General features: G+C 51.6%; 2 protein-coding genes across 2 annotated transcripts; both read left to right on the plus strand.

Moving 5' to 3' along the window:
• Positions 1–35,387: 35,387 nt before the first annotated feature.
• On the plus strand, positions 35,388–189,670 carry PLXNA2 (plexin A2). Its single transcript, XM_075722534.1, has 31 exons — positions 35,388–36,575; positions 38,211–38,393; positions 86,888–87,022; positions 120,085–120,185; positions 125,589–125,712; positions 126,733–126,886; positions 128,099–128,195; positions 131,670–131,784; positions 141,935–142,135; positions 143,989–144,085; positions 144,446–144,639; positions 150,757–150,908; positions 154,144–154,261; positions 157,839–157,975; positions 161,135–161,302; positions 162,600–162,693; positions 165,076–165,315; positions 165,673–165,816; positions 166,988–167,222; positions 168,666–168,808; positions 170,472–170,740; positions 175,371–175,437; positions 176,102–176,248; positions 176,710–176,869; positions 177,444–177,547; positions 182,789–182,888; positions 185,106–185,296; positions 185,899–186,068; positions 187,928–188,140; positions 188,471–188,621; positions 189,575–189,670. Exons 1-31 carry the CDS (start codon positions 35,388–35,390, stop codon positions 189,668–189,670), a joined length of 5,688 nt encoding a protein of 1,895 aa, XP_075578649.1.
• Positions 189,671–222,684: 33,014 nt separating this feature from the next.
• CD34 (CD34 molecule) lies at positions 222,685–235,101 on the plus strand. The gene is made up of 8 exons (XM_075722533.1): positions 222,685–222,763; positions 227,908–228,048; positions 228,782–229,068; positions 229,178–229,255; positions 231,704–231,851; positions 232,172–232,212; positions 232,962–233,126; positions 234,910–235,101. The coding sequence occupies exons 1-8, from the start codon at positions 222,685–222,687 to the stop codon at positions 235,099–235,101; spliced, it is 1,131 nt and encodes a 376-aa protein (XP_075578648.1).
• Positions 235,102–273,498: the final 38,397 nt, after the last annotated feature.

Genomic DNA, 273,498 nt, shown 5'->3' on the forward strand with positions numbered 1-273,498 from the left:
ATATAACTGGAGAAACTTCAGTAATGTAAAGCTGCTGTGGCATGCAGGGAGATTTGCTTATACGCCCAGACTACTCTTGGAGATGATTGATCGTGTTTAAGTATTGGCATCCAGCTAACCTTCCTGCCTGCTGTCGAAAGCGTACGTTTTCTAGGCTGCTTTCCATTTTCCATATTAGCATACAGAAGGAGAGAGATCATGCTTAAACGAGTTTGTTTAGCTTTTAGTAACATTTTTGAATGTCTCTCAAAATCACACCACCATGATTGGCTCAGCAATGTGTTTCAGGCTTCGATTTAAATGTCTCTCCATATTTGGGGTCAGATTAGGGTAGATTTAGATTAGATATAAGGAAGAAATTCTTCACGAGGAGGGTGGTGAGGCACTGGACCAGCTTGCCCAGAGGAGTTGTGGATGCCCCAGCCCTGGAAGTGTTCAAGGCCAGGTTGGACGGGGCTTTGAGCAACCTGGAGCAGTGGAAGCTGTCCCTGCCCATGGCAGGGGGATTGGAACCAGAGGATCTTTAAGGTCCCTTCCAACCCAACCCATTCTATGATTCTATGATTAGATCACTAGTAGTGTGTGCACATAGCTTACCATTTCCATCTGTGGGAAGATACACAGACACCAAGAACCATGTCAGCCAGGAACGCTAACAGAAATGAGCTTTGCAGCGTTCCGGTCCTGTGCATGGTGATTCGGTTGCTAAAACACACCTTCAGTTCTGTGCTTTGCCCCATTTGGGGACGGTTTTACATGATCTGAGATCCCTGATGAGATTCAGGCGTCTTGCTGGTGGGAAAATGCAGTGTTCTCCTCTGCTAACTCGGAGTCAAGGCTGCAGAGACACTCCAGTAATTTCAGCCTTCCATTTGTCACAAATTTAAAGGGTAAAAGGTGGAAGCTGACAAACATCAGAAGTTTGTTGTGTGTGTGTTACTGATATGATGATTGAGCCCATGTAACCCCGTACGATGCTGTTACCCCATCCCTGCGTGGCCCTGACGACTTCTCATCCAGTTTGTTCCTTCTCCAGCTCAGCATTTCTCACTGCGCAGTCCTGCTGCAGACGTTCGTAGCTAAGAAATGTAATCAATTACTTGATTTCAATGCTATAGGCATTCCCTATAGAAATCCCCTGCTCAGTCAATTAGTAGGACCGAATTTCATATTACTTAACATCTATACTCCTAGAAGGCAGGAGATTCCAGCATCTCCATCTATATTTGCTGGGATTATTGCTTAAAGGTGGCTTAGCTCCTAAGCCACTGCTGCAAAAGCTCCATTAATTTCTTTACTTGTTGTACATGTGAGCTGGAAGGATTTCAGTACCGCAGGTCGAATAAAGAAACCTGACACCCGATCTTCAAGCAATTAAACTTTGTAAAGTAAACTATGTGTATTTCATTAAGGAAATGGATCCATCAGCACTGGGAATACCATTTATGAATATTTCCTTGTAATGGAAAAGTGAGCATGTTGACAGGATGAATTATTAGACATATTTACAAACAGCTGTTAAAAAGCCTATGTGTATGTCCCAGCTGTATTTTTTCCCTTCTTATGCAGGGTTTATAGCAGTTATACTTTGAAAAGCCAGCTTGATTGGCTTTCTTGCAAAGAGAGGTAAGCTTGATTAATTTATTCATACTCCACCAGGCTGCAGTCACAACTGGGGGAGCAGTCTGTCTGTCTGCAGTTTATTCATGGAATAAACCCAAGGGCAGACAAGCAGCGCACAGCCTGCATGGTGTTTAATTACTGCTATTGCGTACATCTGATACTGGAATCAATAGCTTTGAGTCTTCCCCAATCATGCTGATTTCTCATGGAATTCTTCTCCTTCACTGCCGACTATATGAGAAGAGAACCAAGGTCGTTGGTGGGAGTTTGGCCGCACGCAGACCAGGGGAGAGCGTTTGGATCTCGCTGACACTGTAAAAGATCTGGCACGGTTCACTGGCTGATACTCCAGGTTTGCAGGGACAGATAGGAAAGAAGGATTAAGACCAAGATATTGTCACTTGAGGTATTGTGAATGCTACTTCTAAATATGTCAGCTTGAAAGTTATAGGAAATATGAATCCCATGGCATTAGACAGATTACAAGTACAGAATACGCAATGAGATTATTGCCAAGACGTTCAGATTTTTTCTGCTGTCTGCATCCCCTCCTGCTGTCACTTCCCCGCCTCAATCTTACGCTTCTCTGTCAACAAAATAGATACAACAGCTCTCGGCTGGAGAGGTACGGCCAGGACCTCATACTGCACCCAAAGCGCTTTGGGACCGTGGCGTGCATGGCAGTGCAGCAGGGAAAGCTTGACCTGAAAATAGCTGCGTCTGCTTCCCGCAGTGAGATTCCCTTGTATCCCCAGCCAGCCCCTAGCAGATCCTCTTTTTTCTCTTTGACTAGACGCCATGTGGAAAGTTCCTTGTGTTGTTTCCATCTGACTACAGCAGCATCTGCTGCTGCTGATAAAGCTGCTAGAAGGATTGGGAAAGGATCGGCCTCAGCCTGTGCAATGCCCCCTCGATGGTGTCGGCCGTCCAGTGGGTCCCGGTTGGTGGCAATGCTCTGGAGCAGTCGTCACCCACCTCGGTGTGCCTCGGCCACTCCGTTTCGACCCTACTTGCAATGCACTCGGGCATGTGCTCAGGTCCATCTCTATCTACCAAGGCGATGCAGCATCTGCCAGAGGTAACAGAATGCCTGTGCTTAAACATAGGCTCGTGCTCTAGCGTGTTTTCTCTTTGGGGATCCACTGCCGCGTCGGGGCTCCCCTGCCATCCATTTAAACCTCTCCTAGGAATTTTCATCTTCTGTGCTCCAGAGCCAGTTTCTCCAAGGAAGGGACTGTGGAGCTGGAAGCTGGTGGAGGCAAGGACGTGGACCTGTTGGAGCGAGTCCAGAGGAGGGCCACCAAGATGATCAGAGGGCTGGAGCACCTCTCCTGTGAAGGCAGGGGTTGGAGCTGTTCAGCCTGGAGGCAAGAAGGCTCCGGGGAGACCTTACAGCAGCCTTCCAGTACCTGAAGGGGCCTGCAAGAAAGCTGGAGAGGGGCTTTTTACAGGGGCATGTAGTGATAGGACAAGGGGTAATGGCTTTAAAGAGGGTAGATTTAGGTTAGGTACAAGGAAGAAATTCTCCACGAGGAGGGTGGTGAGGCACTGGACCAGGTTGCCCAGAGAAGTTGTGGATGCCCCAGCCCTGGAAGGGTTCAAGGCCAGGTTGGACGGGGCTTTGAGCAACCTGGAGCAGTGGAAGCTGTCCCTGCCCATGGCAGGGATCTTTAAGGATCTTTAAGGTCCCTTCCACTCCAACCCATTCTATGATTCTTTGACAAATGGAGCACTTGGGGCTTTACAGCTTCAGAGAACCGCTTGGAACAAGCTCGATGTGTTAATGGTGTGTTTGCTGAGGTCAGTTTTCATATTGTCTGAATCTGGGTCTCCGATTTCCTTCCCCTGGCTCCAGCAGTTATTTGTTTGCCATATAGGATTGCAGGAAGAATATTGTTCCTGTAGCACCAGAGATGATAATGTAATACAAGCTGTGCAAACTCTCTGTATTTTTAACCATAGGTTTTACAAATTTATTTAAACAAATAGGCCTAGTCTGAAGCCAGCTCTGTTTTCGTGCGTCGTGATTCCCTCTGAGTATTTTGGGTCTCTTTAAGCTAAATCCATGAAATGAATACAGTATTTTTTAAAGAAGATTTTAAAGTTAATTAAAGAAATGGAAGTATATACTTACAAAGAAGTTAGATTTGGCATAGCATCCATATGTAATACCCTTAGTTTCAAAGGAGGTCTAGTGGAAGGACACATTCTCTCTCTAGGGTGCTTAGGTTGATGAGGAACCTATTTGTAAGGAAAATTGACTTTGGAAATGGTTGAGAGCAAGCTGCTGCTTTTTTATAAGTTTCTGCCAAGTGATTGATTTGGTCCACAGGTTCATCAGATCATTGCTTCCAATAATATAATTTTGCTTATTTATTTTATACATGATCAATATGATAAATATTACAGAAACATGGAAGTGCCAACTAGATTATTTCTGGCTGTAGCAGAGTGGTGAGGGGGCATGCTCCAGCTTACACTGTGTGCCTTGTGAAGCAGAAAAGCAATTCAGTCAGACTAAAGGCTACAGATGAGGCTGTATGTTCTCTGCAATAAATGCAAATGATTTGAATTCTTTTCACTGGTAAGAGGAGAAGAGAAAAAAATTAAAGCTAAAGATGTTGCAGATCAAGGAATTCAACTTTAAACATATGCAAAATTAACATAAAAGAAAACATGGCAATAAAGAGAGGGGAAACATAGATTTCACTAAAATAGTCTGTTTTAATGAATAGACCATGATCTATTTCTGAAGTACCTCTCTGTAGTAGTGTTTTTTCCTTTTTTTTTTTTTTTTTTTAGAGCATGTACAATAGCATTATGGCCTAGCTGCAATCAGTCTGCTGCGAACAGCTTGTATATATTTGGATGTTCACTGGCCCATGAGAGCAAATCGTCCTCCCTCACCGTCAAAGACTTTCTTTTCCAGTTCCTTTATTAGGTAACAAATGGTTCCTGTTTCTTTTGTTCTTCAGTGTTAAGCACATTCAGTTTTTCTGGCTCTGTTTTATTATTTTTGTTTAGACCTGTTAATGACTGATGTTTCTTTATTGTTTGCAAAGGATGGTGGTTTAGTCTCTTCTGCTTTTTACTAAGAAATACCATGTAATGAAATACAGCCCAGAGCTTATCGATGCAGAATATAGACCCAGCTGGGATTCTTCATGAAACGTTCACTGCAGCATGTTGGGGTAATCCTTCTAAAGCCTCTTTAACAGAAAGTAAATTCTTACTTGTTCATGGCAAGTGCCATAACTGCTACATGGGTACCCAGTACCTCTCACACTTGGTGTCCAACGCCACAGAAGAAACAAATGATAAAATAATCTTTAAAAAACATATTCAGATGTATGGATAGTCTGTTTAAGTCTCTTCTTATTTAAATTTAGTTGGAATTACTTCTAGGCTAAGGAGTTCTGTTCCTCCGTGCATCCTGAGAGGCGAGAGGGAGGGGTCGTACCCTCAGGGGAAACCTGCTGGTGCCACTGCGAGGGGTGCGAGGGCTCCCGGACCAGCGCCGGGGTGGCCAAACACAAGGTGAGGGCTCTGCTCGCGTGGGAATTGCCCCATCCCACAGAGAAATGGGCTCTAAGGCTTGGCTTTGGAGTCACCGTGAATAATTTGAAATGATTCAAGCCCTGAAAATGCCAAGGGAGGTGGAGCCTGAGGATGCTGCGGCGCCAGCGGTGCTGAGGAATTCAGAGATGTCGATCAGATATTGGCAAATCTGCGTATTTGGTTTCCCCTTGCCTCTTCCCTCCTCTCCCCGAGTTAAACCGCTGGCCCAGGCAACATCAGAAATCGTGGAATAGAAAAATATGAGCATTTGTAATTAGAAACAGTCTTTTCCTTTTGTCTGGGCCGGGTATATTTAACTGGTCCCATTCCACTGCCAATACGTATTTGCCAAGGAAAACTTTCTCATTTAAACCTTCCACTTATCCAAATAAAGAGAGAGAGGCTGGAAGTAGGTCTTGGCACAGCCATGGAAGGATTTGAGTTGGGAAAAATAATACACTTCATCTTTTTTCTATCTAGTCCATTCCTGTCATTTTGAAATCATGAGTTGCTTTTAAATAGATGACCAGCAGGAGCACAGCTTGCAAACCACATGGTATTGCTTCTGGTGTCAGTCATGGAGTAAGAGTAACACAGGGGCTTGGACAGGCGTTTTATTCTTTTTTATTCCCAGTACTTCATCACAGATCCCACTCAGCAAGGGTACGCGGCCCACCAGGCTGGCGCCAGGGAGGTGCCATTGCCACCACCTTGAGTGGCCTTTTGGGAGAAAAAAAACGGTGCTTTTGGTCCTTCTCTAGTGAGGAGGAAACTGCTTAAAACCAGAGCAGCTTGCTAAGACACCACCAGCCCAGCAGAGACTGCCTGGGAGAGCTCTCGGGGCTCTCACTGGAGGACACCTGATGTTTTCTCCTGGTCTTGGTGTAAGCTGAAGTGGAATTCCTTGGTTTGTGGTCGTAGGTTTGATCCCAGCATGGGCTAGGGCTGTCCACGCTGGAGTGGAGCGTGGTTTCATCCACTTCTCCCAGACCTGAGCGCTCGGGCTTGGCATCTGAACCGCTTCACCCAGACCCCAGCGAGGGCAGTAGGCGGCCGTCTGCAGAGCTGCCAGCGCTGCCAGCAACCTTTAATTAAGGCAATGCAAATGGGCTGCGAGGGAGAAGGTGCCAGTGAAAGTAATAGCAGCTCATGAAAGGGAGCACAGACAAGGAAAGGAGAAATTATTCACATAGCCCTAAAGTTTACTTCTAAGAAGTCTTTTTTTTATCAATTTCATATATTTTCCTTGATCATTTGAGAGAAAAGATCCGTCCATAGACAGATCTCCAAAGAGATTATTATTTTTTTCAGCATTGCTATTGCTTTAATCCGTGGTCTCTTCAGACAGGCAATGTTTAATTGGTGCACCGGTGAAATAAAATGTTTAAATAGATTGAATGGCAGACTTTTTCCCTCTGTTGTGACATTAATCCCCCAATATTCCTGGGCCCCTTGCTGGGTATTGAGGCAAAGAAAGGAACCAGAGGAGGTCCCTCTCTATACATCTGCCTGTGATGTGAAAACTCCCTGGATACACTTATCATACATGATCCAACACATCAATTAAGCCGAAGACCTTTCTGCAATAATCACTTACATGAAATAAATCACTCCGTGTGACACATCTTTTCTGACTCAGGGCAGACTTCTCTGCAGAGGAGATGCGATGGGGGAAGGCAGGAGAGGGGAGCCCCGGCTGACGCTCGGCGCCTGGGCAGCCCGGTCTCCAGCAGGACATCTCCCTGGAGGCACGGAGCGGGTTTGCCTCGCACGGCCCTGCCCGGTCACTGCACACGGGCACCCAGAGAGCTGGAGGAGATTCTGGAGAAGCGGATTAGATGAAAAGGTGTCCTGCTACATTAAGAGGTAAATTAAAAGGTTGGCGCTCTTGAAGTATTCTTTTTTGGTTGTTTTTCCCTTTGGCAGTCTGTAGTCTTCGTGATTGTATCGAGATTGATAACAAGAATGTTTAAAATGAACCTGTACCTGTTCTTCCTTCCTCTGACTTCGGCTGAACTCCCTGAAGAGAAAGGAGTTGCTATAAACTTCTGAGGTTGCATTTGACTACAAACATCTCCCTCCCTTCCCTTTCCTGAAAAAGATCCTAAGAAATACTGAAAAGAGACTGAAATGATAAGCAGACTTCAGGCTCCGCATTCCTCTGTCACTTACAAACTGGTTTGCAGAAGTCACAGCAGCAGATTAACAGTCACAGACCCACAAATCAAAGGATTTCCAGCTCCACCCCTGTCCTACCCATTTTGCAAGGAAAAAATCTCAATCTCCTCAGACAAGAGGGGAAAAAGAGATGAAATTAAGGTTTAAAATAATTTCGGTTTGCATTTAATTTAGTTTTGCATTGTCAGTAATACACGCTGCCTACAAAAAAATGAAAAAGATTATTGTCAAATAAAAGGCAGAGCCAAAGCGTGTCTGACAATATGCTCCGTATTTTATGTTCATTAGGACAGGGAGCCTGAAATACTCATTTCTTTATGATGAAGGAACTAAAGATTTCCAATGAACGTGCTGCAATGAGCGTGCTGGGGAGACTTATTGCTAAAACAGCTTGTTAATCACAGCGACCACCTTTCAGGCTTCACAACGCGAGTAACTGAGCTGTGGAGATGCTTCTCCCTCAAGACACGCCTTCGGTGTACTGGGGAAATGGGAACCTGGCAAACAAACTTCAGCAAGTCCTGAGGAAACTCAGATGCAGGTATTTAGAGCAGAGATTTTGGAAAACCGCAGTTACAGCTTGCTGTTAAAAGCCCCCCTCCTTGGATACCCATCTCTTAAACACTGGGTGTTTGTGTCGCAATGGGCCCTGCTGCAATTGTTGAGGATTTGTGCAGCTCTTCTCCTAGCTGTGGGTGCTAGGAACGTTGAAAGCTGCCCAGAGAGCTCACCAACAACTGCCTGGGATGGAGGTGGTGGGAAACGGGACCATGTTGGTCACCAGCATCTTGGAATAACGGTGGATAATGCGCCTTGGCCTGGGAGTGTCAGAGTTCAGAGCAATGAAGACTTTTTCCCCTGTTACTAGAATGAACACAGACTGGATATCTTTGGAGGCCACCTCAGGCACAGTGGGCTTGTTTGTAACTGCATTATTAGTAAATAATTAATAACGTAGACAAACCAAAGACAGGAAAACCCACGGTCTCTCTCGCATCTGCTTCAGCCGACGAAGACGACCAGGCGCGGTTGGCGCGGCTGGCGCGGCTGCACAGCTCAGAAGTAACCCCACGAGCAGGGAACCGTCCCTTCCTCGCTGGAGAGCGTGCCTCTGATCGATGGTGGAGCAGGCGCGCTCGTGTCAGAACAGGATTTGGCCCTTAGGAAATCATTAAGCTGTAAATTCTCGACGTGACAGGCCGGAGTAGCGCTGGTCTTCTGTTTCATGTCAAAGGCTGCGTGGAGACTCCTTTGTTAGAGATCGATAATTGGCTCGGTGGGCTGTAATCGCTCAGCCCGCGCAGTCACGGTCTGGGGGTGGAGGTGCAGCCCAGCCCCGCGCAGCCCCACGAGGCGCCAGCAAAGCCGCTCCCGGCCCCCAGCGTCGCGCCGGCAGCTGCAGGGGCTGCTCTGGGCGCCGAGGCAGCACAGCTGGATCGTGGGTCAGCAGCTGGGACGGGCAGCAGTTCCACAAGCGATGCATGGGTGCCCAGCCCCACGGCCCATCTCCAGGGAAGGACCCTGTTCCTGGGCACCCACCGGTCCCGGCGTCTGTCCTGACGCCTCTGTCCAGCTCTGCGTGATGGCGATGGGCTCGCGAATCACTTTGACGATGCTTTTGAAAACAGTTCTTTCGGAGTCAGACCAGGGTGCCACAAAGAGCTGACAGCCTCTTCGGGTGACCTTTTTTTGGACTGTTTTGCTTAGCATATGACTGAGATTGGAAACCGCTCCCTGCTCCTGGTGGTGCGTTTGAAGGGAGATGCGCAGCCCCAGGAGCGTGCGACACGAGGCTGCGGCAGAACATTTATTTAAAACAAGAGATGGGAGCTGCGCGGTGGGCAGACCCTGAGTGGTCACGCTGCGGAGCCAAAGGAGGAGGCAGGCAAAGGCGATCCAGTTACCTTCTGCGCATGGGCCAATACGACCAATGTTTTCGTGTTGTGTTTTTCTTTAAATCGCTAAATATGACTGGTATCTTTGCAGGGTTACTTTGGTGCTCTTCCCTGTATGATCCCCCTTTTTTCAGCTGAGGCAATTCTTAGCTGTGGGAAGGAGATTAAAAATGGCATCTTGTCTGCACCTTGAATTTCTGACACAACCTCAGCACAGACGTTGTTGGCAATTGTGGTTTTGACAGTAACAAGACACTCTGTAACTCAGGATTTGGAGACTTTCTGTTCTCCTGCCCTTGCACTTAATGAAAACAAAAAAATGTTTTAGAAAGAAAAAAAAACTTTCTGAGTTAATTTCAGCTCGGTTCAAACCAGAGGATACAGAGGCAGGAACCGAAGCTCACATTTATGAGAAAATCTGAGGGGGGGAAAGGATAAGGTGCATTAGGAAAAGAAAAATCCTTTCCATTTTCCAAGAAGGTATTATGAACAGTAGAACGAAAAAAAAAAATTACTTGACAAGGTTCTTCTAAAGAGGAAGAATAGCGTAAAGTGCTGGTTAAATTCCCATTGATCTCTCATTCAGCTTCCCATATACATGTGGGTTTGACTATTTGATATTTCCTTTCACTGTCACAGGTAATAACTGAGTGGAAACAATCATTTCTAAATAACTGCCTGTGGTTCTTCTATTGTAGTGATTAGTGCTGAATAATTATTAGCTCTGCTGAATATTGCATGGGTAGATATGATGCGAGTAAGTAGAAGCTGTCAGCCGCTGGCATCTGTGCTATCGACTGATGCTCCGCCGGCGAGCAGCCGGGCGTCCCGTGCCTATAGCTGGTGCCTATAGCTGGTGCCTATAGATGGTGCTCTTCCCCTCGCACAGCTTCAGCTGCTGCTCCAAGGCAGCCCTGGCTGGGGCTCGGAGGCCTGGCCTGTGCTTTCCTGAGCTCGGCGGCTTGTCCTAAGTGGACACGGGGAGGGGGGGGGGGGGGAAAGGGCTATTTTCCTGCTTTAGAAATCAGGGAAGAGCAGAAAGTGTTTTATTATCCTGGGAATGGCAAATGCAGAGCAAATACTGACGTTGGGCCCTGCCGCACCTGCGGGCACCAAGAGAAGTGCCAGAGGCGACGTATAAAGCCACGTTATCCAGGACTTCTAGCGAATATGAAGAGGCGGGTGCTGGGAGGATTGAGAGGCTCGTCGCTTCGCACGGCTCTGACAGATTCATGACCCCTGCGCTCTGAAGCAAGGGAGTTTATCAAAGATGAGGACAGAGAGAGATTGTGAGTACACAGGCTAGAAACAGAGACCGATCTTTCACTGATGCCTTGCTTCACCAGCTGCTTCAAGACTGCTTTGTCATCCGTGGCCCGGATCCTGCCCCGCAGAAAAGGAGCGCTCGGCGTAGCTCCCCATGTCAAGGAACGGGGGATGAGAAGTTGCATGCCCAGAGTTTAAAGATGGCTTTATAGCCGCCCTTTCCAGCCTGGCCAGCGGTTGTTGAGCTCCTGGTTTGCTTCATCTCACCGCGCAGAGCGCTCCGGGAGACGGGCTGAGGGGCTCTGCGCCCACACCGGCGCTGCCCACGCCGTCTTCGGCAAAGCCGCGGGTCCGCGTGTTGGCGACCCGGCTGCCGAGGACGCAGCCGCTGGCACGCCGGGGGATCCCACGCTGCTGTCTCCCAGCGTGGTCCGGGGGCCCTTTCTGTCCCCCAGCGTCAGGTGCTCGGACACATGCGGCGATGGGGAGTGTCAGGCGTGGCCTAACGTTTGCGCCGCCGGCTGTTCCGTTTGTGTCTCTGCGGTGATACTGCGTGCGTGCGTAAATATGCACGTGCGCGGAGGTTGCGTGGGGTTTTTTGGACATAGGACTGCACGCTCGCGTGTATGCGCATCTCTGTACATTTGCCACCATATGTATTTGATTGAACTTGAGGCAGGTTCTTTTTTCTGTCACGGCTCCAGACTTTGGTTCCAAGACTTATGCCTCCCACCCTTTTCAGGAAAAGGTGAATGCAAATATCCACAGAAGGATTTCTCCAGCAGTTGTTCCAGCAAAGAGCTTGCTAATATTTAAAGCACACGAGGAGCTCGTTAGGCCAGCAGCACATCCATCACCTGAGCAAACCCAGGTGAATCTCCACCTTTTTTGTTTCACTCCCCGCATGCTGGAACAGCCCTTTGCCCACATGCCCTGTGCATGAGCTGCTCCGCAAGTCTCGGGGTGGCTCCCCAGCCAAGCAATCCTGTAATTAGCTCGAGACAGACTCTCCATACAGGAACATAATTGACCATCAATAAATAATAAACAGAAGACAGGTTGCAGACAGTCCTGCAAAGAGGAGAGAAATGGTTGTTGAGACACTCTGACCTGCCATGTACGGCTTTCTGCAAAGGGAGAAATTGCATTAGTGGGATGCGCGTTTAACCAAGGATGGTATTTGTAATAGGATTTAGTACCATTCGCTGTGAATGCATGACACAGTAAGTGTGTTAGGGACAGAACAGCGAAAGAGAAAAGCCTGCTAAGGAACCAATGCTGCCATCCACTGAGTGTCTTCTGTTTCCTCTCCTGAGCTGAACAGCTGCAACCTACGTATCTTTCCAGGATGTCAAAATCCCCTGCTCTAGAGCTCCCAGTGAAGTCGAGGGGACCCTGCCTATGGGAGCGGGGCTGGGCGCTTGGCTGCGATGTGTAGGGGTAAGCCCGTGCTCCACTGACCACGAGACAGGCAGTGGCAGAAAGGAAATCCTTCTCCGAAGGATGGCAAACGTGATGAGGATGGGGAGAAACCCAGGCGAGCTAACCTGTCATTTTCTCCCTGGAGAGGGGGCAGTGCGGCTCTGCTTTACAGCCCTCCCCGGATCAGGGGAGGATCAGGAGCTGCACAGCGGGATGGAAAGGCATTCCCTGGTGGACCCCTGTGCAAGAGGCTCCTGAACCCTGGACACGGGGCAAACAGCAAAACTAACGGCGATTGGGTCTTTTCCCCTCAAACTGCTCTTGCAGGGTGCAGCTAACATGCACCGAGTGCTGCGTCAGGCGCGTCCCTCCACGAGATGAACGGGGGGAGACGCAGCGAGGCCACTTCTGCAGCCGTGCCGACAGTGAGTGAGAGGGGAGGGGAACTGCCCTGTGTGCTGCTTTCCGAAGTAGGTTGGGTTGGTGTCGTTGCTTAGGTTTACTGGGGAAGAGGCCCAGGACAATGGCTATAATTTTCTCTCATAAATATTCCAATGTGTGATAAATAAATTGGTAAAAAATTCTTGATGACAAGAAATGGGAAACAGCAATCCATCATGTTATTGGTTCCCTCCACCAGTTGCACTCCTCAAAATTGCTCCCGTGCCGCCTTGCCGGGGCAGGCTTAGCCGGACCATGGCGCGTCCGGGTTTTTGGAGCAGCGTGGCTGCGCCGTCCTGCCGCAGCGCCGGGGCCGGCTCTGCCTCCCTGTTGGCAGGCGCTCCCAAGCCCTTGCAGGCCGATGCAGATGAGCAGCGTGGCTCGGGGGCGGCTGAAGGTGCTCCTCACTTTGGGTACCCTACAGCTTCCAGGTCTTCTCCAAACACTTGTGCCAGGCCAGCAGGAGAGGCCAGGTGGTGGCTCCGTGCGGAGCCACTCGCTCCCAAGGGGGGATCCCCCGGTTCCCAGCAGCGGGTGGGCGCAGGGCTCCCTGTCCCAGCTGGCCGCGGCCCCTGTGCTTTTGGCAGGCCGGGAGGCGCGAAGGTCGGGGGCTTCGGGGGCTCTGCAGCGCGCGTACAGCTTTTGACGTGGCTTGGACAGAAACCCGAGTTGTCCGCTCCATTTCATGGGTGGGGAAACTGAGGCACGGAGAGCTCCGGTGTCACTCCCCCACCAGAACGGTGTGCGGGGGGGGGTCGGGGCTGGGGACAGAAGGCGGCAGCCTCCCTTTCCCTTCCCGTCCCCCCGGCGCTGGTGGGAGGCGGGGGGGCGCCGGGGGCCGCGCCCCTTTGCAGGCGAGGCGGCCCCCGCTGCTCCCCGTGCCGTTTTTCGGGCTTTGTTGCAGCGCCCTGCGCCCTCCCCCAGCAGCCGGCTCGGCTCGGCGGGGGCCGGGGGCGGCTCCGGCGGAGGCGGGGAGGGGAGGAGACGGGGGAGGGGGGGGGGACCCGGGGCCGCTTTCCCCCGCGCCGCTGCTTCTGCGCCGCGGCTGCGGAAGGGTTAAGCGCGGGCAGCGGGGGCGGCGCGGGGGCGGGGAGCCGGGGCCGGCGGCCGCGGTGCTCGGGCAGCGGCTGCGGAGGATGAGCGGGCGGCGGGGCTGAGCCCAGCGGCGCCGGGGGGCTGAGGCGGGCGCCCGGCCCTGCATCTCCATGGTGTGGGGGGCCCCGTGGATCGCCCCGCCGTGAGCCGGGCGGCAGCGGAGCTGCGAGGGCTGGTGAGTGGCCGGGGCTGGCGAGGGGCTCCCGCCCCCCGGGGCTGGGGGTCCCCCGGGGCTGGGGGTCCCCGGGCATCCCCGCTGCCGCGGTCCTGCGGGGAAGGCGCGGGGAGGCGCGTTGGGCTTGGGGGGGGGGGGGGCTGCGTGCGTGTCCCCGCTCCGTGCCGACCGCGGCCCCGTTCCCCGTGGGGACCTCGGTGGCACCGAGGGCTGCAGCCCCCGGGGCGGTGCTCGGCGGCCCTGGCCCCGCCGCCGTGCCCGGGGAGGCTGCGCCGCGGGCCCCGGCACCCAGGGGTGCTGCCCCGGGGGTGCTGCCCCGGGGGGCGTGCAGAGGGGCATCGAGAAACCCCTCCGGCCCCCCTGCTGCCGGTCACCTGCCTGCCCCTCCTGCCTGCCCGTGCCGCGTCCCGTGCGTACATGCGTTATACATGTATGTATTTTCTGGTCGATTCCGTTGTTGCTTGTTACCGCTCAGTCACGTCTGGAGCGGCCGATGCACCAGAATGAACTCATTTCCATAAAAAGTTACTGCTGGCGAGGAGGGGCTTCTCTGAAAACACCCTTGAATCTTGGCAAAAAAAAAAAAAAAAAAAAAATCCCCACTGAAACTTCCCTAAATCCTCGCAAGACCCTTTTTGAAAGGCAGCGAGGGGAGGGAAGGCAAAAGGCACTTGTGCTCCCTTCAGGGAAATCCGAACTCCTGCGTGATGGCCCGAGCCTTCTCCAAGCCCGCGGCTGCTGGGATGGTGCGTGCTGGTCGCGGCGAGGCCGCTGCGTGCGGGCGCTCGATGCCACGCTGTCCTCTCGCCGTGACCCGCGTTTAACCTGGCACGGTCAGGCATTATGGGCTTTGTCTCCATTCAAGCTGTGGCCAATACTCTCATGTTCCTGGAGGTGAAGTGAGTGATGTTCAATTAATCTGTGTTCTAAGGGGTATCAGAAAGTCAATAGGTTAATATTAAGTGAGGTGAATAGTAAGTGGTAGAGGGGAAAAGCCTGTGCATCTGTGACCTACAGTTCAGGGTACTGGCTTGGAGGTGAGAGAATGTGGAGTTAGCGGAGTACCATGATGCGAAAACCTACGGCTGACAGGGTTTCCCTGTTATTTGCTGAGCACTTGACGCTTCACTGGTGTCTTGAATGTGTTTAATGGATCTCAGCTGACTTGGGGAGATGGTCTTGTCTCTCCTTCTCTGGATGGCTTCATTGATACGGTGTCTAAAAGTTAAATCGAATGACCTGCTTTACAGCTGAAAGACAGATGCCTCGGAAGAAATCTGTGCCATCTTCACAGCAGATGTTTAGCTTTTTTCCTTTAACACAGAGATGTTAGATCCTTTAAAATGCAGTAGTTTTTGGTCTTTATTGCTGTCCTTTTGCCATTTGTTGTCGCTTTGAGGACCCTCAGAGCTTAAATGTGATGTTTGGGGGTGGTGCAGGGAGCCAGCTAAAATAGCTTTGATTTAAGAAACTTGGTGCAAGCAATGAGTAACGTGAATGTACAACTGCTGCTGTGAAATGGCTTATCTAGCAAACCAGTCATCTTTCTCAACTCTTCTAACCATCTCCGTAGCGCTTGTTGCAAGAAGATAAAGTAACCCAATTTACTCTTCATTGTCTCTGTAGTGTTGTTTGATGTAATTAATCGTGGAGTTTCCCCCCGGCTTGTAACAAGTTTGCGCGGTGGAAACAGGTAACAGATGCTGCGTAAGATCTGCACACAATCCACCAATATGATAGAAACCGCTTTTCCCGGTGCTCTTACCACGCTCGGTCTCGCTCTCCGTGTTAACCCTGAGCTTCCCTTGCCCCTCCGCAGAAGGGAACTTTGGCTGGATGGGAAAGAGAAAATGCAGATCTGGGCTGGCGGTGGGTGCCTGGAGAAGAGGTGACTGCTGCTGCCCTGCGCTCTTTAACTCTCTTCAGCAAATTGCATTAGTATGTGACAAATTGGCTTGCAAAGCAGCTAAATGGAAATGACATTTGGAGCAGTTTGCTGTGCAGGCCCTGTGGTGTCTCGGGGAAGGAAACGTGATTTGCAGCATCTTCCCGAGCTCTCCAATTTAACTACCGCTACAAGGCTTTCCAGAACTTACTTCGGGAACTCCCGTTGCAGCTGAATGTGGGAGTCTGGAGCATGTCTTAGAATAATTGCCCAAACGCTAGGGCAGGTGTAGGTGCAGGCTGTCTCGTGCCGTAGGCAGCTTGATCGGAAGGATTGAGCTAGGAAAGCAAGCACAAGCTAATACCGAGAAATTGCATGGGGCATGTGGCAAGAAGCCTTAAGGTGGCAAGCTGCGCTTGCCGTTGGGTGCCAACATGATGTTTTCCCGCGGGAGCTGGGCTGCGTCTCCCAAGCACCTTTGTTCAGCTGGGGTTGTTTCGGTGACTCTCAGCGGAGCAGGCTGCACTGTATTGCAACAGGAAAACGCACACCTGCTTCTCTCATCCCGCTTCTCTGAGCATATTCATGTCTGTGTGAACGTGGCAGTGATCAAGCTGTTTTAATTGGCCCCTCTGCAGTTTGAACAATAAATATGTAATGGGGGGGGTGCCCCCCTCTTCCGCATGGCGTGGAGGCTGTCATTTTTGACGGGGCAGCGTGTGCTCTCTGCTCGCCTTGTCCCTGCACGCTCGGGCGCTGCGCTCGCTCCCGCTCCAGCCCGTCTCTTACAGCGTGTGAAAATTGCACTCCCCCATCTGCGTTTGGCATCCTTAAAAAGGAAAAAAAAAAAAAAAAAAAAAGATGAACCTGAGCATGCAGTGCTCCTGAGACAGGCCCCTTCACATTTCTAAACACTCTTGATTATTCAGCTAATCTTTATTTCATGGGCCTGTTACAAGAAACACAAACGGGGGAGAAAGTAGAAGGCGGTGACACATTTAAAATACACAAGAAAAGTGCTGGCAGGAATATAATCGTTCTTATTCCAGCAATATGAAATATTTATGGGCCTAAGTTGTGGCAAGATTCTCTGCTTCCTCCCCAACTCTTTCTGAAATGTTTTCCCCAGTAAAATAGTACCTGGGGGGTGCTGGCTGTGCTGCCAGCGGAGCCCCGTCCCCCCCAGTGTCTGCACACACGGCCGGGCACAGCGTCCGTCTGTCCGTCCCCATGGAAGGGACGGGAGGAGCGCAGCGTGCTGGCCAAGCTGCCCAGCCCGTGCAGGGAGCGGAGCATTGTGTTACAGTCTGTTAACTCGAAATAATTCAGAAGCGTCCCCTTGGTGAGCCTGTGAAAAGCCCCCTTTGAGGTGCCCGTGTTTTGTAGGAGCCCACTGCTCCCCCGGGGCATTCTGCTATTAATTCATTAGATCTGAGGGTTTTTTCTCTCTTCCCCCCTCTTTTCTTCCCCCCCCACCCCTCTCCCTGGCAATTCAAACAGTGATGAATGGACAAAAATCCCTCAAGGGAAACATTTTTTCACTTAGTTACAAAGATTTCATGGCTAATTAGAGTAAATGTGGTTTTTAGAGTGTTAATCTCTTAACCAGCTTGGCTAGGAGGCCACCGCCACAACAGCAAAGGGGAGGGCAAGGGGGGACCAAGGGGGAAAAGGTGCTACCAAGCTCTTCCTGGGGCTGAGCCGCAAATGCCGCTGCCTGGATCCCGTGCGTCTTTATCACCGAGAGCATCGTGTGCGCGACCTCCTTGGCTCTGCTAATCGGGTGCCCACCTTCCCTGCCCGGGCAGGGCCAGGGCACGGCTGCGCTGCGCGAGCCTTGAAGGCGTTTTGGTCTGCGGAGGCCACAAGCTCTTTGTCTGCAGAAGTGGCGCAGAGGGAGCCTCGGGGATGAAAAGCAAAGCAGGAACAAAAGCAGAATTGAGGGCAGACGTGCTGTCCTTGGGCGGCAGAGGCGGCCGCCCGGGGCTTGCGTTCAGATTCTTTCTCTGCAGTTAAAATATATGTGGTTAAAATACCGTGCGGCGTAGCGCCGGCGAGGGAAGCGGGCTGCGAGCGCGCCCAGCAAGCAGGGTGCCTCGGGCTGGCCCCCCATGTGCCTCGCACCAACCTGGCTGCGGCTGCGATGCCTCCAGCCCGCTTTCTGCAGCGAGCGCCCAGGCTCGCTGGCGAAGCGTCAGTCCGGGTGGCCCGTTGCTGTCAAAGGTAGATGTTTTGCTGATGGAAGTCATCCCCGCTTTGCTGCCCTGAAGGGAGTTCATCCTTGATGTCTGCTGTCGTCTTTTTCCCTCCTGTCTTTCCCGTCTGTGCCGCCTCCCTGGCATCTGCCTTCCCAGCCTGGTTTTGACTTTGCCCCAAATGGGCTCTGGCAAAGCAGGGTGAGTAATTCGTGAGCCGGCTCCCCGCTGCAGCCCACCGCCCACCCTGGGCAGCGGCGCCGGCCGGCGGCTGGTGCAGAGAGCGCTGGGGAGGAGATGGGAGTGGGATGTGGGCTTGAAATTCCTCCTGATCCCACTAGAGGGGATCCTCCGGATCAGGCTGGCGGAGCCCAACTGAAAAATGAACATAAACCCAGCGACGGGCGATGCTGCGCTGAGACGCAGCCGGTGCTGGAGCCCCGGTCCCTCGGAGCGGGGGCGCGGGTTACAGGGGCTGCGAGCCTGAGCCGGCGCTTTGCTGAACACAGCACTTGGGGGGGAGGAGGATTTTGGTGCTTTTCAGACGTTCCCAGCCGAGGCAGGCTGGCTGTGGCTGCCTCTCCCTGCTCCTTGTCCAGGAAAGCGTGGCTCCTCAGCGTGGCTTGTGGCTCCTCTGCCCGCCGTGGTCCGAGCCCAAGCGCTGGGAGCTGCTCAGGTGGGGGTGAGTCTGCTCTGTGGGACTTTCCCAAAAAAGCACAACTTTACCAAACAGACGAGTGCAACATATGTCAGTCATGTACCTAATTTGCTGCGTGTTCTCTGCTGGGTTTTGAGTCTGAATTATGACCCATCTGTGCATTCAGAGGGCCCGAGCAGCGCTGTCAGGCTGGCGCTGGCTACAGGGATGCGGGGGGCTGCCAGGGACAGGGTGCTGGGGGAGAGGTGCCCTCCCCTCGGTTATCGGACAGAGCCCGTCTCGTGTCTGTCACCGTAATCGCTGCTTCTGTTTGGGTGAAGTCAAACTGGGAGGTGGTGACGGCGGGGAGGGATGAAAAGCGAGATAAATGTATCGTATTATGAAAATTTAATCCTGCTTTGCCTGGGCTAAAATTACATTCGGAGCAGGAGATAAAAGGCATCAGAGTTGCGTTACAAAAAAGGTCCAGATCATCCCAAAAGGCAGAGCGATAGCGAGCCTGGGAGAGCCCTGGCAGCCCCGGCCATTCCCGCTGTGCAGCGGGTGGCAGGACGGTGGGGACAGCCCGGAGCCCATCCCGAGCCGAGTGCGGTTTCGGCGGGGGTCCGAGGGTCCCGTGGGGGGCTCCCGCGGGGGTCCGAGGGTCCCGTGGAGGGCTCCCGCCTCAGCCAGGCCGGGGCTCTCTGGAGCCGGCTGCGTGTTGTGCTTGGTGTGACAGCGGCTTCCCAGGCGGGACCGTCCCTCATCCCTCGCAGCCCTTTTCCTGCTCCGGCACCACTTCCCCGCTTCATAAAAGTGAAAGGTGATGTCTGAGTAAATATTACACTGACCTCTCACCTCGCCTCCTCCCGCCGCCACGGCTCCTTTCTCAGGGCTCATTAACGGAGCCGCCAGCTGACCCGGGGCTGTGCCGCCGAGGAGGGGGCTCGGCGTCGCGCTCGGAGCGCGGCAGGGGCTCGGCGCTGGAGCACGATCCCGGCGCCTCGCGGCTGGGAGCTGGACGGGAAGGGCAGTCTCCTTCCTGGCCGCCGCCGAGGCTGAGCCTCCTCCCCAGCGCAGTAAGTGGACGTTCGCTCGGCCTTTGCTCGGGCTCGGTGGGGAGCGGCGCGGGCTCTCCCGGTGGGTGCCGGAGCCACGTAACGCTGTAGCCGCGCTCGCGGCCCAGCCGCGGCCGCTGATGCTGGTGGGAGCGAGGGGAGGTGCTGGCTTAGGGTGTTGCTGCTCCAGCAGAAGCCTCTGTGGGAGCAGCTACACCGGCAAAAAGCCGTGCGAGCAGGAGGCCGTTCAGAGGAGTGGGCGCAGGCGGGAGGAGCGGAGCACGGACCCGGCCTCTGCCTCTCCGCGGGAGAGGGACGGGAGGGCTCCGCGCGGGCTGGACCAGCGGCTCCCACCTGCCGTGGCCTCGAGTCGGGCATGGGGCTTGGCAACGGGAGTGCCGGGATTGGCAATGGGAGTGCCGGGATGTGCGGGGGAAGCCCTTGGGACGCACAGGCAACTCCTACTCCATTTTCCCGGTGAAGGGATGGTTGGATGGGGGAGTGGTAGTCCTTGGAGAGGCCATTCCTGCCGATATCAGGGAAGGTTGAAGGAAGCGGGTTATTTTGCTTTCAGCTCCTGGCTGGCTCTTAACTGCGTTTGAGAAACAGCGGTTTTAATTCCCACAGCAGCTCGGTGTCAGGCTCCAGAGCCCCGTTTCCCTGTACCGTGTCTCGGGAAGCCGCCCGGCACTGGGGAAAACAGGAAACCTCTGGGGCAGAGCTGGGCTGCTGCTCGCTCGCTCTGCCGCCGTGACGCGCGCGGGGAAGGAAGCGGATCCACCGCGGCTTGTCCAGGAGCCGCCGTCAGGCCCTGACTCAGCGTGGAACAAGTTCCTCGTGTTATTTCCAGGCTCAATGAGCCTGGGAACAAATACCTCCCGGAGAGATTTATGTGTAGTTTTTCTTCCGTAGCGGTTTCATGTCATCGGTAGGAGAGAGCTTGGAGCAATCCCTTGTGTGCGGCATGGTGCGCTGGAGGTGCTGGAGGAAACTGGGCAGCCAGCGAGAGAAGGGCGGAAATCTGGAGGTGTGCAGGGCTTTTCCTCGGTGTTCATGCTTAACATCGCTTTAGTTTGTTAACCTGGGAACAAGCTCTCAAAAAGTGAGTTTGAGCTCCAAGGTTTTGAGATTAATTATAATACTTAAAGCAGTGGCTTTGAATTCTTTTTATTTGCTTTCTGATTGCTGGGTTTTCAGCGTTTGCCTTGTCGAGACTTTCTTTGTAGCCCAAAGTGGCCGTTTTTCTTGCCAGGAGCGGAAAGCTGAGGTTTTGGGAATTGGCTGTTGGAAAAGCAGGGGCTGTAATGAACATGAGTGCATCGGTAGCTGGATTCAAACCTCCCAAGTCGTGTTACCGAAACGGGTGATTTCCCACTTCTTGAGAATATTACGAAAGCAGCAGCAAGTGCCGCAGACCACAGCAGGCTGGTTGCTTGCCCAGGTAGCCAAATACGAGGGATTCACGTGTAGCCCGTTCATGTGAAGAGCTTTGTTCCCCATGGCTGGGTAGATTTATGGATGTCAGAGCAGAGAAATGGTAAGTTGGCTGCTTAACAGGGATGTTACAGTTCAACTCCATAAAACACGCAGGCTGTCTCCTTTACTCATTCATTTGCCAAGTCCCCAAAAAGTCACAGTGACAGGAGCAGAGGATGGAGCACTGCCCTCATGATCATATTTCCTGCCTTTGCTGGTTTATGTCACAGCCTGTAATGTTATTTAAACAACAAAAAAAAGCCTGTGAATTTCCTTTTTGTTTTTAATGGAAGTGCGAAGAGGTGGGGTGGGGAGGGAAAGGGAGCATGGCTGTAGGTTTCTGAACTGGCTAAATTATTCTTATGCTGAAAATTTGCCATAGAATCATAGAATCGTTTAGGTTGGAAAAGCCCTTTAAGATCATCCAGTCCAACCATTAACCTACACTACCAAGTCTACTCTAAACCAATCAAGGGCAGACCAGACTAAACCATGTCCCCAAGTGCCACCTCTGCCCGTTTTTTGAACACTTCCAGGGCTGGGGACTCCACCACCTCTCTGGGCAGCCTGTTCCAATGCTTGACCACCCTTTCCGTGAAGGAATTTTTCCTAATTTCCAACCTAAACCTCCCCTGGCGCAGCTTGAGCCCATTTCCTCTCACATCTCACAGGTTTTAAATCTGTGCTGAAGCTAAAATATGGGAGGTTCTGTCCTCCTGGGTGTAGAGAGGGCCCGAGCGTGGTTGGGGTGTTGCAGCTCTGACCGCGCGGTGTAGGAGCACAGGGAGGTCCCAGCCCCAAACCCCAACGGGGAGTTTCGCTGTTGCTGGTTATTCTCTGCGATTCGGGGCCAGCTGGGTGTGACTGTGCGTGCTCTGAGCACCTCGGTTATCCTGGGTTTTGATGAGAAGTGATTTTGTGGATGTAGTAGGGACCTGCTTTATCAAAACTTGCACGGGCACAGGAGAGCGCTGGTTTGTCAGCGTACATGGATGCAGACTTTACCTGCGCTACTGCAGGCTCCCAAGCATTGCTTCTGCTGTTTTCATTTTATTAAGTGTTGATGCTGAGGGTAGGGCACAAGAACGAAGATGCCTAAATCCATTCCTTGGTTCAGCCGTTGACTCTGGGAGATGCCGGGCAGTTGGAAAGGCAAGATTGCTTGCTGGGGCCAGACTGCGATGTGAGAGCTGTTTTCCTTTGTTATTTTTCTGAGCCGGGTTGATGTATATTGAGTGCTTTCCAAAGATGCTGCTTGTGTACTTATATGGGGGATAAGCTCTTCACAAAATCTGGAGTAAGCAAATTGGGAGTAAGAGCTTCTCAAAGTCCACGCTGGAATGAGAAGCGCTTCCGTGTTTGCCCGAAACCTTTGAAAAATTCTGACCTTTGTCTGCCCTTCTCCAAATCAATTTAACATTATGGAGGCATCATCCGTTGTGTTATAGAAGCTGGAAGGGCCAGATGAAAAACATCCACAGTAAGTAATGTATTTGGCTGAGATACGATGCAGCAGCAAAAGGTTCACTGCAGGCTATTTCTCTCCTAATTGTTATAAAGTTTTCTCCGCAGTTCGCAAGGAGTTAATTGCAGCTGCAGTGATGAGCCCTTCTCTGATCACTGGACTGTGGTGTGTCTGGCTCGAGTGGCAGATGAGGAGCCTTATGGAGCAGGAATTGTGTTAAAGGCCCATTTGGTGGTCACAGGTTTAGACTGTATTTAAAATCTCATAGCAACCAGGAAGCATGGGCAAGCGCTCCGGAGTTCACTGGAAGAAAGAGGCAGGAGCCCGTTTGCTTGTCCACTGGGATATAATAAGGTGCCGGTACAAGTGCTTGCGTAACTTGGCTTTTCAAGGCGTAAATTGTGTGACGGGGGCAAATCTGTTCCATCGGTTCCACCAAATAAATTTTCTGACTTGAAGGTGGCCACAACTTCTCTTGGGCTGAGCTGAGAAGTGTTAGAACAAATTCTCAGATAGAAACAAAAGCAGAGGCGCTTTTAAGGACTTCCAAGGATGTTGTATAACTTGTTTAAAAAAAAATAAGCCCTGCCCAGGGTACTGGGTCACTGTGAGGCTTAACCTTAGGAGTGACAAGTTGGGTGGGATTGAAATGACTTTGCAGATGGAGTTTTTCATTTCTGAGTGTGAATTCAGCAATATGGGTTTTTTTTAACCATTCAGTTCCTTGTAGACTTGTATGAAATGAGCTCTGTGTCATTCCTATTCTTGATATCAGGTCTAATTTTCTTTTAAGTAAAGGTACGGTCTCCCTGGGTGTGAGTCCTGCCAGCACAGGGCTTTGGGCAGCTCTTCTTCCCTGCCAGTGCCTGCTCTCACGCCGTCCTTTACATGAGCTGCAAAGTCCTATTGAAAACCAAACAATTTTGGCTTGAATTCCTTCTCCTCCCAAGATTTAAAAGAGTGTTTTTCCTACAAACAGTGCAAATTTTAACTTGAGAAAAAGCAAAATATTGACTCATTTGTTCATTCCTGACAATTCCTGTTACATTCTCTGCAAGTTTCCATTCTAAACATGACACTTTGCCAGATTATCTGCTTTAGCCATCTTGTTACTGAAGAGGATATAATATTAATTTCCGTGTCATTTATTTTTTCTGATGTATGTGGGATCATTTGGTTAACAGTGTTACGAATCTTAATGTAAAACAGTTGGGCTTTGTCTTTTTAGAGGCCCAAAGCAATGGAAGCAGCACTGATGTGATCCTGGAAAATGCACCAATTTCCCTCAGAGCTGCATGGAAACTCAGATTTGGGTGTGGAGAGTTTCTTTTTGACCAAGCATCTCAACCCTGTTGTTTCAGTGGAAGTTCTACAGCTTTCACGCTGTGTATAGTTCAGGTCATTGAATTTTGCCTTGGTTTTGTCCCCAGCAATCCTGATGAATTTGATATAAATGTATTGTGGATCTGGAAAACCAATTTGTGGTTGTAAAGGTGATACTTATAAAATTGAACACCTGAAAGTGCTTCCACAGCCCGTGCTGCTTCTCACGTGTTGCTTTGTTCCGCTGTATCCTATAGCGCAAACTCATTTACCACTGCAGCCCTCCTTTGGTCTGCCAAAGTATTGGTGAAGTCCTGCAACAAATCCAGCTGTAGCTTCTAGATCCTCCGTATGTTTTATGGAATCAAGGAAACATCATTATCAGATCTTAATCCATCGGCCCCTTGGTGATGCACCTGGTCGCGGCGGTGAGGCGGTGTCGCTCCATGTGGACCATGGGTGCTGGTCCACGCTTGGGCATCTGCAGTGCCGCAGTGCTGCCCCGGGAGGTGGGAGCAGTGGGGACGGGGCCCGCTGCTGTGCTCGGATGGGACCAGGGCGAGACGGCTTCCACAGAGGCGTGTTGAATTAAAGGGTGTGCGAGGAGCTCTCCAAGCAGGCAGGCTTGCTGCATTCCTGTGAAATATGGCCTTACAAGTCCTTGAAGGATTTATTGTTTTCCGGGCACTGCTGGATCCAGTCCGATAGGCTGGATATAGGAAGGAAATGACTCAGTTGCTCTACAGACAAGTGCAGCTTTGAAATTCAAAGAGGCAGGAGACAGCTGAGAGGCTCCAACTCATTCCCATCGGGAGTCGGGTCCTTGTCTGTCTGTTATTCTTTGTGCACAGCACTTGGGGGTTGCAGCTGGGACGGGGCAGCGGGCAGGGAGGGAGGAGGCTCCGCTGGGCAGCGGTCACGCTGGGAACCAGCCGATGCCTCGACGCCCCTCCGGCGGGAGGACACCACGAGAGAGCAGGTGACGGCAGGCTAAGCCGGGGGCCGGCGGAGGGGAGAGGGCCGCGGCGCTGCTGCGAGGCCAGGCTGCAGTGGTGGGAGCAGCTGCCGGGCTCCGCGCCTGCCTGACCATCGCCAATCGATTGCTGTGCCGGGGGCACAGCGTGGGGCAGAGCTTGCAGCAGCGTAATGGCTTCCAGGTTTTCCAAGGCGTGTTTCCCACCCACAGCAGGGTGGAGAAGCGCGGTGACCCTCCCTGCAGATGAGCTGCTGAGGAGTTTGGGTGCTCTGGCTCCCGTATCTCCTTTCCTCTTGCCCATGTTGTCTGGAGCTGGCCCCATGGTCCCTGGTGTTTGCACTCTGGTCTGAGCTATACAGGGATTTGCCACGGCAAGTGGAGAGATGTTAATGATTTTGCAAGGCAAGCTCAGGATATTAGGACCTTTTACCCATCAAAGTGTCCAGTCCCTCTCTGGCCTCATGCTGTAACTTCTGGCTGATGTCAGATGCGGACGTAAGCAGATGCTTTCTCCATCCTATGATCAGCTTGGTTGGAGAGAGAGAAGTTTTTAAATGACAGAAAGATCCTTAGCAACGAAACAAGAGTTAGTGTTAAAAATAAAGAAAACAAGACAGCTTGTTTCATCTAAACAGAAGGGTTATTAAACAGGCTTGAATTAATCAGTGATCTGCCAGAGCTTTGAAATTGAAAAGCAGGGCAGAGGAGCATGGAGCAGATGAGTGGAAGAAGCCACTTTCTTGGGTAGACATTGATGTCCAAACGCTGTAGGGGAGGAGATGATTTTCAGTTGATGGTGGGATGGAGCTGAGATGGCTCCAGGCTTTGGGGTCCTTGGCTGGAGCTCAGAGCAAGGCTGGGGGCCCCTGGGGCACTGATGCACGAGACCCGCTGGGATCCTGCCAGCAACCAGCCGCTGTCCCCGTGGCTGCCAGTTCATGGAATCATGGAATGCCTTGGGTTGGAAGGGACCTTTAGAGCTCACCCAGCCCAACCCCTGCAGCGAGCAGGAACAGCTTTAACCAGAGCAGGGTGCTCAGAGCCCCGTCCAACCTGGCCTGGGATGTTTGTAGGGACGGGGCCTCCACTGCTTCTCTGGGCAACCTGTGCCAGTGCCTCACCACCCTCAGTGTAAAAAATTTCTTCCTAAATTTCTAGCCTAAATCTATTCCTCTTTAGTTTAAAACCATTACTCCTTGAGTTCTGCGATGGTCGCTGCTTGTCATGCTCGGTGAAGCAGACTGGGCAGGGAATGAAGATGCTTTTACGTCTCCCAGGATTCAGGCACCTCGAAACATTTTCAAAAACTGCATCGAGCACCCCAGTGTTGTGCTTAAAAGGGCAGGCAAGCCTGTGTAAAGAGGCTTCGAGAGGTAAAGGCACTTCCTTCGTGTCGTTGATAAAGCTGGTGTTGATTGCAGTTCATAGCACATGCTTCCACTAAGACAGGGCTGACGAGGGCTGGTTAATGGTCCCTGAAGGGTTCTTCAGTGCTGTGTGGCTCTCTCCTGCATCAACCTGTCTGCTTCACTTTTGCTGTTAATTTAAGGGCTTTTGCAGTTGTGTTCTGCCTTTCCAAATCCTTGTGATCCCACAGTGGTACCTGGATGATAATTTCTTCCACTTCTGCAGTGGGGATGCCAGCATTGTGACTGGCAGCTGAAATCTGTAGCAAAGCAGCGAGCCGACAGTGCCGGTCACGCAGCCGGGATGAACCTCTCCCTCTGCGTGCTTCTCCACTTCTCGTCCCGACAGCTCCTGCCCCGGTTTGGTGCCGTACCACCCTGCCCTCCTGGTGCGATGGGGGAAGGCGCAGTCATGGACGGCACGACGTAGGTTTGACCTGGTGGTTATTGCTCATAATCTGAAGAGATAATCCTGTTCTGGAGCGGCATGGAGCTTCATAGCCAGTAGACACCTCTCGAATGGGGAAACGTGCCTGAACGTGCACGCAGGCAGTGGCATGGTCTTAATAATTTCAGTGTTGCTGGCTGAGTGAAATCTATAGCTGTGCAGTTGGGGATTCAGCATCTCGGAACCTAATTTTAACAAATGTACAATTTCCTGGTTTACTTAGGTAACAGCACTGTGGCTACTGTGTAAATACATCTGGCTGCTGTAGGGAGTGTTGGGGATAACGAACACCACTCGCTGTACAGGGCTGGCACAGCCAAAGGATTTCTGTTTCAGCATTTCTGTTTAATGGAGTGGCTGGGGACCCATTTAATTTGAAGCTGGGGTTCTTCACTTGCCTGTGGTGCACTTGGAGTGAGGCCAGGAGAAGCTGCTGCTTATTTTTCTCCTCCAGTTCGGTGGCCGCTCTGTGATCTTCCCTCATGCTGCACTGTAATATTCTCTTGTAATAAACTGCAGCTGGATGTCACCTGGGGAGAGTGTGCTGGGCTGAGGCTCAGGAGATAAAACTCCTGGCTTTGCCACTGGGACCTTTTGACTAGCCTTGGGCAAATCATTTAATCGTTTAATCTGCTTGCCCCTAAGGTCACCATCCATTAAGTTCTGTTTTGTTGAGAATAAAGTCCATGAATAATCAAACGATGTTCAGGTGCACCAGTGAAGAGGGGTGGATAAACCTCAGTCCAGCAGGACTCGGGTAAGAAACTAGAAAAAGCCCCTTCTAAGGGCCATACTGACCTCGATTGCCTGGAGGCGTTGTGGACTCTGTTTCTGGAGGTCCTTAAGGATGGTTGAGAGGGGCATCTCTCAAATTATGATTATAGCTGGTCTTTGCAGCAGGAGACTGGATTAGAGAATCACAACTTTCTGGCCACAGATTTGTATGATTTAGTGTTATCCAAAGCCAGTGACCTGTTTACACAGGTTTGGATGAAACTGAGACTTCCCAAAACTTGAATAAACCAGCTACGAAACCCAAGAAGTGTTAAATTTTCCCTTTGTGTCATAATTCAAGGCAACCAGGAAAATAAGGGTCTGTTCTGCTCAGTGCTCCAGTGCATGGTGTTGTCGCCAGCCTTGGGTCTGTCCTCGGGGACCGCGTGGTGAATAAAGTCCTCTTTTCCCAGCACCTCTCTTGATGCAAGGTAATTTATAAGCTATTTCACAGCAGTGTACTTGAAGATCAATAGCTGCCAGCTGGGGTTTCTCAGAGAGCAGGTGTCAAGTATCAGCACAGGGAAAGAAAAAGGTGTCTAATTTCTGCCACCTAGGTGTCCTAGGTTGATTAGGAATTTTTCTGGATGTCTTTTTGGGGTTGGTGGGTTAAATGTCTCCAGCTGCAATGCACAGCTGGGTGTAAGCCATGCCAGAGCCACAGCTGTGGTCCTGCTTTAGATTTGCCAGAGGAGCCAGCGCTCCCTTGGAGATGGAGATGATTTTGTCATTGTTAAAGAAATGCCTCCTTGCTGTGTCACAGGGATGTTTTGGCATCCTTGGGGGGTCAGAGGTAGCTCTGCCCATGTTTGCTTCTCACTGCTGTCAGGGGAGAGTAGCCCTGCTCTGCTGAACAATCTCTGCTCAAAGAGTTTATGAACAGAGGCACACCAAGAAGCGCTAAACCAGTCTCTTACACGTACTTTAGTACAGCAGTTTATGCCTTGTAACTCCCTTTTGAGTCTGCCATCGGTTGAATGTCCGAGTGCCTCATGTATGAGAGCACTGTCCCCATTTCACAGGTGGAACAACTGAGGCAAAGAGTAACAGGACTTGTCCAGGTCCATCCAGCAAGTCTGGGACAAAACCAGGAGTAACGTCAGCCCACTGGTCAGGGTGCTGCGCCGTGCTCTCCCAAATGCAGCTGCAAAGACGAGGCTTACAGCGTGTCTCTCCCTGGGATTTTCTGTTTCTCTTTACCCCGGGCCTGTTGGGATGTGTGTGCTCAAGAGGGAGATGGCGGGGAGAGGTGGCTTATCCGGTATGCATTGTATAAACAATATCTGAAGTCTGGACAATATGAACAAATTTTGTGCATAATTCATGCAATCGTGTTTGTTATCAGGGAAATGCCTTTTCATGGCTGGCTTTCGTTCTTCCCCTCCTCTTCCTTGTCCCAGGGCTGGAGGAAGCAATAATCACAATACTGTATTTTGCCCTCTTAACTCTTTCTCAGAAAGCTGACGAGCCTGTCAAATGCCATCCCCGTGAATAAGCAGCTCCGGGGAAGCGGGGACGCAGCTCCCGGTGCGGTTCCTGCCTGCGGCTGCCAGCACAGCCCTGCGGAGCTGGGGACGGGCGCTGCCGCGGGACAGCGAGGCATAAAGGTGGTGTGCAGCCTGATGCCCAAAGGGTTCGGTGTTTCGGGGTATGCTTCAGGAAGGGCTCGGTGCCTCTTGTCCCTGTGCTTCAGTACCCTTTGCAAAAACCTCGGACCTGCTGCCAGGCACCTGGCTGGTGATTTACAAATGGCTCTTATTAGAATCATAGAATAGAATCATAAAATCATTTAGGCTGGAAAGGACCTTTAAGATCATCCAGTCCAACCATTAACCTACACTACCAAGTCTACTCTAAACCAATCAAGGGTAGACTAGACTAAACCATGTCCCCAAGTGCCACCTCTGCCCGTTTTTTGAACACTTCCAGGGCTGGGGACTCCACCACCTCTCTGGGCAGCCTGTTCCAATGCTTGACCACCCTTTCCGTGAAGAAATTTTTTTGCTAATATCCAACCTAAACTTCCCTGGTGCAGCTTGAGCCCATTTCCTCTTGTCCTATCGCTAACTACTTGGGAGAAATTGTTATTGTTGTTGGAGTCAAAATATTCTTAAAAAAAAAAAAGCGCTAGGAGCCCTCCTCATTGCTTTGTATTATAAAGCTGTAATTACTTTACATCAAGGCGCTGGTAACTTCAGTTGGTGTCAAACTCTGAAGCCAGTGACTGAGCTGGCTGTTTCGCACTACCTGGGTTTAAAACGCCCCGTTGCTGCACCTTGGGCTTCCTCGGCGCCGCCGCTGCGGTGTGCGATGGGCGCTGAGGCTCCCGGCAGCCCTGCTCCGGGATGGCTGGGAAAATCCTCTGCTCGGGGCTCGAACGTGCAAGGCTTCTCTTGCTGGAGAGAGAGGCGAAGACACTGAGAGCAGGGAAGGGGCTTGGGCGAGCGGGTGTGCGGGTTTCTGCTGGGCAAGGCGGGGATTCGGCAGCGTGGGGCTCATCTGGCTGCTGCGGCGTGGCCGAGGGGGCAGGACTGAGACCCAGACCTCCGATCCGGGCTGGAGAGGTCCCAGAGCTCAGAGATGCTTAGATCGGGCAGTTTGGCTCAGAGCTTTTGTCTAATTAAAACAAAACAAAACCCTATTAATTATTGTAAGGTCTTCCTCTGGAACTGACAAATGTGTCCTGAATATCACTTCTTCAAAGGGAATAAATCACTGTGGCAGCTTTAATGCTTGGAAACGTTTCATAGAAAAATTCCCGATGGGCTCCAGGAGGGATGCAGACCCGGCATGTGTGTTCTCGCTTGTTCCAAAGAAATGGCCAAGCTCTGGGCTCTTGTCCCCCGTTCCAGTTGGCAGATACGGTACGGAGGCAGTGCAAAGGGAAGGGGTCAGGCTGGTGCAAGGGTGAGGTGGTTCCAAATGGTTTGTTCTTGTATTTTAGTTTATATAGTGTAGCCTGCCCTTGCGGCGACCCTTTCGATAATTCTGGGGGATTTGTGACAGCCCGGTGACCTGCAGGGGAGGTCGGTGGTGCGAGCCAGCCGGTCTCCCTGCTCCCGGCCTCGCAGCAATGAATCTTATTTGACTATAGAAAGGGAAAAGGCCAGAGTCCGCCCCCAGCTTAGGACGCAATCACGGGCACGCTGTCCCCCTCCCCGCAAGCTCAGTCGTTTCTCCGGAGGCTTCGTTCTGCGAGGCAACTCTCCAAATGCACGTGGCTTTAGGAAGAAAAACCCGTAGTGGGTTTTATCGCCTGCTCTGCTCCCGTTTTGTGGGGTGCTTGGGGACCGCAGTGGCCTCCAGGCTGGGAGCGATGCAGGGACAGCCTGGGAAAAGCCTGTGGGGCGCGGGGGCCGGGAGGGCGCGGGCGAGGGCGCCGGGGTCGGCGCAGCTGCGTTTGCCGCGTCTCGGAGGTGCGGGGGCTGTGGGAGCCGCCGCCTCCGGAGGGGATGGAGCGTCCCAGGCGTGCAACCCGACGGAGCAGGGGCGATGGGTGAGGGCTTGGCGGTGCTGGCGCGGGGCCGCGTATAAATGTAGAAATCGCTGCTCACGAGGCCAACCCTACCCCAAAAGAAAAGATACCGGCACCACGAAGCAAACGCAGCTGCCGCGCTGGTGACATCAAAATTGGTCCTTTGATCCGTCATTTTCCACAGGAGAGTCTCTTTTTGTTTTTGCTTTAATTTTCCTTTTTTGCTGCTCTTTTTTTTTTTTTTTTTTTTAATGTGCATAAAATATCACTAATGACAAACTGTGGTGCCTGTGAGTGAGTGACAGCTGAAATAAGAGAAATGACTAATCGGGCCTCCTGAAGCCCCATCGCGTGGAGATTAAATGAGCCCTTTTTTCTTCCCCCCATCAATGAGAATCATGGGCATTTGAATAATAATATTATAGTCTCCATTAGGATGACAGTGGGGGAAAAAATCGGCTCAGACCTATGATTATTCCTTCAATCTAATAATTATTTAAATACCAGATAACTCCTTTCAGCCTAATTGAGGCCTTTCAGCTGCTTGGGTTTACACTGCATCCCTGAATTTACTCTCTCTTTCACCTTGCGTTACTAATAGCTTCAGATTGCTTTTTAAGGCCGTATTTTAAACTCGCGTACAAAAAAAGAGGAGAAATTACTGGTCAAATGGTATTAAGAATCGGAGTTAAAATTGCCCACTCTGTTTCCCTGGTGCTCAACTCCCCAGCTGCGCTCGGCCATCCCCAGGCTCCTCCGCGGGGCATGCCGGGGGTTTCTGTTGGTGTTTGACATCTCTGTCGCCGAACAGCGCTTAATCCGTGTCCCGCACCCAGGCGTTGCGGGCAGCCGGCAGGAGCTGCTCCCGCGGGGCTGACACAGAGCCGGGGATGGATCATCCTCCTCGTCCGGGTAGGATGTCAGTTCCCGGCCATGCGATGTCATCTTCAAATAATGTTTGAAAGCACAGATTCTTCTTCCTGGCTGATCTCTCTTGCCTTTGGCAGTGACTGTTCACAAACACTCTGCAAAACCTTCACTGTAAGGTGCTGCAGAGAAGTTAGGCTTCAGCTGACAGCTCTCCTGCACAACAGCCCCAGACTGGCTCTGGCTTTTGTACTCTCTGTGAATGAAAATGGTGCTGCAAAAGATGTAAAACTGCTGTGGTCCAAGTGAAGAGCTTCTGTTGTCCCATACATATAGATGTGTATAATAAATTTAAATAATGAAATTTTAATTTCTAGCTTGCACTGTTCCTTTCTCACTTCGCAATGGAACAACTTTTTAAAAAATTGGAAAGCTGCCCAGCAGGAAAGCTGTTGTGCGCTGAGATTTACAGCGGAGCCTCCCCATTCTCTGCAGAATCTCTTTCGCTTTCTGGGCTTCTCTGGAACCAGATCCCTCTGCTCCAGAAGCATCTTTTCTTGTCAGGAATGAGAAGCTGGGGTAGGCTTTAGTTTTGGACTCCTGTGAGCGAGGGATGCTTTGGCCTTGGAGGAAAGCCCGTTTGTGCTGCCCAGGGCAGAGCCTGCGTTCCCTGTGCCCTGCGGTGCCGCAGCCGCCGCCTCTGTGCCCTCCCCACGGCCGGGGCAGTTTGGTGCCGTGTCCGAGCACTTGCTTGGGGCACTGCGGTGCTTGAGGCTTCTCCTGTGTCGATCTGGAGGTGCTTTGCCGCTGCCTCAGCCGCTCCACGGGGCTCCCGTATCTGTAGCGCTCATGCCGGCTTTCCTGGGCTGCACTTGAGCTCTTCCATGGCACGGAGCTCCCTGTGTGTTTACAAGAAGGCACCGCGCTGCTGGCTGGCATCTTCCTGCCAGTGACACACGTGGGCTTTGCGGTGTCTCGGGCTGCACTGCGCGTTATCCGAGAGCAAAGCTGCTCCGAGATCCTGGTGCCCGTGACCAGGTCGATGGTGCCCACCACAGGTCACCAGCAGCCCATGGGTGGGCGGGCAGCATCCCTCTGAGCACATCCTCGGTTTGATTTGTGCCCTTTTGAAGGATTCTCGATTCAGATAACAATTTTGGGATGTTCACTCAGAGATTTAATGAGAAGAGCTGGGGAGGTCACCCTGGTGCTGGTGTGGCACGTTCAGGTCTGCAGCGCGGGCGGCTGCTTTCTGCCACAATCATCCAAACAATAATAAGAATGCAGCAGCATCTGCGTCGTAGCTGGGAGAGAGAAACTGCTTCAGCCAAAGGTGGAAATTAAGAGACTGGAAATAAGAAGCAAGCAGCCAGGGAAATGTATCCCTGAGCAGAATGAGAAACCCATTACCGCTCTCTTTCTCCTGTCTTGTCAGTGACACCGAGACGTGCAGCCCAGGGACAGAAGCACCCGTCTCCGGCTCCTGGCGTTAACAAGCCTAAAGAGCGGCCATTCGGTGACACTTGCTTATGAGCTCAGTGTAGGTTTTCAGCAGTGTGAATTATTTTAAATACCAGAACGGAGATCAGCATCAATCAAATCGGTGGCTGCCCACAGGTGAGGATGGCTGAGTGTGGGCTGCGCTAGGAAACAGTCGCCAGCATTTGCACGCAGGGCAGGGGAGAAGACTCAAATTTGCAAAAAATGCAAATTTCTCCCTGGTGCGGGTGCTTGGGGCTTGCACAGCGTGATGGGCGGTGACGGAACCTTGGTGCAGGGAAGGCAGGCAGCTCGTCCTCAGCCTCTTACCAGAGCTGATGTGACCCTGTGGTGCTGTGAGGGGGTCGAGAACATCTCTCCCCAAGGCAGGCTGAAATGGTTCCTTTGATCGTCCAGCCTGGAGTGCGTAAGGAATGCATAATTTGGGATAAAGGAGAACTTTGTGGTGGTTTTTTGAGTCTAGGTGGTCAGACACTTCCGTGGTGATGAGCAAGGCTGAGGTCAAGCCAGGAGCACAAGTCATGGTCAGGTCTGGAGATAACAAGGATGAGACACAATCCGGTGACCTCCAGGCATGTCTGTGGTGACAAGGGAGGTACAGAGCACCAGTGTGGGGATGCTCTCAGGGCCCTTACATGGTACCCGTCTCGGAGTGTTCTGCTGGCCCCACAGCTCCGCTGAGCTGGGTCCTTGCTGCCTTGCAGGGTGCTCGGCTGGCATCACTTCCAGCTGCTTTGTGGGAGCCTGAGGTGGTGCTGGAAGCCTGGGGCTGAGCTGGGAACTGAGCTGATACCTCCTGCGTGGGATGGTCCAAGCTGGACCCCCACTTAGATGAGACAGACATGGAAATACATGGATTTGGATTGTCTTTAATGTTCATATTTTTGCTAGGGGAGTCTGCCGTCTCAGCAGAGGTGCTAGGTGATGAGGTGGAGCAGGCAGAGGGCTACAAGGGTCCTCTTCAACACCTACTGTGTCTGCATGCGTGTGCGCGCTGTCCGGAAGGGCGGATGGAAAGCTCTGATGTAAACATGCCTCTCACAGCTGGAGCCTCTCGGAGGCGAGCACCCATTTCCTAAGGAAATTCCAGCCTGGTGATTCCTAATTCAGCATGACAGCCGCAAGTGGGGAGGATGGGGCTGGCGATCAGCGGGGCTCCAGCCATCTCTCAGGCCTGAATGAGGTCTAGGTGCTTTGGGAGCACCCACAAAAATAAAACAAACAACAAACCAACCTGTCTGTCTTCCACTCCTCATTCCCACATAGATTTTGGCCAGAGGTCTCCAGCTCAAGTCTTATCTCGCATTGTCCGGATGGGTGAAAACGTAGTGGAAGGAGACTCTACTTCTGACTGTTATCCGGAGAGCTATCGGGAAGGGTGTATGGGCAATTTGGTTGGCATCAGGTCTTCTGGACCCAGCGTCCAAAGCTGTTGCTTTGTGTAGGTTTTAATCACCACCTGGAAGTTTTGTTAGAGCAGGAGATTTGTCCAAGGCTCCCAGATTGGTAGTCTCTGCCCTGCACGTGGTGCTGCTGGCAGTGTTGGGTTGCTGATCTGACCATGTGCCCCCACCCAGGTGGCAGCTGCTTTTCAGCAGTAAAGTACCTTGTGAAGGCTGTGAGAAGCTTCTGCCTGAAAAGCACCCGCAGAGGTACTTCTGGCTCTGGGAAGGGGTGGAGGGGAGATGCTGGCAGCTTTGGTGTGCGTATGCTCAATGAACTTGCCTGCATGAGACTTCTTCCTCAGGTTTCAAATTAAATCATAGAGGATTTGAAGGAAGAAAACACCTCGTTTCCTCTGTTGCTTCCAACAACATACCCTGCAGGAGGCGTCCTTTTAGCCAAGACTGCAGATTGATGGTTGGGTGTGTGAGCTGCGGGCTTTGTCTTGGGCTGAAGCTGATTATCCCATGGCTGAGCATTATAAACATTATAAACATTATAAACATTATAAACAGCTAAACCACATAACAAATTAACACGCAGAGGCTGAACCAAGTGGCAAAACATCAAGCCTGAACTGTTTACCAATAAGTTAGGAGACCTGCTTAATTCTTGTTGGGCTTAGAGACATCCTCACTTTATCTCAAGGACTGTGTAATTAGAAAGCCTCCTTTGAATTTTATCTGCAGGGCACACTGGATCTAATTCTTTGCTCTGCGTGTTTCTTTTCTTTCCCCAGAACCATGTGAGGGACGCTGCTGGAGCACAGGACACACGCGGGGGACGCAAAGTTTGCCTTTCCCAGGATGGATCAGAGGAAGAACTGGCCTCGGGTACCAGACTCCGATGGCTGGTCGGTGGCTTTGCTCTGTCTCTTCCTGGCATTGCTCTCCCGAAATGTGTCCAGCAATGCCTTGTTCAGCACTTTCCACTCTGAGAACCGGGACTGGACGTTCAACCACCTGACTGTCCACCAAGGCACTGGGGCAGTCTATGTTGGAGCTATCAACAGGGTTTATAAGCTTTCGGGTAACTTGACCATTTTGGTGGCTCATAAAACTGGTCCTGAGGAGGACAACAAATCCTGCTACCCACCCCTCATCGTGCAGCCATGCAGCGAGATCCTCACCCTCACCAACAATGTCAACAAGCTGCTGATCATTGACTACTCTGAGAACCGGCTGCTGGCTTGTGGCAGCCTCTACCAGGGGGTCTGCAAGCTGCTGCGCCTGGATGACCTCTTCATCTTGGTAGAGCCCTCGCACAAAAAGGAGCACTACCTCTCCAGCGTCAACAAGACGGGCACAATGTATGGTGTGATCGTGCGCTCGGAAGGTGAAGATGGGAAGCTCTTCATTGGCACAGCGGTGGATGGGAAGCAGGATTATTTCCCCACCCTCTCCAGCCGCAAACTTCCTCGGGACCCAGAGTCATCAGCAATGTTGGATTATGAGCTCCACAGTGACTTTGTCTCATCCCTCATCAAAATCCCCTCAGATACCTTGGCCCTCGTTTCGCACTTTGACATCTTCTACATCTATGGTTTTGCCAGTGGCAACTTTGTCTATTTTTTGACTGTCCAGCCAGAGACCCCAGAGGGTGTCTCCATCAACTCTGCCAGCGATCTCTTTTACACGTCTCGCATCGTCCGTCTCTGCAAAGATGACCCCAAATTCCACTCCTATGTCTCTCTGCCCTTTGGCTGCGTCAAGGGGGACACGGAGTACCGCCTCCTGCAAGCAGCGTACCTCTCCAAGCCAGGAGAGGTGCTGGCCAAGTCCCTCAATATCACGGCCCAGGAGGATGTCCTCTTTGCCATTTTCTCCAAGGGACAGAAGCAGTACCATCAGCCACCCGATGACTCTGCACTCTGTGTCTTCCCCATTCGCACCATCAACGCTCAGATCAAGGACCGCCTGCAGTCCTGCTACCAGGGGGAAGGCAACCTGGAGCTCAACTGGCTGCTGGGGAAGGATGTCCAGTGCACTAAAGCGGTGAGGATGATCCAGCTGTTGGCCGTGGTAGCTCTTGAGAACCGGTATCGATGCCTGGCCCTATGGCACACGGGCTTGCAGAATAGGAATTGATTTTTCTGTGCCTCAGTTTCCTTGAACACGGGGCAGACACAGTAGTCCTTTTTCTCTTTAATCCCTGTTGTTATCAGACAGTGATGACAACGAAGGGAAGGGGTAGCATTAAAGCAGATGAATAAAGGTGTGCAACTTGCTGGAAGTGTTTGCTGTTCCCAACCTCGGGCTCTGGAAGCTGGAGGAAGGCTCTCGCCCTTCCCTGAGCAGGAGGGTGGTATCAACAAACTAACAAGATAAATACAAATGACAGGTGTGTCTTTTGTATTTTTATTCAGCTGATTTCTTTAATCTTGATGCACATGTACATTTTTCCTGGGCTGACTTGGGAATCCCTGGGGCCTTCTTTTGCCAAGCATATTGAGTTTGGCTACTGGAAAAGGAGAAATGTGAGTTAAATGAAAAGAAAGAAGGAAGGTGAAGAGAAGGTTGAGCACTGGCTTGCATGGGGGAGAGTCATCCCATCACAGCTGCAGCTAGATGTGCCTGAGCATTTGGTAGTTAATGTCCCTTGTGGAAAATAAATGGATTGCAGTCAGTGTGATGGCGAGTGGCCACCCATGTCACCTATGCCACATAGGAATTCACATGAGCAATCTCAGCTGATACGGCTTAATAATACTTAGCTGTTGACAGAATGATTTTCCTTTACCTGTGGCAAGCGATGTTGCAGGGAGAAGCCAGCATCCATATTCCCTGTGTTGTAGAAAGGAAACTGAGGCACAGAGAGGTGGTTTGTAGGAGAGTGCACATCTGGGCAGTGGAACGAGCAAGAGTGCGTCTTCTCACTTAGCACTCGGGTGGTTTATGTTGCCGGAGGCTGTTCCCTGTGTGATCATCCACCTTTCCAGGACAGCCAGGCTGGTGCTTTCTACCAGCCCCGTGTTCACGCGGGGAAGGTTTAACTCTGCCCTGGAGCTGGGCTGGTTGTGCCAGACGGATGTGGCCGCTCCCGACAGGAGCGAACAGCAGCACCCTCTCCTCTCACGGCGTGGGATCCGCCGTGTCCGGCTGTCCTCTGGCTGCTGACTGACCCGAGCCCGTCCCACCCCATGCGCGGCAGTGCCAGCACCGCTGTGAACTGTCAGCAGCAGGGCTTGCGTGGGCTTCAGGGGGAACCCTTGCTGATGTGGGGATGCTGAGCACCTTGCTGCGTATACTACTTGGCACCTCTGGAAATCAGGCTGAGAAGAGGTGAAATGAGTGGAGGAGGGTGTTTCTGCATAGCCATGCAGCAGGGATAAACCCATGAGAAACCTTATGGATTTAAAAATTGAGTGAAAGTGTCTTTTGGACTTAAGGTTCCTCCTCAGCCCTGTCCAGACACATTCTGGAGCAGCTGCAGAGTGTCTTGGCCTCGGGCAGTCAAGGGAACAAGCCATTGCAGGGGGTGGCTGAAGCTGGCAGGGTCCCTGGGTGGGGGGGTTGCGTGGTGGTGGCTCCCAGCCTGCTGTCAGCTCCCCTCTGCCTGAGCCCGGGTGCGTGGGGCTGCCGTGTGCTTTGCGTTTCACTCACAGCTGCCCAAACCCCTCGTCTTTCCAGCCAGTCCCCATTGATGACAATTTCTGCGGCCTCGACATCAACCAGCCCCTGGGAGGCTTGACGCCGGTGGATGGGGTGACGCTCTTCACCTCGAGCCGGGACCGGATGACTTCTGTTGCTTCCTACGTCTACAACAGCTACAGCGTGGTGTTCGTGGGGACTAAGACTGGCAAGCTGAAGAAGGTAAGCTTATTTCTGTGGCTTCGGAGAGCCAGGATCCATTTCTCATCTCTCTTGGGAGTCTCTGATGTGCGTAGCTGCTGCTGTGTCTCGCAGATATTTCCCAGCGTGAAACTGGGAGCCAGTCAGGAGCAAAAATCGCAGGGTTTGGGTCACAGAGAGCCTTGCATTGGTGAGGCAAAGTTCATCCATCAGCACTGTTAGCACAGAGTGGTGTTGTGGTTTCTTTTGAAGCAGAGAAGCGCCAAAGCCTTGGGAAAGGTGCAGCGGAAACTGCTGCAGCCTGGTCCAGGAAAACGGACCACACGAGGCCACGCAGTTCCCGTTGCTCTGCCGCGTTATGGCTCCAGCGCATCCCTTTGCACGGGCTGGGGGCACCTTCCTGTGCTTCCAGCCAGCGACTTCCTTCAGCAGCAGGGTAACGCAGGTCTCAGCGCCGTGCCAGCTCTTGCGTGCACCGCCTGCCTGTATATTTTACAGCGTTACCCTGTTGTTAGTCTGGGGTTTTTTGCATTTTGTCATTCAGTAAACTATGGTGTGTGCGCGTTTTGTGGTGCTGATGCAGAAATTATCAGGGCAATAATGGGTCAGCCTGATTAGAGACAAGTGAGGAGCTTGGCTTGCAATCTCTGAGCTCGAGTGAACCTCAGCAAGGTCTCAGATCTTTCCTTCTTTTTGACATGCTGATAGAAATTTTGCAATAGTTTTGAGTTGTTTCCCAGCAGTCTTTCTCCAACTTGTGTAGAAGACCATGAGTTAGAAAGCTTTCGGTCATGGCAAAATTGCTGATGGTGGCAGGACAGTTGGTCATGGAGAGGTAGGAATGGGTTAACTTGGCTGCTTTTGGAAACCAAGCCTCAGGGCAGAGTCCTCCTGCTTCTCTCTGCCTCTTACCTGCTGCTCTTCCCTCTGACAGTTGGATGATTGATCAGCCCTGGGAGATAACATTCCTCGACCTCTGCATCACAAACGCTGGGGCTAGTTGCCCAGGGCAAAGAGATGCTCCCGCTGGCTTCCTCCCCCAGCACAGGGGTGGGGGGGCTCTGGTGGGTTTTGGGATTTTGAAGTCGAACTGGGATTTTCCTTTCTCTATCTTCTGAACCGCTCTTCAGTAAGTAGTGTGCAAGGGCTGGTCAGGCCCAGTCGTACATTTGAGCGTGGTCCTCACTAGTCTTCTCTCAGGAGTTGCGTATTTGAAATGAGTGTGGAAATGGCCTTGGGGTGTGTAAGCGGAGGGGAACACCCTCTCACCCTGCCACACCTCCCGCTGGTCTTCAGAGGTGGAGATGCAACTGGAAGGCAGCTCATCAGTGTCTGCAGAAGCCAGATCCAGCTGCAGAAAAACCAGCCTTAGAGGTGCTGCTCTGGAAAGCTGAGAATCCTTCAAATTAACCTAAGGTAGAAATGATAGCATTCGGTGAACCCCCTAAATGCAGATGCTGCTTCTTTGTACCAGGGAAAGAGTTAACAAATGTAATCAACAGCAGGCTGTTAATTTTTTGTGTCCTTAAGCAGCAGGGAATTTCTTCATCATCTACCCAGGAAGATACAAGGACAGGCAGATACTACACTTGAATGTCTGCATCATTTTAATTACATCAGTTCATTAATATTCATTCAGCACTTTACAAGTGCTGAGCACTAGTAAATTAGGTGCCTCCCTGGTGCCTCTCGAGTGTCAGAGGGGCAATTTTGAACATGGGGGAGAGTGGGCTTGTAAAGCAGAGCCCCTCTCCTCCCTGCCCGCCCCACCCGCCACGGCACATGGGAGCGCTGGGATTTTTCTGGCTAAACGGCTGGGAGAGGTGTCCTCAGCATGTTGCAAGTGCATACGCTATCAAGCTTCAAGCCAGCCATGCAGCCCGGTGCTTGCTGTTCGCAGTGTTTTGGGGGGACAGGGGCAGTGCCTCATTTAGAGGCAGTTAAAGCAAACAGCTTGTGCCTGCGCGCTAGGTATTTACTGCCGCATCCCATTAATTACGTAGGATTACAGAAGAAGCAGTCTTTCTAGCATGGGTTAATTCCTTGTGCTGTTCTACACTGAACACCTACCTTTGTGGTGCGAGGTTGATCTGTTCATGCTCATTCACTCCAGAAGTCAGGCGGCCGGGCAGGGCTGGGGGAGATGAGGAAGGAGGGCTGGGGGAATCCTTCACGTTTTACCTGTGTTTGAGCCAGTGGTAACTAGGCGCTGAGAAAATTCGTTTATCTCTTGAGCAAATTCATTCCAGGCATTCACTACAGTCAGCCTTTCAGGGCATCTGCCAAGCGCCCCGATTTAGCATGTATCGGAGTTGTCTGCAGCTGAGGAGACCTATGCCTCCTCTTAGCATCAGCTGGAGTGGTCGCTGTCCCGTCCTCTGCTGCGCGGGGCTGGGAACGGTGGTGTTCTCTATCTTGCGGTCCCATCCACAACTTTAGTAAATCTTTTCTCATTTGACATGTGGGATTATCTTTTACATGGCCTAAGAGAGGTCACACGAAGCGTAGGAAGCAGCTTTGCATTGAACTGTGGGGCTCTTGGGAGACTCGCTGCAGAGCAGGCGTTGCAGACCCGGTGGGAAGTTAACAGGCTGTCTCCAGTTTTTGTGCGTGTTCCAAGACCAGACGTGTCTTGAAGTCAATGAGTGCTCAGGACTGTTTCCATATCTCTTCTTCCCCATATGTGAAATGAGGATGGCAAAAATGTACGCATCTCTGTAAGTGCCAGAGATTTACAGATAGACGCCTTTTCTCCTCCAGCTCGCCACTTTGCATATCTACTTAATTAATGTCTGAAAGCTACGTCACACCTATTCCCTCTCCCACAGCTGTTGATTTACTTTGGAAACAAGCTGGTGGCTCAGTCTGGGGTTTCAAAGAAGACACTTTTGTGTAGCTAGAGGAAAGAAGTCAGGGAGCCAGCTCTGAAATCTTTCAAATTTGTCTGTGCTTCCCCAGTGAGAATTCATTACTGAAAATGCTGCGTTATCTCACTGATGTCCTTCTTCCCATTAGCTGTTCACCTAGCTGCCTCGTGCGGCGTTCCCTGGGAGAGCGGCGGCTGCTGCTCCTCCAAAGGAGCTGGGTGCTGAAGGTCCCCGTGCCCCTGCCTGCACTTTTCTGCTACAGCCCCGTCTTTGCTAGCTCTAACCCCTTCTCTGTTTCCTGGGCGCATCTGAAGTCCCTCTTTGCTCCTTTCAGCAGCCAGCACTGGCTGATGTGTAAAGGAAGGAGAGAAGCTTTCTGCCCGCTTGGGAGCGGTGCGGAGCCCCGTGGCGAGGCTGGCAGCTTTCCCAGGCTGAGCTTTGCAGGTTTGGGAGCCCCGCGGGGTCTGGCCGGTGCGGGCAGCCTGGGCAGGTCACCTGCGGAGTCGGCACAGCCCGGCTGTGAGTATGGCACAGCCATGCTGCGCCGGAGGGGTGTTGGTGCCGGAGCTGCTGACAAATAAGTCAATAATATCAGATATGTCAGTTGGCAATGAACTTGGCATCTTTCCTGCAGGGAACCAGAGCTTTTGCTGGGGCCAGGGTTTGAGTTTGGGGTTGAGGGTGTGCTTGTACCTGCTGTGACTGCCCTGGACTGGCCAGCTGCTCCTCGCACAGCTGGTGACACGCTGAGTGCATCGTCTGTCCCCCGTTACTATTGAAGGGGGAGAAGGATGAATCGATGGATCTATTCTCCACCAAAACTCGGTGCTGGAGGAGGAATTTTCTCACATAGCGCTGTCTCGGCCAGCCCGCTGCCTCTCGTTGCAATCTGCCTGTACGTGGGGCATGCCTCGGGCAGGGCACTCGTGCGCTCGGTGCATGTACCGTACGAAACGGCTGCGCCCCGCGACGCCCCCCGCCTGCTCCCCGGCAGCCCGTTCCTTTGCAGAACTACTGCTCCTCAGCAGTTTTATCTAAGTGGGTGAAAGGCAAATGTGCTGATGATGCCGTGACCTTTCGGATAAAGCACAGGTACGTGGGATGCAGTTCTCCCCGCAGCTTGGTAGTCTGGCTCTCCTTCCAAAGCGTCTCGGCTTCGTGGCTGGGGGAGCGAGGGGGAAGGGGATCATGTTAGAGACTTAATCGTTCAGAATGGTGGATTCCTGTAATAAAACAATTTTCATCGAGCAAAATTAGAAGAGACATTAATACAATGGTTAATAGCAACTAACTGCTGGGGGGAGATGTGTCGGCTTGCTTGTTCTGTTTATGGGCTTCATACAATTCCATCAATATTGATGTGTGATGCCTTTGATTTTGACACTAATCATTGCTATGAATTAAATTTGCAGCCATATAATTAGGACTGCTATTAATAGGGCCTCAAGCTAAGCACTGCTGTGCTAGTTGTCTTTTTCCTGATGGAAAACGGCATCCACGGAACTCAGCTAATGTGGTTTGCCTGTTAGATGCTGAGACTGATGTGAAAATTATACTTGCTATATTTAGAGGGGCTCCTCTGAAAGGCAGATGCATGGGAAGGGTCTGACTTGGAGGTTTCCCAAGAACTGCACTGGAGTTGCCCTTAAACTTCCTAGTAGTTTGCAGCTCTTCTCAAGATACATAGACTTAGTGGGAGAGAAGGACTGCAGGAAGAAGAGAGTAACCCTCAGTTTGAAGGGCTGCTCTTGCAAGCCTTGTTTCCATTTCAGGTCCCCTTCCTTGTGCAAATCTTTCCATTTATTTCTCCGACCCAATGCTGTTTCAACTCTCTCTGTCCCTGTGTGTGCCCGGTTTCATCTCATCAGGCTGAGCGCAGCGGCTGGGATAGCAGCATGGCTCACCACTAAAAATCAATCTTGTATTTCATCCCAAGAGGCGTGTTTCTTATTAGATCTAATAAATCAGTGAAGTGCCCTTCATTCAGCTTGTCAATGGAGGACATTGTTTGTGATCAAGAATAAATAAATGTCTCTTCTATGTCTGACAGCGTGCTGTCTATGTATTATTTTACCATCACGCTGTTTATGCTTGCTGTAGGAAAAATGCAGTTCCTGCAGTGGGAGCCTGCAGCCTGGCCATCCCTCACCCATGTTCACATGAGCTGGGTACGCTCCTGCATGGCACGTGCGATGGCTCCCGGGGAAATGCAGCAACGATGACGTTGTACCTGGTTTTCACCCAGCACTGAGTTGCTTGGGTGGCGATAAGGCTTTGATCTGTGTGCTTGAAGATGCTCGGAGGTGTGGGGCATGCTTCTCGGTGCAGGTGTATTAGAGCTGCCCAGGCTAGGTCTGACAGCTGGGCTCTGCGTCCAGGGGTTGCTTCTACAAAGGAAGCTCTGCATTGTCTGTCTTCAGTGTAAACTTTGGTGCTACAGGCAAGAACCCAAGTTTGGTTATTTCAGATGCCCTGAGGTGAAGGATAGCGTGTGCATCTCAATTCACACCCCATCCTCCTGGATAAATGGGTGTCAGGCATTGTTCTGAATTCCTGTAACACGCTGTCCCAACGGTGGCTGTGCTGTACATGGCTTGAATCAATTCTGGCATGCAAGGTCACCCGTGAAGAGCTGCTTGGGATCTGTCTAGAGAAGTGCTGCAGAAAATTACATAGTGCTGTAACTAGTTTTCGTGATTGGGAATGCATTCCTGTTTACCTGTTGAATGCCTGAACGCATGGTGCGTAATGTCTGTCCTTGCTTTCAGCGATGGCGAGCCTCTGCTTTTGCAAGGGACAGCGATAACGGATTGGATTACGCAGTCAGGGGAAAGGCGAACTTTAAGTGTGTTGTTACGTCTTGGTATGTGATAGTTTTATTCAGCTTGGCTGATTTAATTTGTTCTATTAGTGGGAATAAAATGGGTCTTTCACAATGAAATATACGTCCGAACCTGTCCTTATCTGACTTCATTCTGTGGATGGTTATCTCATCCTTTTAATTTATCCTTAATTATCGCCCCCGCACGCATTCCGTAGCACTTCAGGAAAAAGTCAGTTGCATCAGTGTGTAGAGGAGCCAAGAGGACATCAGGCTGTTATTGAACAGATGAAAATCATCCGTTTGCAGACGCCTTCCAAAGGAGGTGCCTGGTTTTAGCTAAGGGTTGTGAGGTCGGGTGCTTTGCTGACTCAGCGATCAATCCATCACCCTCGGAGTGCGGACCTCTGTGTCCCAGCAGAGGTGTAAGATGGCAGATGACTCTTGCTTGACTGAAGATGATGTTTAATTGAAAGGTCTGAGAAACAAGTCTCTGTTTCTTGCCCTAGGATGTGAAATAAGGGGGTATTTATTTGGTACTGTATTGCTGGTGATTTCCTCTGGTACGGTCAGAGAAGCTGGGATTCTTTTTCTCCCTAAACAAGGATTTTTCCAGCCTCTGACAGTAATTCCCTTTTGGTTCCTTCCATCTGTGTAAAAAGGGTGCTGTCAAACTGTGACCCCAGAAATGTGTTCCCAAAATGCCCGATGGTCCCTTACATTTATTGTTAGTAGGCAGAAGTTGGAGTCTTACTTATTAATTGGAATTTGTGCAAGGGAATAGGAAAAGTGATCGAAGCCGAAGGAGAGCGCTAACGTGCGTGTTTCAGGGTTGGAGAAGGGGCAGAGCTGCCAAGTCCCTCTAGACTCTGGTTTTGAGCAGTTCAGGAATGTCCCTACCCCCTCTTAAAGGCACAAAATTGGCCTCCTTTTCTCCTAACATTACTTCTCTAGTTCTGTTATCTGTTGCCTGGCAAAGCAAGTAAAATAAGAAAAAAAGAGAAATTGGGATGTATTTTTATAGCTGCTGGAGAGCTAAGGGGCAGGTGTTTAGGAAATGCTATGTGACATGGAGCCAGGTGGGCTCAGACTCTGCTTTAATCTGGTTTTTGGCTCATGAGATGGCGATGACTCTGGTTCTTACTCAGGTTTGGGCACCTTGAAAAATCAGCTTGAAATTTTTGAGTGCAACAATTACATTTTATTTGCTTCCAAACGAAGTGGAGCTAGTAAAGACTGCAAGTGGCTGGACAGCCTTCTGCATGACAAGCAGCCTGCCTCAGATCTCACCAGCTCCACCGGCAGCAACCAGCGCCCCGAAGGCAAGGGGCTCCTCGTGCTGAACGGGGTTTCTCTTGACGAGCTCTTTGTGTAGATTCACCTCTGGGATCTGGTCCTGGCACTCCCTGTCCAACGCTCTTATTGATTGTCTCAAACATCAGGAGTGCAGGGCAAATTCTGCTGGCGATGCCCACGGGACGTTTCCTGCTCCTTTCCCAGGAGCAGGAGGACTCGGTGGCTCCAGGTGCTGCTGGGCTTTCCCTGCCTCCTGCTCCTGCGCTGCCCTCGGCACGGGCAGCGTCCTCGGAGGTCTGACACGAAGTCTCTCTTGGTGCCTTCCTTAGGTGCACAGAGTCTTAAACCAGAAAAATGTCTCATGTCTTGCCTTTCCTAGTGCTCTTGGGTTTTTATGCAGGGAGGAATAAAGCTCAGAGAGGCACACGTGAGGGTAAAGGGAATTTTGAGCTGCATCAGCCCTTTGGGACTAGTTACCAAAGTAACTATTGGGAAATAGAATCATAGAATGCTTTGGGTTGGAAGGGACCTTGAGAGATCATCGAGCCCAACCCCCCTTCCCCCTTGTGTGCGTATGGTTTTTTTTTCTTTAACATATTTAGAAGATAATTAATCCCCACACCTTTTATAAGAAGAGGTATTATCTCCTTTATGAGCATGAAGTGAGGCAGAAGTTATTCCTCCTCCGTTTCATGCTAGAAGCAGAGCTACATTTTCATCTAGTTCAGTAATGCATTTCTTCTCGAAGTAATCTTGGTGGACAAATATCAGGAAATACCAAACTATTTTGTGAATTCATGTTAGTTTTTCAGACTGTCCCCTGCTTTCTTCTGAGTGTAAATCTGAAGAAGTTGCTGCGTTCTGGATGATGTTGTTTTTTTGGGGGGGTAGGGCGGTGTTAGACTCCTGCCTTTCTATTTATGAGTCAAGAAGTTCATGCTTTCTTTACTATATATATATTTATCTGCAGGCTTTTAAAATCCTCAGAGGTCAAAATAACATGAGTTTTGGTCCATTTGTAAGATCTTAAATCCCTGGGTGGCAAGAAATACTGTGAGAAGACCATGCTATGTTGCTTCTCTAAATGCCTCCTTGAGGCAAAAAAAGAAATGTGGAAAACGCAAATGTGCTGGGAGGGATGGGGGAATCTGCAGGAAGAATCCCGCGTGCTGGCATGGCCCCTGTGCTGCTGCTGCTGCAAATAGGTTGGGATTTGGGGAAAATCGGGGAGCGAAATGCCCTGCAAAAGCAGTGCTGCCGTGGCTTGTGATGGGACTTGCTGTTAGGCTTTCCCTTGTGCATCTGACTGATGCTGCCTTTAATATTTCCTCAATCCCACAATCAAGTTTACTACCCATTGTTGTTACGGTTGCTATTTGCTGCCGGCCAGGGCAACGACAGCGTTAGCGGGGCTGTAAAATACTGCATGGTTTGGGAAGGCAAATCCATCACTTGAACGTCTGCCTGATATTTATGAATGTGCCAGGCAGGCGTGGATTGGATGCGGCCAGTCTCTATATTAGCATGAGTCCATTACGCCTGTTATGATGCATAGTCTCCCCACCTCCCCCTGCCTTTTATTACCCTCTTCTCATTTCTGCCGAGATGCATGGACAGGCAGATGCCTACATTGCTCAGGCCTTCAGGGAGCTCTTTGCGGGCAGCCCAGCCTGAGCAATAAAGGAGGGAGATAAACCCCTGCGCACGGCAGGGAGCTCCCGGGGGCTGGGGAGTGCAGAGCCCAGCGGAATTTTGCACCGGAGGAGCTCCCCAGGGTGGGTGGTGAGGCTATAGGCTTTCCTGGCTGTGACTTGGACAAAAAGAGCAGCAAAATACTGAGTCTAAATGTGACTGCTGCTTATTACCAGCAATGGTAGCAACTCCTGGCTCCTCTCCCAGCCACCCCCGCTGCATGCACGCTGTCCGAGGGTCTGACGCGTTCAGTTTTTCCATGCGCTTAGGTTTCGGTGGTGGTTTTTTTTTTCCCTGCTGTCACCTTAACTGTAGGCTGGAAGATGATGGTCATTCATCAGGTGTGCCTCAAAAAAAAAAAATCTCAGATGATGCTAATCAGGCAGGGAGGGAGCTGTATCTAGTGGCTGGGGGAGAGAAATGGGCTGGTACTGTGAGGGTAAGGATGCTTGCGTTGTTGTTCTCATGTTAACCACTGGTTTTATTGAGCTGACATTGAATACGTTACTCAAGCTTGCAATTTTCTGCTCTATAACTTGAATTTGCACATTGTGATTTACACCCCTGTGCGTGGCCATATCCCACCTGGGGCTCAGTGAGCCGTGAGGACGCTGAGAGGGATCTGCAGTCTGGTCACAGAAAGGTCTGGCCGGCGACCAAGGCGACGTGGCGGTGAGTCCCATCCGTCAGACAGCTCTCCTTTATGGATAGGTTTCCCTGTGCATCCGTCCCTTGTCTATAAATTACAAGCCTTTTCCCAGTCCTGTGCCCCAGGGCCTGCTGCCAGCCTTGAGGTGCTGCCGCACCGCAAACGCCGTGCGACCCCGCCGAAAGAGGGGCCGATGCTCGGCAGGGCCGCAGCTGCCCGCTGCGTCACCAGAAGCTGTCGGTCCCGTGGGGTTTGCACAGGGCTTTGCGCTCCCGGTCAGCGCTGAGCTGAGGGCAGCTGCCGCCAGCCACTGCTGGTCCCTACCGGGCAGCCTGCGGGGACCACGGGAGGACGGTGGAGGAGTAATTGGCTGAGCGAGGGTGTAAGGTGCCTCCGACACACGCATGCAAACAGGAGAGTGCAGGCAGCAGCACGGGCAGGCCTGCAATAATTAGTAAGTGGCTTCGGCAGCATTTGTCCCATCGTCCCCTGCCTGCACCTCAGCCGGGGACCCTGTCACCTTTCCCAGTTGTTCCTTCTGGCTCGGTTACATGTCTTTGCATCAGATAGATACATGCAGATGAAAGTGATGTGCATTTAAAATGAATGTACACATCATACAGCCTAGCTATTATACAGTGCGGGATTTTTTTTTTTTTTTTGTGGTAAGCTGCTAAATTATTTATTGTGTGCCTGGCTTTAATCTCATAAACCTGCCTGCAGGCCTTAGGCAAACCAGCCTGAGCATCCCGTAAAGCGTGCAAGTCAGGCAGCACAAAGCGCTGCCACGACTGTAGGTGGTAATTGTTCGCCTTGCCTCTTCCTCCCCCTCATCAGCTCATTAAAAGCAGTGGGGCCTGTTAAGTTGGTCATTGCCACTAACTTGGAGAGCGATTTGCATTTGCTGCTTGGAGAGGATGCCAATCCTGAGATCCCTGTTAGTTGGAAAGAACAAGAGTCGGTCCCTTGAGCTGCTCAAACTAAAGAAAAAAGGGTGAGGAGGAGACACTGGGGTAAGACAAGGTCTTTCAAATAAACATTGCTGTGCCTCCAGCTGGGAGCACTTACCTTCCCGAGCGGCTGGGAGTGTTCGCAGCCTGCAACCTCGCAGCTCTGAGTTAACATTTGGCTGACTAATGCGATGTTTGCTTTTGCTAGTCATCCTGCAGCCAGTGGCTTATTAGTGGAAAAACAGCATCCTTTTGCCTGCTTTCAGTTCTGAGTTTCTTTGATGCTTTTTGCCTGATGCTCTTAAAGCTTCCCACTCTGAGAGACTTGGTTCCACAAATGCAAGTGAGCACGCAGAATTGAAGGGGCTATTCTGGTCTTATATGCTTAAATTAGTAAATGGCAGAGTTGGAATAAACCCAGAGTCCCCTCCTCCCACCTTCTCCTTTCTTCTGACTCAGACCAATTGCACCTCTTGAGTGTATTTGGGCTAAATCATTCTGCAGAGCTTTGAAGCCAAAGGACAGCAGGCTGACCCTCTGTTTTTCTTTTCATGCTTTTTTGTGCAGGGCCTTTCACATTGGGAACTTGGTCTTGTTATTGAGAAATAAATAATTGGAATAATCTGGAAGGTACAGGTTGAAGTGTGCTGCATCAAGACTGGGATGGTTAAGACACCTGTGATCAGAGGCACCGGGCAGCCCGGGTTCAGCAGGATCAATGTGTTATTCCTTGAGGAGCATTAAAGAACAGCCAATGCCTTCTGGAAAATGTTGATAAAGCTCTCTTTTTAGAATCATTTCTGCTTCTCTAGCACAAATGTACTATTTCTTGTTTGTATGTGTTGCTTGCTTCATTCACTCTTTCATTATTAGGGACATTTACATGAAAACAGGATTTTTTTGCTCTCGCAGCATATTCCCCAATTGCAGCTGTGCTTCCTCAGCCAGAGATCTCTACCTTCCCTTGAAATAGGGCTGCCCTCTCTCCTGGGCATGATTGGATCCACACTGGCTCAGGGACATGTGTACAGCAATGGATCATCTCCCAGGGAGGCAGCCGCTGCATTCCCCGTGCTCCAGAGAGGGATGTTACAGCTCTGTGTTCATCCCTTGCTCTCCGCTCTCTTTAAGCCATCTCGTAAGCCGGTTGGGATGCTCGGTGCCTTCGTTTCCTCCTGTGCGTAGCTGTCGGCAGTACCTTTTCAGCAGAAAGGGGCCGGTGTAAGATCCCCAAGCAGGGAGGAATCTTCCCAGGGTTTCCCAAAGTGACTGGCTCTGGCTGTAGAGTTTAGGGAGCAGGAGAAGCAGTTTTGAAAATGAGAGCTAATGGAGATGCCTGCCAGATAGTGAGGATGTGCGATAATGTAGGTTAAAGGGGAAAAAAAAAAAAAACCCAAACGCAAAAGCTAGTGTTTAGGGCATAAGTGATGACCTAAGCAACGTGGGCTGATGTATTTATTCACTCCAGACCCTGCTTGCAAAGAGGCAGCGTGAGCCAAACTCCCTCCACTACTGGAGAAAGTGAAGGGATGGTTACAACGACTTGGGAAGGCTGCCTTAAAGCCATTTCAGAAAGTTGACATCTTGAAAGGATATACTATTCCGTGACTGATCTACTTGGCAGGCCAAGCCGACGTGAAAGCAACGTACCTAAAAACCGTTGACTTGGCAATTTGAGCGGCTGTCAAGGAATGGCTGCATCTTCTGGCAAGTACTTGTGGTGCCATCCTGTATTCCAGCACCTGGGATGGAGGTTTAGGTATTACCAGGCTCTCGGGTTTGATTGCCAATGTACAGGCTCGAAGACCACACAGAATTGCGCAGTCTTTGGGCGAGACAATAAAAGCGGTCGTTCGGCAGGAAGGCATTGAGAAGGAATTTGAAAGATTGTGGATTGCAGCAGCAGGAGATAAGGATAAAATTCCATATATTTGGGACCTGAGAGTGGTTATGGTGGTATCAGGGGAATTAGGGGGTGAGGAACCAGCCTTGGAATGGGAGATGCCTGCTCCAAAAGTCATCTTTGCAAGCCCCTGTAACTGGTGAAAACAGGGATTTGTGAACTGGACTAAGCTGGTATCCCAGGGCTGTGGAATTTCCAACTATGAGAAGGATAAAATCAGTAACAACTGGCTTGGATGCTATAGAGGCATTCCCCACGGAGAGCTCATCAAGGCGTTACAGCCGAGAGCTAATGTCTAACCCCACAAGAGAATTTTTAGCAAGGGGCAGGCAAGAGACTTAAATCTCGTTGATGTTGTCAGGCAGAGAGTGAGACCTGTTCGCATATTATCGGATACTGGCCCAGTGGTACAGGATGCTAGGATTAAGAGACGTAACCAACTACGTGAATTATTGGCGGAGGTGGCCAAAAAGAAGGAATGGGTAGTATTCCAGGAGCTGCTGCTGAAAGATGAACAAAATGAGCTATATAAGCCCGACCTGGTATTCGCTAAAGGAGATCAGGCACTAGCAGTAGACATCGCAGCTGGGTCTGAGAGTAAACCAACATCTTTGGTGGATGCAGCAGCAGAGGAAGTTAAGAAATATCAGCATCTAAAAGATCAAATTCAGGAACTGATGAATCTGGCATCTTGATAAGCTTGGGCTAACCCCCCAGAAAAAGGAGAGAAGCCCGCGGGAGAGCAGGGGCTGCTGTGCCGCTCTGTCCAGGGCTGCGGGAGGGGAGCGCCGTCCTCTGCCCCGCGAGCCCCCGCCGCACTGCCCGGGTCGAGCCAGCACCCCGCGCCTGGCAGGAGCTCTGCGGCTGCTGATTCATGGAAGCAAATGATCGGAGAGGTGAAATTCCTCCCCTCTCTGCTTCTCTCACCCCTGACCCCGCTACATTTCTTCCTCCTGACCCCTGAATTTCAAAACTGACCTTTTGTATCATGGGGGAGGGAGGGCAGGCAGAAGGGCAGGCAAAGGGCAAGATGTGTTTGGCTGTATTTGGGAGGTGGGGGAGGTAAATCTGAAAGCCGAGTGATGGCTGGAGGCGTGAGGATGCTGTGGGGTGCTGGGTGCGAGCACAGGGCTGCAGGGATGGGAGCGGGTGCTGCTGCTCCATCACACAGCATCCGTCTTGACTACTTGCCGGTGCATATAGTTTCCCGAAATGTAAAATGCAAGCGAACGGCTGAGCTCTTGCATTTCATCACCACCACCCTGCACTTACTCTTAGCACCCTGCCAAGCAGTTCTGCTCTGCAGGGAAGTGGTAAAATCATCAGGGGTTGCTGTTGGCGTGGGGCGATAGCTCTGATAGCACAAGGCAGGGGGAACTGTGTGTGATGCTCACGGTGTTCGGTGTTTAATGTGCAGTTTGGTGGCAGCTCCTGCTCTGTGTCTTCTCAGGCAGGAAGTGCTGGGGACGCGGGGTACATCTCAGCCTTGACGGGCTATGGCATTTCTGCGTCCGAACCCAGACAAATGCGCTGTGCCGGGCACGGCCATCCCGCCTGAGCTTGCTTCTGCACAGCCTTGCGCCGCTCCTTCCCCGCTCTGCCGCAGCAGCGGGTTGTTCTCACCCCTGTAGAGCAACAACAGCCAAATGCGCTTTTTCACCTGCAGTAAAATGGCAGAGGACCCAGGCTGTGCCCTGGCTGAAGGAAGCGCATTTCCAGGCCCGAAGGCACGAGTAGGACTTGATCGTCCTCCTGGGACCTTCACCCACGCCCTTCGGTCTGGGTGTCCTGGTTTCGGCTGGGACAGAGTTAATTTTCTTCCTAGTAGCAGGCATAGTGCTGTGGTTTGGATTTAGTAGGAGAAGAATGTTGATAACACGCTGATGTTTTTAGTTGTTGCTGAGTCCTGCTTATGCCAGTCAAGGACTTTTCAGCTTCCCAGGCTCTGCCAGGGGCACAAGGAGCTGGGAGGGGGCACAGCCAGGACAGTTGATCCCAACTGCCCCAAGGGCCATTCCATACCATACGGCGTCATGGGCAGTATGGAAACTGGGGGGGTTGGCCGGGGAGCAGCGATCGCTGCTGGGAACTGGCTGGGCATCGGTCGGCGGGTGGTGAGCAATTGCATTGGGCATCACTTGCTTTGTGTATTGTTATTATTATTTTATTGTTACTATTATCATTACCATTTTACTTTATTTCCATTATTAAACTGTTCTTATCTCAGCCCAGGAGTGTTTCTCACTCTCACTCCTCCGATTCTCTCCCCCATCCCACGGGGCAGGGGCGGTGAGCGGCTGCGTGGTGCTGAGCTGGGGCTGGGGCTGAACCCCGACACTGGGCTCCAGCGCAGCCCTTGGCCTTCAGCCCTGCCGTGCTATGGGATGAGCCGCCAGTTCATGACTTCTACCCTCTGACATATTGGCCGGGGGGGATAAAAAGAAAAAGCCCTGATGTCTTGTGCAGAGGCAAACTGGTGCTGTAAAGTGGCCCAATCTGTCTCTGTCCCCCCCCCAGCACGTTGTTTGCTCTCCGAGACCCCTGGGAAGGCCCTTGTCGATAAGGTGCTGCATCTTGTCGTGGCAGAGACGAGTCCTCCAGAATGGATGTGGAGGCTGGGAGCGCTCGATATCCTCCCTGACAGGTAGAGTCTCATTTAATAGGATCCTGCCATATTCATTACCCTGGCAAAGCGGCTGTCGGCCGGGAGCGCAGGTGCAGTGCGCAGCCCCGCTGCCCCCCCGCTGCCCCCGCCTGCACAAAGGCTCTGTGTGAATAAGTATGCAGTAAATGTCTCCCTCTCGCAGATTTATTCCTTCATTAGGTATTTAAATACATTCTGCTGTATAGGATGCTTCTGTGAGGCTGCTGCCTTTTCTCTCTGTGGAATAAATGTGGCGGCTGCGAACCGGCTCTCCCTGGCCGCCCTCCCCAGCACCGAGCAGAGCCGCGGCGTTTTTGGCGGGGAGCGGAGGAGTGCGATGGGAGAGGCGCCGGTGGGCTGCGGGAGCGGCGCTCGGGCTCTGGGGAGGGTGCGGGGGCTTTGTGCGGAGGCGGCGCAGGAGAGGGGCGAGCAGGAGGCCCGCGTGCGGGCGGCCGCACGCCCCGGTGCGTGCTGGAAGGGGCTGCGGCTTCGTGCGCGGCCGCGGCGGCACGGGCCCGCCGTCGCTGCGCTCTGCGGACGTGTTCACCTGTGCAGGCGGTGGCAAGGCCAGCAACCAGCCCTCCGGCCGCCGCACGCTGGCTCGGGGCCCCAGACCCCTTGGCTGCGTCGTGGCGGTGGCGGGACGGCGGGGACGGGTCCCCGTCTTTCCCTTTTCGCGCTGGTGCCCAGGTTGGACCATCGCAGTGTGCAACGTTTTAGGCAGTTGCGGTAAAGTAAATGCTCCAAAACTGTACAGTCATCGGACCAAACAGCTCAGGGAAGAACGGAGAAGCTAAAATTAGCAGAAGTGCCCCAGGCAGAGGGCCACCTGGGGCTTTGTTTAGTTTCACCCTTACCTTTCATCTCTTTTATTTATAATTTGTGGATGTTGTTTTTTTTAATTTCTTCCCTCCTCTGAAAATGAGGAGCTTTGCTGATTTGTGGCACGGCCGAGTCTAACCCCCGCAGACCCCAGGGCGGCGTTGCCTCCCCTCTGCCTTCCCTGCCCCGATTCTGCCCGGTTCCTCCCCCTCGGCAGCGATGTCTCCTGCCACCGAGAAGGAGACGCGGTGGGCCAGCCTTGGGTCCGTCCCCGGGCCACGTGCCCGAGGAGACGCACCACGTCCCCTGCTCTCAGTCCTGCCTTAGCTGCCTTTTGGTGCCAAGTGCTGCTCCCTCTGGATCTGTAACGGGTCCAAGCCCCGCTGGAGGACCCTCCTGTGGTGATTTAAGACGCTGTCACCCAGTTGTCTGCTTTGCTTCAAACCTCCACCAGTGATTTAAATTGATGTAACAGGCTTTGTCCTGGGCTGCTGAAACAGATATATATCCCTTCTGCTAATGCCTCTGGGCTCGGAGCCGGGGATTGTAACTTCTTGAAGCACGTCAGCAGAATTTGCTCGTTTGTTAAAGTCCTGATCCACAGACCCACTGGGCTTGTGAGGTCCAACAGCTAATTCAGTTCCAGGATATCGTAATTGGGCCTGCGTTTCCAAAGCTGCCTTTCGTTTGGGGTGCTGAAACAGTCAGCTAGCCAGCAGATGTTGGGCAACCAGAAGGAATGTGATGTTTTTGAAGAGCTGAACACCTGAAATTTAAGGGAAGCTGTAGGCACTGACAAACTTGGTGCTGAAGCTCTGAAGTGTGAAAGGCTTCAAATACAAATGCACCTACTTATCTGTGTCCAGATAACATGGTCAACAGATATGTGCTGATGGAGGGACGTGATGCCCTATACAGCTGCTTTCTTTAGAGGCGATCTCTCCTGCCATGAGTTGCCTGTGACGCCTGTGTCCTCCCTGTCCTTTCTGGGCTGGGTTTGGGTTTGCACAGCCTTTCTACCCAGGCATATGTGCTGTACCCTTGTCCTGGAGGTGGCTCGGTTGTGGGGCAGCAGAAGACTTGAGTCTCTGGCTTGTTTTGTTCCTGGCTTTGCTCACATCCCTGATCTGTGCCAGCTCTGCTGCTGATGGAAGCAATGTGCCCACAGTTGTCTAGAAAATAAACAAAATCTCATTCAGCACTGGTCAGCAAGGCGATTTTTTTTTTTTTTTCTGGGTGAATTCCAGTGGAGTGGAAGCTGAAAAGGATTTGAGTCAATGGTATAAGGTCTAACAGTGCCTCACTAGACCCAAGCAAAGCACCCTCCCCCCCTTCATTATATAGTTTATTCTTCTAATGAGTGTTACTTCCACCTAACTGACCCACCCTGATTTTCTTTGGTGTAAGGCGGCCTGACCTCTGTCGCACTGAATCACTGTTATTGCTTTGCTGCCTTCCCCAGAGCTTTCTCCCAGCCCCGGCTTTCAATGCCTTTGGCTGGGGATAAATTCACAAACAGGAGCTGGATAAAGCCCGTCCCTGAGCTTGTCTCGGCTGCTGCACCGAGCAGGACGGTGCGAGGCTCAGCCTAAACCACGCTGGAAGGCGCATTGCAGAGCGCGGAGCGGTGGGTGGGTGGCAGCCAGGCTCCGAGGCGCCGCGTCCACCCTGGCATCGAGCAGTGGAAGACGTGCCGCGGTTTGTTCATCGCTAAAGCTTTCCACAGCGTGCCTTGAAATTGGAAACTGGGGTGAGAGGAGGAGTGAGAAGCAGAAGCCCCAGGCGCTGCTGAGGAAGCAATCGGTGCTGGAGTTGGACGGGGGGACAGTGTCAGTGTAAGTCAGTCTCATCCACGAGTCTCATTGTAACGCAGATTTCAGTCCCTGTCTTTGGTCACTGTGGGTCAGGATTTTCTTTTTCCCTTGGGAATAGTTCAGTAAATGAAATATTCATCTTAAACAAGGGTGTATTTTAAAAGCCCGGAAAATCCAGTACCTTGCCCTGAACCATTGTTCTTCCCTGCTGTGTCTCTGGCTAAATTAAGACTTTCTTAGAAATGCACAGGTTAAAAGTTTAAAAGCTTAAGGTTTCATTCATAATTCACGTATCAATGAGGCTTTGATTCCTCCAGAGGAAAAAGCCGCCTCTATCTCCAGCGCATGTTGATAGGGTTACCCTGCGCCAGAGCTGAGGACCTCTTTGGCTTTCCTTTCTAAGCTCCTTTTTTCAGAGGCAGCACAGTGGAGGATGGCTCCCAGGGGCTGCTGATGGGGAAAGCAAAACCTCTCCCTTTTGGGTCATTGGTTTGAATCTGACCCAGGTCAGTAGTTGCCAAAAGTCGTTAACGTCTAATGGCTGCTCAGTGCCCTGTGAAAAATGAGTCACTGGGTCCTGGTCCCGTTCCCAACATGGGCAGGCATCCATATCCCAAAAACCTGCTGTCACCACTATCTCTGATAGCCTTGAGTAGGTGAGTGAAAGACCAGCTGGACGCTGTCTTCAAACAATACCTGTTGACCATACTCCAGGCTTGTGCAGCTTTTTCTATCAGCACTTCCCGAATTGTTTCAGAAGAGGTGAAGCCTTGCTGTCCCCCTATGAGGGACGAGGAGGCTGAGCTTGCAGGAGGCGAGGCGAATTGCTGGAGGTCACGGTGTATCAGCGCAGAATGGATGCTCTCTGTACCGTGCTTACGCTTCTAGGATGAAAGAGTAAGGGAAGAATAGAACTGTATTAGAATAATGCCACTTTTCTCATGTTACCCTCCTTTAATAGTGGCTACATCCTGAAAGGCGCCTTTACAGCAAGCTGGAGGGCAGAGCAGGCGGCAGTTGTAGGGACTGCCCCAAGGAGCCCCGCTCTCATCTCTCAAGCATCACACCCAGCCCTGATCCCAGCGCTGGCTTGGCGGGCAGAGCAAAGAGTGAGGTGCATGGCTGCTCACAAGCCGTGTTGGCCACCGGGTGGGACTTTGCCCCTCTGTGGCTGCTGGCGTGGTGCTCTGCACCCGCACGCGGGGAACGCTGTGCTTTAACCGGCCCCAGATCTTCCGGGGTCCACAAAAACGTGTCAGGTGGGAGCAAACCTGCACTTCCCATCAGAGACCTCTCGTGGATGGAGGAATGGCTGTGCAACCAGCTGGGTCCTCCATACCAAACCAATGCTCGTCTGTCTGTCTCTGAGCTCCAACCTGTTGCTTCGCTTTCTTTAGCAGAGGAAGAGGAAGGTGGGAGCAGGTCCCGCACATGCAGCTGGGAAGACCTGCCTTCCCCTGGCTGGGCTGATCCTCCCCATGGCTCTCCTTGGCACCCTGCCCTTCCTCCCCTACCCAGATGGTCCCTGCGTCTCCTTGTCAGGCATCCAAAATACTTCCCATGTGCTCTTCCCCATCCTTTCCAGCAGACCCCTTGCCTGGCTCAGCACTGGAGCCTTTCAGCCTTAATCTCCTCTTTGTGCCTCCGCGACACCTCTGCAGCGCTTGGCTGGGGTACGGCGTTTCAGCGGCTTCTGCTCTTTTGCCTTTTGGGTGAAGATCCCCCCCATCCTCCTGCCCCCATATAATACCAACAGTTTTGAGAGGGATTAAGAGAGAAGTGGAGAAGCCTAGCAATTTGGCTTGAAACTCGTCCCTTTTGAGAATCTTTTTTGCCTTTATTATCCAGCAGATAAATCTGCTTTCAGCTGCCGTTCTGTGCTGGGAACAGGAAGGGCGTGCAGCAGCCCGCTGCGTTAATCCCCCCCCAGGTGTGGTGCCTCTTCTGCGCCGTCCGGCGCTGCCGCGACCGTGCTGCTCGGGGGTGCGGAGGCGAGCTGGGCGCTGGTGCTCTCTGCCTTTAGCTCCCCAGTTGTTATTCTTCATAGTAAAATTAATTTGAGCTATTAATCCAAGGAAGGAGAGGGGTGGGGTTTTTTTTTCTTTTTTTCCTCCCCCTTCCCAAACTTTACCTAAGTATCTGTTGGCAGCAGCTGCTCTGCAGCAGCAGGGCCAGGAGGGCGCTTGGCAGGCAGTTCAGCGGAGGGGATCGGGAGCAGAAATCCCTCCACATTGTGCGGTTAGTTTTATTCTGCCATGTGGCATCTGGCCTCGGAGTGCTGCCTGTTCCCTGCCCCGACCAGAGACGATGCCCGTCGGTGCCTGTGGCCTCCTCTGCTCCGCGCTCTTCTCTCGGTGCAAGAAAGCCCCGACGATCCTGTGCGTGCGTGCTGTGGCTGTTCAGGTTTCTTCGGGGTGTTTTTGGGTTTATGGGGCTTTTTTAAACCTCTTGGGACCTTTATTAAAAATCTGTTGAAGGGTGAACTAAGGCAGCTGCTTTTAGTACTGAGCCATCTTCAGCTTAGAAGAGCACCGCGATGGGGCAGGCAGAGCTGTGCATCAGACCGAAGACGCGGCAGGTTTGGGGTGAAGGCTTGGGTGGGTTCAGAGCGTGGGCGCAGGTCGGATCCTCCCCGGCCTGGGTCTGCAGTGCTGGGGCTGTCAGCATTTGGGGGTGTTTGCAGAGCTGTCTGTGGAGTCAGCCACGAAGACAGCAACAAGCGTGGCTGTAAGACTAGAGATAGGATAATGCAATTTTGGGTTTCCACTGGGGTTATGTTTGACGGCTGATCTTTCCTCCCTGAAATCCCCACGTGGCTCATCCTCGCCTCCTTTCCCCTTCCCGATGGGCCACAGCTGCCTCCCGTCTCTGCTTATCCAAAGCTCACCTAATACTTAAATCTGTACACAGGCTTACGGCATTAACTTACTTAGTGGTATACCATAACGCATTGATATATGCCAACCCAGTTCTTTGTTAATAATGCAGGTACCGGGGCAGCAGAAGAAAAACCACCGCGTTTCCTCCTAAAGGGGTGGGAAATGGGCAAGTAAAAGCTACCCCAGGACACGTATATGTCTTTATGAAAGGCACGTGTCCTGCAGCGTGCCCTGCTGCTGGAGGGCTTTGGGCTGTTTGTACCTAGGAGGTAACAACAGTAATTTCCAAAGTCTTTCTGTAGAAAACGCTGCTGCAGGGCTGCCTTGCTAGCTCTGCCTTTCTGTGTGCTTTTCCCCTGCAGCCCTGTCCTCCTCTGGGTCACCACTCCGAGCGGCTGCCGGGGTGGCCATGGCACGGGCTCTTGCTGGTGGCATCGCCTGGCTCCCGGCAGCCTCGAGCGACCGCGGTCCCAGCTGGAGCGGTGGAGATTAGAGCAGAGCCCGTCTGGGCTGGCAGATGCTGTGTTAGTTGATCTTCTGGCTTTAGTGCTCCGCTGTGAACCTTCACAGCCATTCCTTCAGATTTTTCCAGGGGTCAGGTTGATAATGAAGGGATTAATTTAATTCCCCTCGCCTTCACCCCAAGCTTCTCGTGCAGCTGGTGTTATGCGTGTTCATCTGTTAGTGTTTTTATTGGCATAATTCAGTCTCTGACTGGTGTTGGAGCTCGTGAAATCATTGGGTTGCAGTTCTCCCGGCGGACCGGCTGCCGTGGGGTGCGGCCACGCTGGGGTCCCCCAGCACCTCCTGCTGCTGCTGCCCATCCCTGGCAGCTGGGGCGGGAAGGAAAAGAGAGATTTGCAAGTCCTAATAAGAGCTGAAAACACGCTGACTTTGATGGAAGGCACCAGTTCAAAAGTTGTCCTCCTCCCCGCCGCACTGCCTGGCAGGATGTATTTTTATTTTTGTTTTTCCAGCAGCGTGGACTTTATGTAAAGCTGGTCACCTCCGGTATCGCTGCAGTGCCATTCAGAGGGACTTGCTGGCATGCGATAGAGCTGCCGACGTGCGATGCAGCCCCCCGGCGCGGGGTGACACAACCCCTTTGAGAACGGCCCTGCAGAGCTGCTGGGCTGTAATCCCTGTCACCACTGGCATTGGCCGGGGCCTTGCTGAGTGCATCTAAAAATAGGGAAGCCTGAATGTGAAACCAGGGCTGGGCGGCCGGGTCGGAGCAGCAGGTGGGCTGGAGCGGGGAGGGAGCCCGGGCTGGGTCACGGCTTCCTCCTGGCTGGCGTCTGCGTGCGGAAGGGGCCAGTCTGTCCACGGTCCCCAGCTTGGGTGGCGAGTGCGAGGTGCAGCGCACAGCCTCGGCACAGGGTTGGTTTGGTTGCTTCTGTGCTTAGTGCCGAGGGTAGGCACGGCACCCCGTGGCTCGGCAGTGGATTTTGGACAGAATTGCTGCTGTTTGGGCTCCCGGACCCTGCATCCCTTCCCCTCGGTGCTCCCAGCCACCCCTGGCAGGAGGGCACTGAGCGGCCAGGTCTCGCTGCAAGACTCGAGCACAAGCCTGTGACCTTGGACTTGATGATCTTAAAGGTCTTTTCCAACCCAAACGATTCCGTGACGCGGAGGTGCCCACGGCCGATGCCCCGCGAGTGGCTCTGCTGCAGCATGGCTGCTCCTGGGGGTGTGCGTGGGTCTGTCCCCCTGCCCCGCGGCGGGAGGGCGCATCCCCGCGCCGGTGCTGGAACGGGCAACGTTCGGCTCCTCTGAAGGAGCGGGTGGCTGGTAACCGAGAAACGCGTTAGTATTGCTGGCTGCAGCTTTCCTGCCTCCGAGGAGCTCTTGCTGGTGGGTGGCTGCGGGTTTTTTGGTGTGGTTTTTTTTTGTTTTGCTTTTGATTTTAAATTCTATCCCAAACCTGTTTCGGATTAAAAACAAGCGCTGTTGCATATCAGTTTGTCAGTCACTCTAGACCTAATCTCTAAAAATAATCTCTTGCCAACCCTCCCTCTCCCCCTAGATGGGCAATAATTGTTTCAAGACATGTCAGCCTTTGTTTAAAGTTAGTTTTGTGTTTTCTTGCGGCTCATGTAGAAAGGAAAGCCTGTGTTTTGTTCCTTTAAGGGAAAGAAAAGAGGTACTGAAAAAGTATGCGCTGCAGGGAGCTGTGGGTAGGGAGAGGAGATAAGGGGATGCCTTTGCTGTTAAGGAGATGGTTTGACTCGGCCCCTGGCAGTCCCCAGCGGGGCTCAGGCGCGCAGCCAAACTGCGCGCCGTGCCTTGGGGAGAGGAGAGGGACCTGCTTACCGTTACTCTGTTATAAGCAGCAAGGTCTGGTTCCCATCAGTCCTGGAAAATAAGCCCTTCCACTGACTTTGATGTATTTTGATTAAATATTAGTCTAGCCCTTGGCTCCCTTCACTTTATTTCCTACAGGTAGATCTGCATGGCGTTGCCTGGAAGGCTCCTCGTGTGCCGTTTGCATGTCACTGCCAGCGTACTCTTCCAGCTGTGTTTTTCACGTGTGCCTGTGTACGTGGTGCGTGATGTGTCCGAGCCCAGAGCAACATCACATTTGTGCTGCTCGGTTCCCCTCTGCCGTGGCCGGCAGCGGCGCGGGGTCAAGGCTGGGGGTCTGTGCTCGCGGGAACTGCCCCGCGCTGCTCCGGTCTGAGGTCTGGGAGCAGATGGAAATGCCTCTGGGGTAGCTGTTTTCAAAAAGATGGGGGCTTTTTGTCTGAGTGCTGCTATGGTGGAGGAGGAGCTTAAATGAGATTAAATGCATGCACTTTAAAGGAAGTTTTCTAAATATAAGTAACAGCTCTTAGGAAAGAAGAGCTTGCCAGTTTAATTAGGAGAAATAGCCCAGATTTGCAGCTTCTGCGCTTGTTTGAGGGTCACGCTCTCAAATCAGCCTTCTCCCCATCACCTCCACCTGCATGCAGGGATGTGTGCGCTCACGGCTGTGCAGGCGCGCGTGTTTCCCATGTGCCCAGGCAGATAAATATTGCATACTTGCTCCAGTACATGACAGTTACCCCAGGGCTGTTATGTTCTTACCTGGCTATGCCATTTCTGCTGGTTTTGTCCATGAAAGGGAGATTGACAGTGCTGGGAATTGGCCACCAGTCCCAGGAGGAACAGGTTTGTAGGTTCTTCTGGCAGGCCGAGCATCTGGGACGCATCAATTCACAAATGTGGTAACAGCTTATGAGGGAATTGTGGTTTGGATTACAGCAAAATCCCAGAATGAGCAAATCTCTGTTTAATCTGGAGTGCTCTGTCAGCCTGAGTGTGGTTTCTAAAAGGAAAAATGATTTTGCAGAAGTTCTGCGTGCCCTCTGGGAACTTTCTCCCAATTCAGGTCCCATTTGTAATAATAAAGTAAAATATATCGGTGGTTGCTCCCTCATTTTTTTTGCCTCCCTGCATTTGCCTTTTCCATTCCTTGCTTTTCCCAGCAGCGTCGCTCGGTGCTAGAGACTTAGTGCTGCTTGTTAGAGACAAGGTTTGAAAGGAGAAGTTCAGTGGTCGGTTCAGCTCCACGTCCCGCCTGGCAGGTTCGAGGGTCTGGGGTGAGGACCAGGGTGATGGGAGCGTTTGGGTGCATCTGCGATAGCTGTGAATTTCAACTCCACCTTAAATCAAGGGCTGAGGAGCGTTTGAGCTATAATGCTCTTGTGAAATTGCCAACTGGACTGTTAAATAGCTGCGGTTTGTGTTACGAGGAGGAGGTTTTTAATGCATGGACTTGCTGTGCTGAATTCTAGCTGGTGTTTGGTAGCGCCAGGAGAAAAGCAGCACGTGTTTTACCTTTCTACACCTGCACCCCCAAGAACCGTACGTTAAGCTGCGGGCTCCGGCATATGCAGATAAATGGGATGTGGACGAGGCAAGCTGGCCTGATGTGCGCTGGGCTGATGCTGGGGGGAGCAGGGGGACACCCTCCGGGCGAGATGCAGCCCGGGGAGCCCTTCCTCCGTATTGCCACCCTTAGTGCGTCTCCCCCTGCGCCTCGGTGGCCAGCCCTGCCGGGGACAGACCCCGGACCCGGCTTGCTGAGTGTTGTTTTCCTGTGCTGGCGCAGAGAGTACAAGGAGCCGTCATCCATAGCGCCGGTGAGACCATTTGAATACGAAACCCCGCAGGGCACCTTTTGACAGGTCCCCAGCAGCTTTAAATATGGGACCTGCAGGAAGCTGGCAGTTTGGATGGTCTAAACAAATTATTTCCCTTGCCCAGCCGCTGCTGAAGTTCTTTGTGCATCTCTAATCTAACGCAGAGCCAGAGTAACCACAAACATGAGCTAACAAGCAGCGAGCAGACACCCCACCTTCCTGGATTTTGCTGGCTGCTCTCGCCTGCATTATTCAAAACCATCGGGGGATGTGATTTGCATTCTTTATGGCCAAGTGAAGGCACCATGGGATCTCTGATCCCCTTTGAGGGGAGATTACGTGAGATTGCAGAGAGACTGGCAGGGAAATTGCTCAAAATTGCACCTATCATACCAAGTACGCGTGTATGTGCACGTATATAGGCGCGCGTGGTTCCCTGTGCTCCTCACTGGCGGGCAGGGGAGATGGCTCGGAGCAGGCGAGCGTGCGAGGGAGAGACATGGGGGTGGGCTTCTGCAGAAAAGATGCGCCCAAGAGAAGGGCGTGTGTGATACGGGGACGTTAGCAAAGATAGTGCTCCATCAAAGAGGAGTTAATTTGAGCAGGAGGTGGTGAAATGAAATGCCAGGCAGCATCTTTTTTTGGGAAAAGGAATTGGAGAGGAAGGTGGAGCATGGACAGATGGGATTTGACTGTCTAAATCTTTAAGGAAAATAAGTCTGGAAGCACGTAGGATTCTGCTGTGAGACGCTTTACCTCACATCCCAATTAACACAAGCAAATACAGAAACTCTGCTGAGCACAGGATACATGTGTTGATATTTAATTATATACCAAAACCCAGGTCTGTTAGAGCCGCTCCCGGCAGTAGGAGCACAGGCGATACAAAGTGTGCCGGAGTTAATTTAAAAATACTTTGATGAATTTATTAAAGAGGTGTTGGATCCTCTCTGAGACAGCAGGTGGGTCCCGGTCCCTGCGCCCCTGGGGAGCCCGTGCCACCACCTTCGGGCAGCAGCGTCCTGGCCAGCCCCCTGCCCGTCCCCGTGGCCCTGCCCAGAGCTCGCCGGGGGCTGTCCCGGCCACCCCCCAGGCTCAGCGATCTTTGCTGGGAGCTCTGCCATCAGCGCTGACACCCGAGCAGCTCCGTTTGAGACTTGGCGGTGTGGTTCCCGGCCCCGAGCGCGGCGTGGGCTCGCAGCAGAGGTGGGTGCCGTGTTCTGGCTCGCTGCGGGGACAGGCAGCAGCTGGGAAACGGGCTGGAGCGAAACGCGGGAGCTGAGCCCTGAGGAATTGCTCTGTGCTGCGGGGACCGCTCAGCGTCCCTCCGTGGTGGCCCCCCACGGCTGGGACGGGACGGGATTTGGCTACGAGTGCCCTGGCCCCGGCTCTGCTGCCTCCACATGTGCCTGACTCGTGTGGCTCTGCTTCCAGCCCGGCCTATCCTGAGCCCCCTAAATGGTTTCCCAGCAGCATCAACAACAGGATAGGGAGACGGTAACAGTGCAACTACCGAGGCTGGGAAAAGCAGGCGGAGCGCAGGTGACCCGCTGAAACAGCATCTGGGTAATAATTTGGGAGCTGCACTGCTCTCGTGCTCCTTTATGTTTCCTGTTCAGTTTGCTTTTATTGGCCTTCCCGGCTTTAAAGCTGCAGGTTTCTCCCTGCATCTCCCAACTGCTCTACAACTTCTTGGAAGAAAGATCAGGGCCTGACAGTGCTACTTTGGTTTTAAAATGCGTTCAGTACAAGGAACTGCAGTTTTACTAGAGCATAAAGAGCACCTGTGCAAGCTCCTCTTTCACGCCTCCTTTTGCCTTCTGCTCCAGCTTTTTGCTCAGATACCAGCAGGGACCTGTGCATTATTTATTTATACTGCAGTAATACACAGCAAATCCCTCCACCACTACTGTGCTGGCTGTTCCCTGTACGCAGCCCCAGAGAGCATGGACTAGGATGGAAATGAGGATAAACTTTATGTCCATTTTACAACTGGAAAAGGAGGACACAGTGACGTGCCCAAAGGCATGCAAAGAAGATTGGAGCTGGGTTAGAAGGTCGTAGCCCCCAACTTCTCTGCTGTTGCAGGGGGAAGGCTGTGGTGGCCCAGAGGTCCCCTTCCCATCCCTGGCAAGATCTACCTCTGTCCTTGACCCGTGGCTGAAACATCAGGAAGGCCTTAAATGTGAACCCGTCCCAAAATCGCACAGACTGCCAAACCACTGTCGGAGCAGCAGCATCTTCCAGTCTGGACTGGACTGGAGCCAGCGGCTTCATGGGCAAAGGCTTTGTATCGCAATCCACCGCGCTGCGCAACCCCCCGCGTTCCTCTGGCACCGGCGGCCGCTGCTGCAGGGACATCTCTGCAGATTCCCACAGAACGGTGCCTTCTCCAGAAACGTTCCTGGCTGTCCTCGCTGCAGGAATCCAGATGGCTGTTTTTCATTTTTCACGCAATCTGGTCACGCTAGGCTCAGCTAGAGGTGAGCGCACCTCTGCGTGGAAGGGCTGGAAACCTCTGCTCGCATCACGCAGGACCGAGGAACTTTGGGGGATCTGGATGCCTTATGGATGCTGCAGAGAGCTTTACCCTAAAGCGCAGGCCAAGCCGCGAGTTAGGGTTAATGTCAGATAACGGCAGCAAGTCGTTTCAGGCCAGTTTTTGGTGTTCAAGTGATATAAACCCAGTGCAGTTGTTTTACCTGGAAGCAATGTGGGCATCTGGGGCAAAGACAGCTGAAATGCTCGACTGAAAATGGTTGGAGCCGCTGGCTGGGTGCACGCGAAGCTGGACCGAGGTAGACGGGGTGTCCGGGGAAGCTGCTTCTGACTTGCTCCCCGTGCCTTCGCCCTGCTTGCAGGCAGGGAGATGTTTCCCTGCAAGGGACGTGTAAGGTGGGTGCCGGCCACGGCTGCCCTCCTGCTCTGGGTCCTGATGCTGCCCGGGGGGAGCAGTGCAACACATGGGAGAAGGCAGAGTCTGCCCTTCCAAACCACCAAAGCGCTTTTATTTCTCCATTAAAGGAGTGCCCTGTGCTTTGGGCTAACGGCACCGTTCACCTCCCCCTTGTCCCTGCTTCTCCCCCACGTAATCAATGTCCCTCTGCAGAACAGGGTGCATTGCCTCCCTGCTGAAGAAATAATTGAGAAAAGTTGCAGAAACATAAATAATTAAGGCTTGTTGCGGTGTACGGTGAGCATCCTCCCAAGTGTCTTGCTGGAGTCGGTTAGTGGCAGCTGATTGATAAGCAGTTGTCTTGATCGATGTCCCTAACTCAGGGACGCTCACGTTGAAGTGACGAAGCTGCTGTCAGCGGGTCAGGACAAGTCCGTAGACAAAGGCTGCATGTTGTTGTCTACAACGAGACTGTGGAGCTGGAGATAGTCCTGTGTAGGCATTAAAGATTTCGGGTGCTTGCTGTGGAAGAAGGAGGTGGTCTGGCTGCTCTGCTCCTCTCCTCTTCCCACCCAGCGGTGGGATGTCGTCTGTCTCAGCTGGCTGGTTTTCACTGTTGCTGCGTAGCTCAAACACTCAGGATGCACTTAAAGATTTTTGAGGATGGCAGTGTTTTGGATAGTGAAAGCAAGATGGAGGCTGTATTATCTGCTTTGCTTTTAAGCAGGCAGTGGGAGCGAAGGAGCCGTTTCCTGGATGAACGCTGCCAAGCCTGCACTGGATCAGGGCTGTCAGCAGGTCCTGCTCCACCGACCCCGGTGCTGCTGCCTCGGCGTTGCCTCCCATATCGCTCCTCTAAGGCGGGCACGCAGATCACGAGCCCCCGAGCAAGAGACGGAGCCGAAACCCCACGATAAACAAAGCATCTGCCTTCCGTGCCACGTGCGGAAGACAGAGCCTGTGGATGCAGCCTGGATCAGTTGTGAAGGCTTTTCCCCTTCCATGTGTAAAACATCCAGAGCAAATGTAGAGTGACAGGGAAGGGGTCACTGGTCTGGGTCACCACTGAGGTGGTGGAGGAGATAATCAGACCCTTTGCCTTCCAGTTCAGTGGCTGCCAAAAACACTGGAGCGCCTTACAAAAGCGCGGAGCCTAGCGAAGCAGAAGCACTCAGCCGGCCATCGTTATCGAAGGCCGGCGATGACAGGGATGGAGGAGCCCAACTTCCACATCCCGGAGTGCCGCTGTGGAGCTCAGCCCTCGCTCGCTCTGCTCGGCGCCGCAGAGCGATGAGGATTGGGATTTGCAAGTCGGAGCGCGTAACGTGCGCGTTGCCCCGTATCGCCTGAGAGGTGGCAAAGTTTTCCTCGTTGGATGCTTTTGTAAAGTGTTTTGCAGTCCCTCGGGGACTTAGGGGCATGTTGAAGCACAGCAGCCAGCTTGTATTAGTATTGCTGTTAACAAAACTAAATAGTATATATGCTCCATATGGGCCTGAGCAAAACCAGAAGACGGAGTTATTTAAGAAAGAGCTGCATTAAATTAGACGCCGCTAACACTGCTGTAAGGCTTTTTCTATGTAGCAGTCTCACAAGGAACATATTGATAGTTTGCTGCTGTTTAGTTCAAATCTTCCTCCCCAAATAAGGCTTTGCTTGTGATAGCATCGTCAAAAAGGCTCCCTGCAGGGGATATTTTGACAGAAAGTGTGATAAAATATAATACAGTAGATATCGTCCCATTTGCGATTTATGAGGAATTTTGTAACCTGGGGGATTAATTCTATATCATGTTACGGCACATAGTATAGATTCTCTCCTCTTGCTGTTTCTTTGCATACATAATGAGCAAACCTTATGAATTGGCTTGTATCTGAAAAATTTCGTGCCTGGGTTTGCGCTAATCAGGTTCCCGTCTCCAGTATCTTTTCCTCGCTTTGTCCCCAGATGATCTCAGGGGCCCACAGTTACCCCAACTTTCTCAAAACCGCAAAACAAACCGCTTTCTATGAAAGCTGCAGTTGCTTTTGACAGCTCAATGGGTCTTTGCAATTGGGAAACCACAAAAACCCCTCCTCGTCTGTCTCCCCAGTTCAGCACCAGATCTCTGCTGCTTTGTGTCTTCCGTTGTCATTTACAGCCCTGCAAAGTGGATGTGAATGGTGTGAGTGAATGCAAGGTGCTGATTCAGGAGCGTTGAGAAATGTGGGTTTTAGAGGCACCTAGACAATGTAGCAGTGAAAATCAATGGGACTTGCATGGTTTTGGAAATCTATCTTTGCTCCCTGAGCACACGTGCAAATGATCAACAACTTGAAATGGGAGATTTGTTCCTTGCTACCTCTTTCTGTCAGCTTTTATTTGCCGTCTGTTGCCCTTGTGCACAATCTATAAGCCCTCCTCTTTTGCATGATTGTCTCAATTTGCATTTCCAGCAGATCCACTGACATTTGGCTGGACTCTGGGTGAAACACTCCTTGAAATTAGCCTGCATGTTGAGTTTGTTCTGGGAAGATAAGAAGGAAAGTGGCAGGGGGGCCTGGGGGGAATTATGCATGTGAAACTGCACTGTGAAATTAGCACCAACAGTCAGACTCTAGGCCAGCAATATTTCTCTGGGATTTGTTTTGGAAGCAGAATTTTTTACCATGGGCAATAGACTCATCTCCCTCACCCCACTGGCTTTCAATCCCAGCACAAGCCCGTCTGAGGAAGCCAAAGGATAAATTGTCTGCTAGCTTACTCTAAAGTTGCTCTGTAGTGCTGGCAGTATGATACTGAAGAGGAATTTTAATTTCATGCTGTGTAAGAAGAGTGCATGCAACAGTAGCAGCCGTATGGATTTTCATATGAATAGACGTACAGTATTCATAACAGGGTAGCAGTGTTGTCCCGCAGGTTTTCATTCTTCTTGTTTCTTTGCTGTTTTCACATTTCCCTTTGCTGTCCACCCATTCTCGCACTTGCTGAAATGGAAAGTATGTCCTTGCCAGATGGATGTACAAAGTGACGAGCCTGTTTCTCACTTATATTGCAATTGGCTTCAGAGACCTTTTGTTGCTTTAATTTCTGTGCAATCCAAGTGCAAGTCTGTTTTGCTTGAGAGGGAACATTTTTTAGCCTTGTGCCTCTCTTGCTCAGCTTTGCGGGTATCTAAGCAAGAGCAGTTTTCAGACAGTAGAGCCCATTAATGCTGCTCTGTCTCAAGGACACTCTAAAATAATGCGACTTAAATGGCTTGCTTGGTGGGAGAAGGCAGGTCGTGTGAATGGCCAATTTGCCGGCAGAGGATCCGCACGGACGGGGCGTGTGGGGCTGGACTGGGTACAGCTGATGCATTTCAGCCCTTTCTGCTTCCAACTGCTGGTGATGGCTTTAGTTTTCACCCAAGAGATGCAGTCACCTCGGCAGTAAAGAATTTGGTTTGTAAAATTACCTGCGTTGCACTTTTTATGGGGGGCGTTTTGGTTTATTTCATTTCACAATTTTTTTTACTTATTTGTTAGGGAAGGAGCCTGAAGTGATTTTTCTTGAGGTTGCTGATCTAATACGTTCTCCACAGCCATAAAATTTACTTTAAATAAACTTCTAGTAACATCTGTGAGGTGCATTGCTTTGCCGGTTTCCATGCTAAACTGGTCATTAATGCATCTGCACATCCCTGCACGTCCGTCAAACCCAATCAGTTTTGCCAGTTAGGACAGGTGAATAAGTCTGCCTGCCTGCAGACGCTGCTCTCTCTGATATCCCTACGTGGTAGGAAAAGGCATGACTTGGGGAAATCCTTTTCCCGGCTGCTGAAGAGGTGTGTACGTGCAACAGGAGACGAGCGGAGAAATACAAGGGACTCGTCAGTGCTCTCAGCCCCGACACTGAGGTTAGCAAATGAGGCTGGAGGAAGAGTTTGCAGCAATGCAAATGGTTCTCGCTTCCATCCTCATCTTCTCTCTTTGACAGCTGCTGGCAGCGTGCTAAGCTGAAGCCCAGCAGTGCCGGAGCTGGCTCCTTGCATTTTCTTGCCAGCTGGTGTGAAAGATGGAGAAACCCGGCAGCGTCACCAGATGGACTTTGCTTTGCAATCATTTACAATCCTGATGGGTTTGTCAGGGCACGTCCTCCGCTCCAGTCCCACAATGTCCCTTGCTTTGCTCCCGCTGGGTGCAATGGGAGATGTTCCCGCAGGTGAGGGGAGACAGCAGCTCTGGCTGGGGCCTCGCACCTCTGGGCTAACCCCGGTGACGGATGCGTCCCAGCAGAAATGCTACACGCTCTCGGCATTTAGATTTAATGGCTTCCTTCATGGCTGTAGATTGATACAGCTGGGAAACACATTAAGGAGTTCAGCAGCAAAGCAGACGCATAATTAATAAAATACAGATTTTCATTTGAAATCGTTGCCCGAAATAGCTCACTGATGGAGGGAGGGCTATCTGCTGAGTTAAAGTGCTGAGTCCGCCCCTCTCGCTGGCACGCTTGGTGCAGGCGTCCCTTCAGAGGAGGGTCCGCGGGCTGAGCTCCGCCGCCGCCCCCAGCACCCGCCGGGCACCCAGCGCGGGGGGAGCAGCCCAGCAGAGCCGCGGCGGAGCGGGGGGCACCACCGAGTCTGAGCTCTGAAGAGCAAGTGCCTACCCACTGCCGGAGCCTGGCTAAGCCTGGCAAAATCCAACCAGCCTGTGAGACCAGACATTTCTCACCAAAATAAGTTAAAAGCAGTTTGAAGACGGTGAATTGACAGTCAGGTTAAATTCAAGAACCCCATGAGCTGCTACGCTTCCTCTGTCGACCGTGGTGAGCTCCGTGGAGGGCTGGGGGTTTCTTCTCCAGGGTGTTCTGAGAGACCTTCTCATGGCCTGAGAAGGGAGAGGCTTGCTGCCTGTGCAGCCCTGGCAGGAGCTGGCACTGCTTCTCCAGCAGCCTGGCTTAGAGAGGCTATGAAGAAGCTGTTTCAAGTGCAGGTTAAGAGGGAGGCTAAAGTGACCAAGAAAATACTGCTTTAGCACTTGTAGAGGCTTTGGGATCCTCTTGTGACCAAAGCAGGCAGGTAGCCTCCAGGTGTGGGAGTGCAGAACCGCGAAACAGCGTTAATGAGTCCGCAGAGCATCCCTCCTGGCTCGTCCGTGGTGGCAAAAGCAAAGGCGAGTGTGTTTTATTTCGCAGAGCCTGCGACTCTAATGACGGTGCAAGTTCTTCAGAAGGAAAAAAAGGGACAGTCTGGGGAAAAGGGCCTTCTGGGCTGGCTCGTTCCCAAAGATACAGGAGCGTATGAAGCTGCTCATGTTGCTTGCCTGCTAATTGGAGTTGGCTGTAGCTGATTTAGAAAGTGATGGCCTTAGGGAGTTGAGATTGTTGTTTGTGTTTGTCTGGGATTAAATACAGATGGAATTAAAAGGAAAAATCTTGATTCAAGAAGGAAGCTTTGATGGAAATAAATTCATGCTGGTAAGGAGAGAGTGGGTAGATGCTGCGGTCGCCTGGTCTGGGTTTCGGTAGCATTCCCATAGAAGCGCTCGGGGGAAACAATAAAAGGATAGAGACAGAAATAGAAAGCAAAAAGATAAGTGGACTCTGATGAAAGAAGTCATATTAATAATGAAAACTGGAGTTTTTGAAGCTGCTTTAGAATAAATTTTCAAGGCATAAAACCTCTCAGGAGCAGACTCTTTGGAAGTTGGCTCAGCCATTTGGTTAAGTCACAAATCGCAGGACTCCAGGCGCTGGGAACAGGACCCGGCTCCCAGCCAGGCTTCCCGCTCTGCTCCCGCAGAAACACAAACTGCAGGAACAGGCAGTGAAATACCCGGTGTGTTGAAACTGCCAGGCCATAGGACTCCAACACCAGCAAAATTCGAGTGTCATGGTTTTAGGTCACTGAAAGATGTCTTTGTGGCTGATTGCAAACCATCACATAACTAATAAATCATGACACTGACAAAATATGAGGCCTGAAATCATTAGCAGATTACATTATGCAGATGTATGGATGTGGAGGGGGGAGTGTGTTAATTCTGGTGCAACAGGAAGAGAAAGGCACGAGATAGCTCAGCTCCTCTGATAATAAGCAGTGGCATCGTGCTGAAGTCGCCAAGAGGCTGCTGCCGTTACCTGCACTCGGTCACTGGGAAAGTCTGTCCTGGAAGGTAGCTTTCCATATCAGTTCTGTCTCTTGGGTTTTTTGGCTCAGTTTATAGCTCTTACTCTTAAAGCTTCAAAAGCGTTTGATGCCTGGTCTGGTTTTTAGTGAGAACAATTCAAATAACTTCCCTTGTTAGAACTTCAGCTTCTGGGGGTAGGAGGGTGGAAGCTGGTAGCCTCATGACTCAATATTGTCCTTCAGGTCACTCAAAAGCTGGCTATGGGTGAAGTTGCGCAGCTCCCTTTCCTTCTAACACCTCTTTCAGCCCCCTTCACCACCCCCTGACACTGCTTACCACCTAGCTGCAAGTCTCCTGCCAGTGCTCATTAACATGAATGCGAAGACTCCCGAGAGTTCTGGGTCTGTCTGGAGACACTTCCACTAGCCTCTGGCGAAACGGTGGCTGCGCAAATGGCCAGCTTGCTGGGATGTAGCTTTGGTGTAGCTTTGTCGCCTGTGAGCCGGTAGCAGAAGGTGCTGGGGTGGCTGTTGCATATACCCAGTTGGTATCGCAGTCCCAGCTTCCTGCCAGGCCGACCTGGGGCTGCGTTCCCAGTTGTACACTGCTGGATGTGCAATGGGGAAGGTGAGCAAAGAAAGGCAGCCAGCCCCCAACGAGCTGCATACAGCTCTTCTCATCAGCTAGCAGCTCTCCACAGACCTTTAAGATGTATTGCTTTGGGAAGGCACGGGCGATGGGGAGAAGAATTTGTGCTGGATCTAAGGCAAAGAGACCACAGACCAGTCAACACGCAGACTCATGTGTCGCTGGCATTTGATACTGGGGGTTTTGGCAGGAAGAATTTCCCCAAAGCCGACTAAAAACTGGAGTAATTACTATGAGACAGAAAAATGAATACACCCAGATTGCTGTGACCACTGACAACCGCAGTGTGCAAACGTGCTATGCCATCTGGAATGCGTTAGCAAAAGCGTCCCCATCCGTGTGTTTGACGTGGTGCGGAAAGCGTGGTCGGAAAGGGAAGGGGTGAGGACATTGCCAGTTTGGGTGGTTGCAAACACGACTTGGGACATGCCTGCAGGTTCCCACCTCCTGAGCCACAGCGAAGAGGAGGGAGATGTGGAATTTCTATCATTGCCTTTTGAAGCATGGTCACCAGGCGCCTGCGAGCCAGTGGCTTGCTGACTGGAGGTCCTCTGGGAGGCATTTAAGCAGAAGGTCATTCGCTTGGCTTGAAGTGCCATTCCCATGTAAAGCACCAAACTGTGCCTTATCATCGCTGCTCACTTAAATCCATGTTGATGCATTGCCATCCAACCAGGAGGCTCTGTTTGCAGTCAATAGTTCATCTACAGTGCCTTCCATGGAAAATAATGTGTGTTTGAAGGGAGGGAGAAAGAGGAGTTGGCTTACCAAGGCAATGCAAGCAAGCATCTGGGCTTGCTCTCCTTAGGGGCTTCTCTTTAAAAGGAGCTTTGAGTTGATAAATTTTCGTTCATTTTTGTATAAAGAAATCTTCCTGGCTTTGATACAAAGGACCAGCTTGCTCTGCTCGCTGCTGGTTTGTTTACAGACCATCCGTGTGATGAGGAGGGGAGAGGGGAGCGGTGCTGGGGAGAGCAGAGCCTGGAGCCCAAACATGGGCAAAGCCAGGCACAACCCCCTGCCTTTCATCAGCCTGTGGCCTCTGTCAGAATTAAGAGTTATAGCTGCAAAAACATACATGGTTGGCTCTCGCCTGACACAGCATATAAACAAGCATTCTGTAAGGATTCAGTCTGCAAAGCTGAAGCTGTGAAATGGTTTTCAGCTTTCTCCTTATAGGAAGCAGGCTGGTTGATTTGCAATCTCCCAGGCACAGAAATTTGGCCTCTACAGCAACGTTAACCAAAACTAGGAAAACAGGCTAACGCCTTTTTTCTAAAAATGGCCAACCAAACCCACAAAACCTTTGTAACATAGCATAGGATGAGGATTAAAACCCTCCTCAAAGACCCCAGCAAATACTTCCTAGAACAATATTGCTTTCAAAAGTTGTATTTCAGGAGACTGTCTGACATTAAGTCTGAAGAAGAAAGATATAACTAGTTGAGAACTGGAGTAGTCTGTCATTTCTATCACAGGCAGCTTTTAAAAAGACAACAGAAATATTTCACAGTGGTGTAAGCAGTTCAGATCCTTTCCTTTTTCTGCAGGATGGATTAAATGGTTAAACGAAGGTATCTTCTAGTCATGCTTTCTTGGTTTCCCTGCCTCCCTGTCGGCATGTACATCCACATTCTCTATTCCTCTCCCATCTGCTTCCACTTCCCAAATTTCTAACATTTTACCCTTAACATTTTGTCTTCATGTGTGTGAATGGAAAAGAAAAATACCACTGTAGGCCATAAAGGCTCAGTGACCGGGATGAATTTTGACCTACACCGTAAAACTCCTTGTAAGCGTTGCTATTGCCTCCAGCTCCGGCAGGTTGTGGTGGTGGTGCTGAGCATCACTCACAAGGAGACTGTTTCTCCATCAGGGTCTTAATTGTGACTGTCAGATCCCGAGTTTAGGCACTTAAGGGGTGGTATAGTTTTAATAACTTGGTGGCAATCACTTCAGGATGCAGATGGGGTGGGAGGACCACTCCAAAATGAGCAGCTAGCGTGGCTCTCGGGGAACTGGTTGGCTTGTTTCATGGCTAGCCCTTCAGGGACGCAACTGGAGCTTGGTGGAACAGCAGTTTCAGGGATATCGGGTCTACTGCAGTCATGAAACCACTTAGTGCTGTTTAGAAAAGCAAGCCTGTAAGGACAGCAGAGGGGGAGTTGTTTCAGTGTTAAATTACTGAACCACACACACAGTATTTGCCTAACCAGCTAGACCTGAATTGCTGTTCAAACAGTGCTTTTCTGCCTGACGTTGGCAATCAGGGAGCTAATTACACTGGATTAGGGTTTTTCTCTTAATTACATGAAAAATTTAGCGCGGCTGATGTTCATGAGGCTGCAGGGGATTAAGGCGGAAGCCATGTGTTTATCTACAGGTCAATTATGGAAGCAAAAGCAGTAATGTGGTGTAGCTTTGTCTCTCCCATCCGTGGACCCCAGCCTGAACCTATCTCATGATGTTGATTTTGGGCCATGGACACGATAAGGGATTAGCTGTGCTGGCTGGTGTGCGAACAAAAGCAGGGGCCTGGGGGAAGAGCTGCCTTGGGTCCTTCTAGTCTGGTGTTTCACAGCTCTAGGGCAGATCTGCTCCACCTCATCTTGCAGAGGAAACTACAAGCCAAACCTTCCAGCATGAAGCCAGGCGCAGGCTGGTTGGGTCCTGCTGAGGTGCTCAGAGTCGCTCTGCGGAGCGATGTGCCGCTCCTCAGTTCCAGCCCTTTAGCTGCGGACCCTCTTTCCCCCCATCCTCCCAGTCTGGAGGCGTCTGATGTTGCTGTTGTGCTTTGGCTGGGTCGCTCCGTGTCGTTACCATGGCTGCTCTCGTGTTCACGTGCCAGTGGCATCCGTGACCTCCAGAGGAATAGCTGTGGTGTCAGCCTAAATGACCCCGCGGTATGCCACCGAGGAGGCTGTGTGCAGCAAGCAGCATGGCCTCGGGCACCTCCACTTGCCTCTTTCGTGATGTTTTTCACCGTGAACGAGGGGAAGAGGGAGGCCCAGAGCTCCTTGCCCGCCTGTCCCTGGGGTGAGGCTTTGCTCCGGGGGCTGCAGCTCACTGCTGCTCTGCAGGGTTGAGCGCGGTTGGAGCTGCAAAGTGCTTCAAGTGTTGGGCACAATCCCCGAGTACCGATTGCAGCGCCATCCTGACTGCTTCAGAGATTACAGGCAGACCACCGAGCTCCTTCAGTTTTCCCCTCCTTCCTCAGCTGAATTTGAACTTAAACTCTGAATTTAGACATTTGAGGACCAGAGAGTTGATCCATCCATCAGCCCCTCCCTTTCCTTCCTCTCTAGCCTGATGCACAGCAGGGTGTTTCACACTGTCGCAGGTCTGCGATGTGTGCCCGATAGCTGCCCTGACTCTCCCCAGACGGGGACAGACGTGTGTGTTGAGCCCAGCCATCTCTCTGCTGTGTTCAGGGCGCTGTTCAGCAGTGTTACATGTGTTGCATATACAGATTATTCAGAGCCAGTTCATCTGCTTATGTGCTGATTAATTCTGGGATGCTGGAAAGGGCATATGCTGAAGGCTTAGTGAGTTACAGTGCAGAGATGGAAAAGAGATTTTTTTTTTTTTTTTTTTTTTTTTTTAAATCCTTAATCTGCCCCAGAATAGCATTTGGGAAGCAGCTCACAGGGGCAAAGCAGCCTTTCTTGGCGTGTGCCACACTTGCTGGGAATGAGCTACCTCAAGCCTCTGTCTGCTGGAGGCCGGGAGATCTGAGCGTGAATGAGCAGATAGGAGAGATTCAGCTCCCGTGGATTTACACTTGTCTGAATCCTATCAGGAGGCTTTAATGCTTCCAATACAGGGCCCTGAATAAGCAAACGTCCTTGAGCAGCGCGCCAGCACAGCGGTTCGTTGTGTGTCTTGGTTCTGCGTCTTGCCTTGCCTGATGAAACCACACTTGGTCCAGCTCCCGTACGCCCGGTGACGAGCAGGACCCAAACGCAGAGCGTGTGTCCCCTGGTAGGTAGTTGAACACCAATGAGCCAAGCTGCTGCGGTGCATGGGGTAGGGGAGAGAGCTGGGAGCTCGTCGGCGCAGCCGCCCGCGGCGCCAGCGCGGAGCTGCCCTCCAGGAGCCGTGGGGCAGCGCCAGTTTGGCTGTGGCTCTGCACGTCCTTAAGCGACCTCGCTTGCAAGGCTGTTGCTTTAGTAAAATTCAGCCTGTATACAAACAGCATGGTCAGCCACCAGCTGGCGAGAGCTTTTGACGACTCCGTCTTCAGGCCCATTTCTTAACTAGAAAATACCCATTTGCTGTCTGCACCTCTATCTGCCCGCTGGGCATCTGCAGCGGTTGTAACCCAGGGGTGTGGGATGTTCCCCGCAGCTGGCCAGTGCCTGGGACGGAGCAGCAGGCGATGTGGGAGAGCCTCATTTCCTGGGATTTAAGCTAAGCTGCGTGCTCTGTAATTTCCTCACATCCTCTGCCCGAGCAAGGTTAGATCTGATCAGTAACGCGTGACTGGTTCTGCGTGCACAAGTGAAACCAAAAGTATGCATGGCCTCCTCGTTCACCTGATCACTCCTGTCCGACCTAAAGCACTGCAAAACTCCAGGCAGGATTTCCCCATAAGTTTGCAAAACCAAAAGATAACATAATTTTGATTCTTTTATTTCCTTCTGGGTTTTGGCCTTTAGTGGCTCATGGTTTGGCTTGTGTTGCAGCGTTCCCAGGAGGTGTTGAGCAGGAAGTCTAAGTCATTTGAAACATATTACTTACATGATGTTTTTGAAAAGGAAAGGGAATAATATTTCCTGAGGAACTTTTCGGTTCCCACCTGATCAGCTGGAAGCACTGACTTGGGAGAAGCAGTGTTTTCATGTGACAGTTTTTGACAGTCGTTTAGTTTTTTCCTCCTTGGGGAGAATCACATCTTGCTGCCGCTCGTTTAGAGCAAACTCCACATTAGACAATCTTGTCTAAGTGGCTTTTTATTCCATTTTACATGGCCACTCAAGGTCAACAAGCCAAACCAAGCAAGACCAATCCCTTCAGCTGTGAAATGTCCTGCTGTAGGAGGATGGTGGTAGGGAGAGAGCTCGACACTGAGCTGTGGAGGATTATTCAGCTGGAAGGGCACAGGTGAGGTGTGGGTAGATAACACAGATATGGTGCTATTTTGGGGACTTTGGTGAGGAGCTGCAAATGGTGTGCGACAAGCAATTCTGAGCCGATACCCAGTACCTCTGTCGCCCTAAATAATACCACCTCTGTGTTCCCTCTTGTGTTTTCTGTCAGTCACAGAAGACTTAGGCTTAGCACCCTGTCCCATTTTCCTTCACTATGGCTATTGCTCACTCCCCAAAATGCTGCTGGCCACTCCCTCCATCACTGTGTCCCGCAGGCAGCAAACGAGGAGGTGTGCCTCTCCTCTGTCCTCGCTCACGAGTCCCTTCGGACGCCTGCCAACGCTCAGCCCAGCTACGGGCTCAGGGCAAGGAGGAGAGAAAGCCGGGGCATGACCCAGGCATTGGTAATCCCCCGAGGGCTGAAGGGCAGAGTGGGATCAGGCTGTCCTCTGCCCAGCCAGGGCTCCTGTTGCACCCCGCTAACCCGGCCGTGCACCCCTGCTGCAGACTGCTAGCGCCGTGCAGGAGAGGATGCTTTAGGAAGCAAAATCTCTGTCTGTTCCTGGAGCTGTCCTCCTCTTTGCTTGCCTGTGCTTTCATTTACTTCCCAGCTATAAGGAGCGGGATTAAAGCCGCACAAAGCGGGAGAAGCAGGGGAAGCCAAGGAAAGAATGGCAGAGGCTGAAGGAGCACGTTGCAGAAAGGTTTGCGTGCAGTGCCTTGTGGTACAGCAACACCTACCTCGTTCCTTTCTCTTGGAGGCCAGCACTTCGTCTCTTTGATGATCCTCGCTCAGTGCCTAAATGTAAAGCCTGCAAGCAGCAAAGTGCTGCTAACTTAATGATTCCCATTTCCCAGAGAAGCACTGAGCCATCTCTTTAAAAATAATACAGGAATGTAAAGGGAGAAGGGTGCTTACTGCTGAACAAAAGAAAAGGGAAGTCATTAGACATTGTGGCGCTCTATTAGGGGACAAATTAGAAGTGAATAGGTTTTGTACCGTGCTGCAGACGTGCCCCGAGCTGTCCTCCTCCTGGGGAGTAAATCCACAGGATGCTCGGGAGTGTTTCCACCTTTAAGGGGTTGTACTTTGATGCTGGTGGAAGGTGCAAGGCTGATAGCCCTGAACCCCCAGCAATTGGCTCTTTGCAACAAGTGCTCCGAAAAAAGAGCACAGCTCCTTTGCGGCGTTCCCTGCCTAGCAGCCTGATCCCTGGAGCCCTCCGAGTTAATAGTCTCTACCTCCTGCTTTTGAATTGGGCCTTCTTCTACAATGGCTTTCCTGAATAGGAGAGAAGGCAATCTTACGGGCACTTCATTCACTCATTTTTTTCACGTTCCGAGCTAAGCTGGGTCTGGGCTGTGCCGTGCAAGTGGTTGGGTCGCGGTGTGGCTTTGCACCCGTTCACCGCGGCGTGCTGAGCCTGCCTGAGCGGGCAGGGGTGGGAAAGGGCTCCCCTCCTCTTGGGAATCACCCCAGTGCTGGGACCCAAGGAAAAGGCAATGCTGCTGATTTAAAGCACTGTCCAAAGCAATAGGACCTAGCCAGCCAGCCTACCCAAATTTGATTCTAATGAATCCATCCCCGGAAGAATACTACTTAATTAATTAGCAGCTCATTTGCATGAGGTGGCACATTATTAAAGTTCTGCTGCTGCAAGTAGGGCTGTGACAAGGTGTGAGCTGACAGCTTTTCAAATAAAAAGTCTTTTAAAGGAATGATCTTCCGAACTGGCAGCTTTGTTCTAAACGAGCCTCTCCGTGCAGTAATAAATTAAAGACATGGGGGCTGCTGATTAGTCTCTGCATGGCACCTCTGTACCATCCTCCCTGTCTTATCTTGGAGGATCAGCTCTCCAGAAGGGTGGAGGGAGCAGAAGGATGGAAGAAGAAAATAAAGGCTTAGGGGAGAGAGAGAGAGCAGCTTCGGCGGCAATCTTCTCTCAAGGTTTTGTGCTGGTACCTGTTTGGATGTCTAAGCTGCAGCTTCAAACCAGGAATTGGCTTCTTTCACCTCCAGAAGCCCGCAGAGAGGCAGCAAGGGATCCCTCTCCCAGGCTCCTCTTTCCACGTGTGCATGGGAAGGACTGTGTTCGCGGAAGCTCTTCTCCCTGCGGCAGATCTGGGTGCCATTAGCTGGGGACACGTGGGGTGGCTGAAACAGCTGGGATCTTTGGTACGGTAGCCTGGTGACTGCGCCTTGAGCTTTAGCACAGAGGGAAGGGTGGGCTTTAATTTGTTTTGTTTTTTGAAACCGATCTTGCCTTCCCTGTAGATGGGTTCAAACTCTTGGAAATGGTAAGGTTGGAAGCGTTCAGGTCTCCGTTTTAGTTGCGTGTGCCGATTCTGGGCTGGCTTTGCAGCCTTCTTGTTGCACAGGGCTAGGAAGCAAGCCTTGCTCGTAGGAACAATTCTCCACCCTTAGCACTGGAGATGTGGGAAATGAGAGTTAATTTGGGTTGGTTTGTTTGCTGGGTTGGCATTTTTGTGCTTAGCAGCGTGTATGGGTGCCAGTGCTGCGGACTCCAAGCCCCTCCTCCCTGCGGAGCTGCCTGGGACCCGGGGGGTTTCTCTGTGCTCTTCCCCAATTAGCCCAGCGGTTCCTCTGACTCGCTCTTTCTCTGGGGAGCTGCAGATTCCCGGGTTGTGACTTTGAACACTTAGCTAACATTTCCCAAGCAGCAGAGATGGGAAACACGTGTGGGTGTGAAAGACACATACATAGAGACATTTTTGACATGAGTAGTGAATTCACAGAAACCTCAGATCTATAAATAACTTGGGTCATGAAGCCTGATCAGAATAAACTCAGGCTCGAACCTGCCTCCTCCCGCGCCGTGCACGCTGTACAGCTGCCGACCCCGCGTTACCTCCTGCTCCCCGGACCTGCGGCACAACATTCGCTTCCCTCTCCCCTGTCCCCCGCTGTAGGTATAACCTGGGGCGTGCAGCCGCACAAACAGGCGGTGTTTGCAGATCCTGGATATGAGGGATCATCTGAGCGGAGGGCACCAGCAATTGAATCCATCGGGAAAGGCGAGATCCGAGCGAGATGGGCACAGAGGAGGTCTGTCTCCTTGCACCTGGAGCTTCCCTTAAGTACAGGGAGGGGATGGAGGAGGAAAATGTCTCCAAAAAAGGGGATTAGGACTCAGAAAACATGAGCAGAGAGGCGGTCTTGGCTTTGCACTGCATTGATGTTTTGTCTGTATTGTGCCCAGCAGCAGGAGGGAGAAGCTGGGATGCGAGGCTGGGTTTGCTTGGTTGGGGCTTTCATGGCTCTTTGAAGTTCAAAAGGGACAGTGAACTTGAGCACCGGGGCTTTGCAGAGCGCTGTCGTCCGTGCGGCCCTCGCTGGAGAGGAGGGGGAGCTGTGGGGGGAGTTCGGGTGCTCGCACCAAAGTGCCAGCACCTTACCCACCGCTCACTGTTGCCTCTTGAAATTCCGTCTTCAAGCAGCATGCAGGGACAGCATGAGGTGAGATGCTGATGAGATGCCACCGGGCTGCTTGTCGCTGGTCCCACCGGTTCGTTCCCTTCCCGGCCGGATCTGCTGCCCATCGCTCTGATGGCTGCAGCCGCCCTGCTCTAGGCCCCTCTTGGCACTTTATAAAGGAAAGATCTGTGTCTGTGGAAACTTAAGGAACAGTAGGTAGTGCTCGAGAAAAACCCTCTCGGTTGCAATGCAGCTCCAACGCCTGTGCGCTAGCAGGGCTCACTGCAAAGAGCTCTTTACCAAACTGATTTTTCTCCCCAGGTGATCCTATAGACTTTCGTAAGGGCAACCCCAATGGGGATTAGTGAGTGTATTTAATATTTAGTCAGACAGTGTAATTCTGGAAAGGATAGATTTTCTCCTCCCTCAGAGACCAGATCATTTGGTCTCGAGGAGCTGTTTTGCTACAAGCCGCTCAGCCTGACAGCATTGTGACTTTCTGGAGTGAACCCATCTATCGAGGCTTTGATACCCTACTTTGGGGAAAAGTGCATAAAGAAAATGTGACAGGAGAGAAAGAGACTGGGATATGAGGGAGCCTCCAGGTAATGAAGTTAATTGGATATGCTGATTTGAATTGAATGTGCATGTAAGGGTTGTCATTAACTTCCTCATGGACATATCCATGATTTAAAGGAAAGGTACGTAATGGGATTACTATTTCACTTTAATTTCAAGAGGGAGACTTCCCACGTGGAGAGCACTGAGCTAAATCACACTCCTGGTGTTGCTGCCTGCAGAAGGCGTGTGCAGGGAAAGCCAGTTCTTGAGGGCTGGGTTTCTGCTCCCGCAGACGGAGGCACGGGGAGGGATGCTATCCAGCGGTTCAGGCAGGGCCCCGTGCATCTGCAGCAGCAGATTCAGATCCCAGGTCTGCTAGGCACTGGCTGTACGATGCTCAGCAAACCACGCAGCTCCGCTGCAGTTTAAGGACCTGCAAATGGCTCCGACCTAGCTCCCCAAGCACCAAGAGTTAGCTGATGTTAGCAATGCTCTGAGGGAGGCTAAGGGGTACTTTACTCCCAGAAGAATTTCATACAGCTCTGAAGGGCTCTTGGAAACTTCTTGTGTAGAGATTTGCAGTTTCTGTTCTGGATTCTCCCCTCCTAAAGACTGCCGTGCTTCTTTCTCTCTGGCTGTTGGAGGCAGCATGGGGTAACCCTGTAAAATGATACGGTGAGAACGGGTGTTCGTGAGGGGGCCAGTGCAAGTGGCAGGTCATCACGTGCATCTCGTCTCCTTTTAAGGCTGGTGTGAATGCGGAACGGCCCAGTTTAATTAGGTTGGATTAGCAAAAGTAAATCCTTTCTGCAAAGACTATTTGGCGGAGGCACACACAGAAAATCTGGACTGATATTTATTTATCTTGTCCTGTTTTTAGGGAGCTTTTGCATTGCTGAGTCTCTTACTTGCGGAAACTTCCTTTAGTACCAGGTCTAGGTAGGAGAAACCCCACAATACCACAGACAGAAAGAGGTAGGGAGAGGCTATTTAAACTATACTGCACTCCAGCCTGATTCAGAAACCTGCTGTCAGTAGCAGTCTTTCTGCTAAATTTCCAGCACTGAAGCAAGAAATCCATCCGGAAGCTTTAATGGGAAATGCCTGAGAGCTGAGATGTGCAGACATAAATGGCAAAAAAGTGGCAATTCTGCAAAGAGGCACCTTGGCAGCGAAGGCTGCTCCTTGTTGTCTTTGGTTTGTGTTTCAGGCGGTAGATGCAGTAACGCTCCAGTGCGCAATCCCAGAGCTGATACAGTTCTACTCGAAACGTCCATTTTACACAAATGCGATGTTATTTGATAGTGTTCACCCTGAAGGGCTAGAAATCCTAGCATGAAAGGAGCAGTCTTAAGGCTCCAGGGTTGACTGGGCTTTTCACTTTGCCACCGTTACATACAAAGATAAGCAAATTCAGCCAGTAGCTTGCACCTCCTGACCAAGAGCATCATTTCAGGAGCCCACCCCATGCCCCCATGGGCCGTTTTCACGTGGATGGGTGCTTTGGGACCCATCTCCCATCAGGCGCCTGCGTACGTGGGGGGAAGCTGCAGTTCTTGAGGAGTTAACGGCTGGCCTTGCATCTAGGATCTGGGATGGGGAATCAGTCCCTTCATGCATGGACTTATTCAGCTGTTTTTCTGGCACCAGGCATTTCATCATGAGTCAGCCTCATTGAAACACTCATAATGAAAACAGACAGGTAATTTAATCATGGAAAGTTCCTACAAAGAGATTCAATGTCTTCTAATGGGAGCCTGCTGGGGGGAACTGGAAGGGAATCCAGATGTATCCTAGCTCTGGTACAGGCTGGGCAAAATACCTAACAGAAACGTTAGTACGCTAGGTATGTTGGAGCTGCGCGTCATATTAGATCCTTGAATGGCTCGTACGCTTATCGCCATGGGTGCTACACTGCAACGTATACATGACACAATGCGGTATTTTGCTAATCTCTTAAGATAATGCAGAGCTTATGCCTGCCGTCCGTGCTGTGGGGGTATTAGACACATAAATCTGCGCAGTGCCTTTGAAGGGCTGCGGTTCCCTGAACTGAGCAGCGTTCTGCTCCGTCACGTGGGGTGTTTTGCTGGCCCGCCATCCTCCGAGCCAAGGATGGTATTTGGATTTGCAGGTTATGTCATTAGGCACTTTTCAAGCCGTGTTTCTAAACATATATCAAGACTCATTGAGGAAAGCGCTGTATCTGTCCTAAACGACTTCTCTGATTCACGTCCGAGTGTGCAAGCCTGCGGTCTGTCTCTCAGGCGGCTGAACACGGCTCTGATCCTGTACACCTCTGGTTTCCATTGCACCGATGTGCTTCTCCTCGTACCCGCCTGCTCCCTGTATCGCTGCGCTCCCACCCATTCCGACCTGCACCGCTTCCCTCCGTGTCTTTCTCCTAAACCCTTCCCATGCCCCAGCATCGTGTTGTGAGAGAATAAAACGTCGTACAGTTAGGGGGGGTGTAAAGAAACACGACCACCAGCCCGGCCCCGTCCCGCTTCTCCCCTCTCCTGCATCCCTGTGCCTGGAGCCTGGGCTCGGGGATGAAGCCGGGCTTGCAGGGTCGGTACCCACGCTGCTCTTCTAGTGATGGGTCGGTGGTTGGTTGGCACTGGAAGGGCGCCTGTAAGTTAGGCAGAGGAATTACTTCTCTCTCCAGACATCAACAAGAAGCTTCCTGCTGTGGAGATGATCCCTTTCTTCTTCCGCGTTTGCAGGAACCATCATTCTTCTCTGACACCGCCATTTGTTGTCATGGAAACCAAACGCTCAGGAGGAGATGCAGTGGAGCATCCCAGCGGCAGCGGGTGCATCCCGGGCACGGGGCTGTGGGATGGCCGGGTGGGTGCAACACACACCGCGGCGTGCGGGACCGGAGAGCGGCGGGCTCTGCTCTCCCCTTGTCCCATGGTCTCTGAGCAGCACGGAGCCGTCTCACCTTGGCAGGCTCCGTGAGAGACCCCAGGCTGCTCCTCCTGCCTATGGGGGAGGCGGGAGGGTGCAGGCAGCACCCAGCACCCTGTGCAGGGCCCCAGCCGTGTCCCCAGACACCCGTGCCAGGCGCAGCTCCAAGCACTTCTCCAGGCTGGAGGAGCCATCACGCACGTGGTGCTGTCTCCGGCCCAGAGCCGCAATTCCCAGTTGGAATTGGCCTGCACAAGGCTTGTCCAGTGGTATCTCTCTTTATTAGCCCTGTCTGACCTCATTACTAGAAAGAAGCTCAATTTAACGAGCTGCCGGTGCCCGAGGGAACTCTGAAAAACAGTTGTTTTTCACAAAGGCTGCTGATCCTTCACGTCCGGAATTTCCATTCCGGTTTGGCCATTAATCAGGTGTTTGCATGGAAGCGGCTGTGTGTCCCTGACAGCCCAGTGCCCCTGCTATTTATTCCTCGGGTGATTTTGCAGCCTCGTCCCTACGTCCGTGGCGCAGGCTGGTGCGGGACGTGGCAGTGGTGCGTGCACGGGCGGTGGCTCCGGAGGCAGCGCGGGTCGCTCGGGTTTGCAACGCCCAGCAAGGCACTGGTCTCGTACTGGTCTCAGCCTGCCTCTAGTTCTCAGTATTTCATGACGGCAATGAAGTATCCCGATTTGCACAGGTGAAACTAAGGCAGGATTTGACCTTCTGCCTTTTTCTAATTTTTCTTTTCTGAAAGTTCAGGGCTTTTGAGGCAGGCTCGGGCTGCCTGCTTAATCCTGCCAGAGGCTCCCTGCATCCGGCCACGGGTGTTAAACCAGACCGCTCAGACTCACACCTGGTGTTCTTTAATATCACTAGAAACTCAGAAGGTAAGGAGAAAAGAGAGAAACCCAGAAAATAAATGCGTTTGTGTACCCAACATGTCTTTACATGGCAGGAGGCATCAGGGCTTTTTCCAAGAAGAGGATTTATCTGGAGGAGGGTGCCAGGGGAGCATCTCTCCTCTATGAGTGTGAAGATATCCTTGTATTTCCAGCTGGGGTGGCACATTTCTCAGATAAATCTTAAGATGCTTAACAACCTGCTCTCTTACCTCCTGGGGATGTGAACCAGAAAAAAATAGACGTCCCTCTCTGCTGCTCCATCCTGCCTCTTCTGAAGGCTTAGACTTGTCCAAAGCCGGTTCTTCATGCCTCTTCCTCCGTACCACAGCCAGGCAGGGAGTAATCGAGCAGCAAAATGGGATGCGGCAAGACAGCTCGGCACGCGGCTGCAGCAGATGGCATCTTTGTGATAAGAGGTTTTTCCAGGGACGGGCAGTCCCCCGTGCGTCCCCCTCCTCGCAGGGCAGCGTGCACGTGCTGCTCAGCGCCCCGCGTGCAGAGCGCGGCCCCGTCCCCGTCTAGCGGCATCGCTGTCGCTGTGAGCCACGGGGCCGGCCGCGGCTCCGCCGAGCCCTTGGCTCGCCTGGCTGCTCTCGTTTCCCCGCCTGACGGTTGCCAGCGTTTTCAGCTATGTAGACACCATGTTGCAATCAAATGGCTATTCAGATATGCAAATCCTGGTAGGAAAGACAATGTAAATTGTTTGTTTATCCTCCTCCCTTCCCCTTGCACAGCCCCCAAGGCCATAAATTATTAACTTTTGGAAGAGATGGCATATCCTCCACAGCAGCCGCTCCTGGCAGGGATGGGATTTGTCACAGCTTGGGCAGGTTTTCCTGCAGGAGCGGTGAGTTGTCTTTTCGTGGGGTGGATGGATACCGTCAAACTGAACAAGCCATATGGCCGCCGTATTAGTTCTCTGCTCGCTCAGCAGTGCGGGCTGGACTGGGTTCGCCTTGCTGAACCCTGCAAATTTGAAAGTAATGGGATGGCAGCAGCATCTCCAAATTTTTAGGCAGAGATGGTATTGTAGGAGGCTTCTGTGGCAGCAAGAGGTGATGGAAATTGTCTGAGTCTTCTTCTTTATGCATCTGGAGAAAAAAAAAAATCTCTGCTGTAACTTGGCTTTGTTGTGCTGCCTGTGGAGCCTTGTGGTCGTCTTTCAGGCTTATTTTGGAGAGAATCTGAAAAGTTTACAATCTTTGTTACTCTTGGATGCCTGTGGTCAGTCATAGCACACTGACAGTCTGCGTGCTCCCCTTGCAACCGCAAAACTTTCTCGTTATTTCTCACGGATTGGGGAAATCACATGAATTTCAGTGGGGAAGGAGCCTTTGCTTTAACTCCTGTGCGTGTGTGTTGCTTGCCAGCTCTTTGCTCTGTCTCCAGCTTGCGAGCTGAGATTTTGAATCAGATTCCTTTTCCTACCTCATCCTCCTCCCCTCACCCCCCACCCCCAAAATAAAATCAGAATTTGGCTGCTCTGAAATCACCTGTAATCTGTTTGTGCTTCTTCCAGATCCGAGCAGATGGTCCTCCCCATGGTGGAATTCAGTACGAAATGGTGACAGTATTCAAGGACGGGAGCCCAGTTCTTCGAGACATGGCCTTCTCCATCGATCAGAAGTATCTGTACGTCATGTCGGAGCGACAGGTAAGGCGCCTGCTTCTGTACCTCTGTGGTTGCGGCTTCCTTCCGTAAGGAGTGCGTTGTTGGAGCAGAGGGAGCTGAGGTGGTGTGCGGAGATTGGTGCGGGCAGATGGAGCACCAGCAGAAGCTCAGTTTTATCTGCCTCTGACCGGAGATACACATCAGTGCACAGGGGAGAGAGTTGTGCCCACTTGCTCTTGTCTGCAGGCGTTGGGAAACTGAGCTGCTGCGGAGGAAACGTGGTTCGGGGCCCTGAACCATCCCTGCCTAGATAACGAGATCCGGAGCCACGAGCGTTACTGATGCGCTCCCTGCAGTGGGGTCGGCAGGCTTTGTGGTTTTGTGGAGCTCTGTCTGAGCAGCCTTTATGATGGCTTTATTTATTTATTATTTACCGGTGTATTTTAAGTGGGTGGGAGCGAGCGATGCTAGGGCGCAGGGGTGAGACGGAGCATGCTGTGGGTAGGTGGGCACGCCGGAGCAGCCCTGCCTGCAGGCACGCTGCGCTGGGTGGGGTGCACCATGGTCTTACAGGGAGAATTCATTAGGGTCTGTATAGCTTACGGGATAGGGGTGGTGCGAATACATCCGCACGTTCGCAGCGCTCTGACTGGGGCAGGCGGGTTAACAGACATCAGTCCTGAGCAGCTAAAGTCTGCAGACTAGGGGCGATTCCTCATTCCTGGGAGGCGACTTCTTTGGAGTCTGATTCCTCGTACAAACTCTTCCCTGGAGACTAGCAAACCCGTGAGGCAGGTCTCGGAAGCGAGAGCCTCGTCTCGCTCAGCGTCCGTGTGAGCCATCACACAGCATCCCAGAGGGAGAGCCCAGGACCGCGTCGCTGCCTCCCAGCCTGTGCCGGTGTCTCTGGGACTCGCCACTGCTTACAGCCCACGCGGCCCTTCCGCTGAGCCTGCTTCCGAGCGGGATGAACTCCAGCTCTGCAAAGAGGGACCAGACTGTAGAAAGCAAAACCGAAATTATTATGATGGCAATTTATGGCCAGTGGTCCTGGGAGTCTGTTGCTTAGGAGAGCCAGCACAATGTAAATAATCTCGGACCTTCTGCTCTTCTCCGAGACAAGAAAACACACAAAGTCCCCACCAGTAAGCCAGACTTCTGGGTTCACTGACTCTGCTGAGCATTTTATTGGCGATTACTCACGACTCTGTAATTCAGATTAATAGAGCTGGTGCCTTGTGGGTGGTGGAGACAGGAGAAGGGTTGCATCTGAAGATGTCTGGATGCTATTAAATCGTTCTGTGTTGAGTTAACTCTCTGGTCACTAACAGCTTTCCACGTCTGCTGGTAAACAAATATCTGTCCTCCCTCCCACCTGCTCCGAGTGAGATGCTACGGGGAGGCATCAGTGTGAAGTGCTCGAAGAGCTACTGATGGAGGTGGAGAGCGAGCAGCTATCCTAGCAGCTCGCCTTGCACTGGGGAGCTTACAGCTCCTCCCAAAGCCAGCAAAACTGTTTTGCTAACCTGTAGCAAAACAAAAAAAAATGGCAAATACTTAGCTTGGTTATAAAGTTATTTACAGCCAGGGAATAAATACTTTAGAAGAGTGCAAAGTCGTCTTCCTGCTTAAAGACTTAACTGAATGAATCCCCGTGGTTAAAGAAGGCATTATGTGCGTGTTACAGCAACTCAGCGATAGAAACTGCCATGAACTGCCACAAATTTAGGATCCCATTCCAGCTTGGACTTGGATTAGATGGTAGTAATGAGGATCTATGCAAACTTTGACATAGAATTATTTTATTAAAACGTTAATGTTGTGGTCATTGTCCCCGGGAGCCACGTGCTCCTCGCGCTCATGCCAGAGAGGAAACGATCCAGCGTGTATCAAACAGTTGAAGAACTGTTTTCCTTAGGAGGAAAATCCAGTGGGAATGCCTCCAACTCATCTTTTATGAGGCGAGAGCGTCTTAATATTCATCAAAGTGCTAATTTGCTTAATTGTGAAACAAAAAGATGTGAAGAGAATTAGCAAATAATAGAATATTCCTGGAATGTTAATTCAATTTCCAGCCATGGCTCCGGCAAAGCACTTGTCTTGGGGGAGACTCCAGGAGCGGGGGGACGCGGTCCCTCGTTCCTTGCTGGACTCGCGGCAGGATTTGCCTTTTGCCCTTGCTAGAGATGTGTGCTTTGCGTCCAGAAGTCCCGGCACGCCGTTACATATGGATTTTGTCAGCTCCTGTGACCCCACTGCCCTAATCTTGGCAATGTGATAGTTCAGCAAAGTGGAGGGGAGAATATGTTTTTTCCTGAGTGCTATATAAAGGAGCCTGATGATTGAAAAGGGGACAGTGCCAAGAGAAGGAGAAAGGTCCACCAGCTTCAGAAGGCTGAGGCTGTAAATGGTGGGAATTGCCCTCAGAATTACAGAGAATATACAGTAAAAATGTCTTCTGAAGCCTTGAAATCTGGAACAAAATGAAATTCTGCCACAGTTAAATGACACAGAGAGCAGCTGTTCTTAACGTCGATCTGCTGCATGTTAACGTACTGGGGGAGGATTGTCCAGAGCCTGTGATTTTAAATATCTGCTGAGAAAGAAATAGGATACATGCCTGTGTCAAAACACATCTTTCAAAAAATGGTTGGGTTTTGTTGGGGGTTTTTTTGTGGAATTCAGCTAAGAAACCTGTGCTCCCCAGTACTGACTGGTGGCCGGTCTTGAGCTCTCGTGGCTGCGGTGTTAGGTACAGACCAGCGATGAAATGCGATGCTCTGCGTTGGACTGATGGTGCTGAATAAACTGAGATGTGCGGGTGCTTCCCAGCAACGAGTAGATGCAACGTTTCGGTATGAGGCTCGTCTTCCTTCTGTGCTAGCAGCAGCTAGGATCAGCTTTATGCTGAAATGCATTAGGGAAAGTAGTTGCTTCATCCTAAAATCTGGAGTTGTGGTTGTAGGCACAGTCCTTCCCCCACTCCCTCTGGCTCCTGTCCCAGCCCTGTCTGTGCCTCGCTCCAATTTATCTGCAGTCCTTTTGAGCTCTCCATGAGCCTTTCATGTTCCTTTGCCAACTTCTCCCAAAGCAGAATATTTGACATTTGATTTCACTCCCACAAAGCGCAGAAGCAACAGTTGCACAGCCCAGTCCGGGGGAGAGAAGGATAAAGAAACTTTGCTTCCAGCCACTTATTCCGAGTTCTTTAACCACATGATTTGAGAGTGCTTATTAGGAGCTTTTACAGGCTCTCTTCCCACTGCACCTGGTTTCAAATAGCTCTTATGGCAAAAGAGAAATGGTTCTGACCCTGACTATTTAAAGCAGAAATTCATTTCTCAGCATTGCTCCAGCAAGCAAACACCATTTCTGCCCACAAGCTGAGCAAGGCTTGGGCAGCGCTCGGTGCTGCTGAGATGGAGACGTGTTGCATTAGCAGAGCTACGTGGGGTGCCAGGACGGGCATAGCGGCGGGGCCGGGGAACGGGGCTGCCAGGCTTTGGCAGGGGTACGTCGTGCCCTCCGACCGCAACAGCAGTAGGTGCTGCGGGTGGGTCGGCATTGGGGGGCACCGGCACAGCGGTGGCAAGAGGACTTGCACCGTGGCTCTTCTCAGCAGGTGCCCAGCGTGAGCTGCCTCTTGTTTTTCATGGGCAGACAAATTCAATTAACAGTTTCTATCAGGAAAAAAAAAAACCCCAAAATACTGAAGTGCAATCGGTAGCGTTGCTGTCGTGACGGGCTCGTCGGCTGCTTTGCTGACCTCTGCTGAGACCGGTGAGGCAGGTGCACCCAGGGCTGGGAGCCCCCAGCGATCCAGCAGCAGGCAAGGGGTTAATGGCAGCGCGGGGCAAAAAACAGCGACAAATGTCGTGGGGCCACCAAGAGCCCCCGGATTAAAAATCTTGCCGTTTTAACGGTGAGTCTGTCGTGGAGCCCACACCAACCACCCCTGCATGTGCAGAAAAGCTGCTCTGATTTCTTGCTTTCAGAGGGAAAGACTGCGGCTCACAGGAAAAGTGCTGGTTATCTTGAGAAAAAGTGGCTTTATAATTCAGTCCTGAAGCGTTAATTGTCTGTGCATCAGGGAGACGGCAGGTTTTTTAAATGTATGAAAGCTCAGCGCATTTCAATTAAATAAGCCCTGTAGGACAGGGCAACTTTATGCCTCCAAGGCTGCAACCACTTTTTACTCGCTGGATCTGCTCTCTGTGCAAGTTCAAGCTGTTGCAGCGCTGATTTCACATGCAGCAGGTTTGACTTTGCTCCCACGTACACCTTCAGCAATCGAGAGCTAACCCTGTGAGAAATGGTGGGCATACTTCAGCACGGAGATTGCATAAGCATCAGCAGAATTGGGGCCAAAGATTTTTGCAGCTCTTGGTAGAAGAACAAATTCTGTTATTTTTAATCTGGGAGTGAGCGGAGGCTCAATCAAACACATGGCAGGCACCAGGGCAGCGATTGCCGTCTCCAGAAGATTTCACCACCTAATCAAGGGCTATAAACACGAAATTTAAAGCAGCCTGATCAAAAGACTGCAGGGCTTGTTGGAAGGAATATCCCTGCGCTAGTGAAGAGAAGCAGGGCCCGGCAGGTCTCTTCCCGAACGCGGAGCTGCGAGCCCTGACTGCGGAGGGCGCAGGAGGCAGAGATGGGTGCGGGATGCTGGCGTGCGCAGAGGAGCCAGACCGTGGGGCAGGCAATCCCCCTCCTCTCATCGCCTCTTCCCCACATGCAGACACACCGTACTGAGACACGTTTTTTCCTTCTTTATTTTCCAGCACTTTTTCCCAGCTAATGATCTATCACTTGTCTGTGCTAATCACGTAGAATACTGTGATGAAGTGCTGAGGTCACGCGATGCGGGTCTGCTCCCTGATGGGTGAAGCAGCACCTTCCTAATGAGATACCTGGCCAGGACCTTGCAAATGCAACATTCATCTTCCGCGAGCATCCCCCCAAATCCCTGTGCATTTCGTTGCCTCAGAAGCACTGCTGCTCTCAGCTCATCCATAGTTACTTCGGTGGTTAATTCTGCCACGGGGGGATGATTTCATTCCGGTTTTATACGGCATGTAACAGAGCAGCGTCCTGCTCCGTGACTGGGAAACTCACCGTTCCCGTGGTAGAAATAATCACACGTAATCACCCAGTGAAACGCAGATAACATCAATTAGCACGGCAGAGCTCGGAGGGCCACGGGCCTCGGTAGCCTGAGATGCGCTGAGGAAGCCTTTGCTCCTGCGGCGGGTACCGAGCGCTGCGCGGCCGCGCTGCCTGCGTGCGTGGTGCTGAGCCCCCCGTGCCCGCTGCAGGGCGGCCTTGCCTGAGGGGAGGCAAGGAGGGTTTAGAAGGTGCGAGCTGACTTTTTGTTGTTTTTAAGCGAGCACTCGCTTGAGCACCTGAGCGATTTCTCGTGGCCAGTGTGACATTTTTATACCCGGCTGATGTAGTTCAGGGACCCTTATGCAGAGCGTTCTGAGCGGAGCTGCACTCCCACCCGACGCTTGGTGGGAGGCAGCGGGGTGTTAACGCCGGCCCCTAAAGATTCCCCTCACGCCGTGGCGAGGAGGGCATGGCAGCGGGGAGGGCAGGGCCACAGGCCCGAGGGGGCCAGCGCTCGCGGCCGGGGTGCGCTGGGGACGCTGGCGCTTGTTTGAACGGAAGAGGTGGAAGGGGCTGCTGTGTGCCCGCAGCCGCTTTAGCCCGGTCTTGTCTCTTAAGCAGCGAGGAGTGGTGCTCTGGACATCATTATCATGCGTGTACCAGCACGGGGGCATCGAGCGGTGCGACCAGCATCGGCCCGGCGGCGAGCGTCTCGCGGGCGCGTGCTCCCGGCCCCTTGCTGCGCGGAGGGAGCAGGCAGCGCTGCCGGAGCTTGCTCGACCTGTTGCTTTTCCACCGAGTGAAGTTCCCCCTCCCTTTTCCATATACATCATCGTGGCTTTAGGTAGAGAAACTGTCTTTTTGGCTGCTCTGTTAGCTGCGAAGTATTTGCTTTGCAAATGCCTCCCGTGTCAGGAGCTGCAGGTCTGCAGGAGTCTCTGAGGATAAATTGTTGTGCGGCTCCCTGTCCTGTAACCCCGAGATGTTTAAGTCCTGTGAAAACTGCTTTGCTTTGGACTGAACTTTCTGGATGCTGATTGAGAGGGAGGCAGGCGGGGGCTGCCTGGATGATTTAGAAGAGGTTGGAATTGGAGGGAGGGTTGAGGAAAACAAGGAAGTCCATCAATTCTGGGGTAGCGAGGCTGTAAATACTGTCGGTGTCCTGAAAAGAACTGAGAAAACACAATAAAAAATGTAAGAGATGTGGATAAAAGGGTCTGGAGTCATCAAGAGGGAAAAAATGAACTGATTAAATTTTTAACTACATTATCTGCTAGTTGAACAGCCAGTTAGCTGGACATAATCTTAGCAAAGTTTGAACCGCTGGCACAGGGAAAACGGCTCAGCTGAATCCCACTGGAGGTGTCCAAAATCCTGCCTCCCGTGAGCTCCTGCGCCCGCTCATCCTGCACCAGCGCCTGTGCAGGTGCCTGCGGGCGCAGCGGGACTCGCCGGCCCCGTGCACAGCTTGTGTGGCGGGGGCTGGCTACGACCCTCGGTGTCACCAGCCTGGCCGGGACCTCCTGCTGCTCCAGCACGTTGGGGTGCCTAAACGCACTCGCCCGACTTGTGTTCCTCCACGACCGCTGCCAGAAAGGCATAAAGTAGCCGTACGCTGGGGCAAAGAGGGAGTAGGGGGATGAAAGAGGGAGCGCAGCATGGGGAGAGAACCCCCCCGGCGCGGCGTGGTCCTTGCTGCGGCGGAGCTGCCGTCCTCGGGCAAGGGCTGTGCTCCACGGGGGGGTTTGCACCAGCTCTGTGCCGTCCTCTCCCACCACCACCACCTGCTCATGCTGCGCTCTCCTAGAATTCATGAGCTGTTGGTGCAGGTTTTTGCCACTTTCCTCCCTGTAGTCAATTAGGAATAATTAAGAAATTCAGCTAAAAACTTGTCTGAGATCATTAACAATATCCACCTGACAAGAAGGATGTGTTAATTAACATCAGTTGGCCAAAAAGCCCCTCAGCCCGGCCGGGTGGGACAGCGCGCTGCCTCGCCCCCTGCCCTGCCGGCAGGCCGTTTGTCACGCGCGGAGCTCTGCCGCGGTGCGGCCGGCGCGTCTGTGTCCAGGCTGGTTCCAGTGCGTTCCTACAGCCCCGCAGCCTGCTCCGGTTTACGTACGGACACAAGGCGTTCAAGCGTTCCAGGGCATGGAGTTAAGCGCAGAAGTCTTTGAGGTAACGTACGCTTGAAAAGCAAACTTTCCTGGACAAAGTGGTAAAAAAATGCCCCAATGTAAAAATTCAACATCAGGGTCAGTGGGTTTGTTTTTTCTAAAAGGGATATATTTTAGACATTGCTCATACGGTTGTTTCCTTCAAGTGCTTGCTGGGTTTGCTTTCAGGGTTTGTTTGTTTTGCTTTGTTTTTTCTTTGTATTAGTCTATTTTTTCCCCTGCCAGTCACAGCCACAGGGTTCCCATGTGTTTGCTTCGGCGTTTGCTTCCCTTTCCAATTCCTCCTTTTCCACAGACCTATTGTTTAATTTTCAGGCAAGCAACCACAGTCCTGAAGTATTTCCAGAATTTCCCTTACGTGCACGTACATGCACGCAGCCCACCCTCCCGCTTCTCACCACCAGTGCGTTGGGTGTTTGTAAGGGGACGGTTGACAGCTCCTCGGTAGCTGCAGGAAGGTCAAGCGTCCCTCCGGGTTACCCGCCCCTCACTCCATCCTGCAAGCAAGCTGGGGTTTCTGATGCATCTCTGGACGATGCTGACGTTCATGGCTGAGTTGGAGCAATGCAGGGAGCGCGGCAGAGCTGCGGGTTTGCGGCGGGCTTTGCGTGTTCGGACAGACAGGGAGGTGATGATCTCCTGTCCTTAGTAGGAGCAATGAGAGAGGGAGAGCACTGTGTTCCCAAAAGAGGAAATTACTTGAAGGAGAAATCTGAAATGTCACACTCAGTGCTCAGCTATGAAATGTAAAAGCAAACCTCAGATTCCTCTTTCTCTCTACTAAAGCTTTTTTAACTTTTTCTCTTCCCCCCACTTCCTACGCTGCTGTAGTAGTTTGTCTTCTCGGCAAATGAGTTTGGCGGCTACTCAGCCGGTGAGGAGGGGAATTGTTCGCACCGGGCGCTAACAAAAAAGAAACATAACTCACAATATGGTGAGGGGAGCTCTGAAATTGCACAAATTATTCTATTTTATACTTTAATTAGTTTGAATTAGCAATGGGAATAGATGCATAAAATGATCCAGTGAAGGGTGAAATGGAAAAAGGGATACAGTATAAAGTATCGCTTTATTATTATGAAGTTTGCAGGGAGTAAGCACAGGCGATGTGCAGGCACTTGCCCTGCTGAATCTTTTCCCTACGAGCTCAGACCTGCGGGCTCTGCGAGGAAGGGCGGCAAGTTGTGCCATGCAGCGCTCGCTGCCCTCGGACGCAGGCTTTGCGTGCGCACCCCGGGGCCTGGAAGGCTCGGGGTGGGAGCAGCTGAGAGCCCCCTCCAGCAGCCTTCTCTCCGGGCTTGGCTCCCGGCTCTTCCTTGGAGCTCAGGATCGGCATCAGACTGAATTCTGTGGCCCAAAGGGGCAGAAGGGTTTAGGAGAGTTCAGACCCACCCTAAGTCTGAACCTCTGAGCATCCTTTGCCATTTTCTATTTTTCCCGTCAAGGTTCTGAAAAACTCTGCAAAATCAGACCGACCGGGTTTTGGCTTTCAGTGTATTTTTTTGTTTGTTTGCTTCATTTCAGATCGGTTGAAGGCAGTGCAGCTACAAACACAGATTCCTGCAATGACTTTGAAATGAGCAGGGCTAAAAATGGAGTCTAAGTCCCAGCCCAAGCCTCTGAACGCACTCAGCCTGCAGGACCCTTGGGCCGGTCCCACTGGCATGGCTTTAATGCAAACAAGTATTCAGCTTTAGAACCGAATTCCCACCAAACTCTTTGAAAAGTTCGGGAACATTCAGAAAAAAAGTTCCTCCAGATTCTAGATTTGTTGAAAATGATGGATGTGCCCCAGGGGAACTGGCTGTAATGGTGTTTCAAGCTGTGACTAAATATAAAAGTTAAGGCTGGTTGAAAGCAGAAAAACCGCTGTTTGTGGGTTTTGTTCTCGCTTTCCCTCTTCCTTCCCTGGCAAAAATTTTCCCCTGTTAAAACTTTGCTGTGGTGAAAATGTTGAGATTTTTCTAGAGCGTACCAGCCCGTGGGTATGGAGGAAGGTGCGGAGGTTTCACTGGGCAGCCTGGGGCCTTTTCTGGAGAGCAGGCAAGTTCAGCATCCCAGATGGAAATCCTGAGCACCAAACCCTGTGCAGCTCCTGGCCGGAGCTGTCTTAGCAAGAAACCCCTCCAGCCCCGTCCCTGCGCTGTCCTCGGGAGCCGCTTGATAACTCCGGCATTTCTGGCCCACCCTAGTGAGGAAAAGGAGCTCCATTAATAATCTTCTATTTATTTAGCAGCGCGCAGGAATGCGCCCAGCAGACTAAACACTCTGGCCTCCGTGCCGCGGGGCTGGGGGCTGCGTGCCAGCCCCAGCCGTGCCCAGGGCTGTGCTCGGGACTTTCCCCTGCCAAGCTTGCCGGGGCCCAAACCGAGAGGAGCGCGGTGTTCGTCAGAGCTGCGCAAGGGGAGAGGGCAGTGAGGTCCCGAACGTTTCTGTGTGGGTGTTAAAAAAAAAAAAAACCAAACCACCAAAAACCCCATTTTTATTGTAATCAAGCTTAGAAAGTGCTCCTTGCACGGGGAGATTGATGTTTTCCCTCTTTCTTTTTCCTCTGCGCTTACCTGTCTGTTCGGTTATCACAGCTGCCTAATTTTCACTGGCTGCTTTGCAGAAAACGCCACCAGCCTGTGAACATTTTGCTATCCACTAACAGATTTATCCTCCCCAAAGCCCTATGAGATGGAGCAGCAATATCGCTTTTTAGATGAGGAATTGAAGCATAGAGATGCTACGTGACCTCTCCTAAGTCACACAGGAAATCTATGGCAGAGGAAGAGATTGAACTGAAACCTCCCAAATCCTTAGTCCCATAACAAAGGACCATTCTTCATTTCATCACTGTTCAGTTCGATGCTCCGTAGTCACAGCAAGGTGAATATAGGAAGAGAAGGCACTGGCTGTGGTTTGCAGTGCCAAAATAGTTTACAAAGTCTTCAATGTGAGCATCACCTTCCCAGCTGCAGTTAGTTATTTGGATTCTTAGAAATGCGCCTTTAAAAAAAATAAATCTCCATAAAGAGGTGATTCCGGTGCACAAAGTGACTCTGAAAGCGTTTAAGCATCATCAGTAAATCCCCAAGCGCCTGTCACGACGGGGGATGCTCCTCGAAGGCGATGCCGCCGCGGTGCCGCGCAGCTGGCCGGGCCCTCGGGAGCTGGGGAGCGCGCTGCCGTCCCGGCGCAGCAGCTGGAGGTGGCCGTAGCCGCCGGCGGCTTTCCAGGCCTGACTGAGCAATACCTCGATCCGTTGTGGCAGCCCTCAAGTTCCAGATGAGATCTTGCGTGCGGCGTTGCTGCCAAGCTACACCTGTGAATATGAATAGACTCGGGGTTTTTTCTTCTCAGACTGGGAACTTTTTCCTCCAAACCTCCTTGAAGTCTGGCAGGGCCAAAGCGCTGGTTTTGGTGGCGGAAGCCAAGCGGGACGTGGCTGTGTGTGCCTTGATGTGCCTGTGTAGGGATAGAGTATGTATGGAGTATGTATGTATCGAGCATCTCCGTAGCTCTGTCCTTCTGAGGTACGTGCAGAGCAGTGTCCCGGATTTCAGCTGCTCCTTGTCTGCGCAGACGAAGCAGGGAAGCAGGGCAGAGTATTTTGTGCCTAACGCCAGCCTGAGCAGGGCTCAGCCAGCGGCTTTCTGCCGTGTTTGCAAAGGGCCGAACAGCGAGCGAGCCAGGGCCGCTCTGTGTAACCCAGCCTTCTACCGTGACTGCTCGCCTTTCTCTCAGACAAAAAATGGAGGTGTTGGAGTTGTTTTTTTAAATCTGAGAGGTGGCAGGAAAAGATTATGCTCCAGTTATCCTTCCAGTCTGCTGATTGCAGCCCTGAGGGCTGCTCGGTTGCAGAAGAGTTGGCACGGGCGTTTTGGAGCGTGCTGGAAGCGGGCTCGTGAATACTGCTTTACCCGGCCTTCGGATGGAGCAAAATAGTTTTGCGTGTGTATTACTGAAGTCAGGGCAGCCATGGATGTCGCAGTAGAGGAGGAGGAAGATTTTAAGGCAGTAAAGGAAGTCCAGCACGCTTACGCAACACCAGTTTTGGTTGGTTATAGGGGTATTTTAAGTGATGAGCGCTATTCTGAAGTTGTGCCACCAAAAACAATGACACATCGCCTCCTCCCCTCCCTGGCTCCACTTCAGAGTGTGTCTCTCCAGTTTCTCTTGCAACACATATTTATCTGCTCTGTGCCCTTATGGCTGTTTAATTAGTATTCATGTTTCCTTTCAAATAGAAATTGAGTTGAGTGCTCAGAGAGCTGGAGCGACTTGCATTGCGAGCGCGTCACGTGGGTGGGATGGCGCCTGCTGCTCTCCTGCATGCGGTGTTGAAGGACCTGGAGGAGACCAAATTAGGTTGTCAAGATATCAGAGATGCTTTCAAATAATTGAATTAAAAGGCCCGTTTGGAATCCCATACCAGCAGTGGAGAAATAAGATTTGAGTAGTGCAGGGGCCCAGAAGGAAGACCCAAGCACTGAGGGTCCTTTAGCGGCCGAGATGGCCGCAGGTGTTGGTGGGCTCCGTGCTGCCTCAGCCGGGGGTCACGCTGACCCGGAGCGCTGTCGGAGGCAGGGACGTGCCTTTTGCTCCATTAGCGACACGCTCAACGATCCCGGTCAGTGCTGTGGATTCCAGAGCACTGCTGCGATAGGGATCAAAACCAAAATGGCCAAAGGCAACTGATGTTTAAGGTAGAATTTGGCACAGGCTTGCTGCCTGCCCTGCTGCCAGCTTCTCTGGCCGGTTGTCCGGGCAAAGGCTGTGTAACAGAGTCAGCCCGTGGTAGACCCAGCTGCACTGGACATGCACTGCACACGCGAGCATCTCCCGTCTAATCTGCCGCAGTAAGGATGGTATTTAGCGCTACAGTTCATGACTGATATTTTGATTGTCTCCTAACAAGCCACAGTTGTCGCAGGCTTTTTCCCATCCCTTTCAGAAGTGACTCACAGGCAGGCAACTGTCAGTGTCTTGGGTGCTATTAATATCTCCATAAGAACATGATGATAAGGGTTTTTTTTTCTTTTTTATTTGGGGAGGAATCAGAGAAGAGGATGGGTGTTAAAAAATAACTCCTCCTTGTGTGGCTGGGCCTTTGTGTGAACGAGCCGACAGTCCTGCCTACAAAAAGAATTTGCTTAAAATCCTTCCATCGCAAAAGAGCTGACCACACTAGAATAGCGTTATCGGAGAAACAGTGCCAGAAACAGCATTCCTGTGACTGCGGAGAGGAGTGTGCAAAATCCAGTTGTTAGTCAAAGACAGGCTGGATTTTTCCATTTTAGGTCTTTGCTTTCGGTGTGCGTGGCCCGCTGGTGGCCTGGTGTCCTCTCGTCCACGCAGGATGCTGCAGGAACCTGGGGGAGAAGCATCCCTGTAAGGCAGCAGCGTGGTACCCGGCGGTCGGGGTTAGGCTTTGTATGGGTGTGGGTTTGCTGCAGCAGAGGATGTGCCATTCCAGAAAAACTGCATCTCCATCCAACAAAGGACCTTGATCCATCAAAGTGCGTAAGGGATGGCTGGCTTAGGGCTCTCCGTGTCCTTACAGGGCTGCAGTGGGGCTCGGCGTCACAGGTCAACCTCTCACCATCCCGCATGCAGAGCGAGCCCCCCGAAATAGCCCCCGGTCCCCTTCCGTGATGTCCACAGGAACGGGGCCTGCCGCACTGTACGGGAGCAATGCTGCTCGCCCCAGCTGGGCTCCCAGCCGGTGGAAGGAGAGGTGAGAATGTCATTTAGATCCCAGCTGGCAATTTCCTATCCTTTCCTAATGGACTGAATGTGGTCCCCATAACTATAAATTTTCCTGGCTTGGGTCAGTTGAAATTGGAGACTTAATGCTATAGAAGGGCAGGTTTTTATTTTATTTTTGTGCTCTGTGTAATCACGTTGATGGCAGCAGTGTAACAGTCTTGAATTATGGGTGACCAGAGAAAAAGAAGGCATCTCCTTAGCTCCCTGTTGTTATTGTCTCTGGGTGCAGAGCAAACTGTGTAGGCTCCAGGCTAGATTGTGTAAATCTCGTTAGAAAGCCATTCCCAGCTAATGAAACCCTGGGAGAGAGGGATTTGGCTTCCCAGCCTTCAGCCTTATAGCAAAGGCTGGAATAAATCCATCTTCAGGTCTGTGTAGGCTGTTCTGCCCTCTCCCCCATTGCGAGTGTGTATTTATTGGTGGAGTCGAGATACCGTCGTCGTCGCTTGAGATCAGCCGCAGGTCAGCAATTTGTTGCATCTACACCTGAATGATTTCAAGTGACGATTACCTTATCTTTAAAAAAAAAAATCCCAAACCCCACCAAAACACAAAACCCCAACAACTGGTGTGCAAAGAAATCTCACCTGGTCTTTAATCCTTCTATGGAAACAGTGATCAGACATGTAAATAATTATTCCTCCCCCACCGCGAGCCTGCTCTGCAGCTTGCTCGGCAATATGTATTAATTCAAGGGGCCAGAGCTGTTAAGGAAAGCTGTTGAAATGAAGTATCTGAGATAAATGCATCTCATCTTCCCCTGTTTGTGTAGGCTGAGAATGCGCCTGCCAGAGCCGTAGATCCCACTTGGGGTCATGTTTGTTTGGCTGCGACTCTGTTGCTCTAAGCATGGGTTCACCGGCTCCTACTGTGTGAAATAGGACTGCCTTCGTCCTCCTTTGCTTCATGGCCATTATGGTGTTTGCTGAAGTTTTGAGCTCATCTGCTGTATTACTGGTCTTTATTAATATAAAGACGTGGCAGACGCCTCGTGACGCAGACTCTGGCTTCCCGCTCCAGGCGGTGTGCCCGGACGCCTTCCTCCTCTGCGGGTTACGGGGCCGATTTGGAGACCCTGGCATCCACTGCCCTGCAGAGATCCCTAATCCGTCCTGTTCCACCCATCCTTGTACCGCGCCTTCTCTTCCCAGTGCAGCATCTCGCTGCAGACGCTGAAGCAGAAACGTTTATTGCTCTGTTCTCTGTTTTCTCTTGGTTCATCTACGCTTTTCTCACCCACCTTGCCTAATGCACACAGACACGGGGGAGCTTTTTCCCCCTCCATGTGTACCTGGTCTAGACCTTGCTCGGGGTTTGCTGTACATCCTCCAAGTCTGTCGGCTTTTGCTGCTGACAGCAAGGCTCCGGCCAAGCCTGCGGGGCTGGGGGACGGTGCCAGCAGCGGGGACACCCCCGCACGGAGCAGGGCACCTCGGGCACTCGGGCGGCACGAGGGGAACGGCTGTAGGAGCCCCTTGCTGTGCTGGGGCTGCCACCCACCTTGGTGGAGCGTTGCGGGCCATCAGTGTTTGGTAAATATGCGCTTGCTGCAATGAAACAAACTTTCTGTGGTTGAAAACAACCGGGGAAATTTGTTTGTGTAACGAAAAGTGCTGGTGGGAGCAAAATCAGCTGTGCCTGCCTGTCATGGAAGCGGGAAAACACACAGCCCTCGGTAGGGACTGTGTGCAACAGTTGGGATGAAAATCCAGTGGTGCGGAAGCGTCCAGGCCCTTCTGGGACAGCGCGGGCTGCCGGAAATATTTGCATTGTTTTGCATTCGCTTTATCTCCTGCCTGTCCCGAAGAATAGAGGGTATCCTGTGCATATAATGAAGTCACTGAAGGTTTGAATACTTTTTTTTTTTCCCCCTACTCTAACTAATCTTTTTTAATGCTTTACAGCCTCACGTTCTGTAATTGAATGCATCTTGTTTAGAAAATAACATTTAGTGCCACTTTGGATTTCCAATTATTCTTCAATCGGACTTCGAGGGCCTGATGTCTTTGTCATTTCGATATGCACAAAAGATGGCAACATCAGAGCAGCCAACAGCAAATTATTCCCACTACTGATTACTAGGCTTGGGAGTAAAATATGCAGGGCCAAGTTTAGTCTCAGCATAAATCTATTGAAACGAATTAAAGTGTTACGCCAGCAGCAAATTTGTCCTACGGCTTCCAAGGGTGCTGGAAGAAATTAGAGCGACCGTAGCTGTCGGTGAAACCCACCGCAAATGTCTCCTTGCTGCAGCTACTAATGTGAACAGCTCTGGGTTTTCATAGGCAACGTCTGGAGTCGGTCTGTGCTGCAGCACTGACAGCGCTGACGTCTCACCTCTGCAGCTCCTGCTGCGCGGCAGGGGGGAGTCTCTCGCACACGTTTTCTGGGCATCAAAAGCTGCCAGCGCGGGGAAGGGTGGGAAGCCGATAGCTGCCTGTGATAGCTGACGGAGCCTCCTCCCCGCGAGGTGACGTGGCTCCGTCTGATCATCCCGGGGACACGCGGAGCGTTCGCAGGCGCTCCGTTTGCTAGGCACAGGTAGGAAGCGGCAGGCTGTCTCTGCGCCGCTTCCGCAGGTTTCCCCAACGACCAGGGAGTCTTTTGAGGCAGGGAAAGGGGAGAGACTTGGTGGCAGCGGAAAAGCCTCCAAAGAATGGAAGCTGCAGCGATGCCGACCGTATCTGGCTGTTAGTGTTTGCGATGGACTTTAAGGTGCTTGGTGATGCCTTCTGTTGCGGGAGGAAAAGATAAGCGGTATACAACCGTAAATGTATTATAATAATGACAAATTTTCTTGTAACTTGTTGCAAAAGCAGAAGCCGCCTGCTCCTACCTACCGGGTGCCCTTCGTACTCGGCGAGGACACAGCGGTTTTATCTGCGTCTTGGAGAGCTCTAGCGTTAATGCTGGCCTGTGATGAAACAGCCCATTAATGGCGTGTGCCGCACCACCAGAAGCGTGTGTGTGTGCTTGGAGAGGGAAGGAGAAGGATCCGTGCAGGACTGCTTGCTCCGAGGCACAGCAGCCCTGCAGCCTGCACAGGGCTGGTGCTCTGGGCTTGGTCTGTGCCACCGGCGTGGACCATTTCCAGGAGCCAGAGGCTGTGCCCCGTGCTGCATGCGGCTCTTCTGCGGGACTGGAAACCTGCTCGGGTGGTGATTTGACTTTTACAGGAGATGGGGTTGACCTGAACCTCACTCCATGCCCTCACCCCATTTCCTCCTCCTTGCCTCGTGGGGTTTCCTCTGCGCGCTCGCCCAGCTCGTGCTATCATGCCCCTGTCCATTGCCACGTGTGTGTGTGGGCAGAGGTGCGTCCCTCGGGTTTTCTGCCCTTTCCCTGCCTGCGTGGCTCCCTCCCACGCTACTGCAGCGCTCCTGCTCCTTCCCAGCCGCCCGGCGAGGCCGAGCAGTCCTGTGGCCTCTGTTTCACGGTTTTCTGCCCTTTCCCTGCCTGCGTGGCTCCCTCCCACGCTACTGCAGCGCTCCTGCTCCTTCCCAGCCGCCCGGCGAGGCCGAGCAGTCCTGTGGCCTCTGTTTCACACCCTGGGAATCAAGACAGAGGAGCGGTGACGTTCCTGTTTGTCTAAATTTGCTCTTTGAGTCTAAACGATTACTTCAGGGCTCCTCTCTGGCCTTGAGAGAGCCAGTCGGGTGCCTTATTGTAGAGCGAGACACCCAAGGCTGCCAGCAACTGAACCTGGGCAAGGTGAGCCCCAGAGGGTGGCTGGTGCTTGCTCTGTGTGTATCCCCACGGGAAAAGTAAAATGCCTTGTTCAGAGTAGTAAATTGTATAATTCACATGTATGGTTGTCCTGGTTTCGGCTGGGATAGAGTTAATTTTCTTCCTAGTTGCAGGCACAGTGCTGTGTTTTGGATTAGGATGAGAATAACGCTGATAACGCACTCATGGTTTAGTTGTTGCTCAGTACTGCTTGTGCCAGTCAAGGACTTTTCAGCTTCCCATGCTCTGCCAGGGGCACAAGAAGCTGGGAGGGGGCACAGCCAGGACAGTTGATCCCAACTGCCCCAAGGGCCGTTCCATACCATACGGCGTCATGGGCAGTATGGAAACTGGGGGGGTTGGCCGGGGAGCAGTGATCGCTGCTGGGAACTGGCTGGGCATCGGTCGGCGGGTGGTGAGCAATTGCATTGGGCATCACTTGCTTTGTGTATTGTTATTATCATTATTATATTGTTATTATTATCATTACCATTTTACTTTATTTCCATTATTAAACTGTTCTTATCTCAGCCCAGGAGTGTTTCTCACTCTCACTCCTCCGATTCTCTCCCCCATCCCACTGGGGCAGGGGCAGTGAGCGGCTGCGTGGTGCTGAGCTGCTGCCTGGGGTCAAACCACGACAATGGTCTTGAGGCTTCAATGCGAACAATATCTTAAACCCCAGCCCGTGCCGGTCCCGCGGTGGTCTGGCCGGAGGGTGCGCGGGGGCTGCCCGGGTACCTGCTGCGCTGGCTGTGGCGGCACGCGCCTGGCTCGCGGTGGGAGCAAGTGCGATGCCTTCTGCGTGGGGCGAGCAAACGGCGTGTTTCCACAGCTCTTTGTTCTCCTCCGTTTTCATGTGGCCTCTGAAGCTTTGCTGTGTTGTCTCCTGAGGTGTTATTTTTTGTAAGCAATGCCCCTCGCCGGCGTGCCTGCGTGCGATAACGGGGCCGGCGTGCTACAACTGCCATGGGACAGCGGTTTTCTTCTTTGGGGGAAAGGGCTTAAAGCTCATTTTCTTTCAGAATTAGAGAGTTTTGGGATATACTTAGGAGGGTTCATTTCTCACCCTGGTGGTCAGGTTCCTAAATTATATTTTTGACAGCCGTATGTAATGATATACAAATGGGAAAGTGATGGAGTAGCAGAAAATTGACTGGCAAGGACAGCCTAATGTAGTTAGAGAGCAATACTTACTAAAAAGCCATGGAGGCTATGACAGTGTTCCTGGAGCAAACGAGTAGTAGGACCACGGTCAGGCTGTGAAAACAGTAATGATACGACTGTGACCTTTAAAGCTACTTAGGGCATTCCAGTGCTTTGGATTTTCAAGGTTCTATGAAATTGCACAAACCGGTCATGCCTGTGACTTTCCTCCTAGGTTTCTGCAGTATTTAAACAATTTGAAGAACCCTGAAATGGTTCACAAAATGGGGACTTGAGGGTTGCTCACGTGCCTGCATTGCAGCGTGGAGCCATCTTCCGTGACCGGCTATGGAGAAGAGCCGAGCAGGGTCTGGATGGCTGTGCTGAATCCCCCCGGAGACTGTCCCAAAGCACACTGTCCCCTTGGAAAGGCAACGTCCCGTGGGATGTGGGCATCCGAGGGACAAGCCCTGCAGCTCTCCTGGCCAGGCTCCCTCTCGCCCAGCCTGGGATGCGCGATGCTCTCCCGGGAAAGCAGGCGGAGGGGTAAGCAGGCATCGGAGGAGCTGGAGGAGCTGGAAGCCGTCGTTTTCTTGCTCAGCCCATTCTCCGGGCAAAGCTGCTGTTGAATAATAATGTCAGTCACACGCGAGGTGCAGGGCAGAGCCGAGGTTGGGCTATTTAAATGATACTTGCGTGTGCCAAGAAAACAAACAGAAAGGGCCAGTCAAAGCTTTTCAGTGTCATTGACACCCTCGGACGTGCCAGAGCCGGGAACAAAGCCCGCATTGTCGCGGAGCACAGCCTGCAAGTCTGTTCGGAGCGGGCAGATGCGGGGTTGCCCACCCTGCTGTGCCGCGGCCAGTTGGGCACGTGGGGACCCTTTCGAGGTGGGTGGCGAGACACATCCTCCCGTGCAGCCCTGGGCTTTCTCCTGAGCAAGGAGGGTAAACAAAATGTGGCCTCCGTGTCCCCGTGCGTGCCAAGGGAGGCAAGTGGCCAGGCACTTGAGGGGGGATGCTGTGAGGGCAGGGATGGGGAGAAGCCGTATGGCAGAGGGAGCTCCAGCTCTGCCTCCGCGGCGGGCAGGGGAAGGGTTGCGTCGGGACACTGGCCCGGACATGGGGTGCCCCCAGCGTTTTTGGGCAAGTTGCTGCAGACCTTGTCTGCGTGCCCCTAGAAAGTGCCGTGCAGAGACCTCGGCCAAGCGGGCTCTGGAGGGGGAGAGCGGCTCATCGAGGCAGCCTGGGAGCGGACACGGAGCGCGGCTCAGCCCGGGCTGCAGCCCTGCTGCTGTGCCCCATTACGCTGCTCTCACCAGCGCTAGTCCCTCATCTGTAAACTGAGGATAATGTTTCATCTGCTTCTGGGAGCAGCTGCGGTCTATTATTTTGTGTGTACACGTGTTGCCCGTTCCAGCAGGGCTACAGCTTCTCCTAAAGCTCCTGGGCATGCCAGAAACGCAGGGAACGCGCTGCCGTTCGGGGGCACCGGGTGTTGGTGACCGCCAGGTGCGGCCTCGGGTCCCTGTGGGTTTGGCCGATTTGCTCCATCGTGGTAAATCCAGCAACGGAGCAAGGCAAGGGTTAAGCACGGGGCCCCACTGGAGAGAGGGAAATAACCAGTGTGGCAGGGGAGCGGGAGGGAGCCATGGGGTCCCTCGCTCTGCAGCGAGCGCTGGGCTCCAGCTGCCTCCCATGCATATGCTGCTCATTTTTCATACTGAACACAGCTGCCGCCAGCATCTCTTTCCTACCCCTGTTCCTGCCAGTTTTATGAGAAAAGAATAAAGAGGGGAAACAGATAACTGCAGAGGTTCATTTGCCAATTGTCAGGCTGCCTGTGCATCAGAAATAGAGTCATCGGTCTGCTTCCTCCGCTGCGCCGGGGCTGCGCAGGCATCTTTTCATTAGCAGCATTATTTATTCATGGCCCCCCCCAAGCTGCTCTCATTTTTGGAAGAAGGGACCTGCTGAGGCTCCCATTTTTTCCAGGGTGGCTTTGGCCTTCATTAGCTTGCTCCGTGTGCGGGTGGGATGGGAGAAGTTGCCTTTCTCGGAGACCTCAGCCTCCACCCGGGGGTGAAGCCCTTCCCTTCGCCAGCGGGCTGCGATCGATCGGATCAGCAAGGGCAGGCACGGGCGGTGGGGTCTGGCTGATGCTGCTGGCTGCCCCTCTTTCTTTAGCTTGGTAATTAGAAGCTCTCAGAGAGAGGGAAGAGAGGTCACGCATGGAGCAGGCCTATTAACCCTGTCCCTTGCCAGCCACCCTGCCGAGAAATGCCCTTCGAGCAGCTGCTGCGGGGCAGGCTTCCAGCAGGAAGGCAGCTGAGGGGAGGGAGGGAAGATCCTCTTCCACCTCCTCTGCCCTGCACATGGGTGGGGATTCACCTCCCATGGGAGGTTTGCAGCTGAAAAACATAAAGGCAGGGACTAAATTTTGCCTGGAAATGGTGGTAGACTCATCTCTTCCGTACGGCAGCAAGAAGTACCGTGGTGGTGCCCCATGTCCTGCAGAAGCAGTTGTCTTGAGGCAGAAGGCAGAAAGCAGGTCATGCGCCCACCAGTCCTTCTCCTGGTGCATCCTCACAGATGTTTGGCATTCCCAAATTGGCCCTTAATGAACTGATCTTCTATGAGAGTGTTCAATGCCGTCTACTTTCGTCCCCCTGGGACAAAGAGTTGCATGTTTCAATAGCTGGGAGGACCATCCCCCTCGTTTCCAGCCTTGCTAGAAACAGAGGGCTACCAATTTTCACGCAAGCTGGTTTATTTTGTGGTTTCAGTCAAAGTCCGTTCAACCCCTTGGCTTTTCCTGGAGCAGATCCGTAGGTAGACTCAGCAGCAGTCTGCAGGATCCCCCTCGCAGTCTTTTGGCTCTGTTGCTGTACTGATGCCAGTGATATTTATGGAAATACATGCAGAAGTTCCTCGGGCTCTGATGGAGCAGAAATAGTTTCATGGCATTATTTGCCCAGAATGCCACCATTTTGAGTGCTGTATCTGGACAGTGAGGAGCTGATGTCAAAGTAACTGTTTACAGCAGGAGCTGATATGGCTTCTAGGGATAAGTGACTGGGAGCATTAATGCAGCAATTCTGAGGTTTATGCATAAGCTCTGAGCTCGTATCACCTCTGCCTTTCGTCAAAGCGATGCCATAGCCCCAGAGCTGCTCTTTGATTCCACTTCTCCCATGCAGCAAAACAGCAGCCCAAGGAAGAGCAGGTAAAGATGAAAGCTAAACTCTTTGCCCAACCTTCTCTGGCTACAAAAACTGTTGCAGTTTTTATTTCAGATAATGGGAGGCCCTTGGTTAGTTTTCCCAGTTTCCCAGGGGCACTTCCAAGCCGCAGGCAGCAGTGTTTGCTCTGCGGTGTGCAGAGGGAGGGGAAGTGGGTGTTTAAAGTGCTGACTTGGTGGTGGCACTGAAAATCAAGTCATGTCCCAAAGGATGGGAATGTTGTGGGGAAGGTTTGATGGGTGAAAACCACCGTGTTGTGACTTGTGACCCACCAAAACCCCTAATTGTGTGTTTAGCAGACTAGCACTGTTCCTTTTGCCTCCGTCTTGGCACGTTGCCTTTGGCTTTGAGGGCTCCTATCACTCATCTTGTGGTTAGCTGGTCAGGAGTCACCCTAGTAGTTAGGAAAGGAATGTTAAAGGCCTGTTGTGTAAACCAACCGCTGTCTGAACAGACTTTGTTTTCAATGTAAATCTGCTGCAGGGAATGATTTAACTTTCATTTATTCTTTTTTTTTATTATTTCATTAAATAAGATTTATACAGGTATAGTATTGGAAAGGTCATTCATCTCCCAAGCTGTGGGAAGAGCTCTGCGCATTCCTCCCTCTTCACTTCCCTGCTTTACCCCTTGTTTCGGGGTGGGAAAGCACAAAGACTTGGTTTTGCTGCCTTCCTGGAAAGTTAATTTATATCTGCATGGTACACACAGCCCCCTCAGCCCTCCTGCCTCCCATTCCCACCCTAAATGAATCCTCCAAGCTCAGCAGTGTTTCAGCTGGAGTAACCAGGAGCCCCATTCAGCTGCTGCGTAGCCTTTCCGCAAGGGAGCGCATCCCAGCTGGGGGGAGGCAGGGGTTTATTCCGCTCCTCTCCCTCAGAAAGCGCTACATGACGTACCTGATGACTGCGGCAAGGACCTGGGGTTTGGGCTCAGGTTCTCTGGCTTGCGATGCTGCTAGCGATTCGCTCTGCACGCTTTCTGCAGGCCACTCCTCTTGTATCTCTGAAATGAGATATTTTATGTTTTTCTTGTTTACTGATATGTTCTGAGGCTGAATGAGGGTTTTCTGCAAAGATATTTAAGATCCACAGCAGCAAAGCATTGGCGATTTGACACACCAGCATCGGTGTGCTTACAGTCGTGCTCTGTTTATCCCATCAGCTAGGCGGCCATCCAGCTCAGAGCGCAGCGTCTACGGAGGAGCATCCCTAGTCACATAGAGAAGACTTCAGCCAGGCACAAAGGTTCGCAAGCCAAGGCAACAGAGCTAGAAAGGATGTTTTGCAGCTTTCCTAGCAGCGACCTGTTCTCCAGGGCTTTCCTGAACCCGGAGAACAGATGGTTGGGCTGGAGGCTGGGATGCAAGGACTCTTGTTGACATTACCTTTACCAGAGGGCCTTTCATCATTAGCATGTAAATGCCACCAAGCACCCAGGAGTTATCCACCTATGATCTCTTCATTAGAGGAGGCCTCTGATCAGGTGAATCTCGCTTTCCCGTGTGGAAAGGAGGATGCTGAGCAGCTGTATCCACCAGCGAGTGAAGGCAGAGTGAATTTCCGAGATGGAAGGATGCTGCGAGCATCAGGTTTTAAGTGAATCGGGTGATTGCTTTGGCTCTTGCGCAGAAACGCAAGGGCTGAAATAGCGGCGTTGATGGTAGTAATTGAGACTAATGGGACTAGTCCTGTGCCGCAGGTGCCCTGGAGTACGTGTGCGGTGGATGCTGGCTAGCCCGGGTCTCCTGCGGAAAGGAGGGGAGCGGAGGAAGCTTCCAGCCTCGTGCCTTTTTTCAGCCTCTCGATGGTCTGCTCTCCCTCTTGGGAAGTAGAAGCCAAAGCAAGCATGGGGGAGGGCGGAGGAAATGTGTTTTAACAGTAAATATGGCCTTGTTATTTATCAATGCAGAGTAATTGAAGTAATTTCATGTCGTTTTTAAATGCAGCGCCTAGGGATCTAATCTATCTGTCTAATATTAATGGGTAATATTTGGTTGCCTCATTCATTCATTACGGTTTTCATTAAGACTCTAATCCCATTTAGGAGTCTGTTTGTCATTTTAAACTCCTCTGTTTTATCTTAGCCTGCCACAATCCTTTTTAACAACTTAACTGAATTCATGAGTTCTAGGCTAGCAGCTTGGGGGAAGGGGCCTCTGCTGTCTAGCATGTGGTTTTTATGGGGAGAGAGGAAAAACAGACGGCTGAAGGCAATTGCGAGCAGCAGGCACTGAGCTTTCCTGTGATACACACCACTGAGATTTAGGTCTTTCATAACAGATCTGGATGTCTGCGTTTCAGAGCATGGAGCTCGCTTCTCTGACACAGAGAGTGCATTGACACCTACTTTGAAGCCTCCATCATTTCCAAACCAGCGTAAGGAGCTGCTTGGAGCGGGGCCGTTGTTTATAAATGCTCGGGGTGTTTCTAGACAGGCGTTATCATTCCCTCCGTGGTATCGCCATTTCCAGGCGTTATCACATCGCGGCTGCTCCTTGACACCAAGTCCGGGGAGGTGCTGATGAGGGCTGGAGGGATGTGCGTGGCAATGCTAACCCCAGAACATCTGTGCTGGGGCAAACTCTGAGCAGCGCAGTCTTTGATCTCAAGGTGGAGCGAGCTGCGTCCGCGCGGCTGGTACCCACCAGCGCAGCACTTGTCCCAGCGCTGCTGCCCGGGGCGCGGCTGGTACCCTCCAGCGTGGCACTTGTCCCAGCGCTGCTGCTCGGGGCGCGGCTGGTACCCACCAGTGCAGCACTTGTCCCAGCGCTGCTGCCCGGGACACGGCTGGTACCCGCCAGCCACGCACTTGTCCCCGTGCTGCTGCCCGGGGGACAGCTGGTACCCGCCAGCCACGCACTTGTCCCAGCGCTGCTGCCCGGGGCGCAAACGCCCGGCAGCAGACGGGGCCGGAGGGATGGCTGTTCGCTGCAGGCAGCAGGAGGGGAGGTTTGTCCTGCTGGAGCTCGTGTTGTAAATATTCCCGGCTGGGCATCCCCTGACCGTACCAGCGTCAGCCCTACGGACGGCACGGCTGTTTGCTGTCCAAGCTTGTGTGGTCTAGGGGCAGAGTTAACACAATCCTGGCCTTTTTCTGCCTAAAGCCCTGCAGAGCATTGCACAGAAGAACTAAAGGGATTTTTAGAAGGTGAATAGAGATCCTCTCTCCGAGGAGGAAACAGCAGAGCCTGAGATGCCCCGGCTTGCACCATCCAGCGTGATCGCTGCAGACAAAAGTAAACACCAAGTCAGAGCTGTGACCGGGGTGTTTCGCATCGCAGAGCAATCTCTCCCCCCAACCTGATGCTGGGGTCTCTGTCCCCCGTCCTAGCTCTCCTGGCCAGGTCCCTGCACCCTCGGGCTGCAAAGCACCCGGGAAGCCTCGGTGGGGTCCCCGGCGCTGCCGGGCATCACCTGTAGTGCCGAGCGGGCGGCGGAGCCGGGCATCCCCTGCGCTGCGAGGCGTCCAAGTCTAATTAGAGTCCCAGGGAATCGAACCATTGTGCTGTTAATGACTCTCTGGCAATGTTCTGACTAAAACAGTAATTTTAATAAGCGCAGCCCAATTGTAAGTGTTCGTTGAACACCTAATTACATTGGTTTTAACTCCAAAATTATTCGGAATTCTATTTTTGCCACTTTCTTGCAAAATAGAGGAGGAAAGAAATGCGCGCTTTATAATTATTCACCTTAATTAATTTTCTGAGCTTCTGTTAAAACTTTTAAATGACTGCAGGGAGTGTGCTATGAGTTACATGGCAGCAAGGCAAAGCACTGAACGCAGAGGCCGTGAACTGATGCGAGATGAAAGTTTACTGTGTTGGATTGATCCCCACCTGAGCCCAGAAATTTTGGAAAGCTGCTCCCCTTTTATCCTTATTAATTAGTTCCCCTGAGGCCTGGGCTAATCAGCGCTGCAAAGGACACCGCTCATTGGCGGGGTGGCCCTGGCAGGGTGGTCTCGCCGAGCAGCGTGCCGCTCGTCAGAAGATGGTGCCAACGCTTCCAGAAGCCACTTCTGATGGCAGCAGTGATGTCCCCCAGCAGGGACGCTTGGATGTGCCACGCGGCCGCTCCGGGCACATCAGCCCCTCGTCCTGAAATCCGGAGCAAACCCGGAGGGGCCGGGGCAGCGGGGAGGTTGTGTCAGCCTGGCCAGTGCCAGCAGCGCACAGCGCAGCTGCCGAGGATCTCCCGGTCGGAGCTGCTCAGCGGCAGCGCTGTGCGGCGTGCCTGGAAAGAGCCTGATTTCCAGAAGCTCATTTGAACTTCTTTTGCAGTCGAGAACAAAAATGCAGCTCCCCTGAGGTGTGGTGGTTTTCCAGGGGAGGAAACACAAGGCTGTATTGCAGCATAACCTCATTTGCGTGGCGGAGACCTTTGGCATCTCATTCCTTGTTATTGGTGTGTGTAAACACTTACCACATTACGCCCTTTTCTTGTCAAGAAAGTAAGTTTCTGTGGGTCAGTTCTGTGGGAGAACAGAGCAGCTTAGCGTCCCAAATGAGACAGATACTGTGCCGAGGGTCCCGTACCCCCCAGCTGCGGCACACGCAGCGTGCGTTCGGGGCACCGGGCTCCCCCGCCGGCACCGCGCGGGGCAGGAGCAGCGCGGGAGAGCGGGGCAGGAGCAAGCGTGGCGGGCGTGCGGCTGCACCTCTGTGGCCAGGTTTGACCTAATTATTTTCAATCCATAAATTTTGCTGCATTTGCTGATTCCAGAAGCCTGGGTAAATACTTCAGCCAGTGTTTTTATTTCTGTGCTGGAGGTGAGAGAATAGCTGCCTGATCTTGTACCTTGTGCACAAGGTTTTCCCGCTGGCCCGCTCTCCGGTAGCAGTGGATGTGCGGAGCTGATAGAGGCGGCCGTGCGACCCCTGCCCCTCGCTTCCCAGATGCGGATGGTCTGTGTAAAACAGGAGGGAGAGCCGAAGCTGCCAAGCCTCTTTGGAGTGGTGGCTGTCACACGTACGCTGGCGTGCCGGGGGCTCACTCTGAGCATGGGGTGGGGTCCCAGAGCAGCGCAGGATCCCAAACGCTGCGCACGCCCCCGAGGGCTGCACCGCGATGCGCAGCTGGGATCCGAGGGAGGGCAAGGGACGGGGACACCCGCCCCGGGAGGGGGCACGGCCGGTGCCCGTGCCAGGCATGTGGGACCCTGCCCCTGCACAAGTCCGCTCCGCTGCGAGCGAGCGGCATCGTCGCCTGCCGAGGGCAGAGGAGCTGCCAGCTCGAACAGAGCGAGGATTCGGTGAACGGTCACGGGCGGCCCATGTTGGAGATGAAAACCCATTTCTCCTTCTCCAGGTTTACGTGACGCTGTGCTGCTCCTGGGAGTGGGGATGGGATCTCTGCGGACACTTTGTTATTCCAGCAAATCTCGCTCAGATGTTTCGTACTGATGCAATGATTAACTCGAGTCGTGGTGAACCGCGGGAGCGCGTTTGTCTGCGGGAGCCTGTGTGCCAGAACACGAGTCCGCTCCAAGCCTGGGTCCTGCCGGCTGCTGCTGGGTGGGATGGGGGAAGCTCTGGCTTGAGGACGATTTTACAGCTTGATTAAGCCTTAGTCTGGAGCCTAGTGCTGCACAAGGGGGGCAGCTGGGAGCCAAGCAGACAGGTATGCTCAGAGAGGGTCTGATTACTCGCAAAGAAAGCTATCTGGTCTCCTGTGCTCAAACACAGCTTGTCCTCCTGAGATGCTAATGAGGTTCTTATAGCAGTAAAGCCAAACTCATTGAAAAGGTTGCTTGGATCAGAGTTTAAGGGACTTTCTCCGCATGCGTCTGCAGCGCTGTAATTAAATAATCCCTTTGTAGTCATGGAAACATTGTCTCTGTGTCCTCTCCCACTCGCTGCTTTTCTGCCAAAAGTTACAGGCATTGATTTGGTTCTGACAGCCCTTCGGTCGCTCAGATAATCCTTTCTCTGCTGAGCAGTGTGGGAGAGGAGAGCCGGGTCCTCAGTAGCTGCTGTGCCTGTCGGGAGAGCTCCCCCTCATCCGCTCCTTGCCTGTGTGCGTACCTTCGTCTGTCACAGGGACTAACAGCTTAGCCCCCGACGGAGCAGGTATTCCCGCCTTCGGGGGCTCGGCAGCGCTTTGGGGATGCTCCTCAACGCTTTTCAGTTAAAACGCTCCCCCTTATCCTTCTTCCCTGTGTCCTGGCTCTGCCCCGCACCGTGCACTGGCTGCATCGCACGCGCTGCCGAGCCTTCCGTGCTCGCTGCTGGCGTCAGTCTTGGCATGTCCCAGATCTGCACCAGCTCTGCTTGAGTCGAGAATAAGCCATTGCCGGGTAGGACTCTTCACGCAGCGTGGGGCGGACTGCACCCACGGGTCGTGCTCAGCAGAGACAAGTGCTCCGCAGCCCCGCACGCTGGATTTTCCCGTGGCAGAAACGGTATCACAGGAGGACTCCAGGTTTGCACAGTTCTGCGTGAAGACGCAGGGAGGAGAAACAGCAGGAAGAAGAGTCTGTCAAACTTTTCACAAGCCTCTGAGAAAGTTTGACTTTATTTTCCCCAGCTCTGTCACCCTGACACATTAACGGCTGGAACTGATGAGTCCTCCTTGCTCCTTCCCACACTTTTTCATGTCTCCTGCAGCAGCACAAAGCGGTGTTTTCTCATGAATGAAGGGAAGAATAAAATCTCATTGGAAAGTTCATCAACTTTGGGCTCCTGCTCGCTGAGTGATAGATAGCTTTAATTACATTGAACTAGTAGGCATCTCTACTACACTCCCAAAGTCATTAAAAATAGATTTTCTGTTTGAATTCCAGCACCCTGAGGGGTCTGCAGGCAGCGTGCCGTGGCGGTGGGATGCCCCGGGAGCTGTCTCCAGCCAGGGAGGTCAGAGGCCAGTGCTGGTAGCAGGCATAAGCTATGAAACTTGGCTTTGTTTGCTTATTTTATGTATTTATTTATTTGGAGCTGGATTCTCGCACTTATTTTATTTTCTCTGGGGGCTGGCAGAGTTTGAGTTCATGTGTTTTGGAGAGTCTGTATTGTTTGGGTTTTTTTTTTTCCCCTCTGATGTTACGGGTCAGGCCGTCAAGGAAAGCAGTAATGAGACTTTATCATTTAATTATTGAGAAGCAGGTTCATAAACAGGGAACTGAGAAACTCAGCAGCAGAGTTTCGGCACGCACAGAAGGAAGAGAGGTAGCAATTGGGCTGGAGGGAGGAGGGCTCTGCCCTCCAGAGTAAGCAAATTCCCCAGGAGCGTTGCTTTCTTGGCTGTTGTCCTTCGTGCAGATGCTCCTCAGCTCTGCTGAACTGCTTCATCGCTTTGCGTTCGCTGTGGCCACGCTGATGTGGAATGCCCGTCACCTTTCCTTTGCCCCCAAATGACTTGCTGCCTGCTTCAGCAGAGGCGTGGCCTCGCGGGTGTCTGCGGGCTCTGCAGGGGAGCAGCAGTCCATCTTGCAGGCGAGGAGGTGCAGGATTTGAGGCTGCATTTGGAAAACTCCTGCGTGCCTCCGCTTGCCTTCAGGACCTCTCGCCTCATGTTTCTGGTAGCTGAAGCAGAAATCTCAAGGGATCCAAAATTGGCATCCGCTATCGAAAGCGCAGGCTTTGCTGTGAGGTCTGCTAGCGCTCCAGGACGGGGGCTGAAGAGAGCTCTGCTCTCGGGGTGCCGCAGGACCTCGTGCCTCTGCTCTGCGGAGAAGTTCATCCGTTCAGGCAACAGCTTTCTGCAGGCTTAGTCTGGGGTGGGGAATGCACTCCTGAACTGGTGATAGACCTCCTCGGATGTTTGCTGTGAGTGCCAGGAGCATTCCTCTGACCTATGTTCTCTAATGTAAACAAAAAGAAGTATTTGCATTTAAAAACTAAATACTGAAAACCAAAGCCCTTTCCAAATAAACCATTCTGCTGCACACAGGGCTGCCCCAAGGGCTGGCGAGGAGGAGAAAGCAGAGAGACCAGGCTGTGACAGATGGGAGTCACATTGGTTATGCATAGCGGCGAGGTGCCGGTGCCCGCGGGGACCGGGATGCCGGAGTGCTGCGGCCATCGGAGCGGGGCTGGGCAGGCGGGACCCAGCGGCGGCCACGATTTAGGGTTACCGAGCGGGTGCCCGATGACTGCACCCACTCCTGTCTGGCTCTCTGCCTTTGGAAAGCCGCGGGCCCGCAGAGCCGGCACTGCACAGCTCGCAGGCGGGATCTCTCCTTTCTCCCTCGCTGCCCTCTCCGCTGCCTTGCCGTGGGCAGCTGCCAGGCGATCAGCAAACCGCCCCAGACTGTCTTGGTTCTGCTGTGTCTGGTTACCGATAGAAACATTTCATTCCCCGCTTGAGCCACCTGTGGCTGTACAATCCGCCGAGACTGGTCCCCTGAAGCCTCGTTCCCCCTTGGCTGCGGAGCGGAGCTGCCGGACGCCTCCTTCGAGGCTGAGCGGGATGCGCTCCCGTCGTCGGGAAGGTCGGCGTGCCGCCGCGGTGCTCGACGGCCGGGGATGCGGGTGGCCGTGCTTGTGACAGCGATGGCCGCTGCCGTCCCAGAGGCTGTCAGCAGTCCCTCTGCTCTCTTCTCTTTTATCTTCCCTTCTGGTTTTCCTTTCAGTGCTTTTCTGTCTCATTTTGTTACTATTTCCTTCCTATTCAGCTGCTGCTTTGCCTACCGCACCTCTTTTTTCTTTTCCGTGATGGCAGCCCGCGGCTGAAGGGCATGGGGGGAAGATCTTGGACTTGGGAGTCCGCTGTCCCCCGCCCCAATCCATTGTGATTTTCCTTCCACCTGCAGGCACTGGCGTTCCTTCGCTTCTCTTCTCTCCGCAGCGCAGCGGTTCACACGTACAAATGCTTTGGTCTCATAACGATAATTAGGCTGGCAGAGAATAGTTTAAAAATACCTAAAGCCAAGAGAGTGTTTCCAGCCTGCCGTGAGGAAGAGTAAGGACCTCTGAGCTTTACTTCTGTACTGTCTCTGAAGGAAATACAGCTTTCAGTCTTCTGTGTTTGTGATAGTTGTGGGATAGCATATGGATATAGCCTGTTTTTAATGGTATTTCTCCTGTTTTTCCATTAAAATGAAACATATTCTTTAGAGGGTTGGGGTAGTTTCAGTATTTGGGTCGTGGATGGTAAGGATGGTCGATTATGCGTCAGTACTGTGAGAGCTGGGCCAGCACTGCAAAACTCCCCAACCTTTATCATGCGTGCAAATACTTAAATGCCTTCTGTTCCTAATTTTTTTGAACCTCTGCATTTAAACATTTACGTGGGTATTGGAGCAATGCAGGTTTTCTGGCATTAATTTTTATGAAGGGTGAATTTCAAAGTCACGGGCATAAGTATTGGAGAAAAGCAGATGGCTTATTCTTCCCCGAAGTCTTAGAGCTTCCTCCAGCCAGGGACCAAAAACCTGCGGCCACGGGGTGCATCCGAGCGATCGGGGCTACAGAAGTGCTGACCCAGAGGCACCCTCGGGGCTCTGTGCCCCTAAAACTGTGCTTGGTCAGAGCCGGTGCCGCAGCTCAGCCAGCGCCAGCCCACCCGCACGCCTCTGCCAGCTCTGCTTCGGTCACCGAACATCGAACGCTGCAGAAAGGAGAACGGGTGAAGTTACCTGCCCTGCATTTGCAGGCGTTACAGAGAAAGGATCAAGTGGTCCCGTTTGGGCTAGAAACCCGCGACTCTAGGCATTGTTCAAAATTTCAGTGTAATTTTTAAAGAATTATCATGTGCAGAAGCCACAGCTTCTGGGCAGAAAAAGAACCCAAAAACCTAACATAAAATCATGTGTAATGAACTGTTATTCATATAATTCAAATCCTCCGTTATTTATAGAGTGCCATGAGAGCATCCAGCTCCTCACAAACATGAAACAAGCCCTGAGCTGCATATAAATCACAGGGACAGATCCTGTCAAGCCTCACATTGTGGGTGAGAGGCGGGGGATCAGCAGTGCCCGATGATTTCGGTGCTGTCCTGACCTCCGGGGTGGGTGAGAGCCATCCCACCAACACGGCTCAACGTGCTGGGCAGATTTTAGGGGAAACCCAGTGACCTCCCTCTCTGCATCCTGCGGTGGCTGGTGATTCCCCGGGGGCTGCTCAGAGCCACCGCGGCTCCGCGGGCTGCTCGTTTGGTTTGGAAAACATACGTTTGCTCCTAGGCTCTCATCCAGGAGCGAAGTGATGTCCGCATCTGTGGTCTGCACTGGGAAATTTCGGATCATTGCTGGGATGGGCAGGGCGTGGGAGCATGGCACGTGCCGTCCAAGCCCTGGATCAGCCGCCCCGGGGAGGCTGTGCCGGCTGCCAGGCTGGTGTGCTTGCTCCCACGCCACCGCGATGTCTGTGAAGAGCTTTGAGAGAGAGAAGCAGCGAAGTGGGTAAAAGCGTGTCATGTGCGGCCACCCGAGGTGCAGCCGAGACCCTGAGAGGGCACCCCGGTGCCTTTTGCAGCCAAGAATCAAACCCAGGCCCTTTCTTTACACCTCTCTGCTATTCCATCACCCTGAACTTCTCCATTTCTGCAGCTCTTTACAGCCGTCAGGCTAAACGCGTGCCCGGCGTACCTGGCTCTGCCTCTCGCAGCCCCTCGCTCCCTGCCTGCTGTTCAGCTCCGGGGCTGCTTTGCTCTTAGCATACCCCAAGCTGAGCCCTGTGCCCATCCCGCGGACTTCGTCTCGGTGAAAATAATACCCAGCCCCGCACATCCACACGCAATTTTTGTTTTAGGAAAAGCTGTTAAGTAGGGCTGAGGAAACAAGAAGAATAGCAGCCCTATTGGTGTCGTGTTTAGAGAGGAACTGGGTTCTCACTGTGTCAACAGCACTTGGCGTGAAAGTGGCCGTTGTTTGGCGAGACACTGCTCCTTTCACCCCCGCGCCCCAGCTGCTGGGAGCCGGGCGCTGTTTTGAAGGACAGAGCGAGTGCGATGCCGACAGTTGTTTGAATTTTCAGCCAGTTGCAGGCATCGCTCTCGGGGCCCAAGGGGAGCGGCCAGCACTGCAGGGCGGCTGTGCCAGGGATGGTGATAATTATTTACAGTATTTGATAATGGAAATGTAAATACACTGAAGAGGGACCGGCACCGGCAGGGCCAGTGCAGGAGCACCGCACTGCGATGCGAGGACAGGAGATGCAAGCGTGCCGTGCCCGCCGGAGGTGGCAAGGGACGGGTTGGAAAGGTTGAAATGGAATTTCTTCATTGGAGTCAAGCAACGAGCCACAGTTAAAGCTTGGTGTCGTTTTGGAGCCTTTGGGGTTTTCAGTGCTGATAAACGGGTCAGGACTGCGCTACGCCTCAGCATCGCACCGGGACCGCTCGTGTGCGCGATAAGCGCGAGAGGGGGTTTGCGGCAGCGATCCGTGTTGGTGTTCCCTCGCGCGCTCCCCCCGCTCTTTCGCTCTGCTCGTCTGGCTGGGGAGCGACGCGTGGCCCCTGCGGGGTCGTGCCTGGGGTGGCCAAGCCCGTGCTGGTGCTGGAAGGGCTCAGGGTGGCCGAGGAGGAGCAAGCGGTGAAATACCCACGTGAGCTAAATAAGCTGCCAACTTGCAAAATCCCAATGAATTTTATTCCCTGCCAGCTTTCCTCCCCGAAGCAGCTTCCCCCGCGGCAAGTGTAAGATAGCAAACTGTAAATCAGGGAGGAGAGGACGCAGCTTTCGCCCCGGGAGCGTCTCTGAGCAGGGAGGTCGGGAGGGTTTGTGGCGAGCTGGCGCCAGGAGGCCAGCCGGCTCCGGGCTGCGGCTCCGCTACGCCCGTGATTCATGGCGCGGCTGCGCCCGAGGGACCAAGGGACTTCATGACTCGGTCCCCAGTATTTCTTCTTCTCGGCTGACTTCTGCATGGGTGTTGAAACAAATTCATTTCTGAATTGCTGTTGCGTTACTCGAATCAAACTGGGGAAGCAGGACTTGGAGCTGCTCTCGTGTTGCTTGCCTGCTGAGTGGCGAGGAGCGCTGAGCCCGTGTGTTTGCTCCCTTTGCAGGTGTCCCGGGTGCCCGTGGAGTCCTGTGAGCAGTACACAACCTGCGGGGAGTGCCTGAGCTCAGGAGACCCCCACTGCGGCTGGTGCGCGCTCCACCACATGTAAGTCCAGCCTTGGCCGTTTCGTTTGAGCTGCTGGTGGTGATGATAAAAGCAGCTTGCGAAGCCACCAAGCGCCTCCCACGCAATCTTTGCAAAAGCGAATGAGGTTGAAGTTCCTTAAATCCATCCTTCCCTTCCCTGGACGGTCCCTGCATTGCAGCACGAATGCCATCAAAAATCCCTGAGCTCCTGTAAAGAGGTAAAGGAGAACAAATTCCCACTGTAGGAGCGGTGGGTCGCACACCACACGGAGAGGGTGCCACGGACACGGTGGAAAAGCGGAATTTAAACCAGTGGGAATGAAGGCCTCATGTTTTGCACACTCCTGCTTGCCCAAGCCACAAGTGTCTCCCAATTAAAGGGGAAATTTTAAAGGCGATAGTAGACTTGATTGTATGAGTGGGACTTTGCTTTCAGAGAGGTTGCAGCACTGGAACAGAGCAGAGCACTAAGCCCTATTAAATGTATCGGGAAGAGACAGTTAAATTCCGCAAGGAAAGGTCAGAGGGTCTCTGCTCCAGCCGGCCCTGATGGGGCAGAGCCGGCGGCACAGGGCTCGGAGCTGGCAGCCCCTCACCGCACATCAACAGGCACAAACGGCTGAGGATTGGGTTTGTTTTTTTTTTTTTTCAGGGGAGCTCCAGGAAATGCTCTCTGCATTCAGGAGGTGTCTGTGTCCTTCCTTTCTCTCCCCTGCCGTAATAACGATCGCTTCCTAAGGCGGAAGGGGGACCACCGGGCAGAGGCAGATCAGGGGAGGAGGAGAAAGCCTCGAAGAGGCTGGAGGAGAGGAATAGAAATCCCTCCGGCCGCGTGCCAGCTTGCAGAGCAGCCCCGTTAAATGCATGGAAATCGGGGCGGAGGCAGAGTTCGGGGCCCACACAGCAGCACTTGGCCACTTGCCTGAGGAGCAGGTGCTGGAGGGGGAGCGGGGAACGGCAGGCTCCTCCGCAAATCCGGCCTGGATTCGGGACCTGCGGGCTTTGGGGTGCAAACCGGCTCCCCATGGCTTGCTTGGTTTGCCGAGAGTCATTGCCAGGCTTGGGGAGATGCAGGAGAACCATTGCAGCCAGTGGCCCCGAGCATCCCGCAGGCTCCGCGGCAGAGCAGCCCCCGCCAGCAGCATGGCAACGCGCGGCAGAGGCGCCCTGGGCATCTTCTTTTTTTTTTTTTTTTTTGGCTTTTTTCCTTTCAGACGAGCCTGTCCAGCCCTACAGCTAAGCCACCATATGTGCAGTTGTGTCCGAAAGCCTCTACTGTCACAGCGACTTTGTCAGAAGGAAGTGATTTCCATCCCCGGTGATTCCCATCCCTTTGGCTGTTCCCTCAGGGCAGCCGTCCCCATGTGCCTTTCCAGCGGTTGGGACAAAAGCCACCGCAGCCTTTCGATAGTGAGGGGACAAGGAAGTGAGGAATGGGGACGCGTTGGACTCGGCATCTGGCCTGAGCTGCGGATCCGTAGGTGCTCCCAGGAACCAGCTGTAGGGGTACGGGAGCATCCGCTCGCCTGGGGACAGCCGCCTTTTGGTGCCCGGTGCTGCCGAGCTGCGCAGCAGGAGGGGACGGCTGCGTCGAGTATCCGTAGGGGTGTGCGTTTGGTGGTGCTCCTCAGCCTGCTGCAGCAGCTCCTCGGCAAGGATCGCCAAGTGCATTCCTAATGCTAATGAACTGAATCTTCATAAACCACCTGGGAAGCAGGTAAAGGTTGTTATCTTCATTTTGCAGAGAGAAAACCCTCAATGTCAAGAGGAGAGAAGAGTGTCATTTCCTCTGCCCTTTTGGCCGTGACATTTCAGCATTAACCTATTTCCAACAAGAGTTTCTTCCCTGATGGTATTTCTCAACCCTCCCTTGGAGCGTCTGCACTTTCCTGGCCTGCTTGCAGCAACGATCATTTTTTAGCTTTTGTCTTAAGCTGTAAATAATTGAGTTTATCTTGCTGTTTCTGAAGCCTCTTGTCATATTTGCTTGGAGGCCCCAAGGGCTGGAGTGTTTGTATTTAATTTGTCGTCTCCCTTCTCTAATTCTTACGTGTCCCTCCTGCTAGATGGCCCAGCTGCTCCTTTGCTCAGTGGAAGGGCTGCGGGTCAGGGTGTGAGATGCTCGCGCTGCTTTCTGAGGGCTGGTAAAGGGGGTGAGGGGCACAAGAGGAGACGCTTCCATCCTTGCGGGAGCAAGAGGGCGGCTGGCGCTGGCCACCTGAACGAGGGCACGTGTGGTAAACACCAGCGCCGAGTCTGCTGGGCATTGAAGTCCAGTTGTTTCTCCCCACTGCTTGGTGCGGGGTTTTGCTCCTCGGATTCGGGGTCTGTATCCTGGGGGTACCGAGACCCCCAGGCAGCTCCAGGAATCTCTGTGCCGGAGCTGTGCCCTGCGGAGGAGCAGCGCAGGCCAGCACGTAAGGCAGCTCTGAGCACTTGGCATCCACCTTTGCAGCTGCCAGAGGCTCAGCTGAGAGTAGACATGGGAGAGAGAGCTGACATGCAGGTACTGAGCTGTCAGGGAGCCAGAAAAAAAAAAAAAAAATCAGGATTTTAAATGATGTGTTGGATGTCTGAACACAGGTAGGGATGTGGGATAGATGGACAGACCACCACCCCATTTCAGGTGGCATCAGGCAGTGTGTCCTGCCTTCCACACCGCCAGCCAGAGAGGAATAATAAAGGAAAAGTAAAAGGATCTGAGTTGTCCTGGGATAAGCTTTCATTATCCAATATTACATAAAGCTTTCCTTGTTTCCTTGTTTCCTTGTTTTTCCTTGTGTTGGTCTCTTCTCCCAAGTAGTTAGTGATAGGACGAGAGGAAATGGGCTTAAGCTGCATCAGGGGAGGTTTAGGTTGGAAATTAGGAAAAATTTCTTTACGGAAAGGGTGGTCAAGCATTGGAACAGGCTGCCCAGAGAGGTGGGGGAGTCCCCATCCCTGGAAGCGTTCAAAAACTGGGCAGAGGTGGCACTTGGGGACATGGTTCAGTCTGGTCTACCCTTGATTGGTTTAGTGTGGACTTGGCAGTGTAGGTTAATGGTTGGACTGGATGATCTTAAAGGGCTTTTCCAACCTCAACGATTCTATGATTCTATGATTCTTGTGTGCTCGTTATGTATTGTCATCTCTTAGAGGCCTGAGTTGGGCTCTGTTGCGCGGCGGGGTGCTTGCATACACGTGTGCCTACCTGGAATTTAAGGGTAGTGATAGTAGTGACGCTCATGAACGAGCTATCTGTGAGGATGGCATCAGGAGCTCTGGAAGCAGGAGTCGTCATGCTGGCAGCGCAGGCTGACCAGGGCGGCTCTAGCGATGGACCTGAACCCAGGAGGCAGCCGGGCACGGGCTGGGCGCAGGCACCGAATCCTGCCCCGAAAGAGGTGCTTGATGAGCCGGTGGCCGTGGGCGGCGCGTGCCGTGCACCGGGCTTTCAGGAACCCTGGACACGGGGCATCTGAGAAGGTGCTGAAAACCAGCAGGAAGGGAAAGGTGCTCGTCCTTCTGCAGAACAACTCTGCTCCCCCAGCGGTCCCTGGAGCAGCAGCGTGATGGCCGAGCAGCCTGTCCCTGCCCAGCACCTCTGCTGTGTCCTCCCGGCCGGGGTTTGCTTGCCGTGCAAGTTCATCCTCTCCGTGCGAGAGAAGGATCTTCCGCTCCTCTTCCAGAAACAGCGCTCCTTGGGAGCAAGCAGGGGCCTCAAGGAGATTGTTAAAGAGTCTCTTCAGCCCAGTGGGATTTGAAACCTGCAAGACTTCCATATGCTGCTCTCTGCGAGTGTGTTATTGTCTACAGACCTATTTATCTCTGTTAGGCTGTTGCCATAAATAGTATGATAAAAAAGAGCCATTCCAGCGAGTCAATGAGATAAAGGCTCCAGTCAAGAGCTCACTTTAAAGCTATCTTGCAGATTCACTTAAACCTCAATAATTCTTCCTTTGGCAGCATTCATATTTAGCTCCGTTATACTCCCCCCCCAAAAAAAGGAAAAAAAACAAGAGGGTGAGGAGAACAGCAAGAGCGGCAAACAACAGTGTTTGCTGGGGATCACACGGGTGGTTTGGAAGGAGAAAGTACAAACTCCACTTTTCTTAATCAAAAGCAAACGGCCTCACAGGGAGGATGGTGGTCCGCTGTTTCAGAGCGGGAAGCCCTGGTTTTGCCAGGCCCTTGTCAGCTGGGCAGAGCTGGGTGTGCGTGGCAAAGTTCAGCCTCTGCGCCGGCAGGAGGTGTTTCTGCTGATGCGTGTGTGTCTGGGGCCGCCCGAGCCGCTGCGGAGGGAACCAGGAAAACGCGGTTTGACAGCAGCACCTTGTTCGTTCAAGTAACAGATACGCTCAAGTGACTGTCGGAAGGGAACTTGCTGGTGGCATGTGGGGCTGCTGACAGCATCTCGATCCTCTGACCTTTGCGCCACCATTTGACATGGGGTCCAAGATCGGCAATGGGTGGAAAGTGATAAAGCTTGCTGATAGCTTATTAAGACCGTTAATACCAAAAGGCCAATGTCATCTGCGCCCAGGGAAGGGGGGTTGGAAGAAAAGGATTTTCCCCAAGTGACATAAAATAGAAAATCACTGAGGGGTGCCAGTGCTGTGCTGCAGTCTCTGATACCTGGTTTGAAACACTGATAATTCTTCCTTGGTTTCCCGGTGGGCGCTCCTCTACCTGCTGGAAGCAACTCAATTTCACTCCACTCCAAGGACACCTGCGATAGAAAACCGGGGCTAATGAGCCATCCTGGAGCACACGGCGTGCTAGGAGCAGTCCTAGTCACTTTGGCATGCTCGGAGGCTTGCATTCCTGGTGGTGGGAATGGGAGAAAGCTGGGAGCCCGAGGCATGAAAACCGGCCAAAGCACAGCCGGCAGCGGCTGGAAAGTCCCATTCCCAGCCCTGCCGCACTCCTCAGCTCCAGGAGGAGACGATTAATGAACTATGTGGTTTTGTTTTAATTAGAATGGAGGCATCATCTTGTTACTGCCTGTTATTGCTTTCCAGTTTCGTTTCTGTGCAGATTATGAATTTACGGCTTGCGGGGGCCCCGGCCAAGCAGCGGCAGAGCGCCTGGCTCACCCTGCACCCGCAGCGCCCGCTGTCGCCGCCAACACACGGGGCTTAGCGGCTCTGGATTGCGTCCCAGTGCAGGCGGGACTGGGAATTGCTCCTGAGATACTTGTGGTTTGTCTTTCCTCTGATCACAGAATATTTTTGCAGCGCCCTTTGGTCCTAACGTGGAGTTTGTGCCCGATACCTGGTCCCGGTGCAGCGCATTGCCCCGGGTCCTGCTGATAACTCCCCCTTCCCCTGGCCGAGGCTCTGCCCGCCTGCTCAGCTCGTCCCGGGGCAGCCATAGCACCTCGTGCTGTTTGACATGGTCCCCCGGTGCTTTCTGTGCTCTGATGTGTGCTTGCGTGTGGCAGGTGCTCCCCGAGGGACAGCTGCGAGCGGGCCGACGAGCCGTACCGATTTGCAGGCAGCATCAGCCAGTGCATGAGCGTCACCGTGCAGCCCAGCAGCATCTCCGTCTCCGAGCACAGCCTCCCGGTAGGTGCGGCCGGCAGGTGGGGAGGGGTAGATCTGCTGGTGAGAGGCACTTCCCGCGCTTTTCAGGTTCGCAGCAAACAGTCCGTTCTCCAGCCTTTCTCCCTTCCCATCGGCACAAATGTTTTCTCATGAAGTCAGGCTCGCAGAGGGACTGGGGAGGAAAGGGGTCACCCAAGCCGGGGAAGAAGGGGGTGGGGATGGCAGAAACAAATTCCCCTTCCCCTTGGGCCTCAGCTCACATTTCTCTTGGTCCGGTTTCATTAGCTGTTGAAAGGAAAGGCTTTGTTTCCCAAAAACCTCATCTGTGAGCTGCGCTCAGACCTGGCTCTCCGCAGCGCCCCAGCTGTTGCTCCCCGAGCCCCCCAGCACCCCGCGGCAGCTGGCGTCGCTGCGGCCCCTTCCCGCTGCCCCCGCCGGCGCTCACGGCGAAATGGCGTGGGGCTCTCGGGAGGGCACTCGCCCCTTCAGGCGCCAGTTTGCCATGGGGACAGTCCCCACCCATGATGGGGTCAGCGGGCACTTGCTCGTTTCCGACGGCCGCACGTGCCCATGGCGGGGCTGTCTCTCCCGTGCACGCGGCGGGGAGGTTGATGGAGTTGCTGTGCGTGCAGAGGGTTGTCGGGGCAGTCGCTGCTGCTGTCCTGCGTGAGAGGCAACGTGCTGCCGCTGCTGTCACAGGTTCCTGACGCGGGCATTGAGGGTGGCAGTGCTGCTGTAGAGCAACCAGGGGGACAAAAAGCTGCCGTTGCCACCTCTCCTGAACTGCAGTACCCAAAGGCTCAGCAAGGTGTTTTTGTATCGGTAAAGAACCTGCATCCTTGGCTGCTTTCTCCCTCCTCTGCTTCCCATGAAAGGGCAGCTGGCCACCTCCTGTGGGTGGACGGGTAATTTAGGGGGGTTAGTATGGAATGGGAAGACAGCAGGTAATGAAAACATGAAGGAAACTCGGGCAGCTCTACCTGCTAACAGGTTGATGCCTGTGTTTTGTTTCCCCTCTGCCTCTCCTCTCCCCGGCCGCAGCTCAGCCTGCTGGTGAGCGATGCTCCGGACCTGACGGCTGGGGTCACCTGCCTCTTCGGAAACCTGACGGAGGTGGAAGGGCAGGTTTCGGGCAGCCGGGTTGTCTGTGTTTCGCCAGCAGCGAAAGATGTTCCTGCCATACCCATGGATCAGGGTAAGTAACTGACTTCTGGACAGCAGTATGACATCTGTGCCACCAGAAAGGACGGCGTGGGTTTGGAGGTATCTGCTGGCTGGAGCAGACCCTTCGGGGCTGCTGCTGGAGAAATTCATGCTCCTGTCAAAGACCGTTAAACCCAGGGAGCTAAATATGCTTCGTACTTAAGAAACGCATCCCACACAGGGAAAGATAGGCTGGGAGCAGGCAGCACCATGTGCTTGCCCTGTCCTTACACCCTCCCTGTGCTGCCAGACAGCTTCCAAGACAGGAGTTGGGGCTACAGGAGCTGTCTGTCCCCCCCGGGGTGGCTCATGAGCAGGGCAGGGGCTTGCAGCCTTGCCACACCGGTAGATCTGGAAAGCAGGAGCCTTCCCCTCAGCCTGGCTCAGCACCCACGAGTAGGTGGATGCAGTTTCTATTTTTCGGTCCTGATCTTTGGGTTGTTTCTTCATTAATGTCACTGCTGTCATATTTTCTCTTCCCATAACCAAAATGCTACTTGCTTAAAACTCATTTTCTCCTTGGCATCCTTCCAGGTGTCAACTGTGCTTCCCTGCTGATATCTTTGTATTTCTAAGGCATTATATAGAGCCTGAGACTTGGTGAACACTGGGGGCCGAGAGCCGCCGTGGTGGCAGGGCTAGCGTAGACTTACCCACAGCAGCTTGGGAAGAGCAGTGTGCTCTTAATTAACCCAGTGCTGAGGCTCCTGAAGAGCTTCACTAATGCCCTTGTTTCCAGCATTGTCTCCTATTCTAGTCTTGGGCTGCTTCTCAGAGTAGACTGAATTAATGTTTTTATACTGGAGACAATCGTTTAGGGAACAGGATGAGATCCCACACTCATTTCAGCTGTGACCCAAGGCAGCGTTTTAGACCCTACATCTCCAATGCATTTTGCCATCAAGCCTGATTTGGTTTGGAGGCATTGCTGGAGACAGGCAGCCCAGCACCCTAGGGTGCTTGAGGGCAGGGTCCGGCCGGGGAGTTGCTCAGTCCCCAGCTTGGGGAACCACTGCAGACTCACTGCGGGTGGGGGGCCCAACACCTGGGGGAGCAGGGAGACAAAACCAACCCGACTTCCACCTTCTACCCCAGAAGCAGATGGCTCAGCACGCTGGCAGGCGGGGAGCGGGTGCCCCCACGTCTGCTGTCGCTTCCTTCGTTACTGCTGGCGGGACTGACGGGCTCTGGTTTGCATCCCCAGACTGGTTCGGCGTGGTGCTGCAGCTGAAGTCACGGGAGACGAGGAGGACATTTGTCAGCACGGAGTTCAAGTTCTACAACTGCAGTGCCCACCAGCTGTGAGTGCTTCCTCCCTGTCCCCGAGCGGAGCCAAACAAAAAAGAGAAAGGGCTGGGAAATGGATGCTGGGCTGCGGGACCAGCTGGGGGGGTTATCACGCTGCTTGGTTCAGCCAGCAGACCTGTGCGGTGGAAGGGGAGCCCACCAGGCCCTGTCTTCTCTGAATTTCTCTGGTTGCATGTGTCGCTTTCTCTGCCTTGTGAGACGCAGGCGGAGTGAGTGAGCCTGAAAAAACCTTAACCTGCTGGTGCCCCCAAGCTGCATGATCCCGCAACTGTGAACTCGGATGCATCTTCACAGGCAGCTGGTGAAGGCAGAGCAGAGGGTCCGGGGAGGTGGGCTGCAGGCGGCCGGAGGAGGCAAAGCCCTTCCACGCCACACCGAGCAGGAGAGCACGGTGCTGGCTGCTGCCAGGACGCTCCACAGGGTGACAGGGGGGCACGGCTGCCGGAGGAGACGGTGGCAGGGACTGACCTGGAAGTTTCCAGCCCTGGGGTCTGAGGACAGCGGTTGTAGTTTAGCTGGGGCAAGCGAGAGCACTGGCAGCAGGAGCTCCCCGCAGCCTGCCTGCCCCCCGAGTCGGGCAGAGCAGCCCTGAGAGCCCGACACAGCAGCCCAGGCGTGCCGGAGGTGCGGTGGGCTGCTCCGCGCAGGGCTGGGGGGTCAGCGATGCTGAGCGTCATGGAAACATATCCCCCATGGGCACATCTGCTGCTGAAAGGCGGCACGCAGCTGGCTGGCCTTAAAAACACGTTTACAGATCTGAAGCGTTTCTAGATTTCTCTCTGGAAACACAGCAAGCCCCAAAGCACCAAAATGAAACGTGGGCAGGACCTGCCAGAGGTTGCATAGCAAAAGGCAGGCCTGACCCGCAGGGCTGGGCAGCATCTCCAGCAGCGGGGTCCGCTGCCAGCTCTGCTCCGGGAACATGATTTGCTGCTCGAGCTTTCTGGGAGCCAAGAAGTGCCAGCACAGGGTCACTCCCAGTCTTTCTGCACTGGATTTGAAGCCTCAAGCTACAGGGCCTTCCCTGCTGTGCTTGGAAGAGGGTTGTGTGCGCTGATGGGCTTGGCTGGCCTACAGTTTTTCTAGGCAGGCATTCAATTTTTTTTAATTTTGTTTTGAGCCATAGCACAGAGCAGAGGTACTGGCATGAAGGGAGCCCCCTGAGTCCTTCAGTCCCCCCATGCAGCCTCTCATGGTGGTCTGTATCCTTTACCCCAGCGATCCCTGCCTCCTGTTGTGCTACCCCTCGTGCACAACTCTGTCCTTACGTCCTTGTCCCTCAGGCTGTACAGCATCAGCCTCTCCTCCGGCCGCAAGCACTTGCAGTCCTTCCAGCAGTTCCTCTGCATTCTCATGGTTTGGAATTTGCATGATGGATGGCATCACAGGGACCCCTATTTTCACTTAGGAGCGGAGGTTTGAATCAGGAGAGGCAATGCATCTTTTCTGGCCTGTCACTTGGCTTCATCTGACTGTGCCTTTCTACCAGCTCCTGTTTGGAGATAAAGTGCTAACGCGGTGGTAAATCCTGCAGCACTTACATCATACCGGACACATTATCAGTGAGTTCAACAAGGGCACGAGCCAGCCTGGCAGGAATGAATCACAGCAGGTAAAAAGGAGGAAGGGATACAAGTCTCAGCCAGCAGAGGAGAGACCTATTGATCCTGAGACCCTTCACTGCAACGGCAAGGGTGTCCAGGGAGAGCAGGGGAGCAGCCGTGCCCTTTGGGGCCGCACGGAAGCACAAGAAGTGGTTGTGGTGCGTGAAGCAGGTACCCCGTGGGAGCTGGCATTAGGCTAAGAGGGGCAGGAGGGGCTTGGGGCCGGGCAGGAGCACGCTGCTCTTGCAGACAGGTTCTGTGAAACCTCCCGTGCTGGATCCAGCTGTTGTGAACCCATGGGCTGAGATGGTCCAGCACTCAGGTGCATGAACTCTTGCGTCCCGAGGGAGCTGCAGGTGGGTCAGGGGAAGGTGGTGGTGGCTCCTGTGTTAAGTCCCTTTTGGTAAGGAACAGATGAGGTGGAGAGAGGCGCTTTCTGAAGCAACAGAGAGACAGTGGTCCTTAAGAAAGCTGGATCGGGATGAAAGAGCAAAGGTGGTGACCTGGTATAAGTCTGAGAGCTCAGGACCCTGCCGGCAGCCCCTCGCCCTGCTCAGCTGAGCAGAGCTGAAAGCAGCAGCCAGAAAACCACGGTACAGTGAGAGGTGCCGAACCAAGCCGCGTGCCTGGGTGATCAGAGAGGTCCTCATCCCTCGGGCCCAGCGGTGCTGGGGGAAGCAGAGAGCTCCGCCGGCACCAGGCGGGAGAGCCGGAGGCCAGAGCCAGGCCAGGTGAGGGTGGGTGTGAGGAGTGCTGCAGGGCAAAGTTGGAGACAGAAATGGGTCAAACAAATGAGTCATTAACTAAGCTTGCAACGTTTGATATTCTTCCCCAGATTTGCATACGCATGGTTAGAATAAACTTCCTTCGCTATTAAGGTCACTACGAATGCATCAGAAGGAAAATACAATTGAGTTATTAAAACACGCGTTCTCGTGGCAGCAGCCTGCGAGAGGCATTGCCCTGGCACCTCAGCCCAGCTGGCGAGAGGGGCCCTGCCCGGAGATCTGCTTTCCTCGTTTTCTGATTTCCCACCTAAGGCTGTGCTCCCGCTTCCCTGGGGATGCTCTTCTGTTTGCGCAGACCCCGGGCTCGCTCCAGCGCATCCCTGCCCCGGGCGCTGCCCGCTCCAGGCAGCACCCCGCTCGCTGGAGCCGCAGGGTGCGACGCGGAGCTGAATCCCACAGGGATGCACCATACTTACACCAGCAGACGGTCCCCAAAATGCTGCCATGTGGCATGGAGGGTTGGCCTCAGAGATGGAGGAGGTGGTTACTGCAAATATTAGCAGCTGTCATGGACCGTGCATCTAACTGGCAGCCAGTTAGTGTGGAATAAAAACCACCCAGCCGGTTTGCTGGCAGCTGGGCCACCCCATGTCTGAAAAGGGTCTGCGTTCTTTCAGAAACATTTCATAAACAGTTAATTTCTTCCAACATGAATCAAAAGCACTTGCTGGATTCTTTGCACTCCAAGGCCCAGCAGAAGCGTTACCGTAGACTTGAAGCATTCTTGACTTGTAAAACAACTGATCCAATTTTTCCAGGCTTGCCTTGTTTTCCCTTTCTAGAAACTAAAAATTAAGTCTGGTGTCTGTGCAACATTGTGCTTTATTTTACGCCAAGGCAACAATGTGCATTAAATCCCAGCTTGTATTTTATTACTGAATGAATTGTGAGGTTACTTTAAGACTGTCTTTTGAGTGCGTGTTTTCCCAAACTTTTATTGTATCAAAACATCCCTCCAAAGAAATTATTATCCCATGAAGGACCCTGAGCCTGGACTTCTGGCTAGGCCTGGCTGTTACCATATAGACCTCCCAAGGTGATAACCTCCTCCGTAACGCCTCCTTTTCCCCCCCAGGTGCCTGTCTTGTGTGAACAGCGCTTTCCGCTGCCACTGGTGCAAGTACCGGAACCTCTGCACTCACGACCCCACCACGTGCTCCTTTCAGGAGGGACGGATCAACATCTCTGAGGTACCAGACCGGGGTTTCAGTACTCTTGAGCTCTTTCTTCTTTGCTTTTCTATGGCATAATTAGTGTAACCAATGCTTATGTGAGATTTTTCAACTTTCCATGGGTCAGGGCTCCTCTCTTGGCTGGCATCAAAAAGTACAGATAGAGCTTTAAAGGAGCGTGGCAAGAAAGTATCAGTTCAGCAAGAATGATGTGTCTCAACCGGAATGCCAAAGCTAATCCCATCTCTGATATGCTCAGGGTGTGCTCAGGTTCATTAATAACTGTAATTGCTGTAGTGCTTTCCTTCAGGGGTCTCCAAGACTTCTCCAAGACCAGTGCATTTCAGCAGCTCCGCTTTACACACAAGGCGTGCAGGGATTTGCCCGACAGCAAGCAACAAGTCAGATGCAGAGCTCTTGGTGGGACTCATTCATGGGTTGTGTTGGCAGGCCTGAAATTTATGGCAGGAGCCTGACTGTAAACAGAATGTAAGAAGGGAATTACGGTCGTGAACAGCCCCAGACTTTGGAGAAGAGAATTTATTCAGGTTCCAGCACTGTGGACCAGGATCCATCTCTGTTAGCAGTTAATAAAAGGTGTGGGGCTCAAGTCCAAAAATGCTTTTAACGGTTTGAAGGAGGCATAGCCCGTTAACAGCTCTGCCAGGTCTTCTGTATGTCCCGAGGCAAGGAGCCATGGAGGAAAGGAGCTTGTTAGCACGAATTCCTGCTCAAAGGTTATCATTAACCCCTTGGTCTGGGGTTTCTGCACCCGTTGTCTTGTCTGATTCCCATGCTGCTGTCTGCTTCAGGTTCACCAAGTACCGAGCAGATACAGCCTCTGATGCTGGTAGGGTCCTGGTCTTTGCCCTTACTGCCCCTACACATAGCTTTGTGGCACCTGAAATGGGTGCGGGTCCTAAAGCTGCAAGGAAAAAAAAGGCTGTAAAAGGTGCTTGAAAATCCTGAGTGTCTTGGAAAGTGGGAAAGGCAGCAGGGAGGACATGTACAAATATTAGAAAAAGAAAAGAGAGTAAGATTAGCCAGCATCAAGACAAACCCCTTGGTGAGATGCAGATATGGAAAAGCAGGGGAGATCGGTCAGTAGAGTAAAACACTGAGCTGCTAAAAAGTAGTGACTGAAGTTGCCAGGCTGTTGCTAAACCAATAATAAACTTGAAACTTAGACAACTCATGGGTCTTTCCGGTTAAAATGCTGCCAGGAGGCACGCAGACACAAGACAAGAAACGTTAATGAGCTGCATGTGTACGTACCTCCGTGGGGATCTGCAAGAGCCGAGGGATGGGCAGCGTCACCGGGAGCCGGCGCTGCCTCCTGCGCCTGCAAGGGACGGGGAGAGGGGCTCAGCAGCAGCCTCAAAGAGCTGCCCCAGGCGGCAAAGGGAACGGATACCCGAGGAGAAGCATCCACCCTGGGGACAAACCAAAAGCTTTCTCAGTCCAGTTCAAAGCCAAGAAACTTCCTTTCAACAGAACAGGAGAAAGCAAAAACCTTTGCTTTTCCTTCTCTTGAGTGATGTGGGGGTTTTTCTCCTTCACACTCAAAGCATCACTGTCTTCCCAGGCTTTGCAGTTGTAGTTCTCAGTTTTATAGGCCTTCAACCCCATGATCTCAGAAGTGTTTGACAAGTCTCTGGTAAAGTAGGACAACCCCATTATCTCCGTTTTTCTCCTGGGAATGCACAGGACTTGCCTGAGATCACACAGAGGGAGCGAGTGGAGGAGTTGGTATCTCTGCCAGTTCCTGCTGGGATCACAGGACTGTCGCATCTCCAAAGAACTTCCTCTGTTGTCTTCATCTTGTAGAGGTTGTTTCTTACCAGGGGATGCTACTTGATATCTAACGCTTTCCTGGTGATAGCTTTTGATAAGGGCTGATGATAACGATGCAGATGCTCCACCGTTCATCATGACTTCTCCAGACCTCTGAACACACAGGCAAAACCAGCCACCAAAACCTAATTTGTTTGCTTATTTAAAGTAAATGAATTGCCGCTTGCGTACACAGTGCAGTGTTAATGCTTTTATTACGGGCATTTCACTCCGGCTAACACAAGGCATGAAATAAATGCCTCGTAAAGAGTTTCCTCTCTTAAAACAATTCAGATCACAATGTTCTCATTGTGTCATGGCCTGATGTGTTAGCAAAATGTTTGTGCTTACCATCGTCGGTCCCTTCCTAGCAGAGAATCGGTTGTGTTTGGAGCTAGACCGGTGCTGCCAGTGCTGCGGTGGTAACCATGGCTGTGCCTCTGCCACGGAGGGAGCAGCGCCGGTGCGTGCTGCCCTACTTTCAGTCCCATGTGCCTCTTCTCATGTAAGATTTGCACACGTGTTCACACGGAGTTGGAAATTTTCTCGTGCCTTTATATTTAATTTAAGAGAAGATATCTTGAATATTCCCTTTTACTCCTGGCCCATCAGAATTTGTGTCCCAGTGGGATTCAATGTGTAACGAACTCCCTTTGATGCTCCTAGGAGTCGTCTGTCTTGAGAAGGGAATAGAGCTCAAAGCCTCAGCCACTTTACAAGGTGATGGGGGAAAGAAAGCCCTTCTTCATGAGCTGTGCACTTGCTCCTTGCAATCTCCTGGCTGTATTGATGGAGCTAAATGGTGCCTCTTTGCCCTGCTTTCCATGAAAATACAGCCGAGAGAACAAGCTTTTTCTGTCTCTCCGCCTGCCCTGTCAACAGGAATTGTTTGCTAACATCTCAGGGCAAGGCTCAGCCGTAGACGCGGCTGATGCACAGGACAGCCCCTGAAGTCAGGCTGGTGCTTTGTCGGGGGTAGCGAGTGGCCTGTGAAGCCATCGGTAAGAGAAATGGTGCCCCTTGAGTGTCAGATCTCTGTTTTGCATCACGCTGTCGTATTTGCAAAAGTGAAAACATGCAAAGCATGTTTGGTTTGGAGTTGTTGGTATTTAAATACAGCACCCTTCGCAGCCTTTAAAGCAGAGGTGTCTTCCAGGACAGAGCTGGCTGTTCTTCATGTCCTCCATCTGGTGGGAAGTTTCTGACATGGGGTGAGCCCAACTCTTTTGAGGGCTCTGTTTCCAGGTAGCCAGTTCTCTAGGAGTTAATAATTAGACAAGCAACTTTATTTTCTCAGCCTTTTCTTAGCCCAGGGCTTCATTTGTCCGCAGAAGGTGCCTGCTTAGTTATTGCTGTCCAAAGAGCAGTGGGAAGGCAAAGGTCTGGGGCTGGCTTGCACCCACAAAAGCAGGGTTTCTCCAAGAAGAGGCCTCGTGGGTGTGGAGCGCTGATTGTCTCGGATCAGGCCTATGATAGCATTTTAATGTGTCTGAGGTGGTTGGGTTTGTGTGTGTGCGAGGCTGTAAGATGTCTCTAAATGTATAAAACATGCAGATGAAGAGGAATGTAGATGCATAAATATATCCTTACACCCCATCCCGATGGAGAGCTAGAACCAAATAAATCCTATTAGTTTCCCACAATGTGGGATCCCGCCGCTCTTTGATGTCCACTGTGTGCAGATAATGCCATTTCCACATGCGAGATGCTGAATCGGGGACGGAGCATTTCAGATTCTGGGAGTTTAGTGCAGCGCCAGGTCTGACTCCTTTAAATTCTCATTGCTTTTAGAGCAACACCTTTGCAGCTGGCTGTGCCCTTGGATGCTGAGTGCTGATTGAAGTGCCTTGAAGGAAATAAACCAAACCCAAACCTTCCTCCTATCTGTCCTTACAATCCCCACCATTGAATACCTGAATGGGAACTATGGTGGGCGGGAGAGAACTCAGAGCCTCATCTAAGTCCACCAAAGTCAGCAAATGACTTTGCTGGGTCACATCTAACTTCTGGAGAGATGTGTTTGTCTGAAAAAGTACCAAAGCCCAGTTGCAGCAAGATTAACTCGCCTCAATTTGAGAAGATTGGTTCGAGCTTATTGGCGACACTTTTTTCATCCGTAGATCTGTGGTGTGTATAGCCTAGAGCATTTGGTGTTTGGAGGGGGAAAGAGCCACGCGGCAAAGTGCTCCGCAGGGCTGCAGGGAGATGCTCCCACCTGTAACCTGGCCGTGTTCGAGGGGATTGCTCCTGTCCTCACCTCCGGTACGCAAAGGGTTGTTTATGGGAGAGAAATAGGCTCGCCAGCCTTCTGCGTTTTGCATGGCTGTAAATATCACAGTACTTCATAAATTAATGGCGAAGAGCCGGGTGACAGCACGCGCGTACAGCGCGGAGCTCAGGACAAAAGGGCGCTGGGTAGGAACTTAACAGTGAGGAAGGTCTCGCTTCAGTTGCCTTTCTTCTCATGTTTGGTTTCTAAAGAGCAAGGTCTGCTCTCCTTTCCAGTAGCGTAAATGAAGAATAATGTGTTTCAGTGAGTGATGGGGACCGTAATTTATATCATTGGGAACGCAACTGTGAGCCAGGGGTTTACATTCATGTGCCAGATTCGTTTATATTTATAACTTTAAAATATGTGTAGCAAGTTAACATTTGTGGAGGGTTTGTTTTTTTTTTTAAGAGGAAAAGTATAAAAACGTTATATTTTCTTCCATTTGAGTTAAATCCCATAGTCAAAAGAAATGTCTGCCATTTCTAGGCAATTTTTTCCAAATAATAGCAAGAAGATTTGACCTACTAAAACTGCTCTGCTAAATGCAAATAATAACCATGGGTGCTCTGTTCTACTCCAGACAGATGCGTATCACGGGTCTTTAAGGTATTTATAGACCTTGGAGTCTTTGAGGCTAAAAAGTGTTGGAGAAGCATAAAATGTCTTTGTAAATTGTGTGCGATGCTACTTCCTATGCAGAATATTCCCTGAGAGTCTGTGCCACTCATGCATTGGAGTCTTGTCTTTCTCCAGCAGATCTTCTGATTTGTGTTTATTCTGGTGTACAGAAGTCAAGAAGGATAATGAGAGGATTCAGCGTGTGTTTGTTTAGTGAGAGGAGGCAATAATGGCCTTTCTAACCCACTGCAGGATTTACTTCTCATGAATTAAAAAACAAAGTAAACTGATTATGGAACAAATTGTATATTCCACTGGCTGCAGTTCTCCCTGTTATTCTGTGTGTGCTGGATGCTCAGCTCTTCCTGGCGCTAGCATGGGGAAGTGCAGAGCGAGCACCCAGACCCGAGCCCCGCAAACCAGGGGTGGCCTCGTCATTTACCACCGTGAGGGGACCTTTGCCACGGCCACACAGCTCCGATCCCAGCAGCAGGACCGGTGCTGCCAGCCGCTTCCCAGTTCATCCCGAAATTCCTGTAAGTGAATAAACCTTGACAGAGGCATTGCTAAAGCCGACAATATACCTCTAACAAAACAATTTATGTTAGCACTGGCTTTTAGCTCAGGTGGCACGCGGAAGAGGTGGTGAATGGACAAACCATCCTGCCAGGCGAGCTTTCGTACGGCATCGCCCGCCCTCAACTCTGCGTGCGCAGCCTGGGACCGAGGTGCTGCTGCAGCAGCACCCTCGTGAGACCCGCACCCGCGCGCGCACGCTCCATGGGAAGGCTTCTGCGTGCAGGGACGTGCACGTGCATTGCTGTGGCAGCAATGTAAAAAACAAACAAAAAAGACGACCTGAAAGCTGAACAGCGAGCCTGGATGGGAAATGGCACAGACAGGGAAGAGGGGGCCTCCAGCAGCGTTCTGCAACGTGTGCGGCGTCTGCGCGAGCCCCGTGCCCTCCGCAAGCTCCTGCAGCTTTTGCGGCTTCACTCGCTCATCTGGTAAATTCAGCAGCAGCTGCCAGCAGCAGTGCGGCTCCCCACGAGGGCCCTGGGCTTTCGGTAGCGTGGCATCTTCCTACATACCCCTCCATCCCAAAGTGTGTATCCCCTTATTAGTGCGATCGCTGTAGCTGTCGGCCAGCGCAGAGGGGCTGCCTTTCTCGGTGTTTCCCTGAGTGGCGTGCACTCGCAGGCTGCATGCCTTTTTTTCACCGGAATCCCAATGTGACATTTTTCTCCCACTGAAACCAAAGGAAAAAAAATCTATTATGTCCTACTCATCTCTAATGACAGCAGAACAATTTTCGCTACCAGCGTTTTCAGCACTACAGAGCAGATTTGAAACTGTAAGTCCTCTGCCATGTCTCTAAAGGAAGAAGCATTTCTTTAACAGTCGTCTCACGAAAAGGCAGTGGCCAGGAGGGATAATGGTCCATAACATATTCATAATTTTCAGGACTGTGCACGGAGGTTCTCCCACCGGTGATGTGGTTGGAGATTTTTTGTTTTCAATCATAACGTGATAAAAGATTTTAAGGCTGCAGGGTGCCTTTCCTCCCAAACACAGGCTTTCCACAGAGCTGGGGACCTCGCTGGAGCGGAGCCATTTGTCTCCCATTGGTCCTCAATATGACTTTGAGGTTAAATGCGACACCTGAAATGCAGCCAGATCTCGAGTAGGAGATGGTACAGGTGCGCGGTGCATAACGAGGAGGAAGGAATGCGCGTGCAAAGTGCGCTCGGGAGAGCTGGCAGTTGGATGGAAAACACCGTGGATCTTAGGAGTTTGCTGGTGGTGGTGTAAAGGCTGAGCTGGGGGTTGGATCCGTGATACCAGGGTCTGCGGGAAGCTCAGAGCTGAGCTTCATGGTGGCATTCCCCTCCAGCCTGCAAACCTGCTCCACGGCAGAAAAGGGCTTTTCTTTCCTTCCCAGCACAGCCCGCTTTCTGGCCATTGGAGTTTAAAATCGCTCTCGGCTGTTAATCCGTGAAAGTCCCTGTTAGAAATAAAATAAAAAATATATAAGGAAAAGTGCTACTAAAAATGTTTATGAGGCAGCAGTTTAAGCTACTGGCTTCTCCAAACTGGGGTAGCATCTGTTTCTCATTTACAGCTTGCCTGAGCCAGTAGCGAAACAACATCGCATCGGTCTGGCTGTGAGCTGGAGAGGGAGCGCGGCTTGGCGTGCTCAGTGGTCACTCGTGGGGGGATTTTCTCCCTGGATACGCAGGCCTGGCGGGAGCCTGGTGGGGATGGCTCTCCGTGCAGTGCCATCCGGATGCTTTAATTGCTAAGCAGGGTGGCAAAGGGCTTGGGATGCCAGCTTGGGATTTGGCAGAGGGAAGGCAGACGTCAGTCCATTTTTTTCTAAAACTTCTACTTTAGCTTGGGATTAATCATTCAGTGTCAGATACAGGTACTTAGCTACCTAGTTCCATTAGATCAAAGCAAATTAGAGCTAAACAGAATGTAAATACTTCTGACGGTCAGAGCCTTTGTCTCTGCATGTTGCAGTTCCCGGTATGCAAATCGAGGAAAAACCGTATCTCCCAGTGTGTTACGAAGAGATAATGTTTTGGCTGTTGAGATCTTATGGGAGGAATGTCATACAATTACCAGGCACTGATGGTCTTTTTTTGCACTTCATCTCAGAGCATCATTTAGACGTGTAGTTTGTGCTCGTGGGGAACTGGAGATGTGCTCATCTGTAGAATGATGTTTGCAGGGAGAGTTTCCTTTTATTTTGCGTACAGCATCTTGCATAGCAAAGTCTTCGGCTCCTGCAATATTAAAACTTGCTATTAATTTACAATTGCGTTATTTTGGCCAGATAGTGGCAGAAGCGGAAACAAATCACACTTCTCTGGGCTTAATGTTTTAATTGCTGTGCTTAGTTTTCAGAATATATAGTTTTGGAGGCAGCAGCATTTTGCTCTTTTCTTTGCTCCTTTATTGCAATCACACAGATGTTTGAAATATTTTCGTATGGTTTTCAATGGAAAATTTAATAGACTGCTTCCACTTTCATGGTATTTTGTACACTCAAAAATCTGGCTCTTTTTTCAGGGACTGAGGAACTATCATCACTCATTTTTCACTGCCTCTGGCTGAAAACTCCTGAGCCTTAACTTGTTTATAAAATAACCATCAAGGACGAAGTACCATTCTTTATTTAATGTCACCTTTATTTAATGCCATAGGGCAGTTCTGGAAGCCTTTGGGGTTCAGGGAGCAGTCCGTTCCATTCCCGCAGCGGGCGATGAAGCTCCCCTCACGCTGGCCGCGTACTGCCGGCGGGCTCGCGTCAGCTCTGCGCCGGTTGTCCGCCGGCCTCGTGCCGGGTCTTGCAGGAGCAGGGCCTGCTTAATCTCCTCTTTCATGCAAGAGGCTTCAGTTCCTAATCAGGAAAGGCCTGAAGTGAAATGTTTTTGTGCTGTTTTGTCTCAGCCCCCCCTTCCCTCCTCCGGACTCCCGCTGAGCAGCCTCTCCCCACTCCTGGAGCTCAGCGTCCCTCGCTTTTTCTGGTTGTCTCCCGAAAAGCTTTTGCTCTGGCCTGGCAGGGTGATGGACTGTTCTGTAAGGCTCTAGCTGTAACATATTTCTGAATTTGCATTTGTCTCAGAAAAATGCATTCCTGGAGCAGCTCCTGATTGCATCCCGGAGGTGCAGAAGGACCTTGCTCTGCAGCGGGAGCCACTGGCCGTTTGTTGGAATCGCTGAGCTGGGCTGGGCCATCCCCCTCCTCCTGCCCGTGGGGCTGGCAGGGACCCTGTGCAGGCGGGCAGGCCGGGTTTGCTGTCTCCAGGCTAATGTAGAAAGGCTTAGGGTGCCTGAAGGGACTGTGGCCAGAAGAGTTGGAGGCTTAAGGTTTTGAAGCCCAAAGGGTGCTGTGAAGAAGGCAAAGGACCGATGTCCATAGAACAGAATAGAATCATCAAATTGTTTAGGTTGGAAAAGCCCTTTAAGATCATCCAGTCCAACCATTAACCTGCACTACCAAGCCCACACTAAACCAATCAAGGGTAGACCAGACTGAACCATGTCCCCAAGTGCCACCTCTGCCCGTTTCTTGAACACTTCCAGATCCCAGGGGCAGCAGAGCTCATTTGGCATCTTCTGGGCTGGCCTTCCTCCTCCTCCGATGGTCTCCCCAGCGAACACCCAGTGGCAGGAGATCTGCAGGTGCCATCGCTTGTTGATAATTTTGCTGCTTTCACTGAGCACCAAGGGACGCGTGGCAGTCCCGGTCACGGCCCAGCATCCACCCCACTGACACATACGGAGATGCAGTTGTACACAAATTAATTAGATTTTGTTTCAGTCCTCCCTGCTCTGTGAGAGATCCCTCCTCGGTATTAGCTCCTCAGATCCAAGGATGGCCACTTTTTTGAAAGCCGTGAGACCTTTACAAATACTGTTTGCTGGAGGAGGCTCGGAGTTTATTGCACGTGCCAAACCCTTTGCTACAGTTCCTAAGAGAAAAGGCTGGTTTTGCTGACTAGACAGAATTTCAGAAGGCCCAGGGGGATCAGGATTAGGGTGCTTCATCCCATCTGTGAAAACCCCGTCCCTACTCTTCTGGGTACTGACTGCAACCAAATCCTCCCGTCCTTGGGCATCCTCCACTTCCCAGCAGCACAGAGCAGAGAAGAGCGTTGCTTTAGAGGTAGGAAGGGCAGTTCAGGTCTCGGTGCCTTGCCCACCCGGCCGGCGGAGCCCCAGCTAAGGGAAAACGCTGTGCGAGCAGCGTGGGAGCATTGCAGTGAGCTGGCCGGGCACTGCGGAAAGGCCAGAGGTGTCGGAGCACAGTAAGGGCTGAGTGCAGATAGAGCAGAAATTAACATCACCTCGGAAATTAATGGCACGCTGGCGTACTTTCGCTCAGATAAAGCAGAGCAGAACAGTACCTGGTAGCGAGAGGGAACCACGTCCCGTGCTGATCAGTCTCGCTCTGAAGCAGCACGCAGCCGAGGGGTGTAAGGAGCAAAATGGGATTAGGAGGAGGCCCAGGGAGCGCAGCGTGTGCCTGGGAGCAGCCCGTCGCCCTCCTGGAGCAGCGAGGCTCAGGCGGAGCTGGAGCAGCTGATAATGCGCTGCTGCTGCTGCGGGAGGGCAGGGCGAGAGCTTGTGTCTCCACAGATAAAGCCCATGGCAAGCTCAGAGTGGAGAGGATGCCTTCAATTTATTCCCCAAATAGCAGTGTTCCTTCTTCTGTGACTGCAGTGAGAAAATCAGCACCAGTCCCGGAGCAGGGGGACTGTAATGGGGTTTCTTTATCTCTGCACTCAGCCTGCAGCTGCGTGGGTGGACTGAGAAGTGGCTGGTGCTGCGTGCTGAGCGTGTCCTGGGACATCAGCCCTGCCGCCGGAGACCTGGCCAGACCTGCGGGCACGCCGTCACCACTGTAACCTCCCCCTCTCTTTTATTGCCCCCCAGGACTGTCCCCAGCTCTTCCCCACAGAGGAGATCCTGATCCCGGTGGGAGAGGTGAAACCCATCACACTGAAGGCGAGAAACCTGCCCCAGCCCCAGTCCGGCCAGCGCGGGTACGAGTGCGTCCTCAGCATCCAGGGCGTGATCCACCGCGTGCCCGCCCTGCGCTTCAACAGCTCCAGCGTCCAGTGCCAGAACAGCTCGGTGAGGGACTGGGAGGGGAACGTGGCGAAAAGGTGCCCAAAACGGGTGTCAGCTCCGAAGAGCTGCAAAGGGGGTGGGCTCAGCTACGGGGAGAGAGAAAAATCCCGGCGTTAAACTCATCCCGAACTCCAGGTGGGAACTTGCCGTGGGTATGCGAGGAGTTTCGTTAGACCATCCCAGAGACGTTCCTTTATCGGGCGGTTCCCTGTCTGCTTGTGGGGGTCAGCGAGGGGAAGGGGGAATGCGAGGAAGGGGTTAAGGCAGGCTAATTCACAGGGGGGAGATAAGGCGAGTCGCAGACCCCTTATCGGGGAGCTGTCGAATTCCAGGTCGCGGTGGCTGGATGAATACAGTAATGCTGAAAAGCAGCGTGGTGCAGGGAAGGAGGGGAAAGGAAAGCTGCCAGGGGAGAGAGCGCAGCGCAGCAGAGAGGGAAATTATCTGAATGCCGCTGCCGAGAAGCAGGCAGGGGAGGACAGCTCTCCTCCGCGGGATGGGGCTGAGCCCTGCCAACCGACCTGGCAGGATTTTACCCCAGAACGCCCAAAGTCACCGTGGCAGGTACTTGGGGATGCCAAAAGACATATGGCAAACGCAGGCTTCCCAAAGGGCACCCACGTTTGGGTCTCACGTGGCACCGCTTCAGCTGGAGGATGGGCAGGGAAGAGCGTGGTCCTTCCCCTCCTCGCCGTGCGTTCGAAGGGGTCCACGGGCAAACAGGGCACATTCAGCTTGGTTTAGGCAGCAGAACAGGGTCTACTTTATTATTCAGTGCAGATGGTCTTAAATTGTTAATGAAGTGTTGAATTTTTAAAAATTTCACTGGATATTTATATATCGCTGGCCATCTTTGGGCCTTGCAGCTTGGTGGATAATAAATGTATTAATACTGTATAGTACTTTTCCTATTCAAAGTGACTTATAAACATTAGAGAAGCATTTTTATACCTGTTAGGCTAATAGGAAGTGGTAGGTAGAGAATGTAAGGGCAATTCTGTACTCACAGCTCTATCACTTGTACCAAAGATCTAGTTTCACACCAACTCAGTAAAACCCAGGCAAGGTGTATCAGTACAAGCAAGTGTAAGTTAAAACTGTACAACTCTTGCACGGGGACAGTCAAAGCAGTCTGCTTTGGTTTAATCATCATTCCCTCATCCCAAAGAGGATGGCAGTGTTTGCTCACCTTTTTAAGTCTTTTTAGCAGGTCTCGATTGACTTAAAGAGAGCATCAGAATAAGACCTCATTGGTGCTAATTGTGATAATGGGAATTTCAGAATACGTTGGGAATTCACCTAAAGCATCCAGATTCACTCTGCCACGGCCCCCAGGATGTCCATGAGAAGGTGAACAGTGCAAGCCAGTGCTACCCTAGACTAGGCTGAAGCAGAAACTGGGAAGGGCCTCTCTGCGCCATCTATTTTTCCTCAGCTGTTGCCTATCTCATCAGCCCAAGCTGTGCAGCGTGATTTTTAAGCTCCCAGTCACACTAGGGTGCATGGTGACTCTATAAGAAGATAGCCTGAAGGCAGCAGTCCTTCCAGGCTGATTAACTGGAGGGGCCGTATTGATAAGCTAGAGACTGAGTGACAAGAGCAACCACTGTGAGTGGAATAATTAATCTATTACCTCTCACAAGGACTAGATCTGATTTAATTATCTCTTCCTGGTGAGGAGGAGGGAGTCAAAGGAGGACCCTGGAGATGAAGTGTAGACATGGTAGTGGTTCAGACGTCAGCACATGTTTTTAAGCAGAGAATAATCACGGTTTCTTTAAAAAAAAAAAATTATTTTCCTGTTAGTGTCTCTGATAGATCCTCCCAAGCATTTCATTCTCGATCTTCTCCTTCAGTATCTCTACGATGGGATGGACATAAGCAACTTAGCAGTGGACTTTGCTGTGGTTTGGAACGGGAACTTTGTTATTGACAACCCAGAGGATCTGAAAGGTAACGTCTGTCTGAGCTGGCTTTCAGGTGACGGGATGGGGGGCTGTGACGGGCGCTGGGCAGTGGCTGTTGGGGCAGGGCGGCGTTGGCTGCCATCACTGCGGCTGCAGGCAGGGACGCTGGGGTCCTGCTGGATCCCACTTTGGGCGAGAGCAACTCGCTCTGCTCCACTGATAGTGGTGCTCACTGAGCCCCACTGATGCAGCCTTGGCTTTGGAAACCACATGTGCAGATCCACTCTGCGGCTCGTTAAGTCGCAACTCAGCACGTGCCTTTGCTGTAAGTGCGAGAGCAGCTGTAGTCCGTATGAATATTTAAATTCTTGACTTCGCCCTGAGCGCCCATCCCCTCTTCCCGCAGTGCACCTCTACAAGTGCGCAGCCCAGCGCGAGAGCTGCGGGCTCTGCCTGAAAGCCGACCCCAAGTTCGAGTGCGGCTGGTGCAGCGGCGAGGCCAAGTGCACGCTGCGGCCGCACTGCAGTGCGCCCTCCGCCCAGCCCTGGCTCGACTGGTCCAGCAGGAACGTCAAGTGCTCCAACCCCCGCATCACCGAGGTAAGAGCTTGCCTCTCCCGCCCCTTCTTACTCCAAAAGTGGTTTTGCGTCTGTCTCCCTCTCCGAAAATCTGCCGTTGTCCATCCGGCGCTGAAGAACGGGGAATAAAACGCTCCGCTACTTTCCGTGGAATTAATGTGCAGATCCGCCGGCACGTGGCCAAGGTGTGCAGCCCACCGCCCCGCCGTGCAGCTGTCACTCGCCGGGATGCGGCCAGCATTGGGGTGACCGCTATGGACTGTTGCAGGAATGCTAATTAAACTAGGGAGCTAATTAGTCTATAATTGATGCTTCTGATGCTTCTGTTCAGACCACTGAGGGATGCAAGATGTCTCCCAGGAGCATTTTTAGCGGTAAAACTGCACTTGGTCTGTTAACGTTACTATTAGGAGTGACACTCTTATCAGGTGGGAATGGAAGAAGATTTTGGTTTCTCACTTAATTAACTCCCCCAAAAAGCCTTCCTTGCCCTGTGCATGTGTCCATGCTGAACCAGTTAGTTCCAAGCAGCCCGTTGCACTGGTGCTGGTGGCTACAGGAACGCCTGGCAGGGCAGGAGCAGGGCTCCTCAGCACACAAACTTCTGCCAGCTGAATAAGGACCCCAGCACGTGTGGAAGTTCCCTCTCAACTCAAATTAGTTTCTACACCAGCCTAGCTAAACTGGCTGCTGCTCAGAGCCCCGGGAGGAAGACATCAGCCTCCTTTTTATGGAAGAGGGGAGGAAAGCGTGGAGGCTGGTGGTGCTGTAGCAGGGCTGGGGCTGACTGGGGGAGGATGCTGCTGAGGAGGGTCCGTCCATCCCGCAGGGATGTTACCAGGCCTTTGGTTTTTTCTTTCTTAGACCTTCTGCCCAGCCACATTATACCTTTGACGGGCAGGTATTTCTCTTGTGTGGTGTTTTGTAAACTGCAGGGTGGAGCTTGCCAGGCTGCGGAAGAGCAGAGGTGGTGGTGCTGCTGCTGACCGTGCAGAGCCGTGAAAGCATTAGGAAATGTTGAGAACCCTGTTCTTTCCTTGGTTGGTTGGTTGGTTTGTTTGGCAAGTCACAGCTATCTTTGCAGAGAGATAAAATGAGCCTTAAAGGCTTGCTTAGATACTTACCTTGTCCTGCCAGTAGTCAGAAACCAAAATTTTCTTATCTGAGTGCTGTTCTGCTTGCACAAGGTTATGCTACCAGATGCAAGAAGCAAAATAGCCTCTGCCTGAGATTTTCTTCACCATAAACCATTCAGACAGTTGTAACATTGAAGAGGTCTTAGATTTATTTATTTACCCCTCCTTGAGCTAAGCAGAGAAGGGGAAAAACACTCTGCTCCAGCCACCCAGTGGCTTGCATCTAAGCCCTGCCAGGCTGGCTGGCTGCGGGCATGGCACTGCCACCGAGTGTTTTATCACTGTCCAACTTGAAAGCAATGCTTTTGGTCTCTGTCCAAGGAGAAAAGAGCAGAGCTTTGCTGCTACAGATTTCTTGTCTCCGTAACCAGGTCTGTGTCTCAGCCTTCAAAGCGGGAAGCATGGGGTGCCTCGCCAGGGGATGTTTTGAGTCTCAGGAGATTGCCCTGAGTGGATTTGGAGATGAGAGAATTGAGCAGGAAACGTCTGTGCTTTCGTTGGCAGATTGGCTTATTCCACAGTGAGGGTCAGCGACAGAAAACCCAGGTTTCAGGGGGATGTATTGTCCCATGGCCTCAGCTGACTCTGGCAGTGCTGTGAGCTGTTGTGATTTTATCACAGCTCTTGCAGTGTTTGGTGTTTTTCCTTGAACTCCACCTCCCACCCTTCTCCTTATGAATTCACAGCTTTTTTTTTTTTTTTTTTTTCCATGAAAGTCAAGTTTGCAGTTTTCACTGTTGTGGGAAGAGAAGGGGGAAAGCAGAGGGAACTAGTGGCCTTTTTCGTGTGCTTTGAAATCTGCTGATGGGAAGGGTGCTGTACAGGGCTAAAAACTCTCACAGAATTTTGCTAAGTTCTTGAGCGGTCAGGCCTATAGAAAATGGCAAAGCCCCAGTAGAAACCCTGCAGGGTCGATATTCCTAAACCCAAACCTTTCAATAGCATGGGTTAACTTCTGTCATCAACCTTCCCCTCCAGAAAAATGTATGAGATTGTCTCGGAGACCATGAGACCTTTACAGCCTTCATTGCTGTTGGGTCCTTTTTACTGGCATCCGAGTTTTTTCAGTATTTTGGGTGCCATTCTGCAATGCCTGGTGCTGCAGAGCTGTGCACTGGAAGCTGGGAAGGGAGCCCTGCCGTGCTGGGACCGACCTGCTCCTGGCAGGGCTCGAGCAGGCGCTGGCGACGCTCCCGGCACTGACAGCCTCGACCGGGGAGCAGCGTGTGGTCTCGTACCGGGGCTTGCATTGCAGCCTGGATCACTCAGACTAAACGAGCCTTTAATACGGGCTGTTTTCCACTCCTTTTGCTTCATCCGGCTAGTTTCACTCTTTCTGTCAAGCTGGAGGTCAAGGGCCTTGCTCCCAGGCACCAGTGCCTTCAGGGAATGCAAAACTATTAAGAAGAGCTTGTGCTTTAATAATCATAAAAGTAAATGAGCGGTAGGACATACGCAGCCCTTTTTCTGAGCGAGAGGCCCAGCTGTCACTGACAGTGTCCCTTTAACAGCGTAAAACTTCCACACTGTCTGTGGTCTTAGCAATAAATAAATAGAAATCAGTTTTCTTGCGAACAAGCGGCACTCTGATCTCCTATTCATTTATTTGCAGGCCTCATTAATATAACATCAGTGCAACAAACAGCTGAAGGGGGTGCAGTGTCAGGCTGAATAATGGAGTTGCTCTGCTGAGATAACAATTAGGTTCTGAATGTGCTATCAGCGAAGGCAGAGACACGGAGGGATCATGCCGGGATGACAACGCTTATGTGCTGCTTCCCCGCTGGGCTCATCAGCTGGGACCCAGCTAGCTTAGAGCAGGATGAAAAAAGACAAAGAGAACGAAGGTGGATGACATTTTGGGAGGGGGCAGGGGTTATGCCATTTATTCTGCAGGCCGGGCGCTCTCTCTGCACCCTAACAGATGCCAAGTGGTTGTTGTGCAGGACGGTCTGAGGCTCGCAGCTTGCCTCCGGCGCCGGGAGGAAAGCCCCCGCTGACTTGCAGCCAGGCCTTGGTCTCCCTGGCTCGTGCACAGGCTTCTTCTTGAGGCGAAATACTGCTTTATGTCAGGAACGCTGAACCACGCAGCCGGCAAGATGTGAGGCCGAGAACATTTATCCCGCATCGTTATAGCAGTGTCTTCTGCAGGCTGAGCAGGGAAGTGTGCTGGCACTGTGTTGGAGCTCCTGGATCCCTGGGATCCCTTGGATCCCAACCTCGGGGATCCCTGGGATCCCCACCTTGCTTTGAAGTGAGAAGCAGCAACAGAAATGCAGTGGTGCATCTGCATCCTTCACGTGGTGTAAGGGTAACGGCTCCTACCACCACCCTGCCACCTCCGTGTTTGCATCCGTTCTGTGAATACCGCGATCTTCGCACTTGCATTGGTCCTTTCGCTGAGCCGCGGGAACACGCTGCATTAGAGGCGATGGCTTGTTTGCTTCGTGCAAGGCGAGGCTGAGGCAGAGAGGAGAGGTGGCCTGCTCAGAATAATTTGGGGGATCAGCAAACCCAAAGGCCCTGCTTCCCACACCCCGCTCTAGGTCTCAGTGACTTCCAAACTGCTTCAGTTTTGCAGACAACCTAAAAAACTTCCAGCAGAGGTGCAGACCCCTAAACAGTAAATGTAAAATTCCTGGTAATGGCCTTGTTTTCCCTTAGCTGCCCTTTGCAGGTTCTTTTGGTCCCCCGCAGACCTCTGAGTGAAAAGCCACTCTACTAGAGTACAGTTCTTGAAAATGGGGAATATTTCTTCCCAATCCTGTCTGTCTCGGACCAGGAATCTGGAGTGTCATTGCAGCCACGCTGGCAGGCTGAGCAGCCCCCCAGCACAGCCGCAGCCCCGGGCTAAGGCAGGCCACGCCGTCGGCAGCCGCCCCGCGCTGGCCGTGCTGGGGGGGCCTCGGCCGTGCATCCCCAACGCCGCGGGGTGGCCCCGGGAATGCCGCCCGGCCGGGTGCTGCTCGCCGGGATCACCGGCGCTCAGTGCAACGGGACCTTTAAGACTGGTCGTCTTTCTGCGATTTTGACTGAATCTCTCCAGCTGTAATTAATTGAATGCATCTGTTCTAACCCTGGGGCTGCTTTATGGCACAGTTACTTCAAAACTGTTCAATTAGCGGCCACTAAAATCTAGGTCGAGTGGAGCTCCATATTGGGGATTTTCCAGGTCAGGACACTTTCAAAATACAGAATGGGCTCTGCTTTGTTCGGTGAGGCTGGTTGGTTCCGCTGGCTGTGGTAAGGTCGGGAAATGGCAAACTGTGACTTCTTTTGAACAGTGATGAGACAACGAGCCCGGCAGCGTAAGTGCTCCGGCAAACGCATTTTAACGTAATCTGGAGCTGCAAAGGACAGTTGTAGCTGTCAAGTACGTGAACTACCGAGTTCAGGTGATTCCCAGCTAGCGATGTAAACATTACCAGTGCAGGCCTTCAGGACTCGGTGTAATGTAATACAACTTGATTTTGTAGTGTCTTTTATGGGCACATAGTGCTTCACGGAGCTAAATGATACAAGACATGCTGCGCGGTTTGAGTTACAGAAAACAGCAGCACAACAGACAGTGTACCGCGAATAAATTGGAAACCTCAGTGGTGCGGTCCGAGGGGAGAGGGGGGCAGAAACTACAGCGTAGCAGGGAAGGAGGTGGTGGTTTGACACACGGCGCAGCTGATGGGCTCTGCTGGGTGCATGCAGCAGGCTGAACCCCAGCACGTGCGGCCAAATTCAACAGCAGCACCTTCAACGGGAGCAGAGGCGGAGAGCAAGAAATTACAAGGCGTAAGCAAGGGAGAAGGAAAATGGCTTCAGCTGAGATTTGAAGTGCAGGAAGATGCAGGGGTGCACTTGGAGCCACAGAAGGGATGGGGAGCGGGGGTGTCCTATGGCGTTAGCAGTCTGCATTGGGTGGGGAGAGGGGGATGCTGCGCAGACCGGGGCAGCCGTGCCCCGTGGCACTGGGAAGTGCAGGAGGGGCTGCTTCGGGGCACGCTCAGCCCGCGGGGCAGCAGGTTGCCGGGAAGGGCTCTCGTGATGGGGCTGGTGTTTTCCTGCCTTCCTAACCCACTCCCGTCCAGGGAACAGCGAGCTCTTAAGAAGGTGAAAGAAAGGCAGCCGTCCATCCAGAAACAGTACGGAAAAGGTTTTGAAGAGCTCAAATCTTTTGCCAAAGACCAGGGTGGAACAAACAAGCGTAAACAAGATTTATCCATTAAATTAATTAAATTACATTATTATGGATTATGTTTATTTATTAATAACAGCTGTAACACGGAGAAGATTAGTAACTCGCCCAAGAGCAACAACAGACCGGTGGCAGATTCAGGACAACTGTCTGAGAGTCTTAGGTCCAAATCTTGTGACTACACATTATTGTAATTTATACTCCTAATTGAAGAGGATATTGTCCTTAATGAAAGTCTATAGAAGCAAAGATGATTATGGCTGAGGCAGGCTATAAACAGGCAGCTTTAAAGCACACATCTCACCCTTTAACATTTGTAAGTCATTTGAGGTGCCAACTTACTAATAAAATGTGACATTAACGTTCAGAGAACAGCCAAGGCAGAAGTTAACAAAGTTGTCCAAAGCAGCAGGCAACTTCTGGAAGGTGACTTACCGTCTTCTGTATACGCAAAAAAAAGGAGCCAGTGTTATCCTTCTGCAAGGGTTTCTGGGGAAGGCACTGCCCACACCTCTTGGCCAGCTCAGGGACCTTGATGTCCTCTCTTGGAGCTCAGCGCAGATGGATTTCAGCATCCTCGGGCTGAAATCCATCTGTGTTAGATTGGCCTGAGTTTGGGCTTCTCCAAGACATCCGGAGGGGTCATGAGAAAGTGGTGCTGGCCTGGCTTTGGCAGCAGGAGCAGGTGGAGGTTGCAGCACTCAGCTGCAGTCTGCAAAGCAAAAGATTACTTACAAGCCAGACGTGGGGTTGAAGAAGCACGGGTGGCACGGGGACACCAGCTCAACTTTCCTGTATTTTGTTTCCCTTTAGATCCTGACAGTGTCGGGCCCCCCAGAAGGAGGGACGAGGGTCACCATCCGTGGCGTGAACCTGGGCCTGGATTTCTCCGAGATCGCCCACGGGGTGCAGGTTGCTGGGGTGCAGTGCACGCCCCTGCCCGAGCAGTACGTCGTCGCAGAACAGTGAGTGGCCTCCAGGACATCGCCCGTCCCCACCGCAGGTCCCCAGGGCTGGCCAGCCTGCACAAAGCCTCTTCCCTGACCTCCAGCAAATGCACAGGAGGCCAATAACTCATCCAAACCCCAGGCATCATCTCTCCACCCTTTCCAGCCCTGCAGGAAGGGGTCTGGAGGTGCCTGGAACGGGGCATGCCATTCCTGCAGCAGAAGGGGATGAGGTGCTTGGGTGCTCTCTCCGGGTGGGGGGGTTAAGCAGCCCTTTAAGCTTTCATTAAGTGTTTTGTTTCCTTCCACACCGCAGTTCCTGCTTTGCTAAGCAACTTTTCTGATGAGCACCTTGCTGTTGACGCTGAGCCTTTCTGCCCCCTCTGCTCCCCATCGCACTTGAAATTCAGCCGGCGCTGCTGGCTGCACGCAGCCATTTGTTAGGCGGCTGAGGCAGTGACAGCCGCTTAATCCGAACGGGCCTCCACTGGAGTCAATTCATTTATTTCACTAAGAAAAATGTCAATTGAAAATTAGAAAATAGGCATGTAACAGAGGATGGGCGAATAAGCCTCCCAAAGTGACACATGCTCCTGTTGCTGTCTGGGGGGGTGTTCTGGCGTAGCCAAGGTGCTGAGCGGTGCGCTGGGGGCCACTCGAGCAGGGCAGGAGGGCAGCAGTACGTGGTGTCTCCCCTTGGGTTGTCTCATCTCACCTGCTGGGGCCCAGGACGGCATTGCGTGTGGTGGGGCTGTGGCTGCTGGCGCCGAGTGCGGGGGAGCCCGGGGCGCGTGAGTGGTCCCAGCAGCACGGGTCTGCCCCAGCTTCGGCAGCGGCTGAAAGCAGTTGTCCTCTGGTGGTGAAATGCATTTGGAGGGTCCCAGGCTGATCCCCAGCGTAGCAGAAGGACCTGTCACTAGCACGTGTTGGCGTTGGTTTGGTTTTTGCTCGTGCCTTGTCTTTGTTTCCCCATCTGTAAGACAGAGGTGACATTAATCCCCTCTTCCAAACAGCGAGGATGTGTGCGGTATAGCAGTTAGGAAGTGTTTTCCGATCAGTGGATGGAGGGTGCTCTGGACGTGCAAAGCATTGTTGGTGTTACTGCGGGAATGGCTCCAAGCGCTGCACCAACAGCGCTGTCACTGCTAGCGGTTTGGGCTGTTCTGCTGAGCGATATTTTGTTTTATTTTATTTTTCAAATAAAGGATGGAAGATTATAAAATTATCCTCCTTTGATGGTATGAAACCCTGATTTTATAATCATGACTCTAATTATGGCTCTTGAGCTTTCAAAGTTTAACATCATTAAAACATTTACCCTGGGCAGATAACAGCAAGCGTTAGCATGAGAGCTGCCTTTTAAAGATGAATACAGATAAAAGGACCCTCTTAAGGGTTCTGTGGGCAGACTGAATTCCAAGACTGTAATGACTCACCATATGCTCCAGCCACGCAATCTATCAGCCAGCAATTAGGTTAATGTTGGTGAAAGGGCCACTTAGCCCAGCAATCAGCACCCTACAGCTCTGCCGAATGCATCATTTTGTAACAAGGTACCTGCTGGGAATTTGGCATTTAGCAGGAATCGGGATCAGGTGTACCAGGTCACTTGTGCCCCGTCCCGCACCCCATCATGCCTGGTACTGTACGGCAGCTGCTGCTTTACTGGCGAGTAGTTGAGTATTTGATGTTTCCCCCTGTATATAGTGCTTGGTGTATCCTTGCTTCCTGTGGGAGAAAACCTCTGCTCTCCTCTCCCGCCCGTGGGGTGTCAGGAACCACTTCACCTTGCTTTGTTTGCCCGTGGGCTGGCAGGAGCAGAGCTTACCGCTCCCAAATGCCAGCCCTCTGCCCTAGCCCCGCCGCGCAGAAACCCTGCCTCCTCGCCCCGCTGCTGGTTTGCAGGAGAAGGGGTGAAATAGCAGGCAGAGGAGAGGTGTATGGGCAATGTCTGGTTGAAAGGCAGAGAGAGGAGCACGTGGCAGATTACGGCACACAGCTGAGATGCTTCAATTCCTGTTCTCCAAAGGCAGCGTCTCTCTAGGCAACACGTTTTGATGTGCAGCAACAAGGACTTTCACATTAGAGCTCTTTACTAGCGTGGATGTGTTTCATTAGGCCTCCTGGCATCACCGGTGCATGCTGTCTGCAGGTTCTTTTTTCCTTTAGTCTTTTTATTTATTTTATTTGTAGTGAATTTAGTGCTGCTGAAGGCAGCTGAAACGCTGCCTTCGCGAATTGGAGCTTTTTGTGCATTTGCATGTGATTGGCAGAAGAGCGAGCGCTTTCCCTGCTGCTCTGCACAAGCACCGGGGAAAGGATGCTCGGGCTCTTTCTCCGGTCTCGCTCACAGGGCTGGACACCAACAAGTGTCTCCTCACTGGCGTTACCGCCCCGAGGCACGTTATTCCTGTCCTGAGGTTTCCAGTGCCTGGCAGGACGCTCTTGAATTTGTCTTTCCAGCGTTGCCGTGGGAGCAAGCAGCATCCGTCCCTTTAGGTACAGCCAGAGCGCCCTGCCAGCTGCCGTCCCGTGGAGAACCTCTCTCAGACCTGCTGGCGTGACAGGCGTTTGCTTGGTCTCATCTCCAGCAGGCATGATGCATTCCCAGTGCCCTGGGATTTTTGGATTACACACCCACAGGGTGTGTAATGAGGGCTTCCTCATCTTCCAGCCTGGCCCGCTGTGGCTAGCCCCAGCAGCATTCCCTGTCCTTACGGCTTTCCCTGCCTCGGGATGTGCCCACGGGGCTGAGCTGGGCCACGCGAGGAGCAGATCGGCGTCTTTCGGTGCCGCTAGCTCCTTTTACCCGCAGCAGTATGTTCTGCGTTAGCCAGCCCTGTCTCCCCTGCAAAGGCTGCTCTCCGCGGCTGTCTCTATCATCCCTGTGCAGGTTTCTCCATTTTTGATTAACTGGGAGACTGCAGTGTGAGCTGTTCCCTTAATGAACTCATCTGTTACTCTAAGGACTTAGCCCTCACTTTGCTACTGGCTAATATATTGCCATTAGTGCTCTGCTTTGCTCTGGAGTTTACAGCTTGTAATAATTATGTCTAATTTTGATTTTTTTTCTTTAAATTACTACATGGGGTAAAAATAGACTCAGTAATTAACTTCTTCCAAAGAGGCAGATATCAAAGTTAGGGGGGGGGGGGGGGGGGGAAGAAAAAAAGAAAGTCAGCGCTGCGTGGAGCTGCATAGGGCACTGCTGGCACCGGCTGCCGAAGCCTCACTGCGGCATTTCTGCTTCCAGGATCGTCTGTGAAATGGGGCAGGCGCTTCCAGGGATCAGCTCCGGCCCAGTGCTCCTGTGCATCGGAGAGTGCAAGCCGGAGTTCACGGCGAAGTCTGCGCAGCAGTACATGTTCGTGGTGAGTGTCCTGCCGAGGCAGGGAGGAGGGGGGCAGCTCGCGTCCCCCGCGGAACAGCCGTGCTCTGCAGATGTGCGTGTCGAACGGGTGGGCTTCAACACCAGAAGGCAATCCCAAATTTGCCATCTTTTTCTGATGCTTTCCCCGCGGCTTTGCACAATTTGTTGGTAGCCCAGTCAACGAGCCCAGTTTTCAAGATCTAGAGCTCGCGCAGGTCTACAGAATAAACAGGATTTATGTGGGAACGTAATCCCAGGGTTCCCGCAGGATTTGGTTTCAGCTTTGCACCTCCAAAGTAGTGATAACCTTCTGGATTGCTAGGCTCTGCTACTCCTTGCAAAGTGCATTGGTGTAATCCCAGCAGGAGCGTTACACCAAGCGTAACTGTTCTGGACCTGAGGACTTTTCTGTGCATGACGAAATGTCAAGGAATTGGAGTTGGCGCTTAAAATTTTCCTGTGTTTGTAACAGACGTGGTTACTTTGGTGCTTAGTCAATGGGGATGAATCCAGGGCACTGCTTCCTGCTGGTTTTGACGATGTTTCTGTACGCACGTGTGTGCACATGCAGGCACCAATAGGCCTTCTTGCGTGAACACAGAAACACACAACAGGAGAGCAAGCACCAGAGTCCACCCTTCTGCAGCTCAGCTACTGAGGTCCTGCTAGAAACTTAGTTTTAATCAACTGCCTGTGAAATCTAAATGGATCTGAGTTAGTTTCTGTGTCTAGAGATGTAATCTTTTCCCCATCATGCCCTTTGGGATGGAAGGGTAATTCTACATCCAAATATTCAGGGATTTTTTTTTTTTGTCCCTCCAAGGATGCTGGTTCAGTGTAGGCTTTCTCTGCCTGCTTAATGGAGAGCTGCTCTTTGGCTTGGTGGGCTTCCGTTGGTTGAGTGGGTGATTTCTTTCGCCTTTTGATTCATAAACTTAAAAGCCACAGCTGGGGTTTCTCCTATCTCCAGTTTTGCCTAAGCAGGGCACTTCATCCAGCCACGTAGATTTTGTGCTTAGTGGAATCTGTATGCAGGGAAGTGCCAGCACTTCCCAATTGTCCACAATTTGTAAACTAATTGAGAGATAAATCAGGTTGGCCCCTGCCGCCCTATCGGCGTTGCACGCGACACCCTCCCCTGGGATTTCATTTATTCAGCAACACAGCGTGGGTGCAAAATATCGCCACATTTTGCTCAACTATGCCAGAAACCCCTCTGATCGTCACAGGGCGCTGCCAGTGTAGTCCCCAGGTTTGCCATTATTGGAAGGCAGGTTCCCGTGGGACACAAGGAGGATGCTTGCTTGCTTTGTGTTAAATAATAACCAGGAGCCAGTGGAAGGTAATTGCGGACATGAATCTTGGAGTAGTACCTTGCAGCAACCTGGTGAGCATATGCCAAGCGTTATCATCCCTTGCATTGTTGCTTCTGATTTCCAGCACTTACCCTGATTATATCGTTTCTTTTTCTCAAGCACCTAAAACTTCTAGCACATCATTTCCTTTTGTTAGTGGGCCTCTATTTTTCTCTTTAGCGTCGCCACAAATTCCATTACAGCTGGTTTATGCCATTAAAGTCAGCAGTAAAATTGATTGGTACCTTAAAGCAGAGCTCTGTTCCGACCCTGAGAGGGGTCGTGCCTTAGTGAGCTCATCCGGTGTCTGACACCGCGTGGGAGCGATGCTGTCACCTTAATTACACCCGTTTTGTCTGGGGAGGTGGAACCTTGGAGCTACTTTGGATCTGTAAATCTGTCATAATTATCACCAAATCATGAGTTGAAGATGGAAAATTCTTGCTCAGCTTTCAGGCCCTCACCCGATGCTGGCCTCACCCCAGCCTTGGGAGTTTTTGCAGGTCTCGAGGATGGGCCCTCAGCTCTCCTGTCTTCTCCTTGTCTACAGGAATGACTGCTCAGGGTTACAGCCTGAGTTTCTATTTTTCGCAGTGCTTTGAATTTCCAAGGATTGCAGAGCTTAGACGAGGTGATGCTCACACCAGAAACGTCAGATGCTTGCAGCCAGGAGGTGCTTATAATTCACTCTGAATGCAGAGGAGGGCCGTGCTTTCCAGCGTGCCCGCAGCTCCGTCACCGGTGTGTGTATGGGAACTGCTGGACCTCATGGAGGGGTTAAATAACCACTCCTTTCTGCCGCCGGGCTCCCCCGAGCAGGCTGGCCCCAGCGATGGGGCTGGAGGAGGAGGGAGGCTGGGCTCTCACTGTCTGGAGCATTCACAGCATTCCAGCTTGTTCCTAATTCACCTCGGGAACAGTCGCCAGGGTTGGGCTGGAGGCCAAAGGAGGCTTTTCGTGGGCAATCATACATTGAACATCCTTGGGAGGTATTTTGCATTTTGGAATCGCTCCTCTTGCTTGTACGAAATGCTCCCAAGCCTGCCTAGCGTAAACATTGCTATTACCATTCATATTGTCTAGTATTGCCATTAGCTGGCGTGATCGTAGAATATCCTGAGTTGGAAGGGACCCACGAGGATCATCGAGTCCAACTCCTGACCCCAGCTAGGATAAGAGCTGTGAGGTGACCATGAGTGGTTGAAGGACGAATCTTTCCCTCCTGTGATATTATTCCATAATTACCCACGACAGGGTGGATTGTGTGTTTTTCTCTGGTCTATTCAGGAGTCGGGGTCAAACAGGCTTTTGGTCTAAGCTGCTTTGGCAAATGCCATGGCACCCAGAAAACACATGTTGCATCGTGAAAACAGTAGAGAAAGCAGGACACTCGCCGAGCTGCCAGGCAGGTGGTACCAGGGGAGTGGAGCTGGGAGGCTGCCAGCCTTTGCAGATGAGAGTCATAAAGAGGGTAATAGGAAAGCATTAGTAAAACAATTTGGTAATATCCACTGATTGAAAACAAATAAAAAGGTACCTGCTTACTGCAAATTCTATTAAGGGGGATAAATAGCTATCGTGGTGCAAGGCAGGATAAAGAAGTGGCATTGCTGCAATCATATCACTAATAAAATGTTGAGTGGGATCTAGGTTTGCCCACCAAGGATGTCTTTCCATCAGCAACAGCAAACAGGCCCTGCCCCCACAATACTATCACTGGCGGTTCGTACTAAGCTGGAGCTGATGGTGCTGCCTTTTGTTAAAGTTGTGCAGTATTTCCCACTACCAGCCCCTGGGGCGGGGGTTTGATGCTCTACCACGCTGGCAAACTTTAAACATTGGGTTCAAATTTCCATTGTGGCAATTTGCTTGGCCTGGGATATGTTTAGTGTTTGAAACTGCGGTGCAAACAGCCTACCTTTGTTTAAGAACAAAGTTGACGGTAAATACATGATTTTGCCGAGGCTAAATTTGCAACCATTTTGTTGAGGTGCGTCTCTCTTTCAGAGCCAGGTTCGAAAAATCTAGCAAGAGATTTGTCAGATGTCCAGGACGCATCTCTATTTTACCTTTCCATTTTAAAAGGGATATCCCCGCTCAGCCGAAGCGTGAAGATGCTCGGGGTCGGTGCTTCTCCGGCTGGCACGGCCCCTGGGCAGCCGCTCGCTGACAGCTCCCCTCGCAGCAGGCAAGAGCGCTGAGTTTGTCCTTTTCTGTCTCCAGACTCCAGTGGTGAGTTTTCTGAATCCCAGCCGCGGCCCAGAGTCGGGAGGGACGATGGTGACCATCTCCGGGCACTACCTGGGAGCTGGCAGCCACGTGTCGGTGCTCCTGGGAAACCAGACCTGCGAATTCTACGGGTAAGGGGCCGAGCCGGGCCAGCGCACGCTCCTGCCGTGCACGTCCTGGTCATCAGGGCTGCACCACCATGTATCTGCTGTCGCTGAACACGCAGCCGTGGCAAAAATTCATCTGGGAACCCCTGAAGGCTCCCATTCCCTCTTTTATTACATGAAACCATCTTCTCTCTTACTGTGACTGAGCCTTGCTTGGCGAGGGAGGGATTGCATGGGTATTAGTGCTGTGCATTATTTCATTTTAATGTCTTTACGATGTTAACTGGTCCAAAAATCTCGGGCAAACGTCACTGCGATTGTAAAATGTTTATAGTAGTCATCAGTGCCTGCCCCCAGCCTGGCTGATCTGAAGAAAATGTAACATTTGTAAGAAACACCTAGTTTCTCTTTTCACACATCAACAGCTTGTATTACTTTTATTGCAGCCACTGCTGCAGGTATCTCAAACCTCCTGGAAATGGTCTGAGCGAGGGCTGGGCTTCAGCGTGGCAGAGCAAAGCGAGGATCCGCACACACCTCCTGCTGAGAAACTTGCGCAGCCATCAGTCTCCTCTGAGATTTCTATGGCAAATTTGCTTTTTACCCAGCAGTGTAAACACAGAGTTGACATTTGCAGGGTTTAATGGGTTTTCTTGGGGCTTAGTTAAAAAAAGATACACGCAGTATACATCTGTGTGCATCACGTACACATCCGTGCCCTGTACCGAACGTACACAGGTGCCCCGAAGCAGCTGGCAGTACGCATCTCATAGCATGGGCGCAGCCTGCGCAGCAGCCGAAGCAAAGCGGTGTGATGTGCAGCGGGATTCTGCCTGTCAGATCCTCGCTCAGGCTTCCCAGGAGGAACCGGGGGAGTTTCTGGGAAAGTAAAGACCCCTGGAGGTGAATTTCTCATCTGGAAGACCGAGAGGTTCTGCAGTACAGGAGCTGCGGGCGTTCAGACGTGGGAGCGTGGTGGGGTATCAGCGGTGCTTATTTAGCTCCATCCTAGAATGGAGCTTCAGGAGGTCTGGACATGCCGAGGTCTTCAAGCGCAGATGAACTCTCCGAGTACTAAGCACTGTAACTGATCCATCGACATTTCTTCCCGTATCCGAAGCAAAGATGCCAGACGGCATCCTCAGATGCACACGGGTGACAGCGTTACCGCCAGCAGAAGCAGCCTGCAGGCTGGCCTGCGAGCAGAATCAGCCCTGAAATGTAATCCCTTAAATATATGATTATATTCAGGCAACCTGCAGGTACTGACCTGCGAAACCTGGAAGAGTTTTGAATTCTCTGTATGTTCTAATTACAGCAGGCAAGCAGAAACTTAAACAAAGCAAGCGGCAGTGTATGAATGGCACCATCCTTCATGTGGGGTCACGCTGTGCACTTTGTTTTACTTGGACTGTTTTGAGGCAATGAACTTCAATTGTATTCGAGGGTGTGGGGGAGCCTGATTAGATGAAGCAGTTTCTAATGAGATTCACTCTAATTACAGCTTCCCCCATTCTCCCCTCTCTGATCGGAGGAGTGGGTAGATTCACCATGACGACATAATAATAGCACAGAAAGCTAATTAACTGATCACAGGGAGCTGAGAGCGGCTCTGCCAGCAGCGATGCGTCACTCCGCATCTCATGCCAGAGCTAAGCAGGCGTGGTGGAGCCTGGCGAGGCTGAGCGGCCGCGCCGGCGCAGGGCGGCAGAGCAGGCGGCAGGCAGCTCGTCAGCTGCACGGGCACGCACGGGAACGCTCCAAGACCAGCAAGGAGGGTGGAGGAACGCACTCCTCGCCCAAGGACGCCTTCGTGGTTGAATTAAACCTAGGTGGAGAGCGAGAATAAGACGAGGGAGGGAGGAGAGCGGGAAGGGGTAGACATGTAATCACATCAATAGCAACAGTCGAGTTCCAGCTATTTTAGGAGGTTGTTTCTGTTCCCTCGGTTGTGGTGGACGGGCGTGCCAAGGTGTGAGCTGGGACCATCGTGGTACCCGCTGTTCGATACCCCCCGAACCGCTCAGTGCCGAGCGGTGTGCCTGTGCTCCTCGGGGAGGCGGGCAGCATGTCAGGGCATGGAGAGGGGACCACGCAGCATCCCCCTGCCCAGACGGACACGGGAGCTCGGCTGGAAGCAGAGCAGGGGCACGGCTGCGAGCCGTTCAGGCACCTCCGCACCTTGCGCAGCCTCCAAGGAGGGTGAGGATGGTGAAGACTGGACGTTCAGGAGTGCCAGGTTTTGATTTAAGTGCCAAACTGTCAGCGAGGTGCTGAAGACATGCCTGCCCTCTCCCTTGTGAGAAGCCAAAATTAAAAGAGCCCCAGAAACAGCACGGCCCTTTTGGTGAGCGGGGCGCAGCTTTGGGCAGGTGGGACGACCCATGCGTGGCCGTGCAGGGGCACTGGCCTTCCAGGGATGTCACTCCAGCACTTTTTGTAGCAACGGTGTCCAGGCTCGCCGCAGAGCTCTGTGGTTCCTCGCAGCTCTGTCCCGGCAGCGGGAGCGGTGCCGCTCGGATCTCATTCCCCTTCTCCATCCCTCCACCCACCCACCGGTGCCTTTGTGCTTTGACAGCACCTCGCCACCCTGCCGCCTCCACCTTCTCCGGGGCTCCGGTGGAAGCAGATGGTCTGTTGTGTCCGGCCAGCCAGCACCGAGGCCGAGGTCACCCCTGCTCTGACGGGCAGACAAAGCTGGAAGGCAGCGGTGACGGTGGCATCGCCCTTCCCAGGCGGGGGCTTCGCGGGCTCCATTATGCTGCTCACAAGGGCCCGTGTGTGCACTGGGGTGGGGAGGGGAAGAATTTGGCTTTTGAGTGAGCTTATGCATCCCATTTAAAAAGCAGCCATCTGTTTTCACACGCCCAGCAGAAGGCAGTGGGTTCACAGAGGGGTGCGGGAGGCTGCAGTTTGGCACAAAGAGTAATTTCAGGGAGCCTGAGCTTCTCTCTTGGTGGGCAGGCAGAGTCCCCTCCTGCACAGCGCTCTGTTCCCTCCCTCCCGTGCCAGTGAAGCCCTCCTGCCTGTCTCGGGAGCTCAACCCCTCCACAGGTGTCAGGGCCTGGGGCTCAGCCTTTTTGTGAGCTGCCCTGCTGCGGGGCAGCACCAGGACAAAGGGTTTTTTTCCACCCCTATGCCGCAACTGCCCGTTAATGTTTCCCTGGCTTCTCTCTCGCACAGGCGATCCATGAACGAGATCATCTGCGTGTCGGCCCCATCAGCCCGTGGCCTGGGGGCCGTTCACGTCTCCGTCAGCGTTGACCGGGCTCAGCTGGAGCGGACCTTGCTGTTTGAGTACATCGACGATCCAAAGGTGCAGCACATCGAACCTGAGTGGAGCATCGCCAGGTAACACAAGGCTCTGCCAGCGGGTCCTCCACAGCCTTCTCTCTCAGCATATGCTCAGTGAGGGCAAAAGAGGGTCTGTTTGGAAATGCACATCCCACCCAGCATCCTGGATTTATCGGTGCTAGGCGTCTGCAGCGTTTGCATTTACCAAAAATGAGGTCCAGAGTTACTAAAGTAGTTGTAATTACTGAGGCAATTACAGCAGTAGCAGCCTGCGCTGAGATTCTGGGAGCACGAATAAAGCCCCAAGATCACTTCCATCTGCTGAAGAAGTGCACAATTGCTCATTAAAAGCTCCTTCTTGTAGTCCTGGAATAAAACAAAACCAGCAACCACCAAGAAAGGAAAAAGCTGATGCTAATCAAAATACACTGTTTATCCCAGATTCACTGCTGGGAACGGGGCGGCCGGCACTGTCACATCACCGTGACGTCGTTGCTGCTAAAAACCCTGGGCCATATTCGTCCCCTGGTGTTCCTTTAACCGTTGTGCTCACAAGGGCTCTCACACAGCTATTCATTTCAAATTCCAATTATTTTTTTAATATTGCCCATGAAAGAAGCAAGTGTCTCGCAGCAGGCTCTGCGAGATGTTCGCTTTGAGCCCAAATTGGAGATCGTATCTGGTTTTGGGTGAGATGGTTTGATGGGCTGGTCAGGACGGCTGACAGGGGTGGTCTAAAGGGAACAGCTGGGCTCTGCTGTAGAGGTGCGGGAGGCTTGGGTGAACCTGGGCTGTGCTGCTCCAATTAACACATGAAAGAAGCAGCCAAGAGTGAAAGACTTTGCTCAGGGGCACTGGCGGTAGGTGCATGGGGGTGCTCTAGCCTGGGGGGTTGTGTCCTCCCTGGCCCTGATGGCACCGGGTGCTCTAGGTGACAACTTGCTGCGTCTGCAGTCCAGATGCAAGTGCACGTCAGTTCCTTCACTGCATGTACCACTTGTCGTGTTCCTTAAAAACATCACTATGTAAATCATTAAACACTGTGACTAATTTATTGTCTTCCGTATTTAGTCTCAGCTCAGTTGATTTCTTCAGTCCCATCTCTCATCCCGCTGCCTCGCGGTGCTGTGAGGTGGGAGAGGGTGGAGCTGAGAGTAGAGACTCGAGCTAACTTGTGAGACACCGCTCCCCAAGCGACTCGGGGAGTGGGTATTAATCCACTCTGTCACCTGGTGCCTGAAGCGTCTGCAGAAAACATCTTTCTGAGATCAACAAGCATCCTTATTGTCAAGCACAGTCTCTCTGCGCAGCCCCTGCCCGGTGCATTAATCAGGTGTCTCCCGGTTCTCCGCAGCGGACACACGCCTCTGACCGTCACCGGCTCCAACCTGGACGTGATCCAGGAGCCGAGGATCCGCGTCAAGTACAATGGCAAGGAGTTTGTCAACGTAAGTAGCTGCTGTCAGCGCGGTGCCACCGGGCTGTGCCTGGGAGCATCCCCGTGCTGCCGCGCAGCAGGAGCCCCAACCCGGAGGCGCGCGTGCGGTTACCGGTGCCGGTGCTCTCTGCACCATGAGGCTTGCCGTGGCGAAAGCCGCTCTGGGGCTGTTTCCCTAGACTTACCCACACTGTTAGCAGCAAAACCTGGGGACGCTGGAAAGAGGGATCCTGACACACAGAAATGGGAAATTACTTCCTCAGCCACACAGTAACTGCCAAGGAGTTTCCAAAGCTAGAAATGGAGGACTCCATTTTAGGTCGTCTCCAACACCTCAAATCCTGTCTTGGGTCAGATGAACTTGTTTCATTCCTGAAACATTCCCCCTTTTGTCAGAGCCCCTGAGCCCCGAGAGCTCTCCTCTCCCTCTCCCTCTCCCTCTCCCTCTCCCTCTCCCTCTCCCCTCCCCTCCCCTCCCCTCCTCTCCCCTCCTCTCCCCTCCCCTCCTCTCCCCTCCTCTCCCCTCCTCTCCTCTCCCCTCCCCTCCCCTCCCCTCCCCTCCCCTCCTCTCCTCTCCTCTCCTCTCCTCTCCCCTCCCCTCCCCTCCCCTCCCCTCCTCTCCTCTCCTCTCCTCTCCTCTCCTCTCCTCTCCCCTCCCCTCCCCTCCCCTCCCCTCCCCTCCCCTCCCCTCCCCTCCCCTCCCCTCCCCTCCCCTCCCCTCCCCTCCCCTCCCCTCCTCTCCCCTCCCCTCCCCTCCCCTCCTCTCCTCTCCTCTCCTCTCCTCTCCTCTCCTCTCCTCTCCTCTCCTCTCCTCTCCTCTCCTCTCCTCTCCTCTCCTCTCCTCTCCTCTCCTCTCCTCTCCTCTCCTCTCCTCTCCTCTCCTCTCCTCTCCTCTCCTCTCCTCTCCTCTCCTCTCCTCTCCTCTCCCCAGCATCCTTCCCTTCCCTGTACCTGGCTCAGCTCTACAGGCATGTTACGATGGTAAGTCCAAGTGCAGCTGTCCCCATCTTCCCCAGCTGCTCCGCACTTCCCATTTTAGTCCTGCTCGTTCTGTAAAAGCCCAGAGCTGGGCGCCGAGACCTGCCAGCTAGGAGGCTGCTATGTTTAACTAGTCTCTCCCTAGCTGCCTCTCTATAAATAAACCTCCTGTTGCCGCAGCTCTGGGCCTGGCAAGCCTGTACCAGCCCCAGGGGGAAGGAGAGAGGGGAACAGCTTCTGAACAAGGAGCTTCCAGGCCGCTTTCGCAGCTCAACCGCCATGGCAAGGCCAGATGCTGCTTCCCTGCGCCCTCCTCGCTGTGCGAAGGACGCTGGGCGTGGGGCTCCGGGTATTTGGTGAAGCTGGGTGTTATTTTTATGCCTCCTTCCCCTCCTCCCTCCTATCACCCGGGTGTTCCCGAAGCGAGGAGTTGGTAGCAGAGTTTGGGGTTGATCTGGAATGCCATCTCCTTCCCCGATCTGTAATTTTTCAGTCCAAGAGTGAGAAACTGAAATGAATCCTCAGCTAAACAGGAACTAAGTGGTGTTCGTGTATGCTACAAATAAGAATTGTACCTCCAGAACCCGCAGACATTATTTTGACCACATAAAACTGAGAAATATTGTTTCTATGCAGTGATCCTTCTGACTGAATCTGTATTATCTTGGAAAGGGCAAATCACTTAGCAGTCTTTTCCTATTCCCTTTCTCCCTTCCCCTCTGAAGACCTTTTCATCTGAGCTCTTTTTAAAAAGACATCTAATTTTGTTGTTAGCAGTTACAGTGCTACAAAAATAATTCTGAAGACACAAAATTGAGTGAAATTAAATCTTCCATTTATGGAGGGAGACCAAACGGTTGGGCTCTTGCTGCTTTATAAGGCAAGAGACTCATAAATCAGCCAGCTCCCTGCCTCCGGGGGCTGGAGGAGCGGTGGGTGTCCTCAGCCCGGTGGGAGATGACCTTCCTGTTACCTCCAGCCCACGAGTGTCAGATCATTGTTCCTCTCCCTCGCTGGCATTCGGGAATTGCCTCTAATCACCAATTTGTAGCAGGAACCAGGTATTCGCTATGGGTCTGTTTCAAAGCTAGCATTGCCAAAGAGGATGCAACTGGAAAGAAAGGAAAAAATAAAGAAAAAGGGCTGTGATCTGCTATGTCAGCCTCTGGCTCCTTTAGAACACTGCTCGTTTTGAAGCTCGCTCTCCATCTCTGCACCAGTGCCTTTGCATTGGCCGGAGGGGGAGCAAATACCCCCAAACTATGGCTGTAAGGCATTGAGCCTGGATTAAATATTTCCAGCTAAACTTGGATCTGCTGGACTTTTCAGGGGGTATTTCAGGACTCAGAACGTCATCGTCCAGGTCAGGGTAAAGGTTTCCCTGCCGTCTTTCAAAGCATCGCCTTCCCCACAGGTCTGCAAGGTGGTGAACGCCACAGCGCTGGCCTGCCTCGCGCCCCCCCTCACCCCTGAGTACCGGCCCGGCCTGGACGCTGTCGAGCGGCCGGACGAGTTTGGGTTTATCTTTAACAACGTGCAGTCGCTGCTGGTCTACAACGACACCAAGTTCATATACTATCCTAACCCGACATTTGAACTCCTGAGCCCGACTGGGGTGCTGGAGCAGAAGCCGGGGTCACCCATCATCCTGAAGGTAAGGAGACCCTTACTCACCCAGCAGGAAGAGGCAAAAAAACCCCAGAGAGTGGAATTTTCTACTCCCTTCGGAGAACGGGGTACACTAGACTGAGTCCCGTCGTTTGCACAAGCTGGGAATGAGATGAAGATCATAGAATCATAGAATCGTTTAGGTTGGAAAAGCCCTTTAAGATCATCCAGTTCAACCATTAACCTGCACTACCAAGTCCACACTAAACCAATCAAGGGTAGACTAGACTGAACCATGTCCCCAAGTGCCACCTCTGCCTGTTTTTTTGAACACTTCCAGGGATGGTGAAAAGCGGAGAAATGCGCTGCGTCTTTGTACAGTCTTCTCTCCCCTTGTCCCTAGGGCAGAAACCTGTGCCCACCCGCTCCTGGAGGAGCAAAGCTCAACTACACCGTGCTGATCGGAGAGATACCCTGTGCCGTCACCGTCTCCGAGACCCAGCTGCTGTGTGAGCCGCCAAATCTCACCGGACAGCACAAAGTGATGGTGAGGGACCAAACGCTCCTGGCAGCATCCCTTCCCTCCCTCCCTGCCATCCTTTCTCCTCCTCTGCCATCTCCCTGACTCACTCAGATACTGAATGCAATTCCTTGTCCAAGGAGCGGTAGGATTTTAGATTTTGATGGCTAATTGGAAGCTTAAAATATTGTTGTGGATTAGCACGGAGAAACTTACTCCCTCCCTGAGACTCACCACCTGCTATCAGAGCCTTCTAGAAGGAACAAATCCTTCTGGCAGTGCCTTCAGTACCAGGTACCATCCTTTCCCTGGTGCTGCTTCCTACAGTAGGTGAGACTATTTTCAGTGGGCTGTGTTCTCCCTCCTGTAGGGTAGGAAGGGATTTTATCAGTCCTTGTAGCCAGACCTGATCTGCTGAGTGGATGGAAAAGGTTTGCCTTTTCCTGAAGCAGAAGCAGCCAGGACATCTGAACACTGGACTGATTGGATCAACGTCCTCATCCAGGGTAACAGTCGGTGCCTTCCTCTGCTTTGGTTTTGGGCATTTCTGCTTCCTCCGATCCGCTCACAGACCAAGCACGCAGCTGCCGAAGTGCTTGAGTAGAGCCCAAATGAGGTTGTAATTGTGATTTATTTCCCTTTAAGTTCAGCATCCAAAACATATTCGGATTATCACAGTGTGATTCACAGAAGCGCAACCTGGCTGAGAGCTGCTCGCATCTGTGGCCAGGGCACATCCAAGAAAAGCAAGTCCTGGCATTCACCTCCAGCGTGGTTGCTCTGTAGCTTTCACATGGGGCTTTCTCTTCCCTTCTCTGTTCTCCCTCTCCAGCCACTCTGGTTTCTTGTCTGTGGAATTATCACTGGGTTGCTAATGTCCACAGTTTACAAAAGCGAGTTGAAAGCTTATAAAATGAAAGTCAAATGGAGCCATCAGATAATAAGAACAAAGCCCAGATAGTGAAGGGCTGGCCCATTTATCATGATTTGAAGCCTCCCTGTGTTCCCATAAGCTGCACCCTCTGTGTTTGAAGGCAACCGGGGTTGCTGTAGCCTTAGCTGGAAGCGAGATGGTTCAGTGCTTCCTTAGCAGGCGGTACAGCCCCTGCGGCGCGTGCCCTGGCCGCGAAGGACGGGGCTTTGGGACAGGCTTACACCCGTACCCGAAGCTGCTGGTTACCTCCGTTGTGCTTTGTAGGTGCGTGTCGGTGGTATCATCTTCTCCCCTGGTTCGGTGAGCATCATCTCGGACAGCCTCCTGACCCTGCCAGCCATCGTCAGCATCGCAGCCGGAGGCAGCCTGCTCCTCATCATCGTCATCATCGTCCTCATCGCCTACAAGCGCAAGTCCCGAGAGAATGACCTGACCCTCAAGAGGCTGCAGATGCAGATGGACAATCTGGAGTCCCGGGTGGCCCTGGAGTGCAAGGAGGGTCAGTACTGCCCGGGACCGGGCACTCTCGGTGTGCTGCAGCCCCGCGCTCTGGTCCCCAGCTTTCCCCACCAGAGCCACCCCAGTCACCCGATTTTTTGCAGAGAGGAGCAGGGTGCGTGCCCTGCGAGGCTGCGTGGGAGGGTGGGCAGCGACGAGTGTGTCGGCGGCAGACACGGCTCTGCTGCCTAATGTGCAGAGAATAGGATTAGAGCTTGATCCTGCTTAAGCGACATGCCTGGATCGCATTGCGAGGGCAGCGCGAGCCCCAGGGTGCCCGGCACAATATGGCCCCTTGTCTAATGGCCTTTTAGTAAAGGGCTTTTAAAAAGGCAGAGTGAGACAGGGAGCGGAGGAGGTTCGGACCCCCAGGAAACAGCGCGCATCCCAAATGGAAGGCAGTAGGGCTGGAAAGCTGGTCCAGCCCCTCCTCCAGTCTATAAGATGTGAGCCCAGAGGGGCAAGAGCAGGTCTGAGGGATAGGAAGAAGCTCCTCAAGCATTTGCTTCTGGGAAATGTTGTGTGTTTGGAGCAGCTAGAGCTGCCGCTTGCGGATCTCAACACACGCAAGTCTCATCCCTTGCAACGAGGCGGCTGAGCCTGGCCTCTCCGCAGGGGAGCGAAGGTGGAGGTGGGTTGAGACAAAAAGCGTCTGGGGAGGGGTGCTGCTGTTGTTTCGTACATCCTTCCAGCTGGAAGGGAGCTTAGTGAATCAAACAAATAGCTGCAAATTTCATGGTGTGACCTCTGGATATAGAGAGAGATGCATTGGATTCGTTCAGCTGATTTTAAAAGGGTAGTCTTGAAAGCCCAGGACAAAAAATGAGATATACTGAGGAGAGACCCCAGCTTCGGCATGGGCACAGCCTAGCTGGGGTGCAGAGACCTTAGAGCCAACATTTCATGCTTTGGAGAATGAACACAAGGACACTCAAACAGCTGTATAACACGGTGATGTTATGTTACGAGAGGAAGAATAAATTCCTTCCTGACCCCTGCAGCAGGCAGTTTCTGCTTGGATTTGTTCTGCATCAGATTTGATTATTTTGGCAACTGTTGATAGAGGGAGGAGAAGAGAGGAAAATACGGGAGGCACCAAGTTATGAAAATAGATCCTCATTCTGTCTGCGGCGTTTAAAGGTGTTTTAGGTGTGTGTACACAGGTGTGAACTGCATACAAATTAATACGCATCTTTTGTTCTCGGCATCTGCTCTGTGCAGCGTGTGTGCTCTCGCTCTCAGCTGCTGAGACAGTCTCCAAGGGTGAGGGTCTGCCTCAGCTACGCGGCAAGGTCTCCTCCGAATCGGTTTCCTGAGCTGGCCCCTTTACGGTTGCTGCCGTGCCCCAGGGAGGCAGCCAGCCCTCCCCAAAGCCCCTGCCCCGCAGCCTCGGCTCCCGGGGCTCACGTGTGTTTCTCTGTCTTGGTCTGTTCTCCCCGAATAGCTTTTGCAGAGCTGCAGACAGACATCAACGAATTAACCAGCGACCTGGATCGCTCCGGGATCCCGTACCTTGACTATCGGACGTATGCCATGAGGGTCCTTTTCCCCGGCATCGAGGACCATCCTGTGCTGCGGGAGCTGGAGGTAATGACCAGGCTGTGCTCCAGCCCTTCCCTGAGTTTCCCTGAGCCCTCGGGAAAGCCAGCGTGAGATCCTGAAGCATCTTTATGCCTTCCACACCAAATCTTACTAGAGGCACTGGGGTTAGCAGGATGAGCCCCGAGTTCATTTTAACTAAGAAGCTGGTGTTTTATCTCCATTGCGCATTGCTTGATTCCTTTCGGTTTCTTCTCCCCGGTGTTGCTTTAGTTTTATTTTATAGGGTTTTATATTGCTATAGGCCAGCAGCAAAGCGTGCCAGGTAAGTTATCGGTGCTCTTTTAAAGTCCTCCTTAAGCACCTTCTGGTGCAGGGGGAGGCTGTGCGCCTGGAGCATCCTGCCTGGAGCATCCTGCTGCTGTTCCGTGGCGTGTCCACAGGATGGCAAGCGCCGTGCCTAGGCATGGCCGGCCTCTCGCTCGGCTCTGAGCAAGCACTTCAGTTTTCCTGTTTTTTTCCACCAGTATGTGTAAATGTATGCATAAGGTTTTCCCTCAGGATTTAGAAAAATAGTTAACGTACAAGGGTCCATCAGATCACCTTGCAGATGGGCCCTGCTCACCTGTGAGAGCGCAAAAAAAAAAAAAAAAATTATGGTGCTTCAAGAAACTTTATCTGCCACCGAGCATGGGGCTGCCGTCCTCCACCTGGGATGCCCAGAGGTACCGGCCTCGGCGCTCCCTCTCGGAGACTGGCATTGCTCCCGTAATTCCTGAAAGTCCTATTGCCTTCACGCAGACGGGGTGGTGGCCCAAATCTTCAGCCAGAGATGTAAGAGGAAGAAGTCTTGATTGCTTGTGCTCCATACGGCTGCATTGCTTTTCCGGGCAAGCACTACTTAGCATTAATGCATCGAATTAGATTCCTTGCCAGTGGGCCACCACCACTGAGCCGTAGCCGTGCTGTTGGTAAAGCTCAGCAGGCTTTGAACCAGCCTCTCCCAGCCTATTCCCGTGCCCTGAGTTTTCCAGTCTCACGCATTATGTTCGCTGTTTAAATTGCCAAATAAGCTGATGCTCTAGCAAACAAATATGAACGCTTTTTATTTTACTCATGAAAAACAGAATTCTAGAAGTGATAAATGTGTTGCCAATTACACAGTTGCTTAATTATGTAACGTTAGTAAAACCAATACATAAGTCTCCAAGATGTTTGGTAAAGAGTTGCTTAATGTAGTTCATCATTTTCACTTGTAATGAATTACTTGAATCTGCAACCGGCTGAAAGCCTCAATTAATTTTTTACGCTTGTCCCATAATAAAGCAATAGTCTAAATTAGTATTTAATTTACTTACAAGAGTGTCACTTTTTGTGCAGAACAAGCAAAATTGTATGTCATTTATAGGGCCGTTAGCCTCAAAGCAGCAGCTTTATGGCATGCAGAGTACAGCTCGGAGCAATGATTAAAGCGAGCCGTGCTGAGGTGCTGGGGGAGGACAGAAAGAGTGAGGTTCGTTCAGGACTGGCCAAAGGCCACGTTCAGGCGTGCTGAGACCCTGAGAGATGGGGTGCTTGCTTGTGCACCCAGGTTTAAACCACTCAGCCCACCCACAGCGATGGCAGAGCGAGCCCGCGGCAGTGCAGGGCTGCCCTCCGGTCCCTTGTCCTCCCGTGCCTTGGCTGATGCGCGTGCTCTCCTCCGCCGCAGGTCCAAGGGAACGGGCAGCAGAGCGTGGAGAAGGCCTTGAAGCTCTTTGCTCAGCTGATCAACAACAAAGTCTTCCTGCTGACCTTCATCCGAACGCTGGAGCTGCAGCGCAGCTTCTCCATGCGCGATCGTGGCAACGTGGCCTCGCTCATCATGACGGGTCTGCAAGGCAAGCTGGAGTACGCCACCGATGTGCTGAAGCAGCTGCTCTCCGACCTCATCGAGAAGAACCTGGAAAACAAGAACCACCCCAAACTGCTCCTGCGCAGGTAACACGAGGGGACGGGGAGGGGACTGGGCCGTGGGCAGGTCAGCGCAGTCCCCTGGGCTGGCGCGGCCACGCTGCTGGTGGCATCCAGGAGCTCTGCGGGACCAGGGTGCTGGTGTCGGAAGGAAAACGCTGCTCTCCATGGGTGGTGTTGGATGACCCATCCATTTCCTCGCCTGTCTCCAGGACGCAGGGTTAACTCTACTGTATGATTCCACAGATGGCTGAACAGGGTCTTAAATTGGATCCAAGAGAGCTATTACCTCTGGTGCGTGTCTCTCTCGCTCATAATATCCTACCGTGCCGCAGCTCCAGCAGCCCCCCTTCCCCTGGCTTGGCTGAGAGCAGGTGACGATCCAGCACTGTCACCTCTGCCAGCCAGCTGCCTCCTCCCTGCCCTGCCCTGCCTGCACCCACCCGCCTGACCGAGCTCCTGCTTCTCTCACCAGTGTGTGCAGAATGCCCGAGCGGGTCGGCAAAGAGGTTTAGCTCCCACCGCGGGTCCTGTGCACGGCTGTCTCAGGGCAGTGTCATGGCAGGGAGGTGAACGGCACAGAAACTGGAGCTCTCTGTCACGTGCCCGTCGCTGGCAGCGAGCAGTGCCCGGTGCACCCAGGCAGGGAAGAGGAGGCACCAGCCCCGGTGCAGCAGGCTCTGGAGGAGCAGAGGTGCAGCTCTTTAAGTCGCCTTACTGGACTTCGGGCTCTTATGAGCAGGAGGCTGATTTCTTACATGTCTGTACACTACTTAGGGTCCTCGTCTCCCGTGAGCTGCGGTATGATCGTGGTGAGTAAAGCCTTAAAGACCGAGCGAAGAAGCGTGCCTCTCGGGCGGGCAGCGTCGTGAATTGCCCCTGGGGCCGTCGGGGAAAGGCAGGCTGCCCCGCCAGGCTTGGTCCCGCTCCTGACGGCAACCTGTCCTCTGCAGCCAGGGTGCCTGCGTGACCTTCACCCTCACGTGCCCGAGCTACCTCGTAGGTATTTATGGGCTTTATCCCCGCAGCATCCGTGTCTGCCTGGATGGAGCAGCAGTGTTTGTGTTTCAGAGCTGGGGGAAGGAGCTCTAGAGTGGGTTAAGCAACTCGCCCAAGGTCGTGCTGGGAAATGGCAGAAAGAAAAAGGGGAAAAAGCGTGTATTAACGTAGGCCAGATCAGCAGCCACAAGTGAATGGCTACCTCTGTTCTCCGTGCTGTGAGCCGCCTCCATCCCGTGTCCCTTTGGGTCCTGGCTGTGCTGCAGAGCCTGGCCTCGGCCGGCGGCAGGAATGCGGCTGCCCCATCGGCTGCGCCCACGGCTCCGCCGGCATCTCGCTGGAGCGAGCGGATGAAGGCGAGGGGAGGATTTCACAGCTCCAGGAAAATTTCAGGGATTCCTCCAGCCGTAATGAATGCACTTGACAGGAAATTGCTTTAAATCTGGCTGTGTTTGCGGAGGCAATAACTCGTCTCGGAAAAGGAAGCCGTCTTAATTTCCCCCGTGGTTCGACGAGTCGCTGGGAAGGCGTCTTCTGCCTCAGCCATCAATAATGACTTTTCACAGCGCTCCAAAAATACACGGCTGGTGATCAGAGCCGTGCCCACTCCTCCCCGCAGTGCCCAGCAAAGAGACGGGGCCATGGGCGGCGGCGGCAGCAGCGTCGAGGCTGGGTGGCCTGTGCCCGGATTGAGCCATTTCACAGGAAACCTACGGCTGGAGCCCTGTCCCAGCCCTGTGCCCTGCGGGCTCCCGGGCGGTCTTGGTGCACAAAACAGCCCGGGCTGGAGCGGCTTGCTCTGACTTAATAAGGAGTGATCAGCCACAAAGTGAGATACTCTTTGTTATTATTTTTTGAGCTCTCTGGTGGCAGCAGTTCATAATTGGCACTCGGTTCTTTCTCTCTTTCTTCCTCGTTTTCCCCTCTCTCTTTCTTCTGCAACTACCCCTCGCGGGAGACAGCAAAAAAGTTGACGTTAAATCAAATAGCTGCTCTGGTTCCTGGCACAGAGAGCAGCACACAGCAGTTCAGAGACCTAGATATAGCAGGGAAAATTAATAAAATACATATTTATTTTGAGGGTTTTCTCAGCTCTTTTTGTTTAGTTCTGTTTTATTGCCGGTGCCTCAGGAAGTCAGAGGAGCAGCCAAGGCGGTGGTTGCTGGCGTCCGACTCCTTTGGAAAGTCACCTCTGGATCGTGCTTTGCCCTTGTGATGTGGTCAATATGAGAAGGGTTTTCTCCAAGTCTAGGGATTCTCCCCTGCCACGTTCATCTCCAGGAGCTTATTTTTTATTTTTAGAGGCAGGTCTATAATGGCATTTCAGATAGCAGCCCCGCGACGGAGCAGGAGCGATGCCTGCCGAGGGGCGGCACGAAGCCGCGCAGCAGCTTTTGCTGTGGCTCAGCAGACCCCTGCCCGCTCGGCAGAGAGAAAGAGAGGTCAGGCGCGGGGCGGCAGGCAGAGTTTAAGGGATGGCTGACCCTGCCGTCTGGCTCCGATCCCATTTCGAAGGCAGAGGCCAGGGAAAGCACCTGCAGCAGACTTGTTTGCAAGGAGCCTGCAGTGCTCGTGCTGCGCCCAGCAGCGGTGAAGGTCAAGAGCAGCCCCTTTCCTTAGCCGCTGTACGACAGTGATGATTAACTTAATTGTTGGCCATCCCCGGGGCTGATGCACTGCAGATATCTCACGGCGTCAGTCTGTGTCGAGATGGGAGTGAGATTCTGTGCTTGAAGGTAGGGAGAAATGGGATTTGACAGAGATGCTCCGAGGTGTTTCTTTTTTGCTGTTCCATTCAGCTGATTTTGTATTTCTGATAAAGAAATAAAAGGGAACAGCTAGGCTTGGGAGTATCTGATACCCTTCTCCCACACAATATGCTCCAACTTCTCTGTCGCTCCATATTTCAGTTATTTTTACGGTGCTGGTGTTGGTGCCAGACCGTGAGCAGCTGACAGGGACGGGACACGGCGTTACTTCACTGGTAGGGCTAATGGGGAGGCTTGCCAATTCTTAATTTAATATTCTATTAACAAAGTAGTTTATTAAATTAATATTCACCCTGAAATCCCGAATCTATCATTTTCTGAGTTTTCACCTGTTCTTTAGTTTGTAGCACTGATCCTCCCGTTTTCCGTGACTCGCTGGTGTGGCAATGTGCTTGTGCTCCTCCTCCTTAATTGGGTGACTGAAATATTTTAAACGGGAGAACAATGTGTGTGGCAATTTGTAGGATGAATTTTTAGGCAGTTCATCAATTCAGGTTTAAATTCTTTGGGGATCTGCAGACATTTTCACAAATTCCTGGCAGATGTTGTGCTCCTAAGAGATGATGGATAATGTGACCCCGGGTCTGTTTGCCGACCGGTGTCAGTTTTTGTTTGCTGAAATCTGTGGCTCCTGTTTATACTTGATCTGCTTGACTTTGTGATCAAACCCGGTTGCTTCAATAGTGTGTGGTTTTTTCATTAAATGCCAGTTTTCAGACATGCAGGATGCTGTGTAAATACCTGCCAAGGGGCAGTCTCTGATTCAAGGCAGCAGAGCAGATGGGGGAGAATGGGGAAAAGGGGTCCGGAGCGGGACGGTGACTCGCTCCGGGTCAGGGTACGGTGGAGGCAGAGGCTGGGTGCGTTGCCGTGCCCGCTGGGCATCGCCTGAGCTGGTTGGTGGTGCGGTGCTCGAAAAGGCAGCTGGCAGGAACGGCACCCGGAGCAGAGCTGCCGGCCGAGGGGATGAAGGCGCGGAGAGGTGCCCAGACCCGGTGGGGCTGCTGCCTTGCTGCAGGCTCAGGTGAAGGTGCAGGGAGGCATGGTCCCCAGGGGAAAGGGTGCAGCAGAGGGCAAGGCGTTGGCCTCAGCCCTCTTAGCTTGCTGACATTTGGACCAGATCCTATCGCATGTGGCACGAGGGGAAGGCTGGTAGCAATGGCGAAGCCGTGGTGCAGGGAGCCAGGCTGCCCGGGGTCATGCTCGCAGCTGGCGCGGCTGGCAGTGGAGCAGCATCGCCTGCACGGCCTCTCGGGAGCAGCATCGCCTGCACGGCCTCTCGGGAGCAGCATCCCCTGCACAGCCTCTCGGGCAGCCTGGCAGCCCTGCCTGCCACCCCCAGCCTGAGCTGCCGTGCTGGGGCTCCCGTGTGGACTCTGAGACAGCCTGTCCCAGGAAAAGGGATTGTGGTGCTTTAAGGAAACTCACTGGGTCCTGCAGAGCCAGCATTAAAAACTATCATTTGGAGCCATTGTATTTAAATTAGAGATAATCTTGGGCACAATGTGGGGAGAGGACGCTGGGTGGGACTGGGGAGAAAGCTGCAATTTCCCTGCCATTGTCGCTCTGCGGTCCCTGATTGCCAGCAAGGGCTGCAAATCCCAGTGATTGACTGAGCCAGGCTGTAATTTGCACCATGTGCAAGGAGACGAGTGTCACCGGGCTCCCTGTCAGCAGCCCCATCGGGGCGGTGATGGCCGTCAGCTGGGCAAGCTGCTGTCAGCTCCGTGCAGCGAGGCGGGGGGACAGCGCTGGCTGTCACGGCCCCGGTTCAGAGCACGGCGGGAGCTGTGCCAGGGTGCAGCCCGTGGTGCCACCCGGGGAGATTTGGGGACTCCGATGCACGGTTTGGTTTTGCATGTAACATGCGTGTCCTCTGGTTTCCCTAGGACCGAGTCGGTGGCTGAGAAGATGCTGACTAACTGGTTTGCCTTCCTCCTCCACAAGTTCCTCAAGGTAAGGAGGGATGGAGCTGAGACCCCGCTGCCGCTTTGCTGTCTCACCCACCAGCCATCCCCCGGGTGAATCTAGGCTTGAAACCCTTCAGACTCCAAGTCAAAAGATGTAGTAGTAAGGCAGGGGAGGTGGAAATTTGCTTGGAGATGCCTACACCTGGGGCTGCTCTTACATGGGCTGAGCCATGCTGTCACAGCCTCCGTGCTCAGCCTTCTTCAACCCTCAGATCGCCTGGTGTAATTCTCACATAATGCAGTTTCTGTTGCACCTCTTTAGTACTTAGGAGAAATTCTCACTTACATCTCCGTGCCTGGGCTTCCATATTTTTTAACTTTATTTGTGGTTTTGGAAGCCCCATAGAATTTGCTTTATGGGAATGAACGAGATCAACATCTCAAATTCCTTTTTTACAATCATACAGATTCAGTAAAGATTTACCAAGCCAAAGACAACATACCCATTGAGTAAAAGAGCTCATGGCTTTGGCTGTCTTCTCCAGGAGCTGCTGGGGGCTGAGCCTGCCTTGCACATGTGCTAAAGGTTGAGTCAATGGGACTAAGCCTCTGCTGAAATGAATCGTGCAAAACCTGCCTGCAGGCCAGCGGCCCTGGAGGAGATGCACCTTCACCTCTGTGTTAGTTTTGCTGTCTGTCTCGTTGTGTAGGAATGTGCTGGAGAGCCGCTCTTCATGCTCTACTGTGCCATCAAGCAGCAGATGGAGAAAGGTCCAATTGATGCCATCACAGGAGAAGCCCGTTACTCCCTCAGTGAGGACAAGCTGATCAGGCAGCAAATTGAGTACAAGACTCTGGTGAGTGATGATTGTAGAAGCTGCCATTGAATCGCTTCTGTCCTCCCCACCTGGATGTGAGCTATTCTGACCTTTAGGCCAGTACTTGGGACACTACCACGAAGCACGAGTGTTGCCAGTGCAGTAGAGCCTCATGCTGCTAGACCCATGCCCCAGTCAGGTGTGTCCCTAATCTGCAGGTACAAGTAGCCTGAGCTAAGGTTTTGAAAAGCAGGGTTTGAGGGGAGCATTTTATCTGTCTGTGCATTGAGCATTGCCCTTCCTCTAGCAAATGAAAATGGACATCCAGGGCTCCTATCTAGTAGTCGTTATAAAGATATACTAGATGCAACAGCAATGATGCACATAGGGATGTAGTGGTTTTTTATGAGAAAGGGTTGTTGTGACAGATGTGGTTACAGTTCTCCTGGATGCTTGTGTGAAGCCCTTTAGAGCATAGTGTGGTTCTTCTTCCCTTCCAGATCCTAAACTGTGTGAATCCGGATAATGAGAACAGTCCAGAGATCCCTGTGAAGGTGCTGAACTGTGATACCATCACTCAAGTCAAAGAGAAGATCCTCGATGCAGTATACAAAAACGTCCCATATTCTCAAAGACCAAGAGCTGTTGACATGGACTTGGGTAGGAGCCTCCCTGCCTCATAGGAAGGGGAAGATCGGAGAGGTTGTTATTGTCAGTGATTCTCCACACGTTTTGCAGAGCGTAAAAGCTAGAACTCAGGCTGCACGACGACACATGTTTCTGCCCCTAAGAAGCATGGGCACTGCTCCTGCCAGATAGGTTTTGAGCTCTGTGGAATCTGCTAATTGTCCGTTGACCACAGAGCAAGTGATTCCTGAAGCCTCCTTCACTCTGCTGAGCAAAGCTTCTCCCCAAGTTTGTGTATCTTACTAAAGCCAGCGGGGCAGAGGGGCTGGGAAGGTCCTACACCTTAATTTAGCTAAACACTGCAGAACCCTCCATATTGGAATTAAAATGCTGCACTTTGCTGCAAGAAGACTGTCAGCATGACCTTCCTTGTAGCTGTAAGATTTAAGAGCAGAATTTAGCTTTCTCTGGGTGCCTCTTCCTGGGAGGTGGGCTTTTCTACAGGCTCATCTGTCCAGCAGTTACTTGGGCCAGAACTGGATAGAGCCTGTTAGTGCCTTTTCCCTCTCTGACCGTCGTGTCTGCCTGGTTTTTGCCTCTCCCGCAGAGTGGCGGCAGGGCCGGATAGCTCGTGTGGTCCTGCAAGATGAAGACATCACCACCAAGATTGAAGGAGATTGGAAGCGCTTGAACACCTTGATGCATTATCAGGTAAGAAAGCAGCCCCAGCAGACAGCTCCCAGAAAGCTGCCAGGAGGGAAGAAAAGAAAAGCAGAAATGTAATTCCTAAGTATCTCATCTACCAAGACAGACCAGGTCACATTTGTATGATAAACCAGAAGGGTTCAATGTGCTTACGCATTAGATGGGAAAGCAACCTTGACATAGACCTTAAAGAAACTAGCAGAGTTGAAAATTGGCTAAATTAAAATTGCCAGCCGTGCTGGTGAGATAGAGGGAGCAGTGGCAAGGGCTGAGCTGCAGCTGCTGGAGATGCGGGGCCAGGGGAGGGATGGCATGTGGGGCTCAGGTCTTTGCGTGGGGGTCTGAGACAACCAGGAGTGCAACAGGGAAGGAAGAAGAGTCTCTGCATTCCTTCAAAGCTTTGCAAACACCACGTGATGAGGCTGCAGCGGCAGCTCGTCTCTTATGATCTTCCTACATGTTGACTCTTGAGCATCGTGCAAGGAGTGAAGAAGGGAAATAGAGCAAATATTTCATATACTGTCACATGGGAGGGTCAAGGGAGTGCTGCGGGGAGGTACGGGATGAAGCCAGGTCAAGAAAAGGTGAATATCAGGGGCTACTTCTTGACAAAGCGACATCAAACCTCCTAAGTCACAGACCTAGTCTTCCAAGCCCAAGTAGCGGGAGTTTTGCCACTAAAATCACATAAAACTAAGCTAGACAGTGAAGATGCTCTATTGCGCATCGGCCAGGGTGGGCGAGGTGACCTAAGAAATTGTTGGCATCTTTAGCTTTTGCAGCATGCGTGCCCCAGCCCAGCCCGCCCTGGATAGGCGTGCATCTGTTGGAAAGGGCTTCTTGCGGTGTGCGAAAGATGGAAAGAGAGGTAAAGACAGAGCTGAGGAAGGTTTGGTTAAAGAGAATCAAAGGCTTTTACTCAAAGCCTGTCTGCAGCAGAGGATAACCACATTAATTAGGACCTGTAACCTGCTACTGTCCATCACTACCTACACAGAAGCGTTTAGTATTTAATCTGGCATCTTTCCCTGTTTATACACCATCTCGAGTCCATCAGCGTGACTCATGCTGTGTAAGTTGAATGTGAGCCAGTATTGACAGCAGCCATATCATCAGGGAGCGAGGCAGAGAGAATGGCATAAATATGCAAAGTGCGTGTAAAAAAGCTCCTCGAGGGTCAACTTTTCTAAGCAGCCCGAAGGATTTAAACACAGATCACCGTAAAATGTCATACGGGCTGTGCAGATGAATTCCATTGTTTCTAAAGGCTGGTTTACCTGACAGTTGCAAGGGATTAACCAACATGCAGGGAAGCAGCGAGACTTTATTATGCCTTGATCTTTAAAAGTCATCTAAGGAAGTCACAAGTGAAAGCCGTGTTTGTCTGATGTGTGCTGGGTGCGAGGGGAGGGAGTACTTTCATTTTAGTGCCTGTGGGAAAATCTGAGCCACAAGTTTACCCTTAAAATAAACAAAATCCTTGCAGCACTCAAGATGCTGCAGCTATTCCTGCCATTTGAATGTCAGTTTTGCTCTGGAACAAAGTAGAAGTTGCTGCCAAACATGTGAACAGGTAGCAATTGCCCATGTCTCTCCCCACGCTGGCCCGAGCTCTGCGCAGCCCGAGAGAGCTGTCTCAGCCATAAAAAGAAGCCAAATTCTCTGCGCTGCAACAGAAATCTTGTTAAGGCAGGGCTTTTGCCAAAAACAAAATGGTTTGGGGTTTTTTTTTTTTTTTTTATTCCTACCAGGTTTTTTTCTGTTTTGAGTAATAAATGTTTTTATTAGGTATCAAAAATACAGGTGCTCCAGGACTACACAGTAAAACAAATATGTGGGCAAAGGCACAGCTTAGAAGAGGGTATAAAATCATTTTGAGTTTCAAGCGCTGCTGTCTCACCATTTTAACAGGAGTTTACGTATAAAACGGGTGTGGTTCAAGGCTTAAAAATGAAATCTAGATTTCTCCAGCTTCTGGAGGACTAGTGGAGATGATTTCTAAATGTCTAGAAGAAATGAAAGCTAGCTCTGTAAAGCTCTCTCCATCCTTTATTCAGACCTGTCTTGTCTTTATTCCTGGTCAGATGCCGTCTACTTTTATCTGCCGATCTGAAGGCAAAGCGATGGCTGGATTTGCACGCGGTAATTGGAGATGCACAGCCCATGTTTCCATCCGATAACCCCGGGCGTTTTGTAGTATTTTGGAGAGGCACTGTCACCTGGGAGTGAGTGCTGAAGCAAGGACCAGACGCTGCCCGGTCCTTGCAGCCTTACCCCTGCTCCTGATTTCTGGGGTCCCTTTGCTCCGCAGCCGCGTTCCTGCAGCTCCTGGGCTCCTGCTCCTGCCAGGGACCAAACCAGCCTCCCCCTGCTCACCGTGCTCTGGGCCCGCTGGGGAGGCTCTGCGGAGGGCAGCTATTTAATTCCAAGAGTTTCCCAGCTCCACACCTGGCTGCTGGATTTTGACACCATTACATTTGTTTTCTACATGTTTAGGATGATAAAAGTACAATATATATCTGCATCAACCGATGAAATGTGGTTTTCGTAGGAAGCCTTCGCCTGCAAAAGCCAGATTGGATTTAAAAAGAAATATTCATCTTTCTGTACTATTTTTTGAACCACTTCATAGAATTATATAGAGAACTGTATGCCTGCTGCTTATTTCTTCATTTATAAAAATAGATGTATAGGTTAAATAGGTGTAATTCTTTGTTAAATTCTCTGGGGCTTTTAAACTGTGTTGTAAGGAATTGTATTACATTTGTGTAGTACCCTTTTGGTTTCATGCCTATTAAACTCCATGGGAGAGTCTCACCCTGCATGGTTTTACTCAAGAAAAATGAAACACTGAATTTAATATCAAATGATTTACAGTGGCTCATGCAGGGTTAACTCAGAGGCAGCAGAGCATGAATACCTGTCAGCCACTGTGAGTCTGGAAAGGCCAAGAGACTAGAAAACTATTTTAAATGAAAAATTAGAAGCAGAGAGGGAAGATTTGTGTGGAAAATGAGACCCAGGAGCCGAGGGTGGCGTGGCCACGGGGCTGGCATCCTCACGGCATCCTCGCTAGCCCACGCAAACACAGTAGTGTCTGGGCTTCTGCGCTGCTGCTCTCCCCGCTCCAGGTTTTCTTTTTCTTTTTTTTTAATGTGTTTTGTGCAGCATGTTTCCAGCTCATAGAAGAATCAGAATATTTATAAAGTTATAAAACAGCCAGCCAGCTTTGCAGGCGTCTCTGGGGCTTTATGGGAGTGTGGCAACAGCAGAGCGAGATGGGAAACGAATGTGTGTTACATCTGATGCTAATTTGCACGCTGGTGTTTTTTAGCTGACAAGAGCCATTCGACCCAAAATTTAGAGAGTGAGAGTGCTCTGTGTGTGTGTGTGTGTGTGGAATTTTTAATGCTTCTCTCCCAGTTAACCACAGCCCTGGTAGAAACGGATCCCGGCACGGCGGCCGGGGAGCTGCTGCCTCCATGGGAGCACCCTGGGCTGCCGGCGCGCTCAGGTTCCTCCCTAGTGAAATTGAACTGAAGTGGCAGCTAATAGCAGCGTAAGAAAATAATATCGCCACTGATCATTTCTTCCATTGACTTAATAAATTGGATGAAGTGAGGCAGGAGCAGAAGAGGAAATAACAGAGGTGTTTGAAGTGTTTTGCTTAGGAATATCTCACTTCTGTACTGCGAAACACAAGTGACTATTATTTCCACTCTCACTAGCAATAATAATAACTCGCATTTACGTGAAACCTTTCATCTGAGCGGAACCCAAAACCTTGGAGGGAGCCTTAGGCAGCGGTGGTCGCTGCGTGGAGGTCACCTCGCGGCGGCAGAGGTTGTGCGAACGCCCCTTCTGCTGATGGCGCGGGGAGATGCTGGGGGCAAAGTCCAGCTGCTGCCCCGGAGCTTCCCCACGTGCAGGGACAGCGCCGAGCCCCTCGCAGGACTCCGGGCAAATAATGGAGGACTTAGCCCCAAAAGCGATTTTTCCGGCATGAAGAGGCATTACTCAGCTCCTCTGAGTAACGTGTTGGCTGGGCGCCGGTGGGTCCGGCAGCCTGCGAGATGCGGTGACTCCACTCTCCGCTCCCTCCTCTCCGCTCCCTCGCCGTGCTGCACCACGGGCCGCGAGTTCAAAATTAAAAGACACTCAGGCCCATTCCCTGGAAACCTGCAGATTCTTAATTAAGGGAAATAAGTTAAAAAACTTCCAGTGACTACTAGATTTATAGGGAGGATAAAATTAAACATGGCTACTAAAATCTGCTATAACCAAATCTTGTTAGAACTAATGTTCATTTATAGTTTGACTTCCCAGCATTTAATTCCTTCCCTGGTGCAGTAGAGGGACTGACAATTTAATACCCTGAAAGATGGCTTTATGACTTGCTCAGCTGTAAATCAAACTTTTAAAGTTTGTAAAAATTGCTAAAATAAAAAATGGTTTAATAGGAATGTTTTATGGTCCATAACGTTATTATAGCCATTTTATTCCCTCTGCATTGTTACTTTAATTGGATCACAACAATTCTTGAGATTCTCATTTTTATTGGATAAAACGTAATCTTAAATCAGAACGACCAAAACCATCTTCAATACGTCTTTTGATTTATCGCTGCTTTCCTTCAGTCCCTTTCTGTAGAGCTGCTGCCAGCCCAGCACAGAGCTCAGCCAGACCAGGAGCGTGTCCCTCCAAGGGCTGGCCGGCAGGATCGCTCCCCGTGCCCTCGGGAGCCCCGTGCCATGCCGACAGCTCCCTGCCGAGCCTGGGCCCTGGTGAATTCTGTTTCCTGCACTTGCTGGATGAGCAGCTGGTGATCACAGTGCAGACAGTGGATCTCACTGATTTTTCTCTTCTTTCTTTTTCTCTTCTCCTTCTCCTCCTCTTCCTTCTCCTCCTCTTCCTCCTCCTCCTCCTCCTCCTCCTTCTCTTCCTCCTCCTCCTCCTTCTCTTCCTCCTCCTCCTCCTCCTCCTTCTCCTCCTCCTTCTCTTCCTCCTCCTCCTCCTCCTTTTCCTTCTCCTTCTCCCCCTTCTCCTTCTCCCCCTTCTCCTTCTCCCCCTTCTCCTTCTCCCCCTTCTCCTTCTCCCCCTTCTCCTTCTCCTCCTTCTCCTCCTTCTCCTCCTTCTCCTTCTCCTTCTCCTTCTCCTTCTCCTTCTCCTTCTCCTTCTCCTTCTCCTTCTCCTTCTCCTTCTCCTTCTCCTTCTCCTTCTCCTTCTCCTTCTCCTTCTCTTCCCCAGGTATCAGACCGCTCAGTTGTGGCTCTCGTTCCCAAACAGACCTCCTCCTACAACATTCCTGCCTCTGCCAGTATATCCCGGACGTCTATTAGCAGATATGGTAAGAAGCAGAGTTAAGGGCCGGGAAACAATGGCTCACAGATACTGACTGGGCATTGCTCCTGCTGCACTGCACGGTTTTAGAGCCAGCCTGGAGCTTGCAGCTTTACTTGGGAATGTGTCCTGATGGGGCTGGTATTGAAGCTGCCTTTGTTGCAGGAGGGCGACACCTTAATGGAATTAGGTGGGGGAAAAGCAGCAGCTTCCCCCAAAGAACCACACCATGGCAGCCAAAATGAAAGTACGTTCATGGGCCAAACAGAAAAATGTCCTTGGCTACTGTTTTTTTGCAAAGGCTTTTCCTTCTATGAGCAGAACAGCAAAAAGACCGGAGAAGCTGAGAGGAGGGAAAAGGCAATACCAAGCATAACATGAGCAGCCTTTGGAAAAGTGGGTCTTGGAAAAGCCCAGGGAAAGAATTTTGGCTCAGAGGGGATGAATGCTGCAGAGCACCCGTGGGGCTCCCGCTGCAGGAAAGCAATTTCATGTCCCTTGCCCGTAAGCAGGGCTGCACCAGAGAAAAGCCTGATCCCTTCATCTATTTCTTCTCTAAGTAGAAGATCCTCAATTCTTAGCTAATGGGTCAAAAACGGGTAATGGCAATCTTAACTCGGCATGCTCGGATGCGCACACCTGGGAATTCATTATTTGCATAATAGCAGGGCTCGGCACTTTACAGAGGGTCCCTGAAGACGCTGCAGCCTGAGTAAATGAGTCTGCGAGGTGCCAGGTGTGCGTTTATAGCACTAAATCCACAATAATAGTAATAATACACTTCCATAAAAGGCAGCAGTGGCAAAATCTCTAGTGCGCTGATCTTTCATTATCTTTCATTTTACAGAGTGTTTTACAAACGAGAGGGCTCCTGACAAACGCATCTCCTCCTCTTGTTTATAGCTCCCAAAATAATGGTTTTTTTCTCGAGCAAGGGTTCTGAAGAGCCATCCACAGGAGAACCTTTAGGCAAAAGCCAGGAGAAAAGGCATTTCTCCCTGCAAGGTGTAGTCCACCCAAGTGCCCAGCGCTTCCCTCGCTTCAGGTGATGGAGAAACCGAGGCTGTGTCACACAACCTGAGTCTTCAGTGCTCGTTGATCTATGTCAGATGGAAAAGCTTTTGCAAACTACCAATGTGAACTATCATTGCTCATGTTAAGATTAATACTTCTAATTGTGCAGACAGAATTTAAATGAGATACTTATTTACTTCCCCCGTTATATATCAGTACAGAGCTATGTTTAAAAATAGAATTACTAGATGCTTCCCTAGCTGTCCCCCTGTCTGTCTCCTTAATTATATCAGTTGGAGTACTCATTTATCTAAGCCTTAATCAGGGATGAAAATCTAGCTAGTTTGGTAATGACTTGAGTATTTCCCTCAGCTGATTTGTGATTGATCCCCTTATTCTCACTGCAGAGGGTGAGCAGTGAATTGGAGGCTAAACTTGAGAAAATGCACGAGGTTCCCAGAGAACAAAGAAATTTAGCGAGAGGAAGAAAAGCCCAATAACGCACGGTTGTGCTACTCAGCACTGTGTCTCAGCTTGGAGACACTGTGGATGGGATCCAGGGAGGCACATTCCTTGGGAAGTTAAATATATCTCACACCCCTCCATGGTTTCCGAGCAATTAAGGGAAAAGCCTTTGTCTGCTCCCCTCTGAGCTCCCCGTTCCCTGCTGGGAAGGAGGACAGACGTGGGGACAGCAGGGAGGCCACCCTCGGGCTCTGCAGTCGGTGCTCAGCGTGAGCCCCTGTTGCTCTAAGGAAAGGCTCAAGCACAGCAGTTTTCTTCTGCCCTTTGTGCCGGGCAGCTTGTTATTATTTACAAAATACTGATATCGGGACTCCGATGCCGCAGGAGTTGGTGCCCAGGGTTCATGTGTATGAGCCTACGTAACTCATGGAGATGTCCTGCACGGCCTCGTACTATCGAGTTCACGTCAGTAAAGGATGTGAATGGAGCAGAAAAGTCCCACATCTGAGTGTGAAAACAGAAAGGCTCGAGTCTGAGGGACTCTTTGGTGAAGACCAACACGTATCTTGGGCAAACACCAAATTTTGTTGGTGCCTGGGTTGTATTACATTTCATTACCCTGTAAAAAAAAAGCCAGCACAGATGATTTTGGCATCAGCGAGCACGGTGGCGTCACTGAGAAGAGACAGGGAAATGAAAAAGGGGTTTGCTTTGAGCATGACCACCTTCTCTTCCCATCATTCAGACTCCACCTTCCGCTACACCGGCAGCCCTGACAGCCTGCGCTCCCGGGCCCCCATGATCACCCCCGACCTGGAGAGCGGCGTCAAGGTCTGGCACCTGGTCAAAAACCACGACCACGGAGACCAAAAGGAAGGAGACCGGGGCAGTAAGATGGTGTCCGAAATCTACCTGACCAGGCTGTTAGCTACAAAGGTAACTGCCATGCGCTAAATTTGCTCAGGAGATGCATAGGGGGGCCCATCTGTACGCATTTGCCGGGGGTCCTGTGCAGTCCCTAAGGATGCTGAGCTGCTGGGGGGCCCTGTTCCCGCTGGGCTTTCCTGGGCCCCAGGGGTTGGGTGGCTCCTGGAGCAGCGATGGAAACGCAGCCCAGATTTCCTCACTGCAAGGTGAATGCTGCAATACTTCATTCTTCTGCATGGCATTAAAACACAAAGAGTGGGAGAGACACAGCAGTGCCTGTTAATATTTAACCGGTTTCCTTGGCCAGAGAGCGTTTTCCTGCCTTTCCCTGCGTGTTCGTCGCTGCAGATAACGTTTTGAAAGCAAAAGAAATTGTTTCAGGTTAGAAATAAAGTGCAGCCGTGCAGGCTGGAGCGCTCCCCCGGGGTCCTCCGGCAGCACAGTCGGCGTTCGTAAGGACCCCGACCTCCCTTGTTCCGGCGGGTCCGCGGCGGCACTTTGCCGGGCTGTGCAGCGCTGGTAGCACCATCTGGCATCCCCTCCTGCCACCGCTGCTCAGCCAAGCCCGCGCCCGTCCCTGCCTTCACCTTCTCGGTTGCTGCTCCCGTTAGGGTACGCTGCAGAAATTTGTGGACGACTTGTTTGAGACGCTGTTCAGCACCGTGCACCGAGGCAGCGCGCTCCCGCTGGCCATCAAGTATATGTTCGATTTCTTGGATGAGCAGGCAGATAAGCACGGCATCCACGACACAGATGTGAGGCACACGTGGAAGAGCAATTGGTAAGACTGGAGGAGGAGGGTGGAAGTGGGGGCAGACCTGAGGCTTGAGCTATTATCTGTGTCCTGGGGAAAAACAGAGATGGGGAAGAGCTTTGGGAAGGCTGGGAACATCCAAGTCGCGTAGCTCCAAAGCATGAGATGGACCGTGGAGCTGTGCTAATGCTTTTCAGCCAGCACCGCTGCTGTCCCAGTGCCCCGTGCAGGTGTGGCACTGGGGTTTGATCCTGGTTCGTGCTGCTCCCCGCGCACACACGAGCTGAAAGCCCGGGGCAGTGTTAAACCACGAGCCCGGCTATCTCCGAGTCCTCTACCCGCGTGGGAGCTGGGCACTGGCCTCCAGCTGCAGATCCACACATCTGGACTTCGGAAATCGCTGGGTTTGCAGAGCAGGGCTCCACGCTGGCACAGGCTGGGAGGGGAGAGCTCGGCGGGCGGCTGCTCCTTCCCCATCGCTTTGGGCAGCAGCTGGAGCATTTGGGCAGTGGGAGGAGGTGGCAAGGGGGGAAGAAGCCAGCCCCGCGTGCCGCCAGCACGGACCACAGCCAGGCTCAGCCTTCTCCGAACAATAGGAGCTCTCATGTCTCTGCCTCTGCTGTTATTTTAGGATTAAAAGTTCCATGGGTTAGAAATTTAGCTCTGCAAGGAAGAAAAAAAAGCACAACAAATGGTTGCTCCCTGAAGACTTTGTATTTTCCCCAGCATCTTTCGTGATTTAAAAGGCCTCTAATCATCACGGCTGCAAAAGCTGGGTTCCCTGCTAAGGCTGTGGGAAGCTAAAAACAATTTATTGAAAGCCTTAGAAGGCGGCGTTATTAGGATAAAAACTCTAGAATCACAAAAAAAGATGAGACTTCTTAAAGAAATAAAAAGGAAAGCGCCAACTGGCAGAGTTTGCTCTGCCAGAGCCATCAGACCACACGAACCCTGGTCCTTGCTTCTGCCCCGGGGCACGGGGGGCTCAGGAGAAGGGCGAGGGTTTGGTCTCTGAACGAAGAGCTCTGCTGAGCACTTCGGTTGGCTGCAGCATTCCCAGAAAGGGAATTTTGGTGGGGAGATGGGCGGAGGCTTCTGCCACCAGAGCAGGTCAAAGCAAACAGGGGCTTGGAGGAGAGAGCTGGGGTAGCGGGGGGTCGGGGAGCTGGCACTGCGGGGCCGCGGCCGAGCTGCTTGCCTGCAGCGCAGCAAGGGTTAAGGCTGGAGCCTTCAGTGCAGCTAGCTGGATGGAGAGAGCCGAGACTTGAAAGGTAATAGAAAGCAGCAGCTGTTTTTTTGATCTTGCTATACAGCCAAAGAAAAAAGGAATAATAATTCCCCTTTGATTGCAAAGGCCCCGGGATTTGGGGACAAAGCCTCTGATGCCTGCTGCACCGCTGGCAGGTGACGGCCTGCGGAGTGGCCGGGCAGCGGCTGATTAGCGCGGGGGCGGCAGCACCGCTGCCCCCGGCTCGGCCCCGCGCCGCGGACTCCCGCTCTAACCGACTCGGTTTAATGGGCTCCTCACCGAGCTGCTCGCCCGGTGCCGCCGAACGCCGCTCGGCTCTGACCTGGCGCAGACAGCCTGCCCGCGGCGCCTGCTGCCCGCCCGGCTCTCGCCTGCTCCGCGTTTCTGTGCAGGATCGGGCCCCAGAGCAGCTCCGGGGCACGCAGGGCGGCAGTGTCCAGCCCAGGCATAGCGGGACCCGTCGCAAGCAACCCGGGCGGGACTGGGCTAACTGGTGTTTGACGGACCTGGCCCAGCTCCCGTGCAGATTATCGCCGCTTCCCACCATTTGTGTTCTGCTTGGGAACACAAACCGCAGCAAGTGTCCTTTCCTAGCCCTTGGCTTAACATTTAATTTTGTTTCTTGATTTTCCTGCAGCCTCCCGCTCCGATTCTGGGTGAACGTAATCAAAAACCCCCAGTTTGTGTTTGATATCCACAAAGGCAGCATCACGGACGCCTGCCTCTCTGTTGTGGCTCAGACCTTCATGGATTCCTGCTCCACTTCGGAGCACCGCCTGGGCAAGGATTCCCCCTCCAACAAGCTGCTGTACGCCAAGGACATCCCCAGCTACAAGAGCTGGGTGGAGAGGTGAGCGGCAGCACCTGGGCGGCCCAGCATGGGTGCAGGGCTGGGTGCTCCAGTCCTGCCCGACCTCCTGCGCCGAGCACCTTTGCTCTCGGCGGCCGACGATGCAGCAGGGTGGCTCTTGCAGCGAGCTGGTAGCACAGCTCAGCGCCGCCGAGCATCGCTGCTCTTATTTTCCGCTTGGTACAGACCAGGATCCCGTTTTGCTAGATGTAAGCGTAAAGCGAAATGATGTCCTTTTCCCTGCAGAGCTTAGTTTAAACCCCAAGGAGAAGAGGGGCGTTTTGAGCGTCCGTGTTTCTCATGGCCCCCCTTGGCCCTTCCTTCCCGCAGGTATTACGCAGACATTGCCAAGCTCCCTGCCATCAGCGACCAAGACATGAACGCCTACCTCGCTGAGCAGTCGCGCCTGCACTCCGCCGAGTTCAACATGCTGAGCGCGCTCAACGAGATCTACTCCTACGTCAGCAAGTACAGCGAAGAGGTGGGTGTCCCCCGGGGCGGGCGCAGAGGCGATGCCACCCCGCGGCACACGCGGCGTGGGAGAGGAGCCGCGCTCCGGTGCGGCAGTGGGGCGGGCAGCGATCCCCTTGCTGCCGCCCCGAGCTCCTTCCTCCTCCCTCGTCCTCGGTGAGGCACCGCCGTAGCTTGCAACCGCTGCTGCCCCGCGCTGTCCTGTTCATGCACAAATTGGTTCGGGTCCTGGCCGTGCCCATAGCATGCTTCCCAGGGGGTTGAGAGCTAAAATATTGCGGGAGCAACTGCGTTCCTCAGCTTTGGCACACACCCAGCGCAGCCCACTCCTAAATGCAGTGGAGAATCATCATGACCCAGTGAAGCTCCCCAGAAACATCCCTGTCTTTTGGGAACAGCACGGTACAAATCCCATGTTGCAGTGACGCAGACTCCTGTTTGCAAAGAATCCCTGGCAGCGTGAGCTCCTCTAATGAATGCATCACTTGAAACCAAGTTCTCACCATCTGTTCCACCCCTTCATTTCAATGTAAGAAGAACCTATTTTGCAATTATATCCATTAAAAGGAAGGGTTTTGTCATTTAATTGCATGTATGCATTTGTGATACAGTGCTGCAGCTATTTGCCGATTAGGGTTTAAAAATCTCATAACTTCCACACTAAATGAGACAAGAAACGTGGAGCCCAGGGTACAAGAGTGGGAATGATTGTGTTGCACGGGTAACATGCACCGAGCGGTCCAACAAATCAATGAGCACGGCTGCGGCACAGCGAAGCGCTCGTCGCCTTGCTTTGCCATTTGTTATTTGAGTTTCACAGATCCACATTTCAAGTTGCTCACATCTTGCTGCCCACCCACCTCTACCACCCCCTCTCGTACGCTGACTTCTTTCTCTTTTTTTTTTCTCTCCTTTTTTTTTTTTTTTTTTTTTTTTTTTTTTTTTTTTGTGTGTGTGTACCAGCTCATTGGGGCTTTGGAGCAGGATGAACAGGCACGTAGGCAGCGTCTGGCATACAAAGTAGAGCAGCTTATTGGTGCCATGTCTATTGAGAGCTGAAGAAAGGTTGCGGTGCTCACGGACAGCAAAGGGCAGAGAATTGCACGGACTCTCGGGAATTAAGAGAGAACAAGCAAGAAAGGCGCTGGACATATAAATACCAAGGCTCTTCTGCAGGGAGCAGAGACTAGCCCAAGGACTGACTGTATTCAAAATCGTACAGGATCCGGTTTGAAAAGGCAGGAAGAGAAAAAGACAAAGCATCTCAATCAAAGTCACATCAAGAGGGATCACTGCTTCGAGTATACATGGGAAGAAGGAACCTGGGAAGTCTGGATGTCTCCATGACTGCTGCTTTGCATGAAAATTGTTTGATGTATATTAGAAAATAAAACTTTATTTAATTTTTTTTTTTTTTTTAAAAAAAGAAAGAAAAAGGAAAAAAAAAAGAAATAGAGCAAAAACCACAGAGGCCACAGAGATAATCCTGGCAACGAGGTCCAGCTCTGAATCTTGTCCTCAAGAGACTCCCGAGGATGCGGCTCAGGCGTTCTGCGAACGGACTCTTACGCCAATTGGAAAGTCTGGAAAACCGAAATTTTCTTCTTTTTGGGATCTTATAAAAAATATGAGCACAAGTTTGCACCACACCTTTTTACACAAGTAAAATAGAAGTTTAGCCAGAAAATAGTTCAGTGGCTGAGTAACTTATAGGCACTAGAAGGAACTTTACCCGAATTGCAAAACCATCAGATCATCCAACCTGTCTTGAAATCCAGCTTTATCTATGTATTTATATAGTGTCAATATATATATTTTTTAAATCCCATTTACTGTTGAACGAGGAAAGATCTGATTTTAAATGCTTTCCCCCTTTCCACCCCCATTCCGCCTGGGTGCCGGTGCCGCCGCGGTGATCGGCAGTGCCCTGAGCTGGTGGTGCGGCCGCAGTCGTGCCCGGCCGCAGTCGTGCCCGGCCGCAGTCGTGCCCCGCCGCAGTCGTGCCCCGCCGCAGTCGTGCCCGGCCGCAGTCGTGCCCCGCCGCAGTCATGCCCGGCCGCAGCCGGTGCGTTGCTGGCTTCTGCAGGTACAATTTGAGCAGAAGTGGCCGGGTGCCCTCTCCCCGCCGGGCAGAGCTGGGACGAAGCCTCCTTGGTTGCGTTTTGGTGGTGGTTTCTAGCAGCCGCCTCTGATTCCTTGCAGTAAAAACCAACAAACCCCCAATGTTTACAGTGAGCGATACTTGAAGACTCAACGTAGCGAGATGAGATATTTATTGCTTTTCTGTTTGACTTGCAGAGTTGATCAGCACAGGCTCCCTTTGAGTTTCTCCGCCAGCATCGCGGTGTCGCCCGGGTCAGGCGCAGGACTTGCATTTCCACTGGGGAGGGGAAAGAAATCTTTGCTCTAGGCAAGGGAAGACCTTAACCAGCACCCCACGGGCCAGCCAGCGCTGCTCTCTTGTCTCTGTCTCGGCGTCTCGTCGTGATATTTGGTTCCTTGCTGGCCCCGACGGCACGTGTTCTTGTGGCCAGTGACAGGCAAATGTTTGTGAGTGTTATTTCTTTCAAAGACACCAAAGTTTACGTGTGTCCCTTTGTAGAGTGCCAGGAGGGGAAGGAATGCTGTAAATATTTCTCTCTGTAATAAATATTGATATTTGTGCAGGCTGCAGTGGGGAGGACAGGGTGATGAGGTCTAATGGAAATACAAGTATTGACCGCATGAGCTTGGCAGCGGCAGCAAAATAGCTCCCGGCATCTGCTCGGCCCTGCCTGGGCAGAGCTGTGCTCGACTGGGGCCTGAGTGTGCAGCGGGTGTGTGTCAGAGGAAAATCCATTTCCATATCCATCACCCTCCGCCGTTGCTGCCCGGAGGAGCCCGGGAGGGTCACGCAGGCTCCCCGTGCACCGGGAGAGCTGCCGGCGTTTGGTCTTGAGACGCGGTCCTGAGCGGAGCCAGCAACGGGAGGGGAGAAGTGTGTAGAGAAATACTCAGGAAACTTGTTTTAATTACCGTTCAGTAAAAGCCATGCCACGTCCACTTTCTTTTGGTAATCCACTTTTGTGAGTTTCTCTGGGCCCTATTAATACTCTGGAAGAAAAATACTAATGATCAACCTTGTGCAATAAGTTCTTGACATTTACAGCAGCCTGAGCTTTGTAACTGGAGGGCTCAGATTTACTGAGACAAGGAGAGCGCTGGCAGAAACGGAGAAGCTGAGAAGCAGAGCAGGATTGTACTGCCCATTATCAGGAGAGTTCCCTTCCCAGGGATCCTTCTCCAGCACAGTGAATCTAATTTTAAAGACAGAAAATGTGCAAATGTCCAGGTTGCCCTATTAAAGCCTGGTGAACGAGCTGTCATTGCAGCAGCCGCCAGCCTGCCCTGCTCTTTGCTGGGGCATCACAGGGAGTGTCAGCTTTTGAAATCCTCCAGGTCTCATTTGTTACTGGTATCTGTTACTGCTATTGACAGCAATCCGGCACACAGCTTACGTGAGTGATTTCCAGGTCTATATTCTAGCTGTGGTCATTGTTTGGGGTATTCATATCCAGCTCATTCACCAAATCCTTACGGTACTCTGAAACCCAAAGAAAGCACTCCAGATGGTTTCCAAACACTTTTAAATGTTAGCCTGAATAGTTATTTCTGCAGGATTCACAAAATATGAATACCGCAAAGCAAAGACCTGGCGTTTCATCCCCCGGGTGCTGGTGGATGTGTGCTTGCCCTGCGGCCCAAGTCAGGCCCTCGTGGTCTTCTTTTCTTCGCATCCATTTGAGAGGCTTTTGCGTAGCCGCTTTTAAGCCTGCGTTCCTCCTCCTGCTTTCTATCTTCTGGCCAGGAGCCCCCCCTAAGCAAACACTTTGTCGTGCCCCCTTCCCCAGTATTTTCTCAGCAAAGGCGGAGGTCCCCGACCATCCCCTGGGCTCCCTGGCGAGGGCTGTGTTGGGCAGCGCTGGGGGTGGGTGCTGCAGCGACCCAGCAGCAATGCCGGTGGCCGGTCCCTTTTCCACGTGCGTTTTGGCTGCCCGTTCCCCCGCGGGCAGGCGGCGGGAGAGGCGGCAGGCAGGAGCTCTCCCTGCTCTCCCTGCTCTCCCTGCTCCACGTGCAGCGCGATGGGCTGCCAGCCCCGCGGCTGGTTTGCCCCTTAGCAGCCTCTCCGCTGGCAGGAGCCTGGGAAAGGGCCCAAACTGGGATTTTCCTGGAAGGTAAAGGTGAGGGGTGGGAAAGAAAAATAATTGCAGAGCCCAGAGGGATTGGTTTGTGAGCAAGGATTGAAAGAATCCAATGCGTCCAAGCTGGCTAACCACAGGATCTGTATTCCATGAATACACCGGAGCGCTAAGGAGAGAAGGGGACAACTGAGTTTATTTTCTGTGCTGTGGAAGGAAGTTGAGCAGAGGAGGCAAGGGAAAGCAGCAGGAGCACTTTGCAAGCCAGTAAGCTATTACACTTTTGACTGACTTTGAGGGAAGCAGCAGAAACATCTCTTCTTCCATCGTCTGAAAAGGCCTTTGGAGGACGGCGTAGGGAACAGCATGGTGCTGGCTGGAAGGGGCGGCCTATAAATAATCTGCCAAGTGTCTCCTCATGGTGGTTGACATGAATTATGGATCTTTACAGGCAATTACACGGAATGAAGCAACATATCCCCTTGGGACAAAACGCTTGTAATCTATTGCCCTGTTTGCATCTGACTTTTCAGTTACTCCTTTGGGAAGAGGAAGCCTCAGCTCTCAAGAAGGCATTTTCTTCGCACTTGCAGCAAACTGGACTCGAGGTTTGGTCAGGAGGGGGCAGTGACTTTGCCTTAGATCAAACAATTTCACGTCCCTCTCATTGCCCCCTTCCTCCTGCAAGGCCGGTTGGTGTTTTGATTCTCCAATTCACTTCATTTCAGGTATTTCGACATCAAAGTTGGGAGATGTCATTTTCCGGAATCTCGCTGCCTGGTGTCACTGCTTAAATAATGCCATTTAATCTTCTGCTCATGAGCTATCAAAGCACCCACTCCAAGGGGGAGCAAGGTGCTAATCAAACGCTTCTCCACCTTGAAAGCCTTTATTAAAAACCCACATACAAGAGTCTGACATACAGGCAAGCTGGTCTCTGCATGAGCCCCACTGTGGAGCACCGCAACCCTGCAGTCCACCAAAGTACAGAGGATGTGGACGTCACGCAGTCCACGCTTTGCCATAAAGGACAAATCCATGTTTAAAGGGAGGCAGGAGAGATCGGCACGGCCAAAGTGCTGGAGCCCCTGTGGCATCCAGCATGGACCAGTCTGCAGCTGTGTGAAGACCCACCACGGGAACCAGCGCCGAGAAATAAAACCACTGCTGGTGGGCAGCATCCCAGGCAGCGCACGTGTCGGGGAGGTTTGATCCCTAAGGAGGCTGGATGTGGCCGTGCTGGATGGCAATGCCTTCCCACAGGGTCTTGGTGCTGTGACACAGCGGGGATGGCGAGCGCAGCCGCTCGACGCGGGTGGCAACAGAGACCTTCATCACAGCAGTGCCTTCAACACACTGTCTTAAAACCCTAACAGCCCGCCCCCGTGTAAGTTCTCTCTCCTACCTTCAACTGGACTTCTTAAAAAGTGTCATAACATAGGAAACAATTTGGGTGGGCGTGTGGAGGACAAAAGCAAGAGGACTTAACGCTCTGGGGTTGCTTTCCTGCACACTGCTGACTCCGAGCACCTTGGTGCAAGTTGTTTAAGTCTGCGTGGAAAGGGTCGCAGCGCTTCCCTCCTCCGGTGGGCATGACCTACAAACAAGGTCTTATTTCCACAAGTCCCAAGCAGCCAGCGAGGATGAGGAGCGCCAGCCTGCCCGCTGTCCCCGGGGCGGCAAAGGGCAGAGCAGCTCCCGGCATGGCCCCCGCGATGCTCCTGTCCAAGCGTGTGCCTCGAGCCTGTGCCCCGGCAGCAGCTCAGCCACGTTCGCGCCTGTCGCTGGCTCTTCTCCATCCAGTCTCCGGCGCTGTCAGAGCTCACCTGTCACGGGCACTCAGCTCGCCAAACTAAATGAAACTAAAATAGACTGACTTGGATAAGCTGGGACATCAGGGAAAGCTCACGAGTGACTGTACCCTGGAGAGAAGAAAAAAATGTTCGGAGAAGGATAAATAACTGACATCAAAGATGCATTAAAATGCCACAAAGCCTCAGCCATCCTATTTCAGAATTGCATTTGTACCATAAACCGCAAGCCAATAACGCAGGGAGCTGCGACGTTGTATATAGTTGCATACTAGGTAGAGCTAGGCGAGCAGTCCCGTCTGCTTAGTGAATGTGTCTTCGGTGGAAACTCCTGCGTCGCCCCAGCCTCCTGCCAGCCTTCGCCCGAGGCCACCGAGACCAGTGGGTCAGAGGCTGAAGGCAAAGCACTGGTGACAGCTATGAGGCCACCCAGCACCTGCGTGGACAGGATGCTTTTTTTTTTTTAAAAAAAAATCAGACACGCAGTGGGGAAATAATTGGAATAAAAGATGCCTGCGTGCACTGTGAAGAAGGCGCCGTTCAGGATCTGCTGAGCTGAGCAACCCTGGATGTGCAATTTAAACGTAGGTTGGTCAGATTCGTTTTGAAGGGGAAGAGGACGGGAGTCTTCGAACTGATTTTCGCCTTCTGGAAGGCTTTGTGCAAAGCCTCTGTTGGCCATGAAAAACCCCCAGCTTGGGGCAACGGTCCCGTTCTGGGCAAGGCACGTGTCCCAGCTGCGGGCGGTCCGCGTTGCCTTCCTGGCTGCTCCATGGCCACGCGTGCAGCGGAAAGCTCTGGGTCTGCGGTACGCAGGCTGCGGCCCGGGGTGCGTCGCTGCCCGCCCGCGGCGGCACGGGCTGGGGGCTGCGGCGGGCGGCAGGGGGACGAGGGCAGCGGGCAGCACGGGATGGCAGAGACCGACTGCTCCCTTGCTGGAAAAGCAGCTCCTCGTCTTGCCTGGGCGTCTGCGCCGGCGTTGCTGCTGCGCTTGCGCCAGGAGCAGCTCAAACGCAGCAGCGGGTGTTTTGGCCGTGCCGTGAGCGCAGTGGTGTCTGTGTGCTTGTTCTTTCAGATCCCCGTTTGCCCCTGTGTTACCCATTCCTCTCCTTTCTTTGTAAAAGCCGAATATAATACTGAAAAAGTAGACGTTCCTGCAGCGCATAGGAACTGGCTCAAAAGACCTGCAGGGCCCATGCAATTGCACGGACGATATCCCAAACTCTCTGGGCCTCCTGAGGCTGCCAAATCAAATACAAGATCTCCCGTATGGCCTTTCCTTTGAGATTTTTAATACCTCTATTTCGAATAAGCTTGGAAGTTTATGCAACAGCTTCTCCGTCAGATGTTTCCATCTCATGGACTGGACAGCAGAAAGGTGCGCTGGCAAGAGGAGCCGATGGGAAGTAAACGAGCTGATGAGCTGATTTTGCCACATTATTTCATAGCTTCAGAAGTTACTGCAGTAAAACGTCCTTCTCACACTGATGAGCGGGTCTGTGTTAATGGCACCTTGGGGGCCGCTACGAGAAGCAGTGGGAAGCAGCAAGGGGAAGGGAATGTACAGGTACTAAAACTTCTGGGGTCCCCAAAAATGTCACAGAATGTAGAGGTATCAGCCATGGAACGGATTCTGATTTCTTCTGCCCCCCTCCTTAAAATAAACACATGCCAGTTTTAGGGGATTTGTGTATTGGCAGGAATAATGAATCGATTTGTATCCGTACCCATTCCACCGTATCGTTCTCTGGCTCCTCCCCTCCCCATTATACTTGACACACTGGAGTTCTGTATTATATTTTTTTTAAGATGATTGTCTGTTTTTTGTTGTTTTTACAAGTGTTGTGGAAAAAAAAAATGTAAGAAAGTTTAAGTATTTAAAAATGTTCCAAGGAAAAAAGGGGGTTTTGTTATTATTCTAATATATTATTGTGTACCTATTGTAAATATGAAACACTCCTATTTTGCAAGCCAAGGACTCACTTTGTACTGTTGTTATATATAAATAAAGTTTACTGGTTAAAAAAGCCCTCTTGAGCGGGTCCTTATTTTCTGACACGTGGTGTGTGGCATTTGTTGTATAAGCTGACTGTATTGGTGAGAAATACATACTGAATCACACCAGCAATAAATGGGGAACTGGAAACCTGGAAGTAGCCCCTGCCCAGCAGAGCCAGAGGTGCAGCTGGGCTGGACGGGGGTCTGGGGTTGCCTCCTGGCCTCCAGCCTTTGAAAAGCAACTTCTACCTTTGCAGCAGGGACAATTTTTCCAGTAGTAAATGAAAAGCGCGATAGATGCAGGGGGGCTCTGTGGGATTGAGCGACGCTGCTTCAGGGCTCCCTTTCCCGCAGAGCGGGGCAGATGAGGCTGTTGCCATCCTTGCTGGCCTCTCTGCTCTTCGAGAGCCTTCGGTGCGGGGTTTTAGCATCATTGCTAAATGGCCTCGAGCTCAGAGATGTGCCGTGAGATGTGCTAGTTCATCGTCTCAGAAAAGGGGGCCGAAGGGCTGCGCTGTCCCCGAGGAACGCCCATCCTTGCAGGCAGGAGAGGGCACGCAGGCAGCCTTAGGGGCTGCGGGAAGACCGGGTGCTTCCACTCCAGTTTGGGAAGGAGCAGGCAAACGCTGTTTACAAACAAAAGGCCTGGATGAGCTTTTTGTGTTTTCCCCCTCCTTGAAATTATCAGTCCTTAAGGTAAAATGCATTTGCTTCCATTTCATAAATTCAAGCTAACATTTTAGCAAATGCTGAGAGGCATCTGCTGAGTAGTAGGAATCAGCAAGTGACTTCTTCAGCAGCTGTCTGTCAATTTTAATGACCAATATGGTTGCAATTACAGCAATGAACTTTCTCTAACAGCCCAAAATTACTCTGGATGATGATAAGTGACAGAAAAATGGAGACCCTTAAGGAAGCATTAAAAAAGAAACATGGGGATCTGGAACAAGAGGTCTTCCTGCTTTCTCTGAAAGATCTTAGGGTTTTTTTCTTCCTAAATTAGGTACTAAAAAGGATAAATCTAACCCAGAAGGGGAAGGCACGGCACACTGTGGATCACAGCAGGGAGTTCAGTGCTGCCCCAAGATGTAGTTTTTATACAGACGTTTGACACCGAGCCCGCCTGGTTTAGCGCAGTGCTAATAGGGTGACGGGAAGCTGCTCCGAGCTGAAGCTAATGCAAATCTGTCAGCGCGCAGCCTGCTCCTCAGGCAGGCCATTTTATCTTGTTGTCCTCAGACTGAGAGCAAAGCTTGACATGAACCCTAGGAAGGCAGCGGGGCTGCATTCTGCCGTCTCCCCCTTTAAACCAGCAGATTTTTAAGCGCTGCAGATCAATCCCGTGGGCTCTCTTAGCTCTGATGCTGGCGGTCCTGTAACCGTGCCAGTGCTGAACCAGGGTGTCAGCCCAACGCTGAGTGGATTTTTTACATGCTTTGTGAAGTCAGGGAATAAAAGAGGCGGTGATTGTTTTTCACTTGTGCCTTGGGTTAGTCTAAATTTATACCAAGAATAAAATATGCACAGAACTGAGGTTCCCAGAGCTTTCCTAAAGGCCGGAGGAGCAGGGTATGGTATTTTGCAGGGGACCCCCGGCGATGGCGGTCTCTGTGCTGACTTGCTCGTGGCCGTTGCGGTGTCGTGGAGCGCTGGGGCAGGCGGCAGGACGGCTGCTGGCAGGAGGCGTTTCCACTCCATGTGCGACCTTTGAGAGGTTATTGACTCCTTCAGCTCAGCAAAGGCGAAAGAAATCTCAACGTGAATCGACAGCATTGGCCAGGGGGTCATCTGTATTCATCTGCACCTTGTTAATATATTTAATATAATAAGTACACTCAATTAAAAATTACATTTTATCTGGCATGCACCTCACAGGGCTTTATCAGCACTGACAAGGTCAAGTGATGCTTAATCAAGGTTATATAAAATGCAGATGGCCTAGAGCCCCCAATCATTTTCCATGTCCTGTGCAGAAGAGTGAAGAGCCATGCAGACACGCTCTGGAAGGCATCACGAAAACAGCAGGTTTGGACCTTACTTGGGGAAGGCGGTGGGTCCGAGCAAACCCTCCTCTGAAAGGCCGCCGTTACAGCTCCGCGGACTGCCTGGGGCAGTTTTTCTCTCTGAAACGGCAGCAAACCAGCTTTGAGTTTATCCTCCATTCCCCCATTTTAGCTTTGTCTGTGCTCACCCTCTGCATGCCCTAGGCCAGCTTTTATTTCACCTTCGGAATATATGGGATTGCCCTGGCGCTTACCGATCACACAATCGCTCTGTAAATAGTGGCAAGCATTTGGGACATCCTGGTGCTGGCTTTTCAAGCCTGGTTATCAGGGCGAGCTAATGGAGGTGACACTTTCAATTATCAAACACAACCGTGGCATTAATATTGACCTGTTTAAATTCCAGCATCTTTTCTCCTCTGTGAGTGCTTAGCTAGAGGGTGACAGATAATTGTATGTAATCAGACAGTTATTTAACTGGCAAGAATAACCACAAAAATCTATTGCTTTTCATCCCAATAAGCATGCGTGGTCTTGTTGCATTGAAGTGGCTAACTCGCACATTTGTAATGGAAATTTAGCTTAGCGTTGATTGGATACTTCATTGCTTAAAATGGAGCACATCACTAATAACCATGCTAAAACCTCTCCTCCCTAATCCAGCATTGTTTCCTGGGGCACTCGGGACCCCTCACCAAGCCCGCTACGGTGGCACCTTGCCCCAGGTGCGGGGCCAGTCTGGAACCTGCGAAGGACTGGTGTTGCTAGTCAGGGCTACTGATCTGACATCAACGGGATGAGGAGTAGCTAATTAATTTAGAGGTCTTCCAGAACAGAAATCTTGTATCTGCTCCAGTATATGCATGTTTGTGCAGAGAATTGTATGTAAAATAATGTGAAAGTATTATAACACAATATAAAATAGATGCACGGCATAACGCAACACGAATGTGTCTATATCTATTTATATCAAGAGTATACCCCAGGGTTCATGTTAAAGTTAAAATTACAAATATCGATGCCAAAACAAAGGCGTTGTTTTTCGTTCAAAATAATACTTATGAAAATGGAAACGGCTCAGGCTTTATTGTCGCTTCATAATTAACTCCAGTGAAGGAATCCAATTACAAATGTTCAGTGCTGCCCTATGGCAAAACATCTAAGAAAAGGGAAGGAGGATGGCCAGGCTTAAACAACTCAGGTAAAAATTAACTCCATGGTAATATTTGATAACTAGGAATGTCTCTAGCGGCTTGTCAGGGTGTTAATGAATTGGGCTGTTCTTTTCACATTTGATTACTGGAGTTTTATGACTGCCATTTCGCCCTTATTGCTCCTGGAAATAGGCTTGGCTATGCCCCGAGCACCAGGAGTAATGTTTGGGGGGTTATAAATAGATCCCGTTCTTTGCCTAGTAAAGCACTATTTATTTCTTTTTTCATCTAGACTTTCTTCAAGGCAAATCGCAGAGCTCCGTCACCGGGTCCACATGGGGCTGTGCATGGGTCCTTCCTCGGTGCTTCGAGCACAGCACCTCTGTTCGGGAGCAGGCTGGGAAGGGAGCAGGAGGCTCTCTTAGCTGTATGAAACAGAAAACACGGGCTTTCTACCCCATTTAAAACAAAAATCAGCAATGAGCATTATCATGTGAAAATTATCCTTTTCCGTGGTTGCTTTGCTTGCCCAGCACTCACCGGGAGCCATGGGGACGTGCTCCCGGCCACGGCCGGGCACCCCCGCCAGCCCCTGTGCAGGGGGCCGGGTGCCCAGCAGCACCAGCCCCCCGGGAGCGGAACGGGGGGCTCGCTCCGGGGCTCCCCCCTCTCCCCAGCACCTTGGGAGGGCAGCCGACGGCCAGCCAGTGGCTGAAGCAAAGAGCCCGGTACGGGGACCTCCAGCTCCACAGACACAAAAGCTGGAGATGCCGCGGCCGCCCGGTGCTCCACAGCAATAAATTTGCTCCTGCAGTGGAGAGAAGGACTCTGCCCTGCCGTTCGCTCCCAGCTTTGCTGCGGCCGTGCCATGTGAGCAACCTGCCTGCCGGCCTCCCTTCCCTCTGGAAAACATAACGGAGCCACTTCCCATCCCTTACGCAGGTGTTGGGAGATTTAATTATATCTTGAGAGCCCCAGATGAAAGGCAGTGCAGAAGCAGCGGAGACGAACACGTTCATCAGCCGAGTCCCCGCTGGGCGCAGGGCTGGCTCTGGACGCGCACCCTTGGTGCGGCGGTGGCGGTGGCGGTGGGTGGCCTGGGAGCCGCCAGGACGCGGGGCAGGGCTGGACCGAGCTGGCTCGCCCCGCACGGCCAGCATTGTCATTCTGCTCCAGCTGCTGCCGGCTGCCCGGAGAGGAGAAAGCATTTTCTCTTTTGTTAGCACTCAATTAGGCTGAGCTTTGAGGAGAAGCTATAAATGCTTAAAAGTTCTTTTTTTTGCCGTGTTCAGCTTTCACAAAGGGAAGTGTTGGGATGATCTCGGGGGGGGGGGGGGGGGGGGGGCGGGGGGGGAGTTGCTCTTGCACGAGTTTTTAAGCATTCTTTTGACGTTCATTTGATTTTTGCAGCAGGAGCCCGCAATCTCTCTGAGCTCGCCAGAAAGGCATTGCCTCAGGCTGTACAGGAGTTTATAGACTAGGTCACAGACCTCATGCATATTTTATATGTGCTCAAATAGCATTTTAGCCTTTGACAAGCACAGGTCAGAGTGCCGGCACCCTGCCCTGGAGGGAAGTGGCTCAAGGCTAGTCACACAGAACAAATGCACCAAACAAATAGATCAAGCACCAGGAAAGCTCAAACCCACTTTGGGAGAGAACTCGAAGGATTGCTCTGTCTGTGGCCTGGCCTTTTTGCCTCTACAGGTAGAAGCAGGAGGATGGCCTGATGCTTCCAGAAGGATTATAAGCTCTGCTGGCTGCAAGGCTGGCAGCAAAATAATGGCCCTGGCCAGCAGCTCCTACCACGCCGATGGGTGGGATTCACCTCTCCTGCTACAGGTATGTAGAAGAGATCGGTGCTTCTAGAAGATAAGTCACCCCAGCTGAGCTAAATCACCCTCTGGAGATCCTGTAATTCCCCGTCTGGCACACGAGAGCGGTATCCCTCCCTCCAGAGCAGGAGCCGGAGCGGCAGGGCGCTGCCAGGGCTCGGTGTGCACGGGCACGGTGGGGCTGTGGGAAACGCGTGCACCGTGGTCTCAGCGCTGTGGTAATTGCAGGGGTCAAACAAATACCTCATTTACACCCACGCTAATAAAGTGACTGCCTTTTGATACAGAGCTGCTAAGTGGGGAGCTCTGTGGGGAGCCCGCTCCCAAGGCTGCACCTCCAGAACAAGGCAGAACCTTCCTCCGTCCGCAGAGGAGCCGCGAGGAGCCGGCTGGTGGGGAAGCTAATACCGCAGCGCCCGGGCTGGAGGATTAGCAGGTTGGTAATGGCTATGGGTGGAGTAATAATCTGTGGAGTGATTAATATGGCTATGATTTTTGGATTAATAAGGATGCAGCAGAGCTCTCTGCTCAGGAAAGATGTTTGCACTCACCAGTTTGAATGCAGTGACCATTACCTGAATGCTGTGATTAAATCCACATTTAAGACACCTCATTAAATTAAGAGTGTAAGAGTGAATTCTGATAACCCGCAGCAAGAAATATATTCAGGCCTGGTGGGTGAAGAATGCCAGAAGATCCCTGGAGAGCCTCTGGGAATATGTTTTACAGCTGCTGCAGGCCAGCCCGGCACTGCTTCTCTGCTGTCTCCTTCCCTGTGCTCTCTGGGGCTCCTGCACAGCGCCTGACTCTGCACACCCAGACCCGAGTCACGTCTCTGCAGCCGTGTTACCTTCAGGGAACTCAGTTCAGCTGCACGGCAAGTCCTGAGCAAAAGCATCTACTGTGCACCTCGGGCATGGGGTGCTTGAGATGTTCTGAAGTGGATTGAGTTTTGCCATCTCTGCTCAGCCCTGAAACCGAGGGTGTCCTCTTCACTTCAAAAGGGGGTTAAACGTGCCAATGGATCCCTGACCTGTCTGCAAAGCGCTGACCTAGAAGGGAAGGAGACTTTCAACTGCCGTATTACCTACCCTGCAGCTCAAAGCTGCAGAGCACGTCCCCCTCAATTGCCTTTCATTGCTCTCAGGATGAAAGCGGTCCTTGGCAGAGGGGATCTCAGAACCAAGGCTCTGCACATCCTTCCCTGCCTCCGCTGCCCTCGCTCCAGCGCAGGCAAGCACCCGCTCCCGCCCTGCGAGGAGTGGAGGGGACCCATGGGTCTGCCCGAAGCTGGGGCCACCCCTGCACACGTGTGTGCACACACGCGCACGCCCTCTGCGTGGTTGTAAAACAATCTTCCATTTTCTGGTTGGCTTGGCAAATCACAGCTGCTCCTTCCCCAGAGCTCCTGAGCACATTTGCACAGGTTCCCATTTACATACAGTAGGGCTTTTAATTTCCTTCGTGCCGCATGTTTCACGAATAAGCCATCTGAAACATTGCAGATGGCCTGGACGGGGAGCGGGGTGTGGGATACTGGGGGGAGAACGGCGCCGAGCTCGCAACACCGGCAACGCACGTTTCGCCTCATGGCAGAGCCCAGGTTTGTTGTGGCTGCCCCGTGGTGCAGGATTACAAGAGGGTTTGCCCTCCACTTATTTTTGCTTTAACTCAATGGCTTTGCATTTACCGAGACTGAGCCAAGGTGCTCGAGTATTAATCGATTCTTGCTGCTCGGTGAGGCTCATTAACAGCAGCTTTGGGGTGCGAGTGGCAGTGTGCTGAGGCAGTAATGAGCAGGACAAGAGGTCCAGGGCTGAAACTTCTCTCCTCCAGCATCTGCTGTCACCATTACAACCCCAAACCCACGGCAAGAGCCAACCAAGGCGCGCACGTGCACAGAAGAGCCTTATTAACACAAACGCCTCTCCCCAGCTCCTCCTGTTCAGGGAAACGAGGGGGATTTCCCAGCCAGCAACAGCCTGCAGCTGGGTTAATTGCTGCCCCTTGGGAGAGTGCTGCCCCGCCACGGCACCCAGTGCACCCCCAAGGCCAGCACGGGGACGTGGGAGCAACACGGGGATGTAGCAGCAACACAGGGAGGTAGCAGCAACACGGGGACGTGGGAGCAACACGGGGATGTCGCAGCAACACGGGGACGTGGGAGCAACACGGGGATGTCGCAGCAACACGAGGACGTTGCAGCAACACAGGGAGGTAGGAGCAACACGGGGACATAGCAGCAATACGGGGATGTGGGAGCAACATGGGGATGTAGGAGCAACGCGGGGACGTAGCAGCAACACAGGGACGTAGGAGCAACACGGGGACGTCGCAGCAACACAGGGACGTAGCAGCTCGGTGAGTTCAGCAGCGAAACCCCCCGGGGTGCTTAGCGGGGGCAGGGGGCTGGCCCCGGGGCAGCGGGCAGAGTAATTAGCATTCTGTAGTGGTTAATATGGTACAATTTGTGCATATGGTGCAATTACCTGGGTAATTATGCAGGCAGCGGGTGACAGCGGAGCTGGCTTGCTGCTGGTGCCGCAGCCCCGGGCGGGGTCACCGCGGCCCCCCCGAGAAGGTGCGGACACGGGGGAGCGGGGCAGGAGAGGTGCGAGGCTGCATGGGAGCCCGGCTCCCGGCGCTGCGCCTGCCATCTAGTGGCTTTCCAGCTTTTGGGGGCTCTTTGAGGTTTTTTTTTGTTTTTTCCTGGACGCGCAGCTCCCGGGGCGGTTCCCACGGTGCTGCAGATCCCTTCCGAGGCGGGGAAGCAGTGAAGGGCTGGGCAGGCTTTGGGGGGATGGCGGGGACGTAAGGCAGCAGCGGATTGCACAGGATTAGCGTGAGGTGGGGAGCGAAATCGGGCCTTTATTTGACGTGAAAATTGCCGGTCTTTACCAAGGTGGACGGGGCCACCTTTACTTAACCTGCAAAAGGAACATGTATGATTTTATATATGTCCGATAAATAAAGCACTTTTCTGTATCCCGTCCTGCTCACCTTTTCACTGGTTATGCCTCGAGTGCGTTTCTGACCCCGTGCACACGGTGAAATGCAATCCTTTCCAGTTAAGATGTCAGTGCCGAACTGGAGAAGGAGGGGTCTAGGCTGCCTAATGCTCTGAGGTGTCCTGCCTTTGCAAGGCGGGTGTGAGCCGGTGTGCTCATTTGTAGCTCTGTAGCAGGGCGAATGGTAAACAACAAATAAACCCCCAATCCATACGTAGAGGCAGTGGATTGTAAATGGACTGGCTTTAAAAGTATCTGAAAAGCTTGTCCTGTTTGTAACGCCAGACTGGGGGCTGGCACATAGCTCTGCATTTCTCTGCTTCTGAGCTTCAGGGTTATTGCCTGGTGCGAAAAAGAATCATAGAATCACAGAATGCTTTGGGTTGGAAGGGACCTTGAGAGATCATCGAGCCCAACCCCCCCTGCAGTAAGCAGGGATTGAACCTGTGAACTTGGCATTATTAGCACCATGCTCTAACCAACTGAGCTAAGAAGCCCAAAAAGAAGTGAGAACTTAAAAACTTGATGCCCAGTTTAGAGGGCCTGCGGTGTGGTCCCTACCCCAAAATGGTCTGGAGACCTTGGATCAGTCCTTTCAGCTGCCCGGGTGCTCTGCACCCCAGCACCCTGCAGTATCGGGAGCTGGGCGTATATGCACAGCCACGACTCCGCAGGGACCGCGTGCTGCCGCGGCAGAAGCGAGCCCCGCTGCGTGCGTGGGATGCAGCGTGTTTTGGCAAGAGGCTCCCGTGGGCTGCTCTGCGCACGCAGGAGCGCAGGGATCGGCTCATCTCCGCCCTGGCGATGGCTGCTTTCCTCTAGTGAGTGACAGCAGCCTCCGTATTGAGTTTGAAACAGCTTGAATTCCCCAAAGAGAACGTGCCCTATAAATGTACAAGAATGCTATTTCCAGACTGGCTTCGTGGTGGTGGTAGCGGAGGCTCTGGAAGGCACAGACATCAGAATAAATGTGACCCTCTTCAAGACGGCTGATGATGCAAAGGTCAAAAGAAGTGATTGACGAGGAGAAAAGTACATGCTAATATTTTCCAAGAGGAAAAAGAATTACATACAATGGGTGTAATATTCAAAAAGAGCTAGCACATACAGTGAGTGATGCCAGCATTTTAAAGGCACTTAAGCCTTAAATTTCCCCTTGATAAAAGTTATGTCACTCTTACCCGGTGCATCACGCTGACATGTTTTATGGGCAAAGTGTCACGCAAACACACCCAAAGGAGAGCAGAAATGCCAGCGTAAACAGCAGGAGCAGCAGGCGGTAACCAGCTCCCAGCTCCGGGCTTGCGGCTCTCTCCGGTGGGAGCCTCTCCTGCTGCTTGGGCGATGGCCTTTGCATTAGGCTCCCCCGAAGGGCCTGCGCGTCGCACCTCTGGGTAGGATTGTGCCTGCTGCAGGGTTTTTGTTGTCGTTTTCCCACAATCAAGAAAAACCAAATTCCTCTGTCTGCTCTGCCTTAGGCAGTTAGCAGCTGGTTTTGATCATTAGCAAGAGCATCACACCCTCAGCTTGGGCACATCCAAGGGTGGGACCCTTGTAAGTCCTGAGCTTGCCTTTTGTCCGAGCTCAAAATTGTTGTCTCAAAGCTCTGTATTGTGAAATGAGGAACAGGGGCTGCTACACATTCAGTGCTTTGGGCAGGAAATGGGTGCAGACAGGGTGCAGGGCTGAGGATGCAGCAGCGTGATGGAGCACCGAGCGCCCGCCCCGCGGGTCAGCTTTCCGTGCCTGAGCAGGGAGCAGGTTCCAGCAGCGGAGATGGAGCATCAGAAACCCTCCTGATTTATTGGTCTCTGAACTGGGTGCACAAAAAAAATCGGGTTAGTAATCAAAGTTGATAAACTTTACGTTTCTCTATCAAAATGAAATAATTGTTCTGCCTGAGCATCATTATCCTGCCATTTTTCTGCTCCCATGTCACTTACTGAAAATAAAGGCGCGCTTCTCCCATTATAATGAGCTACAGTTTCAATAATTCACAAGGATTTTTACTGGGCTTTATTTTTTAATCTTCGTCGCAAGGTTATAAAATTTGTGCCACTCTTCTAAGTGTTACTGAAGTATCAGCAGAAGGAGAAGGCAAGCACAGATTTGCTGCGGTTCATTTAGTGGGATTTTCCTCTGCTATATTGGAACCTATTATTATTATTTTCCCCAGTAGCCACTATTGGGGGAATACTAAGACCGGGAGGAAAATATGGACCTGGTTTGGGATGGCATTTGGGCCACAAAGATGCCATCCAGGCTGTTGGTTTAGAGACAACATTTTCTATTCCTGATTACTTTGTTACCTGGAGAAGTTTCTGAAGCGGTGTAATCCTTGCACAACTACTTTAGACTAAAGATGTGCCTTTTTTTCTCTCCCTTCTCTATTGTTTCTTACTGGTGTTGATGTATGATACTTCCACATATGCTCGCATACATATTTAATTTTCCATATACAAAGTTCTATCTGTCTTCAGGAAAAGGATATGGAATTTTTGTGTCATTAATCTGGTAACATCTTGAATTGTGGTGCTATTTCTGAAAGCTTTCTTTAGATATATGAAATGATTATTTGACAGAGCAGCATTCAATGTTGTTGGAATAATTATTATGCTTGTTTAATACATCAGTTTAAGCTGTTATCGTGAGTTCTTTGAAACGCTGGATAATTACACAAATAATTATGAAACATTCTACCAATGCATCTCAGTGCAAAGTATCGCTGCTAATCTTTTATAAACACAGAACTAAAAACTGCATTTGTGAAAGGAAGAGGGAATCCGTGGCACCACGCCGAATAGGTTGTTTCCCTTATGCCCGGACCCGAATACCAGGCGATTCAAGCATCAGATCGAAAAATAAACTGTCAGAACCTCCGTTGCTTCCCTTCTCTCTCCTTTCGGGTTCTTAATTGCTGCTGCCTGGGCCCACGGGCAAGAGCTGGCTGAGGCTCCTTCACCTGCCGGTTGCTGAAAATTTCTTTTCAGCTGCAGAGGTTCTTGGGCTTCGAATGGAGCCGCTAATCTGGATGATGTGGTGCTTTTCTTGGAAGTTGGCCATTAGGATGATCATAGAATCATCGAATCGTTTAGGTTGGAAAAGACCTTTAAGATCATCCAGTCCAACCATTAACCTACACTGCCAAGTCCACACTAAACCAATCAAGGGTAGACTAGACTAAACCATGTCCCAAAGTGCCACCTCTGCCCGTTTTTTGAACGCTTCCAGGGATGGGGACTCCACCACCTCTCTGGGCAGCCTGTTCCAATTCTTGACCACCCTTTCCGTAAAGAAATTTTTCCTAATTTCCAACCTAAACCTCCCCTGGTGCAGCTTGAGCCCATTTCCTCTCGTCCTATCGCTAACTACTTGGGAGAAGAGCCCAACACCCCCTCCCTGCCCCCTCCTGTCAGGGAGTTGTAGAGAGCGATAAGGTCTCCCCTCACCCTCCTCTTCTCCAGGCTGAACACCCCCAGCTCCCTCAGCCGCTCCCCACCAGCCCTGTGCTCCAGACCCTTCCCCAGCTCCGTTGCCCTTCTCTGGACACGCTCCAGCACCCCAATGTCCTTCTTGTGCTGAGGGGCCCAAAACTGGACACAGCATTCCAGGTGCGGCCTCACCAGCGCCGAGTACAGGGGCACAATCACCTCCCTGCTCCTGCTGGCCACACTATTCCTGACACAAGCCAGGATGCTGTTGGCCTTCTTGGCCACCTGGGCACACTGCTGGCTCATGTTCAGCCGCTGTCGACCAACACCCCCAGGTCCTTTTTGGCCAGGCAGCTTTCCAGCCACTCTTCCCCAAGCCTGCAGCGCTGCATGGGGTTGTTGTGAGCCAAGTGCAGGACCCGGCACTTGGCCTTGTTGAACCTCACACAGTTGGCCTCGGCCCATCGGTCCAGCCTGTCCAGGTCCCTCTGCAGGGCCATCCTACCCTCCAGCACATCGACACTCCCACCCAGTTTGGTGTCGTCTGCAAACTTACTGAGGGCGCACTCAATGCCCTCATCCAGATGATGATGATTCGGGGCAGCACACGAAACCCTTTACTGCCAGGCAGACGGCTCTGCTCAGGGTGGCGGGATCCCGGCGGGGCTGTGGCAGGCTGCACGGGTCCCCGCCCGCAGGCTGGGGTGCTGGCTGCGAGCTCCGGCCGCCGGTCGGCTCCTCCGCGTCCTCCTCGTGCCCCGACGGCGCAGCGCATCCTTAACACCGCAGGATCGTCTGGTTATTTCCGTGACTCCTCTTAACATGAGTTTGCTTACCCAGAACAGTGTCTTGTCCCTGGCGGGTGCCGGGGTAGTTGCTGCTTTCTGTAACCAGGAATTTCATGGCCAGCAAAGCCGCGCTTGGCCCTGCCCTCTCCTGGGCTGCTGCTGCTGCTGCCTGGCGGGCTTCAAGCAGGGCCTGGGGATGCAACAGCTCTATTGATCTTTATTCTTCCGGAGGTTTATTAATACATTATTAATTAGCACATGAGGCCAAGGGGAGGTTTGTTAGCGCTTTCACCTGCCACTTCCAAACTTGTCATTGCTCTCCTCTATTTGCACTGGCACCTATCAAATGGCTTTTTTCCTTCTTTTTAAGAAACAAACCAGAAATGTGTATGAATGAATATTGGTGTGCGCGTTCAGCAAGCCTGGGAAGATAGGTCTTGTTAATTTGGGAGCGGTGGGGGAAGGATGCCCTAGGGCCACCTCTGCCGCGGTGCCAGCCCAAGCAGGGGACGGACAGGAGAGCGTCTGCCGGACGCCGGAGCTGCAGCCCAGGATGCCTCGGGTCAGCGCTTCTGGCAGATTTCGTAAGAACATAACAGTGCTTCAAATCAGCGAGTCCTTAAACATTTGATTGGCGAGCGTTTGAGTGAAGACCTAGGTTTTGACTGAAATTTTCTTTCCTTTGTTTAAGCTTCTCTGTGGTGAGGGGAGGCGGGAGCACCCCCCCCCCCTCAGCGGTGAGATCCCAGCCAGCGCTGACCCCCTCCCCGTTTTGGGAGGGAGCATCTGGTGCTGTCGGCTGAGCAGTCCATCACGGCTTGGCACTGCTGTCACCAGGAGACACGGTGGAACGAAAACAAAAGACGTGACAAATTTGTCCTTTTCTCTTTTATAATTAACCAAAATATCTCATTGTGTAGCAAAGCTTGGCTCCTAATTAACAGACAGGCGAGAGGCTATTTTTAAAATCCAGACCCCCAGTAATTATATTTGCAGCAGAGTGATATTTCAGTCAAATGCGACAGACAGTGAGCCAAGCTCCCACGTGAGGCAATTAATATTTCACACCTGCCAAGCAAATCAGCAGTGGGGAGAGGAGGGGACGGCATGGACAAGGGGATGCTGCGCTGGGGGCGGGGGGGGCTGCCGCTTCCAACGCAGAAGACCAAAAATCCTTTCCTTGGCTGTAGAATGGCCGGTGAAGTAGCACTTGCTACTGTTGAGACTGACGAAGAGGAGCTGGCCAAAACGGACGCCAGCAAAATAGCTGTTGGTGGGAGAGGGTCTGCAGGAAGGCTGTGTCCCGTCCCAGCCCGGCAAGAAAGGAAAGGGAAGGGAAATAATCAGAAACGCTGACAATAACTTGGCCTGTTTGGGAAGCAGGCTCCAACATCAGGACAGTCAGCCCTGTCCCCGCCATCATCAAGTTATTTTTCTTTTACTGGTCCCAGCGAGGCGCAGGGCAGCTGGAGGAAGCCGTCGCCTTGCGCTCCGCGGCTGCGCGCGTTTTCCAGCGCCTCTGGGCTCTGCCAGCCGCTCCGCGTGCTCGTAATGGATGTCACTGCACCTCTCCTGTGAGTTGCACATACTAGCGCGTTCATTTTCCCTGTTATGGAGACAAAAGCATGTATTTTCCTTCCGACTGTTTTTGCTGTTCAGGATTAATCTGCCCATTAATGGATAATCTGTCAGTGTTTAGATGCATTGAAGTTGGGAGGAGATTTACAGGCTTGTGATACCATCTGCTTTATTAGAATGGTTTGAAAAACCTGACGTTCAATTTGTTCTGCAGGATTTGACGACAGATTATTCTCTAGATTCCAAAATAATTAAGAAAACCAAAAAACCAGAGAGAATGGCGACAAGGAGGACGGGCAGAGGGAGGGGAGGCAGCTCTTGACCTGTCCTCTGGGTAGGAAGGACTGACCTTGGCAAAGCAGCCCGGGCTGCGGCGGTTTCCTGCTCTGCTTTGTTCCTACGTGTGGTAGTAAAATGCCACCAGAACATGGCTGGGAGACCATTTAGCCAGCAAGTCTGAGCCTGGAGGATAGCACAGCCCCGATTTGTCCCTGATGCCTTGGTAGCAATTATAAAGCTTTTGTGTTTAACAAAGAAGCCGGTAGCGGGGAGGGGGTTGTGTGTTCCACAGTTTGCTCTGAAACACAGAGCAACACGCTGGGGAAGGTACCCTGCACGCTGCAGCTCCGAAAGTTTCCCTTCCAAATTATGGAGGAATCTCGCTCAGACAGGGGACTCTATTGACCTCCCGCCACCATCCTAATGAGAAAAGATGATAGTAAAACTCCAGGGGGAAAAAGAGCAAACAAATCTTCTTTCTTCCATAAAAACAAACCAACAAACCTGTAACAATTAATCTGAAACCATCTAGGAGAGGTCCCAGGAGAGGGGTTGTGTTTCCAAAGCGCTCTCTGAAGCAATTCTTATAAGTAATGGAGCCTCAGCCTCTACGTATCGATCGTGTGCCCTGTGTCACCGGAGCGCTTTAGCTAAATGATGCGGCGTCACTTCTCATCACCGATGCTCTCCCGAAGATTACAAATGCTGCTGAGAGGGGCTGCGTCCCAAAGGGTCAGAGGAAAAGTTCTTGGAGGTGGAAAAACCAGCCGATTTGTAGTATTCCTCATCCCAAACTCCCAGTGCAAATTCCTGCAGTCCTCCGACTGCCCCAGCCAAAGTCCTGTTGAGCAGCACTAAAAGCCGTGCCGTCGCAATTCTCCCGCGTGGGAGATCACGGGAAAATACAATTCCTGTTGCAGCAGAGGCTGTGTGCTGCTGGCCTTCTTGTGATGGTGCCGTTTGCTCTCATGCATCCACACGCACGCGTGTACCGACCTGCTCCCCTCGATCCCCACTGTGGCATCTCCCCCAGCTCCGCTCCGCAGCATCCCCCAGGGCCTCCCCTTATTCCCCTCTTAATGGATCCCCAGGTTCTGTCTGCATAAAACTCAGGTGCTCTTTGTTCATCATAATTGTTTGAGATCCCTTGCAGAAAAGATTTTTCTGAAAACACGAAAGAGAAATATTCCCGTATCGGAGAGTTCTGCTCTTCACAAAAGAGCCGATGGAGGCTGTTCTGCGTTGTGTCAGGACCTTCAGCAGCGATAAATCTGGTGTGGTGCCACAGGGGGAAAATGCATTTGATGGAGCTAAGAAGAAAAATATCCGAAAGAAAAATGTGATTGGAGAAACCACGGTGTTTATTAATAGTGGGCAAAGGGGAGCGGTGGGAGGACGGAGGCGTCCCGGGGGTGCCGGAGGGGAGGCAGGCAGCCCGCGCAGGGCGGGCTCGCAGCGGCCGTGCGGCGAGCGCGCGGACCTGCCGCAACGCCGCTCCTGTGTGACGCGGAGAGAGCGGCGTGGGTGGGTAGGTGTCTGGGGGCTGCGGAGGGACTGGAGATAACAAGGCTTTTTGCTCATCAGCTTCGGATTCCCTGTGTGTGAAATCGCTTGTCTTTCCAAATGGGAAGCGGGAGGCTCTAACCGCAGCCCTGTGGCTGGTCTGGCTGCATCCCTCGAGGGGACAGGGCAGAGAAGCCCAGCAGTGTCGGGACCATCCCCGCTGCGCCTGGGCTGCCCGCGGCTGAGGAGATGCCGTCCTGAGCGCACAGGGGACAAAGGTGCTGTGCCTGGAAAGCTCTGCCGGGGCCTGGAATCCTTCCTGCAGCTCTGGGAAAAGCCAGAGTCGTTAACTCTCCGTTACTGTGGGAAGTTTGTTCATCTTGGTCATTTCTAATGCATCTTTTATTATCTCATAAATAGAATTTTTTTTTTTTTCCCCTCTAGAAAATCATAGTACTGAGAATACAGGTTTGGGATTGGGTCCACAATTTGGACGTCTTCTTTATGCTGCTTCTTTAGTCGGACCTTATCAATAGCATTGTATGAGATACGCTATAATTTGTATGGTAAAATAGCACTATAATTTTAAACGCTAATACTGTTGGATGCTTGTATTTTAATGCAGCTGTCCTGTAATACCCGCCTCCTTCATGGCAAGAGCTGGGCTCGTAAGATGCCCCTCGCTCCCCTTCCCAGGAGGTTTAACTGGAGAGCATCTGATTGCATATGCGCTTTGATTTTCAGTGATACTGGAAGCTTTTTGTTCTATTATTCACTGTAGGGCTGTGTTGTCTGTGCTTATTATGTGCCATCAGAAGGTACCTGGGAGTCTGCAGCCTTCCCAGCCACTCCTATTGTACAAACGCATCAATAAATAAGTGGTGTCTGAATTTAGCTGCGCGCTCATAACTGTTAGCAGAGCCCTGTCACTTTTTCAGGTCATCTAGCACTGAAGTTGAAGTAGTTTTGCCGTTGCATCCTTCTCTTCAGGAGACAGCCAAAGAAGTGGCTCTTGGCTTTCTGTTTCCTTTTATTTATCCCTCCAAGACCAAGGACACGACTTTAAAATCAACACAAAAGGGTATTTTGAATGCAGGCCGTCACAGTTTCCAGTGCGGTGGGTCAGTAGCAGCAGGAGTTGGTAATGACTGAGGACGCTCCTGTCTACGTATTTGAACAAACCCTCCTTTGAAAAATGGAAAGACCCGTACCTCTGGGACCTCATTTCCCCGGCAGAGAACAGCAGCACTTTATTATCTGCAGTTGCCAGGGTGGAGATGAGAGCCCTTTCCAGCCCTTTTCCCCCGGTGCTTTTAAAGATGCCTATCGCTGCTGCCAGGGATGAGTTTTACATCTCATCTGATGCTTCAGCAACACCTGGCACTAACCTGATATTTACTCAGAGTAAAAGCCATTCCTTTATTTCCTAATTACAGTTTTGGTTTCTGTCTGAGAAATGCCACCATACTTTACCACTTACTTTACATAAATTACAGCTGGAGCGGGTGTTCTCCCTGGAAATAAATGCAAGGTAGGACCCCCCCCCCCAATCTTGGTCAGCGTTGCTTCACCAACGCCCTCCTGCACCCCCTGAGAGCAGCGACCACCACCCGCGGCTGCGGGGATGCTCCGGGCTTCAGCCCCGGGGCCGCCCGCGGGGCTGCAGGGGGGCGGCAACGCCGGGGGGCACGGCTGCTCTGTGCTCCATGCTGCTCCTCCACGCTCCTCCTCAAGCTGTGTCAGGGGAGGTTTAGATTGGATGTTAAGAGAAATTTCTTCACGGAAAGAGTAGTCAAGCATTGGAACAGGCTGCCCAGAGAGGTGGTGCAGTCCCCATCCCTGGAAGTGTTCAAAAAACAGGCAGAGGTGGCACTTGGGGACATGGTTTAGTGGGCATGGGGGTGTTGGGTTGATGGTTGGGCTGATGATCTTAGAGCTCCTTTCCAACCTTAGTGATTCCTAGTTTTACTTTCATTTGAAAAAAATCCAGCCACCAAGCCAGGAAACATGAAATTAATTATTACTCTCCCCTTAACTGGTTTAGTGGTGGACTTGGTAGTGCTAGGTTAATGGTTGGACTGGATGATCTTAAAGGTCTTGGCCAACCTAAATGATTTGATGATGCGATTCTATGGTTCCTTCACATTGCTCTGCGCTGCTTCTCCGTACTGCCCAGCGCTGCAGCCCTCCATCCTCATCCCACAGCACCTTGGGCTGCAGCCGCGCTCGGCCCGTCTGGGGGACCCCAGGTGTCCCCCCAAGCCCCCGCCCTGGCCGGTGCCACAGCTTGGCTGAGCAGAGGCGATGCCGGGCAGGAGCCACTCGTGTTTCCAGCAATCATTTGCCCTGCACATCACGCTCTGTATTAGCTCGGAATAAACAAGGCAACCCATTAGCTGGCTATATTTAAAGTATATTTGCAAATACAACAAATTAAAAATATAAAAACAGCCAATAGGAAGAATTTCTTCACCAAAAGGCTGTCAAGCACTGGAACAGGCTTCCCAGGGAAGTGGTTGAGTCCCCATCCTTGGAGGGATTTAAAAGACGTGTAGATGTGGTGCTTAGGGACATGGTTTAGTGGTGGACTTGGCAGTGCTAGGTTAACAGTTGGACTCGATGATCTTAAATGTCTTTTCCAACCTAAACGATTCTATGAGTCTATACTTCCATCACATTTGAAAGGAACAGTACTGCAAACAGCATTTATTTGGAATTAAAGTTTAAATTAAGCATCTCATATGTCTCGGGTACTGTTCGCCTGGTGTATCAACAAGATGGACTTGCTGCAGTCCTGGTGATGGATGGGAAGCCCAAGCAATGAATCCAGCTTGCATGTTCATATGACATCCATAAATGGGAGAAATAAATTGCAATCAGCAGGCTGCAGATCTGGATGGAGAAGCTAATCTTTGTACTAAATTACAAGACTTATGCTTTAATGATTTTTATTGGTGTTTTGTGGTGCTGCTGTTTATTATAGTTAAGTACTTTGGATGGTGCAGCAATGAAAAGCAGTCAATGAAATCAGACAGGTTAATGAGACTCTGATACAGTCCGAAAGTAGTGATGGATAGTAACAGAAATATGACTAGTTCATCTCTGTCCTCTCCTCTTCCTTCTCTTATATGGCTGCAGCTACTTGTCACTCTTCAAATAAACGTGCATATTTCCAGAAAAACAAAAAAACCTGATCTTGAGGATATCTCATCGCTTCAACAGTAGCCATCTAAAATCACACTTCTGTGTGTTCGACTGTACGAAGTGCAGACAGAAGCGACGCAGCCACGTCCTGTAGCGGTGTGTAATTGGCTTATTTGCTCTTTCCAAGGCATTATCAAGACTTTAGTGAGAGCCAGCTCTCTCACGCTGACAAAAGCACTATTTGAAAGAGTTTTCAGCTAGGTTTTGTCGCTGTTGCTTTTCTTGTGTGCTCGGACGCGAGCTGGTGGGCTCCCCGGCCGCTGGCCCTTTGCCCACGCAGGGACGGCGCGATGCGCTGGTGCTGCAGAGCTCTCTGACGTTGCTGTCTCTGTCCGGGCGGCGGTGAGAGATCAGCTCCACGGATCTCGTTCTTTCCGTCACAAAAGCCAGGAGGAATTACTTTCAAAGACAACAAAGGTTTTTATTTAGCGCTTGTGCTGGGGCACTTGGAGTGGTTTCCTGCCTGCGGTGCTCAGTGTGCTGCAAACTGTTTCCAGGTCACACCAGCAGCTCCGGCCGAGCATCTTCTGGCTCTTTGCCGGAGTTTCTTTCTTCACATTTAGGCGCCCGTTCTTGCAACTTAGAAGAGTGACTGCTTTTTGTAGGCTTCTGGTTTTGCCGACTCTTGCCTTGTTTTTCAAGGCAAATCCTTCTGACTCGTTCCATCTCCGGTATTGCTGCGGAAAATATGCATCTGGGGAACAGTTTCATGGAAAAACGCTTAAGTGACTTGATTTACATTGTAGCCTGCCCCTTAAAACTAGATTAAAGACCTAGTAATATCCTACAAAGCGCTGAACAGACAGAAGGTAGTAAATGAGCATAGCCTTGATTAGATTTGAACCAATAATCTTGAAGTAAAAGTTTAAGGCATAAAACTGTTCAGCAATCTATCCACCATATGGTTCGCTTGAATGTAGTCATGTGTATGCTTCATATTTGCTTTATTATTTGAAGGTATTGATTTTAGTGGAATAATCATAGTAAGCAATTTGTTTTAATATACTACTATTATTAACAGTACGTCATAGTTGCAACAGCCATGCATCTTTTTTTTCAAGATTTCCAAAAGCTTTTTAAAATAAAATATATGATCTTCAGATCAAAAGTCTGATATTCTTGGGTTTTTTCGGCTGTCTGTCTCTGAGGAATGACTCTGCTGAGTGTAAATGAAAAAGCAGTAGCTGTGCAAGGGGGTAATAAATAGCAGGGCACCTGTTAAATGCAGTTGCAAGGATTATGAAGAGGCAAGACTTCGCCCAAGTTAAAAAAAATATATATTTGGTCTTTAATTCTGAGAACTGTATTTAAATAAGACTTAGAAAAAGAGTACAAACGCCTAGATAAATAGTGGTGTGGACAGGCAGCGTTCCGTCATAAATGATGGTTATTAAAGGCTCCGTGTGCTCAGTTTGCAAGTAAATTTAAGAGCCCAGACAAGTTGCGTACTTCTTGCTGAAGCAGGAGGATTTCCTCTGAGATTACAAAGAAGGGAGGAGAGGGGGAACCTTCATTTAAACTTGTAGGTAAAGGTGAGGTGAAGGGGCAAGAGAGGTCTCGTCCAGCACCCTCCTGTAGTGGAGGGCAGCGTCCGTGGCACGCGCAGGGATGTTTCTTCAGGGGTGAGTGGCTCTTCCAGGGCTGGGAGAAGCAGCCGGCTTCGGAGAAGCTCTGCTCTAGAAAGTGAGGCAGTGATCCCTCCAGAACAGCCTTCGCACAAAGGATGCCTTGATAGGAGTCTCAGGGTGTAGTTTCTGAAACACTAGTAAGGGAAGCATTTCCTGCCCCAAGAGTTACAATATAAATATGATAACGTGCAAAACCAAGCACAATAAAACAAACAGATGACAAGTTCTTAAGGAAATCGCAGTAAGGATGATAATACTAGGGAAGCTTTTGAGCTCTTTGCCCTTTCTTAGATGGATCACGATCGGTTCGTTCCTCAGGAGGCATCTGCTCGGCGCGGAGAGCTTGCATCCTGCATTAGCAGGGGACAGGAGTTCCCCTTGCTCAGCCCTGGTCAGGATTTGGTCCCGTGCCTCCTGTAAACACAGAGGAGATGTTGTCCCAACAACATCTTAGAAGCTTTACTAGGAGAAATAACCCAAGCGTCACTCAAATACCATTTCATTTGCAGCTTCATACTCTGCTCTGGTTGTCCTGCCCCGTACAGGCGTAGGGATGCTCGTACCACTCCCAAAAGCTGGATCTCCCACAGCAGTTCCTCGGAGGCCTGAGCACAGCGGATGTAGGAGATCGGTTGTAATTTCTAGAAAGCGCTGGTCTGTCCGAGAAGTGGTGCGGTTTGGTTGCTAAGGCTGAGGATTGAGATGCAAAATTTTTGGCTTTTGGGGTTTAGTTGTGGTGTGGCGTTGCTCCAAGCACTTCCACGTGCCTCTGTTCTTGCCCGAGCAGTGGGAGTGCTGTAAAGCATTAATATTCGCTTGCTTTCGATTTAAGTGGGAAAGTTATTAAAATGCTTTGAGACTCTTGAATGGCAATGCATAGGTGAGTGTAAGGTTTGATTTATTTGATGGGATTTTGTACAGAAATAGTCCTCTAATGTTGCACATCCTCTGGGTCAGCAGTGCTGGTGTCTTGGGAGGATAGTGGGAATCTAATTATTTCATCTGTCCAAAATAGCAACTTTTAAGAGGCGAGGAAATGACTACACCAAAACTATTGTATGCCATCTGCCTGCTAAAATACTTATAGAAAACATGTTTCCTGGCATATAACTTCCTAGCCATATGTCTATTGCATCATTCACAATTAAATTAAATCACCCTTAAATACTTGGACAAATTCCCAGCCTATGTGAACAAGCCTTCATCACCATGCTGTTTGAAGTTTGGACACTTGGTCCTGTAAACGCTTAGTAGAAATTGGCTCAGCCATTGTTAACCTTCTACAGCTGATACAGACTGCTTTGAGATAATTCAAGTGCATGTTTCTTATTTTGGTCCTTAAATTTTTAACTATAAAAATTTGTTAGGGGTCTGAAAGGAGGAAATAATTCTACAGTATTCGTCTGCAATGTGCTCAAGTCACTTTAAACAGATGTTTAAATTGAGAGTCGTATCAATGAGAAAAGGCGTTATCTTCCGCTCATTGAATAAACAGACGGAAATATCTGAAGAGCCTGTTTACGGCTGGATATTCTGAATATGCAGAATATGCTTGGAGGTGTGTGCACACATACACACCCCGCCCCAACCGAAGAGCTTGCCTGCCTCACAGCAGCTCTGAAGCATGACTGCGAATGGACATCAGGCGACAAAGCCCGACCTACCCCTGGTTAGGCTGGGCCAGCCTTGTTCCTAGCCCTGGTTAGGCTGGGCCAGCCTTGTTCCTAGCCCTGGTTAGGCTGGGTCAGCCTTGTTCCTAGCCCTGGTTAGGCTGGGCCAGCCTTGTTCCTGCCCCTGGTTAGGCTGGGTCAGCCTTGTTCCTACCCCTGGTTAGGCTGGACCAGCCTTGTTCAAGCCCCTGGTTAGGCTGGGTCAGCCTTGTTCCTAGCCCTGGTTAGGCTGGGCCAGCCTTGTTCCTAGCCCTGGTTAGGCTGGGTCAGCCTTGTTCCTAGCGCTGGTTAGGCTGGGCCAGCCTTGTTCCTGCCCCTGGTTAGGCTGGGTCAGCCTTGTTCCTAGCCCTGGTTAGGCTGGGTCAGCCTTGTTCCTAGCCCTGGTTAGGCTGGGTCAGCCTTGTTCCTAGCCCTGGTTAGGCTGGGCCAGCCTTGTTCCTACCCTGGTTAGGCTGGGCCAGCCTTGTTCCTGCCCCTGGTTAGGCTGGGTCAGCCTTGTTCCTAGCCCTGGTTAGGCTGGGCCAGCCTTGTTCCTAGCCCTGGTTAGGCTGGGTCAGCCTTGTTCCTAGCCCTGGTTAGGCTGGGCCAGCCTTGTTCCTGCCCCTGGTTAGGCTGGGTCAGCCTTGTTCCTAGCCCTGGTTAGGCTGGGTCAGCCTTGTTCCTAGCCCTGGTTAGGCTGGGCCAGCCTTGTTCCTAGCCCTGGTTAGGCTGGGCCAGCCTTGTTCCTAGCCCTGGTTAGGCTGGGCCAGCCTTGTTCCTACCCTGGTTAGGCTGGGCCAGCCTTGTTCCTGCCCCTGGTTAGGCTGGGTCAGCCTTGTTCAAGCCCGTGGTTAGGCTGGGCCAGCCTTGTTCCTGCCCCTGGTTAGGCTGGGTCAGCCTTGTTCAAGCCCCTGGTTAGGCTGGGCCAGCCTTGTTCCTAGCCCTGGTTAGGCTGGGTCAGCCTTGTTCAAGCCCCTGGTTAGGCTGGGCCAGCCTTGTTCCTAGCCCTGGTTAGGCTGGGCCAGCCTTGTTCAAGCCCCGCTGCTGGCGGTGCTGTGCCAGAGGGAGGGTCCCGCTGCCACCACCCTCTGCCACGAGACCCCGACGGGGAGCACGGCGATGCCTGCGCCAGAGGAACAGCTGAGACTCAAAGAGCAGAGTGGTTGGATGGGTGGAAGCATCTCTAGGTCTCTCTAAAATCCTCTGAAGGCAGTGCTTTCAATTAAATAATCTTAATCGGTAACTGATTTGGGGCTTTTTTGGTTCTTCACTCGAGGATGTGTAGATTTACCTGTTGTGCCATGCTTAACTGAGTCACTGTCCTAAACTGAGTTCGAAGGCATGGTCTGACATACTCAGATAGTGCCCGCGGTGGACATGGGTATTAATGAAACCCTACATCTCTGACACAGGGAATGTCATTTAAACGCAGCCCGACTTCCACTGGAAACCAAACCCATGAGCTTCCCATGCTCGGTGTCTGGCAGACCCGGTCATCATCTATTTTTAGCCCAACTTTCTATTTTTAGTCTGTTTTTGAAAGGTGAAATAAAACCGGCAGCCAAACCCGGATGATTCTGTTGGTTTCTTTCATTCAGGAGCCCGGAGCCGCGCTGGAGGAGAATGGCAGGAAACCCGGGCAGGGCAGGCAGGAAGGGGCTGGGGGCACAGGGGGACCGGCCGCTGGCGGGGACCCACCCTGGGGCTGCACCAGTTCACGGTCCAGAGCTCCCCTGCCGCCCCCGTGCAAACAAGGGGCTCGGCACGGGCTGCTTTGGTTTACTCTTTTCCTACAGTTCACTTATTTTTAGTACCAAAATAAAATTCCTAAGCATTTCTAAGATTTTTGCCTTCACTGTACAAGAGTGGTCCCGAGCCCTGGCCTGCCAGAGGTAGCCCGGCAGCTTTTCTTGATGCTTTTCAGCGTGATGGGATGTTGGTCCTCACCAGATGGTCTTCTGTCTTCCTAGTGCCTGGTACTTTGAAATTTCAACGTTTTATTTTTAGTTGTGTTATTCAACCCGAATTCTCACTTTAATAGAAAAAAAACCAAAAAATCTGTTATTTAAATAGGACCTTTGTCTCGCTCTACTTTTCTCATTTCATCTTTTGAATATATTTTCTAAACTGATATGCATCCAAACCTGTGCTGGTACTGCTCGCCATGCGTTTCCCAATGTGCGCGTGCGCATGTGAGTGTGTGAGAGAGGAAAAAAAAAATGTTTGGTGGGAGCTGTTGGAGACAGCTGGGCTGCGTCCACACTCAGGTTTTGTACTGTGCTGTAGACCATATTTTAACAGGATATTTTGGTCTTTAATGGAGCTGTATAGCTCTGCCATTCAGTAATAGATTACCGAACATAATAGAAATCTTTATATAGATCTTGGAGCACATTTCTTAGCTACAGATGTTTCCTTCCAAGAGACATTTTCCTATCATAGAGTCACAGAATGGTTTGGGTTGGAAGAGACCTTTAAACATCATCTCATCCAACCCCTGTCCTAAGCTAAAAACAAAAGCTACTGGAATTTTGTCATAGCAATAAATGTGCATACTGGAAATGCTATTTGGGGATTTCTTTGTGCATAATACTACCCTATCTCTTTTCTGTCTTTTAACCCTTTTGCTGACTGTAGCCATATGACTGTAGATGTGTAATGGCATCCACAAAAAGACGCTACACTGAGCAAGTGCTTCATTGTCCTTCCTTCCATAGCTATTTTCCTGGCCACCTCATTTTTGATTTCCTGTTAGCAATGACTCCTTTAGTGACCACATCATTTAGCTGTAAAGAAAAGGAAGAATTTGGAGTTAACTAGAGTTTAGTTTCCCAAAAGATCATATCTTTTTTTTTAATCTCCAAAGGCCAAAACAACTACTAAGACATTTCTGTTGTCTTTGGTGTCCCCAGACATAAAAATGAAGAAATCGAAACATCAAAGTATTTTTAATTTTTTTTTTTTTAAATTAATACTTTTGGAGATACTCGTGCTTCTTTAAGGCCATGTTAGGATGCAGTGACTCACCCTGTTTGCTGCCTGCTGCTGAGCATCCCTCATCCTGCCGGCTCCAGAGCTGGTCCCATGCGTGCCTGGGTGCAGCCACCGGAAAGCAGAGAGCCAGGGCCAACCGTTTCCACTTGGTAAAGTTTAGCCTGGTAATAAAACTGAAGTCAGTCTTTCTACACTGTTTTTAATGTTTCTATAATGTGTTATTAATGGAAATGAGCTCCACGAAGTTATTTATTAGTCTCAAGTCCCTCTTCTGCTCCAGGTTTTATGCAGAAGTTTTTGCCTGTGGGTTTTTCTCTCCCCCAGACCTTCTCTAAAGCATTTCATTCATGCTCTCTCTTTGACCGAAGTCAATTTAGTGAAGCTAATGGCGTTACTTCTCTTCAGGTCAGTGATGATTTTGCATCCTTCAGCTCCTTGCTTAATTTGCTGAGAAAATTTCAGGTTCTAAAGACAGTTTTCAGAGTTCCCCCCTTTCCAGGGCACCGGCCACAGCACAGCCCTGGGACCGTGCACGGGGCTCACCGACAGTGGCTGGACCTGGGGTTTCTCCACTTCTCTGCTCCCATCAGATGGTGTTTACTTTGCTTTGAGTAAAGTTTAGCAACAGGCTCCACTGTAATCCTTCCTTCCAGCTGGAGCCTTCGCTTTAACAGGAAAGCAAGCAGCTCTCAGGAAAGAGTTAAAGCCAGCGAGGCTTTGGGATCCTTTGCTGGGGAGAGGGTTGCTCTTTTGTTTGTTTTGAAGTGCTGGCAGGAAAGTGGGGAGGAGAAAATTACCTAAGTGATAGTGAGGTTGCCATGAACTATATAAAACTGTGAAATCAAATCGGAGAAACTCCACCTCGCCGTCTTGAACCATAAGCACAACCCCTGAAGAGGAACCCACCCCACAACCGAGTGATCTCAAAGGCTTGAACTAAACCCAAGCTACATGAGCTCAGAGCTGCTGCAGGACTGAAAATCCAAGAGCTGTCACAGCCAGATCCAGTTTTAGTAGGAGCTGCGAGCAGGAATGCTGTTCTTGGGAAGTTTAAAAATAATGAAGTGGAGGCAGCTTTTCTGGATTGCGTTCTGTGTTGTGGAGTTGTCTGGTGAGTATTGACTGCAGCAAATAGCAGGGTTACAAGCACTGAGCAGCGTGAGCCTAGTGCATGGGGCAACTTCTTTGTAACTTCTGAAACAGCAGCTTGGGGGGGGTGCGTTTTAACGAGCGTTTAGTGGAGATTGCAATTTCACATAAAGAACACTGCAGTGACATTTTACAGAACGGCACTGCACCAGGCACCTTGGCCAACACATTCGTAGCGATGTGCTGCAGACGGAAAACGCTGCTGGTTTGGAAAGGAGAGCAACCAGGATAGAAGAGCTGCCTATAATGTTACAGCTAACGCAAGGGGATGCAAATGCAGCACGCAACGCTCTGAAGTGCAGCCACAGTTCAAGTCGTTTCTCAGTCTGCATTGGTGTAAATTAGCCTTACTTTTGTTTTGTGGTAGGAACTAAACATTTTCTGAAAATCAAGTGAACCTCCATAAATATTAAAATCTCCTATCCCAGCTCTTCAAATATTCAGCAATAATACAGAGATTTTCTCAAGGTAGTACTTTTTAAAGGGTTATATCTTAGGGAAATATTATCATTTTTGTCCCAAACCCAACAACCATAAAGTAATAAAAAGGGACAAAAAAAAAGTGAAGCAGCACTCTGTGTGCTGCACAGCGTGCTGGGACAGGAGCCAGGAACCTGCGGGTGTCTCCTCAAATGTAATTTTTCCTTACTCACATGAATGTGAGCGACTAGATCTATTGAAAGAATTTGCTGTATTCTGTTCTTCTGTTTCGCGGTGCTCCTTTCATGTTGCCGTTGCTGCCAAGGTATATTGCTCACCTGAGCCGTTGTGCCTGACCCTCCAGTCTATGTTAATTTTACAGGAAGGAAAAAAAAAAATTTTATTTGAAAGAAATAAAATTCAGGACTGTCTGGTTGGGCTGAAGCGAGCAGCGAGCGAGGGTGTGTAAGACAAAAGTGTTTACCTGAAACGTGAAACCTGAGTTCCGTGTAGTACAAAGCAAAAGTGATACCAAAGTGATAAAAAGCTTTGTCTTTGTAAAGACAAAGCTACCCTGCAACAGGGGGTTTAATGCCGCAAAATGTCATTCCTTTTGCCGGCACAGCCAACGCTCCACGTTTCTGCAGGATATTGCGGTGCTTTAGTAGCACTTGCTGGAAAGTAGAGGAGGTTTATTTCTGTTCAATGTACCTGCCGTGCAGAGCAGAGAGTAACTAGGGGGGCCATCCCTGGGGCTCTGCATGCTCGTCATCTCTTCCGGGAGTCCAAGGGAATTAAGCACAGGTTTCAGTTGTGCATCTCCCGATGGAAATCCCAATTCTGGGGCGTTTTCGCTCAGGTTGGCTCCTGGCAGCAGTGAGGGTGGGACGACCGGCCTCCGCCTGCCCCCCAGGACAGCTTCAGCTAAAGCCACGCGTTGTGCAGGGGAAGAACCCCCGCGCCACGCCGGGCAGGCGCAGGTGGTCTACACGTGCCACACGGGATGCGGCGTGGGGAGCCCGGGTACCGCCTCGCTGCGAACCGCAGTCGGACTCCAGGGCAGCGAGCAGCCTCGTCCAGCTGTGCAGGGAGTGAACTGCGTAGGAAATTTGCAGTTCTGGGGTTTGCCTGAGCCTTTGGGGAACCACTGAGCTGCAGCGAGCGTGGGAGAACCTTACACTTGTCCCTGGCCCGCAGCGCGGGCCGATGCGCCGGGGCTGCTCGAGAACCCTCTGCACGTGCGGCGGCGTGATGCTGCGAGCCGTTGGCGGTGGCAACACTGGGTATTGATGAACCACGTGCAGAGCTGTCCTGTGCTTGTCTAAAAACTTACATGGAAAAGAGTGTATACGATCTATTTGTACCCAATACAAACACATTCTTTTCTTTAAATTGTTTTTATCTTTCTGTTTTTTATCTTCAGCTCTGCCAAACTTGTTCTTTTTAAAAAAATCTCTTTTCTTGTCATTTTAAAGCATTCTTTCTCTCCTTCATTCAGTTCGCAAGATCTAGAAAAGCTCTAAAAATCAGGGAAGGAAAAAGGAGCTTTAAAACTCAGAGCCACTTGAGTTTAACGTCCTTCAGAGGGCTGCACATCGTAACCGAGCAAGCCAGGAGCAACCTCGGTCCCCGGGAAGGTGGCGGGCTCCCGAGCAGCGCCCTGCTGCCAGAGGGGCCCCGAGCCCAAGGAAACCCTTGGCCCGGCAGCCGGGGTTCGGCGCGGCGGCTCGGGGGGCTCCCCGCAGCCCCCTGCCCTGCGCGCCCTGCGTGACTGTGGCCCCACACCCATATCCTGTCTGGGAGAAGGAAAAGGGGGAGGGAAGGGATTTTTATCAGATATTTCCAGAGGGAAGAGGGCTCCACCCGCTTGAATTCCTGCCACATGGCTGAGAGCAGTAAAACTGGAAAGGCGTGAGTGATGCAGGCTGGAGCCCTCGGAGGTGCTGCTGAGGGAAGCCGGGGCCGGCTGCACTTTGGAGCCCCCGCGCCCTGGTCCCCTGCTCTGCTGCAGCCGTGCGGACCGGCGGTACCGCCGTGCCCGCTCACCCGCCGCGCTTCGCCGTAGCTCAGCCGCAGCCCGGCTGGTGCACTGGCTGAGCTTGGAAAAACACTTTGTTAAACGCACAGAGGAGTTGCAGAACCTATCCTGGCACGGGCTTTCTGTGTTCCGACACACTGCAGTAGGCACCCAGCTAGCGAGAGGTTTGCCGAGAGCTTTTCTGGGTGGTTTACCAGGAGTTTCATGCACCAGCCGGGGTCAGCATGGGAGGTGCAATTACTGTCTGGGCTTGCACCCCGTGGGTTGCACCTTCCACCTCGCAGGGATGGAGGTGCAGGGGAGAAACCCCTGTGTTTAATTTGCCACGGGTGCAGAGTAGGGCATAAATTATGGAAACTTTTCTCCCATTTCCTGAGCCTTTGACGCTGCAGAGTTTTGCCTTCTATGGTCCTGGTTTAGCGCTCGGGGTTGAGTGTTGGACCAAGTCAACTACTTTGACATTTATATTGTTGCTTTTTTTAATTTGATTTGAGCTGAGGTACTTCCTAAGCCCCGGTGTTAAAATATCTTTAAAAATCAGAGGCATTTACTTTATAAAAGCTAGATAGATAAATACAATAGGTACTGTGAAGTACAGTTTTCTTTCACGTATCTGCACGCTTTTGCTCCTGTGTGTGCTAGCACTACCAGGTGAAGATTTCTCCGAGGTTAATAAATGGCTTGGCTTAAACTCTCAAACCCTTAATACTAACAAATTGACAAAGTTTAGCAAAGCTTGTAAAAACGTATGGTGCAATAAATGATCCACTTTAGCTGAGCACCGTGTGGATTATCCAGCTCACATCTGGATCATTATTTATCTCCTGAGTCCTAAGGTTTCAAAAAACTTAGCCATGTTTTCTATAAAAGTGCCTGCATACACTACAGTAAAGGGAAGAAAAAGAAATACTATGTGACAAGTCTTCTCACAAATTACATTGAGCAATAATCCAGGCTTCAATTTATGATATTCAGTGGTGAAAAGACTTTGATTAGAAATGCCTCTGGTGCTTTACAAACATCTGGAATAGTTCAAAGGTGCTTGGGTGGCTGTGGCACTCGGGGAGGTCAAGCCCAGGCGCTGCATTGTTCTAGTGATGTAAAGTTTCCTGCTAATGTCCATGCAAACACATGCATGCCAAGTGTGGATTTAGCTTTGTGCTACTCATTATTCTGGGCATGCAGTCATGCCTCCTGCTTTTGATTTGTTAAAATTCATCAGAAAAACTTGGTGATTTAACCAGTTGGAACTGAATTGTCTTGGAGAGAAGAATCTTCTCCCTCAAATAAAAGCTGTGCCAGAAGCTAAATCCCAGCTCCAGACACCTGCACCGAGCCCTCGGCAGGGCCCCTGCCTTCCCCCCCGTGCTCCCGCGCCCGGAGCAGCTGCAGCCCGGCTGGGACGGGATGGGATGGGATGGGATGCGCCAGCATGGGTGGCCCTGCGGGGCCAGGCTGGGGTGCGCTCCCTCCTCAGCACCCTGCGGTACAACCACCCACCGGCTGCAGCAACGGCCGAGCAGCTCTGCCTGCTGCCACCCATTGCCAAAAGGAACTGCGGCGATCTCGCCCTTTGCTTTTCCTAAACCGTCCAGGTTCTCTGGACCTGATCCAGCAAAGTACAAACACCCCAGCTCAGAAAAATTCCTGCTAGGACAGTACTGCAGTGCACAATGGTGCAGCGCACAACGCGTAGATGCATGTTTAACTGGCAGTGGATGCATCCAGCCCGGCTCCTGCTCTGACACTGGTGCTGGGCGGCTGCTCAGGACCTGTCGGTGCTGCTCCATCTTGAAGGGTTGTTTGGAAGGGTGAGGTAACTCTTCTTGGAGCTCGGGCTCCCCTGGGCAGAAACGCAAATGAAAAAACGTATTTTGTATGATTTTCTCTTTAGTGTCTGGATAAGAATCTTAAACAGCAACAGCCCTGCAGTAGAGACTGAAGCTGTTTGTTAAAAGTGGAAATAGATCTTAAGAATAGAAAAGGTTAAGAAATGGGAAGAAATGTGTTTTCACCGACTCATATAGTTCATTTCAGTAGGAAAAGCTGGAAGTGTCATCTTTGTAACGTACCAGGAAGCAATATATAAACTTTAAGTTAGAACAGCAAACCATTCTCCAAACATTCTGTTTTACCTCCAAAGATGTTTTTGCTCATGAGTCAGAGCTGGTCCCAAGCCAATGGGAATGTTTCTATTTACTTTGAGATTGTGCCTGCAACTGCAAATCCAACTTATTTTTCCTGAGGCGCACAAGTGATCTCTTCCAAGCCTGAGTCTTTCCTCCAAGGATTATAAACCCAAACTACTATGAAGTCCAGCTTTGTGCAGAGCTTTGTGCATCCCTTGGTAAGCGCGAGGCTCAGGCGGGATGAGGGCAGAAACGAGCCCGTCCTCTCCCAGCGCCGCCCCCGGAGCCACGGCGGCTCTGCAAGGGCCGCACTGAAGTTTGGTACTCACCCAGCCGAAATGTTTAGTCTCTGAGCTTCTCCCATATGAGCTCTAAGGCAGCCTGCCGTTTTGGGGCAAGAAGCAAGTGAATTTGTGAAAGCAGCTAATGCCTCCCTGCCCTGCCCGCAGGGACCTCGGGGGGCAGGCAGGGGCTGGGGGCTGGGGCGGGGGGGTGGCAGCCCCTAACACCTCCCTCTGCCCCCAGGCAAAGCTTCTGGAAGCACAACAGGCACCTCCACACTCATGACCTCAACCACGGGAACGAACGGCACCAACAGCACGACAGCCACCGACGCCCCCAGCACTCCCAGCAGTGCCACGCTGACGCCAGAGACGTCCGGTAATCGCTCCCCTCGCTCCCCCTGTGATGCCTGGTAGCACTTGCATTAATAATCAGATTTACTAAGTGCTTGCCCTAAGAAATCGCACGGTCAGTGCATGGGTTGTGCTCTCAAAAAAGAGCCTGACAATATGGTCAAAAGCTTTAATGCTGTCCAAAAAAAATCCCACCTGGGGCAACCTAACACTGCTGCCTTCAGGACGGGCAGCTTAGACCCGTCCTTCTGCAAACAGCCACGAGACGATGGGACAGAATGCTCATCAGTCTTTTACCTCCACATCCCTATTCTTTGCTCAGCAAATGGCACCGCTAAGAGGTCTGCCAGCCGTTCCGGTAAGAGGCCAAGGCTCTGATGGGCTGTGAGGCAGGGACCCTTGCACTGGTACACGGTGCCTTTCACTTACGCTGTTTGAAATCTGTACATCTTTTTGAAGGCTCTGGGTCAGGGGGGAGGCAAGGGCGATGCAGGGGAAGTCGGGCGATGGCATCCTTGCTGTGGTGCAGCGTATGCCCAGGAAATTAGCCCATTGTAAACAGATTATGAAGCGCATGTAACAATTAGGTAACTGAAGCAAGTCTAATGTGCGTTTCTTATACAGCCAGTAACACGTTCTGGTACCGCTGACTATGACAAATCAATATTGTACTTCAGTCATTGCAATGCCACGCATTGATTTTAGAGGACTTAAGCTTTCTCATGTATCCTTTTCATTGCGTTTCTTCAAAACTGAAGCTGCAGACCTGCTCCTGGCATCCAGCCCCACCTCCCTGGGGCTCAGCAGCAAGCAGACAAGTCCGCAGCCCAGCCAATACCCCACGCAGCCGCCGGGCACCTCCTCGGGGCCAGAGCACAGGAGCCCAGGGGTCCCCACAACTGAGAGCCCAGCACCTCAACCCAGCACAACAGCAGAAACCCCGGAGTCCACGCCAGCTCTGACGAGCTCTCCGACCACCTCAGAGCATCCTGGCGACACAGCTGCCACCACCGCGCCACTGCACGTAGGCAGGGACAGCCCGAAGGTGAGGGTGCGGCTGGGCGCCGCGGGCTGCGGGACCGTGAGGAGGGTGGACTTGTCCCACAACCCCCCGACGCTTCACTGATACCACCACTGTGTTTTTAACCTTCCAGCCCATCACGTGCCACAGCGTCAAAGACGTGAGTGACGCTGAAGCCATCTGCTTGCAGCTCAACGAGTCCTACACTTGCGTGAGTTGCAGCCCCGGGCGGCCGTGCGTCTCCAAGGGGGGGACATGTGGGAGGAGGGGGGCTGCAAGCAAACAGCCGAGGGCAGGTTCCTGCAGCACGCTCAGGCGTGCGGCGATGGGGTCACCCACCGTGCCTGGGGGGCCGGTTTGGGGTGGGAGCTCGCATCGTTGTCCCTGGGGCACAGCATTTGAGCTGTGCCAGACTGATGGAGGTGGGGACGATCACAGCAGTCCCAGGAGGATCCCAAGGGGACGATCACAGCAGTCCCAGGGGAAATGCGACCTCCTGGTTGCATAAAACCTGCTTTTTCGTGATGAAGCTCTGGGGTCAGTTTAGCTTCTAACATATCTCCCACCATGTTTAACGGGAAATTGCCTTTGTTCTTCTTCTTCCTCTTCCCTGTTGGGAAGGCGAGAGCCTTTTTTTGTCTTGCCAACTGCCCTAGGGAAGAAAAGAGGGCACCTGAAAGGAGTACGGGTGGCAGATCAGGGTCCCCGCCTGCACCGACTCCTAACGGAATCCCAGGCTCTCTGCAACCGCCCTTGGCCTCATGCACCAAAAATGAAGCGTTGATAAAAGCAGAGGAGGGTCCGTCTGAGACACTGTTGTGGGTAGGAGGAAAGAAACCTTTCACACAGGAGGTACATCCTGCGACAGGGGCCAGGCGGTGCTGGATCTTGTGGGACAGCAGGTTTGGCAGTGCCCTGGGTATAAAATGACAATGGTCGGTCAGCCGTACTGCCAGCACTTAGGATGAGTGAATTCTTACTTGGCTTTTCTCTGCAAATTGGCGGTTAACTGGCATTTAGACTTGTTCCTGTTTACAGGGACTGCACTTTAGCAAGAATTCACATGGAAACTCCTCCAGGAGCCAGTGATTCCGATCACAGATGCCATCTAGTGGGCAACAGCACCTCCGGGGCACGGGATTTATAGGAATTATGCACGCATTGCATACCTGCAAGTACATAAATGGCTGCGTACCTAACATACAGAATATCCTACAGAGTTGTATCTGATTGCATGTACTCTTAACCCTCCCTCCATGTGAAACGAGTCAAACTGCCGTACTTCCAGCCGTGTTTTTCTGGGAGCTCTCACCCCACCGCAGACCTCTCCCATGCTTCCACCTCAACTAACAATCGGGTGGGGAAAAACCAGCTCAGGCTCAGCAGCCGCTGAACCTGGGAGCCAGATAAGAGCGTCTGCGAGGAGAGCAGATAGGAGGGACCGTGTCTCGCTTTCCTGCTGGCCTTTCCCAAAGCAAATGAGCAATAAGCTGGCACCCAGCGCTGCTAATTGCAAAGGGAAATTCTGACACTCCGATGAGTTCTTTCCACAGCAGAGAAAGGAAAATACACACTTGGGTCTCTTGTTCCATCTTGGCCTTTCTGACCCCAAGCCAAGCTCTATAGAAACAGCTGAAAGTGATTTGTTTGTTATTCTCCCATGGATAAGTTTCTGCATTTTTGTATGCTAAGAGGATGTGGCAATCTGAGCACAGCACTGAGGCAATTCTGAGGCAAAGAGGGGAAGGTACTGAGCTGCCCGGCTCTGCACAACACTGCAAGACAAGAGGGTTTTCTCCTCTTTTGCAGCCCCACGTTGGTGGGCACCTCCCGGGGAGCGAGCGGAGGGCAGGGGCAGGACGGGGGATTCAGCTGGAGCTGGTCACTGTCTCGAGGGGGTGGGCATGGCCGCAGTTCAGATGATGTCCCCCGCTGGGAGGATGTTAGGGAAGCTGATAACATCTTTTAGCAACTGTGGGCTCTGTCTCCAAGCCTGACTGTGGCTGAAAATAGACCCGAGGAGAAGGCCTATCCTGTCTGATATAGAAATTGGCCTGAAGAAGGGAAAGGCTGCAGCTCCTCACTCCTCTTCCTCTTCCACCCAAGAGTTGGTTCAGCTCTAATATGTGAGAAATTTGTATTTTTTTGCCTAGCCTTTGATCAGCAACCTAGCAAAAACATTGAAGACATTTCCCAAACAGGAAGGCTCAATGCTTCTTTGTTATTTCCCTCCTTTCCCAGCCCCTGCTTGGGACTCTGAAACAATAGGGCTCTTCAGGCGGCTGTTTCAGTCCAAAAATTAGAGGGACTTGCCATGCGATTCAGATCCTAAATTTAGCTTTGTTTAAATGCCATTTGCAAGAGTCGCTAAATACCTTCACTTAATTTAATCTCATTAAGAAACAAGAAATAAGCATCTCCATTTTCTATGGTGTTGGTATTGGGGCTCAAAGCAGTGGCGAAGCAGGAGGTGAAGGTCTGACACCCAGCCCAGCGCTGTTTGTCACTTCTTGTTGCTTCTGCTCAGCGCAGATAAGCCACCAAAACACAAAGAGCGAATGCGCAACATTGCCGGTAGAAGGTACATCTTCAGCACAGCTGAGATGGAGAATTAGTGGGTTTGGTTGGTTCAATGGCTGTTTGTTTGAAAATTTTGCAGAAACATTTTTTAGAGACGAAGGGATCGGACTTATGGAGTGCAATATGTGAAGAGAGCGCCCACCGCACTCCCTCCTCCTGCGAGATTAAGCTCGCCAAATCCGAGGTGGACCGTGACTGTATGCTGCTCATCCTCGTCGGTGACAGAGGTCAGTCGAGCTAATTCCTTTGGCGGTCATTGATACCGCTGGATAAGGACCTCGATGTGGGCAATGGGAGAGGGGACTGTTTGTGGGGAGAGGCTGTGGAACACAAATCCTCAGTTGCAGCCTGGGAGAAGACTTCTCTCTGCAACGACTGCTCTTCCTTCCGGGGTCCTGCCAGATCCGCGGAGCCACGGCGTTGCCCCCAGAGCCGCGAAGAGGCTCACGGCTCCTCCGTGTTCGGCAGCGGGCAGGCTCTCCAATGCTGGCATTAGCTGCAGCGTGACCCTCTGTGTAATGTGCCTCTCCTGTTTTAAACCTTGCAGGTCCTGCTACAGCTGTTCTCCAGAAGTCTCACTGGGAAAAGGTAAATTCCTTGAGCAAATTCAGCTGAGAAAAATGGATGGCCTGAGTGGCTGGAGAAAGGAGAATGTTAGCCAGTCAGTTGAGGCTGGGGCAGACGGCTGAGACCTGAGCCTGCCTCCATCTCGGAGGTGCTTGTTGGGCGCTGGCGCGTGAGATGGTTGGAGGCAACCACCAGCCATGCAGCGGTGCACCGTAAGAGCGCTAATACAGCCGCTGAAGGCAGAAATGCTTGAAATAGCTACTGTAAAATTTGGTAGTATTTTCTTAAAAAAGGCCTAGATCCCAACAATAACTCTTAGGATGTAATTGGTACTCTGCTTCTTCAAAGTACCACGCTGACATTAATTAATTCCTCCTCTCAACACTCCAGCGAGGCTGCCATCGGCTGGTAAAGCTGAGCTCCAGGTGCCTGTATAAATGGCAGCCCACAGAGCTGCAACAGCAGTGCACAGAGATATTTCAGCCACGCAGATGCACGCTCTAAATCTCAGGCCCTGAGCACTCTTGTCCAAGGGAGAAAATTTCCCTGTGCCACAGAAGACAGTAGGATGGAAGCGAGACCGTGAGGGTGCGAGCGCTCGCAGGGCAGGTGCAGAGCTCAGGAGCTTGGGTAGCAAAGCCCAGCTTTGTTTACGTGAAGTTTAACAAGGAGGTGAAGAGCAGCATTGTTTTAAGCCTGGTGCCTGTTCAGCAGATGCACATGTTTCCTGTTTGTCAGACTTCTGGCTTTCTTCGGTGGTTTTTTTCCAGTTTGGAATAAAATCCCTTAAAGAGGGGAGTGTGAGGAACCACCGGGACTTTTCTCAGAAGACCCTGATCGCCTTGGTCACATCTGGACTCATGCTGGCGTTCCTGGGCTTGGCTGGATATTTCCTGATGAAGCGGCGGAGCTGGAGCCCGGCGGGCGAGAGGCTGGTCAGTGCTTATAGATGGCAGAACGGCAGGTAGAGAGGAGCCCGGCGCCCGGGCGGAGCCGGAGCGGTGGGGGGTGCCTGGGTGGGAGAGGAGGGGGCTGCTCCGCACCCCGCGGCTCAGCACCCTCCGCTGTGCGGGCGTCCCCAGGTCGCCGGGACGGCTCGGCCGGCGCGCGGGGCGTTGTGACCCAGGGCTGGGTCGGCCTGGGCAAGGCGAAGGGCAGGAGCAGGGAGGCCAGACCGTACGGGGTGAAGGGAAACCTCTCTTGCCTTCTAAAAGGAACTCTTAGCTGATTGCTCCAGTGGGAAAACCGCCCCTTGCTCGCTCGTACTTCTAGGTCTAACACTTATTTTTGCTCAGCAGTAAGAACTCATCCAGCAAGACCCCTCCACAGACACCGAAACCTTATGACTTTGTCATTAAAAGTGACACACTTTAACTTGCCATTCGCTGTGTTTGAGTTATACGTCTGTCTTGTACCGATGCTGTAATAAAGGCTATTTCTCCCCTCACTTAACAAGTGATGGTAATAAAATATATCAAGAAAGAAAGAGAAAGACATTTCCTATTTCCATTTTCCCCTTTCCAGGCAGGCTGACTGCTGAGGACTCTTCCCTACCAGTGACTTTCGGGGACGTGAGCCTTCTGTAAAGTGAGGACGGGCCACGCTTTTCCCCCATTGCCGCTCGTGGGCACGTGAACAGTTGTGTCCTGGGAAGCCGTTAGGGTATTTCATTGCCAGAAAAGATGCTCTCAAAACATGCAGCTGGGAAGTCAAGTGCCTGTGTCAGAGGCAGGGACATTGCAGCTTGGGCTCTCGAGCCCACCGCCTCCGGGTGCTGTCTCCTGGCTGCTGCAGCAAGTGAAAGGCAATGTAAATGCGTGGCTGGGAGCTGCCCACATAAATGCACGGCAGCGTTAATCCAGTTTCTAGGTGAGACGTGTCCAGCACACCCGGCTCGCTGCCACGGACAAGGGTGTCAGCAAAGGGGCCGAGCGAAATGACGGGGCGGGCGGGAAGCTGGGCAGCCTGCCGTGCGTGCTGGGTGCCGCTGGGCAAACAAGGAGCGGGGCTACCTGCTACCAGCTGGCAGTCAGCACCCGCAGCCCGGGACCACCAGCGCCCGTTGCATTGCTATCAGGCCGCCACGGCCTGACGCATGGGGAGTTACTGTGGTGGGGGACGGAGGCAGCTCTGCTGTTGCTCTGGATCCTCCAGAGGCATCTGCTCCTTACAGCAATAGCCGTAACAAGCCATGCAGTGTGTCTTTGCATTTGCTGGAGCGCAGCCCTGCACTTCTGCTAGCACCTTGCTGCGGGCTCTGTGTGTGTATCTCTATTTACAGGCTGAAAGAAAGAAGGACGGGGAAAGAAAAAGAGGCAATTTCCATAGCTTTCATTCAACGGTGCTTCTTACTTGGCCAAAGTGGAAAGCAGAGGTGGTCTGTCAGAGGGCAGCTTTGCAAACCCAAGGCAGGGTCAGCTCCAAAACCTGGTTATGAGAAAACAACAAAACCTGATGGCTTCCCTTTTGAGGCCCAGGAGAAAAAAAAAAAAACAAACAGTTCCTGGCTGTTTTTCTTGCTTCGTCTTGCCACGGCATGGTTCAGGCCCTCTGTTCCCCTTCTCGTCAGCGAGAGCAGGTTCCCATGCCTGCAGTTGTTTGCACCTCCTGTCCAGGAAGCGCAGGCAGCCAGCCAAGCCGCTGCCTGCAATCAAAGCCGGTCGCTGTCAGCCCTTTCCCTTCCCTAACTCTGCCTTTGTTATTTGTGTACCTGTTTAGGCTGAAGACCCATATTACACGGAAAACGGTAGCCAGGGAAACACGATGTTGATGATGCCCCCCCAAGAGCAACCTGAGCTGCAGGAGAAGCCAAACCTCAACGGCGGGACTCAGGAGAACGGGACCGGCCAAGCGTCCTCCAAAAACGGCCACTCAGCCAGGCAGCACAGCCCCGCCGACACCGAGATGTGAACCGGGCAGAGACGTGCATCCTTAGCGGGAACTGAGAGGGGAGCGGAGAGAAAAGGGAGGGCGAGAGTTTTCTATGGACAGTTAGGGAGTAGCAGAACTTCTTTTTTTATTATTTTTATTATTTCTGTGAAGAACTTCAAAATCAGCCTAAAGCACGTTAAGGGCCAGAGCTGCCAAAGACCTGCTTCTCTGCCTCCTCCTACTGCTCCCGCTGACCACACGAGTCACCTTTTTGCAGCTGTTCTCTGCTTTTCTTGATAGAAGAGAAATGATAATTGATAATGAGAAATGCAAGTGCCCTTAGCCCTGAACAGCTTTTAGGCAGAGGCAGACTGAAGCCTTGAGCCAGACCCCAAACAGTGAAAAATTTTGGTGGCAGTGTGTTAGGCTGATTAAAATAGTTAAATTGGGATTTTGGTGACAAAAACCTCTCAGGTTTCAGACAATTTTTGGTTAAGAGAGTTGTTTTTTATCTCATCTTTATGCTTAGGTGCAGGATTTCGTCCTCTTTTAAGGACATCAGGCATTTAATCCCTCTTCTGGTGCTTTATGTCTTCTTTAGTATTTCCTACCCCAGCAGAATTTGCTGAAGCTCTGTGTAAAACTTTCCATGTGGAATTGAAGGTTTAAATGTGAATAGACCTCAAACTTGTTTCTTTTTTAATCCTAGCAGTACGCAGGTAGTTGTTTTAGAGTAAAATCTTCCCCGGCCTCCTCATGTCAGGGACTGGAGACGGTGTTTCATGAGGCAGAGCCAGCAATCCATCACGCAAGTGAGCTGGAGAACATGGGCTACGGCCGTGGACGGCTCTGCGCACGCCTGGGGCTGGCAGTCCCATCGCCCCGCTCCCGGCACGCCGGGCTAGCGCCTAGGGTAGCACTTTGGGAATAAAAGATGCCAAAGGACTCCTGGTGGGACGAGTGCTAGACAGAAACCTGCCTCCGCGATGGGTATCGTGCTGCTCGGCATCAGCAGTGGGTACATGAACAAAAAGAAGTATTTTCGCTTGGGTAAGTGAAGGTCAACGCCAAAATCCCAACAGCAGGAGCAGGTCCTACCTAGCTCTGCACCGATCCTGCTCCCGAGGCGAGCGGCGCTGCAAGCCGCGTCACCGAGGCTGAGCTCCGTGCAGCTCGGGGAGAGCCAGGGAGCAGGGGCAGGTTTGGGCTCGGCCCCGAGCAAGTGCAGCTCCTTCGAAGGGAGCCAAAGGCGGTGTCGTGCAAGCCCGGTGTTGAAGGTGCAAGACCATGAGAGGCTGCAGTTCAGACCAGACTTTGCTGGCACCAGCAGCGATTGCCACATCCAAAATAAGGACAAAAATGGCCCTCGAAGCTGATCTACCCTCTCAATAGTGAATTTATCGCAACCTTTTCTCAGTGCTGAACACCTGAGGGGAAGGCTTTTTTTTTTGGTACAGCGCTTAAAGGAATGACAGCAGCGTCTGTCATTATCTGGGGCTGTTTGCATGGGTGCAAGAGTCATTTAAACACGGTTTAAAATGTTTCAGGTTTTGTTTGTTTTGGTGTGAATTGCTTCTCCCAAATCTCATTGTAAATAATCCCAGTCAAAAAAAAATTGAGTATTAAAAAAATCAGCTTCTCCATCGTGTCCTTGGAACAACAGCGTGTTTATCCCACCGGGACGCGTGGCTCTGGCTGCGCCGTGTGCCAGCGCGATGAGAGGACAACGCCTCACGCAGCGGTGGTTTCCCAGCAAAAATAGTGTGACTAAAGGCTGGGGCTTGTTCTGTGAGCATTTTGCCTGCCTTTCAACAAACAAGTTTGCAGGACGAGTGATGTACATGGCTTTATTAAGCCTCGTTTGTTTGATTTTCTGATGTTTAAGATGGCCAGCTAATTCCTGGATAAATAAATGAGCCTTCAGTCTCACGGAGCGATCTGCAGGGCTGGGGTCTGACCTGACGTCGGGGCGGGGGGTGTGCGTGCGCACGTGTGTGTGTCCATATGAAGATGACGATGAAGGCTTCCTCATTCCGCGCTCTGCAATGACCAGCGACGGTTCCTGCCTCACCGGCTTTGCAGGGCGATGCACGGCAGTCCTTTAGCACCCGTTCTTGCGGAGATGCTCGAGCTCCACGGAGATGCTCGAGCTCCACCGAGAGCAGGAGGTTTGGGGCTGGGTATCTTGAGGGACCCGGCCCTCTCCTCTCCGCATGCCCGACCCTTCCTAGAGCTTGTTTCCGAGGCACGGGCTCGCAGCCAGAGGCACCGGGTGCTTCTTGGGGGGGTACCGAATACGGCTCGAAGGCACCGCTGCCAGTTTTGTTGTATTTCAGGGTGCTCTGACCTCCAAGCATGGCTGAAAGGGGACCAGACGCAGGAAAACGAAGGTACTTTCTCTCCCGAGAGCCCCGGCTGCCGCGGGGCGCAGGGGAAGCTCTCCCAGAAGCTTGATGTGCACTGCAGGGCAGGCTGGGGAGCTGGGGTTGGCTTTTTTTTTTTTTTTTTTTTGGCAACTGTTTATCTAATCAGCACTACTCACTGCATTGAAAGTAGGAGATCTAATCAACGTCAGGTGCATTTTTCACAGCTCAGGGTATGTCCTACAGCCAAGCAGAGACAATGAAGTTACAGTCAATTGCTTTGGCAAAACAAAAGCTTTCTCTAAAACATCCAGATTGAGGGAAATGCCGGGAGCGGCAGTGGCCGAGCAGGGACAGTGCCGAGCCAGCGGAAAAGGCTGCGCTTACAGCTCAGGAAGTTTTTTGCCTGTGTGTAAACACAGGCAGGCTCAGCTCTGGCCCTGCCGAAAAGGTCATTATTATGATCCCTTCCTTATCAAGCTCCTTGCATTCCTTCCTTGCCGGTCCCACCGTCTGCCAGGCAACCTCCTCCTCTCACCATCCCACGCTGCCTGCGGGCTCGCAGCTGCTTTTGGGCCCTTTTGGGGGGGCTTCTGGGGGGGCTAAATCCATCTCAGCTGCCAACAGCGACTTGCTTTCCCATAACCGTGGTTCAAGGCTGATGCAAGGGCTCTTGCCTGGTTCATGATCATAGAATAGAATCATAGAATTGTTTAGGTTGGAAAAGACCTTAAGATCATCCAGTCCAACCATTAACCTGATCTCGCGTCCTGCTCGCGTACAGTGCATACACAGTCTGTTTAGCCAGTGGGGATCCTTATACCGATGTGAAATGCCCTCATGAAAATAACCGGCATGAAAGCAGCCTCTGGGGAAGACCGGTGTCAAATACAAGGTGTTAAATATAAATATGTGACACAGCCATTAAATGACATGTCCGTGTCCCAGCCTGAAACAGAAGCAGGAGCTCTGACACCCATCCAGGCAGCCCCCGAAGCCTTCTGCAGGTTGAAGGCAAAGACTTTTTCCAGAAATGAAGAAATACCTTCCTAGCTGAACTGCCATAAAACGCTACTGTGAGTTTAAGGGGGCTTACTTTGTGTATTGCTGAAACCAATTGAATTTATCAGAGCAAACAAGTTTTAATTAAGTCTTATTAACTGTGTCCCTCAGTGGATCTTCCATCCCTTTCATAATAAAAACAGCACAGCCCTCCCAGCTGAGAAAACTCTTGTCCTTCAGTATCACAGGCCCTTCACAGCAGAACGGCACATCCCAGGTCAGAGAAGAGAAGCTCCTTTCTCTGTTTGCTGCCTGTTAATTTCTTTTTCATTGATTTAGCACTGGGAAGAGCTGCCCCGAAGCCTGAGAGCCCTCAGCGGCCGGATCAGTCTTGCACAAGCCACAAGATCCCCAGTTCCTACTCGTGGTCCTTCGAAGATACCAGCCTTTTGCCTTGTGCTGGGCCTTGGAGGCCCCCAGAAAAAGATGAGCTGTCCTCGTGCTCTCCATGCTCCAGATCTGCCGGGACAGATTTACCTGAGCATTGTGCTAAAATTTCAGTTTAAGGGCAGATGCCTCACATGCCCTGGTGTGCTGTGAAATTTCATCCCCTGTAAAATTTTCATCCCCTGTAAAATTTTGTTCAATGCAGTTTAGCTTAGAGGCCACAGAAATACTGCTTCTCTCTAAGTGTAAGCGTTTCCCTCCGCAGCACAGGCTGCAGCCCAGCTGAGCGGGTGTTCGGTGCCCGGCGTACCCACCGCCCCGCTGCACCGAAATGGAGGGGGTCGTGGGCTCAGAGTTAAATGCACCAAGGTTTCTGCATGACTTTGAAACCACAGCAGAAATAGCCTAGGGTATATTCTATATAACAATGCTGCTATCTGCTGGCTGTGCTTTGCTAAAACATTCAGTGCTTTGCTGGAGAGGGAAGCTGGGACTTGGGTCGCGGCGCCCAGCCAGAAGCAGCACCTGAAGAGTTGTCCTGCTCCAACCCAACCCCCTGCTGCACCCCGGGCTGCCGGCAATGCAGCCAAGAGGCTAACGTATTCACATCACGAAATCATGAAAGAAGTAATACATACAGTGCGCTTTGAAGCTCATAGTCTAGGAACAGGGACCATCTAAGATGAAATTTCTAAAATGAATTTCCCATCAATCCGCTTCCCATCTGCTTGCTCGATGCCTGATCCTGCAAAACTCGTGTGGGAGTTGTACAATATTTGCCGCACCGCCTGCTGCAAGGCCATGCAGGCTTTTCTATCCAAGCACAGGGGACGCAGAAACACAGGCCGGCCTCGATAGCGTCCCGTGCTGCGCTGCAGCTGCCTGATGGAGAAGACGGCAAAGCAGAGTCGGGGGAGCCAGGGCACATCCCTGAGACCAGAGCCCTCGGCTTCCTCCAGCCGGTCCCGCTGAATTCATGTGTTGTGCCAGCTTTGAATCGGCCAAAAGCTCAGGCATCATCAGATGGCCGTAAAGACATCGCCCCGTCTTGGTAAAGGGTGACGGTCAAGGTCATTTCCTTCTCTCTCCTTTTGTAACCATAGAAAAGAAGCTGGCATCCCGTAATGCCCGTGTATATAATCCGCCTGCACCGGTGCGGTATTTCTGTCTTTGTGTTCAAGGTAGAGGGAACAGCACCTGGGTAAGGCTCTTCCAACCCCCAGAAAAAATGGTATTTACAACTATTTGCATTACAGGCGCTTCGCAGGTGTTTTAATTCTGTCTTTAATCCTAGCCTTCAGATCCATTTAATTTGCTGGTGTTTTGATTTGTAGTAAGCGACGTAAATGAGATTATCTATCCCCTGAGGTAAACTGTCAAAGGCAAATGCTGAAGAATTGGGCTCTAAAAACATTTTAATATGCTCGTGTTGCAAACCCTGAGCCGGAGCCAGAGGCGAACGCGGAGCCGTGTGAGCCAGCACTCGGGTCTCAAACACAAAGCGCCGCGGGAGAAGGGCCTTCGGCTGCCGCGCAGAGCGGTTCCCGTGCTCGCAGGCTCGCCTCCTCTCTTCATTTCTTAAGGACCCGCGAGGGTAGGAGGAGGCACCTCCACAGTGTGCAAAGAAAGCGTGCCAAGTGCTGGGAGGCTTCGGGTTCTTCTTTTGTAACCTTAAAAACCAGGCGGGACAAGAACGGGTAAGCCTGGGATGCTGTTCGGGGGGAAGAGGGTTGGTTTGGGGGGGCGGCTGTGGAGTCGGAGGCAGGAACTGCATCGAGTTAAGATTTCCCTATTGAAAATTGTCCATGTTTTTCTTCTGGAGGAAAAAATACCCCAATTTTGAACAGTTTTTCTGTTGGTTTTCTAATGGAAAGTTATTTTGTTGGGGGAAAGGCGACTAGTTCCAGGTTCCCATTTCAACTGTAGGAAAAAAAAAAGTCTGAAGCCAGTTATGTCCCTTTTTGTCTTGCATAAGACATAGAAGATGTCCCAAGGGCCTCTACCTAGAAAGTTCATTTTCAGAGTACATTTTTTTTTATTCCTGTAAGGTAAACAATACATTACGCTACCAACCTTTGGTTATTTATTTGCTATTTTTGGTACTTGTGATTTTTTTTTCCCTTCACTTTTTCAATCTTTGTGTTTGCATCTTCCTTCTTTTCTTATCTTCTGCCTGCCCCAGAGGGCTTATTCCTGCTTTGGCAACATGCTAACGTGTTTAGGAACGATAAGACGTCTAATTAATAGTATAATTAGCAGAACAAGGTCTTAATAGCTTATTAAAAGAAATACATTCAGAAAACTCTTTTCCTTGCCTTGCCTTGCTACAATATAATTTACCAGCAAATGATAAACCAGTTTTGAACGGCGCTCAGACTTTTAGTAAGGAGAGCGGCGCTGGATTCGTGATGTCATGGGCGGATTTTGCACCACTAACACTATTACTTTGTTATTGTTCTTTAAAAACAATTTAACAGATTAACAAAAGCAGTTGCGAAGGAACAATGTCACTGCGGTGGGGCAGGCAGGAGCCTGACGAGCCTGGAAGTGGAATTAAGTAAAGCTGCCCTCCCTACTTCTGCATAGAAACAGCTCCTGGGGGAAGGTAAACTTGCTCTTTAAGAGGCTCCGGCTGAAATGTCAGGTCGCGCTCGGAGCTGGGCAGCTCAGCCGCTCGCAGGCTATGAGCCTCCCTCCTCCTTTTCCTCTAGTATTTGTTAAAACTGATTATTTTTATATGAAGGCATCCCTGGCTTATAAGCTGGGGCAGCGGAAGGACCACCTATAGACCCCGCGGACCCCTCTTGCTTTCGCCAGTAGGAAACCCAGCGTTAAATCCTGCTTCGCAGGCGGAGAGCAGAGCCGGCGGAGGGAAATCAAACCATGTCGCTGCAGCTCGGATTCCCCAGGCCGCCGTGTTTTTCCTCTGACCCGCACAAAGATTTCTTTCTAAATTTATCACAGCGTTCATCGGCAGTCCCACTTAGCGGCAGATTACGAGGCCGGGCAGGCAGGGCCCATTCAAATGAGGGCAGGGGAGCCTGGAAAACCACGCAGGGGATGACGCAGCCAGCGAGGCGAGGGCCGGGAGCGGCGAGGGGGCAGGTTGCAGCCCCAGCTCAGCTCCCTGCCAGCCTCCCTGCTCCGGATTATCCTTGCCCGGAGCCCCGGGAGGCTGGCTGCAGCGGGAATGCTGCACCGAGATGGCAGCGCCCCAACTCCTGGCTGGGTCCAGGGAGGTTTGCCGGTCTCCGGAGGCCCTGGTGCTGGCGTCGCTGGGGAATTTCCACTGGGCTGCGGAAGGAGCCGCTGGCCTCTGCGCGGGTCGCAAAGGCGAAGCAGCGTTTGGCTGCAGCGGTGCGTGCTGGTGGCTGCAGCGGGGCGTGCTGGTGGCTGCAGCGGGGCGTGCTGGTGGCTGCAGCGCTGCGTGCTGGTGGCTGCAGCGGTGCATGCTGGAGTGGGTGCCTGTGCAGCACCCTCGTGCAGCCGAGCATCCCTCAGGCTCCCGAGACCTCTCGCGTCCCCCCAGTTCATACCTGCACGTCCCAGGCTCCTGCCCACCTGGATCTGGCAGCCGGTGCCACCCTCGGCTGGTGCGTGGCTGTGGGACCAGAGGTGTTGTTCTGTGCCCTGCAGATGCCCACGCCAAGGACACAGACCGGTGTAAGCCGTCCTGCCGTGGATAGGTGCCGGTTGATGCTAGCCGCACGCTCTGGAGAGACGAAGCCCTATACAGGGAGCGTGCGCCGTGTTTGGAATCACACGGGGAAATTATGCAGTCACAAGGATGGCATAATTGAGAGAATGCTTGACTAGCGCAATTTTCTTATGTGCCTGTCAGCAAATCACTTAATCTGTGCTGTGCCAAGTTTCCCATCCATTAAATGGGGAATGATTATCCCCCTACTTCCTAAGAGGGAATGAGGATAATACCCACTAATGATTGTGGAGGTGCTGGAAGGTGGCCACGGAGATGCGCAGTAGCAGCAGACCTGGAAGGCACAGGTAGCACTTTAAAACCAGCCTTTAGAAATTAATTTCTCCTCCTGCTGCTTTTTTTTTTTTTTTTTTTTTTTTTTTTTTTTTGAACTGAAGAAAATCCCGGAATAGATTTCTCTCTCCCATGCAGGATTTGAAAAGATTTCTCTGCCCTTTCGCCGCGCTGGGATACCCCAGGTCCGACGGGAAGGATGAGGACGGAGCTGCGATGTGCAGGGAAGGGGGCACCTTGGGGGAGCCCCAGGCGAACCCCCAGCCCCCCGGGCCCCGCTGCCGGCAGCGCGGGGTCACCTTGGCCCCGCGGCTCCGTGGCTCCGCGCCGGGCCCGGGGGGGGGGGCGTGGGGCGGTCGCAGCCGGGGAGCCCGGGGGTCCCCGCCGCCTCCCGGCCCCGCTCCCCGCTCCCGCTGCGCCCCGGGCCATGGCAGCTCCGGCAGCCGCTGCGGGCCCCGGGAGCGGGCAGGGCCGGCGGCTGCGGGGATGCGATGCAGGTACGGGCAGCGGGGGCAGCGGGGCCGGGCACATCCCCAGCGCATCCCACGCACATCCCCAGCGCATCCCACGCACATCCCCAGCGCGTCCCACGCACATCCCCAGCGCATCCCACGCACATCCCGTCTGTGCCCCACGCACATCCCGGGCACGGCCCTGCCCGCACCCCCGGCTCCCGGGGATGCCCAGGCTGCGGGGGTGGCCGAGGGCTGGGGCATGGCCCCCTCCCCGGGCGGGTCCGCTTCCCAGGGTGATGAGGATGACTTAAAAAAAAAAAAAAAAAAAATATATATATATAATGAGAAGCAGCAGCAGCTCATTCTGACGCTCAGCCAAGGGGGTCCGCATGGATAACACCTCGGGCAGCCCTGCCCGGGCTCGCTCCTTCCCAGTGGGTAAGTGGGAATGGCTGTCCCAGGCCAAATGGGACCGGCGGGTGGAATTTAAGGGGGTCCGCCACTTCGGTCTATTTTAATGCAAGGCCACGGGGGTTGAAAGTGGCTGCTTTACGGCTTCGCGTTTTCTCTGCTTTTATATTTAGGGATAATTGCTCCGTATAGCATTGTAACTTCCATGCGATGGATTGTTATGTTCTCGCTCTTTTTTTTTCCCCCCTCTCACAGAATATATGATGTAGTTTCTGTTTGTAGACTCTTTTAATAGCGAGGTGACTGAGACAAAGTTTACTCAATAAACTTGCCTTTCCCCTTGAGCAGCTTTAGCTTAGATAAACGGGCTTTAAAGTCTCGGTTTAGCGTGGGACTAGGACTGTTTACCATTCATCATTATTAGTTAATTGCTATTTGGTTAAATATTGAGTTTGGATTAAGTTCTTTTACGCTCTTCTTAATAATAAATAAAGGTGTGTTTAGTAACATGGTAAAAGGCTTTCCAGAAGGCTTTTTAAAGATACTCTTCAGTAGGGAAGCTCCATAAAGTTATTTTCTGTGCATAAATTTTCTTACTTGTAGTTTGCTGTGGTGGTATTTGTAATCAGGCAGCCTAAAGCAGCAGGGATATTCGACTGTTTTCTGGAGTGACTGCAGACTTCTTGTCTTCATTACCAGCTTCACTTCTTATTCCGAAAAGAAAAAAAATACAGTTTGCGTCATTGTTTAAATCCACAAAACCCAACTCGTGCCCTGCAAATTGACTGTGTTCGGTGCACGAGGGCAGTGCAAAGGAAGGACGGTTTTGCAAAAACGCGCTGAGGACGGACTTCATTTACCACGCCTGGCTAGGAGCCAGCGGCAACACCCCTGCTTTTGCACCCCCACGGAGGTTTACTGAGCAGCAAGGCTGAGGATCTGAGTTTCAGGGTTAAGCCTCAAAGCAGCCCCTTTGCGGTCAGGTCCCAGGATCCCTGTCCCTGCAGAGGCGAACGGCACCAGCGACCCGCGAGCATCCTCGCTGCTCGGGGCTCGCCGGGGCGCAGAGCCCGGCCGGCGGCTGGCAGTCACCGGATTGTTGCGCAAGACGGTGCGGTGCCGGCTGAGCGGGCGGCTCAGGGCAGGACGTGACTGGGGGAGGCCTGGGAGAGACGGAGAGTCGCAGAAAGCCCCCGCGGCAAGCGGTAGCACACTGCAGAGTCTGCTTCTGCGGGAGACGCGGTGCCCTGGATGAAGGTCTGAGTTTCGTAGGGCCTTTTTTGGTACAATGCTGCCAACTCCCGTGTTCTGCAGCAGTGACCCCGTCATTATGTAAACAAGGGTTTAATTTTGGAACTTTAATATTTAAAGAGGCTAAAGTTTCTTTCGCTCAGACATGTTCTCATACACTGCCCATTTGACAAAATGCTTCTTACCTATGTTATCGGTTGCTAACAAAGTGTCCTGCGGCTGTGTTCATGGTCCAGTTGAGTGAATATTTGTACTCAGGATAACTCCCTTTCGTAGTATTTCTCTGTCAGACTGGAGCAGGGTTTTAGACGATAGCATCGTCCTGGCTGGCCCTTCTGAGCTCTCACGCTGGCTATCCTCTAAGATGAACAGGGAAGACGAGTGAGACAGAAGGGTGTGTGGATGTTAAGAGCAGCCCAGGCCAGCATGGGTAGTTACCTACAATAATATTAGCATTACAAACAAAGGCGCTTTGGAATACAGACACAGGGATCCATCCGGAGATGGGACCTCTACTAGAAGTGACTTGTGCGACTCGTGTACCGACTCCTGCAAGGAGAGAACCTGGAGCAGCGTTGATCCTCTCCTGCTGTTTTCTGCAGAGAATTTGCCTTTGGGTTTTTTCTGCAGTCAGTAACCATTCCGCACATACTGTTGAGTGACGGTAACACAGGTATCTCCTTGGAGGGCACAGAAGCTCAGCTCGTCACTTGCTGCTGAAGAAAAGACAAGGTTTCTGTCCTGCTGTAGGCGTGTGACCAGCACTTCAGCCTTGACTGCTCTGTTCTAAAGCCATCAAAGGGGTTAGAGGAACAGGAAACAAATTGCATTAAAAGTGCTTTGGAGGAAGGAGTTACCATGGAGATGGAAAGTCAGGTGGGTTTTTTTCCATGCGATTAGAAGGCAGTAGGTCCTTCTCAAACAAACTTGTGTGGTCTTGATAACATGACTTCTGTCTCTCTTTGTGATGGTCCAAAGTTGTAAGGCATCTGCGTGTTGGTTTTAGTGGTTGCCATCACTGCCATTCTCTCCAGTCACTGAATTACTGAATCTCCAGCATGGAACTCACTGATACATTAACCGTGGGCCACCCAGAGTAGCTCCCTTCCAATGCCAGTTACGTTTCAGTTTTCACCTGTACTCAAAGTTTGGTGCAGGCGGTGAATCGTCCTCCCGCGGCAGCTCTTGTCTTGGACAACTTCATTTTGACCTCACCGTTTCAAGGCAGGAATGGCTTTATACAACCCAGATTTCATCCCCAGGGGCGGTGGGTTTGGTGTCGAGGCTGTGCAGAACCAAACGCTCACCCGCACAAGCTGGGGCATCACGGACTCTCCTGCCGGTGACCTCGTACATGGTTCACCCTTAGCTGCAGTTGGGAGGTGAAGAAATGCTCCATCTCCAGCAAAGGAGCTGCACATCTCCAGAATGACGTTACAGAAAGCATCTGTTACATCTCACAGAGGGAAATGCTAACGAGAGAGGCTGAAAAGCGAACCTGCTGGGATGCCGGAGCTCCCGCGAGGTAGCCCTGATGAAAGCGCATGTGTCAGAGGGAAGACTGGGATGTAGGTCTCAGTCATTCTTGGCTCACTGATGTGCACATCTGATGGCCTTATTTTCACCTGTCGTATCCAGTCTGCTTCCCTATATTCCCCGTGAGCACCTCTCTCCTCCCCCTATCGATGACTGAAACGGGGTACCCTAACTGCCAGAAGGCACCTTCTTGCACAAGCTCCCATTTCACAGACTCCTGAATTCTAATGAATGGCCTGGACCTTTTGCCCTGCCATAGTGTACCTCTCTGAAAGCTAAACATCCTACAGACGCGGGCAGAAACTCCAGACAGCATTTTCAGAAGGAGAAAAGCCCTATTACTGGGCTAGAGTCGGTTGGGGACTGTAGGAAAACTGATCGACACAGGGCAGCAAGGTTAATGCACGTGCCGCTGTTGGCATCACAGCTTCCCTTCCCACGCCAAACCATGCAGCAATTCTTTGTGTCCGTGCACGGGGAAGCAGAATTACCACCATCCGCCGACATCTCGCTCTTTTGTTCCTCACACAGAGCTTCCCCACGCGCTGCTTTGGCTGCTGGTCCCTGCCAGTTCACAGCCCGTCTCTGGGTGCCCATCGCATCTCCCGGGCAACTCTGTTCACATGTGGATAATTCTTGATAGCTCATTTACGCCAGCTTTTACTTTTCTATGCAATTCTTTGCCACAGAGATGAAACTAACCCCTTTAGTACTGTTGTGCAATACTGAAATGAGCGTGGAAGCCACGTTTGTATCTTTACAAAACAATATAGATGTGTTTTCTGTCCTCCTCCTTGTGTGAGGTGACACACAATGTAAAACTAAGTGGAATTAAAGTCTTGGTGCCTCCGTGCAACGTGGATTATCGTAGTTACAATGTAGGACTGCCAGCTCAGCACTCACTGACTGCTTAGAAATTACTTTTCTTCTAATATTACTACTAAGAACCTATTCAATAATAATTTTAGAATCCATGTCTTTTTCAATAATTAAGATATATTCATGTCTTCCCCTTATCTTGGTTTGAAAGACTTTATGAGAATCTGTTGGATCTCTCTGATATTGATTTAACTCTTCAGCTTCTCAGTACTGATAATTTAGTGTACAAGTCTTGTAAAAAAGACAGCAATGTCTTGTAAAACCTTTCTAATTACTTAGGTTTCAGAAAATTTGAAGGCCTATTCCTCTTTTGAGGAATAACAGTTGTTCTGATCAAGTAGATGGACAGTACCTCCTGAAGAGTGGCAACAGTGAAATCCTGTGAGAGTCTGAATGGCCGAGGCATGTAGAATTGTAGAATGGTTTGGGTTGGAAGGGACCTTTAAAGATCATCTAGTGCAACCCCCAAATTTGTTGTCTCCTTTCATGGTACCAGCCATCTTCTCTCTCTGTATGAGAAAGTCCTAGGTAGACAGAGGTCAGTATAGGTAACTTTCTCTCTCTCGCATACATTTAAACTCAGTGCTGTTGTATGAAAAATATTTTATAAAAATGGGCAGCAAAGGACCTCATGCTGCTGCATACCGCACTCAGTGGGAGGCTGTTACTTTATTCTCTCTTTTCAAGCGCCCCATGGCAAAATGAGATGAGCCCTGTTAGTGGCGATGCTCCTGTCTCCTGGAGCCGGTGCTGGAGCCGGTGCGTGTCCCATCCACGCTGACACACCTTCCTCCCATTGCCACGGAGCCGATTGTACTGCTGAGAGCCAGGACTGTGCCTGAACTGCTCCGGCATTCCTGCTCTTCCTCTGCCTTCTCCTCACCTCCCGCTCGGCCTCTGCCAGAACTGCGTTAGGAACGGCCATCCTGCAAACACCACCTCGCCTTTGGCGAGGGTTTTTTTTTTTTTTTTCAGTTTCAGGCAACTGGGATGTGCCCGTGGACAGTCCCAGCGGTGGGACTGTAGGTTCGGCTGTGACAAGCAGGGTGTTACTACCACGGGGTGACAGGCACCTCTGCAAGATAACTCAGGTTGCCATGGTTACAGATGGAAAATAGGGCTACGGGTTAACTCAGGCCAGCGTCGCATGAAGCACAACATCCCACGTCATTTTGCGCACACCTGAGACAGGGAAAGCCGGAGTGGTGGCCACCACAAAGCCCCGAGCCCCCAGCCAGCCCCGAGTTTGTAGGTTAAACTTCCCGAAACTTCCCAAAGAGAAATCATTGTGTGCAACAGCCTCAGGGATGGGGTGAAGCAACCTCCTGCAAGACTCCGGCAGAAGGAGCCCGTTTCAGCCCTGTGACCTGGTATTTATCACTTACTGGGGCGACCAAATTTTAAGGCTGTATGTAAGTGCTGATTCTTCTGAGCTTTCACACTGAATATTTAAGAGGAAGCCTCAGAGCCAGGCACACACCTCACCTCCAGGCTGTGGCTGCATCTTGGAGGCAAAGCAGGTATCGGCAGCGGGACCGGAGGGCTGGAGCTGGTACAGATGCTGATGGACCAGCCAGCGATGCGACATTTCTGGCAGTTCTGAGCATCCCCAGAACGTGGTCATCTTCAGGACTTGGTGAAAACCTCCCAGGCAAACAAAGGGACAAATGAAGGCTGGAGTGAAAAAAAAGGGGGGGAGGAAAAAAAAAGTTTTTACCCCAAGCAGGGCTGTTACAGGCGGTTTTGGAAGCTCTCTGAAATCGCTTTGGGATGCTGCTGTTTGTCTTTCACGGTCTGCACAGCCTGCAGCACCGGGCGGCCGTACTCAAGCTGGGGAGGGCAGTTCTGCCGGGCTGGTTTCTGACAAGGCACTCCCAAAGGGAGAAGGCACGCGTGCACAGGGAGGTAAAGGGCCGGCTGGAAATAGCACTCTTGGCCTTTGCCGTATTGCATCCCTCATTTTGACGGTCTGGCTCTAAGGAATGCGAAGTGACGGGGTGGGAACGGATCAAAGAGCAGAGGCTCGTGTCCAGTGCAGCCAATGGGCAAACAAATTGTGTTCACACTGTTAATCTCTTAATAATACGGCCGATCTTTGGTGTGCTGTTCAAAATATGTATTTAAAGAAGTCTTAAAATTTGTACCTTCATCGCAATATATTCTTATTGCCATGTTTTGGGGGGGGAGGAATTTTAAAAGCTGGCTTCAGAGGCTTAAAACCAGTCCTTGCCCCTTCTGAGGTGCTGGCCCTTCCCGAGCTAATCCTCGGCTCTGCTTTCCCCTTTAAAGGAGTAAAAGGCTACCGCCCTGTACGGGCTCAGAAGGAGGTGGGTTGTGTGGGTTTTTCGAGAGGAAAATAGTTGGCAGGAACCTGAGCAAAGCTGAAAGTATTTTCATCTGTTTTGTTTTGTAAAGTTTAATGTTTTGTTTTCTACTTTACAAATTATACACAAGAATCACTCAAAACAAAGGTCTCCTGTTCTGGAAAGAGGGGAAAAAAAAATCTACAGTGGGACTAATGTGACTAATCAAAATTGGCCAAGTAAGAAAAAAAACCCAAATATCTATTGAAAAATGACAATATCTATTTTTTTCTTACGGGAAAAAAAAATAGAAAAGCTCAACCACTGATTGAGATTTGTTTGCAAAATAATTTCATGCTGGGAAGAGTAATCAACTCATGCATTAAAATATTTTTTGAGATTAATTTTTATTTTATTAATCACTTGGCTTTTATAACTTGCTAGTTGTAATCGAATGATTATTGGTATGTAAGTGCAAAATACCTGTCGTAACTTTTAAACAGTTGTGTACCTGTGTTTTATGAAAGGCTGCAGAAGAGAACTGACCAGAAAGACACAGTTTAAAAAAAAAAAATCTTGGCAGTTTGATGAGAAAACAGCTGGGAAAGGAGTCTCTTCTCGCTTCTTCTTTTTTACAAGTATTTTTAAAAGATAATAGCTTATAATTACTGATTTTTAGAACCATCTAGAAGCCTCAGCTGAGTCCCGGAGGCCAGTGTGGCTCAGTGCTGGACGAGCAAAGACAGTTTATCCCTGGCCAAAATAATTTACAGTCCCAGCCTCAAGGCTGAGACAAGAGGCAGAGATAAAACTCAGCCAGCACCTGCCCGCATCAAACCCAGCACGAAGAGCAAACGGCCGCGGTTAGCGACAGTGTCGCTTTATTCAGCCGAGCTGAATTATTGTGATAATACTCAGTAATAAAAATAAAAAGCGTTTCAGGACTTTTTCAGATAATTGGTGGCATCAGGTTTTAAACACTCCGGGAGCGTCTCAGCAGCCGATGCTTCGTGAGGAGCTGCAGCAGGCGCGGCGCTCGCTCCGTGTGCGTCTGGCAGCTCCCGGGAGCTCGTGGGTGCTGCGCTGGGGGTGGGAGTGGGGACTGAAGCGGTTCCTATGAATCACAGCAGATTTCCCAATCGCTCGCTGTGCCTATAAAAGCAGTCACTCCAGGCAGGGGCTGACAGACGCATGCATTCCGTGAGACGGGCCCTCGTGTCCATAGGTGTTTCTACGCCGTGGCCGAGCCTCCCCGCACGCACGCAGCATCACGTAGGTGCATCCTGTAAAGCAGCGGGCAAAAGGAGGAGGTCGGCGCTCAGCTGGGGTCTGCTGGTGGCACAGTAACGCTAAGCAAGCTGCCTAGGAGTGTCTGAACAAGCTTTGCCCTGTTTATTCATTTCTCAATTGGAAAATACTGCGTTGTCGTACTAAGGTGGGTGAAACTTTTAATGGGAGATTTTTCTTGTACCCAGGGTGTAACTCCAGGGAGCTGGGAGGTGACAGCAGGACTGACAACCGGGACTGCGGGACAGCCAAAAACTCTGCTACAAGCTCAGCCGGGATACGGGAGGCTGGAGCTGCAGGACTGTCTGCTGTGGCGATGAAGGCAGGTATGTGCAGGCGAATTTGTCAGCCCAGGCGAGCGCCCGTCAGCCCAAAGGTACCAGCTGCTCCGCAGTGCGTCTTTCTCATTTAATTAAAAATACAAAAAGCAAGCCCACAAATCCTGGATCTGCATTTCAGTGCAGAGGGCGAATGAAGCTCAGAAACGTAAAATGAAATCTTTTCTGATGGGCTGTAAGTAAAAATACTATTCCCTGAAGTGACAGTCCTGCTCAAAACTAACAAGGTACTTTCCAGACAGATGCCCTCTTCCCAGCTCTCCCCTCCCGAGAGCCACGCAGCCGGGCCGTAAGCATCGGCGTTCCCGGGAGCAGGCGCGTCCAAACCCTTACCACCACGCAGTGCAACCTGCCAGGCTGGCAGCCCTGGACGCGATGCCGTCAGCGTTTCAGATCCTGCCCTGTGTGATGGCTGTGTCCTAACGTTCGTCGGGACTTGTTTTATTTTTTTTTTTTCTAAAACATCTGAACAGGCTCAGTTGGGCACTTTAAAATGAAATTCATGATGTTCCCCCTGTACTTGCGGGAGAGCTGTTCCTCAGTTACGTGAATCCAAGACATTGAAGGAGCGTTTGATGAATTTTTCCTTAGTTTTACTGGCTAGAAGAAGGTCTTCCCGTCGCTGGCTGTTTCTTGCAGCGGCAGCAGCGATGTGTGCAGACCCAGAGCCGTCTCAAGCAGAGGGGCCCTTGGGCTTAGCTGGTGGTTACTGCTACAGAAACGAAAAAACATAGCCTTAACTCCTGGTTTCTGATAAAACAAAATTAAGTTATTCTAGCTGAAGCAATAGATTTTCTGGTTAAATATTTAAAAATTAAGTTATTCTAGCTGAAGCAATACATTTTCTGGTTAAATATTTAAATTGGTAATTAATATACATCCTTTAGGGTGGGAAAAGTTGTTTTCCATCATTTCATAGGCTTTATGGGAGAAATAACTGCCGTAGTTTGGAAAGCAGAGGCCTAAATATGTTTATTTCATACTAAACATTTTGTAATTCTGCTTACGAGATGGTAAGTCAGCTCTCTGCGAATACTGTCCAGGAGGAAATAAAACCAATAGGGCTTTATGGCAGTTCCTACGGGACGTACCGGCGCACGGCAGCGCTCGGGGGGTTTTAACCCCGCCGGGAGCTGTGGCACAGGACCGAGCTCCCCCGGGGCTGCCGGCGGTTCGGGGAGCCTGTGGGAAGGTAGAGATGCTTAAATCTTTAACCAGCAAAGCACACGTAACCTGCAACCCTGTTTTCTGGGGGTTTAGTCTGGTTTTGCTAACCGGGAAGAGCAGATTTGCAGGGCCGGGTGCTGAGCCAAGCCTGTGCCGATCGGCTGGAGCCAGGCAGCCGAAGGCCGGCGAGGCGGGACGCTGCCGTCACTCCCGTCGCTCCCATCGCTCCCGTCGCTCCTGCCGGAGGACGGCTTGTTCCCGGGGTTATGCAATAACGGGCGGCACGTGCCCCCCGTCCCCTCCGCTGCCGCAGTGGGCACCGATCCCCCTCGCCATTCACAGCCTCCGCGTCCCCACGTGAAACGGGAAACCTTGAAAAAGCAGAAGTGTGGCTGTAATTAGGATTAATCTATTTTTAGCAAGCTGTCTGGTGCCCTGTCCATGCTCCAGCTGAGATGTTTAATTCTATCTAGCTCAACTCTTTCTACAGTTGCACGCAGGACTGATAGAAAAATTTTCTTTTAAACCTTGAATTTGTTGGCTTTTTGTTTTTGTTTTGGTAGGGTATGGCGGTTTTTACAAAAAACATTTTTTTTTCCCCATGTACAATAGCTGGAAAATCCAGCACTAAAGGTTGCTGCGTAAAAAAAAATTGCACAACTTTTTTACTATTATTATTATGCATTTTACTATGTAGCTTGGAAACCTAGTCATAGATCAGGAATGTGTTGTACCCTGGGCTGCACAAACAGCACGGAAGGAAAATTGCCTCTTCCAAGCTATATTGAGTAAAAGCACGTAGCGATACCAATACGATTTTTGCTAAATAGCATGAGGACAAGATGTTACGACGAACAGCCAGCTGAGCACCTGGTCACTTACTGATCCTGTATTTAAATAGCTGCTGATGACGTTTAACCTTTTATAATGTATTGTAAAGGGAACTTCAAGTAAGATTAGCAGTTAGGAAAACACCATGAAACACAGCTGGCTCGAGATCAGTAGATTCCTCCGTCCCGCTGTCCCCCCCCGTGTAACATCTGGCTTTTGCAAATACTCAGAGCCCATGAGGGGCACGCACCGGGGCGGTGGGAGGGAGGAGCGGCCCCGGTGCCTCCCCGAGGGCCGTGTCCCTCCCCGGGCAGGGGAACGGTACCTTGCAGCAGCGTACGGGCATCAGGTCCAGTTGAAGCTCTCCTTGCAACAGCCGTGCTCTCCGATGGGTGGGAAGCGTGAGGGTGGTCCGCTGCCTCGTGACTGGGAAGCTGCTCTCCTTAGGAAAAAACCAGGCTCCTCGGCAAAATGCTGTTCTCTCCCAGAAAATGCAGCAATCGGCCCAGGGACACGTCTGCTTTACATGTAGGGGCAGGGTGCATTTTCCTCTACACGCCACCTGTCCCCCCCTCCCGTGTATTTTGGTGACTCATGAAGCTTCAAAGTGCTGAGCGTGGAGAACGGCTATTTCTGTGCTTCCACTGCAATCCCTGCTACCTCCGACTGTGCTGTCAGTGCACCTCAGCCATGCACAGCACCCCCGCCGGCTCTATTCTTAGCAGCTAATAGCTGAAATAATTACTTTTGTCTCAGCGCTGTTGGCTCCTTAGATTTGGAACTGAGCAGAACCTGCAGCTCGGGGAGCCTGGCTGCCCCCGCTCCCTCTCCTGCCGCGGGCGGAGTGGCCGGGGCTCCGGGGGAGCCGGCACGCCAGCCTCCGGGCAGCGTTTGTGCCATTGTGCTGACCGGGAATGCTGCAAGACGGCGAGCGGAGCCGTCGGTTGAGGATGCTAAATACCTTGGACCCAGCTTCAACACAGGGCATGAGCCCCGCTTTGAAGCAGCTTGTATGTTAATGTGGTGCCACCTCTTTGGAAAGGAGCTCGGCAATTCCAGCTGGGGTTTTCTTAGACTTCACAGGGTAAATTCCAGGACTCCGGCTTTTCAAAGGGAGGGCCAGGCTTCACCTGCAGGTTTCCATTTCAGTGCCTGCTTTGTTGCGTGGGCTAGGTTTGCACGAAGAATGCAAACGTTTTATGCAAATGTGACTACCCGATGCCAACACATCCCCGACGGTTGTTGGGAACAAACCCACACCTCTGGCTTCGCAGTCTTTGATCTCAACACCAGCTGTTCCATCCAATTCCCTTCAACCACCCCGCAAAGAGGACTCCAAAAAAAAAAAAACCCCACCCCGATCTTTGTGCACAGTCACTTGTGCACATCCAAGCAGGCGCACGGAATCGACTTTAAAACTGTTTCAGAAGGGGTTTGGTTGTTATTTATACGCCTGCCTGCTCTTCCTCCTGTCGGTTGGGTCCCGGTGAGAATAACAGCGTGTGCATGCACTGGGCTGGCAAGGACTAGGCAGTGCTGAAAATACTGCGGAAGCCATTTCTCTGGCATTCGCTAATGAAACTTGTCTGGAAAACAATAAACCTTTCGGGAAAACCCCCTAAACCTAAATGTTTGTTGTGACTCTGTAACTTTTCTGTTGTCACAGCGGAACAAAACCTGACGGCGTGGTACCCCTTCGTGGACTGCGGTAGCTGTGTTAGCAAATATTCCTGGTTTGGAGTTGCAAGTCTCCAGTTTCCTGGAAATCTGCGTGTCCTGGTGACTGTCGGGGCAGCGCTGTAAAACCACGGATTGTCCGTGTACGTGTGAAAATAGAAGGAAGACTTCAAAGTCTTATTTCTGCTTTTCTTTGAAAAATGAAAGAAAGTAGCTCCTCAAAATAATTTCCTATCAATTTCCTCTAAAAGCCACATTGTTCCGGCAGCTTCTGTTTCAGATGACGGTTGCGGCTCACTAATTGACTGGGGGCCTTCTGTGCTACAAGGTCTATAATTAAGCAAGAGGCACATCTTGAGTAAAATCTGGGAGCAAGGAACTCCCAAATTTCCATGTCGGCATTGACCCTGATTCCACATACAATGTGGGTCAAATTATTTAACCTTTATTTAATTCAGCCTTCCCATATGCAAAATTGTATTAATTTTAAATAAGCAAACATTAAAAACTTACCAGTTCCCGTAGGTAACAGCTAACATTACTTCTTTATTTGCAATCCGTGTAGACAATTATTTTACTATAGCAAAATATTAAGTAGGACCTTTTTTTTAAGGACCGTTTACTAGTACAACATTCAGATTAAAAGAAAATTTTACCTCTGACTGGTGAGGGTTAAGGGCAACTGTCCTGGCAGACGGGCTACCGTGTTACTGTTTCTGCTGATATTCCTTGAATGGAGCTGGCTGGGAATTCTGTGCTGAAATAGATTTTTGTTGGAAAACATCATTCCGCTGAGGCCGTGAGCGTTTTGTGAGGAAGAGGTAGCGCTGACAAATTTCACATTTTGCAGAAGAGCTATCCCACGTCAGCATTTCAAAAACGTACTATTCTGCATTTTAAAGGAACTTTCAGGACTTTTGGGGGGTAAACTGAAGAACACTGTGCTAAGCGTTACTACGGTTGACTTTTACATCCCCCTGTCCACCGTCGCCCGATTCCTTGGCTCCTCCTGTTTATTCCCCACCGCTCCCCGAGGTGACGTGCCGAGACGTCATTTACACAGCTACCGAGGTCGAGGGGTTATAGATTTACAGCTGCACAGACTGCCTATGTCTCGGGCAGGAATTTGTTTGGCATAGTCGAGGCCTTTGGCTTATTTGAGCTATTTTAGTTAAATAGGAACATGTCCTGATTTTAACAATCGCAGTTTCCTGTAGTCGGAGGAAGGTGTGGCCGATGGCATTTAAACTGAAACCTGAGCCAAGGCTTCGCCAGCAGGAAGCTGAAAGCGCGGGTGGTACCGCGAGGGTTTCCTTCGTCATTAAAAAGACCGAGGACCTTCCTCAGCGGAGGGCCGAGGTTTCGTTATCACCCACAGTACCGATAAGGTATTAGACGGCATGCATGAGAGTTAGAGTTTTGTAATGTCGGACTGCATATGTTATTGCTATTAAGGTCATTGTAGCGTGACAGCAGAAAATAGCATGGCAGATGCCGGAGAACCGAGGATGCACCTTCACGTACTGTTTGGCATATAAGCGGTGCAAGCCCACACTTCCTCTGCTCACCGAGGAATTGCTCCCTGACCCTTTCATGATGCCGAGGGAAACTGTCAATTCATGGTAGACTTGGTAATGACGGCTGGGGGTTCAACCCCTCCCACCCTCCTGAAGAAATTTATTTTTCCCTTAACATCCAGCCTGCACCGTTCAAGTTGTAAGTTGTGACATCTTATTACAGTGTCTAGCACTATCAAAACTTTTTTTGTTTTTTATCAACATTGTAAGCACCCACGGCACAGTTGTGGTCAGCCACTGGGTCACCCCTCGCTTTGGAATGGATACTTACGCTACACTTGCACGGTGCGACCCATCTCCCCTGCCTCCCATCACGGCCGTGGATTATTTCCACTTACCAAGCTTGCTTTCTAGCCCAGGACATTGCTTCCTTGTAGTCAGCTTTTACAAACCCAAAGTTCTGTCTCCTGCTTTTAGACAGAGTTTGGAAGCGAAAAAAAAAAAAAAAGGCAGTAACAAAAGATGTACATGGGCTCCACTTAAACCAGAAAAGCAGCACAGATTTCTACCATGGAATCACGGCCTCTAGTTCCTTACTTCAGCTCACAGAAAATGCTAATGCCTGTCCAACGTTTAACTGACTCAACTGTGTGAGAAGACAACTTTATTTTTCTGGGCCTCATTACTCAGTTCCGAGTGCTGAAGCTTTCCATCGTGCCGTGTTTTCTTAGTTGCACACTTGAGTGTTTCCCAGTGCAGCGTGGCTTTGAGACTTCTTGGGAGCCTGAGTGCCACCCTGAAGTAAATGCTTACAGTCAGGTAAAGGTAGAAATGTTCCATGGCTGGTCACTTTCAAATGAAAGTAAACGATAAAATAAAGCAACCAAAAAGACATAAGTTGAAACAAATCAAAGCTCCGTTTTACTTTCTTAATATACCACAAGACTGACAAAATCACTGTGAGCTAAAAGCGCCAGTCAGCTGTCCCATCTCTGAGGCTCCGAGGCTTTTCTCTTGCTCCAGTGCCGTACGCAATCATGTTCAGAGCTTCGCTGGGTCTCGCGGGTCCAGCGAGATGGCCTCCGTCCCGTCTGCACAGCGCTGGTGCGCTGTAAATCAGCCGCACGCTGATGGGGAAAACGGGGAATAGGGAAAATCCGCTCTGACCCTGCACGTTGGTAGAGCTTCTGAGATAACTCACGGGTAAGTGAAACCGGCACAGACAGCTTAACATCACATAAAACACCGGCCTACTTTAGCAAGTATCACTGCTGGGTGACTCATTTAAGTAGCCGTAGTGCGCTCACAATTTTCCCTTCATTAACTGAAGTAGTTAATGCTTGCAGCTTTGGCCAGAAAGCATGTATGTAAGGCTTGAAGTCCCAGGGGTTTGATTGCATAAGAAACCATGTCTTGTGGCATTTAGTTGATCAAGCACTACTTCTTTTGGTCACATGGAGGTTTGATTTCCCCTTGCATCAGCTACAACAGACCTTTTACATTTTTTGTACTGGTGCCTGGCTGTTGAATTCGCAAGGGTCATCCCCTTCGCCCCACACCGAGAGCCGGCACTGCTCTCCCGGGTCCCTAGCTCACAGGATCCTTTTTTTGTAGAATCATATCTGAGAAACCGGGAGCTTGCAATTCTTCTCATTTGTGTCTGTGCGTAACAGGTGTCATTTTCAGTGTAGTACAGACAAATCCCAAAATAGCTCAGGCTCTTCAGACGCTGCGAAGAGAAAAAATAGTGGTTACTTCAGCTTTGGTTGTAGTGAAAAACCCAAAGCTTGCAGCCAGCTCTGAAGTCCAGAATTAAAATGGCAGATGTAGCTGTGTAGTAGTGCTCTCTCTCTTGATTCTGTGTTTTTCAAATGGACTGCTGGCTCTCTCGCTCGCTCTTTTGTATATGCAGACTGACGCATGAACTCCCTCATACAGTGCTGGCTTTCCATTAGCTTCTCTTTGATTCCCAGATGCTGTATCTACCACTGATCCTCCTCCACATTTTCCGGTTTTGAGGCTCCGAGACGGGAGAGCACTGCTTCCCCTGCCTGGTGCTGAACTTGACTGAAGGCACCAGAGTTAATGCAAGGGGGCAGAGGCAAGGAGACGGTGTCTGTCTGCAAAATTTTTCTTGCCTGGTGATGCCTGCTGTGCTGAAATGTGTAGCTGTTTGTGGACTTTCTTTCACAGGGATTATTGGATTCTGGTGACTCCAGGAACGCAGTTATTAGTTCCCCTGCCTACGCTGAGCATTTTGAATCTGTGCGTGTGATAACACTTATTAATGCTGTTCAGATTAAGAAGAGCCTATAGCTTTCTAGCACTTTCAGTACCTTATCTCGCACCGTGCATCTGCCCGGTGGCTGAACCGCATTCAGATCGATGTCTTGCGGCCCACGTAGCAGGGCCTTGTGGGTCCGGCAGCAGGCCTCATGCTTTTTTGCCTACAAGACCTGTGTTCGTTCTCAGGAGCAGTTCCTTTTAAGTTGCCTTGTGCTTCGGGGTAGCTGCCTGCTGAGTATTTGCAAGACGTAGGCCTAAAATGTTTTATTTTAGGAAGTCAAGTAGTGGTTCCTGTCACCGAAACAGTTAATCAAAAAGCACTAACTCGCTACTGGAACGTGTGTGTGCGCGCGTGTGTGTTTTTGTTTTTTAGAGCCAAGAAGATTTGCTTTGGTTTTTTTAAAGCAGAAACCACCACAAAGTTGGCTGTGGTTTCAGCTGCGCTTGTTCGAGATTTGTATTGCTGACTACCAATCCTAAAAGAGTTAACCTAGTGAGTATGACTCAGAAGCAGAGACGGAGATGCGAGGCTGAGAGCCTTGGAGGAAGCACAGAAACAGAGGTGAGGAACATAATAATTACCAAAAAAAGGTGCAGAGTCCAGGAGCGACGTTCCCCTCGGTTTGCCTGGCCCTGGCACCGCTGGCACGGGCTCCCTGGAAAGCTGCAGTTCCGCTCTTATAACACAGGGAGCAGGCTGGAGAATTTAGAGCTGCGTCACAGAGCTCAGCGAGAGACTGAGAGAGCAAGCTCCGTCGATAGGTCTACCAGCAACAGCCCTGCTGCAGCAAGAGGGGAGAGAGGCAGCAAGAGAGGCAGAGAGGGCTCCAGAAAGAGAAGTAACACCAACACCAGGGACAGGGCTCCTGCCACCATCCAGTGTCATTTAAAGATCGCATTTGGGCTCGGTTGGCGTAGGAGGCTTCGCCCATTGACGATGCTGGAGACCCGGCGCGCTTAATCCCGCGGGGAGGGAGAGTGGGCAGACACCGAAAGGGTTAACGGAAAGGAAATTTCTGGAACCTTCTATTCTGCGGCGCTACACAGCGAGCGGAGGGCTGAGGACTGCGCAGATGGTGCACGGGCAGAGCTCTTCGGTCCGGTTCGTCTTTCCCACGTACGTACCCTTTGATCAGGATGGGGCTTGAGCTGCATCTACGTATTTTAATTATTTGCAGGGCGTCCCTCTCCCCCGGCGTCCCTAAGTTCGGATCCCGGAGTGCCTTTATTATTATTTTGGCTGGGTATGACTGCTCTGTTCTGCGTCAGAGCTGTTTTCTCAATGGAACGACGGCACAGGTTGTACTAATGTCACTCTTGCCGGCATTGCTGTGCTGCAGAGGAGGGTAGTAGTCGTGGGGGAGAGATGACAACTTTGCAAAGACTGCTGTTTTCGTGTTTTGTTTGGGCTTTCTATCCCCCCCCCCGTCTCTCTGAAGGCTGGCATGTTGGCGAGGCTTTGGTGGAGGGGTTAACAGGCGCTCTGCGTTTCAGAGCTCGGAGGTTTGTCACTGCGTAGTTCGGAAAGTGGTAAACGGTGACGCAGTGATCATTGCAGGGCATGTCGTCCAGTTTTTAAAAGCACTGGGGACAGGTAGACGGTGCCTTCCAGACGCTTCCACGCCAGCTGAAAGGGGTTAAGGATGAGTCGAGACGGGAAGCTAGCATTTAGGGATTAAATGTCATCATTTTGGCGTTGGAAAGTTGTTTACCTTGCTCTCTCCGTGTCTCCATGTTGGCAGCCTTCCAGCTCACATGTGATAGTCTTCCCTGTACTGCTGCATCATTAACTAAGTGGCGGAGCCGGCTCCCCATTGGCCGGGGAGGGCTCTCAGCCCAAAGGCGCCGTCCGATTGGCGGAGGAGGTGATGGCAGGTGAAAAGCCCTCTCGGACTGGTCGAGGCCTGGGTGTCAAATCTCAACGTTGATTTCACTTGCTTCAAAGTGCCGGCAGCTCCCTGCCCGCTCCCTGCCCGCTCCCTGCCCGCCGCGGCTCCCGGCTGTCCCTCGGGCAGGGGCCGCAGGCAGGGGAGCCGCGGTTAACTCCTCGGTGTTAACTCCTCCTGGCTCGCGGGCGCCGGAGCCAGCACCCCTGGGTGCCCCGCGCGGGTGCCGGGAGGTTTCGTTTCGCCGTGCAGCGGCCACGATGACGTGTCAGAGCTGCAAACCACGGGGACGGGGAAAGTACTGGGGTTTGGGGCTTTTCTCCTCGCTCGCTCGCTTTCCTTCTTCTCCCTTATACGGCGGTTGAGCGTTAGCAGGACTGTAAACTGCTTGGGGCAGGGATTGCACCTGGAAATTATGTCGTGGGAATAATTAAAGAAGCGAAAAAGACTCTTGCCCAAACTCAGCTTTCGTTTGCATACGTGTGAGTCTGCCACAGGCTCGGTAACATCAGGGAGAGCTGAAGACAGCCCGAAGTGACGGGTCTGTAAAGGTTTGCAAAAGAAGTAACAGCGTTAGAAAGCAGGGATGGAAGGAGGATTGGGAAGGACTGGGTAAGGATGAATGGGAGACTGAGGGCAGAGAGCAGCTCCAGAGAGAGGAGGAGGAAATGAAGGGGAGAACGTTTTTCTCTCTTAACCATTTACTATACTATTTTTTCACCTCTCTTCTTAAAGCGACCGGCAATGAAGATGGCAACTCTGCCTGGAAGTGCTGAGGACACAACCGGCTTTGGGCTTGGTCCTTCTGGCCGAGGAAGTCTCCTGATTATGCAGTGGAGTGGTAACTTTGCTTTCTCGTACGGCAGGGAACATTATTCCATAGCCTTTCATCATGTTGAGGCTTAAACAAGTTTAAGGATATGGTAGCATAAGCATTTAATCTATATTACTCACTCGCTGACATCTCGAGCGTCAGGTCCGGTTGTTTAGCAACAACCGCTGGCTTCAGAACCGGCTCAAACATACCGCGTCCGCCGTCTCCATTACTCCAGCAGCAGCCTGTCTTCTCAACGGCAGCCTGAGAGAGAGGGAGAGCAAGAGAAAGGCTGTATTTACACACATACACCCACCCCGACCGAATTTTGGTGGTTCGGTTACGAAGGCCGTACGCGCTGCGGTTTTATCCCCGACTCCAGTCCTTTGCGCAGTACCGTAGAGGGGAGGATGCCATTTCCAACGGCAGTGCGGTGGTAGGAACAGGGAGGGAAGAAGAAAACAGACAGTAGGTGCCACTCCCCACTTTTTTTCCCCTCTTTCCCATCTCCACCTTTCTTACCTCCCCTCCTTTTCTGCCAGACTCCATAGGGAATTTCAGACTCTTACTGCAGTCGTCACAACCCCTCCTGACTCACTGAGCCTTCGCTGGCTGTAGCTGGCTCCCTTGGAGCATCCTTGCCTCCTGCAGCGCCAGTTCCGCAGAGCAGGGGAACAACAGGAATAGCAGCAACAACGGTGGTCCCTGCAGCAAGACGGACAGGCATAAATACACACACATATAGGAAGAGTACAAGGCAGCCGCGGAGGTAATTCCGTACAGCCAGGAGCTGGACTAAGAAGCGATGCTCGGTTGCATGGAGGATGGGTGGGTTGAGTCTCTTTTACCGAGTGCGGTCTGACCGGACAACCCTTTGCATTTTTCCCCATCAGAGTTGTGGGGTGGAGGACCCCATTCGTTTGCAAAGCTAGTGCTTCTCAGTGGCATTTCTCAGTCCTTTGGAAGGAGGTGCACCTGGCAGCCAGTCTACTTGCTCAGGCATATGCGTACTTTTTGAGTATCCATTTTCCGTGTAGGGATGTATTTGTTTTTATTCCTTTCGCTACCATCTTTTTGCCACGGTGATGGTTTAATTGTGACTAAATGCAGGGAGGGTAAGGAGACAGAGATAAAATAGGAGTTATTTCAATGTTAAACTTTGGCTGTAAATCTCATTACTCAGGAATTGAGGTTACTGTCAGCAGGTAAATCTGTGGGACTGGCAAGAAACAAGGCTAAGAAGGGGACACAGCATATTTTTGTAGGACGGTAGCGATTTTGCGCATAGGGACGGTATTGTTATTGCACGTTAGCTGTACATGGCTAACTGTTCCATAATGGTTTTCTGCGTATTGCTGCAAAAGGACTTGGGAAAGCTGTGATTTCTTCCTCCCTCTGACACTTGTGTGTGTGACATTGTGTAAGCTGATTCATTTTTCTGTATTTTGGTTTCCTTCCTTTGTAAAGTGGGGTTTATTATATCTCTCAGCCTTAGTGCGGCATTATGACGCAGTGTTCGTTAATGCGCTGGGTCTGTTGGCAAAATACGTGCAATTTTCTTGGGATTTTTGACTGTTCAAGGACCGCAAAATTTGGTAAAGGAGTTAAGGATTGCAAATGCTCGTGACATAGATTTAAAAGCATTACCGTCTTATTCTTCTTCGATGTCGAAGGAAGGCTCTCTGACTGACGAGACAGCCATGATCTCTTTCTGCACTTGTTTTGCCGATGGTCATGTTACATCTGTGACGCAGTCCGATTTTGCTGTTGGTTCCCGTCTGTGCTTTGCGGTGTTCAGCTGATGAGGGCACAAGCTTGAATATGGTTAGAAACATTAATTTAATACTGATGTTAAAGTTCGCAACCATACCTGAAATGGCAGGGATATCGGCATCCACCTATTTCACCACCACAAACGGTGGAGGAATTCGAATGAACACAACAGCACCCCTAGCCATTTTGTTGCTCACAGAGTAGACTCTAAGCCTGCAGCGCTGCTGCTGCTGCTGCTGCTGTTAATTTCCATGTCATACAAATACAGCGTTGGGCTCTGTGTCAGGAGCTTTACTGATGCTGTGAGGAGCTTAAAGTCTACGAGCAAATGTTTTTCTTTTCTCATTTGGGAAAAATTCATTAAAATGTCCACATGCCAAGTATTCTACCCTCACTCCTCTTACAAATCACTTCCAGACCTATCCAGAAAATTCACTGCCGCCCTGTATTTTTTCTAAAACTTGTTCACGGTGTTTTCTTAACAGTTTGATATGGGTGTGGCTGGGAGGGAAGGGTAAGATTTAAGTCAGTTAAGTATCTGTATCGCTGATGCTAATGGACAGAGATGTAGGCAAGAGATACGAGTTGCCCATATCCTCTATATATCTGTATATAGAGATAGATGGTCCCCAGCCCAGGTAGCGAAGATGCCTTTGTTATGGAACAAGAGGGGAGTGCTCTATTCTGTTCTCACCCACCCAAAAGTTTGGTGCAAAGGCGGCAGTAGAAATGGCCAACGCGGGAATCTCACAAAATGGTTTCAACAGCATTCAGAGATGCCAGTGCCGTTTATACTGGCACGGCTCCGAGAGAGGTACCGCGAGCTGCCTGCTGCAAGGTCATTCCCCTGACTCACTGTCGGCGACCAGTTGGTTCAGGAACTCCCAACCCACATTTCTTACAACTGTGGCAGTGCTTGAGTCCTGAACCTGGAGGGGAGGCTTGAAAATTAATGCTACTGCAGTAGTGGGCCACTGAGTCCAAAAGCATAGATCCAAAAAATCCTGCATCTCTGAAGCGTTTTAAAATCCCTATCTGTAATTTGTTTCTTGAGCTAGGCTACAAAAACTTTGCACTAGTTCCCTCATCCCCTCTTCCCCCCAAGACTTCCTCTGGACTGCTGGGAATCAGGAGTGGCATGTATTTAAGGACTAGGCATCAACTTACACTGTGTTCCAGGAAAAAAAGAAAACCGTGTCTGCATATATTTGCATTTCTGGTCCTGGTAATCATTCTCAGGTGGACTCCACGGGCTGCTCCAAGTTCACCAGTGTCTGTGAAGCTAGTGTTGTCTCTCTTGAGCTTTCCGTTTCAGGTACTCACGAGCTGTCTTGTCCCCTCCAGGTTTCCACATTTTCCTCCGGTGTTCCTATTTGTCCGTGTCACTACTGTTTTCAGTTGACTCAGGGCAACATCAACCACGGGTATGTTAGGGCTGGCTCTAGCCCTCTCAGCTTCATAGGCAGCAGTGGAGTGGTTAATGCCTCGAGGATCTTGAGCAAAATAACTCACTCTGTCCCCATCTTTGCAATAACAAAGTTCGATCTGGGGGCATGTTATCTGGCTCCTTTTGAACAGAGAGGAACACGGGAGACAGTGCAGGCCGAGCATGGATGCAAGTGGACCCTTCCTGCTCCCGGTTTTCCTAGCCAGCCTGCCCAAGCCTCCTGCCCCGACTGCGCTTAAAGTCAGCCTTAGCCTTCAGTACCATTATTCTCTAGTTTTCAAAGGGAAAGAACCTGGCGGCTAATCCTGATGCCAGTGACGACTCCTCGCCTACAGGGAGGCATATATGATAGCTTGTCTGCTAAAAACTGAGCCAACACAGTGTGATTCAGCCCTTAAGCTTTCCAAGGAAGAGCGCTATTTCTGAGTGCAGCACATCTCTTCAGCTCCCCACACAAACACTCTCTATCCAGTGCAAATGGTGCATAGTAGGTGTCCAACAGCAGCCACTAGTTCTGTATTTGGATATACAGCTCAAATGCTTCTTAAACATTGACAATGGCTCTCAAACACACAGTGAAGTTTCAGTGATAGACCGAATGATGGAAATCCTGGGAACAGGTACAACCAACCAGCTCATGTGCTCAGGGGATTCAGCCAGGAGTTTGGTCAGTGCTTTTCTCCAGCTTTTTTGACAGGTCCTTCCACTGCGGCTAGTGTTAAGATAGGGCAGGGTACTGAAGGCATGTTTTCAAATGTCCGGTTTAAGGGCAGGTTATACTTCAGTGAACATCTGGCAGTATTTGTTTCCCTATGCTCTTCACCGGCACAGGATATTCTTTTGTCTCTTGAATGACACAAAGAAAAATATGACTTCCCTTGACAATACCTAAAGTAGCTGGAACGGTAGTGTTGGGGGAACACCACGTTCCTGAACTGACTATACAAATCACAACAATAATCTCCCCGTGACTGCTTTCGAGACCTGCAATCAATACTTTATATTCTAAGGTGGTGCTTAGGTACAGAAGTTAGGAACAGAAAATTACTTTTCTGGTTTCAGCTACTTCGGTGAATAATTTTTTTTAGCGTAGTTAGCTTTCTGATGTGCTGTTCAGTCAAGCTGTGTATGGCTAAATTTGATGAGTTTTCAGTGCTGCACCTTCCTACTGCTCTTCCATGACCTGGGTCACGTAAGCGCGATGCTTTTCTTCCCCTGTGTAAGTTTGCCCAGTTTCACCTCATTGTTCCTTGTGAAATCTGAAATCCTCAATAGGATTCAGTGGCTCAGTAGTTCCTGTGCCCTCCAAACAGGCTGTGGTTTTGCCTAGGAACTCTCATGAAAGCAAAGGTGGGAGAAAACTGCATGACTCCAGGCAAGTCAATGCAATTTCAGATGAGCAGACAGGAAGCAGAAGATCAGAAATTGTAGCCCTAATATCTAGCACTCCTCGAATGGTGACCATGCTAAAACCGTCGCCTTCAGTTCAGAATAGCTTTGGGGCAAGGAACAGCAAATAGCAAGTAAGTGTTATATTTTACTTAACAGTCTGAAACAAAGTTCTGGATTTAAAAAAAAAAAAAGACAGGTCTTGTGAATAAATCCTAATTATTTTAGTGATGTTGTGCTGTTACGAACTATCTCCAAGTTTCTCCAAAAGATCTGTAATCTGCAAATTAAACGTCTCTTGCACTTTTTTTAGCCTACTTTGTTAGACCCCAGCACCACAGAAAACGTGGATCAGTATGGCAGAACCATAAAACGAAGGCTGGTGTGGCCCGTCACGTCACCCAGCGTGCCTGGGTGGATGCTAGCGTTGAACTGCCCTGCCCTCAGCATGAGGTTTGCTGGATCCAAACCACCGATACCCGTTTGCCGATGCTGACTGCCAGACCGTGGCTCAGCGTTGTTTAGGAGAATCAGGGTTGGCACCAAACCCATGCTGGGAACGAGCTCTATCAAAACTCGCCCAAAGCAGCAAGAGTTAGCCACACACCAGCGTGCCTTCGGTGAGGCCACCGTGCAAAGAGAAGAGGCTAAGGTGCACCTCTCGCGCCTATTCGCAAGCTGAATTTCAGCTGTCACTGACACTGCCTGTCACCTGCCCTGCCCTAAATTATCTGGAAAAGAGCTGCTTCTCCCTACTTTAAACAAACGAGCAAACAAAAACCTGGCCTTCCTCTCACCCCCAAACCCTTAGACCATTTTAAAAAATGGATTAGCATGATAGGCAGCTTGATGACAGTTCAGCACAGTTAGACAAATGCTAGTGAGTGTTCTGACAGATTACCCTTAATAGGAATTGCAATTAGTGACTCAAATGTCAAGCAGGCCTGACTGTCCCATTGCTCAAACAGAGCTAAATGGGACAAAAGGCTCTACAGGCTTTTACCCGCAGCGTGCCGCAGCCGGCTGTTCAGGCTGCCTTTGGCTTTGGGGGGGCGGGCAGGTAGCACAAGGTTTGCAGACCCAGAGTGCCTGGCTTTTAACTTTACTATTTATACTGCAATTGTAAGGCTACAGTAGTAGGACTAATGGAATAGACTATGTTCACTAAGGAATGCGATCCGGAGTTTTTATTCTGGTCTTAATCAAGGAAAAAAAAAAAAAAAAAGGCCATTATGCTTTAAACTTATGAGGGAAGTACATGTTTTTTGCTGCCCGTAATAGCAGCAGCATCTCCAGAGCCGTCTTCTAGTCACAATCATCAACTTCACTAATGCAGCATGTACCCTACCTTTACTCAGCCGAGGTCAGCGCTCTGCCGACACAGAAAGCGTTACACACCAACGACTGGCTCAGGCTGCAAGTTGGGGCACATTTGTCCATACCTGACCTACGCAACACCACACAGTAACAGAACTGCACAACAAACAGATGCAGTTACATGCTCCCCCGGGCTGAGGAAGCTTTTTTGAAACCTTAGAAGTTCACTCATTTCAATTCCCCTTACAGGTCACCACTTGCACTGTCACACCCCTCTGTCCTGCACCTGGCCCTGGTCTGACTCACTCCTTGACTGTGGGGATGATGCATCAGGCTCAGATTTTCTGCGTGTAAAATGGGAATATTTTCTCCAGGGGAGACCAGAGTCTGATGAACCAGGAGTTTCACTTTGTGACTGGAAAATAGAGGAAAAAATTTATGATGCACACGGGTCATACAGAGATCTGTTTTGCTTACTGTGGAAGCCCCAGAAGTGCCTTAATTTATAAGCTGTAGGTTGTGAAAAATCACATCTGTGACATCCAGGCTTGCCTTGCTCCTGCAGACCAGATTAAAGGTCTTAGGCTAGGGAGGAAGTTCCCTTTCATGGGAGAGGCAGGGATTTCTTCCCTTTTTGCCTTTGTCTCACATAGAAGGTATAAACCAGTGTGAGGTCCGTGAAGGGCTTTGAGATGTTCCTCTGGAAGAAGCTACAGAACAGTACTGCTACTAAAACGTCTCTGAAAAAGGAGGAAAAAACCCAGAATAATATTGTACTTTTCCTGCTATTATTTATTGAAAACTCCAGAATGCTTTGAGAAAGCCAACTATAGCTGATAGTATTTGCTTGTCTCCACACATATGTGTGTCTGTGTATGTCCATATGTACACATTCAACACACACCCAGCAAATGCTTGAGACAAGCACTGGTTTATTTTTCTGCACGTGTGCGTATTAATAGTTGAGTGCTGCGTATCACAGCGTCTTGAACTGCTCTCTTTTTTCCTCCTCCCCTCTGCATGCTGCCTGCCCAAGCATGCTGTTAGGTCTGGAAAGAACAGCATACGCTGCCACAGATGCGTCCTGCATAAAAGGTGTACCTGCAGTTCGGCAGAAAGGGCTGACACCTTCTGGCTGACTTGGAGGGAAGGGGAGCTTGTTAAGGCAACAGGACAATCGTCAGGTAGCCTGGAGGAGGGGCAGCAGTATCTTAATTATGCTGAAGTGAAACCTGGTTTTATCAAAACTATAAATAATGAATGAGCCACTGGTCTTCAGCTGCCGCATGATATTTCTGGAAAGGTTGGTCTGCTTTGGAGAGGGGAGGGGAAGGTATGCATAGGTGTTCATAGAATCGTTTAGGTTGGAAGAGACCTTTAAGATCATCAAGTCCAACCGTTAGCCTAACACGACCAAGTCCACCACTTCAGACCCAGTTCAGACTCTGGAAGTCTCATACCTCTACAGAAGCTCTCATTTTCAGCAGCACAAACGTAAGTGACATTTCCACCAACTGTTTTTGAAAACCCTGATAAAGATTTCTTTTAACTGTTAAGGCACATGCTTACTACTGAGACAAGAAAAAACCGAAGCAACCCTCACTTTGAGCCTGTTTCTGAAAGATGCTGCTGCGGTACTTTGTGCTGCAAGTGACCTCTAGTCAGCAGCAACTCTCGGTCCAGCTTTTCAGTAGTAAATCTTCACGCTGGTAACACAGGGTGCCTCATAAATAACTGTGCCAGCAAGACAGACACAGGGGAGGGAACCTGCTTTCCACTTGTCTTTCACCCTGTTGCCCCAGTTAATGGATTTAGAAACTACAGTAAATATCCAGACACAGTAATCTAGTACAGTTCTTTCCCCTTCCTCCACTCCCCTTTCTTGGAAGGACATGCTCTTTTCTCCGAGCTTTTCTCTGCTGTCTGTGGGTGTGCATTAGGATGTAGGCACTGAGGCAGATTCTTGGAGCTAGTTACAAAACTAATGCAGAGTTGCCAAAAACCCAGGGCATCAATAAATGAAACTCCCGACTCTGCTTCTGCCGCACTTTATTCCATTTTACATCAGCTTCTGCATCAGCCCAGGTTAGACACAGCAGCCAGGGGTTGACAGTTCCTGAATTCTGCACGTGCGTAGTCATTCACAGGCTTCGAGACACCCCGTCTATTCGCGCTGTACTGAGACACGTACACTGCAGGTTAACTACCACGGCTGTGCTGCGCTACAGCACTGCTCAGACCTGTTCCGTTTCCAATAACCATCAGCCACTCATTTTCACACTCTCCTACTTCCTTGACAACTTTCGTCGAACCATTTACAGTTAGATTTGCAAATGCTCCCTTTTTAGGTTTCATTCTGACCCACACTCAAAGTCATTCCCATGCAATTTATTTTCATTGTCCCTACAGAATTTAAAACTTCTCACAAAAATCTGCAACTCCTTGCTTATGAAAAGCATGCTGTTTACAGGCCGTGTGATACAGCTGACAAAGGAAGCTCCGTCACGACAGTCACATTTCCTTTCCCTGTCACAAAAAGCACCTGATCTGTCCTCTCTGATGCTGCTGAGATCAGCTGAGTGATGGAAAGTCAGAACACTCTCTGCCTTGGACAGAATGAGGTTTATAGCCTGGTTCTATCTGCAGTGGCATGAAAAAAAGTGTTCCTGTACAACGCACACTCCCCGCCCCCCTCAGTAGCGTACTCTGCGCTACAAAGTCCGACCTTTTTCACTACTTGCTGATAAGAGCTCCGGTATATTCCACCTGGCTATGAAAGGAAATCGCAGCCATTGCCAGAGTGGTGGGCTTCTCCATCACATTATTTCATTCCTCCTACATCAGCCTCAGCTATTTGCAAGATGCCAAAAAAAAAAAAAAAAAAGCATCAATAAAATAACTGTCCCGAAGTTCACTGTCTTACTTTCTAATAAAATTAAATAAATGAATTTTTCTCTAGGTACGGTGGAGATGAAGGATTTTCTCTCAGCCTGCAGCCATGCACGAGACGTGTCTTCCTCTGGAAGCTGGTTTCACATGGTGGCTTAGATTTTCCCACTTTGTATCTAGCACCATTTGAAATCAGTGTTCTAGGAGCAAGAATTACAGCGTGGGAGGAGATCAAGCAGCTGCTAAGTTCACCAACAGCCTCTACTCCTTAAATCAGCACTTTTTGCGATGGGTTTTTTTGCCAGCCGTCCACTTTGTAACATCATCTGATTTCTAGACACTTTTACAACCACTGTATACACCCTCTCAAGCTAGGGCCACAACAGGAACAGCTTCCTTCAAATGTATTTCTAATTAATAAACAATGGCTATTGAGTTAAAGTTGTCCAGAGTAAAGTGATCCGAAAGCTGCATGAAAACCAATGTAGTACTTCTTGCATCTTGACAGGCAGAGTACATTTCCTTTATTATACAATCACTAGGACCCTAACATTTAATTTACTAACTTAGAGCAAATGTATTTCCACTCTGTGCTTGGGGACTCTATCGCCATAGAATTATCATTCCTCATTAGCTCCCAGACACTTGCTCTGCAAACACCGAAATTCCCTCCAACAATTTGATCTCAGCAGTTAAACACAAAAGTGCCTTCAGCAATCATGATGATGTCACACTGGTGCACACAGAATCCACTCCTTTTTCTAGCATTATTTTTTAAGTTTATTGCTGGTAACTTCTAGTAATGTTTCAGACGACTGCTATACCCCTGCATCCAAACCACTAAAACGAAGCTGAACTATTTTTGCTTGACCTCACTGTTGTCAAACGTTATTATACACAGAAAAGACGATCGCTGTGTGGATGAAGCATTTGATCAGACCACTGAACAGTCGTCTTTAAAGAATGCGTAGCTGTCATCTACAAGAGGATTCTTCTCTGAGCCAGGAAAATGTCTCTTACACAGGCTGACCGATTTCTCTTGGTGTTCAGAGTCTCAGTTTTTGTCTAGCACCATTTGAAATCGGTTATGATGTAGGGGGAAAAGCAACAGTAATGGAAAACGTCATTCCCCCGACCCCCAAAGTCCTTATAAACACCATCAAAAGCATGATCTTGCTTCACAAACACGTACGGTATGCTCTTCTGTTCTCTGACCTGAAGTTACACCTACAGGCCGAACATCCTGCACAAAAGGAGGACAGTCAGCATCACGTTCAACTAGGAGGGATGCTTCAAGAGAAAGCGAAGCATCTGTTCAAACACGTAACTAAGATTCTTCAGCTCGAGCAAGCCAGGGCCCATGTGTGAGAGCACAGCCACCTCACCGTCTGACCAGTTATATTCCATGTGCTATTTGTTTGCCTTAACCTGTTATTTACTCAGATTTTTTTTTTCTTTTAAATAAAATTGTGTGCTACTTGGTATTGGGCTCTGTCTCAGGTAGACAGATGACATGTTTCCCTGCTGGACAATACCTAATTGCTGCAAGTCTCTTCATTTCAGTCCCCAGCTCCATTTCCACCACCCCATATGAACCATGCTCAAAAGCGAGCACCTACACTGATTTTAAGTGTAACACCGAGAAGCCTACCAACCACTGACACTTCACATTACTTAACATTAAACTAGGGAATACTGTACCTATGTTTTGTTACTCCCACTGTGAGAACATAGCTTGTTTTACCAGTAGATGGCAACACCACATTTATATTACATCCAGCCTTTTTCTTAGCATGAAGTTCATGTGTTCATGACTCTTAATTATCAGTTCCAGATTCTAAAACAAAATAATTCATGTGGGACTGAGTTTTCGAAAGATGGTGCAGAATTCATGACAATTAGGACAAATTAATTTGTAGCGTTGAAGTCAAAGCCTAGTAGCTGCCTATCCCCATCAATGCTCACTGCAATCCCAAAACTTCACAGATTGTAAAGCTGTGCAGTCTACATAATGTCATCATTTACAGTCCACACCAACTGATTTTGAGTATCACAACCACAAATTAAAAAAAAAAAAAAAAGGCATATTAGTTATTTTTCTATTCCACCCTCTGAAAGGCTTCATTCTATAAGGCAGCTGACTCCACATTCCTTCGCTAAGAAAATTAAGTACATTTTGAGTGTGAACCTCATACAATTAAAAACAATCACATTTTGCTTAACGTTTTATTTAAAAATGCCTAATCTACGTTCCCTAAAGATTAAATCTGTCACACACTGGACAAAAGTGCCAGAATGCTCTCTGGGCTTTGGTCCTGACTCGCCTCTCCTCCATCAAGTTTTTACCAAGTTTTTCAGGAGTGAACGCTGTAAAGTTTTGGAGGTTCTGGGAAATTCTCTGCACTTCCAAAAGAAAACCAAAAGGCTATGAGACTGCTCAGCAAATTAAAACACATTCTCTACACTACCGTTAAGTAATTCTGTGCACAAACTGCAAACTTCAATCTCAACAGTCACCACCTAATGCAAGTTTGTTACGTGAAAAATCATCTTAAGAGTAACGGGAAAATAGCTGCTTACCACATGATGAATGAAAGACAAACACTTACTGCTACATAATTTAACATTTTTATTTGTAATATTACAAGTCATTACTAGTCTTTACATCCAGAAAAAAGTGTAAAAATAAGGCCATTTTTTTACAGTTATTTCACTTGAGCTTTAAGTGCATTTCAACATACTTTAAAACATTGAAGATGCCATAAATAATCAAGCTAGCTAGGGACCAACACACTCAATTCCCAGTATATTATCACAGTGTTTACAAACAATTATCAAACTAGGTATCAGCTAGGCAATGAACAGCAAGTCATTCTGTGCAGCCAAACCCCCTTTTTATGAAACTCTGACAATACAACTGCTGCGATTGTCCGAAAAAGCCCTATGAAGCCCTTAACAGTTCTATGTTATTCAACTGATCTGTTCACAGCAGTAGAGAGCAGTGCCAACCTACCACAGACAAGCAAGAACAGTTAAAATGCTGCCTCAGCCATCTAAGAGAGGCAATTTGGTTTTTCTGGGAAAATTGGTTCTTACGAGCTGCCTGTATGTTGATAGCAAACTCAGAGATTCACAAAGCTAAAACCTGTCCTAATTACGCTTTTGGGTTTAATAAAGAAT

The sequence above is a fragment of the Pelecanus crispus genome, chromosome 17 (genome assembly GCF_030463565.1).
Source record: "Pelecanus crispus isolate bPelCri1 chromosome 17, bPelCri1.pri, whole genome shotgun sequence".
Lineage (NCBI taxonomy): Eukaryota > Metazoa > Chordata > Aves > Pelecaniformes > Pelecanidae > Pelecanus > Pelecanus crispus.

What these genes read in the sequence shown, in the direction of transcription:
- PLXNA2 (XM_075722534.1), top strand. Translation starts at nt 35,388, where the DNA reads ATGGATCAGAGGAAGAACTGGCCTCGGGTACCAGACTCCGATGGCTGG. An exon ending in CAACCCAGAGGATCTGAAAG is followed by an intron (nt 144,086 to 144,445) that starts GTAACGTCTGTC and finishes CTCTTCCCGCAG; the next exon opens with TGCACCTCTACAAGTGCGCA. An exon ending in TCCTCCACAAGTTCCTCAAG is followed by an intron (nt 175,438 to 176,101) that starts GTAAGGAGGGAT and finishes CTCGTTGTGTAG; the next exon opens with GAATGTGCTGGAGAGCCGCT.
- CD34 (XM_075722533.1), top strand. Translation starts at nt 222,685, where the DNA reads ATGCTGTTCTTGGGAAGTTTAAAAATAATGAAGTGGAGGCAGCTTTTC. An exon ending in CTGTGTTGTGGAGTTGTCTG is followed by an intron (nt 222,764 to 227,907) that starts GTGAGTATTGAC and finishes ACCTCCCTCTGC; the next exon opens with CCCCAGGCAAAGCTTCTGGA. An exon ending in AGAAGTCTCACTGGGAAAAG is followed by an intron (nt 232,213 to 232,961) that starts GTAAATTCCTTG and finishes GTTTTTTTCCAG; the next exon opens with TTTGGAATAAAATCCCTTAA.